At 40.4% G+C, this 207540-nt stretch overlaps 1 protein-coding gene across 1 annotated transcript; it reads left to right on the top strand.

Moving 5' to 3' along the window:
• The first annotated feature begins 71521 nt into the window (after positions 1-71521).
• On the top strand, positions 71522-184332 carry cwc22 (CWC22 spliceosome associated protein). Its single transcript, XM_043693495.2, has 21 exons — positions 71522-71708; positions 100491-103000; positions 108713-108903; positions 111073-111140; positions 113301-113417; positions 114767-115003; positions 119899-120027; positions 120838-121006; positions 121129-121182; positions 126492-126627; positions 126713-126919; positions 128001-128063; positions 128448-128564; positions 136716-136800; positions 153888-153948; positions 168608-168685; positions 168973-169125; positions 178302-178429; positions 180467-180568; positions 180670-180896; positions 183366-184332. Exons 1-21 carry the CDS (start codon positions 71698-71700, stop codon positions 183953-183955), a joined length of 5433 nt encoding a protein of 1810 aa, XP_043549430.1. The 5' UTR covers positions 71522-71697; the 3' UTR covers positions 183956-184332.
• The last annotated feature ends 23208 nt before the right edge of the window (positions 184333-207540 follow it).

Below are 207540 nucleotides of genomic sequence, written 5' to 3' on the forward strand. Positions count from 1 at the left end.
GGCTCTCTTGCTTCTCCTTGGATTTGTCAAAAGTACAAAAATAACCTATTTTCGAACACTTTTCAGTTCTGAAGAAGTTATACAAGACTCAAAACATTGACTGTTTTTCTCTCTCCACAAATGCTGCCAGACTCCAGCATTTTCTGCTTTGTTTGTTGTTGTGGGCCAGGAGGAATAGTCAGATTCCTGTAATATTTGATCCAAGATGAGCTTTCAGCACATATCTGTGCTATCAAAAAGGCTGATAATTTCCATCTCTGTGACATCATGCTGCCTCAGATCTTCTGCAGCTGAAATACATATCCATACCTTTGTTACTCCTAGACATCATTATTCAGCTGCACACTTCTTACCTTTACCCTCTGTAAACATGGTCATCCAAAATACTTCCACCACATCTTAATTCCCATCAAATACCTTCCATTTGTCATTCCTTTTCTCAATGACCTAGATGTGATTCTTGTTAAACAATCAATTAGCATTTAAATTCTCATTGTCATTTTCAAATCCCTCCATGACCTGTCCATCTTCTGTCTCTGTAAGCTCCTCCAACCCGACCACCTTCCAAGATTTCAGCGCTCCTTAACAGTTAGTTTCTTGAGCATCTCCAATTTTAATCATTCCATCACTGGTGACAGTCTCTTCACTTGCCTTGGCCCTAAATCCTGGAATCCTCCTTTCAACCCTTTCATGTCATTGCCTCTCTTTCCTCTTTTAGAGCGCTCTTTATCTTAACTTCCTCTCAGATTTTGTGCCATGTAGCATCTCAGAGGATCTCAGACAAGCCCTAGCTTCTCCAATTAATTCACATTTCTGAAGTCCCACATCCTTGCAAGCAGTTTTGTGAATCTTTTCTACGCACACTCTCATGCTTTACAATGTTGAGAAATGGACACAATCCTCCAGTTAAGGATGAATCAAGGTCTTATACATGTTCATCATTACCATCTTCACTTCTGCACTCTATGCCATTATTTGTAAAGCCCACAAGTCTTGTTAATTGTTTTCTCAATGTGCCACACCACTTGCAATAAGTTTGTGCAAAATGCAGCCATGTCTGTCTTCTCTTGCACCCATTTTGGAGTTATTTTCTTTATTTTGTTGCTCATCATTGTTCCTTCTAAAATGATATTTTCCTTTTTAAATTTTGTCCATCACATGTTCACCCATTCCTTCACCCTGTCTAAGTCCTCCTAAAGTCTCACATTGTCTTTCTCACAGTGACAATAGTTCTGAGTGTTTTGTCCTTTGCAAATTTTGAAATATGTTCTGGACACCAAAGTCTCTCTGTCAGAAAGAGCCCTGGGGAACCCACTATACATCCTTTCACCTGAAAAGCAACTGATTGACACTGCTCTGTTTTCTGTCACTCAGTGAACTTAATGTTCATGCTGTCACTGTTCCTTGTATTCAATGAGGATTGGTATCATACTTTGCTTTCTCAAATCTCTGTGAAGCATTTTGGAAGGTTATATACAATTAAAGGTGCTGTTAAAAAACAAGTTACTATGGATGCTGAAATCTGAAAAAAATCCACCCAGGATGCAGGAAGTTCAGCAGTTTTGGCAGCATCTGTAGAGAGAGAACAGAGTCTGATATGAACTTTCATCAGAAATCTAGTTGTTATATGGTACTGTAAAGGTGCTATATTACAGTTGTTGTTAATCAGCCTGGAGTATTATTTTTACTTCAGATTTTTTCACTTACAGTTTGCAGACTGTTTGTTGGCCATGATGGATTTCAATCTTTTATATCTTATTATCTGTCTTCTGCACTTTATGAAATATCCTAATTATGTTTCTGAATACATTCCACCCTTTTTCCTTGTACCTGGCTAAAGTGTATGCTAACGCATTACTTTTAGTTCCTGTTTATTGGTCTCAAAATACGCAATGTTGAATTTACATCTTTGTTAATAATTATCAGCTTTTCTATGACAGGCTTTGTTTGAAAGTGCAATCTATTGTGATTACTGTTACTGAATTGTTCTGTAATGTTGGGCATTTCCACCAGACCCCAGCCACTGCTTGTAGGCCAAACAAGTTACCTTTTGCTCATGGTCATGAATGAGTGATGTCTCAGCTTCCCTTGTAACCTAATGACCATTTGAACCACATAATAGTCTCTAATCATGCCTAGAAACATTGTTTTCTTAATATTCCCATTATCGTTTGTTTGCTTTTCCTTATAATTTATTTTTGAGGTCATGTTGCCCATTCTTCAACCCATCCACAAAAGCTAATGGTTAGGTGAGTGAGTGCCTGAAGAAAGGCTGCAATAATCAGTGCTGAAAGCCAAGCAAAGTTCGTAAGGCATTAAGAAATAGAACTAATAATCTGGAAGCTTGAGATGCACTGGTAATCCAAATAACAATAAAACTGTGAATCATTGAGCTGTAGCTGAAACAAGGTCAGGAACTCGCAGGTCAAACCCACCAGCTTTTGCTATCGGATCCAAGAATGGGCAAAGTATTCTCAGTCACAGATTAAAAATCACTGCAAGCATGTAAGACATCATGACAGTCTAACTTTTTATATTTAAGACCTCTCATTGACTAGTAGCTCTCATCGAGCAGGACCTCTGTCCAGGGTCATCACCTGTGGGAAGGTGTCCATTGTCCTGCCAAAGTGCCTGAGTGACACAAGATGTAATTGGCCTCAAAGAAAATCACTACACAAGTTCTTGCAGGCTGTTTCACCCGCTAATGGGACCGTCAGTACTTTGAATTTATTCTGCCGACATGTGTGCAAGATTCATAGGATTATATGTTTGCAATCAATAAAAATATTCTGTGACCATTTGAGCAAATGTACTTTCCTGCCAGCTTTTTTAAAAGTTCCTGAATTGGTTGCACATCAAATGTGCAGTATGTGCTGCTTTGCACTCCAGAAATGCCTGACAGGATATCTTTAAAATTACCATATATTAATCAATGACCATTAATGATACAAAAATTGCATCGCTTTGCATCCGTAACTGGTATATTAGTGTAATTAATGAATACTAACTCCAACTGTTACTTTCAACGTGACAAAGTCAACATTTTATTGAGAAAACCTAGTTGTCTTGCAATATCCATGACCAGAATTTGGCAAACCTAACACATTTGCTTGTTTTAATCTATGCATTTGGAAAATAAAAGGTACCTCATACTCAGTCTTTTCCACTCAACTGCCTGCTGCAGTTTACTAAAACTATTCATGTTGCTCTCTGCAGACCCATGGATTATGAGATTTTTGAGTAAGTTCTTCCGCACGAAACATCATCAGCTCCCTGAAGGCTGACATTGATAAACTGTCAGAAGAAAACCTCTCTCCGAAAAGTCAAACCATTCCTTTAGAGATGATTGGCACTTCCTGTTCTTGCCCATGTAACAAAATCAAGATGAAATATGTTTTGTTCTGGGACACAATGTTGCAACAGAACAAAAGCCTGTTTACCCTACAGTTCCAAATATTTTGAAACTAAAATTGTGAAAAGTATCGATGAAACATATGACAAACTGGAATAAAAGTGTATACAATCAATCTCACATTCCAATCAAGCTTGGACAGCCAAAATGATGAACATAATTTGACAAATAGCATTGATTGCAATGAACTCATATAACCTCAATGCTGTTATGACGGGTGAAACAGGCTGACAATAATTTGTCATTTATGCTCCACATGCTGTCTTTAATGTCTTCTGCCTTCCTGCCTTCCTAAAGAAACCATCAGAAATCATATGACCATGGCAAGGTTCAACATTCAAAGGCATTCCTCCAAATATTCCCAATTCCATAAAAAAAATTAATTCACTCATTTGCCACTGCAATTGTCCCAATATACATGACCTAAAAAGAAAATTATCACTCAAGAACCAAAACTGTTTGTTAATTCAAGTCTGTCCAATTTTCATTTGGCCTTGCACATGCATTGCGTACATAATCTTTATGCATGCAAGTTGTTTGCCTGTTCATTTGGTATCTCTTCATTAGTGGGATAATGTTACTTTTCCAGAACATGTTTTTCAGGTTGTGCTAGCAGATAAATGCAACTAGTTAGTCTCAGTACATGCTTGTTCATCCAAGTCCTGGCTTGCTGGGATAAATCTGCAAATTGAGTTAATCATTCACATGATTGTACCCCACCACTGACAATGTTGTCTCGAGTTGCTTGATGTGAATGAATATCTGCTTCTTGCTCTGTGCCCTAATACCACTAAACATCGTGTGCTGTGAGCTGCGTCGAATTCACATTCTGGGCCAGGATTTCTCTTGTCTAGAAGTGGCAGACAAGGTCACAAGTGGAAATAATCAGGTAGTTGTCAATGAGTGATACCTGCTCCTTTTCCACAATCTCAGAAATTAAGTTCTGGATTGGTAGGTCTACAAATGACCTTCCAAACCTGCCACCAATTTAAGCCGACAAGCAGTCAATTATGGGATTTATTGAGATCCTTTTCATCTGTACACATTTTCAGTTTTCCAGTTTTTATTCCACTTCTATCATTGTGCTCATCCAACTTGTACATATTGTCAAGGGATTTTTCCCTTCTTTTCCATCCACTTTATCTCATTGTCCATGACGACTGGAACTGTGGTCGACAAATGCTGAGTTGGTCTCACGCTTTCATTTACATTGAGATGATATTTACCAGGTAGACATCCAAGACCTGTGAAAGCATCTTTATAAATTTTTAGAATTTTTTTCATTTGTCAATGCTTTACAAAATTTTGCAAATTTCTTCCGGTACATGAATGGCCTGTATGGTCAACTTTTATCATCTGTAAATTCACTTTCTATGTGGCAAAGTTCAAGACCAAGCAGACAGATCAAATTCTAAACTTCAGCTGAGAGAGCTGAGAAAAATCAAATAACTGACAAAACCAGCAGTCATCGTTGTGAATCAGATTGAAGTCAGAGACCGAAGGGAATGATGTTGTGTAAAGGAGTACAACGAATGTAAATAAATAGTCGACATCATCATGAGGAAGTGGAGTAAGATCATATAACTGTTGAAGGTGATTCCGTCTCATAGCCTTATGGTAAAGGTATTTTTGACTTATGTATAGTTAATATTTCTAACATTTAAACATAAGATAACATTTTACAACATCACAAGATTCCTGAAATATTTCCCAACCTTTGTCAAGAAGTGAAGTACAGTATGGCAGGTACATCCACAATGCTACCAGGAAGGAAGTTTCAGGATTATGATCCAGCAAATACAAAGGAACAGTGAGAAAGTTCCAGGTCGGGATAGTGTGTGGTTTGGAGGAGGACTTTCCGGTCGTGGTGATTTCATGCATCTTTTATCCCTGATGCTTTTAGATGATAGAGGTCATGTGTTCGAAAGGTGCTGTTGAAGAAAACTGTTGCTACATTGCTGTAGTGCATCTTGCAGCTGATAACACACAGTTTGGCAACGGTAATGGGAGTGAATGATTAAGTTGGTGGATGGCATAATGATTAAGTATGCCACTTTGTTTTTGAATGATGTTGCAGTACTTGAGTATTGGACTATTTGCGTGTTGTTGGAGCAGAACTCACACAGTTACATGGAGAGTATTCCATCACACTCAGTGACAACTGTTGGTTGTCGGACTTTGTGAAGTCAGTAAGTGAGGAACTCTCTGGTATCTGACCTGGTCCTCCACCCACAGTTTTAAAATCCAGCTAATCCAGCGAGGTTTTTGGCCAGTGGTAACCCATAAGATGTTGATTTAGCAATGATAATGATGTTGAATGTTAAAGGGAAATGTTTAGATTAATCACAGATTAATCACAGAAGATTATTGCTGGCACTTGTGTGGTGTGAATATTCCTTGTCACTCATCAGCCCAAACCTGATTAGGACCAGGGGAAAAATGTGCAGCAGTAGGTTATTCTGTTGATCTAGCCTCCAATAGATCACTGCTCATCTTCGACTTCAACACTATTTTCCTGCATGAGCCCATATTCCTTGTAATCTTAAATATTTAGAAATCTATTGTATGTTCTCAATGAATAAACCTCCATTGCACTCATTACTGCTCTGTCTGCATAGACTGCTTAAACAGCTGAAGATTTATTTTCACCTCTGATGGCCTGGAAACGACCGAAACTAAACTGCCATTGTACTGGTATTGACCTTTGTTTCTTCTGAAGTGAACCACATTTTGGTCCTGGCAAATAGTTTTGGGCTTTTAAAACCTCAATTTTGTAAACACTTAAGTAATTATCACCCAGGTAGCTTATTGAGTTATTTAACTGAAGTCGCTTCTTATTTTTGGAAATCCTTTTTCAAACTCATGATTCAAAATGACTTTCTGACACTTTAAAAAAAATGTCATCTTCACCGTCACAAAACTAAAACTAAGAACTAATTATCTCTACTTTAGAATCCAACTTTGCAAATGTTAGTGATAAACCTTCATCACAGGAGCCCAAGCACCAGGACAGAGCCACCTGATCACATTGGCAATCATCCTGAAAGTATTTAGGATGCTGAAAATGTGAATCACCTGCCTGGACAGATTTGGGAGGGCTATCAGAATGAAGCTGAGATCACCAGAATGGGAATAGTGCTCTGTGCCTGGCAGAACATGTTAATGCAGAGAGGAATTGAATGGTTAGAATAGAAATGCACAGACGATTAGATATGCACTGAGGAGGAAGACAAAAAGGAAGATGAGGAGACTGATGTGGACAGGGTGCCAGAAGTCTGGCTGCCAGAGAAGCCCATGAGAAACTTAATCAGGCACGCTTCAAATATCCTGATCATATTGTATTCTCATGCTAAAAATATAGCCCCTTAATTCTCTATACCTTTCATGACAACCCTAGCATCATTCCTTTCCTTTCTGATATCTGAGAGGAATACCCTGCTTAAGCAGCTGTGATAAAAGTAACTAAATTGTATTAAAGTGAAATTCAAATTTTAAAATAGAGGCAGATATTTGGTATCAATTCTAAAATGTCTTTTTTTTTAAAGTCCAGGACATCATTTGGAACACTGATCTAAATACAGCATTTCCAATCAAGTGCTAAGCAAGACATGTTTGCCACTAATGGATTAAATATTTAAACTGCTGAGTTTACAAAAAACAAAAAGCCAGGTTTAGCTTTTGTCTTCACTTCAGAAGTCTGAATCAGAAGGGAGAAACGTTTTTTTCCTCAAAGCAGAATCAGGTGTTCAATCTCAGGAGACCAGTGACCTCAGCCAAAGCGTTTTTAGTTTGTCAAGCATTCAAGCTGGGAAAGTTTGTAGGGAAATTTTCAAGTCATAGAGTCATAGAGATGCACAGTATGGAAACAGACCCTTCGGTCCAACCCGTCCATGACGACCAGATATCCCAACCGAATCTAGTCCCACCTGCTAGCACCTGCCCCATATCCCTCCAAACCCTTCCTATTCATATACCCAACCAAATGCCTTTTAAATGTTGCAATTGTACCAGCCTCCACCACTTCCTGTGGCAGCTCATTCCATACACGTACCACCCTCTGCATGAAAAAGTTGCCCCTTAGGTCTCTTTTATATCTTTCCCCTCTCACCCTAAACCTATGTCCTCTAGTTTTGGACTCCCCCACCCCAGGAAAAAGACTTTGCCTATTTAACCTATCCATACACCTCACAATTTTGTAAATCTCTATAAGGTCACCCCTCAGCCTCTGATGCTTCAGGGAAAACAGCCCCAGCCTGTTCAGCCTCTCCCTATAGCTCAAATCCTCCAACCCTGGCAACATCCTTGTAAATATTTTCTGAATCTTTTCAAGTTTCACAACATCTTTCCGATAGGAAGGAGACCAGAATTGCACAACAATATTCCTAACCAATGGCCTAACCAATGTCCTGTACAGCCGCAACATGACCTCCCAACTCCTGTACTCAATATTCTGACCAATAAAAGAAGGCATACCAAACACCTTCTTCACTATCCTATCTACCTGCAACTACTTTCAAGGAACTATGAACCTGCACTCCAAGGTCTCTTTGTTCAGCAACAATCCCTAGGACCTTACCATTAAGTGTATAAGTCCTGCTAAGATTTGCTTTCCCAAAATGCAGCACCTTGAATTAAACTCCATCTGGTCAAGATCCTGTTGTAATCTGAGGTAACCTTCTTCACTGTCCACTGCACCTCCAATTTTGGTGTCGTCTGCAAACTTACTAACTGTACCTCTTATGCTCATATCCAAATCATTTATGTAAATGACAAAAAGTAGAGGACCCAGCACTGATCCTTGTGGCACTCCACTGGTCACAGGCCTCCAGTCTGAAAAGCAATGCTCCACCACCACCCTCTGTCTTCTAACTTTGGGCCAGTTCTGTATCCAAATGATTAGTTCTCCCTGTATTCCATGAGACATAACCTTGCTAATCAGTCTCCCATGGGGAACCTTGTCGAACGCCTTACTGAAGTCCATATAGATCACATATAGATCTATATAGATCCATATAGATCTGCCCTCATCAATCCTCTTTGTTACTTCTTCAAAGAACTCATCAAGTTTGTGAGGCATGATTTCCCACGCACAAAGCCATGTTGACTATCCCTAATCAGTCCTTGCCTTTCCAAATACATGTACATCCTGTCCATCAGGATTCCCTCCAACAACTTGCCCTCCACTGACGTCAGGCTCACTGGTCTATGGTTCCCTGGCTTGTCCCTACCACCCTTCTTAAACAGTGGCACCACGTTAGCCAACCTCCAGTCCTCTGGCACCACACCTGTGACTATCGATGATACAAATATCTCAGTAAGAGGCCCAGCAATCACTTCTCTCACTTCCCACAGAGTTCTCAGTACAACTGATCAGGTTCTGGGGATTTATCCACCTTTACTCGTTTCAAGACATCCAGCATTTCCTCCTCTGTAATATGGACATTTTGCAAGGTGTCACCATCTATTTCGCTACTTTCTATATCTTCCATATCCTTTTCCACAGTAAATACTGATGCAAAATACTCGTTTAGTATGTCCCCCATTTTCTGTGGCTCCACACAAAGGCCACCTTGCTGACCTTTGAGGGGCCCTATTCTCTCCCTAGTTACCTTTTGTCCTTAATGTATTTGTAAAAACTCTTTGGATTTTCCTTAATTCTATTTGCCAAAGCTATTTCATGTCCCCTTTTTGCCCTCCTGATTTCCCTCTTAAGTTTACTCCTAATTGCTTTATACTCTTCTCAGGATTCACTCGATCTATCCTGTCGATACCTTACATATGCATCCTTCTTTTTCTTAACCAAACACTCAATATCTTTAGTCATCCAGCATTCCCTATGCCTACCAGCCTTTCCTTTCACCCTAACAGGAATATACTTTCTCTGGATTCTCGTTATCTCATTTCTGAAGGCTTCCCATTTTCCAGCCGACCCTTTACCTGTGAACATCTACCCCCAAATGTTTAGGCCATCAGACTTCCAGTTTTGGGATGCTTTATTTGTTCTGAATATTTCCCATTTATCATGACTGAAGTTGGGACTTGCTGTCCGCAAGGGTCTTTAGTGGTTAGTACAACCAATAGTGTCATGGATGTTCGCATCTGCAGCAAAGGGATTTGTCAGGGTGGGATAAAGTAGGTTTTTCCCCACTTACTAATTCCCACATGAACTGTCACAGCCAGGTCAGTATTAGTGCCACTAAACCACTCTTGCTTGATGGTTGTTGAAGTTCCCCATCGAGAATACATCATTCCAGTATCTAAATGCTATCGTGGAAACTCAGACTGATGTCATGCTGAGCCTGGAAACCACTGTTCAAAGGGGCTTGCAGCATATCATGACCACCCAACTATAGTATAAGGTTTGAGGATGAACCGATTCAGGTGAGTGGCAGAGGCACCCTGGAATACTAAGCAGTTGTCCTCTCATGATGACACTATTTGCTCCTCCAGAGCACTTCAAGCAACAGAAGTATCAGGTTGAAATTTCCTGGCTGCTTGAGGGTGTTCTGTGAGATGTGAAGGTTGATATATAGTGGGGAGAGGGATCAGGATAGGAGCCGAAAGTCTTCCTGTTGCAATGGTGCATTGTCAGACACTTTTGTGGTGTAACTGCCCCATCCTGTCTTACAGGGCATTTTGTACACATCAGGACAACTTACTGCCACAAAGGGGTTTGTCTCCAGCTGGGTTCTCTATAATTCTCCTTTATGGGCACTCCATGGCCCGCAGCAACAGCTACTCCAAGTCCAAGTTCACACTGCTGCAAAAATCCCTTCCTTTCCTGTTCTGTTAGGGTCCCTGGTTGGGCCATCAGCTCTTCGGGGATGGATTGTTGCTCCAATTAACAGTCATTGATTTGATTGCTGATGGAAAATAATGCCTTTGAGCTCCACCACCGGTCAAAGAATGAGATTGTCTCCTTTTTGGCCCCATCACAGGCCTATTAATTCCTCAGATATATTCAGCTCATTGTTGCAGTATGCAAATGATCTGTGCTGTACCTGAAAGGGTTAACTGACATTACAAAATAAGCTCTACCCATCAGGATATAAAGGAGTATTCCTGGGAGGTACTAACCAGTTTCCAAGTTGTTGTTTTCTTTAACAGAATATGGCTAAAGTAGCAATTATTCTTAAATAGAGCCTGACATTTCACAGGAATCAAACATGTATCTTAGATATATTATAACTAGCACCTAAGTGATATGTAAGTGAACCTTTACTGTTTAATCGAAATCTTCCCCACATTATATCAATAGCTGAAACTAAACCCAACAAGGTGAATCAGTGGCAGCAAGTTGTGGTCCGGGATATCCAGACCACATAAGATAGTGGCAGCAGTGAGAACGTTGCCAAGTATAAGGTTCTGGCAAAGGAAGGAACCATTGTTTCCCTCTGTAAGCTGCTGCTCCATAAGATCTGCAGAAGCAGCAAAGTTCTTGATGAACATTTGCCGTCCATGTCTACGTCATGTGTTATTTTTCCAGATGACCATCCCTAGTACCTTCTGACATTTGTTACCCCCGCCAGTATGTGGTCCTGGCTTAGGGTTGTTTGAGTCAGTTCACAACCAGAATACTGGACATTGAGCTGCAACACGCACTATCTCTGGCGACTCACAGCACACAAAGCAATGTACATGCAGCCAAATACACCCTGAACCATGAGCAAGCCTGCAATCTTTGCAAACCCTTGTGTTCACTTTGTGCTTGCCTCTGGCAAGAGACAGTGACATTAAATTGTCTCTCTTGGCAGAGAGAGCCGAATTGATCTCCCTATGACAACAGTGCACTGCAAGCTGAGAGATGTGCTATTTTTTCCAACAATATCTTGGAAGCAGCCAGGTGCATGGATGTTTCCAGTCACAGCGACCTTGCCAGCCCACAGTCAACATAATCCTTGCCTTACTGCCTTACAATGAGGTTGGAATTGTCATTCTACTGTCTCACAGATTTCAGAGACGATCTGTTTAATGAAGCACAAGCCTCACAGACATTGTTTATCATAAAGTTCAGGGATGAGAATAACTTCTCAAATATCCTCTGCACACATTGACTCCCACAGAGAATCTTCCCACTGTCCTCTTCCAGCAGCTTGTGCTCTGCTTATTCTCCCAGTCCTGCTCAATGGAAGAGGATGGTATGCTGTCTACCCATGTTTGGGAGCAACTGATCTGTGCCCAAATCTTCAATTCAACACAAGTATTTCAGCATCTGCCAAGCTTATGGTTGTCTTTTAGGTCTTTCAAACTTGCTCCAACTTTACTGAAAACATACATAAAGTATAGAATTTACAGCATCATAGAACATAGAACATAGAAGAATACAGCGCAGTACAGGCCCTTCGGCCCTCGATGTTGCGCCGATCCAAGCCCACCTAACCTACACTAGCCCACTATCCTCCATATGCCTATCCAATTCCCGTTTAAATGCCCATAAAGAGGGAGAGTCCACCACTGCTACAGGCAGGGCATTCCATGAACTCACGACTCGCTGAGTAAAGAATTTACCCCTAACATCTGTCCTATACCTACCACCCCTTAATTTAAAGCTATGCCCCCTCATAATAGCTGACTCCATATATGGAAAAAGGTTCTCATGGTCAACTCTATCTAAACCCCTAATCATCTTGTACACCTCTATCAAGTCATCCCTAAACCCTCTTTTCTCCAATGAAAACAGCCCCAAGTGCCTCAGCCTTTCCTCATACGATCTTCCTACCATACCAGACAACATCCTGGTAAACCTCCTCTGCACCCATTCCAGTGCCTTCACATCCTTCCTATAGTATGGCGACCAAAACTGCACACAATACTCCAGATGCGGCCGCACCAGAGTCTTATACAACTGCAACATGACCTCAGGACTCTGGAACTCAATTCCTCTACCAATAAAAGCCAGTACGCCATATGCCTTCTTCACCGCACTATTTACCTGGGTGGCAACTTTCAGAGATCTGTGTACATGGACACCAAGATCCCTCTGCTCATCCACACTACCAAGTATCCGACCATTAGCCCAGTACCCTATCTTTTTGTTACTCATACCAAAGTGAATCACCTCACACTTACCCACATTGAACTCCATTTGCCACCTTTCTGCCCAGCTCTGCAGCTTATCTATATCCCGCTGTAACCTGACACATCCTTCCTCACTGTCAACAAATCCACCGACTTTCGTATCATCCGCAAACTTGCTTACCCAACCTTCTAGCCCCTCCTCCAGGTCATTTATAAAAATGACAAACAGCAATGGTCCCAAAACAGATCCTTGCGGAACACCGCTAGTAACTGCACTCTAAGATGAACCTTTATCATCAACTACTACCCTCTGTCTTCTTCCAGCCAGCCAATTCCTAATCCAAACCTCCAACTCACCCTCAATGCCATACTTCCATATTTTTTGCAGTAGCCTACCATGGGGAACCTTATCAAACGCCTTACTAAAATCCATATATACCACATCTACCACTTTACCCTCGTCCACCTCCTTAGTCACCTTCTCGAAGAAGTCAATAAGGTTTGTGAGGCACGACCTGCCCTTCACAAAACCGTGCTGACTATCCTTGATCACATTATTCCTATCCAGATGTTCATAAATCCTATCCCTTACAATTCTAAGACTTTGCCCACAACAGAAGTGAGACTCACCGGCCTATAGTTACTAGGGTTATCCCTACTCCTCTTCTTGAACAAGGGAACCACATTTGCTATCCTCCAGTCTTCTGGCACTATTCCTGTAGACAACGAGGACATAAAAATCAAGGCCATTGGCTCTGCAATCTCCTCCCTTGCTTCTCAGAGAATCCTAGGATAAATGCCATCAGGCCCAGGGGACTTATCTATTTTCACCCTTTCCAGAAATTCCAACACCTCTTCCCTACATACCTCAAAGCCGTCCATTCTAATTAATTGTGACTCAGTATTCACATCGGCAACAATGTCCTGTTCCTGAGTGAATACTGACGAAAAGTATTCATTCAGTGACTCCCCAATCCCTTCAGCCTCCACATGCAACTTCCCACTACTATCCTTGACTGGACCTATTCCTACCCTAGTCATTCTTTTATTCCTGACATACCTATAGAAAGCCTTTAGGTTTTCCCTAATTCTACAAACTAAGGACTTTTCATGTCCCTCCTTGCTACTCTTAGCTCTCTCTTCAGATCCTTCCTGGCTACCTTATAACTCAGCAAGGTGAAACAAACCAATAACCACCCTGTAAGTCATAGAGTATTGCAAGTTGTGGAGTCATTTCATGACATCGGATGTCATTTTCAGCACTGTGAGTCTGAGGAAAGAGGTTAGTTGGAGCATGTAGCTCCAAAATGGCATCTCTGGCAAAGCCACTGTTGTACACTACTCTGCAGGTTGGCTTGGACAGGAAGTACACATGCTCAAATATCTTATAGCGTCATACAACATGAAGGCAGACCCTTCAGTCCAACTCATCCATGCCGACCAAGTATCCCAAATTAAACTATTCCCATTTGCCTGCATTTAGCCCATATCCCTCTAAATGTTTCTCAATTATGAACCGGTCCAAATTTCTTTTAAATGTTGTCAGTGTATCTGCACATACCATTTCCTCTGGCAGTTCATTCCACATATAGAGTCATAGAGTCATAGAGATGTACAAAAGGAAACAGACCCTTCGGTCCAACGTCCATGCTGACCAGATATCCCAACCCAATCTAGTCCCATCTGCCAGCACCTGGACCATATCCCTCCAAACTCTTCCTATTCAGATACCCATCCAGATGCTTTTAAAATGTTGAAATTGTACCAGCCTCCACCACTTCCTCTGGCAGCTCATTCCATACATGTACCACCCTCTGTGTGAAAAGATTGCCCCTTCGGTCTTTTTTTATATCTTTCCCTTCTGACCCTAAACCTATGCCCTCGTTCTGGACTCCCTCACCCCAGGGAAAAAATTTTGTCTATTTATTCTATCCATGCACCTCATAATTTTATAAACCTCAATAAGGTCACCCCTCAGCCTCCGACACTCCAGTGAAAAAAGCCCCAGCCTGTTCAGCCTCTCCCTATAGCTCAAATCCTCCAACCCTGGCAACATCCTTGTAAATCTTTTCTGAACCCTTTCAAGTTTCACAACATCTTTCCGATAGGAAGGAGACCACAACTGCATGCAATATTCCAACAGTGGCCTAACCAATGTCCTGTACAGCCGCAGCATGACCTCCCAACTTCTGAACTCAGTACTCTGACCAATAAAGGAAAGCAAACTAAATGCCTTCTTCACTATTCTATCTACCTGTGACTCTACTTTCAAAGAACTATGAACCTGCACTCCAAGGTCTCTTTGTTCACCAACACTCCCTAGGACCTTACCATTAAGTGTATAAGTCCTGCTAAAATGCAGCATCTCGTATTTATCTGAATTAATCTCCATCTCCACTTCTCAGCCCATTGGCTCATCTGGTCCAGATCCTGTTGTAATCTGAGGTAACCTTCTTCCCTGTCCACTACACCTCCAATTTTGGTGTCAACTGCAAACCTACTAACTGTACCTCTTACGCTCGCATCCAAATCATTTATGTAAATGACAAAAAGTATAGGACTCAGCACCGATCCTTGTGGCACTCCACTGGTCACAGGCCTCCAGTCTGAAAAACAACCCTCCACCACCACCCTCTGCCTGCTACCTTTGAGCCAGTTCTATATCCAAATGGCTAGTTCTCCCTGTATTCCATGAGATCTAACCTTGCTAACCAGTCTCCCATGGGGAACCTTGTTGAAGGCCTGACTGAAGTCCATATAGATCACATCTACCGCTCTGCCCTCATCAATCCTCTTTGTTATTTCCTCAAAAAACTCAATCATGTTTGTGAGACGTGTTGTCCCATGCACAAAGCTATGTTGACTATCCCTAATCAGTCCTTGCCTTTCCAAATACAAGTACGTCCTGTCCCTCAGGATTCCATCCAACAACTTGCCCATCACTGACATCAGGCTCACTGGTCTATGGCTCCCTGGCTTGTCCTTACCACCCTTCTTAAACAATGGCACCACGTTAGTCAACCTCCAGTCTTCCGGCACCTCACCTGTGACTATCAATGATACAAACATCTCAGTAAGTGGGCCAGCAATCACTTCTCTAGCTTCCCATAGAGTTCTAGGGTATACCTGATCAGGTTCTGGGCATTTATCCACCTTTACCTGTTTCAAGACATCCAGCACCTCCTCCTCTGTAATCTGGACATTTTTCAAGATGTTACCATCTATTTCCCTACATTCTATATCTTCCATATCCTTTTCCACAGTAAATACTGATGCAAAATACTCGTTTAGTATCTCCCCCATTTTCTGCGGCTCCACACAAAGGCCGCCTTGCTGATCTTTGAGAGGACCTATTCTCTCCCTAGTTACCCTTTTGTCCTTAATGTATTTGTAAAAACCCTTTGGATTTTCCTTAATTCTATTTGCCAAAGCTATCTCATGTCCTTAATCACCCTCTGCTTGAAAACGTTGCCCCTCAGGTTCCTTTTAAATCCTTCTCCTCTCACCATTAAAATATGACCCCTAGTTTTGAACTGCTCTACCCTTAGGAAAATACCTTTGCCATTCACCTCATTCATGCCTTTGTTGATATTATAAACCTCCGTAAGGTTAACTGTCAATTCTCCTACACTCCAGTGAAAACCATCCTAGCCTATCCCCTCTCCTTATAGCTCAAACCTTCCAGTCCTGGCAACATCCTGGTAAATCTCTTTTGCACTCTTTCCAAAGTAACAATATCCTTCTTACAGCAGGGCAACCAGAACCATGCACTATACTCTAAAAGTGGCCTCACCAAATTCCTGTAGTCAATGGTCTGAGCAACGAAGGCATTCTTTACCACCCTGTTTACCTGTGACACAGCTTCCAAAGAACCAAGTACCCGCACCCCATGGCTGTAGCTGACACAAATATCTCTGTGAGGGACCGTGCAATTTCTTCCCTAGCTTCCCACAATGTCCTGGGATACATTTGATCAGGTCCAGGAAATTTATCCACTTTTATGCTTTTAAAACTTGCGGCACCTTTTCTTCTGTAATATAGACTGTTTTCAAGATATCAATATCTTTACAGAGATGCAAACTGTGCATTTCCCAGTGATAAGGTACATACGGCCTTCAGATACTATCTTAGGTATTTAAGGGGCCTTTCATTGATCAAAATAGAGACAGGACCGAACACAATTTCAGTTCCACTCCCTCAAGACTTAAAACTATCTGAATTCGGAGCTGGAGTAGGCTACTAGATTCCTTCCTCTAGTGTTCAATAAGATCATGACATATCAGATTATGTTCTCATATCAACATTCCTACCTCCCCTGAAAACATTCATCCCTTCTGCCTTATAAATATTCAGGGACTCTACTCACCCTGCCTTGAAAGGAGAGTTCTTAGAACTCTCAACCCTCTGTGAGAAAACAAAGTTTCATTTCCATTTTAAAAGGGGTCTTACTTATTTTTGTACATTCATTGACATCTCATTCCAGATTTTCCAACAAGACAAAACATCCTGTTCACATCAATTGTCTCTATTTTGATCAATGCAAGGCCCCTTAAATATCTACTGCAAACCCACAGACAACCTCACAATGCTACACTTCTCCAGCTTCCACCCAAAACATATTAAAACAGCCATCCCCTATGGACAAGCCCTACGCGTACAGCGGATCTGCTCAAATGAGGGGGAACGTGACGGACACCTGGAAGCACTCAGGGATGCCCTCACAAGAACGGGGTACAATGCTCAACTCATCGACCGCCAGTTCCAACGTGCCACAGCAAGGAACTGTAATGACCTCCTGCAATCGACAGGGTACCCTTCGTTGTTCAGTATTTCCCAGGAGCTGGAAAACTACGCCATGTTCTTCGTGACCTGCAACATATTATCAATGAGGATGAGCACCTCACCAAGACGTTCCCCACATCCCCACTACTTGCCTTTAAACAACCGCCAAACCTCAAACAGATCGTTGATCGTAGCAAGCTGCCCGGCTCTCAGGACAATTCCATACAACACTGTCACGGTAGGCGCTGCAAGACGTGTCAGAGTGTGGACATGGATGCCACCATTACACGTGAGGACACCTCCCACCTTGTACATGGCGGGTACTCATGTGACTCAGCCAACGTTGTCTATCTTATACGTTGCAAGCAAGGATGCCCGGAGGCATGGTACATTGGGGAAACTGAGCAAAGGCTACGACAACAGATGAATGGGCACCACACAACAATCAACAGACAGGAGGGTTCCCTCCTGGTTGGCAAACACTTCAGTGGCCCAGGACATTTGACCTCGGACCTTCGGGTGACCATCCTCCAAGGCTGACTTTGGGACAGGCAGCAGCGAAACGTTGCCGAGCAGAAGCTGATAGCTAAGTTCGGTACCCAAAGGGAGGGCCTCAACTGGGACCTTGGGTTCATATCACATTACAGGTGACCACCATTGCACTATACACACACACAGACACTCCTACACACACACACACACACAGGCACTCCTATACACATATACGCACGGACACACATATACACAGACGTGCACAGACACCCTTACAGACACACACACACTCCCACACTCACACATGCACCCCCTTACAGACTGAAGACACTCTGCACTCACTACACACACACATACGCTTTCTCACACTCACAACCCCCAACCCAGACAGACAAAGACCCACATGTACACATATATTTTGTGGGGTGAATGTGTACTTTGCTCAAAAACTGTATGCATTCATGTAGAACTCTGAGCTCAAAAACTGCATGAATTCATGTAAAACTCCGTTATCTCACTTTTTAGATTAGAATCAATCTAAACATCATGGCATAGACAGAGAACACAAGGGGCCAACCCCTTCAACATATTGTCTAGCTATCACCATTGTTAACAGCTAACCCGAGAATGCAACTTTTTAAAAAAAGGTTTTGTGATTTACACATGAAAGAAGTGAAACTATCATGTTTTCTAACAGATGAAAGGCTTAACAGACAATCAGTTTTTCAATGTATAGTTTCAGTTACATCACACTGTAAATTTTTGCTATAAATTCTGTGTGTTAGGATTGAGTCCTCCACTACCACCTGATGAAGAAGCGACGCTCCGAAAGCTAGTGTGCTTCCAATTAAACCTGTTGGACTATAACCTAGTGTTGTGTGATTTTTAACTTTGTCCACATCAACACTGTCTCAACCCCTAAGGATCTTCAATCTTCCAATCAAGTTGCCTCTTACTCTTCTGAACTCCAGTGGATTCATGACTAACCTTTTCAATTCTACTTCGTGAGAGCTGTTGGTCTCATCCATGGCCTGTGAACTCTTTTGCTCAACAGCACCACTGGGAAGGCCAAGGTTGCTGCCAGAACTACAGATACAAAAATTCCACGATCAAGAAATAAACCAGGCCACAGTTAAGAAAAGCTGTGAGAGTGTTGTCTGACAGGATCATGGGACAGAGAGGTAGATGGGTTTTGGCAGTAAGGTAGGGGTGCAGCTCTTAATGAGCCCACCATTTCCTGATGCTGAGTCCCTCAATAAGGATATGGTTGCCTTTGATTAACAAATGCTGTTTGTTAATTATTCTCCACCCCTGCTACAAGCTCACATGAGATGCAAGTTGGCCAGACAGTTATACCTGTCGTGCACACTGTAAGGCAAGGTGTCCACCTGAAGTTGGGCTCCAGAGAGGTGAATGAAATCCTTAAGCAGGCATTTATTTGCCATTTAAATACTACTGTTGGCAGAAGGCCAGAAAGGTCAGCTATAGGACTTCCCATCCTGACTTAATTGCAGTGGAGGTGGAAGCACTGCAGTGTTAACTTTTGCCATCACCTCCCTACATAAATGCCCTTCCTGCCTCCAAGCATGCAGGAAATACATTAACCTTGTTTGTCTTGTCATAAATGCAATGAACACTGCTAAACCTTTTGAGCATTTTCTGTTTTTATTTCTGATTTCTAGCAATCTCAGTATTCTGCTTTACTAAGTGAGCACTGACTAGAAGAATAAAGGATGTAACTTGACAACAAGAGTCAATTCAAATGTACATCAAGAAATACTCCAAGTGCATGGTCTCCTTCATCAAATCACAGTTGTTTAGCCCAAGGGTGTATCATGCAATTTTCATGTTCAGATGTCTAAATATACAGTAATGCAAATTCTGAACAGCACTGTACAAATCATCCTTTTTTTTCTATCACAAAGCCAATAATGTGGAACAGTGCAATATTCCAAATCTGGTCTATTTTTAAATGAAGGAACAAATCTGGATTTGGCCTGTGTATGTTATGCTGCAAACACAGTTTAATTACGTTGGGAACAGTATTGGTGTTTTATAAACTAGATTTCCTGGTAGCAGTGAGGATAGATAGTTGTCCATGTTGAAGGAGATTGAACTGTTTAAATGCCCAGGGTGGCAATTCCATGATTGTACATTTATGGCGAAACATTTTTTACACATTTGACATAGTTTTATAGCAGAGTTTGGTTATTATGTCAATAATTTACATTGGCTCAGTGGTTAGCACTGCTGCCTCACAGCACCAGGGACCCGGGTTCAATTCCCGCCTTGGGCAATTGTCTGTATGGGGTTTGCACATTCTCCCTGTGTCTGCATGGGTTTCCTCTGGGTGCTCCGGTTTCCTCCCACAGTCTGCTGCCTTAGTTTAGGAGGCCTTCAATAACGTGTCCACACTATTGCAAATCCTGAGACTTTAGTTTCAACAGGCAGCAAAATGGTGCCACTGGCACCCATGTTATAGAGCATATGGTTCTTACCTGCCACCTTTCCTGTGCTGATGAATATGTTCAGCTTTGGAATGCAGAGTGGGGCTTCTAGATGGCCAGGCCCATTCCTTTCTACCCAACTCCCATTTTTCAACTTCCAGGAAATTTGGAAAGGAGGTGTAAGTAGAATGTGAAAATGGACTGGGAAAACAATGTAAATGCAGATTACAAAAGCATCTACAATGACAGATGCCATAGTCACATAGACCTCAGCTTCTCTCCCATTAGAAAGAGAGAGAGAGAGAGAGAGATGACTGGTGGTGGTTGATCCTGACCTTCACCACACCTCAGGCAACAGGAAAGGTTGAGAAGGAGAGTCCTTCGCAGTCAGACAATATAGGAATTTAACCAACACTTGTAGCATCACTCTGTATCATACACCAACCACCCAGTCAACTGAGCTAACTGACTCAATCTATAAAAAGGAAGAAACAAGACAAATTAAGGATTGATCTTCTGGCACCAGAGAGATGAAAAGTTATAATGTGGAAATAGGAAATGGCAGAGGGAAGAAGATATACTTTGCATTTCATTTTATAATAGAAAACTCAAATTGCATTACAAAAAGGTCAAATAATAGACTAACAAGAATGATGAATTTAAAGTAATTTGTAGATTAACTAATGATTTTGGACTTTATTTATCAGCTGGGAGCTGATGTAGGCAGGGCCCAAAAATATCACGACCAGACAGGCCCTTTTCTACTGAGGGCCCTAACAGGCCGACCAGCTGGTCTTGTGAGCCATTGCTAACATTTTCTTGCCAGTGAGAAAATTATGGAGAGCAGCAAGTGACCCTTCAGTGACCATTAAGTAACTTCTTTCAAACATTGTCTCATTCACATTTGCTGCAAGAAGAACAAGCACAGCATCTCCAACCTAAACCTATTGCCAAACCTCTTCATTCCTGGAACCATTCTGGCACTTCTCCTCTGCATCCTTTTGAAGACCTTCACTTCCTTCCTCAAGTGTGGTTGTCAGAGATGAACACTGCATTCATTTTGAGACCAGAACTTTATCAAGCTTCAGCATCACCTTTCTGATTTTTAAGTCAACACTGCTGTTTATGAAACCCAAGATCTCATTTGCCTCATATAATTTCTCAATATGTCCTGAAACATTCAAAGATCTATGCACATGGGCCCCAGAGACCCTCTGCCTTTGCATACTATTGAGAACTGTGCTATGAATTATATTTTGCCCTTCCCTATCTTTTCTGTCAAAATTATCATTGTATACTTCTCCAGATTAAATTCCATCTACCTTTTGTCTGTCTGTTCTGCTACACAGGATATACATTACATCAGACATGCAGAACAGAAGCTGGTGATTCAGCCCAACATGTCCATGCCAAAGTAGCTAACCTACTTTGAGAGTTTGATTAGTGCTATCCCCATTGTTTGTCACACTTCTAAGTTTGGGGTCATTTGCAAATGTCAAAATTTTACTCTGTATTCTGATATTCAAGTCATTTATAAATGTCATTTATATTGATAAACTTCCTCCAGTCTGAGAAGCAACATTTATCATGACGTGCTGTTTGCTTCTTAAGGCAATTTTTATTTAACCAAGGTTCAGTGTCCTATTCCATGCATCTCAGTTTTGATAACGTTTTTTATGCAGTATTTTGTCAAACACTTTCTTAGACACCATCCACTGCATTCCCTACTCAAGATTTGGAATTCTGAAGAAGGATCACTGGACTCAAAATTATAACTATGTTTCTCCCTCTCCACAGATGCTGCCAGATCTGCTGAATTTCTCCAGCAGTTTTTTTTAACACCCAAATGGATACTGTCTTTGTTTCCTTAAGCGGTTCCTCCCTTTCCAACATTACAATGCCATTCCTAATTAATCCTGCCACTATACTTGCTTTTTCACTTTTCTATCTTCTCTGAAAGTTTTGAATCCTTAAGTGTTCAGCCTTCATCCTCATCCTTTTTAAGGCACTTTTCCATTATAACCTTAAAATCATATTCTGACAAAGCTTTCTGTTCGTGTTGCTCACTAATCAATTTAATTAGAATTTGTGCGCTTACATCCATACATTCCAAAGCCTACATTGTATTTCTTAGAATCCTTCACATTCTACTATCGAAGGTAGATTGACTTCTTTCTCTACTACTATCCAACATACTGGATATACAGCCGAGTCGCTCTTTCTGCACAACTCCTGCCAAATGAGATAATATATTTCTCAATCACAGTAATGAACTTTGGACATTGGTCCTAGTATTGTTGAAGAGAAATATTTTTCCTTTAAATAGTCGCTTCTTTCCCCTGAACATGTCCCACTCCCCTAAGATCCTAGCACTATGCTTCAAAACATGCATTGATCATCTGTTTCTTCCTACTGGTACTCTCCTGGCAGAGATTAAACATTAAAAATTCTAATCTTAACCTCAAACATCTGGCTGTAGGACTGCAATACATGTGCTCTTTCTGCCTTTTGTCATGATGTGCAGAATGACATCTGACTGACTTTCTACCCTCTTTGTCGTGTCTTTCAGTTCCAGAATATCTATTTTAGCTATGCATTGAGGACATTCCTATTGTTGATATTGATTTCTTGTAGATATAGGAAAGTAAGATATTGATCTGGAAATTAATTGGGGATGAATCTGTCGTGATTGTAACAAGATATACATTTGTGGGTGGCACGGTGGCACAGTGGTTAGCACTGCTGCCTCACAGCGCCAGAGACCCGGGTTCAATTCCCGCCTCAGGCAACTGACTGTGTGGAGTTTGCATGTTCTCCGCGTGTCTGCGTGGGTTTCCTCCGGGTGCTCCGGTTTCCTCCCACAGTCCAAAGATGTGTAGGTTAGGTGAATTGGCCATACTAAATTGCCTGTAGTGTTAGGTAAGGGGTAAATGTAAATGTAGGGGTTGGGGTATGGGTGACAATAGACAATAGACAATAGGTGCAGGAGTAGGCCATTCAGCCCTTCGAGCCTGCACCGCCATTCAATATAATCATGGCTGATCATTCCTAATCAGTATCCTGTTCCTGCCTTATCTCCATAACCCTTGATTCCACTATCTTTGAGAGCTCTATCCAACTCTTTCTTAAATGAATCCAGAGAGTGGGCTTCCACTGCCCTCTGGGGCATAGCATTCCACACAGCCGCCACTCTCTGGGTGAAGAAGTTTCTCCTGAGCTCTGTCCTAAATGGTCTAACCCGTATTTTTAAGCTGTGTCCTCTGGTTCGGCACTCACCCATCAGTGGAAATATGTTTCCTACTGCCAGAGTGTCCAATCCTTTCATAATCTTATACGTCTCAATCAGATCCCCTCTCAATCTTCGAAACTCAAGGGTATACAAGCCCAGTCGCTTCAGTCTTTCAGTGTAAGGTAATCCTGCCATTCCAGGAATTGACCTCGTGAACCTCCTCTGCACTCCCTCAATAGCCAGAATGTCTTTCCTCAAATTTGGAGACCAGAACTGCACACAGTACTCCAGGTGTGGACTCACCAGGGCCCTGTTCAGCTGCAGAAGCACCTCTTTGCTTCTATACTCAATTCCTCTTGTTATGAAGGCCAGCATGCTATTAGCCTTCTTCACTACCTGCTGTACCTGCATGCTTGCCTTCATTGACTGGTGTACAAGAACACCCAGATCTCTCTGTACTGCCCCTTTACATAAATTGATTCCATTGAGGTAGTAGTCTGCCTTCCTGTTCTTGCTACGAAAGTGGATAACCATACATTTATCCACATTAAACTGCATCTGCCATGCATCTGCCCACTCACCTAACTTGTCCAGGTCACCCTGTAATCTCCTAACATCCTCATCACTTTTCACCCTGCCACCCAGCTTTGTATCATCAGCAAATTTGCTGATGTTATTGCTGATACCATCTTCTATATCATTCACATATATTGTAAAAAGCTGTGGTCCCAGCACGGATCCCTGCGGTACCCCACTGGTCACTGCCTGTCATTCCGAAATGGAGCCGTTTATCACTACCCTTTGTTTCCTATTAGCCAACCAATTTTCAATCCAATCTAGTACTTTGCCCCCAATACCATGCACCCTAATTTTACTCACTAACCTCCTGTGTGGGTCTTTATCAAAAGCTTTCTGAAAGTCCAGGTACACTACATCTACTGGATTTCCCTCGTCCAACTTCATAGTTACATCCTCAAAAAATTCAAGAAGATTAGTCAAGCATGATTTCCCCTTCATAAATCCATGCTGACTCTGTCCTATCCTGTTACTACTATCCAGATGTGCAGTAATTTCATCCAGATGTGCAGGGTGGGTTGCACTTCGGCGGGTCGGTGTGGACTTGTTGGGCCGAAGGGCCTGTTTCCACACTGTAATGTAATCTAATCTAATGTAATCTAATCTAATCAGCCTCAAGGTGGACCTCATAGAATATGAGCTCCCTGATTCGGGTGGTTAATCTGGTCAAAATCAAGGAGCCGTGGTTGACAGGTTTAGACAGGAGTGTCAGGCATCCTGTTCACTCTGAGAGCTGATTCTGAGGGAGCTGCATCAGTGTCAAGGAATCTCCACATCTAAACAAAGGGTACCTTGGTAACGCGATATTGGCATCTGCGGAGTTATTTCAGCATCCACATTGTAAGTGTAAAATAGCTATGAACATATTTTAAAGGGAAGAAAAATCCAAAGAACTGCAGATGCTGGAAATCAGAAACAGGATCAGAAATTTCTGGAAAAGCTCAGCAGATCTAGTTGTATCTGTGGAGAAAAAGTAGAGTTAACATTTCAGTTCAGTGACCCTTCTTCAGAACTGGAACTGCACACATTCTATATTTGAAATGCACTGTCAGCTGTGTTATCAAAGGTCATCCAGACCACATGTTGGGAAGAGCATTGAGACCTTTATATATCAAAATACAAACGCCAGTCCTGTTTACAAAGTTTGTAGCAACTGAGCAGAGTATGATTGTGATGATGATTCTCCTTTAACCAGGTTATGCTGTCTTTAGCTTTTTTTTCCAGAGAGGTCGTAAAAGATACAGACTCTGAAAAGTCTGGGCTTGGAAAGGTTTGAGGGCAAGTTTGATTATAGCGAACAGGTACTGCCTCAGGCAAAATGTTTTAAGTTTTAAAAAACACAGTTGTACATTGAAAGGGGAGTAGCCAGTGCTCCCAGCTCAGCTTTTCTCTGGTTTGGTTTTAGCACAATAATGTGTAAAAGCTGTAGTGTATATTGCGTTACCAAGGTACCCTTTGTTTAGATGTGGAGATTCCTTGACACTGATGCAGCTCCCTCAGAATCAGCTCTCAGAGTGAACAGGATGCCTGACAATAAGCAGGTCCATGCTGACCTCTCTCTTACCTCCCTCTTGTAAGAACCTGTGTTTGATTTTACCTTTTGTGCCAAGGGGTGTTTATGGGGATTGTTGCCAGTATTGGGAACAGCATCATTAAGTTGGGATAATCTGTTGGGTTTCTGGATAGATTAAGCTATTCTGTATTCTGTTTGTGTTTCCTTCAGTAACTTTGTAACTAATTTCTGTTTTGTTTAAAACTAAGTGGGTTGACCAGCTGCATCACTCCTTAATATCCATGGTACACCTGCTTAAAACAACTAGCAAAGCTAGGGTCTGGGCCATGTTCTTGAAATGTTTTGAGAGTCTCTGGCCTGGTCCATAACAGTGATTCTGCTTTAAAGACAAAAGAAACAAATATTGGATGAAGGCTGCACATTCATCATCACCCATTCTACGTTACCATCCAAAACAAATTTATAATCCCACAGTTTTAACTCTGTTATGTATTCATCTTGTCTGCATTTTTCCAAGCTATGTTTTCTCAACCACTTTTTGCAATAAACATTGAGTCAGTTACAAAACAAATGTCTGAAAATGGTTAAACTGAAATACTTGTCACTAAACATGAAAGGAATAAGTCCAACTGCAATTCAAGCCCAATCCACCAGAGGGTGGTTTGCCATTGGCTCCCACCATTCAGTGACACATACATGATCTTGCACAGTGGTTTTCCACACAAGAACTGGTGAGTGATAACTTTCTGAGAATGACATGAAATTTTGTATAAAGGTAAGGAAATTCAATGTTTCATCTTAAACAGCCCAAAAGCAAACTTAAACTAATAATTGTGAAAATCAATCAAATTAAAAGCGAGGTATTGTTATCTCGATTCTCGACCAAGCAAACGTTCTAAATGCAGAGGCCATGGGGAAAACTGAGATCTCATGAGTGACCAACGAATGACATCCATGCACTTTTTTGTTGAAAACAGATAAAACAAGCTTACAACTGGAGAGATTACTCATTAGTGGATTAAGATTTGCAGTTGCTCTCTCACCAATTCCTCCTTGGATCAAACAATTCTGAGCACACCAACAGGCTCAGGTTTCCCAATAACCCAGTGAATCACAATTTACTCCACATTACGTTTTTCTCTGATTCATTGTATTTTAGTTCAGTATCAGTTCAATGCGGTGGGTGGAACAGATTTGGGCCAATTTATGCATTTGATTCTTCTTCAGCTTGTTGTATGCACTATCTTGCAAAATCCTTTGATAAGAAAGTGACATTTGTTAGAGATTGATTCAGCCAAAAAGATGGGTGTATTATGAAATTGTTTGTCTCCTTGAAGTGTAAAACTTATGGTAATATTGTATGATTATTGTAAAGATCTCTGACTCTATCTTGCTCTCGGATCACTTGAAGCATGAGACACTACTGAAAATACGTTGCTCAGTTGAAATCTAATAGCTAATGTTCGCCCAGATGCTGATGTACCAGTGAACATAATGTTTATTTGCGATAGTTAACTGTCATAAATGTACGGTGGATTCTTCAATAACATGATATCCATATCCAGTTTCTTGAGCTATGAGAGAAAACACAAGAATTGTTGTAGCAAGTAAAATATCCCACTGGAAACAAGATCAGTTTGTCAGCCGGGAAATTATATGAAACCTTTCGAACTAAGGTTGCAAGACTTTCTAGCTTCATTGTTCAGAGATGAGCCACAGGCAAGCCTTCAGGCTTTCTGAGGTCTCCTTGGTCAGTCTATTGGAAGAGGTCAGGATGAGCAGGGAACTTCTCTTTCTAGTGACTGAAGGATCTCACATCCAACAGGATGAGAGCAAAGTAGCACAGGATGTCAACTCCAGTTACAACTCCTGGTTTGGATAGCTTGTAACAGCTCATCCCAATGCAAAATAGCACAAACCATCTGGAGAAAAAAACATAAATATAATGAAAACTGGGCCATACCTTATTGCTGACTGCAAAATCAAGAGCAAAATCATGTATATTTTGTTTACCCTGCTGACAAATTAAATGGGTTTCTCCTTCCATGAAGTGCAATGAAATAGTGACTACTCCAATGATTTTATATTGCCATCTGTTGCAAATGTTCTGAAACTTTATTTTATTTCTGAAAAATGTAACATTGAATGGAATTATCAAATGGATACAATGCAGGAGGAGTCTACACAGCCTGTCACTTCTGTGCTGAAACAGCATGGTGCTCTCTGTTTTAGTTCTGCAGTCCTCTATGTTAAGATTTTTGGAAATAATGGTTTAATTCCCTTTTTAAGGACTGTCTTTTTATTTTGGCATTTTTTTAAATTGTGGATTGAAGTGAGAAAGAAATAATTTGAAACTGGTATTTGAAAAGGTGACTATAGATTTTGAAGCAAGCCACCTGACAGCCATTGCAAACATCGTATAAATAACTGTTTGAACAATCAGTAATGGATGTTTGCATTATAGATGATTTGGAGCTAATATATTGTCACTGCTTTTGCTGGCAACAAGATAGGTCTATAGACGAGTGATCAGTTAGCAAAGATGAATATTTCTACCTGTCAAGAACTGTTATTGGTTCTCAGGTAAATGAACAGCTTGGGTCTGGAAATAAGGTTCAGAGAGAGAAAGAAGTGTGCTCATCCTTTCTAGCTAGGAGTGGTCTCTCTGTTCTCTGCAGCCAAACTGACTGTAAACCTAGAGAAAGCCAGTTCAGTTTTCCTACAAAAATTGCTATAAGCTGTGACTTGTAATTGATAAGTTTTATAAAGGAACCAACCACTTTGTTTCTCTTACCAACCAATGGAAGCATCTGGAGAAAGATAACTGAAGCAAAATGCTGACAAGCAGAAGAGTTATAAGGATCATCCCAACAACATTAACTGGAACAAAGACGACTGACCTGAAGAAGGGCTTTCCGCAGATGTTTTCAGGCCTCCTGAGATTTTCCAACAGTTTCTGTTTTGCTACTGTTCAAACTGTCTTTCCAGTTTCTCCCCCATTGTTCTTAACGTTTTTACCCTGTCTGTTTGTCTGTATGTGAGTGTGGACTTCATAAGAGGATTAGAATTTCAGTTAGTAGTGTTGTATGCCAATGGTTTGTGACTGTTTACCTGTAGTTAGAATTTAATTACTAAAAATAAATAGTCATTTTTGTTCAGTACCGAAACTTGGTTTGTGTTTTTCATCAATCTGGGTCTGAAGGTCAGGTAAATTGGGGAACTTTGCATATCTTATAAATTTTTTAATGTTTGTGATCACTCCAGAAATAGCAGAGCTCAAGTTCCAGCACAGCACACCAGTGAATCATAATAAAATTTAGGGGTTCTTCTCAGATTGGTTTGGATTGGAAGCAGAAGCAACATGGATTGGAGTGTGGTATTGATAAGTAATTCCATACTGTATTTAAGGCATTGTGCTGGGAATTGAGAAATTGAGAGATTTGGGATAAGGCCAAAGACAATAGCTTCAGTTTATCTGATACTGAATTAGAGGAAAGTTCTGCTCCTCTAATTCTGGATGTTAGATAAACATCATGACAAGCTGGAAGCTGTGGAGCAATTTGTAGATGAAGTAGAACAAAATGTGGCTGTTTATGCTTCCAGATATTGTTGTAGAGGAGAAGCATCTAGATGTGAATGAGAAGGAGACCAAGGAGAGATCTATGGGGGACTTCAGAGCCAATGGTATAGTCATAGGAACAAGAATAGGCCATTCAGTCCCTCATTCAAGGAGATCATGGCTGATCTGTGATCTGTACCTCCATAAACCAGTCTTTGGTCTATATCCCTTAATACCTTTCCTCAACAAAAACATTATATATCTCAGATTTAAAATTAAAAATTGATTCTGCATCTGTCACCATTGTGGAAGAGAGTTGCAGACATCTATTACCCTTTGTGCGCAGAGCTGCTTCCTCACGTTTCTCCTAAGCAGTCTGGCCCTAATTCTCAAGGGGGCAAAAGTGAGGACTGCAGAGGCTGGAAACCAAAGTTTAGATCAGAGTGGTGCTGGAAAAGCACAGCAGGTCAGGCAGCATCCGAGGAGCAGGAAAATCGACGTTTCGGGCAAAAGCCCTTCATCAGGCTTTTGTCCGAAACGCCGATTTTCCTGCTCCTGGGCCTAATTCTCAGTCTATGCCCCTGGTTCTAGAATCCCCAACCAATGGAAGTAGTTTATCTTTATCATCCCTGTCTTTCTCTATTAGTATCTTGAAGACTCCAATCAGATCATCCCTTACTATTCTAAACTCGAGAGAAAACAGCCTCATTTGTATCATCCTTCTTCATAACTTAAACTCTGAAGGTCAGGTATCATTTTTATAAATCTACATTGTAATCCCTCCAAGGCCAATAGCTTCTTCCCAAGGTGTGATGCCTAGATCTGCACACTGTACTCCAAGTGGGGCCTAACCAGGTTTTGTATCACTGCAGTGTAACCCCTGCATCCTGATACTCCAGTCCTCTGGATATAAAGGCCAGCATTCCATAAGCTTTCTGGATTATTTTCTGCATCTATTCATGACATTTTAATTTTCTGTGCACCTAAGCCCCCAAGTCTCTTTGGACATCCACTGTATTTGACTTCACACCATCTAGAAAGTACTCTGATCTATCCTTTTTCAGCCTAAGATGCATAATCTCATATTTGCTCACATTGAGCTCCATCTCCCACAGTTTTGCTTAGTTTATCAATATCCCTTTGTAATTTTATGCAGTGTTATGGACCAAGCCAGACCACTCAAAACGTTCTTAAGCAAGCAGCCCAGACCATATATTTGCAATTTGTTTGGCAAGTGTATAGTGAAAATTACCAGGATTAGGTTAGCTAGGTTGACTACTAGAATTTAAAACAGACAAAAATTTATTCACAAAATTACACAATGGAACACAAAGAACAGAATAAAGAACCCCTACAGAACTCAACTTACCTAATGAGACATAATTATGTTGTCCCGAATGTACACAACAGCACACTCTCTTTAAAAACCAGTATAAATGGAACACATGCTGACAGGTTGAAGTTGAAGGGCATAAAGAGAGAGAGAGCTTCCACACAGCTCCAGGTTGAACTTTCAACCAATTCAAGATTGAACTAAAACTGCTGAGCTCAGCAAGAGAGCTGACCACTCCTCTTTCATTTTACAGGTCACTTCTAAAACATGACCACTTTGGCCTGAAGTCTCATCTGTTTACATATAAACAAAAGGCCTCTCAAAATCCTTTCCATCTCTGTACCAAACAAGACTGATTAGAGCCCGGCCTGGTTTATTGCCCCTCTGAAAACAATTAAGGACAGAGTCTCCTTGAGCCAAGGAACAGCTTTTTAGAAAAAAAAGGGACTAGCTTTGTGACAGCTATCATTTAGACTGTCTACAATGCTGCCTAAGTTTGTGTCATCAGCAAATTTCTATGCTATTATCCAAGTCGTTAATAAATGATGTGGATAAACACAGGTCCCCATAGGACACCACTGGTAATACCCTATAAATTTGAGTACTTGCCCGTCATCAGGTATGACCTTCCTACCTTGAATCCATGCTGCCTCTCCCTGATCAACTCAAAATTTTCAAGGTTTCAATTGCCCCATCCTTGACTCCACCAATTTCCCCACCACAGATGTTGGGCTAACTGCTCTAAAATTCCCTGGTATTTCCCTTGCAACTTCCTTAAGAAGCAGATGATGTGCAATTTTCCATTCCAGAATGACAACTCCTGTAAACTAGGGAATTGTGAAATATTCTAATTAGGGCATCTACAACGTACTTCCCGATGTTCTTTGTAAGGAGGAAACTTTCTAGCTACCCTGTATAGTTAAGAATGAAACAAGTTGTGGGCATTCATAACACACAAACAATCCGGTGAACTTTTGTTTGTTCCCATCAGTCTCTTTTACACCTTTCCCCTCTCACCTTGAAAATATGCCCTGTAATTCTGGACTATCCCAACCCAGGGAAAAGACCTTGTCTATTTACCCTATCCATGCTCCTCATAATTTTATAAACCTCTATAAGGTTACCCCTCAGCCTCCAACTCTCCAGGGAAAATATCCCCAGCCTGTTCAGCCCCTCTGTATAGCTCAAACCCTCCAGTCCTGGCAACATCTTTGTAAATCTTTTCTGAACCCTTTCAAGTTTCACAACATCCTTCCACTAGCAGGGAGACCAGAAGTGTTCCAATAGTGGTCTAGCCAATCTAGCCGCAATATGACCTCCCAACTCCTATACTCAATGCAGTGACCAATAAAGGAAAGCATACCAAATGCCTTCTTCATTATCCTATCTACTAGCGACTCCACTCTCAAGGTACTATGAACCTTCACCCCAAGGTCATTTTGTTCAGCAAATCTCCCCAGGACCTTACCATTAAGTGTATGAATCCTTTCCTTACCATTAAGTGTATAAATCCTCTTTGTAGACTTCACACTCTCTGCTCCTGCAGTTGCAGCTGTCCAACATCAGCCCAAGGTCCTGCCATGGGCAACATTGCTCCTGCCACCACCGGGTGAGAGACAGTCATGCTGTGCGGGGCCCACACTTCCTCCGATGCTGGACATTGACTGACGGGTCCTGGAGCCGAGTCGATTGATGAGGTCCTGGCTCATTTTTCAATGCTGTCACCTGATATTGAGCGGGAATGGAGATACGTAGGGCCCTGGTCTCCCACAAGAGGACTACAGGAGGAGGAGTCAGAGCAACCAAAACAAACACAAATGTGACCGAGCTGGAAAGACAACAATGAAGCCCTGTGGATGTGATGCAACCTGCCACATCAACAGCTGAGCCCTGTGCTTAGCAACCCATTTCCCAGCCACGTCTGTAATCAGCCCTCAAATCCGTAGGCTTCTACCTTAGTTAACAGTCTGTTCTGTGGGACTGTATTAAATGCCTTGATATAAACACCATCCATCAATATTTTCCTGTCCACTACCTTTCCAAAATGCCTTTACAAAATGTAGCACCTCCCATTTATCTAAATTAAACTCCATCTGCCTCTCCTTGGCTCATTAGCCCATATGATCAAGATCCCACTGTGCTCTGCGGTTACCTTCTTTGCTACTACATCTCTAATTTTGGTGTCACCTGCAAATATATCAACCACACCTCCTCTGTTCACATCCAAATCATTTCTAGAAATGACAAAAAGCAGTGGACCCAGCAGGGTCATTGCCAGAAATGTGAATCTTATTTCAGATCTAAAGGTTCCAGAACTGTTCCTTTCTTCGAATGCTTTCCCATATTAATCTAAAATCATCTCCTGACTTTTTAAAGGGCAGAAGTTATCCACACATGTGACCCACATCTAAGATTACACAAGGTGACTTGGAGAAGGCTTTTGCCCGAAACGGCGATTCTCCTGATCCTCGGATGCTGCCTGACCTGCCATGCGTTTCAAGCACCACACTCTCGACTCCAGCATCTGCAGTCCTCACTTTCATCTAGAAGATTAAATCCAGTCCAACCGGCTAAAAATCAAAACCGAAGGATCTGCAGATGTTGGAAATCAGAAACAAAAACTGAAATTGCTGGAAAGGTTCAGCAGGTCTGGCAGCATCTGCAGAGAGAAATTGGAGTTTCTGAGGAGGGGTCACTGGACCCGAAAATATGGCTCTGATTTCTCTCCCCTGATGCCGCCAGACCTACTGAGCATTTCCAGCAATTTCTGGTTTTGCAGCTAAAATTTAATACGTTTCTCTATTGGTTATGACCTCACTCTTTTATTCAAGATCTATCATATTCATAATGTTTGCATCTATTCCACTCGCCACATTTTTTTGGTATCATGCCATATCATGCAGCTTTCATGTGCTGAAAACATGACTGAGTATACAAAATATAGAAAGTTGGACAATCGGGAGTAAGCCTTAACTATTATTGGGCAATTGGGTTGATTTGGAGTGACTCTTCATACTTGCAGCTTACATCTAATGTTGCTTCAGTCAGCCATTGACTAGACCAAAGAAAGGAATAACACAGTAGATTATTCCTTCTGGGAGGATTGTCTTGAGATGGTTCAGAGGGAAGTAGGTTGCATCATGTTCATTTATGTGCTTTGTGGTTTTTTTTGGAACAGTTTTGTATTTCTGGGTCTTTGAGCAGCACCAGAAAATTAAAATGTTCCAGCCTCATCACCAAAGTCTCCCTAGTATATTGCTAAAATGTATACATTCCATTTATTCAAACAAAAATAAGTGAAATGTGTCTAAAAACAAATTCTGATTGGCCCTTTCAGTTTGTTGTATGTGGAAATTGTGTTTGCTGGTTTTCAGCTCAATTCCACTTATTATTTGACCAGGCTTGACTGAGATTTCTCTTCTAACTCATCCTTGCTATATTTAATTAAAAATCACACATGAGCGATGCTCCTTCATCAGGTGATAGTCAGGTGATGGAAGGAGCATCGCTCCGAAAGCTAGTGTGCTTCCAATTAAACCTGTTGGACTATAACCTGGTGTTGTGTGATTTTTAACTTTGTACACCCCAGTCCAACACCGGCATCTCCAAATCATTGCTATATTTATAAATCTTGGAAGAATTAGTTTAATGATTAGCTGGCTGGCACTATCAGCCTAAAAGTGCTCAATTTGTGAAGATGAAAGTGTAATGGTAATTGCTAGGATTAATAATCCAGAGTCCCAGACCAATGCTCGAGGATTGCAAAAAGGAGTCACAATGTACTCAAAACAGTATCTCTGTTTGTATCTCTTTACAGATACTACCAGGCCTGCTGAGCCGCTCGATCACTTTCTGCTTTGTTCTTATAGTGTTTGGGGATTTAGGCTTAAATCCCACCAAAGCACTTGGTGGAATTTTAAGTTATTTAATGTATTTGGAGCAAAATCCTAGTCTAAAGATGAAAGTAAAACAAGTGTGAATTGTTGTAAAGAAAAATTCTGGTCCTTTAATGTTCTTTCATGAGGAAATCTGTACTTTTTATCTGGTCTGGTCTATATGTGACTTCAGATCAACAGTAAGGTGTAAACTCTTTGATATCTTCAAACATAGTTGAGCAAATCACTCAGTTTTACCTAACAACTACAAAGTTGAAGCAAGAAATGAAACTGAATGCTCCACCCAGTATCAATGTGGGCACTGGAAATGACAATGATAAAGTCGCAAAGCCACACAGTCAACCCTGCAAAGTCCACCTTATCAACATCTGGGAGCATGTGCCACAACTGGGAGAGTGGACACAGTGATGAGTCAAGCAACGGCCTGACATAGTCATACTCAGAATCGTGCCACAAAATTTCACACTCACAATCATCGCCATCCTTAGGTATGCCCTGTCCCACTCATCAGAACTTACAGAGGTGGAGGTGAAGTGGGATACAATCAAAAGATATTGCCCTGGCAGTTTTCAACATTAACTCTGAACTCCATGAAGTCTCATGATATCAAGATCAACGTGAGCAACGATATCTCTTTCGGGAGCCGGTATAGACATGATGGGTCAAACAGCCTCCTTCTGTACTGTGAATTCCAAGGTTTTATCTTGTGCTGATTTAACAGTCCCTCTCTCCATTCTTCCCATCATTTATAAGTCAGCCTCCCCACCCTTGTTGAACTCTAGAGTCGTACAGCATGGAAAAATACCCTTTGGTCCAACTCGTTCATGCCTATCAAGTTTCTCAAACTGAATGAATTCCACTTTGCCTGCATTTGGCCCATAGCTTTCTAAACCTTTTCTCTTCATGTACCTGTCTAAATGTCTTTTAACTGTTATAACTGTACCTGCATTTATCACTTCCTCTGGCCGTTCATTCCAAACATGAACCACCCTCTGTGTGAAAAAGTTGCCCCACAAGTCCCTTTTAAATCTTTCTCATCTCACCTTAAAAATATGGTCCTTGTTTTGAACTCCCCCCCACCGCACCACTCCGACCCTAGGAAAATACCTTTGCTATTCACCTTATCTACATCCCTCATGATTTTTTAGTCTTTATAAGGTCACCCTTCAACTTCCTGTGCTCCACTGAAAGAAGACCCAGCCTATCTCAACATAAAAAACAGACAGAAGCCATTTGGACAATTTAAGTGCTCATCTGCTAACAGCAGAGGTTGTAGGGTCTATCTAGGCTTTATTCCACTTAATATTAGAGTTAGATCTTCACAACAAGAAGTCAAAAGACCTTGAACTCAATAAAATCTTCTTTCAAAGAAGGAGGGGGAAAGAGCATGGAATATATTCCAGGTGGAGAACTTCAATGCTGGCATTACCAATACAGAATGCCTCCAGTCATACATACTGGGGGTAATAATTGACCAAAACCTGAACTGGACCAGACACATAAATACTGTGACAACAAGAGCAGATCAGAGGTTTGGGACTATATGGAGAGTAACACACTTCCTGTCTACCCCACTTCTGTCGTTCATCGACAGAACTGTGACAGAATACTCATTTTTTCCTGAATGAGTAACACTCCACCAACACTCAGGTAACTCAACACTGTCCAGGACAAAACAATCCAATTACCACCAATTCATCATCACTATTGATGATCATTCCGATTCAGTATGATTGTCCTCCATCAGGACACCTATTTGTGGGTCTTTCTCTGAACTGCCTCCAATGAAACACGTTTCCTTCAATAATTGGGCCCAACCTGTTCTCAGTGTTCCAGATGTCGTCTTAACAGCATCTTGTTACAGTTACTCCTCTTGTACTCCAATTCCTAGGAAATAAGGGCCAACATTCCATCAAATTTCCTGTTAAACTGCTGCACAGTGTGCTGGTTTTCTGTATTTCATGTACAAGTGTCTCCAAGTCCCTCTTATTTCAGCTTTCTGCGTTTTTTTTTCCATTTAAATAATACTATTCTTTTGTTCTCCCTTCCAAAATGAACAATTTTATGTTTTTCTACATTATACACCATTTGTCAACCTTTTGCAGATTACTTAACCTATCAATATCTCTCTCACAGCTTGCCTTTCCACCTATTTTTGTGTCATTTACAAACTTGCAACATACATTCACTTCCTTCCTCCAAGTCATTTATAGATACAGTATTGTGAACAGTTGCAGTCACTGTACTCATCCCTGGGGAAAACCACTGGTCACAGGTCGCCAACCTGAAAAAGAACCCTTTTTCCCCACTCACTGTTTCCTATCTATGAGCCAATTCTCTATCCATGCCAATATACCATAGACTCTTATCTTATGACTAAACCTTTTATGAGGTACCTTGTCAAATGCCTTCTGGAAGTCCAAAAACAACATATCTACTGGACCGTCTTTATCCATTCTGGTTGAGACTTCTTCGAAAACTCAAATCAATTAGTCAGACACAATTTCCCTTCAATGAGGCTGTGCTGACACCGTTTGATTAGATTATGATTATACAAATGTGCTGCTATTGCTTCCTTCTTATTTGATTCCAACATTTTCCACCAATAGATGTGTTGCAAATTGGCTGATAGTCACCCACTTTTGCATTCCTTCCTTTATGAATAGGGCTTTCACATTGGCAGTTTCCAATCCTCTGATATTTTTCCAGAAAATTACAGCCTATACATCTGTGATCTCTATAGCTATCTCTGTGGTAATATCTTCCCCTTGCCTGGATGAATCTTATTCAAAAAATTTGACATTATTCAGGACAAAGAAGCTCCCTTGGTTAGCACCATATCCAAAAAAATGCACTTTCTGTGCTCCTATACAGAGCAACAGCAGTGTGTACCACCTATAAAACGCACTGTAAATTTTCACTAAAGTTCCTTTAATCACATCATGATCTCTTTCATCGAGAAGTACACTAGCAGCAAAAAAATAGAAATACCACAACTGCAACTTCCCTCTAAGCCATTCATCATCCTGACTTGGAAATATATTGCCATTCTTTCATGTTGACAGGTCTAAATTCTGGAACACCTTCCCTTGTAGTATTGTGGATCTATCTGCACCAAATGGATTGCAACAGTTCAAGAAAGCAGTCCCCATCACCCTCTTGAGGGCAACAAAGGATGGGCATTAAATGCTGGCCAAGCCAACAATGCCCACATGCCACAAGTGAGTGAAAAAACTTTAACAATACTTGCTTTACAGAAGCTCTCAGGCAACAGTAAAAGAAATATGAGTTAAGAGCATGAACTTTAAGACTCAAATTGGTTTTGCAACTGAATAGTTACCAAATTTGTTTTCTTATGTTTAATTGCAGCTTTTGGTTTAAAAGCTTACAAAACAAACCATGCAAAACAAATTGACATGGCACCACATCCAAAAACATTCACACCCTCCAACAATGTAGCAGTAGTGTGTTGTAACCACAAGATGCACTGCAGAAATTCACAAAGACTCCTTCAATAGTACCTTCCAAACCCATGGTCACTACCATCCAGAAGGACATGGGAACTCTGCCTGCAAGCTCCTCTCCAAATGACTCACCATCTGATTTGGAAATATGTTGCTATCCCTTCACTGTGATTCAGCTCACCGCCATTTTCTTAAAGGCAACTACTAATGGACACCAAATGCTGACCTGACCAGCAAAACCCACATCCTCAAATGAATTTTTTAATATAAAAACAGTATTTGCTTTGTGCTGCTCAGAAAGATTGGAGCTCAGGGAAATTTCAATGGTAACTTAGTAACTTTGTCTGCAAAAAAAACCCAGAATTCTGTTCTTGAGTAGGTGCTAAATGGCAGTCTCAAGAATCACAGTCTCATGGAAGATGAGTCAACGATCAGAACATGAACAGTTTAACAGGAAGTGTGATAGAATGACTTTTAATGGAGTTTCAAAGTCAGAACCTCATAATGAAATCTTTGAAAAATAAGATTTTGTGGTCCATTATATCGTTATTATTGTACTTTAGGTGGCTGGTTGCTGAGAAATCCATGACATCTGAGTTGACCACCTTTACTAATTGATTGCTCTGTGGAGTGCTCAACCATAGTTTGTCTGTTACCCACTAGGACAGTTCGAGACAAAAACACTGCAGATGCTGGAATCCAAAGTAGTCAGGCAGGAGGCTGGAAGAACACAGCAAGCCAGGCAACATCAGGAGGTGGAGAGGTCAACATTTCAGGTGTAACCTTTCTTCAGGTCCTTCATTGACTTCTCCACCTCCTAATGCTGCCTGGTTTGTTGTGTTCGTCCTGCCTCTTACCTGTCTACCCCATAGGACAATGGCATAGGGATAACGTGACTGGACTAGAGGCCCAGATTCTAAATTTATTATTTGATGAGTTTGACATCAAAGTGAGTCACAGTAATGGTGACCATCAACTGTAGTTAAAACTCACTTTGTTCATTTTCTTAATTGGTATTTGTATTGAAAATGACAATTTTAAAGATTTTTTACAAAATTACAAAAATAATACAAACTAATGTATTCCACTTTGCAATATGATAACAACACCAATATAAAATTAAATAAATAAAACAAAGATAAAAAAACAACTAACTACTAATCTATTCAACAAACAACCAAAACATAAAATAGGATATCATACATTACTAACAGTAAACAACAAAGTAATTAAATAACTAAATACATGCTCAAAATAGATTTACACCCAGGGGCGGTGTGTTCGCTGTTCTTGTGGGCGGCACGGTGGCACAGTGGTTAGCACTGCTGCCTCACAGCGCCAGAGACCCGGGTTCAATTCCCGTCTCAGGCGACTGACTGTGTGGAGTTTGCACGTTCTCCCCGTGTCTGCATGGGTTTCCTCCAGGTGCTCCGGTTTCCTCCCACAGTCCAAAGATGTGCAGGTCAGGTCATGCTAAATTGCCCGTAGTGTTAGGTAAGGGGTACATGTAGGGGTATGGGTGGGTTGCGCTTCGGCGGGGCGGTGTGGACTTGTTGGGCCGAAGGGCCTGTTTTCACACTGTAAGTAATCTAATCTAATCTAATCTAATCATAATAGAACCTGTATTTATATGGGATTCCTGCTCCCAAGGGCCCCCGAACCAGACAGAACCATTACCACAGCTAAACAAAAGCCCTAGACAATATGGCTGAAATGTCTGTGTCGATGTAGTTCAAAAAGGGCTGCCATATTTTATAAAATAATTCCGTTTTTTGGTGCACCATGTTCATGAGGGCATCGATGGAGATATATTCCATTACTATCCTGTGCCAGTTTGAAAGTCCTGGGGGGCTTTTGGATATCCAATTCACTAAAATATTTTTGCTCACACAAAAGGAGGGGATAGTAAATAATTTCCTCCCATATCCATCCAGGGAAGGAAAATTTGGAGAGCCTAAAAGTAGGGACGCTGGATCCAATTCAATCTCCTTACCCAAAATCTCTGTCAAGGCATTTGCTACTCTATCTCAATACATACAGATCTTACGGCATATCCATAGACAGTGTGTGAGAGAGCCAACTTCTATTTTACATTTAGGACACATTGGGGATACTCCTGCCTTGATCTTCGTGAGTTGTTCAGGTGCCATATGAGCCCTGTGAAGTATCTTTAATTGAGTAGCCTGAGTTCTGTTACAAATAGAGATGTTTTGTGCATTTTCCCAGACATCCTTCCACATTTCTAAAGAGATTTCCAACCCTAATTCTTGATTTGAGGTTTTATATAATCGTTCCATGTCCTTCGAGACCTTATTGTAGAGAATGATAAAGAGTACTGACCAAGGGTGGCCCCATCAGCCATAGCACTCTCCTTTCCCTATCCGATTTGTATGGATTGACTATAAGTGTGATCTTCTTTTGTATGAAGTCTCATATTTGAAAATACTGAAAGAGATCCTTGATAGGCAGTCAAAACTTCTGGCGCAACTGCTCAAAGGACATCGTAACCTCCCCATCGAACAGGTCTCCCAAACAGGAGATACCTCTGGACTCCCAAGTTTTAAATGTAGCATCCGTCAGCCCTGGCTGAAATCCCAATGTTCCCACTCTGGGGGTATAAGGGGAGGTTTTTTGCAAGTTGTCCTCATCTTGTTGCATTATCCTCCAGGCTTCAATTGTATTTATTAAAATAGGGTTTTACAATAGTCCGTAATAACTCTCATCTTGTCCATAAATAATAGATTGATGAGGGGACATTTTGCTTGGGAGGTGTCAATATCTAACCAGATTGATTGTGGATCACAAGAGACCCAATCAGCTACATAGGATAATATGGAGCTCAATTGATACCTCCTGAAGTCTGGAAAGCCCAGTCCTCCCCTTGCCTGTGAGAGCTCCAGCTTGTCTAATTTGATAAGGGGCTGTCTATGATTCCAAATAAAGGAGCCGAGCCAGCCATAGAGCTTACACAACGCCTGTCTCAGCAGCATCAAGGGGAGCATTCTCATAAGATATAAAAGACAAGGTAAGATATTCACTTTAAATAGGCTACTCTGCCTAGCCAGGATATTGGGAGATCTCCTCAATGCTGAAAGTCCTGCCTTATTTTCTCTAATAAGTGTATGTAATTGGCTTTATACAGCTGACCAAATACTGGAGTAATAAAATACCTAAGTACAGAAAACCTTGTAGTGACCAGCGGAAGGGAAAACAAGATCCGTCCTGTAAATTGAATATACTGGCAAGGCCTTCTAAGGCATGGCCTCCGATTTCATAAAATTGATTTTGTAATTGAGAACATACCGAATAGATTGACCACTTGAATTAAGCAGAGTACGGATGTCAAAGGATCACTTAAGAAGAGGAGGACATCATCCGCATAGAGAGTAATTTTGTGCTTGTCCAATCCAACCCTCGGAGCCGTTATATTAGGGTCAGTTTGTATAGCTTCTGCTAGTGGTTCAATTGCTAACGTAAATAATAACGGTGAGAGAGGACATCCCTAGCGACAGCCTCTGCCAACGCTAGAGCTATCCGAACTTAAACTGTTGGCGTTCACCGCTGCTTTGGGGTCATTTTCTAATACTGAAACCCTTTTAATAAAGACCTCTCCACACCTAACCGTTCCAGTGTATAAAAAAGATATGGCCATTCTACCCAATCAAATGCCTTCTCTGCATCTAGGGAGACAACGAAACCCGGTATTGTTCCCTGTTGACAGGCTTGTATCATATTTAAGACCCTTCTAATGTTATTAGTTGACCTCCAACCCTTGATAAACCCCGCCTGGTCCTCTTTTATAATGAATGGTAAAACCCTCTCCAGTCTTAATGCTAACATTCTTGAAAGAATTTTAAGATCCACATTTAACAAGGATATGGGTCTATATGATGAGCAATCTTCTGGGGCCTTTCCCTTCTTAAGAATGAGAGAAATATTTGCTTCTCTCAACGAAGGCGGGAGGCTGCCCTGACTGTGAGAGTAATTGTACACATTTATGAGTGGCCCGGCCAGCTCCCCTATAAATTCTTTATAGAACTCAACCTGGAATCTGTCTGGCCCAGGTGCTTTGCCACTCTGAAGCTGCCTAACGACGTCCTGTACTTCCTGGGTTGTCAGGGAGCATTCAAGATCGACACCTGCTCCAAGGTTAGGCCCTGGAAGGACCAAATTTTTAAAGAAAGACTCCATCTTCCCAGTTCTATCCTCACAGTTCTGCAACTTATACAATTCAAAATAGAACTTTCTAAAGGCTGTATTGATCTTTTTACGATCACAAGTCAGGGTACCAGCACTTTCTCTAATGGCTTGGGGAGCCTTTCCCTTTCTGGCAAGGTATGCTAGATACCGGCCAGGCTTATCACCATATCTCTGCTTCGCAAATAATATTTCCCTCTTTGCTGTTTGGGTAAGTGTGGTATTCAAGGCTGCCATAAGGGCTGTGATCCACTGTAGCTTAGTAATGGAGGGCCTATCAACATATGCAATTTCAACTGCCTTCAATGAGTCTCGAGCAGGCACTGTTGCTCTCCCTTTTGTCTTTTCCAGGTCGCAGAATATGAGATAATCAAGCCTTGCACGTATGCCTTAGTGGTCTCCCACATCATCGATGGGTTACTAGCCGTACCTGAGTTGATATCCAGAAGGTTTTGAATTCCTGCGAAAAATACTTTATCAATTTGCTATCCTTTAATAAGAAAGGATCCATAAGCCAATGTCGGGAACCTATCCCATCATCCCTAGTCTTGACTTCCATATGTACTGCGGCATGATCAGAAATAGCTATATTACCTATTTTACAAGACAGTATTGAATTCAAATGGGTCGAAGGGACAAAAAACATATCAATTCTGGTTTGGCACTTGTGTAAATTAGAATAGAAAGTAAAGTCTCTACCCTGGGGATAAAGGCACCACCACACAGCCACTTGCCCTAGCTCCTTGTTCAGATCTGCCAGTTGCCTAGATCCCAGAGATATACCCGCAGTGCTCCTAGGTATCCTATCCATCTCTGGGTCAGTAAAACAGTTAAAATCTCCCCCTATAGTTATATGGCGGATCCTGAAAGCCATTAACTTAGAGAACACTTCCGTTACAAATTTAAAACGGTGTGCTGGGGGACAATAAATATTCAAAATCCTGTATCCTATCCGTATATTAGGGCTTTGATCAATATATACCATCCGGACTCATGTTTTATCTGGCTTAACATTTGGAAAGGGAGATTCTTCTGAATAAGAATGGCTACACCCCTACTTTTTGAGCTGAAAGATGAAAAGAACACCTGGCCAAACCCACCCTGAAGTAGCTTCGAGTGTTCCTTATCAAGTAGATGTGTCTCCTGTAAAATAGCTACATCAACCCTTTCTTTTTTAAGACTTGATAATATCTTTTTCCTTTTGATTGGCGAATGGCTCCCCTTGACATTCCAGGTGCACCACCGAAGCGAATGGCTAGCCATGGTCGTCCAGACAGGCCTAAGACCCCCCAGGAGGAAGAACCCCACCCAAAAGACATTGAATAAAAACTATTGAAAATTCACATATAAAAAAATTTTTAAAACAATTAAATCAACACAATTAAGAACTACTCCTAAGTAAAAATAACACTAAACATATTTGAAAGGAGATTTTCTCCCTTGCTCCCAGGATGCATTACTACCTACCAATAACCCCACCATAACCTCTCCCAGCTAGGGCCATGCCCTCAGCCCAGGCATTACAAAATGGAGTAAATAAATTTGTGTCTCATAAAACAGAAGTTAAATGTGAATGACACACCCCTCCCCCCACACCATCACCTGGATACATTTAATAAAACAATACAAAATAGAAATATAGAAAGTTACAAAATTACAATCCCAGCAAGTATTAGGCAACTAAATAAGGAAAAAGAAAGAAAACTCCACTCAGAAAAAACCTCCCCCACGAATCAGATAAGCCGCACGAGCTATAAAAAGGAGACCAAAGAAAGAATAAAGAACAAGCCCCCACCCCACTCCCAGGGAAAGATGGGTAAAAGAGAGATGGAGAAAGAAAGAAGGGTCAACAAAGGGGGGGGTGGGGAGAGGAAAAATAAAGTGGTTATCCATACAGTTCTACTCCCACAGTCTATTTGAGAGCATCTAGGAACTCTTTTACGTTCTCCGGTGATCCAAAGTTATATACGGATCCTCCACAGCTGAAGCGCAGCGTTGCTGATATCGCATGGAATATTGAATATTTAAGTCTCTCAAATGCTTCTTCACCTCGTCAAATGCCCTCCTCTTGCGGACCATGACTGGAGAGAAGTCTGAAACTGCATTATCTTGGAGCCCTTGTACATCATGACTCTGGAGGCCTCTAGGAGTATTTGTTTTTCCTTATAACATTGAAGTCAGACTAGAACCAGGCGGGGATGCTGGTCTGACCCGGGCCTGTGTACAGCAATCCGGTGGGCCTGCTCCACTCGCACCAGCCCAGTTCCAACTCCAACTTCAATAATTGTTGCTCCGAGAAACCCACAAGCTGGTCTTCCTCCTCCATTTGGGAAGGCCCAGCAACTGAATGTTTTTCTGACGACCTCGATTTTTCAGGTCGTCGATGTGCTCCTTCAGGGTCCGGACTCACAGCTCTAGAGCACGGACCTGACCCACAGATGACTCAGCAGCAGTCTTCGAGGTCGCGGCTCGTTGCTCGTGGCCCTCCAACACGCTGTCCAAGTTTTTCAATCTGTCGGTCATGCTGCAGAAGTATGACCAAGATGACTCCCACCTGGACCGGGCCTCCTCGATGGACATATCAATCTTCTCCTGGAGCTTGACAATCTCGGAGATCAGGTTCACCTCTGCAGGCAAGTCCCCCATGGTGGCCGCGGGCATCCCTGCTGCTGCAGGAGCGAGTGGGGGAGGGGTCCCTGCCTGTTATGAGCTGCGGGAGTTTTTGCCATTAGTCATTTTTTAAAAAGTACTAAACTGTTAAAGTTTCATGCAAAATGACTAAGAGTGCCGGGCAAAAGTTATTTTGAATCGTTTAAAAGGTGAGGTGAAGGTGGGTGCCCCACCTTGCCCGAGTCTTAGGCAGACCACTGCAGACTCAGACCTACGGGGTCGCCGCCATCTTGGATCTCCCCCTCACTTTGTTCATTAATGTCTATGAGAGAAAGAAAACTGCTGTCCTTCTCAGCTCCATATTCAGAGTCAATTTCTCTGAAATGACATGGAAAACCATTCAGTTTAAGGGCAACCGGTGAATAGATAACAAATGCTTGTCATGTCAACCAATCACACATTCCATGAAAGAACAAAAAATGAATAATCAATGTTAATTCTAGATGTTAAAGTATGATGTATGTATTTAAGACGTTCTATTGTTCTTCTAACTTAGTTTTGCAGAAATTAATTATTTATTTCCATCAGAAACCTGGCTGACTTATTTGCAGTCTCTTGTATTTATCAATGATAAAATCACCTATCTCTTTAAATGAAAATATATGGTAATGATTTTGTCTAACCTTCCTAATTGGATCATAATATCATCAACAAACTTTAAAAATATGTTATTTTAAAAAATCTATTCCATTTTGAATTGTATAATAGACATAGCTGTCATGTCCGATATATAAAGTAGTTTTTCAAGCCCAGGTAGGTTTTCCATGATTGATTAGAGCTTAATAAAGCCCTTATTCACAAAGTATTGGCTTTTCAGGAGGATTTACAGTGGGGCTAATAATGTAAGAAACAAACCTTGATTGAAAATCAAGCAATTTCTAGATTTCCAACTGCAACAATGAATCCAAAAAACTTCTGGATATCGATGTTTAATTCCTCATTTGCAAACACCAGAGTTTGCAGTCAATAATTACGGCAAATATTAACAATCATGACAATTATAAAATTTGAGCCATTGCCATACTCCCCAGGTGAGGTGATACACTCGGGATGGAAGATGCATATTAGAAGTTGAGGGCATGGAGATGAGGGATAAGGATGTTAAAAAAATCCATTTTGTCAAACTATAAACCTGAAAATAACTTTGCATTACAACCTTTGACTTGACATACAGCATTTGTAACACAACTAAGTGTTCCAAGGAGTATCACAGAGACATTAGAAAAAGCAACGACCCAATAAAATGAGACTGAGGTGGAATTAGTATTTGTAACTAGGATTATTATTCTTATAGTGATTACATTGCTCAAAACCTTAAATTAAGAAAAATTCAAAGCCTGTTTTTGTAGATATTTTTATTGAGAGATAAGATTTTAATTTTTTTACAAAATTACAAAATCACTACAAAATAGTATAACAGCCTTATAATATAATGACAACAACAGTAAACAAACTGCTACTCTACTCCACAAACCACTGAGGAGAGAGAGAAAGAAACCTACAAAACCTGCAATTCAATAAATAGCTAAAAAGAAACTACATTAAACAAAGTTAAACCAAGGTAAATTAAATTCTATTCAGTTAAGTCACTGCACTCAGCGCAATACCACCAAAGCTCCCCACCACCGGGAGCATCAGTAGGCAAACCCATTTTGTTCAGGGTTCTTCCTCCCCAGGGGCCCCTGGACCACCAGACATAGTCCTCATGACTACATAAAGGCCCTGACCAATATAGCCGACAAGTCTGCGTCTATATAATCCAGAAAGAGCCACCATGTTCTATAAAACATTTCTGTTTTCTGGTGCACCATTCTCGTAAGGAAGTCCGGGGGATGTGCTCCATAAGTAATCTACATTAGCCCGAGAGTCCTGGGGGATTCTCTGACACCCAGCTCATTAGAATGTTCTTCCTCACACAAAATGAAAGAATAGTAAACAGTTTCTTCCCATGCTCATCCAAAGAAGGAAGATTTGGCAAATCCAAGAGGAGGGACATCGGAGGGGCAATTGAATTTAACCTCAGTTCCTATGATCCCTTTCAAAACACTCACTATAGCACCCCAATACCTACAAAGCTTGTGGCATGACCACAAGCAATGAGTAAGAGTGCCAACATCTGTTTTACAAATGGAGCACATTGGGGATGCTCCTGTCTTAAATTTCGCAAGCCGCTCTGTGGAGCCCTGTGGAGTATCTTCAATTGCATAGCCTGTGTCCTGATACAATTCAAAATCTTCCTTACGTTCTCCCAAATATCCTCCCACATCTCAATGAGATTTCCACCCCCAATTCTTGACTCCATATTCTGCATAGCCGCTCAATATCCTTTGAAACATTACCCCCTCACAAATGATAGAGGGTGCTGACCAAGAGACCGCCCGTACACCAAAGCACTCTCCCCTCCATATCTGACATACAGTGACTAACCATCAATGTAGTCTTTTTCTGTATAAAGTCCATAATCTGAAAGCAATGAAAGAGGTCCCTCCAGATAGCTCATATTTCTGACTCAGCTGCTCGAAAGACACCATGACAAATAAATCTCCCACACAGGAGACTCTTCTAGACTCCCAGAGCTTAAAGCCAGAGTCCATTGACCCCTGCTGGAATCCTAACATTCCCACTATGGGAGTGAAAGGGAAGTTTTTTGTAAGTTGCCCTCACCTTGTCACATCATTCTCCATGCTTAATCATGTTAAGGACAGTTGGGTTTCTGCAATAGTCAAAGCATATTTTTTAATGTTGAATAATTTTGAAACAAATCATAGAAATTATTTCAATATCTCAACAACCCTGTTATTTTAACATACAGAAATATATGAGTTTGTGTGATATTATAGAAATCAGTTTGATAAGGAAAGAGAAAGAATGCAATTAAGTCCAAATCTAGAGTGCAAGGTGTGCAGATGAAATATGCATGCACACTTCATTTTATGCCGCAAATTAAGGAATTCCTTTCTGAATGTCTGGCTGCACAGAATGTCGGGTTGTCACATGGCAGCATCATGATTTGTTTCATTGCCACTTCGAGCCAAAAATCATCTGCTAGATTCTGAGTAAAATTCCAGTGTTTCTCTGTTTTATGTATGTTCTTGTTTTGATGTTCTGCAGTGGAGTGTTGGCATTGCAATGATTCAAAGAAATCTACTCACATGGGATTCAAGTAAACAGAACTTGTGAGTCTTAACTGCTAGGATGCTGAGATAAGCCTTTTCAGTGGCATCTGCTTTCCTTGGCCACCAAGGAGTCATTTTATGAAGTAGCAAGAATGTATGATGTTACAAAAGATTGATGTGGTTGCTTCAGTGCAACAATTATATAACTGTTTTTGGCTCATGAATTTTCTCTGCTCCTTTGCTGTAGGTATTCTCTTCAACCTGACATAAATAGCCATTTTTCAAGTGTGAATCTTGACATTGATTACCAGCAAGTTAGTAAATGGTGGTGATAATATCAGAACCAGATTTGTTATTACCTAATTTCTTTTTCATTAAGTCCTGGAATATGAGTGTTGCTGGCAAGGCCAGCATTAATTGACTGCCCCTAATTGCCCTTGAGAATAATACTTTCTTAAGTCATTGCAGTCCATCTGGTCTAAGTATACTCTCAGTGCTGTTGGGAAGAGACTTCCAGTTAATTGCCTCAGTGCCAGTGATATAATTGTGAGCGGCACGATGGCACAGTGGTTAGCACTGCTGCCTCACAGCGTGGAGACCTGGGTTCAATTCCCGACTTAGGCGACTGACTGTGTGGAGTTTGCACATTCTCCCTGTGTCTGTGTGGGTTTCCTCCGGGTGCTCCGGTTTCCTCCCACAGTCCAAAGATGTGCACGTCAGGTGAATTGGCCATGCTAAATTGCCTGTAGTGTTAGATAAGGGGTAAATGTAGGGGTATGGTTGGGTTGCGCTTCGGCGGGTTGGTGTGGACTTGTTGGGTCGAAGGGCCTGTTTCCACACTGTAATGTAATCTAATCTAATCTAATCTTCATGTCAGGATGGTGTGTGGCCTTGAAGGCAAACTTGCAAGTGATCATGTTTTAATTCATTTGGGGCCATTGCCTTTCTAAGTGATAGAAGTTCTAGGTTTTCAACGTGATTTCAAATGCATGGACACTTCCAGTCTGAATCAAATCAATGAATAATTTCCCCATTGCTACATTAATTCACCTTACTGCTATCCTCTTTCAGATCAAATTAACGCAATGGGCTTCCTAATTAACGTATGGGCTTCCTAATCTGTATTGCTGAATTATTGAAATTTAGTGAACCATTGAAAAAGATAAATCTTTCAAGAAAACAGCTTCAATTAGCAAAAATAGCAATCACTTATAAGTGAAACAAGACACAAGAGAGAACAACTGGAGAGAACTGAAAATAGGGTAGTTTAGGCCTACTTGCCAGCTCTCAGGTGCATTTGAAGAAGGGTGAGGAAGGGAATGAAAATCTGGAGGAAGCAGTGTTCCCACTGTGCCTGATCAGTGTGGGTGCATGTCTACATAAACGGTACTCTGTTTGGGCCTCATTCTGTGATGAATGTTAGATGTACACAGACATACGAAAATATTACCCAATACACATGTTGAAAAAAATTATGCATGAACAAAATGGTGATAATTCTAATCTCTCCCACTTTGAACAGTCTCTGTCTGCTCATTTCATCCATTATCTCAAATGAATTTATGTTATTTTTTGACTTTTGTGAGAGTTTCTATTGTCAGTGTTTGTGATATCCCAGCTGTCCTCGGGAGATGTCACTTCCACGTGAGTGCTAGATCAGAGCCAAATACTCATCTTTCAGAATTAATATCTCTGCTGGATCGATTACCTGTCGGGTACATCAAGCTTGAACAGAAACTGATTCGTGTTTTGGGACCCAATAGCACTTGATATCAATAACAATGGCTTGTATAGATGTTCACATTCTGATGGCAAAGTAGGCAAGAACTTTATTAATCCAACAAATTGTTGCAATGCGTCTGTGTCTGCGTGTTGCTGCATCTTTGCTACACCTTTGAAACATGTCATTTCTAAGTGAACTCATTTTACTGTCAGAATATGACCAACGTACTTGACTTCAGGGACTTCAATTGCATCTTTTTCTTTTTGTCCCATTATTTTATCTTATCATACCTTTTCTTCTGCTGTTCTGTGATGGCTTCTTCTTCTGTTTTTACTTGATCACCATCAATTGCCTGCTCCTCAGAAAATGATTTCTTCGTATTTTTCACCTTTCTTTCAATTGTTAGGACCCTCTGATTCAGCAGACTTACAATTCCTCTAACCCATCTTTCAGGCTCAACTTGAAGGCAGTTGAAACTCTCCTCAGAAAAGTTAGTCTCACATGACCGTCGATGATGTTCACAAGAAAGACAGCGAGAAAGTGAGGACTACAGATGTTGGAGATCAGAGTCGAAGAGCGTGCTGCTGGAAAAGCACAGCCGGTCAGGCAGCATCCGAGGAGCAGGACAGTTAATGTTTTGAGCATAAGCTCTTCATCATTCCTGATGAGGAGCCTATGCTCGAAACGTTGACTCTTTCTCTCATGCTGCCTGACTAGCTTTGCTTTTCCAGCACCACACTCTTCAACGCATGAGAGAGACATTCAAGATCTGGAAGAAAACATTGTAATTTTCTTGGACCTGTTCAGCAATCAATGTCCTCAAGAACTGTGAAACAATACAAATCTCTCCTGGCATGTTAGAGGGTTACCAGTCTAGCTTTCGTCCAGCAGACTTGTTTCAGCAGGATTTTGGTTCATATGCATTTCTGGATCTTCATTCTTCCCATTGCATTCAGTTCTCAGCTTTATTTTTCCAGTTGAGCTGAGTTTCATTCCATCATGTAGCCTCAAATGTACCTACAAAGGTTCCGATTGCAACTCACGATCTTGAACCACTCCATTCAGGTCTGTGAAGTTCACGATGTTGCATGAAGTGATGCTTTCCTTCTGTACTTATCATTTTAACATTCACAAACCACTTCTCACCTTTAAATCCAACATGTGTTTTATCTAAGTCCAGCTGACATCTCTCCTGCAGCCACCTTTCTTCCTTTTCTTCTTTCAAACAGTTGCATGCAAGAAGTCTTTCACTTCTTCCAGTTAGAACAAAGTCCCCACAGTGGACTTTTGTGTTGCCTGCACAATATTGAAATCCTGCTCATGAGTCTTGGTTGTTCCATTGGCTTTTCTACAAATATTTCTTCCTTTTTTTCAAATACATTGCTCTTGTATGGTTTTATTCCATTCTTAGCAATCTCATATCGTTTCACACTGAGAACAAAAAAAAATTCTATTTCTGTCATACAACTCCTTTCAGTTCCACAGCAGCAAGAAGTGGAAAATTCACAATCTCCTGATTCATCCAGTGTCGTTGCAGACCACAATTTTAATTCTTCTTTGCTGGCATTTTACAGAACTCGGATTCCTGTACATGGCTCTGAAAATTCACTCAGCCTCAGCTTGAAACTTCTCCCACCATGTGAATGGCTGCCACAAATTAAAACTAAAGCAATTACAGGAGAGGCAGAGGTGACATGACTACAGCAAGCTAACTCATACACTATGGTCAACTGTCTTTTTCAAAAACAATCATTCTCTTTGTCTCATGAAGGACCAAACTTATGTTGAGGGTAAGGGACATCAGGCATTGGCAGCCTTCAGTAACTCACCCAGGTATACATAAGACCATAAGACTATGAGATAAAGAGGCAGAATTAGTCCATTTGGCGCATTGGGTCTGTTCAACCATTCCACTATGGCTGACGTGTCCTCAATCCCATTCTCCTGCCTTCTGCCCATAACCCTTGATCCCCAGACGAATCAAGAACCTATCTATCTCAGTCTAAACACACTCAGTGATTTGGCCTCCACAGCCTTCTGTGACAAGGAGTTCCACAGATTCACCAGCCTCTGACTGAAGAAATTCCTCATCATCTCAGTTCTAAAGGGTCATTACTCTACTCTGAGGCTGTGCCTTTGTGTCCTAGTCTCTCCTACTCGTCAAAGCATCTTCTCTATGTCCACTCTATCCAGGCCTCTCAGTATTCTGTAAGTGTAAAGAGATCTTTCCCCTCATCTTTCTAAACTCGATCAAGTACAGACCCGGAGTCCTCAACTGCTCCTCATATGACAAGTATTTCATTCCTGGGATCATTCTTCCTTAGATACAGGACCAAAAACTGTTCACAATCTTTCAAGTATAGTCTGACCAGAGTCTTGTATGGTCTCAGCAGTACATCTCTGCTCTTGTATTCTAGTTGTCTCGGAATGAATGCTAACATTGCATTTGCCTTCCTAACTGCCAAATGAACCTGTATGTTAACTTTAAGAGAATTCTGAACTCGAACCCCAGTCCCTTTAAGCTTCAAGTTTCTGAAGGCTTTCCTCATTCAACCAATAGTCTATACCTCTATTCTTCCTACCATTGAGCACAACCTCACAGTTCCCACATTGTATTGCAGCTGCTACTTCTTTGCACACTCTCTTTGTTTATCTAAGTCCTTCTGCAGTGTCTCTGTTTCCTCAATATTTATCCAACCCTCTGCCTTTGTGTGTGTCATCTGCAAACCTAGCAACAATGCTCAGTTCCTTCATCCAGATTATTAATGTATAACATGAATAGGTGTGGTCCCTGTGAAACACCACTAGTTATCGGCAGTCATCCTGAAAAAGACCTCTTTATCCCCACTCTCTGCTCTCTCCCAATCAGCCAATTCTCTCTATACCCGTACCTTGCCCCTAACACTATTAGCAGTCATCTTATTTAGCAATCTCCTGTGTGACACCTTGTTGAAGACCTTCTGGAAATCTAAGTAGATTATGTCCAATGGCTATCCTTTGTCTCACTAGCTTGTTACTGCCTCAGAAAATTCAAAGAAATTTGTCAGGCGTGATCTCCCCTTGATGAAGCTGTGCTGACTCAGCCCTGTTTTACCACGCACTTCCAAGTACTCTGCGATCTTATCCTGAATAATAGACGATAAAAACGTAGCAGTAACTGAGATCAGGCCAACCAACCTATAATTTCCCAACCCTGCTCCTCTCCCTTCTAACAGGGGTGTTATATTACTATTTCCCAGTCCTCTGGGACCCTCCCTGACTCCAGTGATCCCTGAAAGATCATCATTGCTGCCGCCACAATTATCTCAGCCATCTCCTACAGAACTCTGGGATGTTGTCCATCTGATCTGGTGATGTATCCACATTTAAACCTTTCAGCTTCCTCGGTACCTTTCTTTCCTTAATGATGGCCACTAATTCCCTCATTCAAGATCTGGACCTTTCTTTCCTACTTTAAGCTGCTGCTTAAAAACTTGACTCTTTGACAAAGCTTTTAGTCCTCTGTCCTAATTTCTGCCTCCAGAGCTTGCTGTCAAATTTTGCTTGATAACACTTTGATTAAGCACTTACAGATGTTTTATGAACTCAGCCACAAGAAACAAAAAACTTACAAACCAGCTACATTCAGAAGCATGTCCCTTATCTGAACAGATAAATGTATTGTGTGGCCAAACTTGTTTCCACGTTTGGGTAGTGCTAACACACATAATTCAAATTCACAAAGTTCTGTTTAAACTTTGGAATCAGTTATTTCAGCCCATAATGTCATCTGATTCAAGGGTGTTTAATGAGCTTGACTGTTCAGTTGGAACAGATTCAAATCACTTTACAACTTCAAAGAGATCAAATCAGGCCAATTAGATCCTACAGTTACTGAAAATAAAAGTGAATAACAGCATTGAAGAATTGCTGTTAGTTCTGAAATATATCAAATGAGTGTTTATGTTTAAAAGCACAATTTAGTTTCATTATTTTCGGATTTCTGTTTCTGCTAAAGTAACTTCAAGCAGTTTATATCACAGGACATGAGTACAGTGTATTGTATATCTGCATAGTCCAGCCAAGAGCCAAAGTGTCCAGGAAGGGGTGGTTGACTAACAAAGTTGAAGGGAGAGGAAAAATGCTGATGGAGGCAAGGGAGCAGTCTGCCCAGATTACCCAGCACTCTCCCTGCTCACTGATCAGGCCTCATCAGAAAACCCCTCCTACTCCCTCCATATCCCTGGATCCCATCTTCCCGTCAGGGATTCTCTTTCCCCTCTACAGAACTCCTGATCCCCTCCTGGACTATCCCACCTCTTCCCATGAGACTTCAAGGCAGAAATCCAGGTCCCATCCCAAAATCCATTTGCCTCTCCCTGAACACCTGCATGGCCCAACCCTTCTCTACAGACCCTCCTTTGCCCCTGATCTCCAGATCCCACACTAGCCATCCACCCTCCCAGACACCTACCTGGATCTGTGCTGGACCCAAAACTCTGGGCTCGGGCGATCACCACAGAATGCAATACCAGAGCATTGCCCCTTGCTGCACATTAGCCTGAGTGTCTGGATTTACTGACAGCCCACAGCCCTCTCACTTCCCCAACCCCAACTATTTACTAATTGGAATCAAGAGGATAGGTGTTCCAGACACTGGTGCTCCCTCATGGTTGTCTATGCACATGTACCATGCCTGGTCATCATTATACATTCACAATAACATAGAGTGCAGACACCAGCTAAGTTGGAACAGTGGAGAGGAGACCTGTCACACAATCTGAAGAATTCAGGACAAATGGCACCCAAAGACCACACGTCGAGGACAAGGGGCATAAAACCAAATTCCAGAACAACCCCAGAAACTCCAGCACATTTGATGACACTTCTGGCTGCATTCCCAGCTTTCCTGCCTTCACTGTTGGTGGTTGCACCTCCAGCTGTCTGGGCCCGAAACTCTGTAATACTCTACGTAAACCTCTCCAACTCTTTACAACATTAAGGCATTCCTAAAATATGCCTTTTTAATGAAACGACTGGTCACCTTAAGTGTTTTAGGGTCATAATTCATTTTATAATGTCCCTATGATGTTTGTGGAATCTTTTCAATTATAAAGGTGCTAAATAAATATCTTGTTGGATTGTATTGCAAAGTACAAAATCAAGGCCATAATAATGTTATTGTCTAAGGCTTTAATGAGACTTGGGGTTGGACATTGTTTCCCTTTATAGTGCATCCACCTCAAGAAGCACATTATGACAATTGAAAAGGTACACAGAAATACAATGATGAATACAAGCGGAAGATTTTAGTAACAGTAAGCTGGTGAAATAACAATGACTGGACAAAAATGGATTAATTACGGAAAGCCACTATGGATTCGTGGTAGGCTCATCATGTCTAATCGAATAGATCAATTTATTTGACAAGGTTATGTTTGTAGAATGTTTGTGATAGCTCCTATGCACTGGGACGGCAGTCAAATCTCAGGAGGTTGCAGATTTCAGCAGTGACTTATTTGAAAAGATTGAGCTTCCTACTTCGACATGTCACTCGAACTGAACCTCTTCCTCTACATACTACGTTGAGGTTTTCACCTCCTTCTGGCTGGAGCTGTGTCCCAATTCCCTCTGGCTCCATGAAACAGGAGTTGGACTAACATGTTCAGACATTGCAGCCCTGTAAAAATATCAAGCACTTTTGCAGTGTGCAGTATGTTCCATAACTTTGCAGAGTTGTTCAATAACTTAGGAACTTGCCATCAACAACAAAGGAAAGAGTTGGAGAACATCAGTCCCTGGATCAGGTTGAGGAATTCTGGATTGATGTAGTGAAAGATCAATGCTGCCAGCAGTATATGTGATTGTACAGCCAATTTTCGACAAATGCTTTCAGCATCGAGGAGTAAATCCTTTTACAGTAACTAGAAAGCTGTGGTTGACCATTTACACTGTCCACTGTGAACCTGTAAACACATAATACATTTCACACATTTAGCAAAGGGCTTTTCCAAATTTTTGCGACCGAGGCGAAAGAGAACTGAAAGTATGCATAAAATTTATCCTCAACACAGAAGTCGGAAAAGATTTCCATAATTATTGAAAGCACTTACGTTGTGTTGAATTAAAATTTCTTACCTGCACACCTATCTGATTTTATTTTGTGTGGACACTTACTCCTCTGTGACCTGTAACAACATTGGGGTTTTGTGAGGCTGGTCTCTGGAACACACTTGATTAAACCTTTAAAGACTGAGGTGACACTTGTCTTAACAAAGTGAATGTCTATTCAAGGTTTGCTTTTGGTGACAGGTCACTTGCTTGTCCCACACTTACCATGTCCAGCCCAAACATTGATTCCTGCATTGGCCTCAGAGGGACCTGCATTAGAAGTAAATTATTTTGTTTTAAGAAAAATGTGGCATCCATTCCGAATTATTGTAGTTCACTTGTAACTCGCAGTGGTATCAATAACCTATGTGACAACAGATTGAATAATTCTGATTAAGCTGTGAAATCCTTGAGCTATGATGTTATCAAAGGTTCATGCAAGGTTTGGGTGGAAGCAGTCATGGCTGCAACTCTAGGAGAAATCCTTAGAAACTTATTGTGCCATCTTATTGCCACAGAAACCCTCTGGACAATCCTCTATACAGGGATGTTCTGCCTACCCTAAATATTCTTTACATTGCAGTACAGTTGCAGGTCATGAATTCCTAATTCCTAATTCCAACACATAAAAAACCTGCCATTTATACAAGATCCCTTTAAACCATAACTTGGGATCATCTGTGTCAATTTGCAAGGGGACCGAAGCTTAGCATTCATTCAAAAGTCAGTAACACTGACTGTGCATCACTCGCTCCGGAATGGACAAACAAACCAGCCAAGAATATGTGCTCACATCTCTGGAATGGGAGTTGAACCATAACCTTTTGATTCAGAGGCAAATGTTTGCTACAGTGATTCAGTCACCTGTGCCTTCACAGATAATATCTAGTTAGAGACCAAAAATCTATAGATGCTGGAATGCAAAGTAGACAAGCAGAAGGCTGGAAGAGCCAGGCAGCATCAGGTGGTGGAGAAGTTGGCATTTCAGGTATAACCCTTCTTCAGGAATGGAGGTTGGGGTAGGAGGAGCTGTGAATAAAGCGGGGGGGAAGGAATATGTGTTGGGAGAGAGGCGGAGTGGTGTGGTGGTGATACAGGTGGTAGGTATAACCTGGTGGATCGATAGGAAGAATGAATCTGGTTGGTAGCTGGAAGGAGAGGTCAGTTGGAGGGATGGAAGGGAGAAAGGAGGGCTGGAAAGGGAGTTGAGAGATGGGTGGGCAGGTTATTTGAAATTGGAGAACTTAACTTTGAGTCGTCCGGGCTGTAGGGTGCCCAGGTCAAAGGTGAGGTGTTGTTCCTCCAATTTGGGGTCTGATTCACTGTGGCAATGGAGGAAACCGAGGATGGACATGTCAGAGAGGAAGTGGGAAGAGGAGTTAAAATGGGTGATGACTGGGAGGTGAGGCTTGCCCTACAGGCCCAGCTGAAATGGCAAGCCTGCCCTCCCAGTCAACATTGAGTTCTCCAATTTTAAACAACCTTCCCACCCATCACCTGACTCTCTTTCCAGCCCCACAACTGCCTTCCATCCCTCTGACTGATCCCTCCTTCCAGTTACCAACTGGATCCATTCCTCCTAACGATTTAACAGGTCGTACCTACCACCTGTATTCACTACCTCACCACTCCCCCTTTCCCCACCCTTAACCCTTCCCTTCTTCCCTTTATAGCTCCTCCTATCACTACTTCCATTTCTGAAGAAGGGCTATACCTGAAATGTCGACTTCTCAACCTCCTGATGCTGACTGACTTGACATGTTCTTCCAGCCTCTTGCTTGTCTCCATAGATAACACAACATGCAATTCTAAACCTTTCAAAGGCTGGGCCATTGAGATCTTGGATTAGTGGGTACACAATTGATGGCCAGTTTTTCACTATCATTACTGAGGGAGTTGATTCCTCCTTACCCCCTCACAGTTTCCCCTGTTCAAAGATTGTGTGCTGCTTCACCTGGTCACATACTCCTTTGTTACATTATGCACATTGTGAGTGTACATGAGTTGCCAATCGAATGATTAAAGTTCTTTACAGAACTGGTGAACGAGAATAGGAGTAACCAAACTATTCAATAGTTCCTGCTTTCTCTCTATGAAACATACAAAGATTATTCATTTTAAATGGGTTCATTTTCATCTTACAATTAATATTGATGTTTGCATTCATTAACAACTAGAACTTGTTAACTCCCCTCCAAACTTTTACACCTCTCATTTCCTCCCTTGTACATTGAGGAATGGGAGAGCTTCCTCTTTATTCTTACTTAAGGGCCTAATAGTCATCAATCTGTTTGCTGTTGTTTCCTTTTGAAGACAAAATGGAAAAAATAGTGAAAGACTTTATACAGAGCCTTTCATGACTACAGGATATTGCAATCTACATTACTGCCAATTAATGATTTAATTGAACTAAGTTGAAATGTTTGACCTGATCTCATCAGTTCCCAGTTAATTTTTCTTCGTTGGTTGGCAAGTATTTATTGCTGATCCTGGATTGTCCTTGAGAAGTTGGGAGGAGCTGCCCTCTTGAAACATTGTCGTCCATGTTCCTATACATCTGCTGGGAAGAAAGACACACCAATACCAGTATTCTCAACCAGGCCAAGATCCCCAGCATCGAGCACTGACCACCTTTGATCGACTATAACAGGTTGGGCATGTTGTCTGCATGACCGACATGAGACTCCACAAGCAGCTGCTCTACTCTCAGCTTCGGAGTAAGGAGAAATGGTGGACAGAGGAAGCGCTTCAGTGACACCCTCAAGGCCTCACTGGTAAATCACTGACCCTAGACTGCCCAAAGTGGTGGAGAAGCATCCAAGAAGTCTTCGAAACCTTGACACTTGCTGTTGGGAAAAAGCACAAGCTAGGTGAAAACAGCGAAAGGATTGTGCTGCCATACTAATGCCCCACCCACCCCTTCCCAGGACCACCTTCTGCCCCAAATCTACATTAGTCTGTCCAGCTGCTGACGGATTCACCCTGAGAGTAGAAGAGAGTCATCTTCATCTACGATAGACCACCAATGAATGAGGGTAGGTACACCACAGTGTTTTTCAAGAGAGAGCTCCAATATTTTAACCTTATTACAGTGAAGGAACAATGATATATTTTCAAGTCAGGATAATGCAAAGCTTAAAGAGGAACCTACAGGTGGTGGTGTTCTCATTTAGCTACTGCACTTATTCTTTCAGGTGGTAGAGGTCAAGGGTTTGCAAGGCACTGTCAGTTATTGCAATGCATTTTGTGGGTTGGACATATTGGTGCCACTGTGCATTGCTTGTGGATGAACTGAGTGTTGAAGGTGGTGAATATGGTCCAATCAAGTGGCTTCTTTATCCTGAAAGATGCTTCCTGAGTATTATTGAAACTGCATTCATCCAGGCAAATGGAGAATATTCTATCACATTCCTGACAATAGACTTACTATGAAGAGTTAGAAGATTATTTGTCTCTGCAGAATTTCCAACCTAGTAGCCACAGTCTTCATTTGGCTGATCCAATTCAGTTTCTGGTTGGTGGTAACCCCAATCTGTTGTTAGTGAGACTACAGTGATGATATCATAGTGAATATCAAGTGTGATGGTTGTATTCTGTGCTGTTGGAAATTATCAGTGCCTGGCACTTGGGTCGTTCAAATGTGACTTACTTCTTATTAGCTCAAACTTGTGTATTGTCAAAGTCTCGCTGCCTTTGGACATGGATTGTATCAGTATCTGAAGAGCCATGAGAGCTGATGAATATTGTGCAACGTGAGCAAATGTTCACAACCCTGATGAATTGAAAGCCATTGATGAAGCAGATGAAGATGGTAAGCCTCAGATACTGCCCTGAGGAAAACCTGCAGAGATGTTCTGAGGTGATTAACCTCCAACAACCCCCACCAAATTCCTTTGTACTCAGTATGACTCCACCTAGCAAGGAGTTATCCCCTGATTCCCATTGTCAATAATTTTATGAGACACTTGTATTTCCAAACTGTGGAAGGCCTTTAAAACTGACTGGGTCACAATGAATACTTTTTAATTGCTAAAGAAAAAATAAGAAGGTCATCCCAAGACTGGGAGAGCATGACTGCAGAGGTTCAAGGGTGTAACTGGCCAAGACAAGGCACAGTGTTCAAGTCTGCACAACTGGACTTAAAGAGCTTCATATCAGGCATATTTCAGAAGAGAGGATGTGAGATGCTTAGATCTCAAATGTTCATGTTCTCTCAAGTAAATTTTGGTACTGCTGTCTCCCAGCTGCAGGTCAGGACCCATCAGTCTCCTTTATACATCTCTCAATCCCCTTGTGCCTGATACAAATGTCACCACATTCTTTTTTTAATTATATCAATGTCTCTGGAAAGGCCAGCATCTGTTCCCCAACCCCAACTGCTCTGAAAAGGCGGTCTTTTGTGTTTTTCTCTTGAATGGGTGCACTCCATGTGCTTTTGGTAAATTCACAGTGCTGTTCAGGAAGGAGTTGCAGGTTATTGACCTAGCCAGTCTGAAGGAATGTTGATCTAAGTTCCAAATTGAAATAGTATGTGACTTAGAGGGAAAATTGCAGACAGTAGTATTTCCAAGCACCTGCTGCCCTCAATCTTTAAGGCAGTAGAGTTTGTAAGTATCAAGGGTGCTGTCAATAGCAACTGAGTGAGTTGATACAGTGGATCTTGGATACACAGCTGCCACTGTGCCAGTGGCATGGGCATTGAATGTTTCAGATAGTCGGAGGAATGTGGATCAAGCACGCTGCTTTGTTCTGGATTGTTTTGTGCTGCTTGAATGTTATTGGAAAAGCACTCACCAGATGAGTGGACAATATTTGATTATCAACATAATTTATGCCTTTGAAGATGTTGGACAGACACTAAGAATTCTGGATGAGACTTTCTTGTCACAGAATTCCTAGGCTCTGACCTCCTCTTGTAGCAATAGTATTTATGTGGGTCATCTAGCTAAGTTTGTGGTCAATAGTAACTCACAGTGGAGTTGATAGTGGAGGATTCAGCAATGATAATGCCAGTGAATTTTAAGAGTGGATGGTTAGATTCCCTCTTGTTAAAGATGGTCATTAGCTGTCAGTTGTGTGGCTCAGAACACTCATTTTGCCACAGAATGTGATTGATGCCAAAACATTAACTGTTTTCAAGAAGGAATTAGATATAATTCTTCGGGTTAAAGGAATAAAAGGGTATACAGAGAAAGTGTGAACAGGAATTGGATGATCAGCTGTAGTTGTTATTGAATGGCGGACCACGCCTGAAGGGCTTACACCTGCTCCAATTTGCTAAGTTTTAGTTTGTCACTTCTCAGCCCAAATCCGAACATCATTCAGATCTTCCTGTATAGAGACAAGGAAAGCTTCAAAATCAATGGGGTTGCGAATGGAACTGAAACTGCAATTTCTGTTTTTGTTTCAGATCACCAGCCTCCACAGTTCTTTGTTTTATCATATCCTTGAATATTGAGCTCCATGTCTTGGTCACTCTGCAACTATGTCACTGTAATAACTATCCAGTCATTTGATTATATCTACTTGGGCTGTCCACTCATCTACTAGAACTACTGTGTGCATTTAGCGTTGACTTTTGTTTACCATCTTTATGTTCTCTGGTTCAAATTTCTGCTGCACTCCTCAGCATATATTTTCTTTGCCTTCCTGTCACACCTTGATGATCATTTGCCTCTTCTCTACTCTGCCCCTCTGCTCTCTCATTTCTTTTTATTTTATTTTAAACTTCCCTTCAATAGAACACCACCCACCCCACTAATTAGTTTAAAGCCCAATCTTCAATCTAATTCAGCCATTTGCCAGGATACTGGTCCCAACATGATTCAAATGAAGCTATCACAACAGAACAGGTCTCTTTCCTCAGTATTTGTACCAATGCCTTGGGAATCAGACCTATTTCTCCCACAGCAAAGTTTGAACTTTGCATTTACCACTCTACTCAAATATACTCAACATGTGACTCCAGTAGTAATCTGGAGATTATTGTTTTAATTTCTGCTTTTAATTTAGCCTGAGCTAATCTGTCAACAGCACGTCTTTCCTCATCCTACCCATATCATTCTACTTCCATGAACTATGACAACTGGATGCTTCCCATCCATTCCAAGTGCCTGTCCAACTAAAAGAGATGTTGTGAACGTTTGCACCAGGCAGGCAACATAACCATCAATACTCTCTTTTGCTTTTTCATCAGTACTCTCAGTCTTTTCTGCAGAGAACAGTATCTATTCCACTGACTTGTCTTTTCTCTGACCACTTCAATGGCACTCTGTTCCCTGATGCTGTGGTCAGTTTGCTCATCCTCTCTGCCAAGAAGGACAATAGCAGCAGATACTTGGGAAGACCACCAAGTTCCCCTCTCTCACTATCAACTCTCAGCATCCTGACATGGAAATGTATCACTATTTTTAGTGTCATTGAACCCAAATCCTGGAATTCCCTCTCCCTAAGGGCATTGTGGGTCTACTTACAGCACATGGAACACAGCAGTTCAAGAAGGCAACTGATCACCACCGTCTCAAGGGCAACAAGATATGAGCAATAGAAAGGCAAAACAACTGTGGATGCTGGAAATTGGAAATGAAAACAGAAATTGCTGGTAGCATCTGTGAAGAGAAATCAGAGTTAATGTTTTGGGTCCAGCGGTGCTTCTTAAAAAAAATGCTTGCCAGCCAGTGATGCTCAAGTTCCACAAATTCTTAAAAAAACAAACTAATAAGTGATGCAAAAACCTGCGGAGGAGAAAATAATAGGTTTTGTCGATTAGACACCAGTCTCGGTTCCTTATTATCAGATATTTTGTTGCCATAACTTCTATCTTCCTATTGATTGAAAAGTTAAAAGTTAATTATGTAAACCATTGAAATCTGCTTTGCTGATTTTTTTTTGCACTTCTTTAATTTCCACATTTCATAAATCAATTAATTGATTATTGTCTGAATTCAGAGGGCATGGTTTTGTTCTTCTCTGATCCAAACAAATAGGAAAGGGAGAGAGCTTCTGTCATCAATGGTGAGAAATTAACATTATCAATGTATTCTGTTCAACCACTGGGCAATTCCTCATTCCCAAATAATGTATAAAGTCACACGCTGTTTTTCAAGGAAGTATGAACACATTTATTGAAGTAATCTTTGGTTAAGTCCAAAAGAAATATCTGGGGAAGACTGGAAATCATAACAATCACATCACATCATAAGTGCCTATTATCATGAAATGTGTTGGAGGAAAATACAAGTTCATGCCATGAATACTCACAACATAAAATTGTTGCATTTTATCAAATGTTAATATAACAATTCACATTTGATGATATAACTTCCTCTAATTGACTGTTAATCCTTTAAATACGGTAAAAGAAAGGATATTTCTCAAATTATGCAAATCCTTTTCTGTATATCTATACTAGAGATTTTCTATAAATGCCTGACAGTGTTTGTTATAAGGTATGTAGAACAGTGACATTTTCAGAAATAAAGATTGCTCCTTAGTTCATATTATCATATAAATGGGATATAAACTAATCTTGTTATGAATTTAAATTTGCTGCAGAATTACTGCAGTCCTTCATGAATTTAATGATTTGATCTATAACGTTAAGCATTATCATGGATCAAAAATTCAAACTTAGAAATGGTTGAGATTACGCATGCCATAATTTCCCTAATATGTTAACAATCTCATGTTTGTGCACACTTATAGCTAAACAAATCTCACTTCCTGAGTGAAGATATCTGACCAAGAAAGAAAGAGACAGAACATGCTGTACTGATCACACACCGACTGCAGACTTCTGTCTTATTCTATAAATCCCAAAAAGTGTATCAAACTGATAGAAATGAAAGGAGAGAGAAAGAACTCATTGGGGTCTGAGCAACATAGGTAATTTTGATTTGATTTGATTTATTACTGTCACATGTACCAAGATACAGTTAAAAGTATTGTATTGTGTGCTAACCAGACAAATCAGACCTTACAAAATTGCATAGGGTAATAGACCAGAATGGAGAATATCGTGTTATAGCTACAGAGAATGTACAAAGAAAGATCAATTCTAATATAGGAAATGTCTGTTCATAAGTCTGATAACAGCAGGGAAGAAGCTATTCTTAAATCTGTTGATATGTGTTTCAAACTTTTGTATCTTCTGTCCAATGGTAGAGGGTGGAAGAGAGTATAATTGGAGTGGGAGGAGTCTTTGATTATGTTAGCTGCTTTCCCAAGGCAGCGGGAAGTGTAGATGGAGTCAACAGGAGCAAGCTGGTTTTAGTGATGGTATGGGCACAGCAGTTGCCATACCAAGCTGTGGTGCATCCAGATAGGATGTTTCTTATGGTGCATCTATAAAAATTGGTACGAGTCATTGTGGACATGTCGAATTTCCTTAGCCTTCTGAGGAAGTGGAGGCATTGGTCTGCTTTCTTTGGCAAATGCGTGAAAGGATTGGGTGACAAGTACAGTGAGGCCCATCTCAAAGTGGCTAATATCTTGCTCCAGGTTTTATACTTTTCACAAGTAGCACGGCAAGATTCTTGTTAAGCAGCAGCAAGCTGTCAATCAATGGGGATTAACGGTAGTTAAACATCTTATTAACATCATATTAACATTAAAATTCAGTGACTCAAGCTACCAACATGCCAAACAAACTCGACAAAGAAACTAGAGTGAGTATCAACTTGTTGCTTGATCTAAGCAACCTTTCTGTTGGAAACCAGGCACCAGCATCACAGGATATTCTCCATGGGTGCCAGCAATGTGCTCTCTACATCCACAGCCATTGGCATCTGACATGTACCAGCCTCTAATCACCCTCATAGCACATCACTGATTCAGTTTGAGAGAGTTTCTACACTTTGATGCTTCATTCCAAGCTGCATTGCCAACTAACATCGTCATGCTGCAGCAAGCACACTTTGTAATCAGGTTTATGTGCCCAGCTCATGGGCTGGATCATGCCCTATCTACACGGTCCAGACTTGGTATAATGGCACTCACTGACTCTGAGCCACTCCTAAATGCTCACAGTAGCCATGCATTGCACTACCTTGCCTTGCCAGTTTGCACTTGCTCCTCAGCCAGAGCTACAAGGTTCGGAATACTTTTTACCTCCTCCATCCATTTAGTTTTTCCCTCATCACAGTCCAAGGGCCTAGACACATCTCCCAGGTGATGCAGTAAGTTACCAATAATTCATTCAATCTAGTCTATTGTATTCGCTGCTGAAAGTGAGGTCTCCTCTATCCTGGAGAGACTGGGTGACCGCTTTGCGGAACACTTCTGTTTTGTCCAGAAAAATGATCCCAAGCTTCTACTTACCTGCCACTTCAACACACCACCATGTGGTCCGATGTCACATTTCTGTGTCAAGACTCTTGCAGTGCATCAATAAGCTGGAGGAACAACGCCTCATCTTCCTTCAGGTTCCTCACAACCCTCAGGATTCAACATTGAGTTTTACAATTTCAGACCATGAAGAGCTTCTTCCATATTCATTCCTCCACACCCTAGGTCCTGGTCTGTGTGGGCAGCTCCCAGTGCAGACAACACATTTTCAACACTTCACATTTACTGCTAGCACCCATTCAGTGTTTATCTCTTTTAAGAGAATAAGACCATAAGACATAAGAGTGGAAGTATGGCCATTCAACCCATCGGGTCCAGTCTGCCATTCAATCATGGCTGATGTGCATTTCAATGCCTCTTACCTGGACTCTCCCCCTAGTCCTTAATTCCTTGCGAGATCAAGAATTTATCAATCTCTGCCTTGAGGACATTTAACATCCCGGCCTCCACTGCACTCTGTGGCATTGAATTCCACAGGCCCACCACTCTCTGGCTGAAGAAATGTCTCCTCACTTCCGTTCTAAATTGACACCCTCTAATTCTAAGGCTGTGCCCATGGGTCGTAGTATCCCTGCCTAAAGGAAACAAATTCCTAGCATCCACACTTTCTAAGCCATGCTTCTAGCTCTTCTAGCTGATCATTAGCAATCCCTTTTGTCTGCTTTTCTTTTCTCTCTGGGCAGCATCTTCATCGATTTGATATACTACCTACCTTCCCCCAACCCCAGCCCCATCATCAACATGAATACTACTATTTTCCAGCTGCGTTCAATTCTGACAAATGTCACTGGACTCAAAATGTTAACTCTGCTTTTCGCGCCAGAGATGCTGCCACATTTGCTGATTTATGCTAGAATTCTTTTTCTGTCCAACAGTATTCTTGTGTTGCCATTCCATTTAGTGCTGACACAAAGCCAGGAAATTTGTTATGGCTGCCAGGAGGCCTCATCAAGCTAAGGTGGATCGGCTTCACTCAATGGGTCCCAGTACTGTACGTCAAGGGCAGATTCTGACAGCAGCCCAGAACCTGCTTGAGGCAGTCAGTCAGGATCCATTCCTCACAAGGGTGGTGGAGCCAAATGACGGGGATCCCATTACTTGTCTTGAAACTTTCTGAGCTCAAGGTGGGTGATACAGCCATTACTTTTGGTACAGGTTGAAAGGTATCTCAAGTGAGTGAATAGGCATCAGACTCATTCTCCCGACATTCAAACTTAAATTTCTCGGTCTCTGGTTTTGTACTCCACCTTCAACGGCAAATAATTTTCTAAGCACTCCCTCACTAATTCCCAGCTGCCTTTCCAATTCTTTACCTGTTCTCAAAATCAGCACTTCCAATTTAAACCTTCTTAAAATCAGCCCTTCATGTCTCAAATTACCCACAACTCTTTCTTAAACAACTTCACAACGAGTTTTATATTATAATTTTGATTTTTGTATCTTTTGATAGAATGTTGCATGCAATTATTGTTAGAAACCCAGAGAATCAAATGTCATATTTAACAAATATCAATGATTTGCATATTATTAACACGATTAATACAATATAACTTCTTAGAAACTTCACAGGAGTGCTATCAAACAAGTCTTGGTACACAAACAGATACTAGGACAATGAATAAAAAGCTTCAGTCAAAGATTTAGATTTTAAGCAACATCTTAGTGGAGGAGAAAGAAGTGGAAAGTTCTTTTAAGACTGAACTTTACAGCCTAGAATCTCAAGCAACTGAAAACAAGGCCACACCTTGAACTGATCAAAAGAGGGAATGTGCAATAGATTAGAGATTTGGAGGACTGCAGACATCTCTGAGGCTTGTACAGTTGGAGTAGATTACAAAGGTAGGGATTAGTAAACCACAAGTGGATTCAAAAACAAGAATGAGAATTTTAAAATGGAAACATCGCTACACCAGCAGCAATTCTAGATCAGTGAGAAGAGGAATCATGATTGTTGTTTCGATGAACTAAAGTTGACAGAGGATGGATAACAGCAGATCAGGTGAGTGTTGTAATAGTCTTCTTGAGTTCTCTGCATGAATACAGCTCCTGGACAATTTTTGAGTGGTGCTGGACATTGTGCAATCATCAGCGAACATCCCCACTTTTGACCTTAGGATGAAGGGAACATCATTGATGGAACAGCTGAGGATAGCTGAGCTGAGGACACTACCCTGAGGAACTCCTGCAGAGATGTACTGGAGCTGAAATGACTGACTTCCAGCAAACACAGTCATCCTCCTATATAGCAGGTGTGACTCAAACCAGTGGAGAGTTTGCCCTGTGAACCACATTAATTCACACCTTGTGAAGGCTCCTTGATGCTACACTTAGTCAATTGCTGCCTTGATATCAAGAGCTGTTACTTTCTCCTCACCTCTGAAGTTCTGCTATTTTTGTCCATGTTGAACCAAGGCTGTAATGATGTCAGGAGCTGAGCCCTGGTGGAACCCAAACTGGACGTCACTGAGTAGGTTATTGCTGAGCAGTGGCTGCTTGATAGCACTGTTGGTGACACTATCCATTACTTTGCTGCTTGGAACTGGCCTGAGTTGAATTTGAGGAGACTGAAAGAAAGCGCAAATAAAAGAGTGCAGATAGATTTACAAGAATCGTTCCCGGGATGAGAAACTTCAGTTCTGAGGAGAGGTTGGAACAGTTCTCTTTGGAGGGAAGAAAGCTGAAAGGAGATCTGATATAAAAAAATCTAAAGTCATGAGAGGTGTGCATAGTGGAAATAGGGAGAAACCATTTCCCTACATAAAAGTATTTAGAAGGAGAGGATACAAGTTTCCAGTGATTTGCAATGGTATCAAATTTGATGTGAGATAAAACCTTTTTCATTCTACTAGTGGTTTGGGTATGGAATGTACAGCCTAGAAGGATGGTGGAGGCAATTCAATTAAGCCATTCAAGATATCATTTGGAATGATTATTTGAATTGATTAGTACATAAGGGTATGGGTAAAAGGGGGGAGAAAGGCACACAAAGTCATACATAGTTTAATTTATTAAGGACTTGAGAAGCTGGTTGGAGATCTTGTCTGATTTGGTGGCTTTGTCAGAAAATTCGAAATCTGAATCATGGGTTATTTGCATCTTTTCTCTCTTGTAATGTCTGCAGAAAGCATAGCAACACCAGGTGTACCGCAACAGGAAAAATGAGTATGGGTAGCACAAAAGAAAATATGTAATTCCAAATCAGGTGCAGGAGCATTGGAAGCTAGGGATATATTTGCAAACATTGTTGAAGACAGCAAATCTTATGAAAGTGGTTAACAAGGCATATGGGTCCCTGGGGTTTATAAACAGAGATATCGAACACAATCTAAAGTTAGTAATTACAATGAATATTTGTAAACAATGAGTTGTCCTCAACTTGAACATTATGTCCAATTTTGGTCATCATGTTTTAGAAATGATGTGAAGTTTTTACAGAAGGTTCAGAAAAGTTTGACAAGAGTTCAGGATGACGGACTTCAGTTTGTGGATAACTTGGAGAAGCTGGAATTATTTGCTTCAGAAATGAGAAGATTGAGAGGAGATTTAAAAAAGGTATTCAAAAATATGAGGGGTCTAAACTGAATAGAGAGAAATTTTTCTGATTCGGACAAGAGGGAAGAAAACAGAGACACCATTTTCAGGTGAATTGCAAAATAACCAAGGCAGTGAGGAAGTGGTGGCAAAATGGTTGTGTCACTGGTCTAATACAGTACAAGCCCAGGCTAATGAATGACTTATTATTGTCACTTGCACTTTACAGTGAATAATACAGCAAAATACAGTGAAAAGCTTCAACTGTCGCCACAATGTGGTGTCACTTTGAACAGTTTAAGAATAAGAAGAGTTAAAAGGTATAACTGAAAGCAAATCCTCCAGCGCCTCGCCTGTGCTGGACCCACCTACTTAAGAGTGACCACTGTTTAGAGGTATCTCTTCAGCACTGGGTTAACCTTGCTGAATCCCATGCTAAACCTAGCTTGAGCTCACAACCAGGAACCCCCGGCTCCGCTGCTGCCTTTATGATGCTATGGGCATAACATGCAGCTGCTGCCTTTCCAGCACCAGGAGTCCCCGCTTTGGGCCTATTGCAACCAGGACCCTGGCTCTGCTGCCAGGCCTGGCAGCTGCCAAGAGTCCAGCTTCAGCTGCAGATGTCGCCTTGCCAGCTCCGTCGCCTTGAGGAGTCTGCTGCTTCTATTGCCACCTGCGATTGCTGGAGAAGCTCTGCCACTGCTGCCATTGGCCCCGAACACCGGGATATCCTTGATGCTGCTGCTGCTGCTGCTGCCTCTAATCGCTGAGAGGCTGCTGCACTGATGCTATCATCCAATCCGCCAAAGAAAAACAGAAGGAAAGAAAAAAATAAGAAGAGCAGAAGTAAAAAGAAAATTAAAAGAAAGAAAGCAGGTGAGAGCATATGAGTCCCAGGCAAGACCCGTATGCAGTTCTGTTACTCTGCTGCCATCTTGATAATTAGTTCAGAAGTTTGAATCTCACAGATTCAATTAATCTGGACTTTTTTAAAATAGAAAACTAGCCTCAAATAACCATAGCTGATTGTCATAAAAACTCATCTGACACACAAATAGGAAAAGGAAATCTGGCCCCATTCGCTCATCTGACCCAAGTTTGACTGGAGAACCAAAACATTTTTCTTTTTAAAAACTGGAATGTACTGCTTGAGAGGGTTGCAGAGGTGAATTTAAATGTGACTTCACATGCACCTCAAGGAGGAAACATTTGTGAGGATTAGGAATATCTGTATTTCTCTTGCAGAGAGCTGGTCCAGGCAAGTCTCCTGTGATTTTAACTGCTCTATAAAATTTATGAATAAAGACCGTGAGAGGACATTGAACCAACTGTACAAAGAGATCTATTCACTTAAACAAGAGCACAAAGATATGGACTTAGAATCATAGAGATATACAGCACGGAAACAGACCCTTTTGGGTGGCATGGTGGCTCAGTATTTAGCACTGCTGCCTCACAGCATCAGGGTCCCAGATTTGATTCCAGCTTTGGGTGACTGTGTGGAGTTTACACATTCTCCCCGTGTCTACGTGGGTTTGCTCTGGTTTCCTCCCACAGTCCAAAGTTGTGCAGGTTAGGTGAATTGGCCATGCTAAATTATCCATGGTGTTAGGTGCATTAGTCACAGGGAAATGGGTCTGGGTGGGTTCCTCTTCGGAGGGTCGGTGTGGACTGGTTGGGCCAAAGGGCCTATTTACACGTTGTAGGGAATCTAATCTAACCTTTGGTCCAACTCTTCCATGCAGACCAGATATCCTAACATAATCTCATCCCATTTTCCAGCACTTGGCCCATATCCCTCTAAACCCTTCCTATTCGTATATCCATCCAGATGCCTTTCAAATGTTGTAATTGTACCAGCCTCCACAACTTCCTCTGGCAGCTCAATCCATACATGTACCACTCTTTGCATGAAGAAGTTGCCCCTTAGGACCCTTATAAATTTTCCCCTCTCAATCTCAACCTTTGCCCTCCAGTTCTGGACTCCCCCATCTCTGGAAAAAGATCTTGTCTATTTACCCTATCCATGCCCCTCATGATTTTATAATGATGTGGAGGAGCTGATGTTGGACTGGGGAGGACAAAGTTAAAAGTCATACGACACTACATTATAGTCCAAAAGGTTTATTTGGAAGCACTAGCTTTAGGAGTGCTGCTCCTTCATCAGATGGTTGTGGAGTATAAGATCATTAGACACAAAATTTATAGCAAAAGATTACAGTGTCACACAACTGAAATGATATATTGAACAAACCTGGATTGTTGAGTCTTTCATCTTTTAGAATTCGTTGCAGGTTTTGGTTCATTAATATGTAAATCCCAGAACTTCTTTGAAGTAACTTTCTCGTGAGGTGACATCTCAGCTCAGACAATGCATTAAAGATGTGAGGTCAGAGCTTGTCTGGATCCCAGTCTTGAGCCAGACTGATTCTACTTCGAAAGTGGAATTTACAAAATATTAAATGGATTGACACTCTGCATTGATAATAAAGCCCATAGAAAGAAAGGTTTTGTAAGATCAAATCATGCTTATTTGTTTGTGAAGGCACGTATCCCCTCTTTGGGTAAAACCTTGCTGCTATTCAGTGGCATTTTAAATAATGTATACGCCTGCATTTACAGCCCACTACTCGTGAGAAGGTGATGAGAAGCTGCATTCCATTTGGGTCGATGGAGCTCCAGGATTTTGCCTCAATTGCAGAATAAAATATTTCCAAGTCAGTTTGAGGACTGGCATGTACAGATGTTGGTCTTGCCATGTATTTGCTACCCCTCTCCTTGAAGATGGTAGTGAAAAGTTTGCTGGGTCAATGACATTTACCTAAAATATTTCATTTAATTATATTTGGGCAGCAAATACCGCATCATACACCGGGGATTTTACCAGGGAAAGGAGTGTGCGGAAGGTATATTGGATGAGAGTGAGGAGAAGGATGTGAACCGGCGTTCGCGGTAGATAAGCCGAGTCGCTCATCAACAGAGGACACCACAAGCTCAGCCTTTCAGCCAGTCTCTGGTGGATCTTGTTTCCTGGTGCAAGTGGGTGCTTGGGGAGCTGTGCTTCGGTCCTCCGGCCGGGGGAGGCGCTAGCTGTGTCACTGTGCCATCCTGGTGTGTGTGTGTGTGTGTGGGCGGCGCGCCGCGGCCTCTCTCCGTCTCCTTGCAGTGGGACAGCACAGCATAGCACTATATGGCAAAGTGAAAGTTAGGTCTCTGTGGCGGTAAAGTTTAGTCGTTTGGAAGCGGACTGTCGCGCGGTGCCCTGCCTCGCACTAAGTTGGGGGCAGCCGCCCTGCGCTCCAAAATGCCCAGACGGTGAGTTCCTGCTCCTGCGGCCGGGTTTCAGTCGCGTCCGGTCGCAGGCCGCGATGCCTGGAGCTGCTGGTGACCAGGAAGCCGGGCAGCGGGCACGATGTGCCGGTTAATTGCTGTGGACACGCTGCAGGATGAGGTCGGGGCCCGCGCAGAGCTGCGTGTGATCCCAGCCCTGTGCTGCTGATAGTCAGGGGCCTGACTCAGGCTGAGGGCCCGAGCGCAGTTAGTCTTCCTTCGCTGTCGTTGTCCGCAGATTGATGCTGGTCTCTGAAAAATATTGGTGATTTCCAATCTGGGTATAGGTTTAAAATTTCTGGTTTCAAGTCCCTGCCCCTAACTTCGAGGGTCGCACCGCTTTTATTTCTTCTGTAAAGTTTGTGTTTATAAAATATGTTTCTGACATTCAAGTTAGCATGATCACGCCTGTCCTTCAAAGATTCTGAGATTTAATTTTTTCCCTAGATTTACCTTTTTTATTTGACTTTTCCTTTTCTAGAGGTAATCCACTCATTCGATTTAAGTTGGGTGAAATGACTTTGCAAAGCTTTTACAGTGAAATTGTTAGTATCGTTTGCTGTAACTTGTGGCTGGAAATTATTTATGTTGAGCAGAGTAGTAGAACAAACTATTGATTTCATATCATTCATGCTTTAAAAAATACATATTTCAGGAAATACTGAAGTTAATTTAGTGGTAAGTGAATGTCTGTTAATAAACTTTTCAATCTGTGTTTTTGCATGTTTCTAACTAGTAGTGTCCAAGATGTTGAATGAGAACCAATTTTATCAGATCTGGCTGATTACAAATGTACCTGTTTTGATGTTTGTGTATTTAATTGTGAATTTAATTGGAAAAAAAGAAGTGGCATCATTTAAGTGTTCTGAACAGGTTCCAGATTTAATACATAATGTGCAGGGTTACCTGAACTTGTTAGGCAGTTGGGATATTGTAATTTGTTTCCCTAGCTTTTCTTCAGAAGAGTAAATCTATCTCTCCACAAGATTGCAGGAGATAAGAACAGGAGAAGATCATATGTTGATTATTACAATAATCAACTCATTACAATTGTGGCTGATATTAGGCTTCAACTCCACTTTTTTGCCTGGTTACCAGATTTCTTTGTTCTCTGACAGTTCAAAAATTAGCCTATCCCAGTCTGACATGTAGTCAGCATTTGATCATCCACAGATCTCAATGGCACAATTCCAAGATTTACAGGCCTTTGAGTCAAAATGTTTTTCACCTCCATCTTAAATGACTATCTCCTTATCTTAAGAGTCAAGAGTGTGGTGCTGGAAAGCATCAGGAATCAGGGCTTTTGCCTGAAATGTCGATTTTTTTTTTTTCCCTGCTCCTCGGATGCTGCCTGACCTGTGCTTTTCCAGCACCACACTCTTGACTCTAATCTCCAGCATCTGCAGTACTCATTCTCACCTTTTATCTTAAGAATCTACCTTGGTGATTTAGCTTCTCCAGTTGGTGGAGACAACCTTTGTGGCAAACTTGTCAAGCTTGTTCTGGATCTTGGTATGTTTTGATGAGATCTCCTCTCATTCTTTGAAATTCCAAAGGCACAGAAGGTCATTCAGCCTGTCATCCCAGGGATCAATCTAGTTAACCTTCACTTGACTGCCTTTAGTCAAACCTTAGACATGGAAATGGAAACTACATTGCATCCCAGTTGTGTTTCAGCAAAGTACTTTACAATTCTAGTAAGATTTTGTTATTCCTGTACACTGTCTTCGTTTAAAGAAGGCTAAGTTACCATTTGCCTTTCTCATTGCTTGCTGTATTTTTATGCTCACTTGGTGCATTCCTTGTAAAGAGCATGCTCAAATCTCTGCGTGAAGGTCTTTTGAGCCCATGACCTGGGTAACATGTTAGTGCATGAATTATTGGTGATACTGTCTTTTAGGTGAGATTTTATTCTGAGGCCCCATCTCTCCTCTTGGATCAATCAAAAAGATATCTGACATTATTTGAAGAAAGGAATATTCTCCCAGTGTCTTGAACAACATTAATTCCTCAACCAACATGATTAAAAATCAGACTATCTTACAAGCATTATTGCCCTTTGTTTTTGTAAAATATTTCTGGTTTTTTATTTGGTTGACCAAAGGAAGAAGCTTCATTTCTTGACATTACACCCTAACTGCAAACTTATTCAGTTATTGAGCAACCTGTCTACATCTATCTAGCTGCTCTGTAACTCCTTGAGCTCACATTTACAACTAGCTCAGTGTCATCAGCAAACGTAGATACCTTACTGTTTGTATCTTCAGCTGAATGATGAATATAGATTGTAATAGCTGAGACCGCAATGTTGATTACTGCAACATTCCCCAAGTCATAGCCTGGCAACTTGAAATTGCTGTCTTTATACAGTGCAATGCTGAAGGTGTATTGTTCATCTCCATTCACTACTTGCCCATGAATCAGTCATCTATCCATGATCATATTTTTGTCCCAGTTCAACTTGCCTGTTTTATTTTTGTGAGACTTTATTGAATGCCATTTGGAAATCCAGGTATATGATATCCACTACTTACCTATATCACTAGTTGCATCCTCAAAATCTCGAATAAAGTTTCCACTTGTAACCAAATGCCTTCTTCAGCTCCACATGAAATATTCTGACTTGGCCTTGATATTCTTCCACGAAGTGTGGTCTGCAATGCTCACTGCCAAGTCTTAGCATGTGAATTTGCAGTATGTTAAGAGTTATTGAATGATCTTAAGACATGAAATATGATTCTGAAAACTGTGATTATTTTATTGATTGGTAGTGAGTGTCCCATGGTGTTTGTTACAGTAAACCAGTGAATCTTTTATCATTCACTCTTTGCACATCCCTATTTTTGTGGCTGCTGTACGACTGTGTACTTGTCATTGCCCTCAAGCATATCCTTGAATTGTACACCAATCAGGCTTCTGAAACCTCACAGGACCAAGAGCTGTACTCGGTACACCAGACCTTTGAGAATGGTGACTATTGGCTTGAGGTGAAAGGCTGGAGACCTGGTCATTGTTTACAGAGGGGCAGGCACACTAACAATGCAGTGACCCGAAACTGATCAACTGGCTGGTCTGATCTCAAGACTATGGGTGCTGGAAGAGCACAGCAATTGATGCTGCCTGAATTGCTGTGCTCTTCCAGCACCACTGATCCAGAATCTGGTTTCCAGCATCTGCAGTCATTGTTTTTACCTCGTTGACCTCAAGACTAACCCAGCAATCAGAAATTGAATTATGCTTTAGATGGTATGTCCCCTGAAAGATGTTCAATATGTATTCGTGGTCCTTTTTGCCGGGAAGTTGAGTTTTCAACTCATTCTTGTTGAAATATTCCAAATGAAATTATGTTAGGCTAAGCTTTGCTTATGTGTCATTGGGTTGACTGTTGAACTTAGAATTGAGAGATTTGAGTCCATGACCCAGGTGGCATGTTAGTGTATGAATAATGGCATGAGGACATTGGTGATATTGTCTTTTGGGTGAGATCTTATTCTGATGCCCCATCTCACCTTTTGGATCAATCAAAAAGATCTCTGACATTATTTGAAGAAAGGAATGTTCTCCCAGTGTCTTGAACAATATTAATTCGTCAACCAACATGATTAAAAATCGGACTTTGTTTTTGGCTCTTAACATATGCAAATTGATTGCCAGATTTTCTGTCGAAACGTAATCTTTGTACTTTCTAAACAGTTTATTGACTAAGAAGTACTTTGGGATGTACTGACAAATAAATATCTATGAAAGGGACTAGAAGAAATTACTTTTCACACTATCCAGGAAGAGTTTTCTTGTGCTTTTAGTTTGATTGTAAACTGTTGGACACTAGTGCACTTGTATTACCATTGCAGATAATTTCTATTTGTACACTGAATGTTAGTGAGCATCACCAGCTCGGCCAGCATTTTATGCCCATCCCTAATTCCCATGGATTCTAAATCGTAGTATTTCATTGGGGGATTTTCACACTGACAGTGCTCTGATGAAAAGAGTAATAGGATTTTGACCCAGCAATAGTGAAGAATCATCAATTTCATTTCAAGGAGGAGAACCTGGAAGTGATGGTGCTCCCATGCCTCTGCTGCCCTTATCCTTCTCATTGGTGAATATCGCAGGTTTGGAAGGTGCTGTAGGAGGAGCTATTGTGAAATTTTCAGATTTTGAACCTATGTCTCTCTGGTTTCTCGTGTGTTGATGTGCACATTTGTTAAACAGCTCAAAATACCAAATCAATGTCTGACTGTATTCAGATGGATTTTAATTTGCCTTTTTTTTGTGATGTTTACCTTAGGTTCATGTCAAAACTGGGAACATGGGTTCCACAATTGTTTGAGAACAAAAGTTATTCAAGTACTAAGCATGGATTGCCAAACAGTATTGAAGGGGGATGAGAGGATTGGAAACAAGATTAAAAATTGTTTAGAAAGGCGTGGGCAAAGAGCAGGAATAAACAGAAGTTTTTCAAGTGCTGGAAGTGCTTTCAGTTCTGTCACTACTTCCGATAATTGTTCAAATCAATGATTTAGATTTCATTCTAAAGGAGGAATCTGAAGTTTGTGGCTCCAGTGTCATGTACAGTTCTTGAAGATACAATTTGAGGCTAGTTTTTCCCATTTGAATTATGTCAACATAAAAGTGAATTTGAAGAACATATTCAAGAAATGCAGTTTATTTTCGCAGGGACTAACAGACGAATCCTTAAGCTGCAATTTCAATTGCAAGTTATTATTTTATGAAAAAGTTACTATGCTGTAAACCAGTTTGAGGGTAAGTTGTATCATGATTAGAGATAATGCATTTGGTTCGCAGTATGGTTTTGTGATTAATCAGTATTGTTTCTAATATAACTGAGATGAATTATTTTGAATGTGATGATAGATACTATATTCAAATCATGAGTGTCAAAAACTGCCTTAATTCCTTGCATCATAACTTAGTTTGTTTTCAAGTGACTTTATTGACAGTGGTAATTAATGAAATCAAAAATGCCATGATTTAGAGTTGGATTTATTTTAATTTCTAATGTTATTGATTCACAAATTTAATCCATATATTTTGTTTATTATTGGAAGTAAGTTATGTATTCAACCAGGCACTCGGGGCAATTTTCCAAGATGTTGTTTCTGAAATGCTGTATTTTCCGCTTGCAGCACCCAGTAGTTATTATTTTGGGCTCATCAGATTAAAAGGCTGTTGACCCTGTTCTGGAAGGAGGTTCGACAGAATTGACTTCAAAATGTCTGGAGGGTTTTGCAGTGCTACTCTTCTCTGGCCGTAATCCTGTCTATATCTTGATGAAATGGCAATAAAAGAATTCAGTACCCACAGTATTGTCATACCTTACCGACATGTAAAAATGCCTATGTTTAATTTGGTGGTATCCTGTCAGGAAAATAGAAATGAAATAGCACAAAATCATAGAATAGGTACAGTGCAAGAGATCCTTTTGGCCCATTGTGTTTGCACTGGCTGGCTGAGCATTTTAAACTTGGTGCATTCTCCTCATCGTCCTGCAGATAGTTTCAATTTAAATAATCATCCAATGCCCTCTTGAATGCCTCCACCACACTTCCAGCTGTTGTGAGAAAATAATTTTCTTGCCTTGCGTTTTACATTTTTGCATAACATTTACAAATTGTGCTGTCTGTTCTTGATCCATTGAGTGAGAAGTGTCTCTTCATTTTGTGCATACCCCGCGTGATTTGTGATAACTTATATCAAATCTCCTCTTAGCCCCCTCAAGGAAAAACAATCGCACTTTCTCCAATCTTTTCTCATGACTGAAGTCTCTCACTGTTGGAACCATTCTTGTAAGCACCTTCTTCACACTCTCCAATGCATTCAGATCATTCTCAGAACTTTACATCATACTCCAAAGTCTTGTGTAAATTCATTTTAAGTTCCTGATCTTGTACTCTATGCCCACTATTTATGACATCTAGAATCCTGTATGCTTTCTTATTTGAATTTTTTCAGTGTTGTTCAAAAGTTTTTAACTCTATGCCTTGAAATAGTAAATGAAGAGGTATAAACAAGCAGGTTGTGGATTACACCTTAGAAAGAAAGCATTAAAAATGTTCAGCACTGAGTGAGGAATGCCTCCAGGCCGTGAGACACAAGAGCAGCAGGAGACCATTTGGCTCTTTTGAGTCTGCTCCAACATTCAGTGAGATTATGTCTGATTTGATGATCCTGAACTCCACTTTTCAGCCTTTTACCCATAACCCCTGATTCTCTTCCTGATTAAAAATGTTTATATCAGCCTCAGAATATACTGAATGACCAAGCATCCACAGCACTCTGAGGTAAAGAATTCCACAGACTGTCCCAGCTCCAGGAAAGTATGCAGAACCTGCTCCTGCTGCAGACGATGGGGTTGATGTCACGGAGGTTCTAAAGGAGGTGAAGGGCCAGCAAGCCTCGCTCTTTGCCTCGGAGGCCTCCAAGATAATCTTCCGGCCCAGGGTCCGCTCAGTGGAGCAGGACGAGATGTGCTCATGTTTCTTCCAGAAGGTGCACAAAGCTCCGTGCTCAGCAGCCTGAAGGAAGAAGATGGCTCGATAACGTCATCTCAGGCTGACATCATGAGGATCAGCAAATCATTCTATGCTAGTCTGTATGACGCGAAGCCGACCGACAGCACAGCCTCCCAGTCGTTCCTGTCCTCTATCACGGAGGTCTTAGATGACAGAACACGGGAGAGGCTGGACCAGCCGCTGTCTCTGGACGAGCTGACCAAGGCCCTCGAGTCCTTCGAAAAGAATAAAACTCCCGGAAACGATGGCTTATCGGTCGAGCTTTATTCTGCTCTGTGGAACTTGATTGGCCAGGACCTCCTGGAGGTGTATGTCAGTATGCTTCGGGCAGGTACCATGAGTGAATCCATGAGGAAAGGCATAATCACCCTCATCTACAAGTGGAAGGGGGAGAGGGAGGAACTCAGAAATTGGAGACCAATCTCACTCTTGAATGCGGATTTCAAAATTCTGTCAAAGGTAATCGCCAACCGGGTCAGGTCTGCTCTGGGGTCGGTGATTCACTCTGCAATTGGATCAGACTGCTCTACACCAACATTGTCAGTGGAGTCTCAATCATTGGGTAGGAATCAGATAGCTTCTCAGTCAGATCTGGAGTCAGGCAGGGCTGCCCTCTCTCTCCTGCCTTGTTTGTGTGCTGCATAGAGCCATTTGCCGAGTCCATCAGGAAGGATGTGAGCCTGAGAGGGGTGACTATTCCTGGCAGTGGGGGCCTGCAGGTTAAGGTCTCCCTGTACATGGATGACGTCGCCGTTTTCTGCTCGGATCCGCTGTCTGTGCACAGACTCATGTGCATATGTGACCAGTTCAAACGGGCCTAGGGGGCCAAGGTAAACCGAGGCAAGAGCGAGGCCATGCTCTTCGGGAACTGGGCCAACCAATCCTCAATCCCCTTCACCATCAGGACCAACCACCTGAAGATGCTGAGTATTTGGTTCGGGGGTGCTGGGGTGTGCACCAAGTCTTGGGGAGGGACTTATCAGCAAAGTGAGGCAGAAACTGGGCAGATAAAAGCTACGGTCGCTCTCCATCGCGGGGAAAAAACCTGGTCATCAGGTGTGAGGCATTGTCATTGCTGTTATACGTGGCACAGATCTGGCCTATTCCCAGAACCTGTGCAGCTGCAGTCACCCAGGCCATCTTCCAATTTATGTAGAGATCAAAGATGGACCGGGTCCGAAGGGACTCGATGTATAAAGATCTGGGCAACAGGGGAAAAAACACACCCAATGCCACCCTCACCCTGATGGCCATTGCTGTGTGTGGATCCCCGGTTCGCAGACACCAAGTGTCACTATGTACTGAGGTTCTACCTGTCCCCGGTGTTGCTAAGGATGGGCCTAGCCTCGCTGCGGCGGAACGCTCCGAGTAGTTGGACTGTTCCATTTCACCTGTCCTTCGTGGAGAAGTTTATGAAGAAAAACACCTTTGCCCACAAGTCCATCAGGAAGTGGTCAGCACGTAGTGTCCTTGAGCCCTTTCGGGAAAAGGAGAGGGCGGATCCTATCGGGTGGTTCCCTGAGCAGACTGTCAAAGTCATTTGGCAGAATGCCTCATTGCCAGAACTTTCCAACAAGCACCAAGACATGGCTTGACTGGTGGTGAGAAGGGCTCTGCCTGTGAGATCCTTTATGCACACCCGGACACTCAGCCGCACCGCATGCTGCCCTCTAAGCAGCTGCGGGGGGGACGAGACTGTCACACACCTCCTTCTGGAATGTGTCTATGCAGAAGAAGTCTGGAGAGGAATGCAGTGGTGTTTGTCAAGGTTCGTCCCGAGCAGCGCCGTGATGCGTTACTCCGTGCTCTACGGTCTGTTCCCCGGGACGCACACCGAGACGAACATCAACTGTGTCTGGAGGATCATCAACTCAGTGAAGGATGCTCTCTGGGCGGTCTGAAACCTGTTGATCTTCCAGCTGAAGGAGTTCACCCTGACTGAGTGTTGCAGACTGGCACATTCCAAGGTCCAGGACTATGTGTTGAGGGACGCACTGAAGCTTGGGGCAGCTGCCGCCAAGGCGCGGTGGGGAAAGACCACTGTGTAACATCTGCCAGCCTAAGAAGAACAGGGGGCCCATGCAGTCATTTGAGCTCTGCTGATGTCTCAGCTAAATATATGGATATATGATTGATAAACGTACAGACCTGTATATACAAATGATAAATTCTTATCTCTGTATGCAAAGAAATGGAATGTTTCTGGTAACCGCCACCAGGACAGAACCCCACTGGTCCTCACCTACCACCCCACCAATCTCCATGTACAGCGTATCATCCGCCGTCATTTCCGCCACCTCCAAACGGACCCCACCACCAAGGATATATTTCCCTCTCCTCCCCTCCCCTATCAGCATTCCGTAAAGACGACTCCCTCGTCCGATCCACATCCCCCATCAACCCAACCTCCACTCCTGGAACCTTCCCCTGCAACCGCAGGAGGTGCAAGACTTGCGCCCACACATTCCCCCTCACCTCCCTCCAAGGCCCCAAAGGAAACTTCCATATCCACCACAAATTCACCTGCACCTCCACACATATCATCTATTGCATCCTCTGCACCCAATGTGGCCTCCTCTATATTGGGGAGACAGGCCGGCTACATGCGGAGCGTTTCAGAGAACACCTCTGGGACACCTGGACCAACCAACCCAACCACCCTGTGGCTCAACACTTCAACTCCCCCTCCCACTCCACCAAGGATATGCAGGTCTTTGGACTCCTCCATCGCCAGACCACAACAAAACGACGGTTGGAGGAAGAGCGCCTCATCTTCCGCCTAGGAACCCTCCAACCACAAGGGATGAACTCGGATTTCACCAGTTTCCTCATTTCCCCTCCCCCCACCTTGTCTCAGTCAAATCCATCGAACTCAGCACCGCCTTCCTAACCTGCAATCTTCTTCCTGACCTCTCCGCCCCCACCCCAGTCTGACCTTTCACTCTCACCTTGACCTCTTTCCACCTATCGCATTTCCGAAGCCCCTCCCCCAAGTCCCTCCTCCCTACCTTTTATCTTAGCCTGCTGGACACACTTTCCTCATTCCTGAAGAAGGGCTTATGCCCGAAACATCGATTCTCCTGTTCCCTGGATGCTGCCTGACCTGCAGCGCTTTTCCAGCAACACATTTTCAGCTTGTTTCTGTATGTATGGCATGACCAACTGTACAGACCATCAAAATATTTTATGAATAAAGTATATTTTTGAAATTAAAAAAAACAATTCCACAGACTGAAAGCCCTCTGGGTGGGGGGTGGGGGTGAATTTTTAAAAAAATCCTTCTCATCTGTCTTAAATGGGTGACCTGTTGGTCCTAGGTTATGCCATCTGATCCTCAACACTCCTACAAAGGGAAACAACCTCTCAGCATTGACCCTGTCAAGTCCCCTCAGAATATTATGTTTTAATAAGGTCTACTCTCATTCTTGTAAACTCCCACAAGTATAAGCTCAACCTCTGATCAAATGAAAATCCATCCCTACCTGGAATCAACCAAGTGAACACCTCCCTACTTTTATATTCTATCCTCTGAGAAATAAAGGCCAACATTTCATTTGCCTTCCCTGCTATCTGTTGAACTTGGATGATATTTTCTTGTGATTCAGACACAAGAACTCTTAAATCCCTCTGCACTGTAACTTTCTGTAATTTGTTCCACATAAGGTAATATTCAGTTCTTCTTCATGCCAAAGTACTTAACTGTACATTTTCCCACATTATATTCTATTGTCAAGTTTTTGCTTACTCAGGTTAATCTGCTTCTGCAGACTGTTTGTGCCATCCTCACCACTTGCTGTCCCACCTATTTTTGTGCCATCTTTAAACTTGGCTTTGGTACATTCACTTTTCTCATTCAAGTCATTAATATATGTGGAAATAAATGTGCCTCCAGCATTGATATCTGTGCACTCCATGAGACCTGAAACTACTGTTGCATCCCAACACTCTTCTACTGTTAGCCAATTCTGTATCCATGCTAATATACTATCCACAACACCATGGGCTCTTGCCTTTTTTGCTGTACCTTTAATGAGTGTCTTTTGAAAATCCAAATTATTACATCAGATTCCCCTTTATCCTGTTTACTACCTCTTCAAAAAAATTTTAATATGCAATTTTCACCTTTTCAGGCAATTTTGTTGTCAATGGCGTTTGTTAGTCTCATTTATGATATTAAATTTGGATAATTGAAGATTGGATGGGCATGCTAATCAAATAAAAGCTTGTTTAAATTATTAGGTGAATGTTTAAATTTAAATAAATTTGGTTCTTGATTGAATCTTTTGCTTCTTCAATCTACCTTGCTTACCTAACAATGAAAACACTTTACTTAGTAATATAGGTTGTAGACAAGGCTGAATGTCAGATTGCTTGGCTGAATAGTATTGTGATTTATTTTTTCAAAAGAATCAGTCAGTGTTTACCATGCTGTTCTATGCATGTTTTGAGGCCTCTCTCAGTTGCCTATGGAAATGAAATACAAGATGTACCTGTTGATTGGATATGAACATATTTCCAAATAGGTACATCGGTTTTGCACTGGAATATCAAAATTAAGTCTGTCTGGGCATGAGGTTTCTTTTGCAACAAAATCACAGCATTCAGAATTAACTTCACCTTCGTGACAGATGAGCACAAAACGTATATGTCATTTCTACATTAACTTGCAAAATTGTTCTCTTTTGAGATGGTATCTTGTAATTTATCAAAGCCTCATTTGATTTTATGCTGAGCATTTTAAGTGGAGGTGTAAAGCTTAGATGCCAGTGGTTAGAGTGATTTCAGAAGGTTTGGGCAATCCTTTGGACCCCCAATTGAGTGAAGCATTATGAAACAGTAAATAATTTGATAACATCCTTGGAGTTGTAACATTTCATGTCTACATTCTCATGCCTTCTAAACCTCAGTCTGCTTCTTTTTGTGCTTTCAGTGTGAATATTTTAAGTAACTTTTAACTTGGATAGTGAAAATGTTATTGGCAAACCCGAAGAAAATTAGTTGAATATTAGGGACAAAAACCATCTGTTTATCGATAGACCATAAGATATGGAAGCAGACGTAGGTCATTCAGCCCATCCAGTCTGCTCTGCCATTTGATCCTGGCTGATTATATTTCTCAACCTCATTCTCCTGCCTTCTCCCTGTAATGCCTGAACCCTGTACTAATCAAGGAACTATCTATATCTTAATTACACTTAATGACTTGACCTCCACAGCTTTCTGTAGCAATGAGTTCCAGATTCACGACCCTCTGTGTTAAGTTCTTTTTTAACCCCTGAGATCCTGACGCACTTGATGCAACTGCAACACACCAACTTTTGTGAACAAGCAAAATTTATTAAGCACTGTACACTGCAAGCTTTGGAGAAACCTTGAACACTTCACCATGCTTACAAGGCATGTCCAGGGAAGCTGTTTGAGCAAAGGAACAGTCCTTCCTCTATATAAAATCTTTACATCACAGTCAGTAATGCTCACAAGGCAACCCCCAATCACTCCCTCGCAGTCACATGTACTCAAGATACATTGCAGTGACCACCTCACCTCCACAAACAAGTGAAATGCAAATCATCCCTTAATGGCCAGATCTGTTGTGAATTGTATTTTTTTTTAACTACAGAGAGTAGTCAGAATTCCAATTATATTTTCATTGATTTCTGAATCGGGGATGAAAATGTAAATCGCTCTATTGGCAAAGAAATGGTTATGTCAATGGCTCTGGATAATAGGAGATGATAAGATAATTTCTTACAATTTACCTGTTAGTCAAGGCATCCCACCCTAGCCTCGGGACATCCAATTTCCTGCAGGTCAGCAGAGCAAGTTAACTTTTTAATATCACACCTGGCTGAAGAAATTCTTCCTCACTTCAGTTCCGAAGGGTTGTCCCTTCACTCTGAGACTGTGTCCTTGGGTCCTAGCATCTCTTGCGAGTGGAAACATCTCCATGTCAACTCTGTCCAGGCCCCTCAATATTCTCCAAGTTTCAATGTGATCCTCCTTATCCCTCTAAACTGTATTGAGTACCGACACAGAACCCTCAACCACTTGTTATCTGACCAACAAAAGTAGAAGTTGCTGGAAAATCCCAGCAAGTCTGGCAGCATCTATGGAGAGAAAGCAGAGTTGATGTTTCAGGTCCAGTGACCCTTCTTCAGAATGGTCTGTTTCTGTTTTTGTTTCAGGTTTCCAGCATCTGCCATTCTTATGGTTTTTGTTTCCTGATATGACCAAGTCCTTCATTCCCAGGATCATTCTTGTGAACCTGCTCCAAACCCCTCCAAAGCTAGCACATCCTTCCTTACATACAGGCCCGAAACCAATCGCAATATTCCAAATGCGGTGTGACCGGACTCTTGGACAGCCTCAGCAACATATCCCTACTCTAGTATTATAGCCGCCCCGAAATTAATGCCGATGTTGCATTTGCCATCCTAACCACCAACTGAACCTGTATGTTAACCTTAAGAGGATCCTGAACGAGGAAGTTGTTGTTGCTTCAGATTTCTGAAGCCTTTCTGCATTTCGAAAATAGTCTACGCCTCTGTTCTCCTTCCAAGCATAACCTCACACTTGGCCACGTTGTATTCCATCTGCTATTGCATTCCACACTTGGTGAGCCTGTTCAAGTCGTTCTGTGGCCTCCCTACTTTCTCAACACTACCTGTGCCTCCACCTATTTTTGTGTCATCTGCAAACTTAGCAACAATGCTGTCAGTTTCTTTTGTATCAGATAAATACTTGTTGTCCTAAGAGTGATTCCTGCGGAATTCCGATAGTCACCAGCTGCCATCCTGAAAAAGACTCCTGTATCCCCAGTCTCTATCTTCTACCAGTCAGCCTCTATCCATGCCAGTACCTGCCGAGGTCTAATCTTATTTCGCAGCCTCCTGTGTGGCACCTTGTTGAAGGCCTTCTGGAAATCACACTGATATCCATTGGCTCTCCTTTGTCTGACTTAGTTGTTATTCAAAGAATTCTAACAAATTTGTCAGTTACAGATTTGTCAGTTGTGACCTCCCCTTGACGAAGTCATGCTGACTCAGCCCTGTTTTACCATGCACTTGCAAATACTTTGCAATCTTATCCTTAATAATGACTCTATTTCGCATCTGCCTCTCTCCATTAGGCATTTTCCAGTCTTCTGAGACTGTTCCTAACTCTAGTGATTTCTGAAAGATGCCTTCACAATTTCCTCAATATTTCCTTCAGAATCGAGTCAGAGTGATGTATCTATTTTACACCTTTCAGCTTCCCCAGCACACCAACTTAGTGATGGCTACTACATTCATCTCTACCAGCTGATTCTTTTGAAGTTCTGGTATACTACTGGTGTCTTCTACCATGTAGGCTGATGGAAAGTACCAATTCAGTTCCTAAGCCATTTATTTGTTCCTCATTACCACTTCCCAAGCCTCGTTTTCCATTCATCTGTTGCGCACTCTTGCCTCTCTCTGACCTTTCATATAACAAAAAAAGTCCAGCAATTTTCTTCGTATTACTTGCCAGCCTACCTTCCTATTTCATCATCTCCCCACCTCTTGCTTTTTCAGTTGCTCCCCACTGGTTTTCAAAGACTTTGAAATCCCCTCTCTTTCCAGTAATCTTTACTGCTTGATATGCTTTTTCTTTTTCTGTTATGCTCTCCTTGACTTTTTTTTTGTCAACCATGGTTGCCTTGTCCTTCCAATAGTGTGTGTCTTCTTCCTTAGGATGAATTTCTGTTGTGCCGCCTCAATTGTCCCAGAAGCATCTGTGATTGCTGCTCCATCTTCCCTTCTCGGCTCCCCTTCCAATCAACCCTGGCCAGCTCTTCCCATGTGTTTGTAGTTACCTTTACTCGAGTGTAATACTTTTGCATCTGATTCAAACTTGTCCTTTTCAAACCTTTGGAGTTCAAAGAAAAAGGAGAACAAGGAACAGACCCTTCAGCCCATCAAGACTGCACCAATGCAACGTCTTTCTAAACTAAAAACCATTTGCCTCTACCCAGTCCATATCCCACTGGTAACTGCTTTGTCAAAAATCTTGTCACAATGCCTCATAAACATTGCTCTTGTATCTGCTTCCGTCACTACGTCTGGCAGCACATTCCAGGCACTGACCACCCCATGTGTAAAAAAAATAACTGTCTCTCGTGTCCTTTAAACTTAGCCCCTTTTGCCTTCAACGTATGTTCCCTCGTAATTGACATTTCTACCCTGTGAAGAAAGACTCCAATCCATTCTATCCATACCTGTCCATAATTTTTGTAAACCTCTATCAGGTTGCCTCACATTCTAGAATGTTCGAGTGAAATCAAATCAACTTTGTCCAATCTCTCCTCTTAACTAATCCCTTCCAAACCAGGTAACATCTGAGTAAACTATTTCTCCCCAATGCCTCCACCATTTGATAGTGTGGCAACCAGAACTGTACGTAGTATTCCAAATGTGTTCGAAAGTTCTATACAACTGAAACATGACTGCTAACTTTTATACTCTGTGCTCTGACCGATGAAGGCAAGCATGCTATGTACCTTCTTAATCATCTTATCCACTTGGAGTGTGACTTTCAGGAATCTGTGGACCTTACACCTAGATTACTCTGTTGTTGATGTGACTAAAGTTTCTACCATTTTCTTTACTTCCTTCTTGCATTAGATCTTCCAAAATGCATCAACTTGGATTTGTCCACATTAAACACCATCTGCCATTTCTCTGCCCAAGTCTCCAGCCTATCTTTATCCTGCTGTATCCTCTAGCAGTCATGCTCACTATCTATAGTTCACCCTAATCTTTCTGTTGGCAGCAGACTTCCTAATCAAGCCACCTACATTCTCCTCCAAATCATTCATAAATATTTCAAACAACCGGCAGTCATCAGTCCCAGCACTGATGCCTGCGGAACACCACTGATCATAGATCTCCAGTCAGAAAAACAGCTTTCCACCACTACTGTCTTCTACGGCTCGCCCAATTCTGTATCCATTTTAGCAGCTGACTGTGGATCCCTTGTGACTTTAGATTTTGTATCAGTTTGTCATGAGTGACCATGTCAAAGGCCTTGTTAAAGTTCATGTAGACAACGTCCATTGCTCTGGCCTCATTGATCATCTTTGCCATTTTTTTGAGAAAGTGACAATGAAAGTTTGTGAAGCATGACCTTCCCTGCAAAAAGTCATGCTTCCTATCGCTAAAATGTCCATAGTTTCCCAAATGTGAGTAAACTCCATCCCTAAGAATCTTTTCCAAAAGTTTCTTTATCACTGACGTAGGCTTGCAAGCCTGTAATTTGCCAGGTTCTCCATGTTGCCCTTCTTTAACAAAGGAACACTGTTGACTATTCTTCAGTCCTATAGGACCTCTCGTGTAACTAAACAGGATACAAAGATTTTGTACAACGACCCAGCAACTTCCTCACCTGTCTCGCTCTGCGTTCTTGGATAGATCCCATCAGGTCCTAGAACTTGTTTACCTTAATACATCTATAAATCATGCAACACCACCTCAGTTTTTATCTTGACGTGCTCCAATATAACCAAATTCCCCTCCTGAGTCTCTCCATCCACCGTGTCCTTCTCTCTTATGAATACCAATGCAAAGTTGAAGACCTCACCTGCTTCTGGGTTGACGTATAAATTCCCTCCTTTGTCCCTGAGTGGACCTACCCTTCCCCTAGCTACCTTTGCTCCTTACATATGTATAAAATGCCTTGGCTTTTTCTTCAGTTCTGATTGCCAAAGGCATTTCATGGTTCCTTTTTGCCCTCCTAATTCCCTCGTTGAGTTATTTCCTGACAGAAATTGAACCCAGATCAACAGTTTCAAAGGCAGTTTGTTGCTATACCATCTCTTTCACCTGAAGCTCCCAAATCAACTCTGTCTTGTTACACATCACCAAATCCAGAATTGCCTGTTCCTCAATGGGCTCCAGCACAAGCTCCACCAAAAAAAAACCTCATCAACATTGCACAAACTCATTTTCTTTGGGATCCACTGCCATCCTGATTTTCTCTGTCCAACTGCATATTCAGTTCCCATGATTACTGCCATAGTGAATTTTAATGCATGACTTTACTGTCTCCTGATTTATTTTCTTTTCCACATGCTGACTACTGCAAGGAAGCCTGGAAATAACTCTTATAATGGTCTTTTTATTCCTGTGTGGTTCCTCACCTGTACCCACACAGATTTTATGCTATCTTGCTCTTGATTTGATGTAATTTCTTTCTAACAAGGCAACCACCCGTCAATCTGCCAATCCTTTCGATAGGACCCATGTTAGTGGGTATTTAGTTTGCGGCCTTGATCACCTTGCAATCATGTCTCTGTGATGCCCCTATCATATCTGCCAATTTCAATCTGTACTACAAATGTCTATTTTATTATACCTTTTGGAATGAACTAAGTGGGCTGAGAAGCATTCAACTAATCTGTGAACTCTGGAGCAGAAGATTAGGAAAAGAGCATCTTAAAAATGTGTAGGTCAAAAAGAGGCCATTTAGTTGACGGTGTCTGCACTGTTTTTGAATTGGGTCAATACAGACTGTTCTCAGAGCTATGTTTTCACATTCCTTCAAATGATTGATCTGTTGATCACTTTAAAATAGTAGCGTGTACATACAGAATGTACTAGTCTTATGTATTAACAAGTTTCTACTGAAGAAAGTATTTCCTAATTTAACTTGTGCTCCTTGACAATTCTAAACTGACCCCTCAATACCTTATTCAGAAAAAGTAATTTCCTGTTCCATTTTCCAGATTATTTTTTAATTTCCAAAGAATTGTAAGCCTTCTGTACTTATTTATTAGTTACAGATTCTCTTTTTCTTAAAAACAAGGCGATGTTCTTATCAGCTATTCAGAGATGTTTTACACAGCTCTGGAACAGGTGGGACCTGGGCCTGAGTCTCCTGGCTTCCAGGTAGGGATACTATCACTGTGCTAAAAAAGCCAGCAAGGATCTCCTTTGCTCCTATGATAAATTGGTAATATTCAAGCATTCTCTAAACCTTTATCCTTTTCTAAAAGTACCTTATCTACATATTGTTTCTCCTTGAAACTTTATTCAAGGTTTCTTTCAATACCTCATTGGACAGTGCTTTCTGAGGCAGTTCCGAATTCCACTTCAAAGATGTTATCCTGCTGATGCTCCACTTTCAAAGACACCAAGTGACCATAGATGTACATGATTTTTTTGGAATAAAGCAATATTGATTTTTGAGGCAACTTATGAATTGTTTCAGATGTTGTTCATTTCTCCTCACCCTTTGAGATCGATCATGATGTTGTTGCTAATGCAGGGTGAGAACAACCAGATGCTTTTGTTGTACATTTTACAGGGCAGATTGCATTATTTGACTCCTTTTGGTTTTGCTTCCTTTCATGTATGCCTTATTAGAAGGAATCTGCGTGCTTCAAAATTGGGTCAAATATTCAAGTTTGAGAATTTGCGAAAACGGATTGTTTTGTTAAATCTCTATTTTGGCTGGAATTAAATAGGTAAAGGGGAATGTTTTACTCCTGTATGTTAAATTGTCATTGTTCACTTTTACAAGTAAGTTACCATGCCGACTAGGTTTCCCGGGCTAGATTGGTCTAACTTGTCTGTCCTTGTCTCTCTGGACCTTTGCTGTTCATGTGCCTTTCCAAATATATTTTAAATTTACCACTTTCTCTGGCATGTCATTTCCTGTGGTCTGCAACAGTAGCAGACTGGCCAACTTTAAGGGCATTTAAATGATCATTGGTTAGGCATGTAGACGAGAATGGAATAGCGTAGATTAGATGGGCTACAGATTGGGTTCACAGCTTGGTGCAACATTGAGGGCCGAAGGGCCTGTACTGCGCTGTTATGTTCTATGTTTTAAAAATTAGCAATCTGTTGCAGTTTACATGCCTTGTTTAGGCCCTCCTGAAATATCTTAAATCTTAACGAACTCTCATTTAATTTCTAACTTGTGTTTTTGGGTAACTTTAGATTAGATTAGATTACTTTACAGTGTGGAAACAGGCCCTTCGCCCAACAAGTCCACACCGACCCGCCGAAGTGCAACCCACCCAGACCCATTCCCCTACATTTACCCCTGCACCTAACACTACGGGCAATTTAGCATGGCCAATTCACCTGACCTGCACATTTTTGGACTGTGGGAGGAAACGGGAGCACCCGGAGGAAACCCACGCAAACACGGGGAGAATGTGCAAACTCCACACAGTCAGTCGCCTGAGGCGGGAATTGAACCCAGGTCTCTGGCGCTGTGAGGCAACAGTGCTAACCACTGTGCCACCGTGCCGCCCAAAACTGAAAATTCAGTTACTCTTACCAAAATAGAAAATTAGTGAATCATTGTATGATCATTATGGCAAGATAATGTACATGATGTTGATAATGTATAAATGTTGATTTTAGAAATTGCACTTGACTCCATGCTGTCAAAATTATAATTTATTTTAGTTACATTTTTAGAAGATTTTTTCCAAATTGGTAGTGATGATTTCTTCATTGTCAGCAAACTGCTTCCACCTTGATCTTTTCCATCAGAGTTAACTACTTTTTGCTTTTCTTCTAAACAGTCTTGCTCCTTACTGATATATGGAAGAGAGAGTGAGGACTGCAGATGCTGAAGGTCAGAGTCGAGAGTGTATTGATTGAAAAGTACAGCAGGACAGGTAGCAACTGAGGAGCAGGAGAATTGACGTTTTGGGCATAAGCCCTTCATCAGGAATCGTCATCAGGCTTATGCCCAAAACGTCAATTCTCCTGCTCCTCAGCTGCTACCAGCAACACCGTGCTTGTCATTGTTTAGCTTTGTATTGCAAAGCAACTGAATTGCAAGTATATACTCCAAGTCTGCTATGTTGTTAAACAACATTGTTCAGGCATGGTCGTTGAAGGGGAAAATTTTGCTAGGCGTTTTGCATAAGGTAATTTGCAAAGGTATACAGATATTGAGATGGGTGTTGATTACCTCAACTATTCCTCAACTTTTCAATTCTGTGCCTTGCCTACTCTCTGACGTGCAGTTTTGCAGTGTCAAACCATTTTGCATGGAAGCAATTCTAACGTCGGAATGATGATTGAGTTCCCTTGTGAATGGTTACTTGATATCTTATTGTAGGTTGGAATTCTACTGAATTTTGACAATGTCACAACTTTCTTTTGCTTAATTGGTAACGTGAGGTGCATCAAAATAGATATACTTTTGATAGTATTTTCACCTTCAGAAGCTCCAAAATGGCTTCTTTTGTGATGTACATTTGAAGTGTATTTTTCATTTGTAATAAACAGTCTGTACAGAAGTGAATTTGTATGCCAGTGTTCCAGTTGGCTTTGAGATACAGCAAAATCGTGATCAGCCAAATTGGAGGGGTCAATTTTCAAATTGGTTTTGAGCAGAGATTTGGGATAGCTGAAAAAGCTCTTGCATGATCTGACTAGCCTGCAAGTGCAACCTATATCAAAATAAAACCAAATAAAAGCATAATCACACAGTAAATATGTGCAAGTGTCTTTATTTTTCAACTTGTTGGCATCTTAAAATTAATTGCCTTTGTACAGTAAAAGATTCTGAATAATGTTTGGGATTAGCTCTGGAAAAGCTGTTGGCTTTTTCTGCTTAGCATGCTGTCTTTCGGCAATCCACCATGTTGTGAATGCAGTTAAATGTATTTTCTGCCTTTTCATACTGCAGTGCAAAAGCCTAGTGCATCTCGGAGGCCTTGTTTAGGAAAGCAGGGAGGTGAACAGGCAAACATTCTCGAATTCTTCAGTGCTATCAGGGCGATAACCTTCAAGTAAAAGCAAAATAATACAAATACTAAAAATCTGAAATAAAAGTAGAAAATGCTCGAGAAACACGGGTGTGGCAGCATTTATTGAGAACTGTTCTAAAGAAGAGTCTTTTGCACTCTAAAAGTTTACTGTGTTTCTCTTTTCATCAACGCTGCCAGACCTGCTGAGTTATCCTATCTGCATGTTGGGGAGATAATCTATCTTTTCTTCCATTGATTCATTTTATCCACTTTCCTGATTGACCTCTCCAAAGTGCTTTGTTAACCTGATAGTGCTGGGTAGTACTTGGACAGAAGCATCTTGGTACCATCCATTTTGGTACACACCATGATAGTGACACAATCTTTGCTTCCCTTTTCACCATTACACCTTAACATTCTTTGCTTTCTTTTTCACCATTATCCTTAAACATTAAAGAGAATTCATAAGACATGGTAAAACAGTCTAGTTTCTTACACATCAGAGCTATCATTTTGGTGCATACCTTTTCATGGTGGTTGAGACCATGGTGCAGCCATCACTTTTGACTTGCCTAAGATTTTGTCACTCTGGTGTGCCCTAACCCTTATCCAAATTGGGTGAGTGATCATCTGATGAGCATCCATGAGTTTGGTTAATCAACAATTACCATTTTAGTTCTGAGGAAGGGTCACTGGACCTAATAGCTTAATTCTGATTTCTCTCCACAGATGCTGCCAGACCTGCTGAGCTTTTCCAGCAATTTCTGTTTTTGTTTCTGATTTCCAGCATCCGTAATTCTTTTGGTTTTTATCCTTTAGTGGATTTCCTGTTCATTTTACAGGAACAACTGATAATTTCACCATTGGGTTATCTCGGCTAAATGGCTAATTGGGGCAGTTCCATAATAAATTAGCCAGTATTCTACTTGAGTTTATTTAACGTGATGTAAAAGAACACATCTTTACCAATGCAGTTTGCAGGACTATGTGAAATTGTCTGTTTAAGTTGTGTTCAAATGGCATGACTGGGACTTGTCTCAGGAGTCAAGTCATGGATTTGAGTCTGCTTGCACTGACCCAAGACTCGTACTTAGTGCTCTGAAAGCACACAGAATTTAAGAACAAATTACTGCAGATGTGGGAAACTTTACTGAAAACCACATGCTGGAGATCACAGCGGGTCAGACAGCATCCGTGGAGAGAGAGCAACCTAATGTTTCGAGTTTAGTTGATCACTTAACCTGAATGTTGGGCATCTTTTCTGCATCAGCACCCTACACCACTACCCCGACCCCCACCCCCCACCCCCAAAATTATAACATGAATGCTGTCCCCTCCACACTTCACTTCACTTCAGCTCTGATGAAGAGTCACCTAGAATAAAAACGTTTGTACTGCAATCAGTTTTGCAATCTTAAATTCCATCTGTTGGAAATCAAATTAAATTCACTCTGGTTAGGGCCTTTATAGTTGGCTGAAAGATGACATACATGGAGACATAATTTGTAAGAAATGATTTTCCATTTGTATGTTGACTGTACTTCACTTGAAAGCAGTCCTGAGGCATAAGCTCATGGGCTGAAACTCCAACCCAAGATTTGAGCACGTAACTTAGGTTTCCACAGTTCTGCAGTACTGTAGAGATGTTGCACTGTCCAGTGTGTAGTCTTTTGGATGGAACATCAAGCCAACTCCTCTACTTGATATAAAAGATCCTGCAGCACTCTTTGAAGAATAACAATTTACATGGTGTGGTGACAATATTTATCTGTTTGCCAACTTGCGCAAAAATAGATTATTAATTGATTTCAAGGTTGTTGGTCTCTGTTCGAACGTGGAGAAATGAGGCAGTGCTTAAAGAGCTGCATCAGATTAGAAGTGCTTGGGGACGTTTTAAGACAGTAAAGTTGCTCATAATGTTTTATGATACAATGTGTTGTGTCCTCACTGAATGATGCACTTGATTTGGAAATCCCCATCTCAAATTTGTGTGTTTCGGTCCTTCATTCAGAAACTGAAAGATCGTGAATTGGAAAAAAAAGAATTGAAAAAGTGCCACATGAGTACAGAGAACGGAACATCATTGCATTTTCATGTCTTTATTAGTTAAATATTCAAATCCTTGAACAGAAACTGGAGTTAGAATGACTGTGCATTTTTATTTAATTTAATATGACACATGCATTATTATCGACAATAATTTGGTTTGAAACATCATCTTAACAAGGTATTGTCTTTTCAAGATTGGCAAGATATTGTGGTAAAATGCAGAAGTGGCACAATTAGGTATTATCCCTGACAGTGGTTGTTCTGTAATCACCTTATACAAATATTATTAGATCAAGTTTATGTATTGCAGGTGCTCACTTCTCGACTATGATTTGCTGTTTGGATGTAAGGACATATGCAATTGGCTTTTATTAGGTTCTTGACTACAATTGCACCCTCAACAGAAAGCCGGTGCAGATAACTAGTTTTACCTTTTAGCTGTATTAAAATAATTTTTCTTAGAGGCATTTTAGTGAAGGTGTTTTTCAACATAGTGTACATTATCAGCGCTCTGTGCAGCAATTCAGTAAGTCCCATTCCTCGATTGTATTCTTGAATTCCTCCATTTTTCCTCAGGTGACCATCCAAATTTCTTTTGAAATCATTAATAATTACGGCTTCCACTAACCTTATGATAGGTAGCAAGTTGCACGTCATTGCCACCAGCTGCATTTTAAAAAAAACATTCTTACCAGTGTGTCTACTTGACTTTTTCTATCAGCTAATTGAACAACTTTTCTTTGACCTTAAAAGAACTTGCTATAATCGTGGAAAGCACTTGCTAATCTTCAAAAATCTTTTTTGCTCCAAAAAAAATCTCCATGTAGAATAACCTTTTGTAACTAAATTCTGTTATTGCTCGAACTATTCTGGTGAATACACTTCAGAAAGTGCAGTGACCAGAGCTAGGTGCATTATTCAAAAGTTGTGGCCCAAGCAGCCCTTTCTAACAGTTCAGCATAGCATCCTGCTTTTGGATTTAATGCCTCTACTCAACAAATCCGTGGTGAGACTACTTTGCTTGCACTTTCTTAGAATGTCGTGCCATCTTAAAGGAGGTTTGCACCTGGAAACTTTTTTTGTACTAACAGACTCTCTAGAATTGTGTTAACATTACTTCCATTGTATCTTCTTTCAAAATGCATCACAGACACTTAACTGTATTAAATTTCATTTGTCCTGTATCTGCTCATTCTTCCAACCAAACTACAACCTTTTGCAATTGATGGGTATCCTTCTTAGCATATGCTACACCTCCAAGTTTCCTTTCTTGTGATCTGCTTTACAAGTCAAACATGTAAGTGTTATGATCCGAGCTTATGTAATTATTGGAGAGATTGGATCCCTTAATAGGACCTCTTATTATGAGGTGGTCTTCCATGGATTTTTAGGAAGAAAGGAGAACTTTTCTTGGCCAAAAGTTTAAAAATTCATATTTTGAAATATATACTTACTTGTATATAAATTCCACAACTTAGATCACTGCAAAACCGTAATCCTGACACTGCATCTTGTGGAGCTCCAAAATGTCTGCCATGGTTGCTGTTTTCTGTCAGTAAGGTTGCTTTCCTTAACCAATAAATATGATTTCACAAGTCTCAATTTTGTTAACTTACCTTTTTAATATGTCAATTTGTTTCAAATCCATATTGGAAAGATTTAAAAGGGAACGAAGGGGCAACTTTTTCACAGACAGGGTAGTGCATGTATGGAATGAGTTGCCAAAGGAAGTGGTGGAGGCTGGTACAATTCCAACATTTAAAAGCTATCTGGATGGATATATGAATAGGAAGGGTTCTGAGAAATATAGGCCACATGCTGGCAAATGGGACTAAATTAGGTTAGGACATCTGTTAAGCATGGATGAGTTGGACTGAGGGGTCATTGAGTCATAGAAATGTGCTATACATCTCTATGACTCAATGACTGTAAGTGCTTGTTGACCCTCAACCCTGGTACCATCACTGACGTTAACCTGTAGTCTGTAGACTGGCATCCTTAACCCTTTCGAGAAAAGATAAGTAAGGAAAAGAAAAGGGAGGTGTGTTGGCAGTACTCATTTGATACTGACATCCTTCCTCAACCTCTCTGGGCACTTGTATCCATGAATACCAAGTGCCTAACCCTCACCATTTTTAACCCTCATATCCCCTATTGCTACAGCACCATATTCTCACAAGGCTATTTATGACTGTAACTTATCAATGTTATTAATCAGACTTTGTGCGCTCTCTTAGATACATTCTTCACCTTGCTTTGTGTTCTTCGTTGTCTTTATTGGTCTCCTTCTGTCTAATATGATTGTGCCTTGTTTACAACTATTCAATGTTGTTGCTTCTTTATATACTTTATTTCTGTTTTCTGCTTCACAAGGTTCATGCCCACCTCCAAGGCAATTCAACCCTCTCCAGCTGCATTAATGTAGCTCCCAATGGTGACATGGGTTCCAGCCCTGTGGAGATGAAAGCGTCCCTGTTGCCCCAGGAAAGATCACAATGCTCAAAAACTTGCACCACCCCTCACCCAATGTATTCTTTCATGCTCACACCTCAAATCATGCCTTGAATTATGATTTGATGTGGTCATACTTTGCACTTCTACTTTGAATATTTGAGTAATCCAGAGACGATTACCTTTTTGACATACTGGCTTTTTAAGTTCCTGAGTTCCTGAAATCGAACCATACGTTACTAATATATGTCATCAGCACTGATGTGTGTCAGAACCTTTGCCTCCGTTCTTTGCCCATGCAAAAGTGCCTGAACCTTAGCTGTGATATCTTTTATCCTGACATCAGGGAGGCAACATAGCATGCAGGGTAGGGATATTTTTAATCAACTTGTTCAGAAATGTTATGATACACCAGTGGAGTGTGTGGGAGTTGAACCGAGGCGTTCTGGCCCAGCGATAAGACAGCCACTACTGTGCCACAAGAGCCCTGAGCTTGCAGGAGTTGGGCATTTCTTTAACATCGGTATCATTTACTCACCCAACTAAGGAGCCCCAATAACAGCTTTTTGACTCATTTTCACTCTTCCTTCAGATGCAGTCCCTTCTCTGTTGGTGCCATGTTCCTCAAGACATTCCTTCAAGTTGTCCACAGTCTTAAATCTGTGGTCAGCAAGGTTTTGCAAAGAATTCTGAGGGGGTAGGATTGACTATTTGGAAAAGCATAGCGTGATTAAAGCGTGGCTTTGTGAGGTGCAGGTTGTGCTAACTAATCTTATTGAGTTCTTCGAGGACGTGACAACACAGGTCGACTAAGGTTGAGCAGTAGATGTGGTGTATGTGGACTTCAGCAAGGCATTTAATAAGGTTCCCCATGGTAGGCTCACTCATAAAGTGAGGAGGTATGGAATACAGGGAGATTTGCCTATCTGGATTCAGAATTGGTTGGCTGACAGAAGGCAAAGAGTGGTTGTAGATGCAAAGTATTCTGCCTGGAGGTCAATGTTGAGTGGTGTCCTGCAAGGCTCTGTTTTTAGGCCTTTGCTCTTTGTAGTTTTTATAAATGACTTGGATGAGGAGATTGCAGGGTGGGTTAGTAAATTTGCAAATGACACAAAGATTGGAGGGTGCCATTGATAGTATTGAGGGCTCTTGCATGCTGCAGTGTGACATAGACAGGATGCAGAGCTGAGCTGAGAAAGGGCAGATGGAGTTCAACCTGGATAAATACGAAGTGATGCATTTTGGAAGGTCGAACTTGAATGCTGAATATAGGATTAAAGACAGAATTCTTGGCAGTGTGGAGGAACAGAGGGACCTTGGTGGTCAAGTGCATAGATCCTGTCAAGTTGCCACCCAAGTGGGTGGGATTGTTAAGAAAGCATACGGTGTTTTGACTTTCATTAACAGGGGGATCGAGTTTAAGAGCTGTGAAGTTTTGCTACAGCTCTACAGGTTCGTGGTGAGACCACACTTGGGGTATTGTGTCCAGTTCTGGTTGCCTTACTATAGGAAAGATACAGAGGCTTTGGAGAGGGTGCAAAGAAGGTTTACATGGATGCTGCCCGGACTGGAGGGCCTGTCTTCTGAAAAGAGGTTGACTGAGCTTGGACTTTTCTCTCTGGAGAGATGGAGAAAGAGAGGTGACCGGATGGAGGTATCTAAGATAATGAGAGACATGGATAGAGTCAATAGCCAGAGACTTCTCCCCAGGACAGGAATGAATGGGATGAAGGGTCATACCTCTAAGGTATAGAGGAGCATCAGAGGTAGGTTATTTACGCAGAGAGTAGTGAATGCATTGAATGCGTTGTCAGCAGTGGTGGTGGAAGCAGAGTCATTAGGGGCATTTAACTGTCTGCTGGATATGTTCATGGACAGCAGTGAATTGAGGGATGGGCGTCAATTAGATTACTTATTTTACATTCTGATTAATCCCGGCGTGACATCGAAGACCGAAAGACCTGTTCTGTGCTGTACTTCTCTACGTTCTGTTATCACTCCCTCCATTCTCCACACATTTACTTGTTCCACCAGTCTCCAGTGCTGAAAGTGTAAAATTCACTTGTGGATCCGTCTTGTTCTATTTCTGTTTCCATGTCTCCTTGGAACCTGATGGTGGTGCTATGTTACCACTTTGGACATAAAAGCAAGTTCACAATGGCATTGTTTGCATCTACAAATATTGGTATCACTGTGCTGTTGTAATCAGTAAAGTATGTCAGTGATCCTCCTTTATGTACAAATAATTTTAATTGTTTAGGTCTATGTAAATTTGTGGCCAGGTTGATTCTGTTCAATATTGACATTTCATGTGAGCAGTTGTATTGGTTCCAACAAGGAATCCAACATTGGAAGAAAGTGATTCCCTCCCCTCGCCATTCCCCAGTCTGTATACTTGATTTCCAAGCCATGTAGCGGTTGAATTGGGAGAAATTAAAGGAATGGGTTCAGTTCATGTTATCATTTAAGTTTCGTTCTGAGTTTAAAAAAAACCCAAGGTTATTATATGTACATTTTTAGACTGGGACATATATCGTTATGTAGTGCTGTGATAGTTCTCAATATATTGAAGACTGCAGTGCTTTCCTGCAAACAAATTACTTGTCCAGTTAGTTCCTTGATTTTCTTGAAGGCAGATGCACAATGCAAAGTGCTGCAATCGGGAATAGACAAAGCTTTAACTTAATCTGCTTTGTTATTGTCCGATTAAACTGATTTTTGTCAGGGCAGGACACGAGAATCCGTTGTACATTTTCAGTGGTGCCATGGGATATTTTGTATCCATCTGAATATGTGGACAGTACCTCAGTTTATCCTTTTATCAGCAGCATGATGTCTGTGACAATGCAGTGTTCCTGCAGTACTGCACTGACTTTGTCAGTCTAGATTACATGCTAAAGTTTAGATGGGGTTTGCCCACATAAGAGCTCAGACTTGAAGAAGGCAAGAATGCTGCCATTGAGCAAAGTTGCACAATCTTGTTTATCAAAATCATTGTTTTATTGCTGATATAAGAAACGATTCTCTAGAAAAAGTATTCTGACACAAATATTTGCTTTAACTATTTTTCACGGTTCATATGTGCTGTCATTGTGTAATAGCAGTGTTCAGTCCAGTGTCATACGTCCAAATACAAGCCAAGTTTTGCATTTTATGGTTCAAAAGGAAGCTCATAATCACTCTAGTGTAGGGTTATGGGTATTAAATGGTATGTTATGATCCCACAAGTTATTTCAGCCCACTAGAGTATGCTATGTTATGTTGAGTGGTTCATTTATAGGACAATGCCTGAATTTGAGGCTGGAATCTGTCCAATTGTGTGTAGCATGCAAACAAATATATTTTTCTTGTAAAGTTTTTTTTATACACAGAGTATAAAAGACATTACATACTTTGAATTTGCTTTTGCTGTTCTTATCGACCGAGTCGCAATGTGTTTCTACTGTTCAGTTCAAATTTGGAGGGCACTGGATTAGGTCAGTATGTTATCGTAAGTTGAGTTATAATGATGTTCTCACTGATGTAATGAATACTGTTTGCTTTCTTTGAAAATTGTAGAAAAATAAACTTGGATGGGGCACCTATTCATTTGTCAGTCTGTACCTCAACACACACTTATGTTCAATTTTGGTTAAATTATGAATATCCAAGTAATCTCAAAGACAAAAGCTATAAAGATAGATCAGGATGAAAACCTGTTTTTGTGTAGTAAAGTGCTGAATTTCACAAATGTTTCACATTACAGTGAATTTACAAATTAAATATTTCCATTAAAATAGTTCAGTACTGAGGCTACGAGTATGACACTTCATTCAGTAATTCAAGCTTTATTATCCATTTGATCATGATTCAGTTAACCAGAATATAATGCTATTGTACTACATCCAAAACAAAAAGTTGATTGGAAGAAAGAAATGTTTACTGGTTTTGTCAGGATTTGTATTCTGCATGTGATATTGTTAGTATTTTATGGAACGCTCTCTTTTCTTTCTCCAGGGACAGCAGCAGTGACAGTGATTCCAGCTCATCCAGTAGCAGCAGTGGTAGCAGCAACAGCTCTTCCAGCAGCAGTTCAAGCAGTTCAAGTGGAAGCAGCAGCAGCAGTAGTAGTAGTAGCAGCAGTAGTGATAGCAGTAGCAGGAGTTCTTCTTCAAGCCCTCAGGACAAAAGAGGTAGATCACCAAGGAATTCCAGCCAAAGGAAAGAGGAAAGGCACTTGGAGAGAAGAGACAGAGTTCTTTCACATGGGGACCATCGAGCGAGAGTATCGGAGCGTGAAAGAAGGGATGAAAAGCCAACCATCAGAGAAGAGAGAAGTTCAAATCTCAAACAGTTGGGTTGGTCAAAGGAAAGACGACCAGAAATTGACAAAAGACGACGTTCTCCTGAAAGTTCTTGGAAAGAACCTTCAAGAAGCCATAGTCCCCAAGAGGTAAGAAGAAGATACAGTCCAGATTCAAGAAGCAAAATTGGGGATGATAGGAATAGAAGGCCCAGAAGAAAATCTAGTAGTCCTTCTCCCAGACATCAAAGAAGGGAATACAGGTCCAGCTCCAGAAGTCCTTATCGGTCATCAAGGAAGGAGAGTGCATCTTCAAAATTTACTAGATCAGAAAAATCTGATAGCTACAGAAGAAGTCCAGAGAGTCGGGACAAAAGAATATTGAAGGACACTCGTACAACAAGTAACAAGAGTTCTTCACAACTAGAAGAAAGTACCCGTCGAGGCCAAACGAGAAACTATAGCCCTCAGAGGTCAAGACGGTTCCATTCTAGTATTGAATCAAAACAGAAGTGTAGAGATGGCAGAAGTCGCAAATCAGATAGTTCATCTCGTAGCCCTCCCGAAGAGGATTTTAAAAGTTCAAAGAGTCCTGATTCACATTCTTCAAATGTCAGACTTGACTCCCAGAAATATAGTAAATTAGTTGAATCTGACTTGGGGAGAAGGAAAGAAGAATGTATTGTTACACAAGGAAGTGGGAATACTTCTCAAAGTCCAGACAGCCATGAACCAAGCACTCGATCATCAAGTTGTAAAAAACAACAAACTCCAGTGCACTCTGTTACAGCAGGTTCCAGAAGTAATAGCCCTGGAAGTACAAAGCAAAAATCTCCTAGTCCTTCTTCAAGAAGTCGAGCTAATGAACGTGAATGTACTCCTCTTGCGCAGCAACAAAAAATGGATGGGTCACCTTGTTCAAATGTGAGAGAATTGCAAAAGTCAGAGTCTGAAAGTCCCAGGTCATCTCATAATGAAATTACTGATTTTAAAAACAACAGAACAGTTGAGCCAGATAGTCTAGAAGAAAGTAATACCCTTACAGTGGAGAAAGTAGACCACCCAAAACCAAATTCTGACCCAGGGAAAGAAAATTGGCCTGAAAGTGTTCATTCCACAAGGGAGAGTACTCTTCCCTGCTCTGCCACAAGTTCTGTGAAAGATTTGTGTGTAGATAAGAGTAATGAGGAATCAAAACATCATGATCCTAATTTGGAGAATAGTAAAAAAGATAGGAGTAGAAACTCTTCTAAAAGCTCAAAACGAAGATCATCCAGTTCATCGTCATCATCGTCATCCTCTTCTTCATCTTCCACAAGCTCCTCTTCATCATCATCATCATCCACATCATCATCATCAACATCCAGTGAAGAGGATAATAATGATAAAGGGTCTGATTTAGAACAACATGTATCACTGCACCAGCATGAAAAAGGAGATAATTCTGAGAGTATACCTCTGCACACAAATACAAATCATGAGAGAGGAAGCCCAGATGGAAAAGAAGAGCAGCGATTTCAAGATTTAGAGTCCTCAAATGAAAAAAGGGTGCTTTGTCTTCCAGATAGTACTGGCAAGATGCCATCTCGAAGTCATAGCCCTTCAGAAGAGCAATCCCAGTGTCCAAATTCATGTGATACAATATATGGAAATTTGGTATCTGCTAAAGAAATGCATAGTGCTGATGAAGTTTCTTCAAGTGAAAAGAAACCTGATGATAAAGCTGATTCAGGCACCCCACAATCTTCTCCAGCTAGAGTTACACCCAGTTCTCAAAAAAATAAAAAGTCTCTGTCAGATACAGAAAGAACAGATGAAAGGAGCTGTCAGAAAGTCAGTCCTGAAAATAAGGAACCAGACAGCACTTTGTCATCTGATTCAACAGACGACAAGAGCCTGCAAGTCATAGAGAGCTCTGAGGTAGGAAATTCAAATATCCAGAGTCCACACGTATCCAGTCAAAGACAGCAGAGTCCAATTTTGGACAGTGGAGATGGAAAGGAACAAACCAATCTTCAGAGAAAGAGGCAAAGATCATCTTCCTCTGAAGGAATGATTGGTTCTGGCTCTGGATCTGAGAGTCCAGTGGAACCTCCTCACAAAATGACATTTAAATGTAACAGTCCTGTTCCTGATTTGACGGAGGCAGCAGAATCTTCTCGCACAGCTTCACCACAAGAGCAGGAACCTGAGGAAAAAGAAAAAAGAGCAAGGAACTTGTCAGGTATAGTGACTTACTCATTTAATGACTAATTGAACATGTGAAGCTTAGTGGGCGAAGTAATAATTGATCTTTGGGAACAATGGGGCTGAATTTGGGTTTGTATTTGAAATTACAGATATGAGAGAGAATCCGTATTTGTTTTAATTTAAACTGTCAAAAGATGAGAGCAGCAGAGGGAATTAACTATCAGTATGTATCAAATAGACATGTTTATGTTAAACACTATTAAACCTATTTGATTTTGTTTTCATTGTTATATATATTTTGGACTAAGACTGAAGCTCTGGAACTGTTATTACGAAGTGTAGGGTAGTTAATGTAACACCTCTATTGGAAAAAAAGGCAGGGAGAAAAGCTTAAATTATAGACTAGTTGGCCTGATATCAATGGTAGGAAAATGCTATTATAAAAGTCCATTATAAAAGATTTAGTAGCTGAGCACTTGGAAAACAGTGGCAGGATTGGACAGAGTCAACGTGGATTTACCAAAGGGAACTCGTGCTTGACGAATCTGCTGGAGAGTTTGAATTTGTAACTCTGAGAGTTGATGAGGGGAGCCCATGGATATGGTTTATTTGGAATTTCACAAAACCTTTGACAATGCCTCACATCTGAGATCAGTATGCAACATGGATTGGATGCATGGGATTTGGGGGTGGTGTATTGAAATGGATAGAAAACTGGAAGGCAGACAACAATCGAAGAATAAGAATAAATGGGTTTCTTTGTGAATGGCAGGCAGTGACTTTTGTGGTACCGTAAAGAACAGTGCTGGGACCTTATATATTTTAATGATTTAGATGATGAAATTAAATGTAATATCTCAAAATTTGCAGATGAAACAAAGCTGGGCAGGAGGGTGAGCTGTGAGGTCGGAGAGGTGGTGCAGAGATGTTGTAGTTTGATTTGGGCAAACTAAATGAATGGGCAAATACATTGTGTAAGTGGATAAATAAGATGTTATTTACTTTAGGAGCAAAAGCATTATCATTATACATTATAGAAGCATTATATATTACATTGATGTTTTGCGAAACAAATCATTATATATATTTTTGGCTTAGTTAGTGCCGTTCAGGTTTTCATATTGTGACTGGAAATAGTTGTTCATGTTCGAAGTGTTAACTTTCAAACAGCTATGGCTTTTCAAGTAAGAAGGGCAAAAGCGTATCAATTCTACCTTGTACTGTAAGATGATTCCAGGGCAAAAATTCAGTCTTCTATTTTGCTAGATCAACTTTGTTCAGAGTTGGACCTAGTATATATGTGTGCTGTTAATGTACACTTAGTAAACTGTCCCAAAAGTTGAGTTCCTTTATGAAGTAAGGTTGATTACTACTCTCATGAAGCCAACTTCGTGATGTTTTAGCTTCTGTTAAACTTTGTATAAAAACTGAGGCCAAAATTTTATGTTTGGAATTTATCAAGGTACAGATTTAACTTGAGGTAATTATGACCCTCTAAATCACAGCCACATAATCATTGCTTACCAGAACTGGAATCTCAATTCAAGATGTATAAAAATTATTTTATCAGATAACTACTTGTGATAATCTCTATCGAAACCAGTACTTTAGAATTCCATTTTTCCGTTGATAACTCCGAGCCTGACATGACCAGGTTTCATTAAACAGGCAGACTGAAGTATTATGGATAAACACTGGTTTTGTATGCAACTTGCTCCTTAAATGAAAGTATTTTCCTGTTTCACTTTTAATGCAAGCCAAAAGCCCACTTGACACTTTAGTGTAGTATACCTGTATTTTATACTGACCTGCAAGTCATCATTTGATTTATTTGGACCGAGTCAGCGATTCCTTATTGGTATGTTGTCATTTCACGAATGAAGTTTGTTCCTCTTCATAAGCAGCCAAATGAAAAAGGGCTCATCTATCTCATTGAATCTTTCATCCTCAGGAAGAAGCATTAAATATTAACAGAGACATGTGTCTGGCCTTTGCTACTCCTAATGGATTCCAGAAAAAACTCCAGTAAAGAACAGGCTGTTTGGCCTAGCTGGTGCTTTTGATGTCAACATATACTTCAATTCCTTTCTCCTTCATCTGCTTATGTAACTTGTCCTTCACATGCATTGATATAATTCACCATTGTAGGTTTTTTTCCACGTCATAATCAATCTATCGGTAAACAATTTCTCTGAAATGGCCTGTTGGATTTAATAATGACTTTCTTACATTTGATGCTCCTGATTTTTCCATGTCTGCCTTTTCAAACCCCTCGCTCTTTTTCTCAGCCTCCCCTTAAGTCACACTGAGTTTCTCATTTCCAGAGAGAAACTCCCAACATATTTGGCCTTTCTCAGCAGAGTAAACTCCTCTTTATCTGGCACATCTAGGGAATAGAGGTAGTGCCAGTTTGTTTTAAAAAATTCTCAAGGTCAGGTTCGTAGGAGAGTAGTCTGACACAGAACAAACGACCAAGAGGCGAGACTGCTAGAATATGGGCATTTTATTCCCCGCAGTGTCGCACAACGGGTCTGGCTTATACTCACTCTACATGTTACAAAAACTGGGAGCCGTCAGTTCTCGTAGAGCGGTTGCCAACAACCCACGCTCGGCGGTTAAACGTAACCCCGGAGCAGACTCACCGAACTGGAGACTTTTCTAGCTGATATACTCCCTTCCAGATATATACATTCATGTGAACAGCAGAGCAAGGCTAAAAAACACATTCCATTCTGGTTACATACAGATAAGAAGATTCACACGGGACTAAGCAACACCTCCATTCCGGTTAGATTCACACATGTATTGGGACATAATTTTTTAACCGTTTCACCACATTCCACTGCTTGGAATTTTACACCACACAGTTGAGTAAGTTCTCTGAGAGATTTGATCAAAAGACAGGAAGAGGCAAACAAATGATCAGTTCCCAGAGCAAAGAACTGGTTGGTTGCATGAGAATTCTTAGAGTCATAGATTCCTACAGCATGGAGACAGGCCTTTTGCCCCAAATTCTTGCTGTGTTCTGAATAGAAATTTACTGGATTTGTAATCCCTTAATTTTGTTATTATGCTTGAAAGTCTTTTTGCGTCTTTTTCTTCCCTGAATAGGGGTAGTCACAGAGCGCTACATGCGGTCCAGCCTGAATTCTATGATATCAACTTTGTTGCAGCATGTCTTATACAATTCTATCTTGAAATATTTTTATTTAAGTATTTAACCAATGTTGAATTCAAAAAATGAACTTTTTTTTCTTGTTGGTATGTTGATCATGAATGAAATACTCATGACAAGCTCTTCAGTTGTGCCAGCATTTATCTCAATTTATGCTGCATCAAACAAGGAAATTAAAATGATTTGATTATTGAAACCTCTGGTTTTTGCTGTGTGGTTGATTAACAAGGGGATGTCTGGAGACAGCATCACATGAGTCAATCTATTCAAAATTAACATTGTTGGCAGCTGAATGTTTTGGTATTTCAAAAATAAAGGCTCACATTTTTGCAGACAGCAAAACCATTGGAACTCTGCCATTGAGTGAGCATCTGAATAATCATACAGTAATCTAGAAGTTCCGCTCATTGGTTCTTGACTTAGCCAAAAATACCATTCAATTGCTATCAATGAACATAAGTTAAATTGACCAAAACATTCCTTCCTACCTCTGAACCAGAAGTCCTGGGTTAAAGTCCCACCTGTTCAAGAACTGCACCTCTGAACACCTCAATTAAGAAATACTTGACCAGAACCACCGTCCCTCCTGCCTGAGCCTAGAGTCTTGGATTCAGACCATAAGACATACGAGTTAGGCCATTTGCCCTTTGGGTGTACTGCGCCATTCAACAATGACTGATAGGTATTTTAGCCCCATTTTTCCCCTTTTTCCCTGTAACCTTCATAAGACCATATCAAGTCCCACTGCTTCAGTGGTGTGTATTAATATCCCTGAAAAGGTTGCTTCAAACATATCTTGACCAAAACATCCATGCTAATGCTCTTAGGCTCAGTTTAAAAACCATGTTGAAGAAGATGAGTTTTTCACTGTGTCCAAACTTCATAATTGCCAGGAAACTACTACACTGCCTGAAGAGCCAACTTTATATTTGTGGAATGTCAAATTTCTCCATACACTCAATTTTTTTTAAAGGAATACAGGCAGTTCCCAGACTGTGAACGGCTTCTGTTAACAGTTCAATTTATATGCAAGTTGGAACACGATGCAAGACGATACAAAGTTGCTATTTCTAAGTACAGAAAATGTTTGTATGTCAGATCTTTAAAATTATATCCCTATATCAGACAGCATTGAAAGTTCAGTGTTCATAACCGAATGTTCCTAACTTGGTGACTCTCTCTGCAGTTTTTTATGAAGTTATCTTCATTTTAGTTTTCAGTTCACTGCAGTAACTATTTTCATTATCCGAGAGAAGGATATTAATGCGCTGCTAAGTTCCTGCTTAGCTATATGTGAATACCTGATGTGCTTAACAGATTGCTGACAGCACTGTTGTTGCATACCAAGTCATCTCCTTGAATTGGCATGTGATTTAACCTACAATTGGGATCAGGGAAAACCACTCCCTAGATCTTCAAGGTCCAACAACAACCTTCCTTGCTTCACTGCTGATGAAAATTCCAGGACATAATCTCCAAGTAATTTGGAATTGATAATTTATCTGAGATTTGACACGTACTAAATTCATTTATTCAGTGATTTTGGCATTTACACTTCTGAAATTTGAACTGCATAGTGGATATTTTATGATAACTCTTGATAAAATAGTAGTCAAGTATCCTAAAACACCATCTCCACCAGTTTCCCAATTCACACAAGTTTTAAAGTAACTCTGTGGCAGTTGAATACTATAGAAATGTAACTTGAAATGTAATAGATCTGTAACAATTTTTGAACATTATATTCCTAATCTTGACAAATTCACTTAGAAAAGGTTAAGTGGAGGCAGATATTCTCTCCTTGAAGGCTCAGTGTCCTGTTCTCTCTTGACTTCAAGTTAGTTTAGTTATTGAATGAATATATGAATGTATCAGTAAACCAGCCAAGTTTAGAAGCTCATGGTATTTAAATGCTTCATCAGTTGAATTTGAGAGTTGAAAACTGGAGAATTCAGATAGAAAAATGGATGAATGCTTCTACAAGATGGCTTCAAAGACAAGAAGTCCATATTTCAAATTCTCAATTTAAAAAAAAGCTTCAATATTTTTCAGTGTTGAAATCCAATATTGTTGATTTGTCTTCTCATATTTTGTTTATACCCCAGCATAATATCAAATGACCCTGTGCAATCATGGGTTATATTTCATCATTTGTGTTCTTGGCAAACTGTGTATTCCTTCATTTGTAAATACCTCTTTTTGTGTGAAATATTATGTTTCTAACACCTGTGCGATGGTCAGAACAAAACTTTTGGTAAAAGAGGTTTCTTTCTTTCAAAACAAAATATAATTGGTTGAAGCATTTTTGTCATCCACTGCTTCGCTCCTTGTAAAGTAACAGCTTGCAATACTAACGGTACAAAATATCAGTTTCTTCATGTAATTTGAACATAATTTGGTGCAAATGTAATTAAATTCTGCAGGTTCTATGGCTAATTATGGGAACATGAACTAATTACTTTGAACCATTTATTATTTCATACTTGGATTTTATGAACTTTTTTTGCTTCTAATTCAGATTAATTAAAAATGTGGTGTAAAAAATGTAACTGTTTTTTGAATTTTGGTCAGGCACAGAAATGGCTGAGAGCACACTTGAGGACGATGGAGAGGCCAATGTTACCAGAGAAGACATGAGTGATTTGAAGACATCTATTAATACAGAGGATGGGGTGATTTCAGGTAGCTCAGATAGCGAAGAGAGTGCTGCTAGCAGTGGTACAGCTGTCCAAAAAATGAAAAGCAGTGTAATACAGATACAGGTAAGATTGATCAGTCAATCTGAATACTTTGTGAGGCTACTAGGCCCTGAAAACAGTTGACTTTCTCAATTTTCTTAATCCCTATTACTAAACTGACTAATTTAAATTAAAAGTTCACAACTTGTGCATCTCCAAGGTCATATTAATTACAATGATGATCGAACTTCTGGGTGACCTGGTCACTCATCTTCAGTAAAATAGTGTGGTGCAATGATACCATCCCTACCTTGGGGCGTGGGCACCTGTGTTCCAGTTCCATCTGTTCCAGAGGTGTGCAATAACATTAATGAGCAGATCGATAAGAAGCTATTCACAGAAAAATTGTTAACAGTTCCTTATTCAGGTGTTGTCCAAATCTGTGTCATATTTTTGTGGAGTTTTATGTTGCATCTGTCCAATATGTTTTCTGGTCCTGTGACAGTATTAAGAAGGGCTTATCAAAGCCACAAATTACATCCTTGTAAGCTATGCTCCCTGACCCTTCTCCAGCTTTCAACGCATTGTCGACCCTATGATTCTCCTTCATTGCCTCTCCAGTCAGCCAGCTAGGTGGAATTGCTGTCGTACGATTCCATTATTATCTATCAAATTGTAGCCTGAATAATGACTTAGCTGTGCACTCCCCCATTCTGAACTTTGTTATTCCCCAAAGATGAATCATTGATGGTCTCCTATTTCTTTCCTTGGATGGTGTCACCCAAAGGCTTGGGGTAAGTTTAGACAAGTCTGCTAATGAAACCCAGCTCTATCTCACCTTCACCTCTCTTTACACTTCTCTTGTTGCCAAATTATCAGACTGGTTTTAACATGTCCAGTTGCAGATGATCAAATGCATCTTCCAGTTAAATATTGGGAAGGCTGAAGTCTTTGATTTCGATCCAGATTTCAAATTCTGTTCCCTTGTTATCTATTCATCTCTCCCCTTGTATCACTCTGATTTTAATCCAGGCTGTTTGTAATGGAAGTATCCCATTTGAACCTGCAAATATCACTTCTTTCCACTTCCATAATAGTGCCCAACGTTGCACTTGTTTCAGCTGATTTGCTGTTGAAACCCTCATTGAAAATTCATGAATGCAAGCATCGCAGGCAATGCCGGAATTTTTCATTTTTAGCTAGTTATTTGGGAAGAGAGTTGGGACCATTGCCATTAAATCTTTCAGTCCATCTGGAGTAGGAAAACTCTCACAATGGTGCTCGGAATGGATTCCAGGTTTTTGAACAAAATCAGGCTTCTGTGTTGCTTGGAGAGAAACATGTAGATTATGTTTTAAAGTGATCAATGTCATGTATGGTACTATGCTCCTACAAAGCACCTTGTAACTTTTGTATGTTCAAGATGTAGTAGAATGTATGTTTTTGCTGTATGCCAGCCCCAGTGACACTGCTCGCCAAATCTGATGAGCATTCTGAAAGTGATGAAAAGTTTTTGCTGACTGATATGGGAAAACTGGATGGCTACACTTGAAGCTTCTACACAGCAGTGTCGTGGAAGTTCGATGTCAAAGCAGTGGAATAATTGCAGTTGGGTGCAAATAGAATAGAAGCTTGAGGTCTTGAACATGTACCTGAACCAAAGAGGCAGGTACACAAGATCTTGATCTGAGGCGACACCCAAAGGATGACACCTCCCACATCAACACACCTGTGGTACTATGCTGGGATGTCAATTTGTAATTAAGACTGAGCAATAATGTAACCTGATTTCATATTTACAATAATCTTGACAGTGCTGAGTTCTTAATTTTCAGCTGTAGTGTTGCAAAGAGCAGAAAGCTGGAATAAAGTGTGAGGCTTAAGATCTTGCTGTCGTGTACAGCAAATGGTTTTAACAACAAAGCCTTTTTCTGTGGCCCAGTACCACTAAAACATGGATATAATATTCTGTTTTTCCACCCCCCAATCATAATAGATGTGTCAGTGAAGAATTACAAATTGCTACTTCTCCATCTAACTTTCATCCCTGCTCTCCTTGGAATCTGTACCTTTGTCATTTGTCTGAACATGTACACAAGCATACACATTTGTTTTTGGAAGAACAAGAAAATTATGTTAGTTGTGTGAGAAACAGGAAATTGGTACTTCTTGAAATAAATTTTGAGAAAAGATCGTTGAAATTTCTGTCTTTGTTAGATTTGGTATTTCAGGTCATTTTAATTTTTTTTTCAGCTCAACTCCAACCAGGAGAGGCAAGAAAACCACAGTCCAAGGCAAAGGAGCTCTTCCCCTGAGTACAGGTAAAATTAGATTTTGTATATTATCAAGGATTACCCTTGTGAAGTAACAATTTATTAACTGCAAATTTTCACATTTCCATTCACAATCCATCTATAATTTTTCATTTCCCAACAAGTTAATGCCAGTGTTGTGTTTAGTGAGAATTTTGTTTTTAAGTATTCATTTATTTTTGCTATTACATGTTTCCCATTTATGTCCAGGGAGGGATGGAGGGTGGGGGGATCCTAAACCATTGAATCAGCTTGATAGCTTGATGCTAATGTCATGATAATTTGTTTTATAGATCAGGTTGAACAGCCACTCCCTGCCTTAAATTAATGCTATTAATTCTGTTGAGTTCTCGATGCATTATGCAATTGGACATTATGATAAATGAGGCTAAACTGAATATTGAAGGTTCACACAAGTATGTAATGTATCAGTTCCTGGTGCATTGCATCTTTCCAGTTCTGAGTCATATTAAATGTATGTTATGTGGCAACATTCAACTCATGGCTGATATGCACATTGTGATCAAAGGTGTATAATTATATATTTTGGGATTTAGATTTTGAAGTAGTGGTAGATGTCTATTCTGTGCCAGTGTTTCTCATTTCTTTTTAGATATGATTAGAAAGTAATTTGGGCAGTTACCTAAGTACATGATTTTTAAGGCATGTGATATCAGTTAACTGCTTAGAGGACACCTACCTTGTTAATGGGTAAAATATTTAGACTGCTGGGTGAGTTACAGGGTAAGCATATTTAACGCTATTAATTCAGTTTTAACTCTAACAGAAGGCTTCAGCTCAGAAGAGATGAATTCCTTTCAGAAGGTTTCTTTCTTGCAGCTGGAGATTATTTCAGTTCGGAGGAACCAGACACCCTAGTTCTCATGTTTTATTTTGGAGTTTCCAAGCCATGTGAGCTTGGACAGAAGACTTCAAATTGTTCGAATTGAGAAAACCTCAGCTGCCAGACTTTTGAAAAGTTTACATCACGAGATTCTGAAGTGGCAGTCCAGGGAAAGAAACTAGAAAGCATCAGTTAACAATGATTTTAAAAAATGTTAAAAGAATTTGATGTGATTTTTTTGAATATCTGTAAACAGGATTGTATCTGGCTCTGGATTTAAACTGTGTTTTCACGATTTGTGTTAAGGTCTTTCAAAGTATAAGGTACATATTTATGCATTCTCTTTTACACAAAAGTTAAACAACTTCGACACTCTTACATAAAAATATTTGTGAGGAACGGCGCACTAACAAATGCAAAAATTAACTATACGATCAGTCAAGCCACGTTTAAGTCTGGGATCAAATTTGTATGTTACTACTGTCAGCTGGGATCATAATTTCATCTCAAAACTTCCTTGCCAAAACTTCTGGATAATTAGTCTACTGGCATTACTATTGTGCCACCACCTCCCATATGCTGACATTAATAGCCATCATGGTAGTTCAAAGCTAAATAACATACCTAGGGCTTTGGTGTGGTTTCCAGGCAAAGGCAGAGAACCCGTTCCTTGGTCAGCATGTGCACAGTAGCAGTTCTTGGAAGCATTTAAATGCCTTACCATTCAAGTGAATGGAAGCATACTAATCTGGCAGGAACATCAAGATTTATGACTGATAATCAAAGTTAACGATGATGAAAAGCATTTCGGTTTTAGGAGATTACACCCACAAGTTGTTGTCCAGTCACATCTTTGTGTGATCATGACTTTGTATTGTCATTCTTTGCATTACTCTTGGAGCAGTAATCAAAATGGCAAACGGAAATTTATACAGTTGAAACATTGCCATACAAGCTGAAGGAAATAATATTCAAATTGGAACATATTTTGGTTCAACTGCACCCTGTGTGTTGTCTTGTTCTAGTCAGAAGCTTAGGAAGTTTTTTAAAAATTGTGGATGAATAAAATAACAAGCCATGGAATTTATTTCAAGCAATTCAGACTGAGTCAGTGGAAGTACTGGAACAACTAGTTTGTCAAAATAAAAAGGAAAATCACTTGAGCCAAGTCAGTTGTTAAATAGTAGAAAAGAGAGATTCAGTATACCACTACCAATTGAACCAAGAGGGTACGGGTTCAGAATATGAAGGCAATTGGAGAAGTGATGCCAGACAATTTTGTACACAGGTTATGGTATTTACATTTTTGTCTTTTATATTTCCAGACATAAAGGTGCCAAAAAGTCAAGGTCAAGATCACCAAGAGATTATCCAGACAGGACCGCCTGCGACAAAGGTCCATCTGGTAATGGCAGATATAATGACAAAAATACGCAACCTAGGTATGTTATTCAGCTTTGAAATACCATGTTGGCTATTCATGTCAGCATAAGGGAGGTGGCAGCTCAATAGTAATTCCAGTAGACTAGTCATCCAAAACCCCAGGCTAATGCTGTAGAAATATTGGTTTGAATTCCACCATGGCAAGTAATGAAATTTGAATTCAGTAAAGGAAATCGATGATGTGCACTTTATCATTTGGCCAGTGAAGGCAAATAAAGCATATGCCACCACAGCACTTTATCCACTTGTCTTGCTACCTGAAGGCACAGCAAGGTCCCTCTGATCCTTGATACATCCCCAGGTCTTAAGGTTCTTCTTGTATTTCCTTGTCTTGTTTATCCTGCACTCGTGTATCACCTCACATTTTGCTGAATTGAATTCCATTGGCTACTGATCAGCCCATCTATATTCTGCTGTAATGTAAGGCTATCCTCCACAGTATTTACAACCCCACCAACTTTGTGATCAACTTTCCTATAATTATACACACACCACAAATATCAAGGGCCCCACTGATGATCCCTGTGGAACTGCACTGGATGCAGACTCCCAGTTATAAAATTCCCCCTCAACCATCATCCTCTGTTCCCTGTCACGCAGCCAACTCTGGATCCAATTCACTAAATTTCCTTGGATTCCCTGAGCTCTTAGCTTTATTATCAGTTTCCTATTCAGGACCTTAACAAAATCCTTGCTGAAATCCAAGTATGCTATGTCAAAATCATTGCCCTCATCGACACACCTGTTTACTACTGAAAGTTAAATCAAGTTGGCCGGACATGACCTCCCTTTCACAAAACTGTTGATCACTCTTGATTAATCCCTGCCTCTCCAAGTGTAGATTAATCTGTCCCTCAGAATTGTTTGCAATAGCTTCCCCAACATGGAGGTTAAACCAACTAGCCTATGGTTTAATGGTTTGTCCCTTGCTCCCTTTTGGAATAATCGTACCATACTGCTGTGGCCAGAGGAATTGAAAATTATTGCCAGCTCCCCTGCAATTTCCACACTTGCCTCACTCAACAGCCTCAGTTACATTTCATCTAGCCCTGGAGATTTATTTACTGTCAAGCCTGCCAGACCACTTGGAACCTCCTCTCTGTCTATGCTAATTTCTTCAAGCATATCACAGTCCTCTTCCCTCATTGCTCTTACCAGTGAAACTGACACATAGGCAGGTTGTAAGTTAAGACTATGTCCTTTGGCTCTACGTACAAAGTACAATTGTAGTTCTTACTGGGCCCTAATCTTTCCTTAATATTCCTTTTTTTAAAATACTTTTAAGCAGTAATGATTTTTTTTTAACAAATCTTCTAAGGACTGACACAAAAATAACTGCTTATTTCAGAGGTAGAGACAAAGATAAAAAGGTGAGCCAAGATTCTGAATCAGATCACAGGAAGAGACCAAAATCACCAGCACCTATCACAAGAAATGAGGATGAATCTGCCGCTCAGAGTTCATCTGAACCACCAGCGAAAAAGAAAAAGGCAGATTTAGATCCGATTTTGACAAGGACAGGTGGAGCATACATTCCTCCTGCACGGTTGCGAATGATGCAAGATCAAATTGCTGACAAAAGCAGGTAAGTGGAAAAGTGAAAATGGGTATATGGACTTGGCTTAAATTTTGAAATTGAATAATTTTGGTACTGTTGCAGACACAAGACATGACTGCACCAAGTTGTGTTGCAGTTCTGTTTGGCACTGTTAGCATCAGATGATAGATTTAGTGGAAAACACACTTCCATGATGCTGATAGTGTATATCATTACTCTTTTGCCCTACATTGCCTGACATTTCTGTTTCTGCTGCCAGAGTGAACAAGCTGAAGAGGTAATTGGTGTCAAATATGGAGATTGTTTTGTGCTGTTGCCTCATACTAATTGGCACAGCCTTAGAATTAGGGGTAAATTCAGGCCAGAAATGCGGAGGCATTTCTTCAGCCAGAGAGTGGTGGGCCTGTGGAATTCATTGCCGCAGAGTGCAGTGGCGGCCGGGACGCTAAATGTCTTCAAGGCGGAAATTGATAAATTCTTGATGTCACAAGGAATTAAGGGCTACGGGGAGAATGCGGGTAAGTGGAGTTGAAATGCCCATCAGCCATGATTGAATGGCGGAGTGGACTCGATGGGCCGAATGGCCTTACTTCCGCTCCTATGTCTTATGGATACTGATTTGGAACATGTTCAAGAGGTTTTGTTTATTAGCTGTTCAGGATTGATTTTAAACTCTGATCTCAATAATATAACAATCGTATTACAGAATGCATGTGTTTCAAGTCTTTTGTAATCTTGCTTTTATATGTATTTAATATATAGTAGTGGTTGGAAATATAGGTAAATATGGTTCTTTGGATATGGATTATTTTGATTTGTTCTGTCTCTTGTTTTATTAAAAAAAAATTAAGTTTTGTGCCAATTGAAGTTTGAAGAACAAACTTGACTCCTGTCATTCGTGAATCATTGCCTGGCCAACGATAAAGGAATTAATTGAATAATCAGTTTTGAAACTTTCTTGTCTCCTTTTGCTCCTGCACCACATTAGAAAAACCTTTTAAATTCATTCTTGGGACATGGATGTCACTGGCTGGCCAGCATGTTATTGCACATTCCTAGTTGCCCTTGAGAAGGTGGTGATGAGCTGCTGGCTTGTCTACTTGATTAAGGACAATACCTCCCATGTCCACACCGCAGTGTTCTGTATTTGCCCTCGCAAGTTGTTGAAAGCAGTTATTGGTGGAGACTCTTAATTAAGCTGTCTAGTTCAAATTATTTTATGCTCCACCACATCTCTGCTGATTGGAGGACTCTGTCCTATATGGGTTCTATGCTATTATGTCCACAGCTCATTTTCTATATTTGGAAAGCTCCAATACTTAAACAACTTATCTCTGTATGATGCACTTCTGAACAAAGTGTTAGATCTTTTCCTCTTTACCATTTAATATTTTCACCTGGAATTGTCTTTTATGTTGTTGCTGTCTAAGTTTCTTTTCCCAACCTAATCTTTTAAATCTTTGCCAATGTCATGCCTTGAGGCCTTAATCTGGAAGTTACTCATATTGAATATACTCCATTCTTTTTATGTGCACGCCTATTCAACATGGTTGCTTCAATTTTTCGATGGCCTAGTGGTATTATTACTGGACTATTAATCCAGAGACCCCCCATAAGGTCCTGGTTAAAATTCTACCATGGCAGATGATGGAATTTGAGTTCAGTTTAAAAAATCTGGATTTAAAATCTGAGGATGACCACAATACCACTGTTAATTGTTGGAAAAACCCATCAGATTGACATGATTTGGAGATGCCGGTGTTGGACTGGGGTGTACAGAGTTACAAATCTCACGACACCAGGTTATAGTCCAACAGGTTTAATTGGAAGCACTAGCTTTCGGAGCACCGCTCCTTCATCAGATGGTTGTGGAGTACACAATTGTAAGACAGAGAATTTATAGCAAAAGTTTACAGTGTGATGAAATTATACATTGAAAAATACCTTGATTGTTTGTTAAGTCTCTCATCCGTTAGAATGACCATGATAGTTTCACTTCTTTCATATGTAAATCACAAAACTTTTTTAAAAAGTTACATTCTCAAGTTAAAGGTAACAATTAGTGTCTGTGCCAATAAGATGTTGAGATATTAAAGGTGTTAGCCCTCTGTGTCCCAGTCTGTGCCATAATGTTTAAACTGATTCTAATCTAAAAAGTGAGTTAACAGACACATTGATTCATGCAGTTTTTGAGCAAAGTACAATGTAACTCTGCAAGTACAAATTCACCCCAAAAATGTATATGTGTATGTGTGCATGTTGACTAATGTCCTTTCAGGAAGGCAATCTGCCACCCTTACCCAGTCTGGCCTATATGTGGCATCAAACATACTTGATGTCATCCTTACCATTTTGCCAGCTGCAGATGCATCTGTCCGTGACCGTATTGGTCAGAGTGACCATAATGCAGTCATTGTGGGTGAGTCCTGCCTTCACATTGAGAATAACTTCCATTGTGTTATCCAGCACTTTCACCGTGCTGAATGGGAATGTTATCATTGACCAGAAACTCAACTGGACTTTGAACAGCTATACAAACTCAAGATTAGGCATCTACGAGGTGCTATGCACCATCAACAACGGCAGAATCTGTAACTCATTGCCTGGCATATCCCCCACTCAACCATTACCATCAACCCAGGGGATCAATCCTGGTTCAATGGAGAGTGCAGGAGGGCATGCCAGGATCAAACCCAGGCATACCTGAAGATGAGGTGTTAATCTGGTGAAGCCACCATAAAGGGCTACTTGCATGCTAAACAGCATAAGCAGCAAGTGATCGACACAGCTAAGCGATCAAACAACCAATAAATCAGATCCAAGCTTTGTAGTCCTGCTACAACCAGTTGTGAATGGTGGTGGAAAATTGGAGAAATAGTGGAGGAGGAGGCTGTCCAAATATCATCATCCTCAAGATGGAAGAGCCCAGCACATCAGTGCAAAAGATAAAGCTGAAAGCTTTCACAGCAATCCTCAGCCACAAGTGCTGAATAGATGGTCCACCTTGGCCTCCTCCAGTAGTCCTCAGTATTACAGATACCAGTCTTTAGCCAATTCAAGTCACTCCATGTGATAACAAGAAATGGTTGGAGACAATCAATACTCCAAAGACTAGGCGCCATGACAACATTCCAATGATACCACAAAAGACCTGTGCTTCAAAAGTTACAGTTCCCCGAGCTAAGCTGTTCCAATACAGTTACAACACTGGCATCCATTGTCGGGCATCCACCTGACAATGTGGAAAATTGCTCAGATATGTCCTGTACATAAAAAGCAGGACAAATCTAATCCGGCCAACTACCGCCCCATCAGTCTACTCTCAATCATGAATAAAGTGATGGAAGATGTGATCAACAGTGCTATCAAGCAGCACCTGCTTGGCAATAACCTGCTCAGTGACGCCCAGTTTAGGTTCCGCCAGCGTCACTCAGCTCCTGACCTCATTACAGCTTTGGTTCAAACATGGATAAAAGAGCTGAATTCCAGAGGTGAGGTGCGAGTGATAGCCCTTGACTGCTACTTTCAACAGAGTGTGGCATCAAGGAGCCCTGGCAAAACTGGAATCGGCAGGAATCCGGGAGACAAACTCCGGTGGTTCGAGTCATACTTGACATGTTGGAAGATGGTGGTGGTTGTTGGAGGTCCTTCATCTCAGCTCTAGGACATTTCTGCAGGAGTTCCTCAGGGCAATGCCCTGGACCCAGCCATCTTCAGCTGCCTCATCAATGACCTTCCCTCCATTGTCAGGTCAGAAATGGAAATGCAATGTACTGCACCATTTGCAACTCCTCAGATACTGAAGCAGTCCGTGTCCAAATGCAACAAGACTGGGACAATATTTAAGCTTGGCTTTACCAGTGACAACTGACATAGCCTGGCATTTGCGTGGTGCAATGACCATCACCAATAAGAGCCAATATAACCACCACCTCTTGACTTTCAGTGGTATCACCACCACTGAATCCCCCACGCCAACATTCTGGATGTTATCATTGACCAGAAGCTCAACTGGACCTACATATAAATGTAGTGGCTACAAGAGCAGGTCAGAGGCTAGGAATAATTTGATGAGTAATGCATCTTCTGACTCCCCAGAGCCTGTCCACCATCTACAAGGGTCAAGAGTGTGGTGCTGCAAAAGCACAGCAGGCCAGGCAGCATCCCAGGAGCAGCAAAATCAATGTTTTGGGCAAAAACCCTTCACCAGGAATGATTCATTCCTGATGAAGGGCTTTTGTCCAAACCGTGGGTTTTTCTTGCTCTTCGGATGCTGTCTGACCAGCTGTGCTTTTCCAGCACCACACTCTTGACTCTAATCTCCAGCTTTCCTGACTTGTGCTTTGCAGGTGGTGAGTGTCAGATAATATTCCCCACTTGCCTGCATGAGTGCTGCCCCCAAAACACTCAAGAAGCTTGTTAGCATTCAGGACATAGCAGCTGGCTTGATTGGCACTACATCCCAAGCATCTAGTCCTTCTGTCGTTCGTGCTCAGTAGCAGCAGTATGTACTATCTACAGGGTCCAGTGCAGAAATTCACCAAAGATCCTCAGACAGCATCTTCCAACCCAAGACCACTTCCACCTGGAAAGATAAGAGCTGTAGGTATATGGGAACACCACCACCTTCAAGTTCCCCTCTAAGCTCTTCAGCATCCAGATTTGGAAATATTATTGCTCCTTCACTGTCACTGGTCAGAATCCTGGAATTCTCTCATTCATGGCATTGTGGGTCACCCCACAGCAGGTGGACTGCAGCGGCTCAAGAAGGCAGCTCACTACCACCACCTCAAGTGCAACTGGGGAGGGGCAATAAATACTAGCCTGGCCAGCAATTCCCACATCCTGTGAATGAACAAAAAAAAGCTTTAAGGTGCTTTGTTTTAATGTTGCCATACTTACTGCTCTTTTTGTTGTTACAGTTTGGCATATCAGCGAATGAGTTGGGAAGCTCTAAAGAAGTCAATTAATGGTCTCATCAATAAAGTCAATGTCTCAAACATAGCTAATATTATACATGAACTTTTGCAAGAAAATATTGTTCGGGGAAGGTATGTATGCATTTATGTTGTTGTCATATATTTTGATCAATCACTGATGTCTTATGAATTAGTATAGGTGTGAAGGTTTGAGTTTTAAAGTGTAACATTCTTTGGAGATGGTGCAAATTTGCCTAAAAATTCAAATAAGGGGTATTCCTTTTTGAAGCCAATCAAATGCTTTCACTGAACTTGTATAAATAAGCAGCAGTGGAATTTCTGTCTTTGTTTTTGTACTTATTCTGATGGATCAAAATCTCTGAAATATTAATGACAAAAGCAGAAGACCACAAAAGCTGCAAGTCTTAATACTCGGTCAAGCATATTTTTTTGGTGAAGGGAAGATTTAGTGTTAGAACATAGAAGAAGAATACAGCGCAGTACAGGCCCTTTGGCCCTCGATGTTGTGCCGATCCAAGCCCACCTAACCTATACTAACCCACTATCCTCCATATACCTATCCAATGCCCGCTTAAATGCCCATAAAGAGGTTCTGTGTCATCTGAAGATCTGCTGACCTAACCTGACTTTTGAGCATTTTTTGTGTACATTAATATGATTAAATACACAAAATAGATGAATATATAAAATATAAAGGAATCCATAAAATAATTAAATGTGGGTTCACAGATGTGGAAGAACATGAAGGCAGGGATACTGAATTAAGTTGTATGACAGTTTGGTAACAATTCTAAATCTAACTGGTTTGGAAAAGATGAGTCTTCGTGTTCGAGATATTTCCCCTATTTGTGTTCAAACACACTCCCTTCAAGTAATTATGTATTCACTTTTGATGCATGTATATCTGTTCTTTCCGTACAGGGGATTGGTTTCTAGATTTGTTATACAGGCACAGGCAGCTTCTCCTATATTTACACATGTTTATGCTGCTCTTGTGGCAATTATAAATTCAAAGTTCCCTCAAATTGGGGAGCTAATTCTCAAGAGATTGATCCTTAATTTTCGCAAAGGTTATCGCAGAAATGACAAGGTGAGCAAATGTTGCTACTGGTTTCAAGGCTTTAAAATAAAGCTACTGTAACTAAAACCTCATTAACAAATTTGCTTGTTTTCCGATAGTTTACCAAAATGACACTTGTTTCTTTTTTCCAGCAACTGTGCCTTTCAGCCTGCAAGTTTGTAGGTCATCTCGTTAATCAGAATGTTGTAAGTACAGCTTTGAATTCCTGCTTTTGTCAGTGCTCATATAAAGATCATTGTCTGTTTAGTTCCATTTGTGTTCACATGGTTACCTGCGCACTGTGCCTTGATTATCTGCACTTGCAAATATTTAGAAGAGCTTTGGTGGTTTAGATATGCACCCATTATTTTCTTTGATTTTTAAGTTATTGAAAAGTAGTTATTTCCTGTATGTCAGTATTTGGTAGAATTCTTATTTGTGCGTCCATTCAATTGGTACTTTTTCTCTTGGAGATCAGCAAAAATAATAGTTTCATCTAAATGGAATGATTTTGCTTTTAAACTGTACACTTGCTGAAAATTTGCTTTTTTTTTCAACTGGCAAATGATAAGACAGAGTCCACTATTTCAGATTACTAATAAATATATTTTTTTCAGTTCAGATTCAAATTTCAAATACCATTTCCAATCCCAAGCAGAACCACCATTTTTTTTTATCTCTTTTTCAATTGTTTCTGTTTTCATCATGTTCATACTATCTATGTGTTTCTTAAAGCCTCACCCATACATTCTTCCCCTCAATGTTTTTCAGTATTCTCTCATTGTCCTTTCATCCTTCACCCTACCTAAACATCAGTGTAATTGGAATGTCATTACCTATATTCCATCTCATTTGCTCATTTGATCATGAAGTTGATATTTTCAATTCTGCTCTCATTCTTTGGAAGAAAATTTCCAGCCCACATTTCACCTTGTCTCAAATTGTCACTGAACCCTGGCCGAGCAGCTTAATTTACACACACACATTCTGTAGCCTTGTACTGATCAGAACTCGTCAATCTACTCCTTGATCAAGCATATGACAGGTGATTGTTGTTGACACTGCTTCATGTTTAACTTCCCTATTGAGCAGTATGTGGAAATTTGATAATATTGCAGTGCAAGTGTAGATTGCAAAGATATGATCCCTTTTTGTTATATATCATGTTTGACATTTGTTGAAAATCTGCAATAATTAGTGACTTGTTTTCAAGCTTTTGGCTCAAAATACCAAAAATGAATATTTTAGAAATTTGTTTCTGCATTACCAGTGTGATCACTGCCTTTGTCTTTTGCTGTGAGCACATACACAATCTGTTCCAATTGCCTCATCCCTCTATGTGCAACATGAAAAAGAGTTTTCCAGTTACTTTCATTTCCAAAGAAGAGCCATACTGAACTCAAATGTTAACTTTGTTTTTCTCTCCACAGCTGTTGCAAGATCTGCTGAGTTTCTCCAACATTTCCTGTTATTAGTTCAGGTGTCCAGCATCCTCAGTATTTGCTTTCACATCGCATTTAGGCTGAAGATTTAATTTGTACAGGTGTTACACAGGCAAACCTGCAGAATTTAAGCACTGACAGATGCTTCCTATCTGGTATGAAGTTAATGGCATGGGCAGACCCATGCATCATGTGCATGCAGGTAAAGAAGTTGAAAGAGACAAGATCATGACCTCAGCAGGCTGGTGAATACAAAAAGTAGTTGTGCAGTAACTGCATTTTCCTTTCAACTTGCATAGCAACGAACATTAGAAAGAAAGCTGGCCACGTTGAGGAACTAGTTAAGGGGATCTTAACAAGTTGCAGCTTTTGTTCTGGTTGTGCTTATGTAAAGTTGGAAGAAGCATGGTGAGTGAGTTGTGATTTACGACAGGAGTTGAAAGTTCACGGTGAATGCAGAAGAGGATTGCATTGCTTTACATAGGAGAATTTATTTGAGGTACTGCTTGCTCTGCAACATGAGAACAGGCAAACGAGGTTGAGGTGGTAGTGTCCAGAGAAGAGTTGGAGGTGTCTACATTCAATGCTTTAGCTTAAGAAGCTTTGCATGTGCACAACATTTACAATCTATAATCTTGGAATTGTAGCTCCAGGTTTACTTCCATTAAGAAGGTAGTGATGTACTTGTCACCACCTTTACAAAGACCAGTAACCTTAAGAAAGAGTGAGAAAGGCTATACCAGTAACACTGAAGAACTCTGCATATTTTTTCCACCACAAATGGTTGCTTCCAGCTTAAGGACCTGCAATGTGCCACATTTCCTAGTGAACAGAGATATTTGTGAGGTTATAGAAGAACCAAAGGAATACTTCACTTTTGCCTTGATTGAGAAATGAAAGGATGCATCTGCTTGTCAGGATTGCAGCCATTGACTGTATGCAGATGTCTCTGTGTTTCCCATGTCAGTGAGTAATCCAAAGACTAGAAATAGTGTGAAACTCATCAAAACATTTATCTTGAACGTCCACCATGCTGACGACACCAGTGAGGCATTTTTTCTCCCAAGATGTGCAATTTCCACCTTCTGTTGGCTTTGATACGGCAAGAGAGCAATGTGTTCTGGCTTATGACTCCTTTCCAACATTCCATTACACAAGTTGAAGGCAACTTCAACGAGAAATTTTAAACTAAGCGCAACACTTAAAAGCATTCAATTGATGTCGCAAAGCAGGAATTGCATAGTTTTTATTGTCTGGACATTTGGATATTTGCAATCTCTACCTGAGAGGGCTGCCTTGTTTCTAGTGCTGTGCTGTGTGTCACCTTTCAGTTGACTTACCACAACAGAGATTTTGCGAACATACCACACCTTCTCAAAAGTGAAAGTCAAAATTTTATTTGAGGACCCAAGACAAGGAAAAAATGGGAATTTTGGTTGTTCTTCCTCCACTATCTATCACGCTGGTGAATCGCCTTGGTTCACTGGCTTGTAGAAGTTGTCCCTAACTTAGTGTTCCTATACAGTGCTACCTAACAGTTGAAGCATGGCTCAGAAAAAATTGCTGAATTTTTTTCTCCTCTGTTTGGGATGTATGAGCGTCAGTAGCAAAGTCCAACTCTTCTCTGGACACTACCACCTCAACCTCGTTTGCCTGTTCTCATGTTGCAGAGCAAGCAGTACCTCAAATAAATTCTCCTATGTAAAGCAATGCAATCCTCTTCTGCATTCACCGTGAACTCTCAACTCCTGTCGTAAATCACAACTCACTCACCATGCTTCTTCCAACTTTACATAAGCACAACCAGAACAAAAGCTGCAACTTGTTATCCTTTATTAATTCTCTTCAAAGAAGTGAATTAGAGCTGTTTTCTTGCAATCCCTGTGGTACAGGTACACGTGCTGCGCTGGTGGGAAGGAAGAATTATGGACCCACTGCAATATTGCCCTAAGGGTTCAGGGTATACTAATAGTACTGAATATGGCATACTGATAGTCGAATAGATATAAGATTGGCTGGATGGTAGAAAACATGATGCATCAAATGGGTCTTTTCGAGATTGACACGATGGGTCCTGCAGGGATCTGTGCTGGGCTCACAAACTTTTGCAATTAAGGACTTCGATGAGTTGGTTGAAGGCATGGTGGTGAAATGTATAAATGACAAAGATGGGGTAGAATGTATGTGATGAAAATGACATAAGAATGCAGACTGATATGGATAGTTGAAGTGAGCGAGCAAAAATCCGGCAGATGAATTATGCTGTCGGAAAACAAGTTTGTTCGCTTTGGCATAAAGAATGAAAAAGCAGAGAATTTTTTAACTGGAAAAAGACTGCACTGTTCCAACGTGTAGAGCAATCAAGATTTTCTTGTGCATATGTCACAAAAGGTCAGTCTGCAGTTAGAGCATATAATCAAGAGGGTTAATAAAATACAAGCCTTTCTTACAAGAAAAACTGAGCATAAAAGTGAGAATGTTATACAGCAGTTATTTTGCGCAGTGGTAGACTAGCAGTGGCAGAATCATGAATGCTGTTGACCTGAGAGCATACAGCATGTTTGTGCTCAAAGGTCCACAATCACTCCCATGGGATGGCACTTCAGCAGTTCTGGAACACACATTGTTATGAGAACCTGTATTTCCCATCATGTGTGAAGATCCATATGTACAATAGTAGTTACTTGAGCCTGCATGCCCCCTGCCAGAAATGTGATGGTCTCAGTTTCCACTCTTGCACTGAGATTCTGAAGAGATCCTCTTTTGCATTGCAATGAAAACTGAAACAGCAGACTGTCCATCGTTGTTCAGTCCTGCAGTATTACCGTGAACATTCTCACCGTTTCCATCGAGCAAGAAAAGTGCTGTATGTTCTGTGTTACAGCCTCTGCCATGGAGGCTATTTAGCAGACCTGCTGATGTAGCAAAAGTGTGTGCATTTTGTAGGAAATACTCCAACACAGTCTTTGTCTGAGTTATCTGCAGCAGGAATGAGAGGCCATTCTTCCTTCAGTGATCCTCACAAATGCTGACACACTCCTGTGTCTTACAGAAACCAACTCAAGTCCAGCGACTCAGTAGCTGCAGTTTTCAGCTCAGACTAGGTATGAATGTAGGCTCAGTGCTAGAGCTAACAGTAAGGATCTGACTTAATATCATGTATGATGGCCCTGACACTTCTCTTGTTCAAATTTATACCCGGATAAAGGGAAGGCTGCTTGGTGTATGTGGTTTCTGTGCAGTGCAATTCGTTTCCCAACAGGGTACAAATGATGCCTGCACTGAAATGAGGACTGGCTGTACGTGACCTCCTAATGACAGTGAATCAATTGGGTAACTCTGATGGGCAGATTAATTTTGCGTTGTCCACTTTACCTTCAATTAAGCATCAACACGACTCTTTATTTAGTGAACTCTGAAAGATTATAGCTAGGAAATCCATAATGTGCTCCCCTATGTCCTTTAACATACTCTGGAAACTGTCAGTTCCTCTGGTTTCGTCACTGTTTAATTTAATTTCCTCATTATTGATATTTTACTTGTATTAATTTTATTCAGTCTCTGTCATCAATTCGTTGCTAATTTCCTTAGAACTTATGGCAGTCCATCCTTCTTTTCTACTGTCAGTTCCAAGGCAAATTAATTATTCAGTGCATCGTCCATTTGCTATTCCCCATTTTTCTTTGTCTCAAGCACAAAAAATTTCCTTGAGACAATTTTGCATGACCTCGTGTTCCACTTATTTTCTTTGAGTAGTGGTGTAGGATATTAAACTTGTGATATTGGAACAGGCAAACAGGATTTCATTCCAATATTTCATTTGAAGAGCAGCAGACTGAACTCTCATTACTGCAAATTCTACATTCTGTTTTGACCTCGGGGAACAGTGATGTAAGTTGACAAACTAGGTAATGATGCAACATGAAGGATGTGGAATTTCAAGGGGGAGGGAGGGGCAAGTAAGATTCCTTTTATTCAAGACTCTCATGAGAGAAACCAATTGTCACTTTAAAAAATAAAGGCTAAATTTGAAAATAACAGACCATGAAAATATTTCCTTTCTCCTGAATTAGGCCCATGAAGTGCTGTCGTTAGAAATGCTTACATTACTGCTTGAGCGGCCCACCGATGACAGCGTTGAAGTGTCAATAGCTTTTCTGAAGGAGTGTGGAATGAAGTTAACAGAGGTTTCTCCGCGAGGCATTAATGGTAATTATGTAGCTGAACTCGTGCAGCAATTTAGCATAATTAACTCAAATTTTACTTGTTGCTCAACTTGTGATCCTTTTTGCAGCTATATTTGAACGTCTTCGCAATATCCTTCATGAATCTCAGATTGATAAACGTGTCCAGTATATGATTGAAGTCATGTTTGCAATTCGGAAGGATGGATTTAAGGATCACCCCATTATCTCTGAAGGTCTTGATCTAGTTGAGGAAGAGGATCAGTTTACCCATATGCTTCCTTTAGAAGATGAATACAATCCTGAAGATACGCTAAGTATGTATTTGAACAAAAAGTATTACAGAATTTGTCAACTGCTGAAAATCAACTATATTGCATACATGGAAGATTGTCCTTGGTGCTTGATTTTCTTCTGTTCAGTTTTCTGCAATGGAAATAAAGTATGTAGAATAATTTCTTGGAAATATTGGATTATGATGTAAATGATTTCATGTGAATTTACTAAAAAAACTACCGGAAGTACACATAGGTCAGATCTAATGATGGAAGTCATGATGAACATTCAGATGTTTGTCACTATTGTGTGTTAGAACCAAGACAATGTTTTAGCCATATTTGTGTCCATATTTAACCAGCAACTTTGAATTTACAGTTGGCACAGTTAAACTGCCTGAACCTCCCTGGATGCCTCTGATGTCCTGATTGTAGACTTGCGCTAGATGTCCTAAACTCTGCCAAACATTTGCTGTAGAAGATTCGATCTGTTAATCATCTGGACTTGGCCAACAGCTTTCTTCTCATCAAATTCAGCTGTGTCCATTTAGAATCTACTTAGGAATCAAATCAAAGAAATAGTGCACTCGGTAGCTAAATGCACTTTACTGTTCATTAAATTTAAAACATTTTTTGCTTCTTGTCAAGGTTCCTCCATGTTTGCATAAGTTAATGATTATAAAAGTCCATAAAAACAGTGAAAATGTTTTGCCAGGTTAAAATAGTTTTAAAAAAAAATTTGATCCTCACCATAACACTGCAAACCTCCTGAATCTTAAGGGGACATTTCTTGAGATACGGACATCAAAAGGACCATGGCTATGACATTTGCGTACTTTACCATAATCCCTCATGTCTGCGTTTGTTTGTTAATGGATATATTCTTTAACTAGAATAGGCAACCCCTCATGTTCAAGTTCAAAGAAAAGGCCACAGTTTCAATAGTGGTTGACAGCAAATGTCACTGTTGAAAGTGACCAGAAGATCTCAGCAGTTACTTAACAAACTTGTCATTTCTGTTGTTAGATAATTAAATCTTTAATTAATTAAGCATCATAACAGTTACTTCACTTGTGGGTGCTTGAAAAACTAAATTTCACTTTGAAAATTGTTTCAAATATAGATGTCTTCAAGATGGATTCAGATTTCCTTGATAATGAACAAAAGTACAAAGAATTAAAAAGAGGTGAGTTTTTTAATTCATGATTTAATGAAAGATTAAAACCTAACTATAAGGTAAAAGCTACTGCTTATTGACTTTGAATAGGGGCACATGTTAAGAGCAAGGTTGCACAAGTGTATTAATTTTTATCCAGCCATTTCTCCAGCTGTTGCCATACGTAGATCATTTTGACATTTGGTTTCAAGATTTACTCTGCTTTGATATGCCATATGCTTGCTTCTTTCCTTGAATATTGATCACCAGTTCTTTGAATATTATATCTGTAAATATTAAGCATAGTCAGTACGGAATAATGATTTATTGCTTTTGAACACTAGAAAAAAATGTGATGTGCATTGTACACTATTGTTAAAAACTGTGCGGTCATCATATATGTCTTCCACGTAGAAATCCTTGATGAAGGTAGCAGTGACTCTGCCTCTGGAGGTGAAGACGATGGTGATGGTGATGATGATGCTGATGATAGCGATAACGACAATGATGAGGATGGAGATGAGGAAGAAGGTGAGTGCTTTATCCTTCTTAATTTTAATATTGCCGGTTTTAGCTCGAGTATCCTAAAACTATAAATTTATAAGTCTCTACGATTTGTTGTGCTTGGAAACAGCCTGCCTTACATGCATGTAGTTTTGGCATTTAATATCACAGGAATCTCTTCTATGAATTATCAACTATTTATTGTTGAGATTTTATGGAACCCCCCAAGTAGTTTTTTTTAAAATCAGAAGATGGTGTTCTTGTCATTCAAATCTGTTCCTGAAACATTTAGTTCTGGCAAAGCTGTATTTATTTCCCATCTCTCGTTGCTTTGTGAGTGGTATTGGGTCTTGCCCTTGAACTGTTACAGCATTAGGAGTGATGTTCCCAAATTGGTGTTAGGTTGGGAATTCAAGATTTGATCCCAGAAAAGAGAAAAAGGAACACAGATTTCCATTTGTGTCATGCCTATAGGACATCCCAGAGGTCTTTGTAACAAATTAAGTATTTGAGAGTGTGGCCACCGTTGCAGTTGGGGGAGCAATATCTTATGATTAGAGCACTATTAATTGGAACTTGAGTTTCCATGAGCATAGTTGCCTTTATCTCTGACATTAAAAGCATTAAGAATTAAGGTTTGCTTACATATAACTGTGGTGTTCACTTTCTGGCATGCTTACCTTCTTTGGTCAGGCATTGAGTGTAAAAATTGACATGTTGAGGCTGTATAAGACCTAGGCCACATTTGGAGTACTGTGTGCCGTTCTGGTTACCATACCCTAGAGGAAGGATATGGTGGCTTTGTAGAGAGTGCAGGAAAAGTTTACAAGGATGTTGCCTGAATGGGAGTGTCCTCTCTATCAGGAAAGGTTGGACAAACTTGGACTGTTTCCAGTAGAGGGTCAGAGGTTGAGAAGCGACCTGATGGATAGCGTGTATTATTGGAGTCATTTCCCAAGGTTGAAAACATGACATATGAGGGACAGAGGTTGAAGGTGAGAGGGGGAGGGTTTTAAAAGCACGTTTTAAAGGCATGGAGGATGGTTGGTGTTTGGAGTGCATTGTCAGGGGGGAGAGTGGAAGTAGATACGATATCAGTATTTACCAGACATTTAGGTAGACACATAAACAAGCAGGGAATAGAGGGATATGAGCCATTTGCAGGCAGAAGGGATTGGTTTAGAATTACATCATGGTCGGCACAGACATGGTGGACCCAAGGGCCTTTTTCTGTGCTGCACGGTTTTATGTTTGATATTGTCCTCAATGCTATGCTGCCCTTCAATGACAACGTCTGTCAGTATGGAGTCAATCACCTAACATATGCTGACAATTCTCAAGTTGATTTCTCAACCATTGCTGTTGATCCCATTTTGTAAAGCTGCTGTCTGAAAATGAGTCTCAGAGTCATACAGCGTAGAAACAGATCCATAGGTCCAACTAGTCCACGCCAACCATGTTACCAAACTAAACTCGTCTCATTTGTCTGCATTTGGCCCATATTCCTCAACTTTTTCTATTCATGTATTTAATCAAATACCTTTTAAATGTTGTATTTGTACCTGCATCCAACACTTCCTATGACAGTTCGCACACAAACCCCACTCTGCAACAAAAAGGTTACTCCTCATGTCCTTTTCAAATCTTTGTCCTCTCATTTTAAAATGTGCCCCGAGGTTTGAACCTCTCCCCACCCTAGGGAAGTGACCCTTGCTATTCACCCTATCTCTGCCCCTTATATTAAAAACCTCAATAAGGTCACTCCTCAACCTCGTATGCTGCAGTTAAGAGAATCCCAACCTATCTAGCCTGTTTTTATAATTCAGACCTCCATTCCCAGTAAAATTGGTAAACCTTCTCCAAACCTTTTCCAGTTTAGTAATATCCTTCCTACAACAAGGTAACCGGAACTGCACACAGTAATCCAGTAGAGGCACTACCAATATCCTGTACAACCTTAACATGATGTCCCAATTCAACTGTTGGTTGGGCTAGCATTTATTGCCCAGAGGGGTGTTAAGAACCAACACCATTGCTGTGGGTCTGAAGTCATGTGTAGGCCAGACCAGGTAAGGATGGCAGATTTCTTTCCCTTAAGGACATTACTGAGTCAGGTGGGGTTTTTCCTGATGATTGACAATGGTTTCTTTCATGGTCACTATCAGACCCTTAATTTCAGATTCTTGATTGAATTCACATTTCCCCATCCGCCATGGCAGAATTTGGACCTGAATCCCCAGAACATGAACTGAATTTCTGAATTAATAGTCTTGTGATAATACCACTGGGCTGTTGCTTCCCCACTATATATGAGTCACTTGGAGGAAGGAAGTGGATGTACTGTAGCCAGAATTGCAGACAACACAAAAATAGTTGGAAAGATACATTGTGAGAGGGATATAGAGAGTTTAACAAGGGACATTTTCCTTTACTATTATCCACTAAACATGTACAATTGCTTTGTGTGATGGAGGCACTGGTCCCCTCAAATTCTTGTTTGCTGCAGTCTTTTTGTATTTAAATAATATTAATTCCTATTCTTGCTGCCAAAATGGATAACCCATATTTTCCAACGTTATTTTTCATATGCCAGGTTTTTGCTCACTCACTTAATCTATGTCCCACTGTCGACTCTGTGTCATCTTTACTGCTTGCCTTTCCATCTATTTTTGTCATCCACAAACTTGCCAGTAGTATGTTCACCTTTATCATCGAAATTGTTAGTGTTTATTGTAAGTAATTACGGCCCCAGCACTAATCCCTATGGCAGTCCACTAGTTAGAGGTTGCCATCCTGACAATGCACTCTGTTTCCTAACTCTGTCTTATGTTAGTTAGTTAATTCTTCATCCGTATTAATACACTATCCCCAACACCATGGGCTGTTATGTCAAGTAGCCTTTTGTGCAGTATTTCACTAAATGCCTTTGAAAATCCAAATATATAACATGTACTGTCTCCTCTTTAGCTATCCTCATGTTACCTCTTGAAACCATGCCAACTCTGCTTGACTATATTATGGATTTCTAAATGCACTGTACTGCATCCTGTGTCATATATTCTCATATTTTCCTCAACAATAGATGTTCAGCTAACCGATGTTGAATTAATTGTTTTGATCTCCCTCCCTATTTAAATAAGGGTATAACATTGGCGGCTTTTCAGACTTCCTGAACTTGTCCCAATTATTGAGATTATTGGAAGAACAGTTAATATTTAATGGTTTTTTTATGCACTTCAAGGCACTTTTTCTCCTATTGATTTTGGAGAAGATTTGCAGCTCAGGTTGATGATAAGTATGTAAGTTAGCTCGCTGAGCTGGAAGGTTTGTTTTCCGATATTTCATCACCATATTGGTAACATCATCAGTGAGAGTCTCCGGTGAAGCGCTGGTGGTATGTCCTGCCTCTCTATTTATAGGTCTTGGTTTACAGAAGAACTTTGATTATACAAATACCAATTATCCGAAAATCGGATTATTCGAAGGAGATCTCAAGGTCCCGATGGAAACATTACATCAAAGACGTGTTTCCAACACTGATCGCGTCTTTTGTTTACATTGATTAAACAGGCACTGTCTCCAAATGACTGACTGCTGCACTCTCTCTCTCTCCTTATACTTTCCCTGGTGTTCTACACGGGGTGAACCCTAAACCCCCCTTTCCCACATAATCTCTCTAACATTGTCCTGTACAGGGCAAATGTGGAACCTGTCAAAAAATTGTGTGTGTGGCTGTTGCTGCATGTGTGCGTGCGCTATTTGGAGACCTATTCCACAAAGGCAACTGCAGCAGCAGTCTTGAAGTTGGCGTCCAGTCCAGCTGCCCCGGAGAGGGGTCGGGTGTGGGGGGGGGGGAAGAGAGAGGGCGTGTTGGACGGGGTTGGAGCGAGGGTAGTATCGGATGGGGGTGAGGGGGGGCCACACACTCTGTGTGCTGCTGCAGTCTCCTGAACGGGGAGCAGACTTTAAAAACTCCAAGCCCCAGAGGAAAGGCATTTAATCGATTATTCGAACAAACTAGTGCCCGCCCATCACGTTCGGATCATCGAGGTTCCCCTGTAAGGTGGGTATTAAGAACATTTCCTGTTTTTTTCAAGGGAAGATAAATGGGATCTAAATCAATGTGTTTATAGATGGAGTTCTGGTTAGAATGCCATGCTTCTAAGAATTCTCGTGCGTGTCTTTATTTTGCCTGTCCTACAATGTGTGTGTTGTCCCAGTCAAAGTGGTGTCCTTTTTTGTCTGTACATATAGAAACTAGTGAGAGTGGGTTATGTCTTTTGGTGGCCAGTCGGTGTTCATTTATCCTGGTGGCAGGTTTCCTACTAGTTTGTCCAATGTAGTGTTTTTTGCAGTTCTTGCAGGATATCTTGTAAATGACGTTAGGTTTGCTGGTAGTATCTAATGGATCGTTTAGGTTCATTCGTTGCTGTTTAAGTGTGTTGGTAGGCTTGTGGGCTACCATGATGCCAAGGAGTCTGAGTAGTCTGGAACTCATTTCTGATATGCCTTTGATGTAAGGTAATGTAGTCTTTGGTTGCGTTGTGTCTGCCTGTTTGGGTTTGTTTCTGAGGAATTGGCGGATTGTGTTTATTGGGTATCCGTTTTTCTTGAAAACAGTGTATAGATATTTTTCCGCTTTTTGTAGTTCTTGGGTGCTGCATTGTGATGTAGCTCGTTGAAATAATGTCTTGATGCAGCCCTGTTTGTGGTTGTTGGGATGATTGTTTCTGAAGTTAAGTATTTGGTCTGTGTTTGTTGTTTTTCTGCAGATGCTGGTTTGAAGCTGTCCGTTAACAAAACATTTAACTGTCACATTTATGGGAGCCTGTTGTCATTCTCCTCCTCTTTTGTGAATTTTATGCCTGTCAGGATTTTTTGTTGATGTTGTCTGTTTCTCTAATTTGTTCCGTTTTGTGATGACAAAGGTGTCATCCACGTAGTGGACCCAAAGTTTAGGTTAGGTAGATGGGAGGGCAGCTTGTTCAGTCTCTCCATGACTGCTTCCGCTATGAGCCCTGATATTGGTGATCCCATAGATGTTCCGTTGACTTGTTTGTAGGTTTTGTTATTGAATGTGAAGTGGGTGGTGAGGCACAGGTCCAGTAGCTTGAGGATGTTGTCTTTACTGATGAAGTTGGTGCTGTCTGGTGTTTGTGGTCCTGGTTTTCCTAGTAGTGATGCCAGTATTTCTTTGGCCAGGTCGATATTAATTGATGTGAAAAAGGTTGTAATGTCAAATGAGACCATTATTTCATCCTCTTCTCTCTTGGTGTCTTGGTTCAGGAATTCTTGGGTGGAGTGAATGGAGTGGCATGAATCTTCAATTAGATGTTTTAGTTTTTGATGGAGTTCTTTGGCTAGTCTGTATGCTGGTGTACCAAGTAGGGAGACTATGGGTCTGAGGGGGGCACCAGGTTTGTACATTTTTGGTAATCCATAGAAGCTTGGTGTTTTGGATCCATCTGGTTTCATGTTTTACAAATCTGTCCTGTTTAATTCTCCTGTTTTTTTTTATTAAGTGCTGTAAGAAAGGATGAGATTCTGTTTTGTAGTTGTGGGGTCTGGTCCATTGCCACCTGCTGGTAAGTATCAGTATCTGCAATCCACTGATTCCTCAGAAACAAACCCAAACAATGCAGCCAAAAACTATAGCCACATTACCTTACATCGAAAACATATCAGAAATGACTTACAGACTGCTGACACCCCTTTGGCATCATGGTAGCCCACAAACCTACCAACACACTTAAACAGTGACGAATGAACCTAAAGGATTCACCGACCACGAATGAACCTGCCAACAAAACTAATGTAAGTTACAACATACCATGGAAGGGCTATGAAAAAGACTACATTGGACAAACTAGCAGGAAACTTGCCACCAGGATACATGAACAACAACTGGCCACAAAAGACATGACCCACTATCGCTAGTTTCTATACATACAGACAAAAGAGGGACGCCACTTCGACTGGGACAACACACAAATGTTAGGACAGGCGAAAGAAAGGCACACACGAGAATTCTTAGAGGCATGGCATTCTAACCAGCACTCATCAATAAACACATCGATTTAGATCCTATCTCCCTTCCCTTGAAAAAAAGAACTGGAAATGACATCACTCACCTTAAGAAACCAGGACCTATAAATAGAGAGGCGGGACATACCACCAGCACTTCGCCGGAGATTCTCATTGATGATGTTACCTTGTATGGTGACGAGATGTCTGAAAACAAACCTTCAAGCTCAGTGAGCTAACTTACATAGTTTTTTCTATTAATTTTGTATTATCTACTCCTCTGAACGTCTGATGTTAGTTAAATATCTTATTTGTGTTTTCTGTTTTTAAGTTTGCTATTAACCCTGCACTTTTCACTTGCCCCTTTCAAGTCTCATATTTAGTTTCTTTATTTAAGAATGTTATTCTAATGCATTGAGATTTTAGATCTACTGGCGAACATAAGATTTGAATTAATTTAAATTAAGATGTTGCTATTAAATTGTGTTCGCAAGAGTTTAAATTTTTGGAGCACGCAAGCTTTTGAAAATCTAAATTAACTTTTAATAAAGCAGTGAGCAAAATTGTATAACACGTGAACTGAGAATTGAGGAATTCGTTAAAATATTCAAGCAGTGTCTGAGAACTGCCAGGAATCTGTGCAGTGGAGGACAGTAGTCAAATTGCTTGCCAAGCTCCAAGACTTGGAAAAGTTTTGGAGCTGATGCCTTTGGCCATCTTTCCAATTTGCGTGAATTTAGAGTGAAGCTTGAGAGAAAAATCTTCAAAGATGAGAGTCTGTAATGTCGCAAATTTTGCTATTCTGTGATGAGAACGTCATGCAATACAAAGGATGGTGTGATCTGTTTGTTTTTCAGTTGCAGCATCCATTCTAGAGTAAAAACAACTTTTAGTCTGTATATTGCATCTAACATTTTGGTTTTGTCACAACCTTTGTCAACAATGACAATGTTTAGAAAGAAATTTGCACCTTCAGTTTAAAGCTGAAACAATGACATGGCAAAATTTCACTTTTAAGTTTTTACTTTAGCAAATGACTGCAAAACTTCTTTGAACTCAAGACCATTTCCTTTTTTAATTGGTAAGTTACACTTGAAGCTACGGGGTCAAAGTTGTACTTCTGTATTTCTGTGTACTTCTGTAATACACATGGCCAACTCCACAGAATTAGTCCTCAGTGCCAACAGTCCATAGTATCTCCTTTTTGCAGTGTTGAAACTTTGTCATAAGATGTTTTCCTTGGCTTTTGGAGAGTTCCTTTAATCCACCATCAGCAGTGAAGTTTGTTCTAAAATTTCTTCATTCTGTATCCATACCGAGGCAAATTTCCTGAAGTCTTCAGATGTCTGCAAGCTGCATCTCTTTGCTTCGAGAGCAACGTCTTCTTGCACCTGGCTGCAATCCTTTACAAAGTCCAACAACCTTTTTTCTGCTCCCAAAAACAACCATTTCAGTTTATTCATTGATTTGTAGGGAAATCTGTAATTTCATCTCAGAATAACCCCTTTCACCCTTTTCCCCATAACAAGCCTTGCATCCAGGGACAAGTAATGACTGTATCTTTGATCCCAACTCCCTTTCATTCTAATGGTAAATAGTTAATTTCAAACACAAATGTTTGAATCAATCCAGCAACACCTTTTTGGGACTTTGGGAGACTCTGTACTCAGGGCAAACTTGATCACAGCTATGCTTATCTTCAAACATGAATACCTTTATCTGCTCAGCAAGACAGTCTCTTAAGCCTTCTTTCGATCTAAACTAAACATACAGTCTTGATTTATTGAGAGATAGACTTCAGAATAGACAGTGTATTCTTAATTTATCATAGTCATAGTCCCAAAGCGTAATTATTTAAAACTTGTTATCACAATATTTTCATAAATAACTTGCTTATCAAGGAGAACGTTGAACAGTGATTATTTTGTAACAAGGCGTTCATATCAAACTCTTGATGCATTGTGCAGTGCACGTGGAGTATTTTCACAGTCACTTTCCATCAGTGTCTGATAATACAGTTAGACAGAAACTGTCGGTTGCTATGCTCTGGTCTCATCCATAAAATGGTCGAGCAATTCATTAAGAGGTTAGCTTGTTGACTAACTTGGATATTAAGTTTGAAAATGAATACAGACTTTTTTCCATTTTTTTTAGGGGAAAAGAAACTCACTATACATGACAAGACTGAAGTAAATCTCGTTTCATTTCGTCGTACAATTTATCTTGCTATTCAATCAAGGTAAGCAGATTTTTCAGCACTTCTGAAATGCTAACTTTAAATTACTGCTGTTTTGTGCAATCCACATATAAAATAAACCTGTTCAAAACAAATGTTGATAATCTCAACTCTGTCTTCCCTTGCTATATTGTTGTACACACATGTGTCATGCTTAATGATTTTAGAATATGTACGAGGAAATATGAAATGAGCAATTTAATACATTTGAGTTAGACACTGTTGATGACTTCCAGCTGCATGTCTGGAGAAAATACAGAATTCCTAATATTGTTATGATTTAGTTTTATTTTGACAAGAATATTTACCTTGGCAAAAACTGTATACCAGGGTTTGTGCAATGAGTTTACACATCTTTTTGTTGAACTCTGTCACACCTTTAACTCTGGTACACTGTCACAGTGTTTGGCGTTGCTGTAATTAATGTTTTTTGCTTCAAACGTTCGAAATGACACTGAACATAACTAAATAGAGATAAAAATAATCCAACATGATGATGACTTGGGTGAAAACCTTAATGGGACAAAAGGCAAACGGGTGACAAATTCTGCATTAATTTTCGGTGTGCATTGCTATTTCTGCATCATGTGTTTCACTGTTAAATAATTTAACCAGAGAATTTAAAAGAAAGTAGAAATGCCAATATCTATTTTTAAACATCTGATAGAAGGAGAAACAATCTAATTTGTATGTAAAAATGTGTTATGATTTTAATGAACCTGTTTGGCCTGCTATGAGCATAATCTTTTACTGCCATTCAATCCCGACTAGGATGGACTCAAACCTGGAGCTTCTGGCTAAATGGCAGAGATGCTATTCATTGCACCACAAAAACATGTTCTGATTAGATTAGATTCCCTACAGTGTGGAAACAGGCCCTTCCGCCCAATTAGTCCGAACTGACCCTCCGAAGAGTAACCCACCCAGACCCATTCCCCCTAACTAATGCACCTAACTCTATGGGCAATTTAGCATGACCAATTCACTTAACCTGACATCTTTGGACTGTGGGAGGAAACCGGAGCATCCGGAGGAAACCCACGCAGACATGGGGAAAATGTGCAAACATTACACACGGACAGTCGCCGGAGGCGGGAATTGAACCCGGGTCTCTGGCGCTGTGAGGCAGCAGTGCTAACCACTGTGCAACCGTTTCGCCCGCGTTCTGAGAGGTTGTGTTTCAATATCACTCCTTTAAACGCAACTCACAGGATTAGGTGTATGAGTTAGATGTAATTATTATTGATTGAGTTAATTATCTGAAAGTATATGCCAACTTGATCTCTTCAGTAATTAAGCCACATGTATTTTCTGTTACCCCACTATACCGAGCCCCACAGTTTCTTGTAAACCTTCCAGAATAAAAGATTTAACTTTTCCATAGTTTTCAGCTCTTTTGCTGCACGTGTCTCCATTTGCCTATGTATGTGAGCTTAACTTTGACCCCACCTCTAATTGAAACAATAAAATAATTTAATAGTCTTTCATAATTGATGTGGGTGAGCACTTTCGAACTGTTCAAGTAGTTGAGACTTTCTGTGATTTTTTTTTGCATAATCTTTCACTACTGAGTTTCTCCATTTCGTGGATCATCAGTCATTTATTGTGGGTGGTTTATCCCAAAGCTTCTTTGGTGACTTGTGATATGTGCTAGGACAGCCTGAGCAAAGTTTTTGTCCTTGTTACAGCAAAGTGCTTTTCACACTTCATTTGTTAGCAAGTTTCTGCTTGACATGACTGAAGTTTTGAACAAAATGGAGCTCAAACATGGTTTTCACAAATACGCTGATGAAAGATATGTCTCAGATCATGCATATCATAACCACTGGATGTCCCAATTGTTTCACAAGTCAAAAATTATTTTGCGGTCGCACTGCAAAATGTGGTTAAAGCACATTTGTTGGCCAGATTGCAGGAGAGCTCCCAGTTCTCATGTGAATGTTGTGGACGCATTAATGTTACTTGAGAGGGCAGATGGGAATACATCATGAGAAGCAGAGCAGCTATTTCTTTCTGATTAAAGTCTATGCTGATGGTTTTAAATCTATAGCCTTTTAAATGAGAAGTGAGAATGTCATACTTTTGCGAAGACTATATCTCTTTGAGCTGGTTTTCCTTCAGGAAAGAATCATGAAAAAATACTGGAACAACAGTAGGCCATTTAACCCTGTGAGTTTGTTCTGCGATTCATTGATATCCTGGCTGATTTGTGTTTCTTTGTGTGATCTATGTTTCTTGGCCCATATCTATTTTCCAGATTTTGATCAAAGGTTTAAAATCAATCCCACAATTCTACAACTCCCTACATAAAAAACTGTTTGCCAATATTTAGTTTGGCTTATGAAGATTCTATTTCTTATATCCTTGAGAAATAGACAAGATTCTTCCTCCTTTCAAATCCTTTAAACCCCTTTAAAAACAAACGTGAATCAAGTCACCCTTTAACTTTGTATATTCTAGAAAAGCAAAGTCAAGCTGCAACTTGCCTTGTTTTTAATGTGTTATTATTAAAAATACATTCCATTGGCTTTGTTGTTTCTTTTTTATACTTCACCAAAATGTTTCTGATCTATGTACATGGATCCCTAAATGCAGAGCAGCCTTGATTATCCAGCATTTGATTATCCGAATATCGGATTATCCAGCAAGATTGCAAGGTCCTGATGCCAGGCTAAGCTATGTTATCAGGCATTCAACTATCTGGAATTTAATTAACCGAATGAAATATTCCCCGCCCATGTCCTTTGGGTAATTGAGGTTCCTCTTAATTTAAAGCTTAACTTAAATCTTCTGAGCTTTTCAGCAACTTAAATAATACTGGGATCAAACCCATTTTTCCTTCAATATGGATAGCCTTATTATTTGTAATAATTTTGCTCAATTACTGAATCCATCAACATCTCCTATGTTTATGCTGCTATCCTGTCTCCTCAGTACTTCAACAATTTTCGTATCATTGGAAAACTTGGATATGACTCTGTCTTGTGTTATTTTAGTCAGTGCAGTGAATAATGAACATTTAATGCCTCAAGGGAGTTTCTTAAAGGGAATCCTTGTTATTTTCCAATTCAAGTACTTGCTTCTCATTGCTTCTTTATCGTTTAGTTGTCTTACCAGTTTCTTAAAGGACAAAAATTTCAATTCGTAGTGTCAATTTTAGCAGCAGTACCTTGTTTGGAGTGTTCATGTATTTTGGAAGTTCATATAAATAGCTTTCTTAGATATTGCTTTGTCTGCTATCCAATAATTGCTTTTGTATTTGTTCAGATTGAATTTCAAACATCTTATAATACCAGGATTAATTGTTCAAATAAACGAGTTGCACTGGAACATTGTGTTTGGTTGCAAGCTCTTAAGTTCCTGTGTCAGGTTAGGTTCCAAGAAAGTTAATGAAATTTGAAGGTCAGTAAACCCCTTGGGATTAAGTGCATTGAATAGCTTTGTGACTTTGTTTATGACAGTATTTAATGAAAGTAGCAGCATAAGTCAATAATTATATACAAATTGTCTTCCAGAAAGCCTCTTCAATTCACTTGGTTGGTTTAACGGGAAGTGAAGTAAATGGAATAGGGGAAGGTGGGAACTCTATGAACAGGATGGTCTTCGCCTGAACCAGAGGGGTACCAATATCTTATGGGGTGGAGGGGCGGAATTTGCTAATGCTCTTTGGGGGGGGTTTAAACTAATGCAGTAGGGGGGTGGAACCTGAATTATATTTCCAGTGTACAGGAGGTTGAGGGTAGTGAGGTCAGGGGAAGGTTTACAAAGTTGCGAGAGGGCATAGGCAATCAGGATGTTGGTTTGAAATGTGTGTGTTTCAATGCCAGGAGCATCTGGAATAAGGTGGGCGAACTTGCAGCATGGGTTGGTACCTAGGATCTCGATGTTGTGGCCATTTCAGAGACATGGCTAGAGGAGGGACAGGAATGGTGGTTGCATATTCCGGGATTTAGATGTTTCAGTAAGGTGGTGGGGGGAGGACGGCATTGTTAATCAGTGGTAATGTTACAGCAGCTGAGGCAACATTTGAGGACTCATCCGCTGAAATTAGAAACAGAAAAGGAGAAGTCACCCTATTGGGAGTTTGCTCTAGGCCTCTGAGTATTTAAAGGGCTGTAGAGGAAAGAATAGCAAAGATGATTCTCGGTAAGAGGGAGAGTAACAGGGTAGTTGTTATGGGGGCTTTAACTTTCCCAATATCGACTGGGAATACTAGTAGTTCAAGTAGTTTGGATGGGTCAGTTTTTGTTCAATGTGTGCAGGAGGGTTTTCTGACCCAGTATGTAGATAGGCCAACAAGGATCAATGTCACATTGGATTTGGTACTGGGGAACGAACCTGGCCAGGCGTTAGATTTGAAAGTAGGTGAACAATTTGGCAATAGTGACCACAGTTTGGTTATGTTTACAATAGCAATGAGCAGGGATAGGTATATACTGCAGCGAAAGAGGTATAATGTGGGGGGAGGGGGGGGGAAGGCCATTATGATGCGATTAGGCAAGATTTAGGATGGGGAAGGAAACTGCAGGGGATGGGCACACTTGAAAGGTGGAGCTTATTCAAGGAACAACACTACTGCGGGTGCTTGATAAGTATATCCCGATCAGGTAGGGAGGTAGTTGTTGAGAGAGGGGAGCCATGGTTTACTAAAGAAGTTGAAGCTCTTGTCAAGAGAAAGAAGAAGGTTTATGTGAGGATGAAGTGTGAAGGTCAGTTAAGGGGCTTGAGAGTTATAAGTTAGCCAGAAAAAATCGAAAGAGAGGGTTAAGAAGAGCCAGGAGGGAATGTGTGAAGTTGTTGGCAGATCGGATCAGAAAAACCCTAAGGCCTTCTGTAGGTGTATCAGGAATAAAAGAATGACGAGAGTAAGATTAGGCCAATCAAAGACAGTAATGGGAAGTTGTGTGTGGAATCTGAGGACATAGGTGAAGCGCTTAATGAATACTTTTCATCAGTATTCACATTGGAAAAGGGCAATGATGGTGAGAATACGTTGATACAGGCTACTAGATTAGGTAGGATTGCGGTTGACAAAAAGGTGTTAGTCATTTTGGAAGATTTGAAAATAGACAAGACCCCTGGGCTGGATGAGATTTATCCTCTGATTCTCTGGGAAGCCACAGAGGAGTTTGCAGAGCGTTTGACTTCGATCTTTATGTCATCATTGTCGACAGGAGTAGTGCCAGAAGAGTGGAGGATAGCAAATGTTGTTCCCTTGTTCAAGAAGGGGAATTGGGGCAACCCTGGTAAATATGGGCCAGTGAGCCTTCCTTTGGTTGTGGGTAAGGTGTTGGGGAAAAAGTTACAAGAGATAGGATTTATAATCATCTGGAAAAGAATAATTTGATTAGGGATAGTCAGCACGGTTTTGTGAAGGGGAGCTCGTGCCTCACAAACCTTATTGAGTTCTTCAAGCAGATGACAAAACATGTGGATGAAGGTAAAGCAGTTGATGTGGTGTATGTGGACTTCAGTAAGACGTTTGATAAAGTTCCCCGCTGTAGGCTATTGTGCAAACAACAAAGTTTTGAGATTAAAGGTGATTTAGCAGTTTGGGTTAGAAATTGGCGAGCTGAAAGAAGACAGTGTTGGTTAATGGGAAATATTCATCCTGGAGCTCAGTTACAAGGATCTGTTTTGGGGCCACTGCTGTTTGTGATTTTTATAAATGATCTGGATATGGGCGGATAAGGACGGGTGAGTAAATTTGTGGATGACACTAAAGTAGACAGAATTGTGGATAGTGCCAAAGGATGTTGTGGGTTACAGAGGGACATAGATAAGATACAGAGCTGGACTGAGAGGTGGCAAATGGAGCTTAATGAGGAAAAGTGAGAGGTAGTTTACTTCGGAACAAGTAACAGGAATGCAAAGTATTGGGCTAATGGTAAAGTTCTTGGCAGTGTAGATGAACAAAGAGTTCTCTGTGTGCAGCTGCATAAATTCCTGAAAGTTACCACCCAGGTTGATAGGGTTGTTAAGAAGGCATATGGTGTGTTGGCGTTTATTGGCAGGTGGACTGTGTTTTGGAGCCACGAGGTCATGCTTCAGCTGCCCAAGGTACTGATTAGATTAGATTAAATTACTTACAGTGTGGAAACAGGCCCTTTGGCCCAACAAGTCCACACTGACCCGCCGAAGCACACCCACCCAGACCCATTCCCCTACATTTACCCCTGCACCTAACACTACAGGCAATTTAGCATGGCCAATTCACCTAATCTGCACATTTTTGGACTGTGGGAGGAAACCGGAGCACCCGGAGGAAACCCATGCAGACACGGGGAGAATGTGCAAACTCTCGCCTGAGGCGGGAATTGAACCCGGGTCTCTGGCGCTGTGAGCCAGCAGTGCTAACCACTGTGTCACCGTGCCGCCCATAAGGTGCGGCCTTACACTGGTAAGGCCGCACCTGGAGTTTTGCGTACAGTTCTGGTCACTACATTATAGAATGGATGTGAAAGCTTTGGAAAGGGTTCGGAGGAGATTTAGCAGGATGTTGCCTGGTATGGGAGGAGGATCTCAGGAGGAAAGGCTGAGGGAACTGCTATTTTTGTTGGAGAGAAGAAGGTTTGCAAGGTGACTTAATTGAGACATATAAGATAATCTGAGGGTTAGATAGGGTGGACAGTGAAAGCCTTTTTTTGGACGGATGATGAAGGGGACATAGCCTTAAATTGAGGGCTAATAGATTTAGGACAGATATCAGCGGTAATTTCTTTACTTCGAGAATAGTAGGGGCATGAAACGACCCGCCTGCAAGAATAGTAGACTTGCCAATGTTAAGGGCTTTTAAATGGGCATTGGGCATACATATGGATAATAATGGAATGTGTAGATTAGATGGGCATCAGATTAATTTCACAGGTTGGTGCAACATCAAGGGTCAAAGGGCCTGTACTGCGCTGTAACTAATTATCTAATTACTTAGAGAATTTAACATGTCAACAGGGTAATTTGAATCACAAAGTTCATGAGTGAATGGTTAACTTGTGCAATAAGACAACACTGATGTCGAAAAAAACACAAAGAACTGCAGATGCTGGTAATCTGAAACAAAAACAAAAATTGCTGGTGAGACAAGTCTGGCAGCGTCTGTGGAGAGGAGGAGAAGTCCAGCGTTTGGGTCCAGTGACCGTTCTTCAGAACCCAGTTTGAAGAAGGGTCACTTGAGCTGACACATGGATGGAGAAGATTTTGAGAGATGGTGGAGATCTCTGCTGGGTGCCAAAGTCATTAATGTTTGGAATTGATATCATCAAGAAGAAGCAAATCTGTTTTTGTTATTGTCCTGTAGAGTAAACAAATTAATTTACTGTAAATCATGCCAATAATGTCTTGTTTAGTTCTTGAGTTTAGAGAGGAAAGCATCCAGTCATTCTGATTGTTGCCATTGATGGCTGATGCACAAGCCTTTCACCTACCAGTTGGATTGGAGTCTCTCAACAATTACTGATGCTGGCCAGTCTCTGAATGACTGCCTTGTTAATGCAGAACGTTAAATTTGTTCCTTCATTGAAATCAGTTACATGCAATCAGTTGATACAAGAACTTCATAATGTTACCAAAAGGCTAAATATATTGTTCAACTATTCCATTGTTTGACAAAAGATCATACTTTATTGTGTAACCTGAAGTTTAAGGTGGCATCGTTACCTTCCATATGCCTCATTCAGGTAGTTGAGTATGTGTAATATGAAAATGAGAGTTAACTTGTTGTACCTACCACATAGTGTGTTTATAATTGGCCTAATTTCTGCTCCTATGTCTTATGTTCTGTTATGCAATATTCAGCACTTCATGTTATGTTAGTGTTGAATTTTTCCTTGGAGAATCTTGTCCTCTATTTCTGCCTTCACCGCTCATGCTATTATTTTATTATTTTCACTTGGCATGACAGAAATTACATTACATTCATTGTCCAAATGCAACTGGACAATTGTAAAGTGTTGAACTGCAAGTACAACTCAGTTCAGTGTTGATAAGTTTTGAAAGTCAAACCTTGAAGACATCCAATTCTAATAGTGCGAATTATGATTGGGGTTTTGATGCAAAGTTAGACAGAGGCAGAGCAATAGGGCAGACCAAAAAGCTGATAAAGTACTTGCTTCGACATGTTAATTTGAGCAAGTGAAGAGGACATCAGTGCTCCATCTTTTTCGCATTCTTTTGATGACCATCCAAAATTATTTTTGTTCTTTTATCGTGTTGCTATCACACATGTTTTAAAATTAGTAAACCAGATCACAAGTTGAGATCCAATTCCAAAGTTTTCCTGAGTCAAGCAGTGGAATTATGCACTAAACACAAGGAAAATGAAAAAAAAATACTGCTTGAATACCAGGGACCTAGGTTTGATCCAGCGTTGGGCGATTGTCTCTGGAGTTTGCATGTTCTGTGTGGGTTTCTGCCAAGTGCTTTTTTTTCCTGCCCACAGTCCAAGGATGTGCAGGTTAGGTAGATTGGCCATGGTTATGTTAGGTTCTTTTCCCAAAGTTTCATGCATGCGATGAAATTCACACACACTAACCTCTGCAAACAGTTAATGTTTATTAAAGCTTGTACAAGCTAGGTGACCCCCCCTTGCGTGGGATGTTGAGTCAAAGTGAGGCCCTGAACAAAGGAAACACATCCCCTTTACACAGATCTGTTAGCCATGCTTGCAGATGCTCTGGCCACTCCCACAGTCACATGCCACTCGACAACCCCCAGTTACTTAAGTCACATGTTACCTCAGATACAATGGCAAGATGAGATCACCCTCGGAGATAATACTATTACTAATGTTCTAATCCCGGGGAATTGTTATGCAGATGATTCCCTGACTCTGTGATTCCCAAGACAATACAGGTGTGACATACCTCTGGCCAGAAAGCATTTCTGGGTGGAAGAGATTGAATTATAATTTAACTTTACAATAACTGGGTAGTAATAGCAAATGACTGTCTAACCGAAGTGTAAATTACAATGGATGGTCATCCGCATTCTTTCATGATTGTCATCCCCACCCAAAGACAGTGCAGTTTAACCCTGTAATATTACGTTAATGTCTAGGGAGATATTCCCATTTCATCTTTTGACATTACATTCCTCCCTTTTATGATTCCATGATAACTACCTCGATGGGACTACTACCTTTCATAAGAATGTTACTGCCAGGACTTAAACAAGTTATTAATACACAACATGCAATGATTATTATAACAGAAATTACGAGTTCATACAGGAAATAGAATTTGCTGAAGCCTCCCATGTGGAAAAAAGATTAATCAGTAAAGTGCTTAAATGCACAGTCCTTAGTGACCACTCCATCCCCTCCAAATCAAGTAGAAACGAGCCAATTGTCCAAAATCTCCTTCAGTAAAGTCCAACCTGAAAACAAAATTCAGTCTGTCCTTCTGCATCACTCCAGGGAGAAATCTGAATTGGATAAAGGCAGTTAAATACTTAACAAAACTAACCTGACTTCTATCCTTCTGGAACTGTTTCAGATGGAGGATGCCAGCGTATCTGAGCATGCAGCAGCTGTTCCTGCAGCAGCGTAGGTGAACGCAGCATTCTTTGCTGCTTCTACTCCCACTCTGCTGTTAAATGTAACAAAGCCAACTGGCTGTTTTGATGTTAGCTTGTTCAGTGAACCTTCATATCCCTTAAATGATTGAAAGACAAGGTAAAGCTCACGTGGTTTAATGTCCATAGGAATGCCACTGACAAAAAGCGTACCACCCTCCTCTTCACTGTTGTTAGCTTCATCCATTGGATCAGGTTGTGGAGGGGTGGACGGTGGTTCGAAGGCGTGCTTTACCTGTGAATGGAGAAACTCTTGAGATGATGTTAGCTGTTGGAAGTATCTTTGCATTTCCTCTCGCATTCCTTCCTTGCCAAGGTGGTTATTAGTATGAAGGCAGTCACGCATTTAACTACATTACATTGTGTCTGCCTATTTCAACATTCTTAATCGACTTGAAGTCTGTTGCTCTGTTCACTATTTTGGACATTATTAGATTTTTAACAATCCGGAAACTTCAAAATTGTACAGCCTAAACAATTCAGTCAATTATAAGCAACAATCAGTGGTCCTAAAATCAAACCTTCAGGGGACTCCATTCACGTTCTTGAAAAATTATTTTCCTTTAACAAATTAATACTTTGCTAATGTGAAAGCTGTCAGGAAAAGTATTTCCAAAATCTAGAACAGCAAGAAACCAACAAAATCTTTCCTGAGCTTTAGCAATTGAAGAGTTGGTTTCAGTTCAGGTTTAAATCTCTAATATTCAACAAATGCTGGATATATTAAATATGTTCTCCAAATGAAACTTCCCAAACAAAACATTCGGAATTACAGCGGCAACTTTGGTAGAGATCAACATTCTTTGACTTGGTAATATGAAGTGGGCCAATGAAGTCTTAACAAGGATTAACAGAATTTAAACAGCACAGCCTCAATTTTGAACATTCTCTAGAATCTTAACAAAACATCAAACTCAAAATGCTCTCTTCTTTTTGTGAACACTCTGCAGTAAAAACACAGCAGCAAAGATATTTTAATGCAATACTCTCATCTGGCTAAAGCATGACCACTGACCCAACTCTCTTTTTTAACAGGCATTGTAGAATTTCAAACAAATCAGGGGCTTATGGTACTCGATCAATTTGCTTTAAGGTTACAAGTTGGTTAATTTTAAAACACATTTTAAAAATCATGTTGTACAGTTTCAACGTAAAAACAAAATCTGCTCCATTACATAATCCACAAAACACATTGAATTGAGATCCTAATTCAAACAAGGCAAAACAGTTACTTAAAAGGGTTTTCCAAACCAGGATTTTAACAAACGAATATATTTAACTATCAAACACTTACAGCATGGCACAATTTATGTTGAAACTTCCTTTTCTGATCTAAGTATTAATACAACCTTAATTTCAGCATTTCTTGCTCTTTTATTTGAAGAGCCTCTGGTCAGAATTTGTCTCATTTTAATATGAAGGAAAAGCGTGCACATTGAGAGAGAACCCCCCCCCCCCAAGTTCACCTGGTGATGATCCATGAAATGGAAACCAAGGAGTCAAAACGATGGACTCCAAAAAGATCCACACCAGAATTGGAAAGAAATAAATGACGTCCAGATTCCCAAGCAACCACCATGGCACAGAAAAAACCACAAGTTCAAGATTCCCGAAGTTCCGCGAACCCTACAGTGCCTGGTGTGTGCACACACAAAGATCATGAAAACATCCTCCCCCTCACTACCGGATGAGGTCATGAAGGAAAGAAAGACCAGCCGTACTCTCACAACACAATCCCACCCACAATAAAAAAAGCCTCGCAGCTGAGCACATGGTGCAGCAGTCCAAGCCACTCTCCTTCCCCAGAACAAAGGCAAGGCTTCCCCAGCGGTCAATGCGCTTTACTGTTGGGGCTTGAGCAGACTGGCTCCACTTTCTCCCCCTTTTCCCAATGACGGCATTTTGTCTAAAAGTAGGGGCAGCATGGGGTACAAAGGCAACAATTTTAAGTATCAAATTCTAACCTTTTTTACTCCCTAGCCTCAAATCTCACCATTAGAGGACTTTAAACTTCTTTTTCCCAAGAGGACTTTGAACTCATTTTTACCTAGGGACTCTCATGCCTTTTTAGCTCTGGGACTCTTAAACAAATTTTAACTGTGGGGACTCTAACACCAAATCACCCCTGGGCTCTAACCCGGATTTAATTGTGGGGGCGTTAACCCCAATTTAACTGTATATGTCTGGTGACTCTAACCCCAGTTCAAGCTTTTCTAAAACCCACCTTTGCACAAAGCGACTCATTGGTGTGTAAGTGTGCGAGCTACATCAAAGGTTCCATCACCACCGAGTCCCAGGAAACAAAGGGTCGACTGAATGGTAGGTTTAGAGAGAGAGATCAAGGTGAAGCTTAGCCGATCCATGTCACGCAACCAACACTCAGGCGATCGCTTATTCAGTCCACCTGAAAGCTCCGTATATGTTGGAATCTTACCGCCACATGTTAGGTTCTTTTCCCAAGGTTTTGCATGTGAGATGCAATTCCTGCACACCAACTTCTGCAAACAGTTAAAGTTTATTAAAGCTTGTACAAGCTAGGTGACCGTCTCACAGGTGTGCGAGGTTGAGCCAAAGTGAGGCATTGAACAAAAAGAAAACATCCCCTTTATGAAGGTCAGTTAGCCATGTTTGCAGATGCTCTGTCCACTCTCCCACAGTCACATGCTTCTCATGATAACCCCCAGTTACTCACAGTCACATGTTACCCCAGGTACAATGGCATAATGAGTTCATAAGACCATAAGACATAGGAGCAGAAGTAAGGCCATTCGGCCCATCGAGTCCACTCCGCCATTCATTCATGGCTGATGAGCATTTCAACTCCACTTACCAGTATTCTTCCCGTAGCCCTTAATTCCTTGTGACATCAAGAATTTATCAATTTCCGCCTTGAAGACATTTAGCATCCCAGCCTCCACTGCACTCTGTGGCAATGAATTCCACAGGCCCACCACTCTCTGGCTGAAGAAATGTCTCCGCATTTCTGTTCTGAATTTACCCCCTCTAATTCTAAGGCTGTGTCCACGGGTCCTAGTCTCCTCGCCTAACGGAAACAATTTCCTAGCGTCCACACTCTCCAAGCCATGTATTATCTTGTAAGTTTCTATTAGATCTCCCCTTAATCTTCTAAACTCCAATGAATACAATCCCAGGATCCTCAGCCGTTCCTCATATGTTAGACCTACCATTCCAGGGATCATCCGTGTGAATCTCCGCTGGACACGCTCCAGTGCCAGTATGTCCTTCCTGAGGTGTGGGGACCAAAACTGGACACAGTACTCCAAATGGGGTCTAACCAGAGCTTTATAAAGTCTCAGTAGCACAACAGTGCTTTTATATTCCAACCCTCTTGAGATAATTGACCACATTGCATTCGCTTTCTTAATCACGGACTCAACCTGCGTGTTTACCTTTAGAAAATCCTCAACTAGCACTCCCAGATCCCTCTGTACTTTGGCTTTACGAATTTTCTCACCGTTTAGAAAGTAGTCCATGCTTGTATTCTTTTTTCCAAAGTGCAAGACCTCGCATTTGCTCACATTGAATTCCATCAGCCATTTCCTGGACCACTCCTCCAAACTGTCTAGATCCTTCTGCAGCCTTCCCACTTCCTCAGTACTACCTGCCTGTCCACCTAACTTTGTATCATCAGCAAACTTCGCTAGAATGCCCCCAGTCCCTTCATCCAGATCATTAATATATAATGTGAACAGCTGCGGCCCCAACACTGAACCCCCTGCGGGACACTGCTTGTCACCGGCTGCCATTCCAAAAAAGAACCTTTTATCCCAACTCTCTGCCTTCTGTCAGTCAGCCAATCCTCAATCCATACTAGTAGCTCACCTCGACCACCATGGGCCCTCACCTTGCTCAGCAGCCTCCCGTGTGGCATCTTATCAAAGGCCTTTTGGAAGTCTAGATAGACCACATTCACTGGGTTTCCCCGGTCTAACCTACTTGTCACTTCTTCAAAGAATTCTAACAGGTTTGTCAAGCACGACCTCCCCTTACTAAAACCATGTTGACTTGTTCTAATCCGACCCTGCTCTTCCAAGAATTTAGAAACCTCATCCTTAATGATGGATTCTAGAATTTTACCAACAACCAAGGTTAGGCTAATTGGCCTATAATTTTCCATCTTTTGTCTTGATCCTTTCTTGAACAAGGGGGTTACAACAGCGATCTTCCAATCATCCGGGACTTTCCCTGACTCCAGTGACTTTTATATTCCAACCCTCCTCGGAGATGATGCAAATGCTAATGCCCTAATTCTGGGGAATCATTATGCAGACTATTTCCTGACTCCGTGATCTCCTAAGGCAATGCAGGTGCGACACACCATTGGTCAGAAAGCATTTCTGGATGCAAGAGATTGAATTATAGTTTAACTTGACAACAGCAGGGAAGTAATAACAAATGATTGCCTAAATGAAGTGTAAATTACAATGGATGGTCATCTGCATTCTTTCATGATTGTCATCCCCACCCAAAGACAGTGCAGTTTAACTCTTTAATATTACATTAATGTCCAGAGTGAGATTCCCATTTAATCTTTAAACATTGCAGTTAGTGCAGGGTTACATAGATTGGTTGAGGAAGCCGGTCTGCGTGGGATGCTGTTTGGAGGGTTGGTGCAGACTTGATTGTCTAAATGACCTCTTGCACTGTAGGGTTTCTGTGATATCAATGGCAGACATATAAACATAGTTAAAGAAGTTTTAAGTGTGAATGCATGTCGATACAGATAGGAAAGTAAATGCCTCTGCAGTTTAAAGTTAACAGTGCCTTTGATTTGCAAGAGTGAAACGTGAGTCCCAGCAGTGTAGCTATTGTCCTGTTTCCTAAGGAGTGGTGAAGCATGTGGATAAATCCAGTGAGAGATGATTTTTCTAAGCTTTTTGGAAATTTGAGAGAGAATTGTGCAGACAATAATTTGCATTAACTATGTTATTAGTCGATAATATTTTCTCTTTTTTGTTTATCTTAAAGGCTGCTGTTGCTTTGCAAATGTGATTGTCTTTGTCTTTTTTTTTCATAACCTTCACAATTCTTCAAAATAGTCATCACTATATAAGTAATTGCTTAACTTGGCCATGCTTGGATTTTTACTAAATTTGCAGATCACTGTTGCATCCCATTGAGATGACAGGAAGACAATTTTCCATCTGATAAGAGAGGATTGAAAAATTTAGGTGAAGTGTCTCAGTGCATCAAAATCAAAGACCTTGGAACCAGTTTAGAAAATATAGTTCCTTTACTGAATTCAATGACAAATGAGCATGTTGATCATTTTCCCATGTGTTTTGTACACCAAGGATCCATGTTCTAACTTGGAGTTTGGTTGACTTCCAATATTTAAGCAACACAAGAAATTGCAGGTCCACAGATTCAGTCCTCATATTTCACTGCAGCCCAGGTTATCTCCTTAGCACATTGCAATATTCTATACTGTGTGCTGCATGTAATATGTTTAAATTTATACAAACACTTCACATTTCTGTAGTCAAGCAAAAAATATTGTCTTCAGTAGAGGTAAAATAGATTGTGGGCGGAAGTTCTGTTTGAGGCAGCATGGAGATTGGGTTGTAACATGAAGGAGGCAAAATTGTGTGAGAAAATTGTCTTCCCTTTAGATATTGGGTTTCAAGCACATTTGAAAATGAACAGTTTTTTTTTCATTTGGATGCTCATCAAAGCGTTCGCACTAATAATAGAAAAAATGTCAGAAAATTGTAATTATGATCCATTCCCAAGTTCTTTTTCACTCTTGATTTATACAATTAGTTGTTGAAAAGAGCATTACTTTGGAGGAGTTCCTCAGGTCCTGTCTGAGGCCCAACCATCTTCAACGACTTCATCATCAGTGATCTTTCTGCCATCATAAGGTCAGAAGTGGGAATGTTTGCGAATAATCGCACCTTCTCAGATGCTGGAGTGTACATGGCCACAAGATCTTGACAACATTGGGGTTTGAGCTGACCAGTGACAACTGACATTTATGCCATGTGAGTGCTGAGCAATGACCATCTTCAACAAGAGATTATTTAACCATTGCCTCCTGACGTTGTGATATTGCTATCATTGAGTTCCCCACAATCATCCTGGGCATTGCTACTGAGCAGAAACTGAACTGGACTGGCTATGCAAAGATGTATATAGAACAGGCCAGAGCCTGGGACTCCTGCAACGTGTAACATAACTTGTGATTCCTCAAAGCCTGTCCACTGTCTGAAAGGCACAAGTCTTTGAGATCGCTTTTCAGATAAAGTAAAGGAAAATCCAAAGAGATTCGACAAGTATGTTAAGGGCAAAAGAGTTAACTCTGGAGAGAATAGGGCCCCTTAAAGATAAGCTATGTCATCTGTGGGTGGAGCCACAGGTGGTGAGCAAGATCCTAAACTAACATCTCGCATCCATACTTGCTTTGGAGAGAGACCTGGAAGCTAGGGAACACACTGAAGTATATAGTGATGTCTTGAAGAGAGTCCACGTTCGAGAAGAGGAGGTGCTGGATGTTTTAATCAAAGGTAGATAAATCCCCAAGCATGGAACAAGCTGCTAGAGGATGTGGTGGAATTGGGTACAGTTACAACATATAAAAGGCACCTGGATGGATACATGAATAGGAAGGGTTGAAAGGTATATGGGACAAGTGCTAATGACAGAGACTAGTTCAGTTGAGGATACCTGGTCAGCGCAGACGAGTTGGACCAAAGGGTCTGTTTCTGATTCTATGCCTATAAGTTTGTCACAGGGCATTGTGGGAAGGTAGGGAAGAAATGATGGGGCCCCAAGCAGTGATATTTGTATCATCGACAGCCATAGGTGAGGTGCCAAAAGGGTGACTAATATTGTGTAATGATTTAAGAAAGGCTGTAGAGAAAAGCCAGGGAACTATAGTCCGGTGAGCCTAACATTAGTGATGGATAAGTTTACGGAGGGGATTCTGAGAGACAGGATCTATATACATTTGGAAAGGCAAAGGCTGAATAGAAATAGTCAGCAAGGCTTTGTGTGTGGGAAATTGTATCTCACAAACTTGATTGAGTCTTTTTGAAGTGGCGAAGAAGATAGATGAGGGCTTTAGCGAGACCTTTGACATGGTTCCACATGGTTGACTGGTTCGTAAGGTTAGGTCACATGGGAACCAGGGAGAGCATCAGGGAGGTGACAACCTCGTGGTGTTTTCACTGGACTGTTAATCTAGAGATTAGGGGAACCTGGTTCAAATCCCACCAGGGCAGATGGTGGAATCTGAAGTCAAAAAAGTCTGGAATTAAGAGTCTAATGATGACCATGAAGCCCTTGTCATTGTTGGAAAAAAAACCATCTGGTTCACTCTGGTCCTTTCAGGAAAGAAACTGCCAACCTCACATAGTTGCGTTGTGACTTGCTTAATGCTTGTATTACTCTAAATCTGTGATGTTGGTATGAGTTCTATTTGCATGAAAGGTCGAAGCAGATTATATTTTTGGGCTTTGCTGACTTATGTTGAATGTCTTGTTTCTTTATTTCTACAGTTTGGACTTTGAAGAATGTGCTCATAAATTATTGAAGATGGAATTTCCTGAAAGTCAAACTGTAAGTATTAATTTACATGGGCTCCAATTTTCTATGTATTGGTACAGGTGAAAATAAGACAGTTGAATGATGCTGGAACCCTTATGGAGCATAACTGATCTGTTACATCCCAAGTGCTTTCTCACTTCTGTAATACTATTAACAGTCGCAAATGTAATTATTCCGGTAACGTAACATATAATTTTACTGTGGGGAAGATTGTGAAGCTAGGAAGCAACAAGTGTGGAATTCTGAATACATTATGAGAATAAACAGGAAATTTACTGAAGAGAATTTATGTTTCAGGAGTTTTATCATGATGGGTATACGTTAAAGGTGTATAATGGTGTGTCTTTGTGGTTATTGTTTTGAACTTAAGAAAACAGGAGCAGTACCCAGACCGTTTGGTGACTTGGGCCTGCTCTGACATTAAATAAGATCTTGACTGTTTCAAATTCCACGTTCCCATTTAGCCATGCGAACCTTTGATTCCACAGCATAACCTCTGCCTTAAGAATATTTAATAACCCTACCTCTACCGCCTTAATTTGAGTTCTGGAGTCTCTAACCTTCAGGGGAAAAAACATTTCATCCCTGTCCTGTAAGGGTGTGTTGTGACCCACATTGTTTGTTATGTAGAAATGACTCTGAATCAAATTTTATCATATTTGTCAGATATCTGAATAGACTGGAAACCATTTGAACAGTGGCATCACAAATGATCTTCATTACCTGTATTTGTCATTATGAATTTTGTATTAAATCCATTGAAAATTTGAGTTTTCGCAATGTTAAATTTTTATACTATCATTCTAAGTCTGCTTGAATAGAAATTAACCAGGATAGTATATTTCTCTTTAGCATTACTTGTTTTACCTTTTAAAAAACAAACTATTTGTTCCACATTTGCTAAGTGAGAACTAAGAAAGAATGTCTATTTTACAGCAAACAATTGTCCCAACTGTCTCATAAAACAATTGATACCTGCTTTGATTGCTTCATTGGGCATTTCAGTATTCTGATCACCATTCCAGTTCTGTGCTTTATTTCATGAGCTTAGTTTTGTTTTGATTTCATCTCTTTTTGGTTCAACTTCATAGCATAGTTAAAAATCATTGTATCCCTTATTAAAATCCTTCTTGTCTTCTGCAGTACCAAATGATTTTGCAGCTATTGCTTATAGCTCTGCCAAGTGTCAGATGGTTGTCCTTCTGCACATGCCCTTTTCCACACCCTATTGACCAACTTCAATATTGTAAAAAGGTTTTCACCTTCACTTGTCTCCCAATTCTTTGTACGTCCCTAATGTTGTCAAGTTGCATTTGTGCCTTGAAACCTTGAGAGCGAGGATTCCGACAAAATAAACAATTTTGACTAGTACCTTGTATTAGATTAGATTCCCTGCAGTGTGGAAACAGGCTCTTCAGCCCAACCAGTCCACACCGACCCTCCGAAGAGTAACCCACCCAGATTCATTTCCCTCTGACTAATGCACCTATCACTCTGGGCAATTTAGCATTGTCAATTCACCTGACTTGCGCATCTTTGAACTGTGGGAGGAAACCGGAGCACCTGGAGGAAACCCACGCAGACACGAGAGAATGTGCACACTCCACACAGACAATCGCTCAAGGCTGGAATCGAACCTTGGACCCTGGTACTGTGAGGCAGCAGTGCTAACCACTGAGCCACCATGCTGCCCTATGGTGAAAATTTCCTCAAACAAAATGTAAGGAAGGCTGAAACTCTTATCTTCGGTTCCCAGTCCAATTTCTGTTCCCTAGCAACTATTTAACCCTGAATCAGGCCTTTCGTAAATTTGATGTTCTATTTAACCCTGTGTGAGCTTCCAACTTCAAATTTCTTCCATTGCCATATTGGTGACAATGCTCACTCCTGGTTAAAATGTATAATGTACATTTTTTTTACTGTAGGCTCATCAATTTCAATAGCTTCACACATTGGCCCCGGGTAATTTTAGATTAAGCAAAATACTTCTGCATGTGTCTTAACCCATATCAGCCTCTGTTTACCTGCCATTCTTATTCTCATTGATTTTATGTTGGCTCCTCGTCCAACATCCTTGTTTTCAAAACTTCTGTTGTGGCATTTCTCTCTATCTTGTTCTGTCCTGTGTCCCTCTGAGATTTCTGCCTTGTTACGATCCTGGCTCATTGTGCATCCACAATGTTGTTTTTTCCACCAAAACTAGTTGTATGCTCAGAGTAAAATTGGCCTGTGTGACCTTATCCTGAATGTCTCATCTGTCCTAACATCACTTGAAATTACTTGATGTTAAACTTCATTCAACAGCATCACTGCGCTGCAAATGCAACTTGTCAAGAAAAATGTAACTGACTGACTTAAGAATTTTCCTGAACTATATGGGAATGGATTAATTCCGTTATTTTGTACGATTTTTCCCAATTAATATGGGACAAAGGAGGTTTATTTAATCTGTGTTCAGTATGTTTCAAAAATGCTTTCAGGTTAAAACACCTATAATTGCAAACTGAAAATGGAATCCATTTTTTGGAGTTATCTCTACTGTTAACAAAGTGGGTCACCATTTATTATTTCAGTTTTTCTCTTGGGCTGATTGAAGGGATTGCATTACAACTCTGCCAGTATAAAGAAATTATTCCATCTGTTGCAAGATATAATATGTGTAGTTGTTGGATTTCAACTTTGCTGGACAGAAATATTTTATCTTGCCCTGTGTTATCCCAAACAAATGCTCATTAGCACAGAAGAAGGCTTGTTATTTCTTTTACACTGCAACTTTTATAAGAAAACTGAGACATTTGTTGCATTCTTGCAACAATTTCTTGCACTGCGATGGAAGAAAATCGTCCTCATTGTAGACACGTTAAACAATCAAAAGGAAGAGGGTACCATTGGTATAAAAGGAGAGATTACAGAACTTTGGCCGTGAGTCCAAGGTGTCCCAGAAGTTTGGATCCAAAGTTCAGAAATAGCAGCTGACAAGAGGATAAACAAGCCAAAAGTCAGTGCAGTCTACAGTATGAAGAGATTTGTTGATCCTATTCCTCGAGACCTTGAATACATCGATTCACATACTTGATGTTATTTCTTGAAGAAATTTTCATTTGAACTAATCTGAAGCACACTAATAGAATTCACAGGTTGTCACTGCCCTTTGACAGTCTAAACAGCAAGTTTACGGAACAGTTCGGTTTCAAAAGGGTTTTGTAATTTGTCTCCAGCCTCTGGTAATGAGTTGATCGATCTTAGTTGTTAGTGTTATAAAGACTTCAAAAGGTTGTGCTTTTGTTTCAGTAATATGGCTTATTTTTTTGTAATCCGTAGCAAATATACTGTACATGATCACCAGACATTTTGTGAAGTTAGAAACCAAATTACACAATACTGTTCAATGTGATACCATTCTATGGGTTGATCGGTTATCGTGCACAGTCTTCTAAAATCAGTTCTGTGTGATACAAAGCAAACTCAGCAAAGGGAGAAAAGAAATTATGATTGTTTCACTCCTGTTACTGCTGTACATTTAAGATGAAAATTTGGGAGTCTTGAGTATCTGTCAGTTTATGTTGCTCATCTGGTATTGGAAGTATATTTAGGACTTTGTGACCACAAACCAACAGCCTTTTTGTGCTGCAGAAAGTTTATGTTGTAAAGCACTGAGCTGCACAAATCTGTAGGAATACATGAAGCTTTCTTCAGACCCCTATTGTTCAACCAGCTGTTCCTGACAACATGCTATGCTTAGCCATCTGGATAATAAAAGTAATTGCTCAAAGCTTAAAATAGCAAATATCATTCTGTATTATTTCATATAAACGTAGGCGTGTTCTTCATTCAGTTCAGAAGACTAGTGTTGTTGTGAAACATGAATGCGATGGGAACTCCCCATACCATCATGAAAAATACCTTTCTTAAATAATTAAGATTCAAGGTTCCCGTGAGATCATGGAACTGACAAAAATTGATGGGAATACATAAAAGCAGTATTGGAAAGATTGAGGACGAAAAGTTGACAAACCCACTGCATTTGGTAATCTTCACTCTAGAGTATTGCAAGAGGTGCAGGGCAGTAAATGCGTGAGTAATATTCTTTCAAAATTCTATTCATTTCACAGTAAGGCTTGCAGTTTGGAAGCTTAGAAAAGTCATCCCATTGTTTAAGAAAGGCAGAGAGACGAAACAGGTTAGCTTGATACCAGTAAACAGGAAAAAAAAACGAGAATCTATTATAGAGGATGTGATTACTGGATATTTAGAAAATGATTTTCTGATTGGACAGGGTCAAAGTGGACATTCAAATATGGTTTCTCCTTTATAATAAACAAGATACTATATTTGAACATATTTTTAGAACCAGTGAAGGTGGTGTGCTTGAGTTTTCAGATCAAACAAAACTAGGTGGGAATGAATGTTTTGAGGAGGATACGGGAGGCTTCAAGGGGATTTAGAAGACTGAGTGTGTGTGCAAGAGCACCCAATTTGGAATATCAAATTGAAAAATGTTATGTAACCCACTTTTATAGAAGGAACAGCGATTCAGGCTATTTCTTGATAAGAAATAGATAAGAAATGAGTTTGGAAAGTCCTCATGTCCAAAGGAACATGGTTGTCTTTGTTCATAAGTTCCTGAAAGTTAGCATGCATTGCATTGTGGTATGCATTACTATCACTGTGCATCAGTTGATGGTGAGAGTAAAGGTTTAAGTTCATACACTTTGCACTGTACTACTATACCTGAGTATATGTGACAATAAAACCCAATTCTAGACCTAATTCTAATTCTTAATTTGTGATGTTACCATCACCCTAAAAAGGTTATTTTTGTCCTGAGTTTCTTTGAAGAGAGGTTGTAAAGACAGAGGTGCCGAAGTGGCTACTGGAGATGGCCAAAAGTCAACAGTTCAGGAGGCCTTTAGGTTTTTATTTACAGTAGTTGTAACAGCGAAAGGGGACAAACCAGTTGTCATGAATCAGGCTTTCTGATGGGTCCCAGAAGGGTTAGAAGCTTCAGTGAAGGATTCATAGCTGCTCCTTTCTCTGAAGCCTCTCTTGTTGATGTTTCATGGAGAACTGCATGTAAGAATTTGTCTGAATTTTTGGTTAGGGGTGAATTTATGGGATGTTACGACGTTGGAACAGTTAATTCATAATCGGTAGTGTATCTATTATTCTGTTAAGTTTTCCAATAGTTGAGTTCTAAATTCCTCTTTCCTTTGTTTGTCTTTTAACTATTGTGTTTTGCTTAATGGCAAGTAGCTTGACCAGTCGCATTTCATCTGGAACATGTACTTCACATCTACCTGTAAAATAAAAAAAAGCGAGGGTCTAGGCTACCTCCTTAAAGTATTTTGAGGGGGCCTGGTCTGGTCCATAACAGATTGAAACAGCATCAAGCTGGCAGCTTTGTGTTGAATGATTTTGAGCAGCTTTGGATCAACACAGCGGCAAACAAGTAGAGAGTATTCCATTACGATCCTGGCTTGTGCCTTGCAGATCCCAGGAAGACTCAGAAAACCAGAGGTGTGTGTCTTAACCTAGAACTATCACCTGCAGGCCACCTGTTGTTGCTACAATATTTATTGGCTGGCCTAGTTCAGTTTCTAGTAATTTGGGGATTTGACGGTTGTCATGTTATTGCTGTTAAGGAAAGTTTGTTAGACTCCTGCTTGGGTGGCACACATGTTCACTGTGGCAGGTTATCAGACCAAGCCGGAATGTTGGCGCATGTGATTCAGGCTCATGAGTTCAAAGGTACACATTGTGCAATCATGAGTAAATATCCCCCCCTGACATTATGATGTAGAGAAGGCCATTGATGAAGCATCTGAAGATGCAGAGGAAGCTTAATTATCCAGCATTTGATTATCTAAATTTCGGATTATCTGGACAAGATCACTTGGCTAAACTGTGTTATTGGGCATTTGATTATCTGAAAAAAATACTTCCCGTCAGTGTCGTTCAGATAATCGAGTTTCCTCTTTACTTGGGTAGGGCATCACTCTGTGCAGGACTGAATGTCATGAGATGACTGGCATCCAGTAAGCACTATCACCTTCCTTTGTACTTGGTATGACTCCAGCTATAGAATGTTTTCTGCTCATTAGTCATTGAGTTCCATTTTGCTAGAGTCTTTACAATGCCACACTGGTCAAACATGCCTTGATGTCAAGAACTGCCATTTTTATTTTGCTTCTTGAATTAATCTCTTTAATGCATCTTTGGACCAAGGTTGCAGTGGCGAGAGGAACCAATTATTTCTTCTCACACCCAAATGGAGTGTGAATGTAGCCTTATTGGCTTTGTGGATGAAAATTTCTAATACTTTGGGTTTATTTGGCTTTTTACTACCATCCACAAGACAAACTTGGGCAATTTTTCACACGGTTGTATAGATGCCAGTGTTATCGCTCTACTTGGAATACTTGACTAAGGATGCTGGAAGATGAACATATGGTGTTGGTGCTGGAATGTTGTCAGAGCCTTTGCAGCATGTATCATCATCTGTTATTTCTTGTAATATTCTGGGAGGTCTGCATAAAGGGAGGTGCCAGGCTTTAGTTCTGGGGCAGACTAAAGGGTCAGTTGGGTGTTGTGAGGTATCTGTGATGGGCCCAGAGGTCTGTAAGAGAGATCCTGTCCTAAACCCTACTATCCACAGAAATAAAATCAGTATGTTTAATTTGTTACATGGTCCTTACTGCTGTTTCTTGGAGACTCATTATGTCCATGGTCATTAATTCTGGATGAGTCAGAGATAAGTAATGGCACAGCTCTCACTGTATCCAGTGTGCCTGCAAGAGAGCATAAAATCCAGCTCATTAGGTTCAGACTATTTTGACTCGGTAATTGTGTGTCATGGTGCCTTTGAATTACTTTGCCCTTGTTGACTTGAGTCTTTGGACTGCATCTGACATGTGATCATTCCAGTGATGACAACCTGTCTGGTTTGCATTGGATGTCCAACCTGCCATGGTCACACATCATGTCAAGTCTTGGTGGTTTAAAGTTTGATGTAGGAAGAGCTGTTTGATTTTCATTTAGATTCGATTTCTGCATAGACAATTTATGGGCGCCACTGTGGCTCAGTGGTTAGCACTGCTGCCTCACAGCGCCAGGGACCTGGGATCAGTTCCAGCCTTGGATGACTGTCTGTTTGGAATTTGCACATGTTCCTCCTGTCTGTGTGGGTTTTCTGAGGTGTACTAGTGTCACAAAGCTGGTCCTTTTTTTCTAAAAGCAGTTCCTTTTCTCAAGGATACTGTGTCCTTGGTTTTTTTCATAGGGGTAATAAACTGTTCCTGGTTCCAATTAGACTGGTTTGGCACAGAGATTGAAGGGTATTGAGGAGCCTTTTTGTCTATATGTAAACGAATGAGACTTCAGACCAGATTGGTCAAGTTTTAGAGGTGACCTGTATAATAAAAGAGGAGGGGTCAACTCTCTCTAGCCAAGCAATTCAGTCCAGAACTAGTTAGGAGTTCAGCTGTGTAGAAACAGGCTCTCTCTTTCTGCCCTTATTTGCTTCAACCTTTAAGCATCTGTTTCTTTTTTCTCACTGTGCTTTAAGGGAGTTTGCTCAGTGGGACTGTTGTGTATAGACGGAACAACATAATTATGTCTTGTTTGGATAGACTCAGTTCTGTAGGGATTCTTTATTCTGTTGTTGGTGTTTTATTGTGTAATTTTGTGAATAAGCTTTTCTGTTTTAATACCTGGGAGTCAACCTCACTAATTTACTCTGGATAATTTTCACTGTACTCTAACCAAAACAAATTACAGAGGTATGGTCTGGGCTGCTTCCTTAAGAATGTTTTGGGTGGTTGGGCTGAGTCCATAACAGATTGGGGGCTCTTTGCAGGATTTTAAACAGTGCGTAGTAGTGCGCTAGTGTCTTTATTTTGGGTGTTGGTTTGGTTGGGTAGACAAAGCCTGAGATCGTAATAGATCTTCCAATCGTCAAAGATTTTCTGGAAGTGGATGCAGTGACTTTGGAAGTTTTGCAAAAGGTAAATAAGACCAAGATGCGGGAATTAGCAGACTAGCTGGAACTGGAACTGTCTGCCTCTGTGAGGAAAGGAGAGATAATTACAGCAGAAGCCCAGCATTTAAACTTGCTGGAAAAACCATTAGAATGTATAGAGATGGCAAGAATTCAATTGCAAGTGACGCAGCTTGAGTTAGAGGCCAGGGATAAGGAAAGGGCAGCAGAAATGAAACAGTTTGAGCTATGATTAAAAGCAGAAGAGAGGGAAGAAGAGAAAGAAAAAGGGAGAGCTTTTGAACTTCAAAAACTGATGCTTAAGAAGGAAAGTCAGCTTAGAAGGGCTGGAGAGGAAGAGAGTGAGGATGACCAAGCCCCTGGAAGTCAGAAGCCTAGTGAGAAACTGTTTAAGTATGTTCAAGCATTGCACGAAGTCGATGAAAAGGATGTGGAAACTTTTGCTCATCTCGTTTGAAAAGGTGGCTAAACAAATGCAGTAGCCAGTGGCAATGTGTGTTTTGTTGATCCGACTGAAATATTCACATCCCTATCAGAGGAGGTATGTGAAGAATATGAGAGGTGAAAAAAGCCATTTTAGTGCCTATGAGCTTGTGCCAGAAGCCGATAGACACCGTTTCAGGAATTTAAGGCTGGACCCAGGTCAAACCTACATTGAGTTTGAAAGGCTCAAACAGAATAATTTTGATAGATAAGAGAGTTAAAAATTGAGCAAACCTTAGAGATGGCCTTAGAGAGGTAAGTATTTTGGAGGAATTCAGCCATTCCCTGCCTGAAGTAGTGCAAACTCATGTGGAAGAGCAGAGAGTTAAAATGGCAAGGTTAGCAGCTGAAGTGGCTGATGATTATGAGCTGGTCCAAAAAACACAGTTTGGCTTCCAGAATCAATTTTAGTCCATGAGGGATAGAAATTTGGGCAAAGAGAAATCCTCACGTAGAAAGAGAAAGGTAGATCTCAGTGAAGACCATCAGGAGAACTTAGCACAGGGTAAAAAAAGAAACCCTTTAGAGGAACAAAGAAGTTAAAAAGCTCCAGTGTTTTCATTGTCATAAAGTGGGCCACATGAAATCATAGTGTTGGTGGGTGAGGAGAAAGCCAGATAAGCCTGGAAGTTTTGTTGGGCTAGTAACAAAAAGCACAAGGAGTTAGACAACTGCCTCAGAGCGTACAAGATGATCAGAGATTGATTAAGGAGGAAGTGCCAAATCTGTTTAAAAAATATACCTGCAAGGGTAAAGTTTATTCATCTAGACCAGGAGTAGCAGGTAAACAGGTGACAATATTAAAGGACACAGGATCCTCTCAGTCTCTGATGCTGAAGGATGAGGAGATATGTACTCCTGAGGAACTATTGCCAGAAAAGGTACTCCTTACAGGAATTCGTGATGAGACAAAAAACGCTCAGTTATGTGAAGTGAGACAATAAGTCCAGAGAAGAGTGGAGAATTTGTGGTAGGAGTACTGGACAAACTCTCAGCTCCAGGAAGACAGTTTGGCCTTGCAAATGATATCGCTGATTCACGGGTAGGCGTGCTGCCTACTCTAGTTGAAAAGCCAGTGGAGGTGCAGGCAACTGAAGAAATGAAGGATGTTTTTGCAGGAATTTTCCCAAATTGTATAATCACAAGATTAGAGGAACAAGTTGAAGCAAGAGAGATCAAAAGGCACAGATAAGGAAGCTGACATAGCATTATCTGAGACTTGTTCAGATCAGGTAAGGGGCAGAGCAGGAACAACTAGATAAATATGCAAGTATCTTTAGGTCTGTTAAGCTTATCAAATTGCAGCAGAAAGATGAGAACTTAACACAGATATCAAAGGGCTTTTACAGAGGAGAGTGAGTGCATTCCTATGTGTTAGTACTTAACAAATGAGTCTTCATAGGGAAATTGAGACCATCACACATTCAACCAGATGAGAAATGGGCAGCGATTCATCAAATTGTTTTGCCAGTAGGGTATAGAAAAGAGGTGCTGCAAATGGCGCATGAGCTACCACTTGGAGGTCATTTAGGGGTAAGGAAAACAGGCTAAAATACAAAGACATTTTTACTGGTCTGGATTACACAAGGATGTAGTTGAATTTTGCCAAACGTGTCACACAATTCAGCTGATCGAAAAACTACAGGCAATAGTAAAACCTGCACGTTTAATATCTATTCCAGCAGTTGAGGAACCTTTCACAAGAGTCTTGATTGTTTGTGTAGGTCTCCAACTCGAACAAAAAGTTGGAATAAGTATTTATTAACAATCATGGATGTGTTGACTAGATTTCTAGAGGCAATTCCATGACACAACATCACAACTAAATGGGTCGTCGAAGGATTAGTTACATTTTTAACTAGATATGGACTACCAATAGAGATCCAGTCAAATCAAGGATCAAACTTTGCATCCAACCTATTCAAGGAGGTTATAGGTAACTTGGAAGTAAAGAATTCAAATCGACTGCGTACCATCCGGAATTGTAGGGAGTGCATCAAACACTAAAGACCATGTTGAGGACTTAGGGTCAGGATTATCCAGATGATTGGGATAGGGGAGTTCGATTTGTACTTTTTGCGATCAGAGATGCACCAAATGAATCAACCAAATTCACTCTATTTGAATTAATTTTTGGGCATGAAGTAAGAGAGCCGTTAAAATTGATTTTAAGGATAAATTATTAAGTCAGAATTCAGAGACCACCCATTTGGACAACGTCCAATTTTAGAAAATAACTACATAGAGCTGGAGAGTTGGTGAGGCTGCATTTGAAAGCATCACAGTATACAATGAAACAGGAAGTGGTTAAGAAATCACAAATTCGCAATTTTGCAATTGGGGATAAGGTATTAGTATTACTTCCAGTAACAAGTGAGCCTTTAAAAGCAAGGTTCAGAAGCCCTTATCAAATCGAGAGGAAATAGAGTGAGGTGAACTACTTGATACGGACTCCAGGCAGAAAGAAATCTGAGTGTGTCATGTGAATATGCTCAAAAGATATTTTAATAGGGAAGTAAAGCAAGACTGGAAGGTGCCAATGATTACAGCACAGAAGGAAGAACCAAATTTGGAGGATTCTGAATTGGGCATTGTCTAATTTGATTTGAGAAATGAGGAAGTTGTCAAAAATTGGGTTAAATTATTGAGTTGACTTTCACAAGAAAATTGAAATGACCTGAAAGAGTTACTACTATCACATGGGGATTAAGCAACATCCTTATAGGCATAACTCTCTAAAGTTGGCACAGGTTCAGAAGGAGATAGAGCTCATGCTCCAAGAAGGCACATTCCAAGTGAGTTACAATGACTGGAGCTCACCCATAGTCATGGTGCCAAAGTAGGATGGTACCCAACGGTTGTGTTGACTATCGCAAAGTCAACGCCGTGACAAAGACTGCATATCCAATTCCACGGTTGGAGGACTGTGTCAAAAAAAGTGGGACAAATCCACTGATGAACTATGCAGGCAAAGCCAATCTCTCAGCCAGGTTTTGATCATGTTATTTTGTGCGATGTTGCCGATAAAACATACCAATATCAGGACGTGACAGTTGCTGCATTTCTGAGTTTTTACTTAGGTTTAGTCACTTATTTTCAAGCAAGGGCATCCCTCCTCTGCATTTATTTTTGAAGCCTCAAGCTAATACTGTACTGGTACTATCGTGTAATAGTAGTCATTGACGTTATGCAGTGAATAACCAGTTTTTGCATATAAATATTTTGTAAAGAGAGAATTTACAAATCAGTATTACAGGGGGTATGATCACAATGAATTCTGAACGAGTTACACTTAAAAAGCAGCAACCAAAAGAGAATATACGTTTGGCTGTCATGCAGGCATACTTTTTGGTGTGTCGCTATCATTTTCCGTGATCAGCTGGATGATTTTTAAAAAGAAGTGCAATCCATGCAGGGAGGGACCCAACAGGGAGCCCACAGTGATGACAGCAAATAGCAATGACCCACTTCCTCCACTCCTGAGAGACAACTACAAGAGGACCTGGAAGTAGAAAATTTCAAAGTAGAGATTTTTTCCATTTTTCCATGTTGTACCTGGTAACTTTTTTCTGCTAAAGAAGGCCTTGTGAAACTAAACCACTTTTAATTTGATCCTGAAGGGAAACGATGCTTAATTTAAATTAAGGTTTTGAGGAATACAGCTGCACCTCTAAGGAAGGGCTTCCTGTGCATTTGATTGTTTTCTGTGTGCTGAATCTTTATCGTATTTTGTGGTAGACATACGTAAAATTTGGACATCAAGCATGAGGTAGATGGAAGTGAATACATTTAATCAAAATGATGGGTAATCACTTCACATTATAAAAATGGAAGTTGCTGCCAGCTTGCATAGATCCACATGAACAGGCCAACACTCAGCTTTTCAGAACCTTAATGCATCATTTTTGTCACATCATGTGAACATTAAAATGAATACATGGCAATATTCAGATTTTGTGCAGTTCGACTTTAGAAAAAGATGGTCTTGTGATTTTGCTGTGAGATTGGCATTGTCAGCATGGTTCATCATAGCACTGTCGATAATATGGCTTACCTTTTTTTCGCTGGAAGGTACAGATTCATTAACTCAGATCCTCTTGTAGCAAGCTCCAATATCTTATGAATGGTGGGAAATTAATCAGTGCAGTTTTTGATCATTATTGTGAATTGACGCTTTCTATACTTGTTCACTGATTAGTCACTGGGCATTACAAGAGAAAACTCTCAATCAGCCAAGTATTTAAGCTGGGGATTTTGTGCAGCATGTCTTATCCACGTATTATTGAAGTACAGTAAAGCTTCCAGCTTGTATTAAATAGATGTGTCTTTCAATAATGTACACAGTAAGATAAAATGCTGAGGGTAGTTATATACGTTTTTTTCCTGTGCCAAGATGAAATGGAATATCTGTCTTTATACATGGTAGTTTGAGTACTTTATCTGCGTTCACCAGTCCAAAAGCAGTTCTATACAGTCTTCGCATATCAAGAGAAACTAACATTGCAATTTGACATTCCCTGCAGTTGCAAAGGGTATTTCTTACTCAGGCAGGATGGTATTTACGTACATTGCGGCAGTGGAAGGGTCTGATAACTGAATGGACCCTCATTACACTTTCCCAAAAAGTCTTTAAACATTGGTCTTTCCCCAAGCTTTAGAGCATCTCTCAGCACATCGTCCTGGACCTTAGAATGTGCCAGTCTGCAACGCTTAGTTGAAGTCAACTCATTACGCTGGAAGACCAACAAGCAGACCAGAGAGTGTTTTTAATTGAGTTGATGGTCTTCCCAGCAATGTTTGTCTCTATGTGTGTGTTCCAGGGAACAGGCCGTAGGGCACAGAGTCGTGTGTCACTGAGTGCTCGGGATGAACTTTGACAAAAACCAATGTAGCTGTCTTCAGACCTTCATTGCAAAGGCACATTGCACAGAGATGGACATACAGAAACCATAGCCATTCATAACCTCGACTGAGTAACTATTCTCGATGTTACGCCAGACAGTAAATGGCGACCAACTATTTAGTTATGGAGAGTATCACATTTAAAGCTGATCATTTCCTTATGGAAAGACCATAATTGAGTGAAATTTATTGGGAACTTGAACCAATTCACAAACCTTCCACCTGCAACAGATTCAAGTCCAGGCTCAGGCCCAGGACAGCTGAATCTTAACACATCCAACGCTGTAAGCATCTACATACTTACATATTGGAACTTGCATCTGGAATTTTAAATATTCTATTGCTTTGACATCTGTAGAATCAAACTTCTGTCCACAAAGGGCATTGAGGATGCAATGCACCAATCAGAAAAGTACTCTTCATCTGATAGATCATGGTGATGAGCACCTAATGAAAATAGATCACCATGAATTCTAATATTTTCCATTCTACGACACACAGGCCTTGATCTTGCCTGTGTATACTGACGACCTCCCTTGTCTTCATAATGATGACTATATTTCCAAGCACTAAATTGCTCTTTGGCACTTTTCAATGAGATGATAATGCTCTATATAACTAAAATATAGCTGGCTCCTTTACGAATCTTGGGTAAATGCTGACTATTAAACTATGAATGCAGTATAACTAAAAGAGCTGGGTGTACTGACGTGCACCATGGGATAAATTTCTTTCATCCCATACAAGTTTCATATCAGAGACATCTGCGCAAAATCATGTAGTCAAAGTAATCCTCTGAAAGTGAAAATATAGGCATGAGCAAACAGACAAGGCATCGAGAGCTTGTATGAGCTATAGTTATGAAGAAAGCTATTGTTTGTGAACAGATTTAAAAATAGTATTTCATTGTTTTTTAAGAGATTTAAAATGTTAAGATGTGAAATATACTAGGCATGAACTCATTTTAAACTGACATTGCATTTGAATAGCGAGAGTAAGTAAAATGGAGGCAGATTCATTATTAATTTGGACAACTTGAATGTAATATACAAAAAGAACCTTTTACCATGCTTGTTCTTTGTAATTCACCTGACTAATTGATTTAGCACAAAAGCATCTGAAATGAAACTCATGGGGTGAAATAAACTTATCATTTTAACTGCACACAACCATTCTTAAACTATATTTAACCATTTCCTTCATTCTTTCCTTATTTACTTGATGGTTATCAGATTAATTTCATTTGTTTAAAAGCAAAGGGTTAAACCTGTTTCTTTTCTCTCTTCACAGAAAGAATTATGCAACATGATCCTAGACTGTTGTGCGCAACAGAGAACATATGAAAAATTTTTTGGTCTTTTGGCTGGGGTGAGGCATTCATTGCAGTCTTCTTTATTGTCATTTGTAGTTTGAGCTGATTAGCAGTATTCATATTCACCTTCAATTATTAGCCAAATAACTGGCCAAAGTATTAAAAGTATGTATTCTGGAATTCTAACTGCAATTTTTGTCTAAAAATGTGCTGTCTTTCATCTTTTAATACTTAAGCATTGATGATTTTAAACATCTGTCCTTGAATATGATTTTGATATTGGTTTTGGTTAATGTCACTTTGAACACTCTACGTTTCTCTTTACATTTCATTATCTTTGCAGCGTTTTTGCATGTTGAAGAAGGACTATATGGAGGCGTTTGAAGGAATCTTCAAGGAGCAATATGAAACAATACATCGCTTAGAAACAAATAAACTGCGCAATGTAGCAAAGATGTTTGCGCATCTCCTGTATACAGATTCAATGCCATGGAGTGTAAGTCAGAGTAAGCCATTAGAGACATTGCACCTAGTTCTTTTCCTGTAAGAACTTGATGTTTTTAATGCTTATCCAGAATTATCAACAATAACCCAATGAATCTTTCAGGTTAAATCAGGCAGAAAAGCCTTTACCATTTCTAGTTGTTGGAGGGAATCCTGAGGGACAGGATGTACATGTATTTGGAAAGGCAAGGGCTGATTTGGGAAAGTCAGCATGGGTTTGTGCATGGGAAATCATGTCTCACGAACCTGATAGAGTTTTTGAACAAGTAACAAAGGATTGATGAGGGCAGAGCAGTAGATGTGATCTATATGGACTTCAGTAAGGCGTTCGACAAGTTTCCCCATGGGGAACTGGTTAGGAAGGTTAGATCTCATGGAACAGGGAAAACTAACCATTTGGATACAGAACTGGCTTGAAGGTAGAATGCAGAGGGTGGTGGTGGATGGTTGTTTTTCAGACTGGCGGCCTCTGACCAGAGGAGTGCCATAAGGATCGGTGCTGAGTCGACTGTTTTTCAATTATATAAATGATTGTGATGTGAGCATAGGCTATATACTTAGTAAGTTTGCAGATGACACCAAAATTGGAGGTGTAGTGGACAGCGAAGAACGTTACTTCAGATTACAATGGAATCTTGATCATATGGGCCAATGGGCTGAGGACTGGCAGATGGAGTTCAATTTAGATAAATGCGAGGTGCTGTGTTTGGCAAAGCAAATTTGAGCAGGACTTATACACTTAATGGTAAGGTCCTCAGGAGTGTTGCTGAATAAAGAGACCTTGGAATGCAGGTTCATAGTTCCTTGAAAGTAGCATCACAGATAGATAGCACAGTGAAGGAGGCATTTGGTATGCTTTCCTTTGTTGGTCAAAGCATTGAGTACAGGACATTGATGAGGCCACTTTTGGAATATTGCGTGCAATTCTGGTCTCCCTCCTATTGGCAGGATGTTGTGAAACTTCAAAAGAGTTCAGAAGAGATCTACAAGGATGTTGCCAGGGTTGGAGGAATTGAGCTAGAGGGAGAGGTTGAATAGGTTTGGGGCTGTTTTCCCTAGAGCGTCGGAGGCTGAGGAGTGACCTCCTTATTAGAGGTTTATAAAATCATGAGGGGCATGGATAGGATAAATCGTGAAAGTGGAGTGGTGGGGGAGTCCAGAATGAGAGAGTATGGTTTAGAGTGAGAGGGGAAAGATATAGAAGAGACCTATGGGCAACTTTATCACACAGTGGGTGGTGCATAAATGGAATGAACTGCTGCCAGAGAAAGTGGTGGAAGCTGGTACAATTACAACATTTAAATGACATCTGGATGGGTGTATGAATAGGTAGGCTTTAGAGGGATATAGACCAGGTGCTGGCAAGTAGGACTAGATTACGTTGGGATATCTGTTTGGCATGGATGAGTTGGACCACATCTGTTTCAAAATTTGATCTTTCTCTGAAATTATCGTGGGGGAAATGCATAATTGGGATGATACATGATGGTATGGTTACTCAGTTATTACTATTTAAATAAAGCTGGTTGGACCAGTTTAGTGATGTAACTTTTACATAATTCACAACTGAGGAATGCATGTTTCAGCTGCATTCAGTTCCTCACAAAAGAATTGTATAGTATCCTGCATAAATATAACATCATTCGTAAATGTGACATTTTCTAAATCTTTACTTATGTTGATACTTGCATCAAATCCTGTTGACAATAGACATTGGGTGCAGGAGTAGGCCATTCTGCCCTTCGAGCCTGCACCACCATTCAAAATGATCATGGCTGATCATCCTTAATCAGTATCCTGTTCCTGCCTTATCTCCATAACCCTTGATTCCACAATCCTTGAGAACTCTATCCAACTCTTTCGTAAATGAATCCAAGACTGGGCCTCCACTGCCCTCTGGGGCAGAGCATTCCACACAGCCACCACTCTCGGTCAAGATGTTTCTCCTCATCTCTGTCCTAAATGGTCTACACCGTATTTTTAAGCTATGTCCTCTGGTTCGGCACTCACCCATCAGCGGAAACATGTTTCCTGCCTCCGGAGTTTCCAATCCTTTAATAATCTTATATGTTTCAATCAGATCCCCTCTCAGTCTTCTAAACTCAAGGGTATACAAGCCCAGTCGCTCCAGTCTTTCAGTGTAAGGTAATCCCGCCATTCCAGGAATTGACCTCGTGAACCTACGCTGCACTCCCTCAATAGCCAGAATGCCTTTCTTCAAATTTGGAGACCAGAACTGCACACAGTACTCCAGGTGTGGTCTCACCAGGGCCCTGTACAGCAGCAGAAGCACCTCTTTGCTTCTATACTCAATCCCTCTTGTTATGAAGGCCAGCATGCTATTAGCCTTCTTCACTACCTGCTGTACCTGCATGTTTACCTTCATTGACTGGTGTACAAGAACACCCAGATCTCTCTGTACTGTCCCTTTACATAAATTGATTCCATTGAGGTAGTAATCTGCCTTCCAGATCTTACCACCAAAGTGGATAACCAGACATTTATCCACATTAAACTGCATCTGCCATGCATCTGACCACTCACCTAACCTGTCCAGGTCACCCTGTAATCTCCTAACATTCTCATCACATTTCACCCTGCCATCCAGCTTAGAATCATCAGCAAATTTGCTAATGTTATTGCTGATACCATCTTCTATATCATTCACATATATTGTAAAAAGCTGCGGTCCCAGCACGGATCCCTGCGGTACCCCACTGGTCACTGCCTGCCATTCCGAAATTGAGCCATTTATCACTACTCTTTGTTTCCTATCAGCCAACCAACTTTCAATCCAAGTTAGTACTTTGCCCCCAATACCATGCGCCCTAATTTTGCTCATTAACCTCCTATGTGGGACTTTATCAAAAGTTTTCTGAAAGTCCAGGTACACTACATCTACTGGATCTCCCTCGTCCATCTTCAGAGTTATATCCTCAAAACATTCCAGAAGATTCGTCAAGCATGATTTCCCCTTCATAAATCCATGCTGACTTTGACCTATCCTGTTACTACTATCCAGATGTGTTGTAATTTCATCCTTTATAATAGACTCATAAAATATAGAACAATACAGCACAGAACAGGCCCTTCGGCCCACGATGTTGTGCCGAACATTTGTCCTTGCTTAAGCATCCATTCATGTACCTATCCAATTGCCGCTTGAAGGTCACCAAAGATTCTGACTCTACCACTCCCACAGGCAGCGCATTCCATGCCCCCACCACTCTCTGGGTAAAGAACCCACCCCTGAAATCTCCCCTATACCTTCCACCCCTCACCTTAAATTTATGTTCCCTTTTAACACTCTGTTGTACCCGGGGAGAAGTTTCTGACTGTCTACTCTATCTATTCCTCTGATCATCTTATAAACCTCTATCAAGTCACCCCTCATCCTTTGCCGTTCCACTGAGAAAAGGCCTAGCGCACTCAACCTATCCTCGTATGACCTATTCTCCATTCCAGGCAACATCCTGGTAAATCTTCTCTGCACCCTCTCCAAAGCTTCCACATCTTTCCTAAAGTGAGGCGACCAGAACTGCACACAGTACTCCAAATGTGGCCTAACCAAAGTCCTGTACAGTTGCAACATCACTTCACGACTCTTGAATTCAATCCCTCTGCTAATGAACGCTAATACACCATAGGCCTTCTTACAAGCTCTATCCACCTGAGTGGCAACTTTCAAAGATCTATGAACATAGACCCCAAGATCCCTCTGTTCCTCCACCTCACTAAGAACCCTATCGTTAACCCTGTATTCCGCATTCTTATTTGTCTTTCCAAAATGGACAACCTCACACTTGGCAGGGTTGAACTCCATCTGCCACTCCTCAGCCCAGCTCTGCATCATATCTAAGTCCCTTTGCAGCCGACAACAGCCCTCCTCACTATCCACAACTCCACCAATCTTCGTATCATCTGCAGATTTACTGACCCACCCTTCGACTCCCTCATCCAAGTCATTAATAAAAATTACAAACAGCAGAGGACCCAGAACTGATCCCTGCGGAACTCCACTTGTAACTGGGCTCCAGGCTGAATATTTACCATCTACCACCACTCTCTGACTTCGACCGGTTAGCCAGTTTTCTATCCAATTTCCCTCTATCCCATGCCTCCTGACTTTCCGCATAAGCCTACCATGAGGAACCTTATCAAATGCCTTACTAAAATCCATGTATACGACATCCACTGCTCTACCCTCATCCACATGCTTGGTCACCTCCTCAAAGAATTCAATAAGACTTGTAAGGCAAGACCTACCCTTCACAAATCCGTGCTGGCTGTCCCTAATCAAGCCGTGTCTTTCCAGATACTCATAAATCCTATCCCTCAGTACCCTTTCCATTACTTTGCCTACCACCGAAGTAAGACTAACTGGCCTGTAATTCCCAGGGTTATCCCTATTCCCTTTTTTGAACAGGGGCACAACATTCGCCACTCTCCAGTCCCCTGGCACCCCCGTTGACAGTGAAGACGAAAAGATCATTGCCAACGGTACTGCAATTTCCTATCTTGCTTCCCACATAATCCTAGGATATATCCCGTCAGGCCCGGGGGACTTGTCTATCCTCAAGTTGTTCAAAATGTCCAACACATCTTCCTTCCTAACCAGTATCTCCTCTAGCTTACCAGTCCGTTTCACACTCTCCTCTTCAACAATACGGTCCCTCTCGTTCGTAAATACTGAAGAAAAGTACTCATTCAAGACCTCTCCTATCTCTTCCGACTCAGCACACAGTCTCCCACTACTGTCCTTGATCGGACCTACCCTCGTTCTCGTCATTCTCATGTTTCTCACATACGCATAAAATGCCTTTGGGTTATCCTTGATCCTATCCGCCAAAGATTTTTCATGTCATCTCTTAGTTCTCCTAATCCCTTTCTTCAGGTCTCTTCTGGCTATCCTGTATCCCTCCACTGCTCTGTCTGAACCTTGTTTCCTCAACCTTATGTAAGCCTCCTCCTTCCTCTTTACAAGACATTCAACCTCCCTCGTCAACCAAGGTTTCCTCACACGACCATTTCTTTCCTGCCTGACAGGTACATACATATCAAGGACACGTCGTATCTGTTCCTTGAAAAAGTTCCACATTTCCACGACATCCTTCCCTGACAGCCTGTGCTCCCAACTTATGCTCCTCAGATCCTGTCTTACAGCATCGTAATTACCCTTCCCCCAATTGTAAAACCTACCCTGTTGCACGCACCTATCTCTCTCCATAACCAAGTTGAAAGTCACAGAATTGTGGTCACCATCACCAAAATGTTCACCCACTAACAAGCCCATCATTTGTCCCGGTTCATTACCGAGTACCAAATCCAAAATGGCCTCCCCTCTGGTCGGACAATCTACATACTGAGTTAGAAAAGCTTCCTGGACACACTGCGCAAACACCGCCCCATCCAATCTACTTGATCTAAAGAGCTTCCAATCAATATTTGGGAAGTTGAAATCGCCCATGACTACTACCCTGTGGCTTCTGCACCTTTCCAAAATCTGTTTCCCAATCTGTTTCTCCACATCTCTGCTGCTAATGGGGGGCCTATAGTAAACACCCAACAAGGTGACTGCACCTTTCCTATTTCTGACTTCAGCCCAAACTACCTCCAAAGGCAGATCCCCCTCGAACTGCCTTTCTGCAGCCGTTATACCATTTCTAATTAGCAACGCCACCCCCCCCTCCTTTTTTACCACCCTCCCTAATCTTACTGAAACATCTGTAACCAGAAACCTCCAACAACCCTCTTCTATCCACGTTTCCGTGATGGCCACAACATCGTAGTCCCAGGTACCGATCCATGCCTTAAGTTCACCCACCTTATTTCTGATACTCCTTGCGTTGAAGTATACGCACTTGAACCCATCTCTGTGTCCGCAAGTATTCCCTGTCTGTGCCACCTTCTTCACAGCCTCCCTACATTCTTGGACATCCTGACAAACAGCTAGCCTACTTGCTGGACTATCCCCCTGCCAAATTAGTTCAAACCCCCCCGAAGAGTGCTAGCAAACCTACCCCCCAGGATATTGGTGCCCTTCTCGTTCAGGTGCAACCCGTCCTGCTTGTACAGGTCCCACCTTCCACAGAATGCAGTCCAATTGTCCAAATACCTGAAGCACTCCCTCCTACACCATCCTTGCAGCCACGTGTTCAACTGCACACTCTCCCTATTCCTTGCCTCACTATCACATGGCACCGGCAACAACCCAGAAATGACGACTCTCTGTCCTAGCTTTTAGCTTGCAGCCTAACTCCCTGAGCTCTTGAATGACCTCCCCACCCCACTCCAGCATCTTTCCCACCACTGAGGTCAGACTAACTGGTCTATAATTTCCTGCTTTCTCTCTCCCACCTTTCTTAAAAAGTGGTACAACATTAGCCACCCTAGTTGATCCATCACTTCTGTTGTCTCTTCCAAGTAGCACATTGATTTTAAAATTCTTGTCCTTTTTTACTCCTTCCTTGGCCTCATCCCCTCCTTATCTTTAAGCTGCTCTGGGCCCACGAGCCTCCTGTCTGAGCTTTCCTAATTCTTGCCTCTTGGGCAACCTCAATTTTAATTGATCCATCATTGTTGACTGGACCGAAAGCTTCTTCAGCCCTCAGCCCTGGAATTCTTTGTCTAAATTTCTTTAACTTTAACACTCTTGCTTCCTCTAAGATGTTCCTTGAAAGCTTAACTTGTTATTGTCTGCCCTAATCACTTTAATTGGCACAACATCAAATTTTGCTTTGTGATGTAATGTTACATTAAAGGAGCTGTACGAACATTTTATGAATCAGCAAGTTTTAGTAGTGCCAATGTTAAAACATGTCAATTGAGCTTACAACAACAAAATTTTCTACCAGCTAATATTTTGCTTATGCCTTAACTATCTATTTGCACTGACGTCTGAGAGGTAAGTTCAAGGATTAGTCAGTTTCATTCAGTCAGGTGCAGGGGAAGAGCTGCATGGAGCTAGCGAGCTGTAGTTAGCTGGCGCAGGGAGGTCTTCTTCATAGCTGCTATGCTGAATGTTTTAATTGGTCCAAAATTGTAGCAATACTTTCCTAAAGGAATTGCATGTTATTGAATCTCAGTGAGTTTTGAGAAGATTTGTAGCTCAGATTGAGGTTCTGGATGTAGGTTTGCTCGCTGAGGTGGAAGGTTCGTTTTCAGACATTTTGTCATCGTACTAGGTAATATCATCAGTGAGCCTCTGGGTGGCATGGTCTGCTTTCTATTCATGTGTTTAGGTTTCTTTGAGTTGGTGATGTCATTTCCTGTTCTTCTTCCTCTGGGTGGTAAATGAGATTCAAGTCAATGTTTTTGTTGATGGAGTTCCAGTTGGAATGCCATGCTTCTAGGAATTCTCGTGCGTGTCTCGGTTTGGCTTGTCCTAGTTGTCCCAGTCAAAGTGGTGTCCTTCTTCATCTGTGTGTAAGGATTCTAGTGAGAGTGGGTTCAATGAACACAGTCTGCCAATTTCTCAGCAACAGACCCCAACAAGCAGACAAAACACGTCCAGAAACCCCAACCCATTCTCCCCTACATCAAATACATCTCGGAAATGACTGCCAGACTACTCAGACTTGGTATCATGGTAGCCTACCAACCCACCAATGCACTAAAACAGCAGCTAATAAACTTGAAAGACCCTATACAGACAACAAGCAAAACCAATGTAATTTACCAAATACCTTGCATGAACTGTAACAAACATTGCATTGGACAAATAGACAGAAAACTAGCCACCAGGATACATTAACATCAACTGCCCACAAAAAGACATGACCTACTCTCATTGGAATCCTTACATACAGATGAGGAAGGACTCCACTTTGACTGGGACAACACATTGAGCCTAGGACATGCCAAACAGAGACTTGGATCCCATTTACTACCCCCTGAGAAAAAAGAACAGGAAATGACATGACCATTCCAAGGAAACCTGAACACATAAATAGAAAACGGGCCATGACACCAGTGCTTCATCCAGAGGCTCACTGATGATGCTCGCCTGTATGGTGACGAAACGTCTGGAAACGAACTTTCCAGCTCAGCGAGCAAACCTACATCCAGTTGAATCTCAGGTTTGGTGTATTGAAATATGTAGAAGTTATAACAGAAAACTGGCACAACCAATCTGTTTCAGTGTATCACTGTGATGCTCATCCATTGTACTCTCTCTAATCCAAACCCTTTTGTCTCCCATTTATCAGCCAGGTATCTGACCTGTTTTTAAACATGGGTATCACGTCTACTTCAGACAGTCATTTGAACAGAGCATTTGATAATTTTCTTTCTTAAACTTACTTCTGGACTAAATTTCTTGTATTTAAATTTAAATCTGAGGCACCCACTCAAAACTACTTAACTGCTAATCATCACTTTTTGTGTTCTGTTTCCTGTCGCAAAGCAATTTCAAGCATAATTTCTCTGTTGAACTGAAATTATCCCAAAATCTGAACTACTTTAATATTTGTATTTTCTCATGCCCATTAGCCTCGAAGTGATTTACACAGCACTATGATTGGCTCAGTAAAGTTTCTACAATGTGGAGCTCAAAACTATGCATGACTCAAACTGTCATCTTAAAGATTTATGTAATTTCATAATCAACTTGTATATTCTGTGCTTCTGACCAAAAAAATATGAGGGTGTCGTTAATTTGATTTAATGCCACTATCTTTGTATGTGTTTGCAGAAAGAGGATTTGATGGAAAGTCACTTTTACTTTTTCGGGTTTTCATGTTTATTTGAATGTGAAGGGGAACAAAAAATAATTGCACAGTTCTTTCACTTCTGAGAAACTCCAACTGCTTTCAAGTTTTGCAGCTTTCACAAAATTAGTTCAGTATGGCACTTTAATCTACCCATTTTGAAAATTAAAAGTTATAGAACTTGGATCTTGGCTCATTCAGTCCATAGGAGGTGAGCAGCCAACATTCCGGTTACCTACCTGTCATTAACTTATTAAGAGCAAGTATTTTTGAATAATTTGGAAATATGATGTCGAAGTATTTTGGACCCTTGTTTTGTGATTATTCTCCTTGTGCATTATATATCTCAAGTTTATGATGTTGCTGTAAGATGCACTGTTGGAATTTTTAACAAATCGGTAAATGTAGCATAACATTTAGGTTAAAGTCTCAGTTCAGTTTTCCTGCCTTTTTTTTGTAGGTATTAGATTGTATCCATTTAAGTGAAGAAACAACAACATCTTCCAGCAGAATCTTTGTGAAGATTCTTTTTCAAGAGCTTTGTGAATATATGGGGCTACCCAAATTAAATCAAAGGCTACAGGACATGTAAGTGCAAACTGTATTGCATGATAGTTTGTTCTTGTTAGACTTAAATCCTTCCTGTAATAACTACAGCAATTAAGTGATCTGGTTCCAAAATTTATATTTGTTATTGATTATGTTCAATTGAGAAATAAATTTGTAATAACTAATATATATTTGGCAAGTGTGCCTGTCAACAGGTTGTGAAACAGAGTTTAGAAACCTCGTTCTAATTTAAGATATGAAAAAGATTGGCAAAGGCCGGTCCTATATTCAATGGAATTCTGAAGAATTAACTATATTTGATACTGAGGAGATTTGACAGGGTGGATGCTGAAGTGATATTTTCTCTATGTGGAACAGAATAAATCTAGGGCATGCAGTTATCAATAAAGAAGATTAGGAATTTACTAGAATCTTGCACTTTAGAGTTCATTGGAGGTGAGGGATTAAATAGTTTCAAGACAATGATGAGTTAACGGATCGATGAACTGTGGCGTTGAGGCCATAATCAGATCAACTATCGTTTTACTGAAAGACAAGAGGAACGAATGGTTGAATTTGTATTCATGTCAATGTCCCACTCTGAATAATTTGATTGAACTTCCCTGAACTGAAATCTCTCACTACCTTTAGCTCACAAGTAGAGGAGAATTCCACATTGCTGTATATTTTCTTGTAAGAAAGCAGGAAAATCCTTTGTAGCCTTGGTTCAAGTACTCACTCGTTTTTGGTTTAGAAAGTTATGGGCACATGAGGTTTTAAAACTTAAGTGGTCTCTTTTTGATATCAAGTAATTTGAATTAATCTGTTAACTGCTAAGCCACTCCACAGATGGCCCTGATAAGAAATCCTATGTACCTTAAATAATCTCCATTGTAAACAGCAAGCACAGTGACTTGAAATGAAAGCAAAATACTGTGGATGCTAGAAATCAACAGACAAAATGCTGAAGGATCTCACAGGTCTGCCAGAATCTGTGGAGAGAAAAGCAGAGTTAATGTTTTGAGTCTGATATGACAACGTCAGAACTCAAGTCCAACTATTTCTCTCATGAGTTCAAATGATTTAGACATTTGCTGTGGAGTCAGTCAAGCCTGAATACCCCTTAGAATACTTTGACAAACTCCCAAGAGTTGCATAATTACTGTATTTTGAAGTACACCATTTACATTCTGAAGGGCTTATTTTGGGGCATAACCAGTGTTCTCAGTAGGCAGCACAGGTCCTTCAATATCTCTGAGGGTTCTTTCCAAATGGAATTGTGGGTCTACCTAGAAAAAATGGAACTGCGGTAGTTCAAGAAAGCAGCTCACCACTGCCCTCTGAAGGGCAAATAGGGATGAGCAGTAAATACTGGCTCAGTCAGTGAAGCCTACTTCCTGTGAATGAAAACTTTTTAAAAAAAATTGAGGATGCAGCAGTCTAGTAATTGGTCATTTGTAGAATATGGGACAAACAGGGATTATGCTCAAGCAACCTAGCCTTTGAGATGTGTATGTCAACCTTACAAGGATCATATGCTACACACAACACGAGGTTATAGTCGAACAGGTTGATTTGGAAGCACTAACTTGTAGAATGCTGCTCTTTCATCAGGTAGTTGTAACCTAGTATGAAATTTTTAACTTTGTCCACCCAGTCCAACACCAGCTCCTCCACATCATGGCAATAAATAGATTTACAGAGAAAATAGATCATAACTCTGTTTAAATGATGACAATGTTACAATTGAAAGAAACCATTTCATGTGCAGAATGTTTTTAAATGTTGCCAAGGCAAACTGCAATATACATGGAATTGAATTGAAATAAATTTACATCTGAAATTCTATTTATGTAAAGTTTGAAATTAAACAGTTCTTTCCCATCTCAATTGGGAAAGCTACTTCATAAGACAAAAACAATAAATTCCTGAAGTTTGTTGTTTAACTCTTGAATATATCTACTTTTTTTAATTGAAATATATAATTTGATTATTGTGAGATTCAAAAAACAGAAGATTGACATAATTTCATGATTAAGATTAAATTAAGTTTTTATTAATAAATACTTTTCGCAGGACATTACAGCCTTTCTTTGAAGGTCTCTTTCCCAGGGATAATCCACGCAATACGCGATTTGCTATCAATTTTTTTACCTCTATTGGTCTTGGAGGATTAACGTATGTATACCTCCCTAATTCTCTTTATTTTTTTTTAAACCCAATATTTCACTTCATTTGTGTTTGGCTCTAATAATAATCATTTTATGCATCTACTTCAGAGATGAATTGCGAGAGCACTTGAAAAATGCACCAAAAATAATAATGACCCAGCGGCAGGATGTTGAATCATCAGATTCTTCTTCATCCTCATCCTCGTCTGATTCAGATTCTTCCACTGATTCAGGATCTGAAAGCAGCAGCAGTAGCAGCAGCAGTGACAGTGACAGCAGCTCTGGATCATCGAGCGACAGTGACTCCTCATCTTCCAGCAGCAGCAGTGTTTCAGGTTTGTACTCTTTCACTGTGTTTTTGTCCTGCTGCCCCACACGCCCTCTCCAAAAAGAATTTGATCCATGCTTCCCTTTACTGTTTAAAAATACAAATAATCTTTCTCCAACATTGCTCATGTTGCTGTTAAAGTTATGCCTAAATGTTTCACAAAAGCCATGTGTTTTCCCAAATCTATTTTTCCAAATGTGATATGTTTGGTGACTGGGTCTGTAATGTGGCTTCCAAAAATTCTTAAATTTAGGTGTGGTGTATTCAGATCCTGACAGTTTCAAGAGCCATTTCACGTCTTAGCAATGTTGGAGCTGAAATCTATTGGACGTTGTTTTGCAAAGACTGTAATTCAGGTGCAGGAAGTTGGACGTTTGTGCTAACTGAACAGATACAGGGCACAGGCTGTACCACATGGTTTTCCCCTTTCCTTTCCCTCTCACTGAAAGTATTGATTGTTTGTTGAAGGATCACTCCACGGCAGCTGTTGTCCTCAAACTGCTACCACTAATTAGTGAAAGCAGTTACTTAACCTCCCTTACCTGAGAGGGGCAAAGACAAATTTATTGCAGGCACAGTGTTCCCTTTTGCTACATGCTTCCATTCCAGTAGTGTTTGTGGTGAATTCTCTGAATGATTTTGGTCATCTTATTATTTATCAATATCATCAATTATTTAGTTATTGCGTAGTTTCACTTTTGTGCAGTGAACTGAAAACCTCCAACATTCTCTTGTGCAATCAGACAGACAAAGTGCAAACAGCAATCATGAGTAAAATGTTGCTTTTGATCTTAAGTGAATACTTTAGCCCTGCAATTCAGTTTGACAGTATACTGTATATTGAGAATAGGAGTTTGGCAGGTAATTTCCACAGTTGAGATGAAAAGTTTTAACAATTTATATATTCTGTTTAGACCGGACATAATTTAATTTGTTGATAGGGTTTCATAAACTCTTGGGAAATTGGTTATTTGCACAATGCACATATGTTAACATTTTCACCTGTTGAGTCAAAAGAACAAGTTGGCATTTATGAAGTGCTGTTTAATGGAGAATAGCATTCATTAATGTAATTCAAACAGTTTCCAGCTCTCTAACCTTTTCAAAAGTATATAAATGTAATTTTAAATAGAAATCTGAAAGTGAACTAATGCCATCGGAAATTTAGTATTTTCAATCTCTTCGTTTGCTTTGTGGTAGACAGATTGTGACAACTTGAATTTAACTGATCCATTATAGTGAAGAGCAAAAAGGGAAAATTTGTATCTTTAGTTAAGGCACAGATGGCTGTTATGTGGACAAGTGCAAGCGATGTATCTGTTTGACTTGACCTGAACAGACAGATCCTTAATAGAAATTGGATTTTTGCAACCTGTCAAACTGAACATGGATGAGCTGCTTTACTGTTGTTATTTCTGTGTGCTCAATTAAATTGATTTTCTAATGTACCTTTGAATTGATGTTCCCATTTGTCTTCTGAATTTTAGAAATGGATATTGGAGAGTTAAGAACTTCATGTTATTACAGTTAAATTTGTTTTTAGCTCTCTGGCTAATATTTTTCATTTGCAGAGACAGGTAATATTGTAAATTTATCTGAGAGATGATAAAAAGCATCAAGCATGTAAATGTGCCCCAAGGGGCAAATTATTCTGAATAGATGAGTTCCATTTACCTCTGGTGTGGTTGGAATTGAAGAAAATGGATTGAAGACTCATTAAATACTGATAAATTTTGGGATTAAATAGGCACTTAGGAGATGAAGAAAGTAATGTAAATTCATGCATTTACCCACAGTAGTCCTGAATAGCTGCAAGCAATCTGTTGAAACCACTGTTCATATCCACTGTCTTAATAAATCTGAGCCATTGGGAAAATATCATTTTGTAGAAAGTGGTTTTACTTGTCCTTCCCCAAATGCAGCTTGATAACATGCAAGTTACTGTTGCATCTCAATTGCATTTTATCTCAGATTTTGAATCATGCAGAAGGACTGAGTTAGGGAACTGAACGGCTCAATCTATTTTAACACATTTTTCTGGCTTGTTCTGGAGAACCATATTTCTTTCTTTTCTCCCTGGCCACGATGTAAATTTCATACTTACTGTTTTGATAGTCCATTACAATGTGAACGACAGTTTTGTTACTTAGAGTTTTGTCATAATAAAATAAAGTGTTGGTGCATGTTGAATTATGATGCTTCAGTTATTTCTTTGGGTTTGTAAGTTCTAATTGAAATTGTAATTAAAATACTGCAATCAGCAGTTAAGTTGAAACTCAAATTAGCAGGCAAACGCATGGATGCTAAATGACAACTTCTAATCTGGCATTAACAATTTATATAATTTAACTTCTATTTGAATTTGAAATGAGTTTTGTATAAATCTATATATATATATCTATTTGTGATAAGGTAGCCGAACAAAAAACAACATTAAACACATGCATTTACAGTTAATGACTTTTTTTCTTAACAGATGATTTAAATTCAAAGAACAAGAAGGTACAGAATAAAAAGAAAGAGCAAGAAAAGGCAGACAGTAGAAAACAACCAAGTGACAGGAAGCGATCTGGAAAAAAGCAAGAAAGCAGGTATGGTGGCAGCAGTGAGGAGCAGGATAGCAAAATGGATAGAAACAGTGGCAGAACTTACAGACAGTCCAGAGAGAGAAGAGATGAACCGACCCGGCATGATCAAGAGGTACACGAACGAGACCGGACATGTTCTGATCGGGACAAAGGTCGTGACAGAAACAGAGATTTCACAGATAAACGTATTGAAAGCAGAAAAGACACAAGAAACCATTCTCGTTCTGAAAATGACCGAAATAGCACCAGGAGTAAAGATAGCCAGGATCACTACAGTCGAAGAAGAGAAAAGTCAAAATCTAAAGAGAGAAGCCGCAAGGATATGACATCAAGAAATAGTGAGGAGGACCGCCCAAAGAATGGTGTGGATAAACGATCAGGAAAGCATGACCGTCAGGAAAGCAGATATTCTGACCGCTCTAAGGATTACAGAAAGGACGACGATAGGTGCAGAGAAAGTTCCCCAAGAAGACACTAAACAGAATTTACAGTGCTGTTATTTGGGAAAACTGCATTGCCAGAGCTCTTGGGGAAGTATCAATGCCACAGCGAAAAGAGAAGGAACCACCCGTCTTGCATAGAACTGCTGATGTGTACGTAGTTTCCACTGGAACTTTACAAACTGCTATTTCCAGTTGTCATATTTTGTAATTAAAAAAAAATCTGCCTTTCAAATAAATTCTGAGGAAATACCCTTCAAACAATTTTCCTTTTGGACAAATCTGAAAGATGAGCAGATTTATTTTGTGGACAGTGATATCTTTGATAATGCATTTATAGAGGATTTGACATTCTCTTGTTCCATGTAAATGTTTTGTTTGTCAATTGAAATAAAAATCGTGCAGATATGTCACACCTGTGAAGAATTTTATCAAGTACCTATATCGTTCAATTTGTATTATGTTTTGGTTTTAGTAAGATCTCTTTCTACTAATAATGAATAAGGTCAAACAGATCTTTGAGTTTGGTAAGTAGATGCATTGTTTTCTTTTGATTTTAAGGAAATACTGTGAAGTTAATTATGTACACAAAGCTTGAATTTGAGAAAAGGTTATATCCAGCATAGAATTTGTTTTGCTCACGGTTAATATGTATATTAGATTTTAAAATTATTACTTCAAAGTGCCTTTTGTGAATTAATGGCGATTAGCATTGACTGCTGTAAATGTTAGGGTGGGTTGGTCAAGTTAGTATAAGTCAGTTCAAAGCATTAACTTTGCACTACAGCTTAAGCTAAAGGTATTAACAATACTTAATAATACTTCCTTAAAATGCAATTTTTCAAAAGTTTGATTTTACTTTTACATGCGTAAAATTAGTGTTCTGAGCTGTATTGTGGAAACCAAAATGTTGCTATTTACTGATGATATTTCTCAACTGAATCAGAGAATCTCTGCTGTGTAGAAGGAGGCCATTCAGCCAATGAAGTCCACACTAACCCATCCCCTAACTCTGCATTTCTATGGTCAATCCACCTAACCTGCGCATCTGTAGTCTGGGAGACTCACCCAGAGGAAGCCCATGCAGACACAGAAAATGTGCAAACTCCACACACACTGTCTCCTGAGAGTAGAACTGAACCCGGGTTCTTTTGTGCTGTGAAGCAGCATTGTTAATCCCAGTACCACCTAAATGTTGAGGACACCTCATGGTGTTCATAAATTTATATGTTTAGGAGGAACGATTGGTAAATTTGTGAATGTCACCAAAGGTGCTGGTATGTTTGACAGTGAAGACTGCTATCTGAGATCTTGATCAGTTGGACCAATGGACTGAGAAGTGGCAGATGGGGGTTAATTTGGATAAATTTAAGGTATTGCATTTTTTGTAAAACAAGCACGGTCAGGACTCAGTTAATGATAGCACCCTGGTAGTGTTTTTAAAAAGAGAGACCTGGGGTTTAGGTACATAGTTGTTTGAAATTTGCATTGCAGGTAGACAGGATGGTCAAGCAGCCACTTAGCATACTTGTATTCATTGCTCAGGCAATTGATTGTAGGAGTTGGGACGTCATGTTAAGATTGTACAGGATATTGGTGAGGGCAGTTTTGGAATACTGTGTACAGTTCTGGTCGGCCTGCGAAGGATATTATTAAATTGGAGAGAGTTCAGAAGAGATCTTACTCAGACTAGAGGATTTGAGATACATGGATAGTTTTGTTCTTCTTTCACTGGAGTCTAGGAGGTTGAAGGGTGACCTTGCAAAGGTTTATAAAATGAAGAGGAGCATTGATAAGGTGAATAGCAATGGTTTTTTTTCCCCTCCTGTGGGGAAATTCAAAACGAGAGGACATATTTTTAAGGTGAGAGGAGAAACATTTACAAGAGACCGAAGGAGCAATGTTTTCACCCAGAGGGAGTTTTATATGTGGTACGAACTGGCAGTGGAAGTGGTCGATGCAGGTAATTACAAATGTAAAATACATTTTGATATGAATATGAAAGGTTTAGAGGAGTATGGGCCAAACAGTGAGGCAAGTGGGGCTAGTTTAGTTTGGGAAGCTTGGTCGAGTTGTACCAAAGGGTCTGTTGCCATGTCGTATGACTTTCTCACTTTTGTCCTAAATGGCCAAGTTTTAAGCCATAATATACTGGTTGCTTTGAGGTAAAAGGTGTGTGCAATTCACATAAACTCACAATGTTATTGAATTAATTTCGACTGAAAGTGCAAATTGACAGCTATGAAAGATGTATAAAATCTGGTTGTTATGATGATATTAAATAGTTTTTTGAGAATCACTTAAGCATTTTTAAAATAGTTTATAACTTTATTAAAACCATCCAAATGTGGTCAACTGGTATCTATTACAGACCTCGTGTTACAATATTTTTAAAAGATAATACTCTGCAAGAGCGTAATGATGGTAAGGCCACAATTATTACATCTGCCTATAGTGTGAAAAAGTTCTCTTGATAGTAATGGTGCTCACTCAGTGGTATTTGGGAACTACACGATCTAGGTACATTGTTAATGAATGAATGTCAGTGTATGTCGAAGTCACAATGGTGAGTGTCTTGAGAATTTGAGGTAACCTCTGCTGGAAATCTGAATTAAAATTAGAAAGTGTTGAGCAGGCCTGGCAGCACATGTGGAGAGAAAAACAATTAACGTTTTGAATCTGATATGACTCTTTATTGGCATTCCAGATAACTCCAATGAAAAGTCACACTGGATTTGAACTGTTAACTCTGTTTTTCTTTTGTCAAATGTTTTAGACCACCTGAGTGACTCCAGCACTTGCTGCTTTTATCTTAAATTGGTTGTCAATGTAATTGATCACCTTTTGAGTAGTACCTGGCAAGTGCTGTACACTGGAAGAATCCATTCTATTGTTGGACACTGTGTGGCAACAAAATGTCTTTTCAACAAAATACTATTGAAGTGAATCGAGTATATTGCTGCAATGAATCTTGTCGTCAACATTACAGCCTAAATGCAAGTCGGTTGTACGCTGTGGCTGGGATTGCTTTATCCAGAATGACACTGAGCTGCTTCAGCAGTGATGAAGCTACACCTGCCTACATAAGTGACACATAAGCCAGTCACATTCTTTGCAAACTTTCTTGTCAGTAGAGAGCCATTGAGGAAGGAAGCACTTAGGAAATAATTAGTTTCTACCTGACCAGTTCTGAATTTGGCTGGTCACATTGAACTTTGGTCGGTGGTCATTGTAAAGAATTTAATGATTGGTTACCTTTACAGGCCAGGGCAAGGCAATTTACTATTCATTCGTTGGAAATGGTCATTGTTTCGCACATATCTGGTACTTTTTCACAAGTCACCTATTCACTCTGCAATTTGAATCTGCAGATTCTACCAAAATTCCTACCTTTTTTAGGAATGCAATGTAACCCTGGCTAAACCCATCTGGCTTATCCTCTCCACCCTCCCCTCTAACAAGAAAAGTGAGAATCCCATAAATTACTTCTTTATTAGACTAAAACTATGAGATTTCTGTGCCTCTGCCACTCCTTCATTTCTCTTGACCCATTGGGCCAAATTTGGTTCCTTGTTACCATGAACTGTTTTTTTTTCTTTGTTATTTCTTAACCTTCCTGATCCACAAGCTTACCTTGCCAGTGGGACCTGTCTCCTCCTCCCTCAACTATATTCACATTAAATAGCTAACATCCCAGCTTTCCACGTTAGTTCATGTTAACTGTTTTCACTTCAGATAATGTCTTCTGTACCTGCTTAAATCTGCCATTGTGAACCCTTCTCAAAAACTCAAATTACCACTCATCTGGATCTGAATTTTCTCTCTCAAACCCTTGAACATGCAGCTCTCTGCTTAATCAATGCTTGTTTTTACCCTCACTCCATTGTTTGAATGGCATCAATTGGCTTTCCAGCCTTGTCGCATCAAAGCACAAATGACATTTCATGGGACTATGGAGCACATACAACTGGGAACTAAATTGAAGTGAGGCTTGTGAACAGCTGTATGCACAGTCTTCATGATGTCATTGTTATCTCTTGATGTTTCAGCTACTCATAGTAGTTGTTATAACATGGGGTAAACTGTCCTGCTTAATTTAAACCAGCAACACAGAAACGATTTATCCCATGCAGTAATCTATGAAATTTCGAGAGGCCAAGAACTATTTAAAGTAAAAACAACTTTATTTCTTAAAGTATAACAGAAAATAATTAAAAATCAACTATTTACAACTCTTTCCTCTAGCCTATCTTTTACCTTCCCTTCTATAATACTAGTCCGATAAAACTCCTGATTAAGATTTACAAAGCAAAACCAGGCAACTTTTGGTTCTTCTCTTTGTTCCTGTCATCTTTTGTTCTTCTTGGGGATTCAGCTTTACAGGTTACTGATCAATAAAGGTACCTTTAAGAGAGGTACCTTTTTCTGGGCAGTTGCAGATATCGTTGATTTGGCAGTTCATCTCCCAACTGTTCAATTTTCCCCAGTCTTTTATCCCCAAAACATTGGATTGTGTCATTGGCTTTTAAGATTGTTAATATACTAAATGCGAACTTGTTTGGAGTTTGGTTTTTTTATTAGGGTATAATTTAAACTGAATGACCTAAGTTGAATCTGTTTTTATCTCCAGGCAACCAGCTACCCCAGTAGCTGGACCATATTTTGCATTATGTCTTATTGAGAATACTTGGTGCTGTCAGTGCTAGCTTTTAACTCTCTTAAAGGTACAGTGCACCCACATCTTCATAACATAGAAATGCAATGAAGTCAAAGCAGCAACTGGCCCACCATGTTACCAAATTGATTTCATGCTTGTATAATTGCAGTGAATCTATCGAGTTCATGCTCGTTTCAAATCAGGAGTATAAGATGTTAAATACACCAACAAATTAGACTAAGTGTGCTTTACTTGCATTTTCCAAATACTGCTTCCAACAATCTGGGTGAATAACACCTTTTAAATTTTGCACCAGAAAACTATCCTTAACTTTGTGCCACAGTTATCTGATCTCCACTCAAGTGGCTGGGGCCAGTTTGTGCACAGGAGAGAAAAACTTGAATAAGTATAGCCTGATATTCAAGAGGATAATTGAACAATAGGCCAGGAAATTGAGATTCTGGGAAAAGAGATTTGGAAGGTTAGGACTTTGGACGGGGGAAGAACAGTGAAAACAATTGGGACGCAAGAAGAGGATGATGAGGGACAAAGGGAGATTGTTGAACAGGACTTGGAATATTGTTAAGTGAGACAAGAGGAAGTGCAGTGAGAACTTAGAGGGCAGCATGATTGTGTCTCAGGAAAGCAAGCAAAACTGGTCAAGGATATTGGGCCAAGGGTGATAGGAAAAGAAATAAGGCTGACTGGAAGTGAGGCATAGGATTTCTTACAGAGTCAGGAGCAGCAACAACAAAAAAGCGAGCAATATGAAGAAAAATCAACCAGATAGTGTGTGGTGAAACCTATAGCCCTTAATAGTTTTTTTAAAAAGTTATTTTTCCTGCTTGGGGAATGGGGAACATGAACACAGATGAGATGAAGATGGGCTGGCAGCAGCTAAAGTTGATGTAGTTGTACTAAGGAACATTCCTTTTCCTCTAAGCTCCACTTTTTTAAAAAAGCAGGAAATATTACTTGCAAGTATTTTTTCTGTTGCCTCAAGGAGACCATTTAAGGATGGCTGTGGAACAGGTAAAAACCAATCTGAACCTGCATGGCACACACTCGACCGATGTTTCTGTTTACTTTATAGAAGAATCCCAAACAAGCATAGAACCCTTTTTCAAATACTTTGGTTACTACAGTGCTGATTTCACACTGTTTCCTGAATAAAATGTGAATCATTAATATGTACCAAATTTCTGCCCCCAAACAAGTGAAATCCACTATGTCTATACAGAGCACTGGATTTATTGAGTGCCAGGATGTCTGATCAGCCTTAAACTGTGTCAGTGATGTATCAAATCGGAATTATTTACTTCTGTTCAATAGAAAATAGACTGGTTTCTAACCAGACCTCTGTTTTAATGTGCATTATGATTTATGTTGGAAATGCAGACAGCATCATCTAGCTCTTTGAACAAATTAAAATTTCACAAGCTTAAGTTAATTATCTGTATGTGTGGTGATGCTTCATGGGTCAGTTCTGCAGTGACTTGAAGAAGCAAAGATGTTTCACATTTTTGTCCCCAAAGAGTTCTTAACTTGGAAATGATTTGTTTATGATTGTTAAATAAAACATGCATTTCTCGATTGAGTTGATCATCTCAGGTAATTCAGAAGCATGAATGTATCGATTTTGTTTTTAAGTATGATTGATCTCCAGAGATTATGTTTGCAATCACTTCATTTAAGTATGTATACAGTAATAAGTTAAACAGAAATTCCTAATCTACTTAGTATGCAATAATGTATGCACTCAAGCAGTTAGAATTGTATAGTTAACATTAATCATGTTGTTGATATGATCATGTTAATCTGTAGCATATTTTAATTAAAGGAGCTGTATGCTTTAATCTGTGCCCGACTATCCTTTTTCATCGGAAAGCCATTTTAGGTTTCATACCTTAGTCTATATTTCAGAAATTTCATAGCTAATCTTAATTCAAGTACTATTATGCCAAGTCAGAGTTATTTACAGCACAGAAGCAGGCCATTTGGTAAATTGAACTCGCGTAAGCCCCTCACAGAGTGATCCTTAGTCCCACTCTGATTTAGTGTGACTAAACGTGTAAGATGTCGTACAAAAATGATATATTCATGAAATGCTGAATGTTTTATTTTTCTTAAACTATGGCAACATTGTTCAATTTGCTGTTGAGTTCCTGATTTTGATTGCATTATGTACAGGAAATACAAAGTGGAGCCATCTTGGATGAAAGTTCAAGCTGTTTTTGGGCTTATTGAAATGTGTTGACAAGCCATACTGATATAACTGTCATGATATGCCTCAATGTCCTGAAAGTGCATAGTCCGATGCCAGATCAATTGCAGAAATCAAAAAAAGTAGAACAAGTTGCCATCAACAAAAAGCATGTAATTAAGATATTTCCAGCTTGCTTGGCATATTTTTGGTGATGAAACACACTGTACATGAGCTGAACAGATGTAAGTTGTTAATTGGATATTAAATTCAGAACATGCAGTTGATTGTGACACTTCAGAACATTGAGTGGTATACGATCAGACTTTCCATGCTACAAATATGTCATAGCAATAATTTGTATCTTAAAGTTTGAAATGTTTTATAAGATCTATTTGGCTTAGGAGAACTGTATGTTTTGGTAATACATTGGAGTAAGCACACGTAAAAGCATAAAAGCATACAGCTCCTTTAGACCAGCAAATGAGAAATTAATGTTGATCCTTCTGTTGTATTGTTACATTTGTTCATGATAACAATGTTCCTTGCTTGCCAAAAGTAAATTTTGTCAGATGAACAAAACAACATGTGACCAATGACCATTCAATAATCAAAGGTTAGAATGACTGGTTTGTTCTCGCAAGTATTCTCTTCATTTGGTTCAAAGTAGTAACCTTAAGTTGCATATTCAGAAATATTTATGTAACCATGCTTCAACTTTGTTTAGTAATGTTGTGTTTACATTTCTGGAAATGGTTTTATCTAAACACAGAAGCGTTTGGGGTGTTGTCAAGAATTTAGAATGCACATAAGACTGATGTTGATATTCACTTGTAGATGTGTCTCTCTCAGTTTGTTAAATGTTCAATTTTTTTGCCACTGCTGCAGTGGGGAAGCAACAACAATGGAGAGAATCTGTCCTACATGATATGCTATGTTTGTTAAAGCTCTGAAAACTGTTAGGTAAAGCACACTAGAATGTTCCAGCACTTCAATAGCAATTCAGATGGACTTTTGAAAAACGGACACTTTTCCATTTATTGGAGGCTTTCATAGAAACTGGAGTCATTTGTTTGAATTTCATTAATGGTTATTTAACTGCTACATTACTTCCCAAATATAGACCAAAGGTGTCAGTGGTACATTGACAATTATAAGACATGAGATGTATATAAATTACTGTTTATAGCTGTGGGCAAGTGGAATTGGATGTGGAAGGTAAAATGTGTATTTTTACAACAGTTGATTACTTTGGAATGGCCTTACATTGGTACTGGTGTTTAAGGGCCAGCCAAATGGAGTTAGGTAGATTAAAAGTAAGCTCATGCAGAATAACAATCCTTTTAGAATTGATGCAGCCATTATTGTTATTTTAAGCTCGTGGATAACTCTGTTAAAAATAAACTGAATAACTGCATTGGTAATATATAATCACTAAGTATGTCAGATAGCTTGCTGAGCTTGAAGGTTTCTTTTCAGACGTTTCATCACCAAACTAGGTAACATGATCAGTAAGAGCCTCTGGTAAGGCGCTGGTGGTATCTCCCACCTCTCTATTTATAGGTCATAGCGATGTACAGCACAGAAACAGATCATTCAGTCCAACTCATCCATGCCGACCAGATATCCCAGCCCAAACTAGTCCCACCTGCCAGTCCCTGGCCCATATCCCTCCAAACCCTTCCTATTTGTATACCCATCCAGATGCCTTTTAAATGTTGCAATTGTACGAGCCTCCACCATTCTATACATGTACCACCCTCTGTGTGAAAACGTTGCCCCTTAGGTCTCTTTTATATCTTTCCCCTTCACCCTAAACCTATGCCCTCTAGTTCTGGACTCCCCGACCCCAGGGAATAAACTTTGTCTATTTATCCTATCCATGCCCCTCATGATTTTGTAAACCTCTATAAAGTCACTCCTCAGCCTCCAACGTTCCAGGGAAAACAGTCCCAGCCTGTTCAGCCTCTCCCTATAGCTCAAATCGTCCAACCCTGGTAACATCCTTGTAAATCTTTTCTGAACCCTTTCAAGTTTCACAACATCTTTCCGATAGGAAGGAGAACTTGATTTCCTAAGGGGGTGATGTCATTTATGGTTGTTTTTTTCAAGGGAAGGTAGATTGGATCTAAATCAGTGTGTCTATTGATGAAATTCTGGTTAGAATGCCATGCCCCCAAGAATTCTTGTGCATGTCTTTGTTTCACCTGTCCCGGGATGTGTGTGTTGTCCCAATCAAAGTGGTGACCTTCTTTGTATGTATAGAAGCTAGCAATAGTGGGTTGTGTCTTTTTGTGGCCAGTTGGTGTTCATGTATGCTGGTGCAAGTTTCCTGCTAGTTTGTCCAATGTAGTGTGTTTTGCAGTTCTTGCCTGGTATCTTGTAAATGACGTTAGTTTTGCTGGTAGTATCTATTGGATCCTTTAAGTTCATTTGTCACTTTTGTGGTGTGTTGGTAGGTTTGTAGGCTACCATGATGCCAAGGGGTCTGTGTCATCTGGAAGTTATTTCTCATATACCTTTGATGTAAGGTAATGTGGCTATAGTTTGTGTCTGCCTGTTTAGGTTTGTTTCTGAGGAATCGGAGAATTGTGTTTATTAGATATCCAATTTTCCTGCTCCTCGGATGCTGCTTGAACTGCTGTGCTTTTCCAGTACCACTCTAATCTAGAATCTGGTTTCCAGCATCTGCAGTCCTTTTTTCTACCTTTATTGGGGATCCATTTTTCTTGAATACATTGTATAGGTATTTTTCTTCTGCTTTTTATAGTTCTTGGGTGCTGCATTGTAATGTAGCTCGTCGAAATAATGTCTTGATGCAGCTCCGTTTGTGGGTGTTGGGATGATTGCTTCTGTAGTTAAGTCTTTGGTCCGTGTTCGTTTTTCTGGAGATGCTGGTTTGAAGCTCTCCGTTAACTGTAAGTTCAACTGTCACATCTAGGAATGGGAGTCAGTTGTCGTTCTCCTGTTTTTTTTATATTTTATACCTGTCAGGATATTGTTATCGGTGTGTATGTTTACAGAGTCATAGAGATGGACAGCATGGAAACAGACCTTCAGTCCAACCCGTCCATGCCGACCAGATATCTCAACCCAATCTAGTCCCACCTTCCAGCACCCCGCCCATATCCCTCCAAACCCATCCTATTCATATACCCATCTAAATGCCTCTTAAATGTTGCAATTGTACCAGCCTCCACCACCTCATTGCATACACGTACCACCCTCTGCGTGAAAATGTTGCCCCTGAGGTCTCTTTTATACCTTTCCCCTCTTACCCTAAACCTATGCCCTCTAGTTCTGGACTCCACCACCCAAGAGAAAAGACTTTGTCTATTTATCCTATCCATGCTCTTCATAATTTTGTAAACCTCTATATGGTCACCCCTCAGCCTCCGACGCTCCAGGGAAAACAGCCCCAGCCTGTTCAGCCTCTCTCTATAGCTCAAATCCTCCAACCCTGGCAACACCTTTGTAAATCTTTTCTGAACCCTTTCAATTCGCTATAGGAGGCATGACAGGTGAATGTACAGTTAACGGAGAGCTTCAAACCAGCATCTCCAGAAAAACAACAAACACAGACCAAACACTTACCCTCAGAAGCAATCATCCCAACACCCACAAACGGAGCTGCATCAAGATGTTATTTCAACGAGCTACATCACACTGCAGCACCCAAGAACTACAAAAAGCAGAAGAAAAATATCGATACAACGTTTTTAAGAAAAACGAGTACCAAATAAACACTCCTCCGATTCCTCAGAAACAAACCCAGACAAGCAGACACAACGTAACCAAAATCTATAGCCACATTACCTTACATCATGGTAGCCCATCAACATATCAACGCACTTAAACAGCAACAAATGAACCTGAAGGATCCAAGAGATACCACCAGCAAAACTGAGGCCATTTAGAAGATACCATGCAAGAACTGTATAAAACACTATATCAGACAATCGAGCAGGAAACTTACCACCAAGATATATGATCACGAATTGGCCACCGAAAGACACGACCCACTATAACTAGTTTCTATACATACAGACAAAGAAGGACTCTACTTTGAGACAACACACACATCCTCGGACAGGTGAAACAACATGCACGAGAATTCTTAGAGGCATGGCATTCCAACCAGAACTCCATTGATAAAACATGTCGAATAGGACCCTATCTACCTTCCCTTGAAAAAAACACAACCTTAAAAAACATCACCCATCTTAAGAAACCAAGACCTATAAATGGGTGGGACACACCACCAGTGTTTCATCAGAGACTCTCACTGATGTTGCCAAATATGGTGATGAAATATCTGAAAACAAGCCTTCTAGGTCAGCGAGCTAACTTACGTACTAATCATCAACCTGAGCTACAAATCTTCTCTAATATATAATCACTGTGTATTCACCCAAGCATCAAGAGATTTCTGTGCAATCTAATAACCTGCAACACACTATTCCATCATCAAGATTGCAAATACCTTGTTTCAATGGCAGACTGCAACAAATAGGAGATAACTTTGATTAAAAGATTGAAAGCTTATTTATAGACTGAATTGTAAAACAGGATGTAAATGTGGATACACTAAGGTGACTGAGACATCCAGAGCACAACAGTTATCTACGTATTTCAAACTTCCTCACTAAAACATCATATCTCTTGGATACAGCTGCATGCCAAATCCTGCGAAGACAACAGAATTTAACAAAACCTAATTTTCATTTAACATTGCAGTTTAAGGCAAAGAAGTGTTCAATATGTTTCACCCCAGTCTTTTTCCCACAGTGAAAGTTAAGTAGATGTCCCTGGAGTATTGGAATAAGATGATCAGATGGATGCAAGATATCTATATCTGTTTGTCACAAAAGAAGTTATAGTATCAGCTTGTGTTTCAGATAGCTGTGCTGTTAACAGATTTCAAATTTATTCATGTAACAGGGTGCTGGATGATATGTAACTTGACCCTACAAAATGTCTGTGCACCTTCCACATCCCCTTACCATTGGCTACATGAGCAATGCATATCAAGACTTGCATATAGTGTCTTGGACCATGTCCGGAAGTGCTGAATATCTGTATAGCCAACAAAGTGCTTTTGTTCAAAGTTTGGAAGTGCAGTAGCTAACTTTTAGGAGAGGATTTCCAACAATTAGCACATGATAACAAGATAATTTGTTCCATTGATGATGATGATAAATGTTGGCTGTATCGTAAGGGAGAAAACATCTATCCAATACATGTCTAATATTTAGGAAACAATGAATGAGCAGAAATCAGCTACGCCACTCTGAAGTTTGCTCCACCGTACAATAAGATCATGGTTGATCTGATTACTCCACGATCCCTATTCCTTATAACTACTACTGCTTATCAAGAATCCATCTGTTACCTCCTCTTAAAAAAACAAATGCATGGATTCTGCTTTTGTCATCCTTCAAGTTCCAAAGATGCATGATCTTCTGTGAGAAAATAAAGTTCATCCTTAATGGATCACTCCTTTGTTGAAACAGCAACTCCTATTTCTAGATACCTCCGCAATGACCTTTGTACATGCATTCTGTGAAATATTCTCAGGATCTTGTGTTTTTCGATCAAGTCACCACCTCCTTTTCTGAACTTTATCATGAATTTTGCATGGAAACATTGGCCAAGCAGGGCATTCACTGTCATTACGAGACTGAAAGTGACAGTACAGTCAGGCATCAGTGTATATGCAGATAACTATGAAGAATGCTATCAAGAATGCTGCACCCTCTAAGAGGATGTACTATTGAAAATCTCCAGATTGTGATGAATGGAAAATCAAGAATCGATGGAAAGATAACTGTTTTTGCTTGGAAAAGTTGTTTTGTTGAACAGGCTGTTGTGGATAGATGACAAACTTGATAATTACTGCTAAGCATCATCTTTGTCCCTAAATAGCTTTTTATATTTGTGGAATGTTCAATATCTTCATGTTAATTTCCTCACATTTTATATCTTTAAAGTTCACAACTTTATTCTGTCTGAACTCAAGTTTTCAGGCATTTATTTAGTTATTTCAACTTGTAAATTCAAAGGAGAAGGATTTAGTTTTTTTTTATTTTCTGTTGCAATACTTCATTGTGATTGGCTGCTTACTATGGTTGTTGATTTCACTGCTTGCTGCATGCCTTAAAAATTTGTTTCCTTGGCATCTGATTTAAACTGACAATGGGATAGGAGAAACCCATGCCATGGAGTTGCCTAGATCTTTTGGTTGGCTTTCTTTTGAAGTCAGCCACGGACTGCAAAATTTAGAGCACTATGTCGGAAGGTAAGTCCTGCAGTATATAAAGGGCTAACTTCACTGTGTCCTCTCAGACTTGGCGACAACCTTTTGTTTCTTCAATTGTATTATGCTTGCTCTGTCATTTGTTGCTATTTTTATTTGCCCGCCTTCTGCATCTAATACCAAAGGAATGTGTTAGGATGAAAATGATAAAACATGTGTCACTAGTTGTATTGTTCAGCTCCAACCATGATTTTCTGAACATGCAAATAGCATAAGCTGAAAGTATTTATTTGTATTTTGCTCTCCGTTTTTGGAGTAAGCACATTGTTTTTACAATGATACAGAATATTGTACAAAAATCAAGAACGTGACTGCATTTGGGGAGTAAAGGGGACTAAATGCTATTCAGTCTGCTTCTTGTGATTTTGTACATAGATGATATTGAAATATTGAGTAATAAAGTCTTGTCCACTTGATGCCACATTCTGTGGAAGATGAAATTGCTTTCATGGTTTCTACCATCTCCATCAAGTTGCTGTTCATTTTTAAAGGCCAGCCATTGAATTGGCACCTCCTAAAATGTAACTTCCAGAGTTGCATCTTGAAATGATGCTCCAGATAATTGGCTTTGTGGCACGACATTTTCTCAGTCTTTGAAGAGCTGCTGTTTTCAGATAACCTACAGCATGTCTCCTTTGTACCCCCAGCACATAATGTGCAAAGAGCTTCAAAATAATGTATAAGTGAACTAGTTTTTCATTATGGTATGAAGTTGCAAGGTATTTAAAAAGAGCAATCCTTTCGATAAATATATGCCATGAAAAGCAGGTGATATTCAGCATTGATTTTTGTTAATTTTTAATCTACACATATTACTGTATCAGTCTGCATGTCCTGGTGCATTGAATGAAATTACATCAATTGAATCTCCTGTCTTGGCTGAGGTGGCTTCAGTTTAAATGAACTGGTGGTAGGAGAATTATTCATGTCCCTCGCTGTGATGTTAATTAATGGTTATCTTAGTCCATTCTTTCCATCAGCACCTCTGCTGTGTTTCTCTTCCTCAACATACACACCCTTTGTCCAGTGTGTACCAATAACTCATTGGTGACCATGTAAAATTGGCCAGAAGTTATGATGGTTTGGATGTACCTTCTTGAAGAAACAATGTTGACTTTGATTATAGATTGTGTTCTGAGATTTCTTATTAAAAATATTCTTTTTAAAGCATCAGTTGAAGTTTTTTACTGTCACTACATTTTCAGCATGCTCTACATTGAGACTAAATGCATACAACAAGAATTTTTATGAAATAATCCACATCAGTTGTAAATGATTGCACTGCAACCCTCTTAGTTCAGAGCATTCCAATAAATACTCAGGATACAAATATTTGGCCTTGCTTAAAATTAGTTTTGTCTTCTGTTTCTCTTCCCCAGATATACCCTTGATTTTTATGGGTTGAAAGAATTAGCATTTGTCATTTTTTTAGAAATGTAGGTAATGACACTTGTAACATTGTGTTGCTTTATAAAACAAAGGAAACATTGCTGCCATTGTATTTGGCAGGTTCATCACTATGATAACCATTTCCTTTATAGTGTTAACAAGTGTAATTGTGTACAGAATTGGATAAAGTAATTTTCAATTAGAACAAATACCTGAGAGAAAATGTAAGCAAATAATTTCAAGAATGTAATTTTTCAGTTGCCATTTTAAATGAACATCTTTATGCTCTACATCAACTCCAAATAGATGTGCTATTTCGAGCATTCTGTCTCACAGTTTGATTGTTTGGCAGTGATACAACAAGTTGGCATATTTTCAGTCAGAACCCATGATTCTGCAGCACAGCTTGACATCTGTGACTTCAGGTTTGAAATATAATCTGATTTGAATGAAGTAAACGGAGATTAGTTTTTGATCCTTGCTCCAGATTTATAATACAACACTGCTGCAGCTTCAGAATGGTGCTATCTTTTCCACTCAATGGAAGCACATCAGAATATTCGCGTGTGGACCCTGTGCTCTTAGAAAGCCCACACATGCCTTGAGTTACCAGTTTTGTTTCAGTGAAATTAGAGTTATAACCAAGTTTTACAGTTTATTTTTGCAAATAGAAAAAAAATTAAATATGGATAAAATACATGGTATTCACTTTTTTCTTTTTCATTATTACTTGTATTAGACCTCCTTCATAACCCATCGCCAAAATTGCACAATTGAACAGAGTGAAGACCTCCCGAAACACCCCACCTACTGTCCATCCAGAAATAGCTTGCAATTTCATCATCACTAGATTCAGTATAGGAACGTGTCTGAGGGATGATGATACTTTTTCCTCCTTAATAAAAGCCTACTTGCCTGATTCTGTCTTCAACTGCTTGTCAGCGTCATGTATGGAAATCTCCTTTTGATCTGTCTCCTTAGAATTCTGGTACTGTTTCCTCCATTGAGGGTATTAGCTTGTTCTGCAACTTTCACCTTTCATTTAAAACCCATGTTCACTCGTACCTACTTGAATATCCTATTACTTTTCTCATCATGATATTTTCACTGATGTCCTCCTTCAGCACAATTTCTTTAGTGATTTCAAGTCGTAGCTCAACTCATAATGTTCTTTGAGTACGTTAGCTTTGTGTTCTTCTGTGATTCTCATTCCATGTAAATCTCCTAACTCATGTACACAGTCGTCCTCTTCACCTTGTAGATTTATATTTCGACAAAGGTATTATATGTTTTGTTTTCTCGCTACCTCATGTAAACAACTTTTGGTGATTTTAATCTCCACCTTAATTCACCATGCAGTCCATTATCAGAGATTCAGTAAGGATGCTGAGGTACTGAACTCAATGTTCACTGAAACACCATCATCCAAATTCACCCTCTTAATTGCTATCTCATGTGGCCTTGTTAATCCCGCCCTGTCAACAATATGTCTCTGGTGATACCATTGTACTATTTTCCAGAACTTTCTCTTTTCCCCTTCCAATCCTAATTCCATCTGTTATGGAAGAAATCTCTTCCACCTTCCCTCACCCCCACCTGCAAACCCTAGCAGTTAAAATTGCTGTTCCAAATTGCCCAAATTACAGCCTCTTAACTTTCCAGTTGCTCTGAGATTTCTGAAACAATCAAGCTGCTTCATCACACACTGTTTTGCCCTTATCCCAATTAAACCAGTATTTTCTCTTGTTATTTCATCCCAGCGCAGCCCGCATCTTCAGTCACGAGGTATTCAGAATTGAATGTTTATGACAAGCAACTGGTTCAGCCATTCATAGCCACTTCTAGCTGGGCAATCTACCACACAACTAGGTCTGACTGTCCTCTGCCAAATATGTTGACTAATCCAAAAACCTGCCACCTCCGCTCTCGCCTTCCTGGATTTCTTGCACTCGAGAATTCAAATGATTTGTTCCATTTACTGCCATTTTCCATTCTTCCCCTCACCCAGAAATCCACATCTTCAGTTTTGCTGTCACCTCCTCTCATGCATTCCTGACATTTCCTCTTCCTTCACCATGTTCATACTAAACTGCCCCTCCCCCAAGTCCCTCCTCCCTACCTTTTATCTTAGCCTGCTGGACACACTTTCCTCATTCCTGAAGAAGGGCTTATGCCCGAAATGTCGATTCTCCTGTTCCTTGGATGCTGCCTGACCTGCTGCGCTTTTCCAGCAACACATTTTCAGCTCATACTAAACTGCTGACCACCAAATTCCCCTTTCTGGTTCCAATGTTAGCTTATAGTTGTATAAATCTATCTTCGGGTACCTTGCCTTTTCCTTTCAAATCTGCTGTCATGATTCCTCTCATCAAAACAACATATTTGATCCCTTTATTCCTGCAGTGGGTACCACCACATCTCCTGTTGCTGTCTAATGTGGTAATTCTATCCAAATGTGTGTCTTTTTTTGGTCCAGAACTGCATTGTTAAATTTCTCCAATTCAGTTTTCATCCTGGTCCAGTGCTGAAATGCCCTAATTCAAGTCACAAGTAACATCCTTTGACTGTAGTGAACAATTACTGCTCATCTTTCCTGTTAACAGTGGCTATGCCATCTTCCACCTATGCCTCTCTATTGCCCCAGTAGATAATTCTGCACTTAGCTGGTTCCATTCTTTCTGATATAATCATAAGTCAGAGAATCAACTCTAATAGCTTCACTTCCCACTGCAACAATATTACTTCTGGAAATGAAATCTTCAAAGTTCTGTCCTTCTCACCCTCTTCTAATTCTTAGCTGCAGTCTGAGTTTTCATGGTATTATCAAAATATACATCAAGTTCTATAGGTATTCTGACACACTCACCACCTCAATTCTTGCACTGTCAGTAATTTTTTCATGTTGTTGATTGAACATGAAACATGAGGACACTGAATGCCTTCTGAGCACTGGGATGAAACTGCTAAACCACAAAGTACATTCCCAAACACCAAAATTCTCCCTCTCTTCAAGAAATTTTCAAACTAAGCCAGGTTGTTTGCAGCCTTGACACAGATGTGTTTCTGACTGTATACTCTGTGTCAGCAAGACTACCTGCTTGCACTGGTAACATTGACTTCTGTGCTGATGCCTCTGCTCACCTGCTGATGAAACACTCATCCGAACCTCTAACCTGACTATTGAAACGTACTCATACTGCCTCCCACCCTCTAGAAATTTGAGATAATCAAAAGCTCTGCCATGTCTAATTTTGATCAAGTTTAGTTCATCCATCTTCTCAGATTTCATTGATTAATGTGGATTCATTGCCTGGTGGCACCTCAGTTTAAATTCTTATTTTTTTAAGACCTCTGCGACCTGTTCCTCTCTATCTTTGCAATTCCCTCCAGCCCTGGAGCCTTCAAAGCTCTCTGCACATCTCCAATTTCCACTTCTTTTTGACGGCTCTGAAAGCCACCCATGGCCAATTCGATTTTGTTTTCTTAGCTCTCGCACAACTATCCAGGAATTACTATATATTATCATCAGTGACCTCTTCCCTAAGCTCCCTTCAAGAGTATGCAGACAGATCCTGACGAAGATCATGTGCTTGAAACATTGACTCTACTCCTTGGATGCTGTCTGACCGGCTGTGCTTTTCCACCACTCTTCGACTCTGATCTCCAGCATCTGCAGACCTCACTTTCTCCAAGACATTTTTATGTAGAGCAACAAAGACTGTGCAGAACTCGTATTCAAAATAATTTAATCTGTTTAGCCCTATGGTATAATAAGTTGAATTCTCCTAATTGTTGCAGCTAAAGACAGTTAAGATCCATTAAGACAGTTAAGGGCAGCGCAGTGGTTAGCACTGCTGCCTCACAGCACTAGAGACTCTGGTTCAATTCCCGCCTCAGGCAACTGTCTGTGTGGAGTTTGCACATTCTCCTGTGTTTGTGTGGGTTTCCTCCGGGTGCTCCCACAGTCCAAAAATGTGCAGGTTAGATGAATTGGCCATGCTAAATTGCCTGTAGTGTTCGGTGAAGGGGTAAATGTAGTGGAATGGGTGTGGATGGGTTGCTCTTTGGAGGGTCGGTGTGGACTTGTTGGACCGAAGGGCCTGTTTCCACACTGTAAGTAATCTAATCTAATCTAATACCTTACTCTTAGCAACTGATCACCTTTGTGACCACTTTGTACTTCTTGCTATTCATACCAAATTTAGAACCATGTAAGTTTTGCTCTGGCTCAGCATCTCTATAGTCACATGCTTTACTGTGTGGAAAGCTTCAGTCACCACTTAAAGCATTGCTGCACAGATTTTTAATGTTAGTGGAAGAACCAACAGTCCTCTAAATACTTCAGTCACATGACAAAGCAACATCTGGAATACTTTTTAAAGTTGGAATTAAGTGTGGCCCATCTTTGTTGCAATTATGATGCAGATAGTGTGAGACAAAAGTGGATCATTGAAGTGACTTTGCTGTGCTTACCAAAATTTGAAGCTCACAAACTGTTGAAAATTGCCATTATGTTGTAGTCTGTGCACTACTAGATCATGATTTGACTTGCAAATGCTAGCTTACTTGAAAAATTAATCATCATGCTTTCAGGTTCATGTCATTGAAAGCAGGTTACAGAATAGTCGAATGATTTCAAATATTAACCAGCTACTTAACTGATAAAGCTTAATCCCTCAGCATTCATCTGCAAAGAAAACTTAATCCATGTTGTGTTTGCAAGAAAGGGAAAATTAAGCTGTGTTTTCTTTTTGTTTTTCAGGACATGGACATAGCAAAACTATGCAGTTCTTTCAAATGATTATGTTGGAAAAATAATTTCCTGTGCTGGACCTGCCAACAACCAATCTGTGAGCGAATTTAATCCTGTTTCTATTTAATCATAGACCATTCTTTATCCCTTCTCTGGGTCACCTATTACCTGTCCTTGTTACTCCATATAAATTGTTCACCCTTAACCTCTCCTGGTTTAGGTCACTTAATTAACATAAATTCTCCACAGATTATGCCTGACCAACTGAAAGTTGGTCGCGGTTTCTACTTCAATTTCACATGCCCACAGCTTTCAGTACAGGTATTTTGTTTTTAGTTTCCTAGCATTGTGTATAAACAGAATTGGAAGTGTTCTTTCAAAAAATGCACTGCATAAAAAAGGTAGAATATACAGTTCTGAAATCTTGAATTATATTTAGACACAACTGGTTGCATCATAAGGCATTTTAATTGTGTTTTTTTTTTAAACTAATGTCAAATTCTTGTAATACGTAAGTATGAGAGACTGTTGTTAGCAATTTTAGAACTAAGGTAAAAACACTGAGTGGATGGATGCTTTTATGTGGTGTCTCAGCCAATCACACCCTCCCAGAAGTATGTTAGTCATTTTATTGGTGCATTATCTAATAATTGCATTGCATCCATTTAAGAATACATATTTGAAATAGATTTGGAGGAACCGGTGTTGGATGGGATGTATGTGAGTGCATATGCTGCTTGTTATCTCTTCCTCCAAGAATTCTAATAAATTGACCAGGCACTCTGGACTTCTCTTTTACTAAAGAATGCTGACTCATGGGCAGCATGGTGGCTTGGTGATTAGCATCGCTGCCTCACAGAGCCAGAGACCCAGGTTCAATTCTATCCTCGGACAATTGTCTGTGGTGTTTGTACATTCTCCCCATGTCTGCGTGGGTTTTCTCCAGATGCTCCTGTTTGCTCCCACAGTCCAACAATTGTCAACTTGGGTGGAATGGCTATGCCTTGTAGTGTCCAGGGATGTGCAGGCGAGATGGATTAGCTGTGGGAAATGCAGGGTTATAGGGATAGTATGGAGGGGTGGGGAGTGGTCTGGGTGGGCTACTCTTTGGAGGGTTGGTGTGGACTCCATGGACCAAATGTAGGGATTGTATGATCCTATTGTTTACTTTCCTCTTAGTATGGCTCAGTGGTTAGCACTGCTGCTTCAGCGCCAGGGACCCAGGTTCGATTCTAGTCTCAGGCAACTGTCTGTATGGAGTTTACACATTCTCCCAGTGTCTGCGTGGGTTTTCTCCAGGTGCTCTGGTTTCCTCTCTCAAACCAAAGATGTGCAAGTTAGGTAAATTGGCCATGTTGAATTGCCCATAGTGTTCAGGGATGTGTCGGTCAGGTGTAGGGGTAAATGTAGAGTTATAGGGTAGGGGAATGGGTCTGGGTGGGTTGCTGTTTGGAGGGTCGGTGTGGACTTGTTGGACCGAAGGGCCCACACTGTTGGGATTCTATGATTCTAGTAGAAATGATCCATTCTCTCTTTCACAAGTTAATTTCTATCTATTTCACATGCCTTTTTCTCTTTCATTATCATTGCTAATCTCTTTGTCTTTTCTTCTGAGCTTCACACCATCTGCCGCCTTTCTCCATCTTCACCTCAGACAAAAACATATTTCCAACAACTTTCAGTTCTGAAGAACAGTCACCATAAGACATAGCAGCAGAGATTAGGCCATTTGGGCCATCAAGTCTACTCTGCCATTCAAGCATGGCTGATAGGTTTTTCAACCCCATTTTCCTGCTTTCTCCACCATAAGCTTTGATCCCTTTGGCAATCAAGAAGTTAGCTATCTCTGTTTCAAATATACGCAATGACCTGGCCTCCACAGTCCTTTGTGGCAATGAATTCCACAGATACTACCAGGCCTGTAGAGTTTCTCCAGCTTTGTGTTTGTCCCTGATTTTTAAAATGTGATCATGGGATGTGGCGGTTGCTGGTTATGTCAGTGTTTCTATTGTCCATTCCTAATTGCAGTTGATGGTATTGGTGATCTGCCATTTTCAAGTGCTGCAGCCCAAGGTGGTGTAAGTACACCCACAGTGCTGTTCTGAACAGAATTTCATGACTTTAATTCAGTGACAATGGAAGAACAAAATTCTTGTTCCAGCCAGGATGGTGTGTAGTTTGGAGAGCAACTTGCAGATGTCCGTTCATCCATGTATCTGCCATTGTCCTTTTGGATGGGAAAATTTAGGTTTGGAAGGTGTTGTCAAAGGTGACTTACTGTGGTGTTGCTTTGTGAAGGTATACACTCTGCCACGATGCATCATTGGTGAAAGGAGTGAATGTAAGGATGGGCTGGTGATCAAACAGTCTGGATTGTCCTGGACAGTGTAAGAAGCTCCTTGAGCATTATTAGAGCTGTATGCATCTGGGCAAATGCAAGGTATTGTGTCATACTCCTGACTTATAGATGGTGAACAGGTGCTGAGGAGTCAGGAAGTGTGTTATGTGTCACAGAATTCCTAGCTTCTGCCCTGCTGTTGTACCTTTTAGTATTTGTTTGGCTATTCCAGGTTAATTTTTAGTCAGTGGTAACCCCAGAATATTGATAGTGGGGTTCAGGAACATTAATGTCATTGAATGTCAAAGAAGGATTGTTAGATTCTCTTTTCCTGGAAATGGTCATAAGCCTGAAAGTTATCCATGTCCATGCCTTGCTGTCTACAGACATAGAATACTTCAGTCTGAGGAGTGCCAAAATGTTAATTGATTTCAGTCTTGACTATATTTATCAATGATTTCAGTCTTGACTATATTTATCAATTAACTATTCATACCACTCTGGAGTAGAAAATGTCTTAAGTTTCACAGCCCTGATATAGATATATATTTACTTATATCTGTTATAAATGGCTGACCTCTTATCCTGTGGATTTCAATTTTAGTTTTGCATTGTCCAGCAAGGGAAAACAGATTGTCAGCATTATTTCCATCATGTCCTCCAGGAACTCTGTGTTTCAATGCGATGACCTCCTATTCTTCTGACCTCCAGAGGATAAATATCCAATTTCCTCACATTTTCTTTGGAGATATTGGCCTCATTCCAGGAACCAATTTGGTGCAGTGTTGTTAGTGCACCAGATGGTGAATGAGCAGACGTGGCAAATTGATGCTGTTAACTTTTAGAGTCATTCAATGCTGAATTTTTGATACGATTTAAGTGATGTTTATGGGTATATTTTGCAAGAGAGCTGTTTAACATTCACCCTTGATTGTGCATAGACGATAAATTACATTGCTATCCAAGAGGAATTGAGTATCAGTCAGGCCATGGACCCATTTTGCAGAACGTTGTTCATTTATTGAGTTTCTAATGACCTGAAAGCTGACGTGCCACTTGTTTAATGAAACCGAAGAAAAATAGTCTGCCATTTGTTGCCATCTTGCCCCTGTTAGAGTCATAGAGTCCTACATCACAAAGACAGGCCCTTCGGCCCAAACCATTCCATGCTGACCAAAATGTGCATCCACGCTAACCCCATTTCCGTATAATTGGCCCACATACTTTTAATCCTTTCCTACCCATGTATTTGTCCAAATGCCTTTTAAATGTTGTTAATGTCCCTGCCTCAACCACTTCCACTGGCAGCTCATTCCATGTGCGTACCACCCTCTGTAAAAAGTTGCCCCTCAGGTTCCCTTTTATTGTTTGCCCTCTCACCTTAAACTGATGCCTTCTGGTCCTTGATTCCCCAGCCTGGGGAAAAAGACTGAATGCATTTACCCAATCCATGCCTCTCATGATCTTTATACACCTCTATAAGGTCCCCCTCAGTCTCCTATACTCTAAAGAAAAATGTCCTAGCTTGTCCAATCTGTGCCTCTAACTCAGACCCTTCAGTCCCAGAAGACTGGAGGGTAGTGAATGTGATGTCCTTATTCAAGAGGGGCTGCAAACAAAAACGTGGGAATTACAGACCAGTAAGCCTAGCATTCGAGGAAGGTAAGGTACTTGAGAAAATTCTGAGAGATAAGGCATGCGTGCATTTGGAAAGACAGGGTTTGATTAGAAGTAGTCAGCATTCCTTTATTGTGGGAGATAATGCCTCATAATTTTGTTGGAGTTCTTTGAAGTGACCAGGAAGGTTGATGAGAGCAGGGCGGTAGACATAGTCTACGTGAATTTCAATAAAGCCTTCGATAATGTTCGACATGTAGACTGCTCTGAAAGGTCAGATTGCACGGAATCTAGGGAAGCTGGCAAATTGGACACACAGTTGGCTTGATGGTAGGAGGCAGAGGATAATA

The sequence above is a fragment of the Chiloscyllium plagiosum genome, unplaced genomic scaffold (assembly GCF_037043375.1).
Source record: "Chiloscyllium plagiosum isolate Xiang-an unplaced genomic scaffold, Cpla_swu_hap1 HiC_scaffold_7, whole genome shotgun sequence".
Classification (NCBI taxonomy): Eukaryota; Metazoa; Chordata; class Chondrichthyes; order Orectolobiformes; family Hemiscylliidae; genus Chiloscyllium; species Chiloscyllium plagiosum.

What these genes read in the sequence shown, in the direction of transcription:
- cwc22 (XM_043693495.2), top strand. An exon ending in TTCTCCGCGAGGCATTAATG is followed by an intron (nt 126,628 to 126,712) that starts GTAATTATGTAG and finishes TCCTTTTTGCAG; the next exon opens with CTATATTTGAACGTCTTCGC. An exon ending in CAGATTCAATGCCATGGAGT is followed by an intron (nt 169,126 to 178,301) that starts GTAAGTCAGAGT and finishes TTTTTTTTGTAG; the next exon opens with GTATTAGATTGTATCCATTT.